Source organism: Cydia strobilella, chromosome 21 (assembly GCF_947568885.1).
Source record: "Cydia strobilella chromosome 21, ilCydStro3.1, whole genome shotgun sequence".
NCBI classification, from domain to species: domain Eukaryota; kingdom Metazoa; phylum Arthropoda; class Insecta; order Lepidoptera; family Tortricidae; genus Cydia; species Cydia strobilella.
In genome coordinates, this window is record NC_086061.1 from 11630893 (window position 1) to 11876249 (window position 245357).

At 39.2% G+C, this 245357-nt stretch overlaps 7 protein-coding genes across 12 annotated transcripts; 4 read left to right on the forward strand and 3 right to left on the reverse strand.

Moving 5' to 3' along the window:
- Positions 1-70900: 70900 nt before the first annotated feature.
- On the forward strand, positions 70901-92722 carry LOC134751294 (uncharacterized). The gene is made up of 15 exons (XM_063686679.1): positions 70901-71011; positions 71735-72262; positions 74222-74307; positions 75729-75903; positions 78239-78390; positions 79451-79548; positions 80669-80820; positions 82210-82331; positions 83777-83914; positions 84611-84757; positions 86320-86453; positions 87858-87926; positions 89456-89559; positions 90148-90267; positions 92655-92722. The coding sequence occupies exons 1-15, from the start codon at positions 70978-70980 to the stop codon at positions 92720-92722; spliced, it is 2127 nt and encodes a 708-aa protein (XP_063542749.1). The 5' UTR covers positions 70901-70977.
- Positions 92723-103060: 10338 nt separating this feature from the next.
- LOC134750967 (digestive cysteine proteinase 1) lies at positions 103061-129497 on the reverse strand. 2 transcript variants are annotated; one of them, XM_063686262.1, is made up of 15 exons: positions 129348-129497; positions 124989-125075; positions 123831-123918; positions 118818-118923; positions 117328-117451; positions 115793-115928; positions 114355-114470; positions 113759-113873; positions 112213-112415; positions 110553-110654; positions 109845-109971; positions 107283-107388; positions 106619-106708; positions 105599-105696; positions 103061-104290 (listed from the first exon to the last, which is right to left on the reverse strand). In XM_063686262.1, exons 2-15 carry the CDS (start codon positions 125041-125043, stop codon positions 104104-104106), a joined length of 1653 nt encoding a protein of 550 aa, XP_063542332.1. In that variant the 5' UTR covers positions 125044-125075; positions 129348-129497; the 3' UTR covers positions 103061-104103. The 2 variants fall into 2 exon arrangements, with proteins under 2 accessions (XP_063542332.1, XP_063542333.1); XM_063686263.1 differs by lacking the exons at positions 117328-117451; positions 118818-118923; positions 123831-123918; positions 124989-125075; positions 129348-129497 and adding an exon at positions 116711-116804.
- Positions 129498-129859: 362 nt separating this feature from the next.
- LOC134751160 (gastrulation defective protein 1 homolog) lies at positions 129860-139186 on the forward strand. The gene is made up of 6 exons (XM_063686528.1): positions 129860-130351; positions 131188-131418; positions 131873-131984; positions 133831-134026; positions 136702-136898; positions 138228-139186. The coding sequence occupies exons 1-6, from the start codon at positions 130073-130075 to the stop codon at positions 139151-139153; spliced, it is 1941 nt and encodes a 646-aa protein (XP_063542598.1). The 5' UTR covers positions 129860-130072; the 3' UTR covers positions 139154-139186.
- A 439-nt stretch (positions 139187-139625) lies between these two features.
- LOC134751310 (large ribosomal subunit protein mL39) lies at positions 139626-149448 on the reverse strand. The gene is made up of 8 exons (XM_063686695.1): positions 149299-149448; positions 148897-149076; positions 147750-147850; positions 147254-147395; positions 146257-146472; positions 144557-144670; positions 141644-141753; positions 139626-140017 (listed from the first exon to the last, which is right to left on the reverse strand). Exons 1-8 carry the CDS (start codon positions 149369-149371, stop codon positions 139952-139954), a joined length of 1002 nt encoding a protein of 333 aa, XP_063542765.1. The 5' UTR covers positions 149372-149448; the 3' UTR covers positions 139626-139951.
- A 1052-nt stretch (positions 149449-150500) lies between these two features.
- Positions 150501-243519, forward strand: LOC134751192 (gastrula zinc finger protein XlCGF26.1-like). Of its 4 annotated transcripts, none has more exons than XM_063686569.1 (8): positions 150501-150708; positions 151333-151471; positions 153787-153858; positions 154457-154528; positions 230343-230408; positions 230947-231009; positions 231874-231936; positions 241252-243519. In XM_063686569.1, exons 1-8 carry the CDS (start codon positions 150580-150582, stop codon positions 243210-243212), a joined length of 2565 nt encoding a protein of 854 aa, XP_063542639.1. In that variant the 5' UTR covers positions 150501-150579; the 3' UTR covers positions 243213-243519. The 4 variants fall into 4 exon arrangements, with proteins under 4 accessions (XP_063542639.1, XP_063542641.1, XP_063542638.1 ...); XM_063686568.1 differs by lacking the exons at positions 150501-150708; positions 151333-151471; positions 153787-153858; positions 154457-154528 and adding exons at positions 222948-223097; positions 223249-223405; positions 223617-223688; positions 226160-226222; XM_063686570.1 differs by lacking the exons at positions 150501-150708; positions 151333-151471; positions 153787-153858; positions 154457-154528; positions 230947-231009 and adding exons at positions 222948-223097; positions 223249-223405; positions 223617-223688; positions 226160-226222.
- Positions 185412-220908, reverse strand: LOC134751191 (zinc finger protein 271-like). Of its 2 annotated transcripts, none has more exons than XM_063686565.1 (5): positions 220759-220908; positions 195340-195466; positions 191631-191699; positions 189555-189620; positions 185412-188088 (listed from the first exon to the last, which is right to left on the reverse strand). In XM_063686565.1, the coding sequence occupies exons 1-5, from the start codon at positions 220891-220893 to the stop codon at positions 185621-185623; spliced, it is 2865 nt and encodes a 954-aa protein (XP_063542635.1). In that variant the 5' UTR covers positions 220894-220908; the 3' UTR covers positions 185412-185620. The 2 variants fall into 2 exon arrangements, with proteins under 2 accessions (XP_063542635.1, XP_063542637.1); XM_063686567.1 differs by lacking the exons at positions 185412-188088; positions 191631-191699 and adding exons at positions 191231-191293; positions 193407-193475 and having other exon boundaries at positions 189432-189620.
- On the forward strand, positions 206455-209336 carry LOC134750894 (zinc finger protein 260-like). Its single transcript, XM_063686132.1, has one exon. The coding sequence runs from the start codon at positions 206567-206569 to the stop codon at positions 208436-208438; it is 1872 nt and encodes a 623-aa protein (XP_063542202.1). The 5' UTR covers positions 206455-206566; the 3' UTR covers positions 208439-209336.
- Positions 243520-245357: the final 1838 nt, after the last annotated feature.

Sequence of the window (245357 nt, forward strand, 5' to 3'; positions counted from 1 at the left end):
GGCTTAATTCCACAGAGATAGGTTTATCTTTGTACAATCAAACACAGATCCAATGTCCCAAGTTTAACTTCACTTAGATAGCTCTAAGCTAGGCTATACAAATGGACAGAGTGACAGAGTAATTTCACTTACGAAAGTAATGCACGCGCGAAGCCAGAGACACTGCTAGTTTGACGGATAGAAAATTAATGAATCCCCCCTGCCCCGCTCTAGCTATTTATACCCTAATTACTGGCGACATAACGGCGACATAATAGCGACATAATGGCGACATATTCTAATAATATGGTAATAAATCTTACAAATTTAATTACTAAGATAAGGATTTAATCCCCGGTTTGTTTACTATGTCTTACGCCCATCATATTAAAGACCATATTCTTCATAATCCGAGAAAGCAATTATTAAACCATAAAACCAGCGACACACTCCAAAAGGGAATAGTCTTAAATCCTACTTTGTTTGCTAAGTCATCTGTAGTACATATTAAGAATCATAATCTATTAATGCTACCAAAATAACCTACGTAGGCATTTCTGCAGGTGCGATCTTGGAATTGCATTTGTGTGTAAATGTAAAAGCGATGACAAAAGGTTATACCTGTCTTGCTTACTAAACTTTATGTCAAACATATTAAAGCTCCAAATCCATTAATGCTCACGAAGGTGACTTTTACTCACACAAATAAAACTAGCGACCAAAAGTTTCTCACGAACACATGCCTATAATCCCGCCTTGATTAATAAGCTTTATGTCAAACATATTACAGCTCGAAATCCCATAATGCTAACGAAGACGGTTTTCACGCACACATGTAGACTAGCTCAACGAAAACGGTATGTTCCAAAATCTGTCAAACTCCATTGTGCTGACAATTTCCCATTTTTAGATTATTTCTTATTTAGCTTGTTATTTCAAAATGATGCCCGTTTTGAAATATTTCATGTTTATTTTTAACATATTGTATTAAAACATAAATAAACTTAAAATTCAATTATGGCAACGTCTTATTTCTATCGCACCTTTTGGACTTTATATTTCATAACGATTTTGGAACGTTACGTCACTTACGTCACCCTCAATGTCAACAAACAATTGTAATGTCAATATATTTTCTATTTTCTCAAGTGGATTTCTGCTTGTATTTTGTGTTTTTACTAAGTGAATTAGTAATTTATTTAACCTCAGTTATATGTGATAAAACGTAGGCCGTGAAAGCAGTGTTACAAGTTATTATTGTTAGACTATTTGATAAAATTATGAAGAAAACCGGCGATGGAAAAGACCGACGAAAACGAACTTTGCTTCAAGGCTAAAAATGTAAGTTTTATATTGATACGTAAGCTTTTTACTGTGTAATAGGCTTCTGGCCAGTCACACCTGGAGTGAGGAAAGTGGCACTTTCCTCACTCCAGGGAGTGACGAAAGTAGGGCTTGTTCGAGCTGCTGAGGTGAAAAGGTACATTGCATGTTATAAAAGTCTTGTAATAAGTATTTTGACATAATAACTAAATAACTAACAATTTTTGGCTCAGTGATCCAAAAAGAATATTGGCCTCCGAAACAAGAAGCGTGCCACCTGTCCCGATCCTGCGCAACTTCCTGCCAGTGACTGACGCGAAGCTGAAACAGATCCGCAATCACATTATTTAGGGAAAAGCGACATGACGAATCTCGATTTGGACGAACTGCGTATGGACGAATCGCGAAATGCACGTATCATATTATGGACGAACTGCGTAGTAGACGAATGGACGAAATACGATTCGGACGAACTGCGTATTGGACGTACAGCTAACAAATCCCTCTTCCATTCTAAGTAGGTGACCGAACCAGCGAAGTCTGTGATCTTTAATATTAGCTTGTCTCTGCCTAAACTCAATTATCCTGTTAACTAACTTTGTCTAACTTTCACTCTTGTACATTTCATTGTTGCTAGTTATTGAACAATTATTGCCCAAAACAGACTAATGTATATTAAAAGAGCCATTTTTACAAGCCTTTATTTAACTTTCAATGTCCCAGCGCGCACAAGTTGTTTGCAGAAATCGCGAAGTCTGGTTAACGTAACTGGTGACCGAAGAGCTGGCGGCTTCCTCGCACAACGTATCAGCGTATACAGCGAGGAAATGCCTCTAGGGCCTATTTTAGATTTAAGCTAGTTATTAATTTAGTCTAGTATTTTTACAGTTACTGTAATAATAATAATAATATTTGGATTTGGATCAAGGGTCAGATGCAGAAGGCGGTGATCTTGGACACGGCGCGGATAGTCCGCCGGTTCCTCTCTCTGCGGCCCTGACCACCGGCAGCTTGGGCCCTGCCTCGCTGCTGGCGGCACCCTAGGTTAGGTTTTTTATAATGTGTTTATATGTATTTTGTATTGTTTTGTAAATGTTTTATATTTTACTTCATTATTATTATTATTTATTTCATTAACAATTTTTACATCGTGTTTGAAATGGTACTTATTAAATATATCTACAATTAAATTATTAAATATATCTACAATTACTTTTATATACATATTATAAAAATGCTAACTTAAGATAAAAGATTAATAAAGAGAAATAATAATATAATAAACCATTTATTTCAGGCAAAGCCCATAAAAGTGTTAGTAATTAGGTACATGTACAAAACTTACAAGACTATTGTTAATAATTATTAACTAATACAGAACAGAACCACCATACATGCATGTAACACTTAATAGCTACACTATGTACCTATAACATCCCAATGACATGTAACCATAACAACTGTGTATTTACAAGCGAAATAAAATAAATTGAAATTGAAATTGAATTGAATAGAACTAAGTTACCAACACAGACACAACCGGATGAGCACAAAGATACTTAAATGTAAGGTTTTGTTTGGTTTGTTTTGATTTGATTAACACTGTCAATAAAATAATAAAACTACAATGGTACAATAAAATTATAAAATTCAAAATTAAAATTATCATTGCAAAATTAGGTACGTCAGACATAGGTAAAAATACCATATTATGTAAATAAATGTTTTTATATGTACCTAAATATGTCCCACTAGTCCCACTCGTCGACGTCAGCGACGTCATAATGACGTAATAATGCCGTCATTATGACGTCGCTGACGTCATTTTGCTACCTGGGATGGTCAGCGGGCGTCACACTCTTGGACAAGATCCGGAATGAGTACATTAGGGGAAGTTTTAGAGTCGCACCAATAATCGACAAAGCCAAAGAAAAACGCCTTAGATGGTACGGCCACGTCCAAAGACGCGAAGAAGACCATCCGGTAAAACTGGCCTATAACCCAGCCACGCGGCCATGGAAGACCACCCGCCACTTGGCTGACGACGGTCGAAAGAGACCTTAAAGAAGCTCAAATTGATACAAACGCCGCACGCAATCGTGCTCAGTGGAGGATGCGGTAGAGGGCCGACCCCAAGTAAATGGGACTACCGGTCTAGGGGAAAGAAAGAAGTTCAATAAAAATTGTATTTGCATAAAAAGTTTATTACTAACGCTAGGCTTTAATTAAAAGTTCAGAACATTCCCATATTTATTGAATATTAGTTTGCGCATTTTATGTAAAAGTCTGTATTAATATTATTCAATATATGTAAGCTAACTAAAAACAGTGAGATTAAACTGCACGTTTCAAATATGTTTATTAAAAGCTTGGAATTTCAGTGTTATATTAAAATCCTAGTTGTTTTATTTAGTTTTGAAATAAAATATTTTAGCTTAATTTTCGCTTGCTAAGCTAATTTTGGGTAATACTTTATTTCAATTATGTTAATTCTAAAGGGAGAGAGCTAGATTTTTTTTTTTTTTTTTTATTTATTCTATATTAAAATCTTATATTACATCAGACAGAAAAGTGCCGTGAAACCCTATCGGGTTTGTATCGACACTGCATTCGTGGATACATTTTACATTTAAACATTGTTGTGGTACATAGGAAAAATTAAAATTATATAAAGTCAAAAATGAGATTACCAAATTACAATAAGACAAAATATCATATATCTCCCACTCAAGTACACAACCGGCCGTGCCGTGAATTCCTTATCGCTGGGCGATTTACGTGTCCAGAAAGTCGTAAGCGGCTCAGGTTTTCCTAAGCGTATGACATTAGTGAGGCATTAATTACAATAGATCGAACGAGTTTGAGTATGCACCGAGTGGGGCGTGTAGCGGATACAGGATGATTTATTTCGTTAAGAATATTTAATTCATTGATAATTATATTAAAGAGAACAGAGATTTACAACATCAATAATTTTTTGAAGTCCGTAGTCAACTAGGAACCCTTAGTTTCTCCATGTCCGTCTGTCTCTGTCCGTCCGCTTTGCTCCGTGATCGTAGTGCTAGAGAGCTGAAATTTGGCACGAATTTGTAAATCAGTTACGCCGACAAAGTCGTTAAATAAAAACTAGAAAAATTATTTTTTTAGGGTGGTTTTTTGTGGCGAAAAGTGGGGATGACGGGGAAACGTAATATTTTCGGAAAATAATCACTAAAAGAAATATACATGTGTCCTTCCCCCCCTCTAACTTTTGAACCACGGGTCCAAAAAAAAACATCATCATCATCTCAGCCGAAAGTCGTCCACTGCTGGACAAAGGATCTCCACAACGGTTTCCCGCGAGTTTAACCAGATCGTCGGTCCATCTAGTCGGTCCAAAAAATATGAAAAAAAAAACATCGTGAAAGTAAACCATAGTAAAGACTTTCGAGGAAAACTATAGCGAACCATCAGTTTGGCACTGACAGAAACGCCATCGAGAACGTAATTTACTTTTTAATACAGTTGCTCAAAAAGTGCTACTTTTCGTGGCTGTTTAGCGTGCGGAAAGTTGGTTTTCGCGAACTAGTGCTTTAAATTACTTTTCCAATTTTTTTAAATGTTTACTTGTTCCAATTCATGACTACTTATTGATGAGTGTTAATATTTGTTTCCTTTAAACGTCGTAATCAACATAAAAACCTACTGTTAATGTATGAATACGAAAAATATGCATATTTAATATTTTATTACTTACCTCTTCATCATTATAAGTATTATAACACGTTTATTTTTTTAAGTTGAAAAACCGTTCTTAATAAGTTGTCTGAATGGAACGGAACGCCTGTCAAAGAAGAGGCGTATTTTCTTACTGCAAGAATGTTTTAAGTTTTCAAAGGCAATATTCGATATTGTTTTTATAAATGTACGATACACAAATAATCGTAAATAACGATATTTAGGTAGTAATAGTACAATGTTTTAATATTTACAATTGTTTCTCTCTTGTATGCATGTCGCATTTGAAAAAAAAAACTTTCATTGAAGTGGGTTCAATAATAATAACAAAATCTATTCTAGTCGAATAAAAGCTAGATGTCAGTGTCACAGAATTAATAATATAAAAGTTTCGAATTCCATTCCTTACTTGTTGCTTTTCTTATTTTTTCGCAACTGTATTAAAAAACGTCGTTCGATAAACATGCGGATATGTCATTCTTCATAATGTCAATGTCAATGATGTCAGTGTCACAGAATTAATAATATAAAAGTTTCGAATTCCATTCCTTACTTGTTGCTTTTCTTATTTTTTCGCAACTGTATTAAAAAACGTCGTTCGATACACATGCGGATATGTCATTCTTCATAATGTCAATGTCAATGATGTCAGTGTCACAGAATTAATAATATAAAAGTTTCGAATTCCATTCCTTACTTGTTGCTTTTCTTATTTTTTCGCAACTGTATTAAAAAACGTCGTTCGATAAACATGCGGATATGTCATTCTTCACTCGTCCCGAGTCTTGCGTCCTCGGTACTCGTGAAGTAATGACATTCCGCACTAGCATCGAAATGTACTATTCTATGCATCTCGCTCGCACTAATATGCGAGTACGAGCGAGATGCATAGAAAGTAAATTACGTTCACGATGACGTTTATGACAGTGCCAAACTAATGGTAGCCGTACTGATCGGTTCAGCCGTTTTCGAGTTTTTGCAAAATGTATACTAGCATTTTGACGGAAGAGTAACTACGAAACCCTACACTGAGCATGTCCCGACATGCTCTTGGCCGGTTATTTACCTAAACTATACTTTATCATCACTAGGGAGAATATAGGGAGTTAGTTCGTAATAGCAAAGATAGATATAACTCCGTAATAGATGGATACAGTCTAAGGAAAAAACGTGCCTCGAAAATCAAGAAAATTTGATTCTCGTTCAGAGGGCGCTACTAGCTTTGGCTTACTGTCGTATAGATGGCGTTGACGGTTTCGTTTGTTATTTAACAATTTTAACGCATATCAGTGAAAGAACATGGGTCAAAATAATAAAAATAATTAATGCAAATAAATAAATCATTTATCCATATTTAAATACATTTTATCGTATTTTTATAAATATTTATTTTTAGTTTTAAAGTGTGTCGACAGATGGCAGTGAATTTACTGGGGTTACAAAATTTACTATGACAGTACCGCTCTAGTATAAGTTACTCTATGGTAATAGTATTCCACCGCAGATAATGTCCGACGAACCTAAATTGTCATAAATTAAGTTCGCGTATCTAGCAGGATATTATTCAAATTGCCATCGGTTGAAGCTATTCGCAATTCCAACATCGAACAAGCAAGGAGGCCATTCGAAACTTACATATAACTAAATGATGTCATTTTGTTATCAATCGTCCGCGTGTCTTGCTTGCGCCAATACATGTAAGCCATTGACTTATATATTACCTTGTAAAGACGGGCCTTAAGAGCACCAAGCATGAGCATGAGTGCTGCACACAAATGAGAGCCAATCGTGCAGTCAAACGCATTAGTTGCAACCAATCGCGCGCGTGATGCGAACTTATCAACCAATCGCTTCGTGCCATTCCACTGGTGCTCACCAAACGAGAATGTTCGCTCAGAATTATGTGAACCGGCCTACCTAACCTACCTATCTTTACTTTTGAAATCGTTGATGTAGGTACGAACAAGTATAGTCAAATTCATAAAGATGTATACATTTTTCCACCTTACTGCAATAGATTAAGGTGAAGAAATGTATACATATGACCTCGATTGTAAGAGCAAAATACACGCGCGAACGATAGCCAAAATCATTTAGATACCTTTGTGACGTGAAATACTGCCTTTAGTTTGCTTTTATGCGATAAATTTGTATTTTTTTTTTAAATAATAAACTGATCGGCGATTGGCTCTGGTCACTGATGGAAACTGAAGACAGGACCTAAGATGGAGCTCACCGGTTTAGTTATAGCCCATTCACTCTTGCTTGCTCTTTATTCACTGTACCAGGGCCTCATGAGTTACGAGGAGGTGTCGTTGACCAACCCGCCGGGGGCGCCGGGCCCGGCGGCCGGGACGCGTACGAGTATGAAGGTATCGCGGGCCGCGGCAGCTCGCGTATCTTAGCTGTATACTTTTGGTTTGTTTACCTATATGATTCTACTAGTTGAAAGTATTATTTTTTTGTCTCGTAGAAAAAGTATTGTATACAATAGTGATATTGATATTGATCAGGAAATACAGAATTACGATGATGGGGATAATGATTTGATGATGTTCATTCAAAATTAAATAAATTTATACAAGTAGGTACTAAGAGACATGCAACTTTAGTGCGTGACGAATAGATACCAAGGGCACCAAGCCATGTTATCATTATCACATTCCAAGACGAAACATTTTTATATGCCTTCAAAGATTTATGGGCAAATGCTATATGAGAAAATATTACTGCAATACCAGCCTTATATTACGGTTACACACTAACGCATTCCTCGCCCAGGGATTATACTTTGGGGTAATCATAGGTTATTTTTTAGGTAACAACACTTAAGCTCCAGCTTGGTATTAAGGTATTTTCCAACGTCAAATCACATTATAGCACGAGAACTGTCGTGTATAAAAAAAGCTGTGTTGTAGTGGATAAAAAGGAGATTGTAAAGAATTAAAAGAACCTATGGTGAATTTAGAATAAAGCCTCGATATGCCTGCGGCAGAGTATTGTCCTATTGGGGTACAAGGACCTCTTGTTACATCTAAGCCGGTGCTACAAGCCTAGCAGGGAGATTCCAATTGACAAGGCCAGATAAGTTACATGCAGTTTAATATAGGCCAGTATGAAGGTCCCTACTTTACATGGCCGCTAGGGCAGTGGTCAGTTTACACCCTTATCTCTACGCTAGCGAACGCGAGGTAAAACGGGACGTGAAACTCCGGCCGGAATAAGGTATAAAAGTTAGTGCACTCACGAAACCTTCATGGACGTCGCTGCTGGTGCAATCCCGATGTCGGTAGCGGCGACCAGAGCGCCGGCCGAAAAGTGCAGGCGTCCGTCAAGCCGGGCTGAGGACGAGCCGCAAGGGCTGGCCCTTTGTGTGGGGGCTCGCATTAAAAGCGCCTTGGCATCGTCCTGAGACACGCAGCCTGCGAGCCGGAACTGCGTCCTACGGCGTAGATTATGGCGTCACTGCGCCACGCCGGAAAGCTGGCGGCGGGCACCTGCGCGCTGAGGGGCGCGGTATTCCATCCTGCCGTAGGGGGTGGCGGCGATAACGAGTCCGGCCTCACGCGCACCACAGTAAGTCACACGCGGAATCACGCGCACTTAACAATTAAGGGGTTTCTCCCAGCCTAGTCAGGCGGCAGGGGACAATGGTTTGCCCATTCTCCGAGCTTCGCTAAAACGTTGCGTCCCGAGCCCCAGTATCCAATCTGTCTTTCCTCCAAGAAAAAATATTTTTTTCGCAGATAACGTTCCAATACGCCCTTGCCTTCCGAACGTCAAATCACCTCGAACTACTTTCTAATTCGAACAATGCTCAAATAAAATATATATTTGATAACATTAATCATACTTTAAAAGACTAATGTTTATTACTAATAATTATATACTTAATGCCATTCTTTACTTCGTTTTATTTACAATGTCGTTTATCTGTGCGTAGAACTAAACCGTGACAATTGTCACTTCCATTTTTGACAGATAAACGTCATTGCCTGATGTACCTACAATTCTCGTTTTTAAATCAACCAATGATTTCATATATGATTTTGAAAATACTAAATAACTCGAAACGTGACCGATCTAAATAGCTTCAGTGAACTGCGAGGGACATTTTGATATGCTTTTGGCCAAGTTCTGTACAGTGGTTGTGATGTAATTTGGATGTCAAGTTTCGCCAAGATCATGTGCTTTTCTTAACCTGTTCTTCGAAGTTAGCTGATTAAGAGGCTGGCTATCTTACTCAACCTACAGCTGAGAAGGTATGACACTTAAACTATCTTGAGACATATTTCAAAATATTTATCAGTACGGTTTTTACTCACTATTATTTTTAGTCGCTTTTGGCGACATGTTTCGGATTCTTTGGGAATCCATCCTCAGGCACGAGTGTCCGCGGCGCGACGTACGAGTGCGACACAACCGTCGCGGACACTCGTGCCTGAGGATGGATTCCCAAAGAATCCGAAATATGTCGCCAAAAGCGACTAATAAAAATAATAGTGAGTAAAAACTGTACTGATAAATATTTTGAGAAGGTATGCTTTAGTTTTACATAAGTGTTATACTGGAAAACATGTTATTTTGTTGAAAATCTGACATTGATGTTTTGGAGGTTTAATGGTAGGTTCTTTTGTGTATCAATGTATGTATCATCGCTACAACTGATACAGAATGCCATATTTCCGATTTAAAATTCAAATAATTTTCGAACGGGAAGTGCTAGGGAGACAAGAACACGAAACCACGGGGCTTTAAGGGGATCCCATGCCCCAATGACCTTCGATTTGAATCCCTTAGTTTTCTAATGTTTTTTGTAGCTTATCATATTAACAGCATGGATTTTAGCAATATAGTATCCCATATTTGGGATCCTGCCGTTTTCCCAAAAAGAATTTGGTCAAATTTCATTACCCAAACAAATTTTAGCAAATGTTTTATTTGTCAATGCTATCTTTGGCAAGTTTACAATACGCATATTTTCATTTGGTCAAATTTTCTTTAAGCAGAATATTACTACGAAAATTAACATTTAAGCATTTGGTCATTTGCTAAATGTTTTATTAAGGCAAAAAAAAATTACACAACATTTAGTCAAATTACTTGTTATGACCCCACAGAAAACGAACAGCTTTTAAAGTAGGTTTAGGTTAGGTTAAAACTCCGACCCTACAAGAAACGAACGGCTTTTAAAGTAGGTTTAGGTTAGGTTAGAACTGCGACCCCACAGAAAACGAACGGCTTTTAAAGTAGGTTTAGGTTAGGTTAGAACTGTGACCCCACACAAAACGAACGGCTTTTAAAGTAGGTTTAGGTTAGGTTAGAACTGCGACCCCACACAAAACGAACTGCTTTTAAAGTAGGTTTAGGTTAGGTTAGAACTGCTATCTCACAGAAATCGAGTATAGTAAACATTACACATAAACAAATTGTTTCATTACACACCCATTTACCTGTTTAGAATTTGCCCCAAGTGGAAAAAACACCCTTGCAAAAAAACCCCTTCATAATTGGACCTTAGGCTTGAGATTGCTGCCTTCTCAAAATATGTTTTGCCAACTGAAACATTTTACTTAATGTAAATTGGTGAAAACACTACTTGGTAAGTGATTCATTGCCTTAACATTCTTAAACTAAATAAAACGTTTGCGTAACATTTTTTTGGGAAAAATAATATTGGCAAATCTTTATTTGGCAAATGAAATTTTGGGAAACATTTTTTGGGATCTGAAATTTTGGCAATTTCTTTTTGGTAAATCATTAGTAACCCCCCATATTTACTTCAAAGTTCATTGTTTTCGAAATATTTGGCATCAAAGTTGATCAATTTTAGGCCAAAAAACTGGTTTTCTGGCCATAACTTTTGTGTTAATTAATTTAAAATTAAAACCTTAGACAAATTTTTAGAGACGTCTAAGACGAACCCAAATATGTAGATTTCGTATAAGTAAGATCTTTCACAGCAATCGAGATACGAAAAAAGTGTTTTTTAGACAATGTTTAAAACAATCATAAATAAATAAGTATTCATTTTTTTTACAATCCGGTAGACAAAAATGGAGATAAAAGATTGAAGAACCGATAGCCGCTTGTCTTATAATTCTATATGTAGTGTAAAAGTAGGATATACGATTCAAAACTTGTCAAAAATCGATGAAAACCTCAGGTAGCCCCTTAAGTAAACGCAAATAAGTAAAGGGTGTAAAATGGGTACTTAACTGTTTAAATATCTTACGTTAATGTTTGCAATAAGCGCATATACATTTTCCCGATAATCCAAGATAACGATATAATATATTTCAGTCTCAGTTTCATACGGAGCAAATCGCGCTAACTCGGAGTTGCCTCTGAGAACCCAAGTATAGAACAAATCTCGTTGTACACTTCAGACAATATTGGATTTAGACCGATCACTGGAGCTGTGCTGGAGCTAATAGAAAATGTAACTCTGTTCACGAATGAGGGCTACCGTGTTTTCGCCGCTAGGGGCGCTAGTGTAGATGGAGGTCATTCAAAATGTCAAATGCATAGAAGTTTGGGGGGTTTCAAACTTTTTTATCGGGAATATTCACTCCTTTATTATTAATTTTTGTCCATCTTTGATTAATCATGGTAAACAATAGATATAGCTCAATAAATGTTAGTGGTTTAAAAAAGTGCCAACTAAAATATATGCAAAATTAAACAGGTTGATAAAATGGCACATTAAGACGTTAAAATATCTTGTTGTTTCAAAGATAGATATAACTCCGTGATAGATGGATACAGTCTAAGGAAAATACGTGTCTCGAAAATCTTTCTTTTCTAAAATACTGGATTAGTGTATTAATAAAACATAGAATTTAATGAAATAAAACTATGAAAACGGATTATATCGCGTATATTGAATTTATAATACATCCCGACGTTTCGAACTCTCCCGGTCACCCGTTGACCACGAACGCTGTAAAGAGTTCGAAACGTCGGGATGTATTATAAATTCAATATACGCGATATAATCCGTTTTCATAGTTTTATTTCATGAGTAACTATCGCGGTAACCGAAGACAGTATTACATAGAATTTAACTCAAGTGCCACAACATTCGTACCTCTTATACAGAGCGATGGCCGCAAAGGTAAAGCGGTCTGACTTGCCGTCGTAAGCCACGTTGCCTGAGCCAGATACCTCAATATTACCCGGTGCAGCATTCGAATTAAAAACACCTGCTATAATTTTAGGTAATATTGGGGTACCTATCTCAATCAAAGCGCTCTAGGTGCGGCATTCGAGTTAAGGCGGTTCCCTGAGCCAGAAAGCGAAAAATCTCCTTATATGATCATGTTTTTCTAAGAGCTGTTGATATTCGTAGACGTGGAAAAAATATATGTAGTTCTTGACTATATTATCTTTAACATCATAGCTTCCGATACACGAATTATGACACTTCGCTCGATACAATTAATTCCCAAAGTAACCTCTAACTCGGACTTTTAATCCTACTTTACTCGGTTATTTATTATGTGATACTATAAACAAAAAAAGAAGAAAAAACAATCTTAACATAAATAGTAATTTCATAGATTTAGAATTTCGATATTGTAAGGTAACGTTTTTAAAATAAATAAAAACCGACAAAATTTGATCTAAATTGACACTTGGCGCGTATGTTCTTTCCCGTTCTTTCTTGCGAAATGTGACAAAGACAGCGGCAAACCGATGGAACGGCCTTAAAAACACCTGTTATAATTTAAGGCATCATTGGGGTACCTATCTAGCTCAAGCAAAGCGCTCTATGTGCGGCATTCGGATTAAAAACACCTGTTATGATTTTAGGCATCATTGGGATACCTATCTAGCTCAAGCAAAGCGCTCTAGGTGCGGCATTCGAGTTAAAAACACCTGTTATAATTTTAGGTAATATTGGGGTACCTATCTAGCTCAAGCAAAGCGCTCTATGTGTGGCATTCGGATTAAAAACACCTGTTATAATTTTAGGTAATATTGGGGTCCCTATCTCAAGCAAAGCGCTCTAGGTGCGGCATTCGAGTTAAAAACACCTGTTATAATTTTAGGTAATATTGGGGTACCTATCTCAAGTAAAGCACTCTATGTGCTGCATTCGGATTAAAAACACCTGTTATAATTTTGTAATTAATATTGTACTTGCAGTTCGTGTCCTATTATTAATTAAATTAATACAACGTGACTCGAGCTTATAAACAAAGCCCGGATTTTATGTAGGATTATGTATGTATGTCACTTTATCGCACATAAACAGGTTATTATTAGGGGATTATTGCTCAGGATGAATTAGGTTTGAAAACAGTGAAACAACACAAATGCTAGTTATGAACGATTCACGGTTAGTTTCACTAGACTTATATTGACCGGGATATAGACCGTGATTACCTTTTGTATTGTTTTTGAGCTCCCGATATTTTGAATTTATCCGAAATATATCAAAAACAATACAAAAGGTAATCACGGTCTATATCCCGGTCAATATAAGTCTAATGAACACACATGCTACTTTATTTGGTTTAAGAGAGGTTCTGAATAGACCATTCGTTTTAAATTTCTTGCTAGTTTGTAAGCCATAATGTGCAATTGTAAGTTTACCATGATATTGTACTATATATGTTTAGTGTACAGTCGCCATCAGATATATCGGAGCGGCCGAGGTGCTCAAAAATATCTGAACACGCACTTAACGCCTTGACAATAGAGGCGTGTTCAGATATTTGTGAGCACCTTGGCCGCTCCGATATATCTGATGGCGACTGTACCTACCTAATAAAGTAAAAAATAAAAATAAACGTTGTGTGTGTTAGGTTACCACCGGGTTGATGATGAAAACTAATACTTGTACCAATATTTTAACTTTATTCTTTCGTTACCAACATAATAACAACCAATTTACAATAAATATTCCAAGACGTCTACACTGTAACTCGTCTGTACACGAACTGCCCCTTGTCACAGTGTACCCGCCTTTTAATAACAATTCAAGATGGCGGGAACCAGTGACAAGTAAGGGTCAACAACTCTTTTTTAAGTTAATCGTAAAAGTAAAAATGATCAAAATCTATTAATAAATAATGATCCTTACAAACAGTGTTGCTAACATGTGCATTGTATTGTACATTGGGCTTTACGTTACGAGTATAAGTACGAGCTGGTTGGCGTATAGGAAAGGGAGGCCGTTACGCGGTTCTTGGGACTTAGTAAATTTCAGTGTAATTTCAGTGTAAATGCGATTTTGCTCACTGTTTTTAAATAGCAAAGTACCCTTGTTCGAGCTGCTGAGGTGAAAATATATTTTTGGAACTCTGGCTTGTGAAGATGTTTGTGAACTCGACTGTATAAGCTGCTAGAGGTAACTGCTCTCAGCCGTGAATAATGGTGGATGCCTTTAGATACGATCGTGTACCAGCTACGGCACAAGAAATATGGATGCGGTAAGGTATAAAGCACCGGTGTAAAATTACAGGATAGAAACCGCAGCTCTGACATAAGAACCAGAACAAAAGTAGCAGATATCCTCACCCACATAGACATGCAAAAATGGAGGTGGGCAGGTCACACTATAAGATGCAAGACAGAGAAATGGAGCCAAAGAATTCTAATGTGGCACCCTACCGATGGGTCAAGAGCGCAAGGCCCTCAATTAACACGATGGGAAGACGAAATTATACGTACAGTGGGACCACTCTGGACAAGGGTGGCAAGAGAGAAAAAATACTGGAGGGAGTTGGAGGAGGCCTTTGCCGACAGGCACACTGAACTAAGAGACTTCATATAAACACTCAAAACTACAATCACAAAACAAACATGTTCAGAAAAAAGGGCTATAGACATGCAAAAATGGAGGTGGGCAGGTCACACTATAAGATGCAAGACAGAGAAGTGGAGCCAAAGAATTCTAATGTGGCACCCTACCGATGGGTCAAGAGCGCAAGGCCCTCAATTAACACGATGGGAAGACGAAATTATACGTACAGTGGGACCACTCTGGACAAGGGTGGCAAGAGAGAAGAAATACTGGAAGGAGTTGGAGGAGGCCTTTGCCGACAGGCACACTGAACTAAGAGACTTCATATAAACACTCAAAACTACAATCACAAAACAAACAAGTTCAGAAAAAAGGGCTATATAATAATAATAAGGTATAAAGCAACATCCAGCAGCAGGATGGTCCGCTGCAGGGGACCATCGAGTGCGCCGACTTCTGGCCAAAGGGTGTCGTGTTTCGGAGGTTCCGGGAACTGCCGAATCCGACACAAGACCAGACGATTCAACCGAGCCACGCCGTTTTGTCGTATAAATAGTGTTCAGTTTTAAGTTTAAATAATACATTATGTATGTAAGTCTGTAAGGTATTTGTTATGGGCATTGTTGACTGATTTAAAATTTTAAATATATAAAAATATAGTCACTTTCAGCAACAGGCAATGCAACGCCCAATGTCCATGTGGGACGACTCCCCAAACAATGGAACACATGTTATCTTGCCCAGCGTGCCCGCATTCCTGCTCTGAGCTGGATCTCCGTGATGCGACGGACAGGGCGATAAATGTCGCTGCCTTTTGGTCCCTCACAGTCTGAAAGTCTGAAACCATCGACACGAGAAGAAGAAGAAGCAACAGGCAAGACAAAGAAATCGAGCGCCGTGTCGAAAACGCCTGGAAGAGCTACTGGTCCATGAAAGAGCTGATGAAGTGTAGCCTTCCACTGTCACTGAAGCCAAAACTCGTCGACATGTGTATCCTGCCCGTCCTAACCTACGGTGCTCAAACATGGTCACTCACAGAGAGTCAGAAGTCCAAGTTGAAGGTATGCCAACGGGCTATTGAGCGCAACATTTTAGGTGTGAAGAGGTCCGATCGTATCCGGAACACCACGCCGCGCGCAAAAACCCGCATTGCTGACGTCGGTGAGAAGACTGCTAGGCTCAAATGGGACTGGGCCGGTCACGTCTGCCGCATGCATCCAGACAGATGGGCTAGCATAGCCACCAAATGGATGCCAGAAGAGGGGCGCGGACCCGGCAGGCCCAGACGGAGATGGCGGGACGACCTAGACACCTTTCTCAACAACTGGCCGGAGGAGGTACTATATCGGGAGTCGTGGAAGACAAGGGGAGAGGCCTTTGCCCAGCAGTGGGACACCATAATAGGCTAGTAAAAAAAATATATATAATAAAGGCCTGAGCACATCAGGTAAAATTTCAACTGTCTAGCTATCACGGTTCGTGAGATACAGCCTGGTGACAGACGAACAGACAGACAGCGGTCTTAATAATAGGCTCCCGTTTTTACCCTTTGGGTACGGAACCCTAAAAACATGAGATTTCCATACTTTCAGCCTGGGGTTATGTAAGCCTATTAAGGGGCTCCTGCAAAATTGCAGTTTTTATTTTGAATTTTTAAACGTTTTAATAAAGGGCAAATGCAATGAAAAAAATCATGTAGAAACTAGACTATATTTTCAAGGGCAAACTGCAAGAAAAACCTTAAAAGTTAAAGCTGGCTCGATATAAAAAAATCACGAAAACATGTCTAATTTTCATTTATTTTCAATTTTATATAATTACCCAACATTCCATAGCAGTATAATTTTAGCATAAAATAGCTAGTGATATAGCCGAGGGATTTGTGCAACAAAATTTTAATCAGAAGTAAAATTTCAGTTATAGAGGAAAAACGTTAAAATCCGCGCGATCAAATCTTCCGTCGCAAGTTTCGCACGGTGCGCCGTATTTTTTATTCCTTTCCAATTTGCTGGGTTTACGCGCCCTCTTAAATAATGCCGCATTCACGTTTCCTCGCTTCGAACTGACAAATACGCGCCATTGGCCAAATCTGTGGAGATTTGTCCCACTATCCACCCACGCGTCTTCATTGTACCGGTTCTTTATTACAGGCCATTACAGGTGCTTTTGGCTGGAGTGGTTCATTATTATTCATCACACTGATAAAGGTACCTATTTTTCTACTCGTCGACTGTAATGGTTGAACTCGTAACTAGTGCGTCAGCTCAGCTTTGTATGAACCAAGGAATAATAAATAGTGTTAAACGATATCCCATGAGGCCAAAGTGCATACTCTCTTTACTTACTTCGCCTACTAAGATCGCAAATCGCGAATTTGTTATGGTTTATCGATAACTTATCACATCACTAGGTTATCGACATTTAATGTCGACTATTGCCCATCACTTTTCTGTCTGTGTACGTATTTAGAAACTTGACCCCGCCCCTAAAATTAGTGCGATAAGGACAACTCCTCAGGCGAAAAATCCTGTGTAAAAAATCGAGGTTTCGTACGCGACTGTTTCCTCCTCCAAAACTTAACAAATCCTAACCAAATTTGGAAATCTAAGTGATTATGAAATTGTCTGTGTCGGACTGTTTAGATTTTTTGGCTAATTGATATCAGTTTTGAATACCACGCCTCTCATTGCGGCATAGTCAGTGAGGCCATTTTTGGCCATGTTTGAAGTGCTCTAGCGCCTTAAAAAACTAAAATATCAAAAAAAGCAAAACAGTCCGACACAGATATTGACAATATTAATCTGTGTTGAAAAAATCATTCCTCTAACTTCAAAAACCACGGAGGAAACAGTCGAGTAAGTTTGTATGGAGAAATGACCACTCCTGTTGGCTCTTAAGATTTCGCATACCAAATTATAATTGCGCACTTTTCTCCAATATTGAAATGAATTTTTAATACGTTGTATAAAGTGAGTGACCTAGTTTAATATATTTAATTTGAATTGTTAATGTTTTATATTTTTGTAATAGGAATTTAATTTTTATTTTTAAGTTGACTAACATTTGACTTGAGTTTGGTATTTGTAATTATTTTCTAGTAAGTGATAGTTAAGAGGCCGTAGTCGATTTTGGAGCAAAAATGTAAAATTGATAGATTTAGTCATTGAAATTATACACGTTTTGTTACGTAATATCTAAATAACAAGTATTGATTTTTATTAGCACGTCTTCTCATCTTGCCTTTTAATAATGAGGTCTCGAGCGTGCGTCACCGGTAATGCATGAAGAGAAGGGGCAGTTTTTAAATATTCATCAAAAAATCATGGTGGTAAATTATACAAATTGATGTATAAGAATAGTTTCATCAAATGTTGTAGATTGTTTAAGTATCAAAATTACGTTGAAATTAAGTCGATTTTTAGAGAAATTGTCACTTGTTTTGAAGTAATTTCTGGAGAAAATTGATTTCGTCTAACTTTCATTTACACTACTTCAAAGTCATAATAATAAAAATGTAGTCTGATAACTGTCAAGTACAGGATATGTGTAATACAAAATTACCATGTTTAGCAGTTCAAAAATTACGAAATTTACAAATAAGAGCGACAAAATCAGTGCTTTACGCGCGTTTACCTAAACGTCCATCAGAAAAGCAAACATTACTAAATTAGTGAGTCTGTTTTCAAAAAATTGATCTGATAAAAGGTAAGATAAGAAGACGTGCTAATAGAAACCAGTACTTGTTATTTGAATTAGGTAACAAAAGTTGTAAAATTTCACGGACTAAATCTATCAATTTCACATTTTTGCGACTAAAATCGACACCGGCCTCTTAAATTGGATGTGTACATGTGAATTCTAATATTCTAATAATATAATTCTAATAATTTTGTAAATCTGTTGACATTTGTAATTTTATGTAAGTATTTATCTTCAATATTTTTATTTTTAATATGTACAATGTACATAATTTTAATTAATAAGCAACTATGTTCGACACAATAATTATTGTTGAGAATAAATCCATATTCATATCCATACTAACATTATAAATGCGAAAGTCTGTCTGTCTGTCTGTCTGTGTGTTCCCTCTTCACGCTTAAACCGCTGAATCGATTTAGATGAAATTTGGCATAGAGATAGGTTGAGTCCCTGAGAAGGACATAGGATAGTTTTTATCCCGAAAATCATCCCTTAAGAAAGTAAAAAGCGGGGTGGAATTGAGATAATTAATGAAGTGTCTGCTAATTTGTGTGCATATTATGCTCAAATTGAATAATTGCTATAAGACTTTCTCCAGGCGCTATTCTTACTCTAGCTGGGGTTACTAAGTCCACGCAGACGAAGTCGCGGGCAAAAGCTAGTAAAGAATAAATAAATTTCATCTATGGACTCCCAACTCAACTGATGATACCACATCATTCATCCTTCGTATATGACATTTTTTTCAGTTTATAGTTTAAATAGTAGTGTGTCTACTTGAAAAAACACAAATTAAAATATTTTCATAGAAAATAATTTAATTTGTTCTTAGAGTAGTACGGAGCTGTTTAAAGTTCAGATGTAGACCATTTTGGCTTTATTTACTAAAACTAGCGTCTTCACAAAACTTCGCAACGTCACGTCGCGGTACTTAAAGTCGATACTTTGTACACGAACTTAATTTCAATTCAGAAAGTGCAGAGTTTGGAACTGAATATGGCGCACAATATGCCGTGCGAAGTTGTTACGGGTTGGCGACACCTGACTGTTTATAATAAACCATTTGTTCGACGATATATATTGTATAGACTAAAGGTTGGCCACACATGACTGCTTATAATAAACCATTTGGATGACCTATTTACTGTATAGATAGACTAAATGTTTAGAACCCCACGGACAGTGGGGCATTAGTAATAGGGTCCCGTTTTTACCCTTTGGGTACGGAACCCTAAATAAGGTCATGTTTATTAGTCCAAAACAATCTTACCATAGTAACGCGCAAAGTAATCAGAATAGTACATTTCGATGCTAGTGCGGAAAGTATGTCATTACTTCACGAGTACCGAGATATATCAAGACTCAGGACGAGTGAAGAATGACATTTCCGCACGTGTATCGAACGACGTTTTTTAATACAGTTGCGAAAAAATAATAAAAACAACTAGTAAGGAATAAAAACTTTGGAAACTTAAAACGCCTCTTAGTAGGTAGTAAAAGTAAGAAAAAACGCCTCTTATTTGAAAGGCGTTTCGGCAGCTGTTCCGTTACATTCAGACAACTTATTAAGAACGGTTTTTCAATATTCAATATTAAAAAATAAACGTGTTATAGTGATGATGAGGTAAATAATTAGATTATAAAATATGTATTTTTTCGTATTCTTACATTAACAGTAGGTTTTTATGTTGATTACGACGTTTAAAGGAAACTAATATTAAAACTCATCAATAAGTAGTCATGAATTGGAACAAGTATAAATTTAAAAAAAATGGAAAAGTAAAAAGCACTAGTTGAGCAACTGTATTAAAAATTAATTTTTAACAAGCAGAAACGTCTGCGATCGATGCTATTATGCTAAGAATAAATTTAAAAGTGGAATCCAGAGGCCGTGAGTTCAAGTCTCACCCAAGGCAGTAATTTTTCCACTTTTAAATGTATTAAAAATTACTTTACCTATTGCTCTATCGGCACTGAATAAATAAACAATAGGTACAGAAGGTTTACTCTCTAATAAAACGCGTAGCTGGACAGATATGACCGCAAGGTGGCGCAAGCGCGAGCAGGCGTCCGTTCCTTAGCGGTGCGCGGCAATTACTATGGTTAGACACCAAAATAGGGAATATTACGCGAAACTATGCGCAGGTGGCGCCACTGCCACAATCTGAGGGAGAAAATCTAAATTTCGTTATCTAACATCTATGTCACTTATTCGAGCATTATTAGCTTATTATCGCATATTCGAGCGATAAAGAGGCAGATAGCGAAATTTCGGATTCGCGTCCCGGTAGGTCCTCTGTAAACAAACCGCCTCGATGCATCAATGTCATATTTTATTATCTCTGAAAACTTGTCAAAAACCTGTTAAAGGTACAGTATGTATAAGCATAGAGTAACTTATACTAGAGCGGTACTGTCATAGTAAATTTTGTAATCACAGTTAATTCACTGCCATCTATCGACACACTTTAAAACTAAAAATGAAGATTTATAAAAATACGATAAAATGTATTTAAATATGGATAAATGATTTTTTTTATTTGCATTAATTATTCTTATGATTTTGACCCATGTTCTTTCACTGATATGCGTTAAAATTGTTAAATAACAAACGAAACCGTCAACGCCATCTATACGACAGTAGGCCAAAGTTAGTAGCGCCCTCTGATCGAGAATCAAATTTTCTTGATTTTCGAGGCACGTTTTTTTCTTAGACTGTATCCATCTATTACGGAGTTATATCTATCTTTGGTATAAGTTACTCTATGGTTTACTAAAAAGGCTAGTGCTGCACTCTGGTGGCAGAACGCAGAACATTGCAGTAATATCCCCTAATGGTGTGGACAGCATGTACTTGTAACGACGCGATGAAATCGCGGAGTGAGCCACGCCTGCTATCGCTCGAATATGCAAAAGTAGGTAGGTAGTAGGTACTGAGGTAGGTCCTCATCCAGGTAGCATTTATACATCATTATGACGTCAATTACGTCATTATGACTAAATCGTTTATGAATTTTATGATAACTATTAAATAATTTATTGTTAAATTTCATTCGAGTATGAGTATGACTATAATTTATGATTATTAATGATTAACGCATGAATTAGTTTTATCTTATTATTATTGTTTTTTTTTTACACAATTTTATTTTATTTAAAAGTTTATATAAGAAATTAAAACTAGGTATAAGTTCAAAATAAGTAGTTTAAGATCCAATATTGTACACCCTAGCAGGGTATCATGTACCTACTTGACCAATATGTAAGACCAGTATGTACAAATGAACATGATTACAATGGAATAAATGATATGATATGATATGATAAACGACGTCATTGTGACGTCGCTGACGTCACTTTGCTACCTGGGCAGTTCCGAAATGCGAGTTCATAAGATTTTACGTCTCTGGCCGCAACGTACGACCAACATGTTCAAACTTAGCACGTCATCGACATTTTATTTATGAACTTCCATTAGCTAAAGTGCCAAAACTTAAAATCTATAAGCTCCTAGCTCCATATATGTGTCCTTTTTAAGCAAAAGGTACCACTTTGTCGCTTACCATAAGGACGCTCTGACAGGTTATTCGTATAAACAAAGAGGATATAATAAGATAGACCGGTACTGTCATAATAAATTTTGTAACCGCTGTAAATTCACTGCCATCTATCGACATACTTTAAAACTAAAAATGAAGATTTATAAAAATACGTTAAAATGTATTTAAATATGGATAAATGATTTTTTTATTTGCATAAATTATTTTTATATGATTTTGACTCATGTTCTTTCACTGATATGCGTTAAAATTGTAAATAAAAAACGAAACCGTCAACGCCCTCTATACGAGAGTAGGGCAAAACTAGTGGCGCCATCTGATCGAGAATCAAATTTTCATGATTTTTCAAGGCACGTTTTTTTCCTTAGACTGTATCCATCTATTACGGAGTTATATCTATCTTTGGTATAAAGATATTAGATACTAGCAAGTTTCGTCCTTATGGTAAGAGACAATGTGGTACCTAGGGCCGGATCTAGGGTAGAGCGAGTGGAGCGGCCGCTCTATGCGCCGGGTGGCAAGGGGGGCGCCAAAATGGCTAATGAGAAAAAAAATAAGTTTTAAAAGACGCGAGTGTGACGCGGGCCTAAAATACGGTTCGTTTTGCTTTTGGGTAAAAAGCTTCAACGAAGGGCGCCAAAAATTTCGCTCTACCCTGATCAAGGACTCGGGCCGGCACTGGTGGTACCTTTTACTTAAAAACTTCACATATATAAAAAATACGGTGCTAAACTATATGCTTTTACAACTTTATATTTATTTTTATAAATTATTGCGCAAATTCTTCGAACACACTATAGTCAATTAAGACGAAAGGGGACGATCGCCTCGAAACCGGTTTTCCATACAAACGTATTCCCCATTTTCCTCCCTGCATATTAACATTATTGAAATCACACAATTTGATGTATTTTAATCATAGCTATGCTCGACCGTTTGTTTTTTTTTTCGATTTTTTAACTACTGTAAGTTTTGGGAGTGCAAAACAGGTTTTACAAATTTTTAAAAGCTAACTTATAATAAAGTAAAAAACCGGCTAAGTGCGAGTCGGACTCGCGCACGAACCGTACCGTACCATTAAGCAAAAAACGGCAAAAAAATCACGTTTGTTGTATGGGAGAGCCCCACTTAAATATTTCTATTATTCCGCTTTTAGTATTTGTTGTTATAGCGGCAACAGAAATACATCATCTGTGATAATTTCAACTGTCTAGCTATCACGGTTCATGAGATACAGCGTGGTGACAGACGGACAGACAGACAGACAGCGAAGTCTTAGTAATAGGGTCCCGTATTTACCCTTTGGGTACGGAACCCTAAAAATGGAAAAAGTCACACAATAGCTATGATTAAAATACATCAAACTGTGTAAAAATATTATCCATAATGTCAATATCCAGGGAGGAAAATGAGGACTACGTTTGTATGCAGAATCGGTTGTCCCCTATCCTCTTAACCCAGTTTCAACCAACTAAGGAAGTGATATATTCGTTTTATTTACGTCGCGCATAAAATTTATTGGTATTTATTTGGGTCAGATAAATAAATATTCAGTTTGTAAAGAAAAAGCGACATTCGACTTTTACAATTTGTTGAAGTTATGGCATTAGTAATATTGACATCTTTTCCGTAATTATGCTATTATTTGATAATTTATTTCCCAATATTTTTTTTTATATATTTGACTGTGATGAATTTATTTTGCTATTGATATTTGATGATTTTTATCCGTTTGGACATTTGTACAAATATAATAAACACAAACTTATTTTTTAAAATATAAATAAAACAAGTATTCAAGAATAACAAGATCAACTTTAAGGCTTCAAATTACACTGAAAACTAGTTAAATTAAAATGAACCTTAAAGATATGAGATCAAAAATCGAATTCCTTTAAAAACTTTGTTTATCCTTTCCCAGTTACTTTTACACAGTCGTATATAATGCATCATTATATTTCGAAATGCAACCGTATTTTAATAGCGATAAGTTTGAAATTAGAATGGTACGTTCAGGATAGATACAGGTGAACAAAATGTACGTATGCGAATTGAGAATCGATGGATTTCGAGTGCAGATCAAACGTCTCAAGATCGGAGCCTCTTGAATTCGAATTTCGAATGTGAAAAAATCTAATGTGATGAATGAGGGCTAATGCGTATGAATTCGTCGCTAGGGGCGCTAGTGTAGATGGTGGTATTTTCCATAGTTCGAAATGTCATTTGTCACTTCAATGACTGACAGCTGTTCTTTAGTCTTTTGGACCACCATCAACAGAGGCGCCAACTGGTGAGCAAAAAAACGATAGCCCTCATTTTATGGCTGCTGCTCGGCGCAATGTTGGCGAAACTGCCGAACATTCTCCTCACGTGTGAAAGTCAAAAACCGACATTGGCAAATTCACCCCGTGCAAAATTGCGGGGAGTAAAAGCCAGATAGGATAAAAAAAAAAAAAAAAAAAACAGAGGCGCCAACTGGTGAGCAAAAAAACGATAACCCTCATTGGATTAACTAGTTTTTAATTAGGGTTCCGTACCAAAAGGGTAGAAACGACTATTATTACTAAGACTCCGCTGTCTGTCTGTCCGTCTGTCACCAGGCTGTATCTCATGAACCGTGATAGATAGACAGTTGAAATTTTCACAGATGATGTATTTCTGTTGCCGCTATAACAACAAATACTAAAAACAGAATAAAATAAATATTTTTAGTGGTGCTCCCATACAACAAACGTAATTTTTTTGCCGTTTTTTGCGTAATTGGCCGGTTATTTTGCCCTCGTTAGCCTCTGTTTTCAAAATTAAATCGTATCATTACATTCATTACTTTACAATTTAATACCCACCGGGCTACCGCGAAAACTCGGGTAAACTAATTATTTTAAAAATCTACCCTAATAGTTTGATCGAATTGTCCTTTTCATGCGTCCCTAATGTCCCTAATGATGAAATTTACAATATAGAAATTTCATCAAATAAGTGGCCTAATGTAGGTAAGAGATTGACAAGCTTGATCACAATACACACATACATGATGCTTGATTATAAGACAATTATCAAGAATTGTTAGGAATCCGCCAAATCTATAAGCGCTGGTGGCCTAGCGGTAAGAGCGTGCGACTTGCAATCCGGAGGTCGCGGGTTCAAACCCCGGCTCGTACCAATGAGTTTTTCGGAACTTATGTACGAAATATCATTTGATATTTTACCAGTCGCTTTTCGGTGAAGGTGAAAACATCGTGAGGAAACCGGACTAATCTCAACAAGGCCTAGTTTCCCCTCTGGGTTGGAAGGTCAGATGGCAGTCGCTTTCGTTAAAACTAGTGCCTACGTCAATTCTTGGGATTAGTTGCCAAGCGGACCCCAGGCTCCCATGAGCCGTGGCAAAAATGCCGGGACAACGCGAGGAAGATGATGTTAGGAATCCGCCAAAAATAAACGTATTGTATTGATCTGAATTTTTTTTATAAAACCAAATGTTTACGTTTCGAAACTAAACTTATTTAGCCTTGCACACTAAAAAACATACCTGAAAACAAAGAAACGACATTAATTGGCATGACAAAGTCTATGGCTACAGTATGGGGTTCTTCAAAAAAGGAGTGTACGGCAACGCGCGTGTAATATCTCCGGTGTTGCAGGCGTCCATAGGCTAGGGTAACTGCTTACCATCAGGCGGGCCGTATGCTTGATTGCCACCGACGTGATAAAAAAAAAGTCGATTCCCACTTTACACTTAAAATTAGCAAAAATCCTAAGTTTATTTATTTATTTATTTATTTAATCTTTATTGCACAAAAGAAAACCTTACAGTACAAAAGGCGGACTTAATGCCATAAGGCATTCTCTACCAGTCAACCTTAAGGCTAAGCAGAGAAATTGTGGGCGGTGCTACAAATACAACAGCAAAAAATAAAATAAAAATAACATATAATCACATAACATAACATATAATCATATCAGTTTTGTGGTACAAAATCATCAATGGGTATTGGGATTGATAATTGGGTAGTAAATTCGCCAATCCAATTGTAATTTTCGTATCTAGGATAAACATAAACACAGCTTATACCGCGGGCTCCAACATTTTGAAATTTCATTAAAATATGGGCTGAGCCATACTATAATTATAGTTTATGTGACTGCTACATAATGAAAGGCATTAAAATACGAGTGTGGGTTTATGAATCGAGCTGAAAGCGTGTTTTAATGCCTAATTATTTACAGTTACTAAGCAGCCACATGTTATGAACGCTGTTGCAGAATTTGGTCACACACTCAATAGCGTAGTTGACTGTATTTAATAGTACATTATTGTCGAGGCTCGGAAGTAGCTACTTGCTGGCTGAGTATTCGTTTTAAACGGACGACCTTGGGAGTCCGTTTAATTGAATCCGAAGCCTGCAAGTAGCCTTCCAGCCGAGTCATATATAGTGCTTTTCTCAAAAATGGCGCAATAATAACAAATATAATATAAATATTTTACAGAAGCAATGCTCTTATGTATATATTTTCACAGAAAAAATTAAAAAGATTTGCTTTGCCGCCTTTTTATTTTTTTTAATTAAAAATAGAAGTGTATTTTTCTGCTGAAAATACGCCAACCTATTTGAGACACCTAAATAGTCGCGGTACCAACATTATAATAATAAGTACTGATCATCTGTTTGGCTGTTTAATGGACCTTCATTTGATATGGCCACTTCAACTTTTAAAAAGTTTGGAACTCGACAAATAATGGAATTTGTATGCAACATTGCAGTCCCGAAATCGAGACTGCAATATTTTTAACTTTTTCATTTTTTGACGGACCATAAACTACGCCCTGCGCGACCTACTTTTTAATCGGCAACGTCGACTTTGCCGTCCATTTTTGAGAAAAATAAATTATACTATTACTAATAAACCATAGAGTGGATTGTCCAGAACTGCTTGCAAAGGTTAATTTTGCCCTTCCCTCGAGACTGCCGCGCCCTGGAGTTTACAGGCTGTTCAAAGATAGGCTAAGAAAATCAAACTTGGGGCGAAACTCGCCGCTATCTAGGTTTTATCAAATTTACAATCATCTCCCGAACTCCTTGGAGGCTGATATACTTGGTAACAGCCTCATAGACTTTAAAAGAAAACTGCTGAAGTATTTCAGCTCCCAGGACTCCGAGAGACGGTAATGTGCATGTTAGGTAAGGCTGAAACATTAACACTTATATTGTATTTTCATGTCCCTGCATGTTTTCCTCATAATATTGTCTCTCTTCCTAAAATATGTTAATGTTAATTAAGAAATCATCACTTTTCTATTGCAAAGTGCAAATATTGTTAAATAATTGTAAAATCTTATTTATTAATAGCTTAAGAGGCCGTAGTCGATTTTGGAGCAAAAATTTAAAATTGATAGATTTAGTCGTTGAAATTATACACATTTTGTTACGTAATATCTAAATAACAAGTATTGGTTTCTATTAGCACGTCTTCTCATCTTGCCTTTTAATAATGAGGTCGCGAGCGTGCGTCACCGATAATATATGAAAAGAAGGGGCAGTTTTTAAAAATTCATCAAAAATTTATGGTGGTAAATTATACACATTGATGTATAAGAATAGTTTCAGCAAATGTTGTAGATTGTTTAAGTATCAAAATTACGTTGAATATAAGTCGATTTTCAGAGAAATTGTCACTTGTTTCGAAGTAATTTCTGGAGAAAACTGATTTCGTCTAACTTTCATTTACACTACTTCAAAGTCATAATAATAAAAATGTAGTCTGATAAACGTCAAGTACAGGATATGTGTAATACAAAATTGCCATGTTTAGCAGTTCAAACATTACGATATTTACAAATAAGAGCGACAAAATCAGTGCTTTACGCGCGTTTACCAAGACGTCCATCAGAAAAGCAAACATTACTAATTTAGTGAGTCTGTTGTCAAAAAATTGATCTGATAAAAGGTGAGATAAGAAGACGTGCTAATAGAAACCAGTACTTGTAATTTCAATTAGGTAACAAAAGGTGTACAATTTCACCGACTAAATCTATCAATTTTACATTTTGGCGACTAAAATCGACACCGGCCTCTAAATGTCCTATTGTACCTATATTGTATGTCCTAAGATACAGGTATAAGCTGTGGTTACCTATAATTGGACAAACATCTAACCTCAATGTTATGTAAGCTACAGATTGTTTTTTCATGACATGATGTATTGTCTGTTGGTGATCCCAAATAAATAATAAATACACCATGCAAGAAATAAAGCACCAGAAGATTAATAGACATATAAACATAGACAGCAGTTATTTTTACACACATTTTATATTTAAAACCCGTATAAAACTATATAGAAGTAGGTAATATGATCGTGACGTCACATGTTAGTGTTTCATATAAATTCCATAGTAGCAAAATCGTTTTGACATTTTGAAAAAAGAAACTGATTTGACTAGTAGTCAAATACCCTATAAACGTATCAGTACCTCTATCTCATACTAGAATAGAGGTCAAATCAGTCCGTTGTTTTTCAGAGATATAAATCGATATAGATGTTATTGTTACGCAATAATAACATCATCATTAACTTAAGAGTTATTCTCTTGTCGGTGGAGTATCTTCCAGCTTTCCCTATCCCGCGCCAGCTGTTTGACTTTTTGATACGACACGACCCCTACTTTTTTCTTTCACTTGATCTAAAAAGCTGCGTCTGGGTTTTCCTCTACCTTCCTTCTTATCCGCCCCTCCAGGATAGTTTTAAAGAAGTAGTCGTGTCGTATCAGTGTCCAATCATTTTCCCGCGTCTATTTGCAATAGTGTTCAGAATAGCTCTTCTTTCACTCACTCTTTATCCTGTCTCTCATTCGTTATCCTGTCTCTCCAACTAATGCCTTCCATTCGCCTCCAGCACCACATTTCAAATGCTTCCATTCTCTTTCTATCTCATTGGGTCATAATAACAATAATAACATTTTGACAGAAAAGAAAATCTAACAAAACCGTTTATCTTAGTGCTGGCCGTAATTTTTTGAACGCATCATAGAAGGTTTAGTTTTCGAGTCGTACTCGCTGTCGGGTTCCGTACCATTACGCAAAAAACGGCAAAAAAATCACGTTTGTTGTATGGGAGCCCCACTTAAATATTTATATTATTCTGTTTTAAGTATTTGCGGTTATAGTGGCAACAGAAATGCTCCATCTGTGAAAATTTCAACTGTCTAGCTATCACGGTTCATGAGATACAGCCTTTTTTCTTCGGAGTGGGAAATGCATTTACGCACCGTCCCCCCCAGCCGCGGGAAGGCCATTAATGCCTGGTGACAGACGGAAAGACAGTCAGACAGACAGACAGCGAAGTCTTAGAAATAGGGTCCCGTTTTTACCTTTTGGGTACGGAACCCTAAAAAATACTATACCATTGATACACGATCGAACTTAAAAATGGCATCACGAATTTCTATATTGAATTTAAACAAAAACTGGCCGCACATATTTTCAACGAATATATTAAAATAGATTTTCCGTCGGAAAAGTTATTATTTCCACAGAATAAACTCAGAATACATTTCCATAAAAGGTATTGGACAACTGGAATCATACTAAATTATTTTTGCCTTTGTATGTAATTCTTTTCAGAGCGCTTTTTAAAGCTTTTCCTGATAATTACACGTACAGATGGGCCATTTTTAGGGTTCCGTAGCCAAAGGTTCAAACGGGACCCTATTACTAACGGGTCAATTCGAACAATGATCAACTAGATATCCACTAGATATGAAACAGAAACGATAACGAGAAAAAAAGAAAGAAAGATAAGAAAGTCATGTCAAATTTGACATTTCCGTAAGACTCCACTGTCCGTCTAACCGCCTGTCTGTCCGTCTGTCTGTCCGTCTGTCTGTATTGCTGTCTGTCCGTCTGTTTGTCCGTCTGTCTGTCCGTCTGTCTGTCCGTCTGTCTGTCTGTCTGTCCGTCCGTCTGTCTGTCTGTCTGTCTGTCTGTCCGTCCGTCTGTCATCAGGCTGTATCTCATGAACCGCGATAGCTAGCCAGGTGAAATTTTCACAGATGATATATTTCTGTTGCCGCTATAACAAGAAATATTAAAAAGTGAACCCTCGGTGGGCGAGACCGACTCGCACTTGGCCGGCGGTCGGCAACCCGATTGCCATTTAAACAATTCGCCTCCGGCAGTTGACTAAGCCAATCCGGATACGGTGGGTAATTATTTCTCAAATTACTTCCTTTAAGGAAAAAACGGGGAGACAAAAGGCTCGATTGCCGGTATTTGGCATGCATTGTATAAAAAACCGGTCAAGTGCGATTTGGACTCGTGCACGAAGGGTTCCGTACCATTACCCAAAAAACGGCAAAAAAATCAGGTTTGGTGTATGGGAGCCCCACTTAAATATTTATTTTATTCTGTTTTTAGTATTTGTTGTCATAGCGGCAACAGAAATACATCATCTGTGCAAATTTTAACTGTCTAGCTATCACGGTTCATGAGATACAGCCTTTTTTCTTCGGAGTGGGAAATGCATTTACGCACCGTCCCCCCCAGCCGCGGGAAGGCCATTAATGCCTGGTGACAGACGGAAAGACAGTCAGACAGACAGACAGCGGAGTCTTAGCAATAGGGTCCCGTTTTTACCCTTTGGTTACGGAACCCAAAAACCAATCAAGTTCAGATTTAGAAAATGCAAATGTCGCGCAAACAAGGAGTCCAATTGGCATCAATCAGCTCCATACCCTCGTCTACGCGCTACGCGATGCCTACGGCGTAGCGGTTACGGCGTAGCAAGGCTACGGAGGAAGCGGGGCGTGGTAGCCGCGTCTTCCGTAAGCGAACAATTTGCGAACGTGAAGCGGCGCGGCGCGACGCGGCGGGCCCACGGCGTTCGCGTTCGCAACGAGATCGCCCACGTAGGACACTTCTATAGGTATCAAAGGATTGATTTACCCCGCGCCGCATCGCTTCGCTTCGCGCTCGCGTGTTGTTCGCCTACGTAGTACGCTAGAACCGTGCAGGCGTATTTTAATTTTGATGACTAAAGTGACATTTCTCCAATCAAAAATGACACTAATAGGTCGGTATCGCCGTGAAATCTTATAAGCATTGTTTGAATTGGGCCGTAAGGGATGTCTCATGATTGGTGCCGTTACCATATGTGACGTTTTCATTCAAAAGGTACCACATTGTCTCTTACCACAAGGTCGAAAATTGCTTGTATCTTACGAAAAACCTGCCAGAGCGACCTTATGGCAAGCGACAATGTGGTACCTTTTGCTTGAAAACGACACATATACGAAGGGTTCCGTACCATTAATAAATGGCATGGCATGGCATAAATAATATGCCATAGTTTTTTTTATGACATAGGAGGCAAACGAGCAGACGGATGGCCTGCTGATAAGCGTTTACCGCCGCCCATGGACACCCGCCACACCAGAGGGTGAGTGTGCTGTCGGCCTTTAAGATGGGAGTAAGCTCTTGAAGGTTTGAAGGCCGTATCAGTCCGTAAATACTGCAGGCGACAATTTAGTTTATTTAAGAGCACCCAGTAAGCTCGGCCGAATAGCACCTTCCCATACAAACGTAGTTCCGCTCTCATTTTAAATCTACGTATTGTATTGTAATGAAACTTTGTACATACAATAACATGAGGTATATCTAGGTCTGAAATTAGTTTATATAGCTCCAGTTTATAAAACAAACGATATAGAGCAAACAAGTTTTGTATGAAAAACTTAAATTCGCTGTATTTTTTAACTATGGTATCTGAAGCTACATAAACTAATTACAGACATAGATATACCTTATCCTATTGTACGTACAAAGTTTTAGAGCAATCTAGCTAGTCGTTTTAAAATGAGAGCGTAACTACGTTTGTATGGAGAACCGAGCTTGCCGGGGACCCTTAAGGTAAATACCATAAAACTAGGATTTAAAGATTGACCCTGGTGACCGAAACCATGGAAACGACTGACAAAAAAAAGCTGATTTACCCATCAACAAAAAAACCAATCAAGTTCAGATTTGGAAAATTCAAATGTAGCGGAAGGACTCCAATTGGCATCAATCAGCTCAATACCCTCGTCTACGCGCTACGCGATGCCTACGGCGTAGCGGTTACGGCGTAGCAAGGCTACGGAGGAAGCGGGGCGACGTAGCCGCGTCTTCCGTAAGCGAACAATTTGCGAACGTGAAGCGGCGCGGCGCGACGCGGCGGGCCCACGGCGTTCGCGTTCGCAACGAGATCGCCCACGTAGGACACTTCTATAGGTATCAAAGGATTGATCCACCCCGCGCCGCATCGCTTCGCTTCGCGTTCGCGTGTTGTTCGCCTACGTAGTACGCTAGAACTGTGCAGGCGTATTTTAATTTTGATGACTAAAATGACATTTCTCCAATCAAAAACGTCACTTTTAACACTAATAGGTCGGTATCGTATCGCCGTGAAATCTTATTAGCATTGTTTTAATTGGGCCGTAAGGGATGTCTCATGATTGGTGCCGTTACCATATGTGACGTTTTCATTCAAAAGGTACCACATTGTCGCTTACCATAAGGTCGAAAATTGCTTGTATCTTACGAAAAACCTGCCAGAGCGACCTTATGGCAAGCGACAATGTGGTACCTTTTGCTTGAAAACGACACATATACAAAGTTACATGCGAAGTTGGCAAATGCACATACGTCTTAAAGTAAATCAACTTAATTTCAATTAGCGAGTTGCCGATCTGTCAGGAGCCAAAGCTGAGAACGTGCCGGCTGCCAGCGACCACATTCAGACACGGATATCAAATACCAATATAAAACAAATTCACGAATCCCAACTAAAATACCTTCTTCTTAATAACAAAACTTCCGTGAGACACAGACATATTAAATATATTAATAACGGGTCACTCACGTGTTTTAAGTCGAAAACGCTCGACATGTTTCACTCCGTCCCGAGGAGCGAACGGACGGACGGACCGGCGCAGACTGCGGGCCGCAGCCCTCCGCGCCCGATGACTCGGCGCGGGCGCCGGTGGCGGCAGGGGGGGCGAGAAACTACCCTCGTTTACGGCATTATTGTCAAATGATGGGTTGCACACAACACTCACTACGTCATTCGCTAATGGTTCGTCCACACTGTCCACCGACGTAGTACCCAAAACAGTTTTCCAGCTCGGAGGCACTGACCAACCACAATCACGGTTAAAATTCGGATGACGACCAATTTTGATAGTGAGCGTTTTCGACTTAAAACGCGTGAGTGACCCGTTATTAATATATTTAATATATCTTCTTATTAGATTATTTTAAACTGGGTCACTCACGTATTATTAAGTCGAATAGCTCGACATGTTTCGGTCCAATTTACATTGCTATTCGAATTAATAATACGTGAGTGACCCGGTTTAAAATAATCTAATATGTTTGAGTCTCACGGGAGTTTTATAGTTATCTTCTTCTTGTTTAAAATTCTTAAAAGTGGGATAAAATGTCAGAATCTCTTAGAATTAGTCACTTTCAATTGTCCGCACCAACCCCTACGTTCTAGACCTCTATTTTATATCGGCTTTGCCCGCAAGAATTAGCTCCATGCATGAATTTATTTTTATTTTTGGATTCATAATTTATATCGTTGGAACACTGGAAATGATAAAAATACTTTTGTAAACCTTAACATTATTTTATTAAAAAATATTTAAAATGTTGAAAATTTTTGAGCGGTTGAAACGCTCATAATTTTTGGCGCGAATTCGACAGAGCGTGATGACGTCACACGTTGGGCGGCCCAACTGACGTTTGCTACTAATGACACTAATCTGTCGAACGCGTGACGTCACGTGGCGTTTCGAGCGTTTCGCTCACCAGCTTTTCGCGGGCAAATTTTTGTACTTTTTATTTATAATTTTAAGTAATTAAATGGTAATTTAAAAACGGAAATGCATTTGTAACATGATATAACGGTAACAAACATCCGAATAAAACATATTTCGTTCAAATATAAACTTCATGCATGAGGCTAATTACGCTCGGCACACATTTTTCAGACGAGTCCCAAATTATTATAATAAGCACCTACATGATATTGATCCTTTTCACACTTCCCTGTCTAGTCTTAGAATGAAACTTAGACCTAAATTGTTTTAATATTCCGAGTATTTTTTTTATACTACGTCGGTGGCAAACAAGCATACGGCCCGCCTGATGTTAAGCAGTCTCCGTAGCCTATGTACGCCTGCAACTCCAAAGGAGTTACATGCGCGTTGCCGTCCCTAACACTCCTCTCCCTCGTTGAGCTCTGGCAACCTTACTCACCGGCAGGAACACAACACTATGAGTAGGGTCTAGTGTTATTTGACTGCGGTTTTCTGTAAGGTGGAGGTACTTTCCCAGTTGGGCTCTGCTCTAGATATGGAATGACATCCGCTGTCCTGTGCCCTACCACAAAAAGCGAAAGGTCATTCACAGTGCCCATACCTCTCTTTTGGACGTAGTTTAAGGACATACCCCCGGGTCCGGGTTGAATATATATGTAAATAAGTAATTGTATAAATGTAACTTTCCGGTTGTCCTACCTACCTAGGTATGGCTCATGTTTTTCTTTGATCTTCTTTTTATCTCTGCTGTTTAGTGTGTATGTTAACATTATGTACTTTCGCGGTTTAAACACATATTAAATCACATTTAGAAACGGGTCTATCGCGAATTTATTTTGTTACCTTTATTTACCGACGTTTCGACACAGGTTTCACTGGTCGTGGTCGCGGCTAACTGACGTCCCAGCAAAATGTCAAACAGAGATTTGTGTGACTACCCCACGAAAAGTGCATTTAAAGTTCGAGGTAGACATCACATTTTCAAACCACCCACTACACATAAAAGTTAATTATTATCAATAGTCCGACACACAACACTCACAACATCCGCGCACACATCCGAAGATAGATCCCTCCGTTCCGATCCGTTTCTAAATGTGATTTAATATTATGTACTTAATAATGAACCTCCAGGTCTGTTTCTTAAGTATGTTAAGTACATTTGTACTTCAAATCCATTTGTATATGTGACTGTTTGTGTTCTAAATAAACTAAAAAAAAATAATACCTAAAGACGGATTAAGAGCGCGCAAAAACATTTAGTTCCTTTCGGTCATTCACGGGATTCCGTATGTCCGTCTGTCCGTCTGTCTGTCTGATGATGTATTTATGTTGCCGCTATAACAGGTATTTCCATAAAAGGTATTGGACAACTGGAATCATACTAAACTAATTTTGCCTTTGTATGTAATTCTTTTCAGAGCGCTTTTTAAAGCTTTTCCTGATAATTATGGGCCAAATGGGACAGATGGGCCATTTTTAGGGTTCCGTACCCAAAGGGTAAAAACAGGACCCTATTACTTAGACTCCGCTGTCTGTCTGTCTGTCCGTCTGTCACCAGGCATCTCATGAACCGTGATAGCTAGACAATTAAATTTTTCACAGATGATGTATTTCTGTTGCCGCTATAACAACAAATACTAAAAACTACGGAACCCTCGGTGCGTGAGTTCGACTCGCACTTAGCCGGTTTTTTTTTATACATTTCCTGATATCGATGAATATCGTATTCTACCATTTTGATATAATTTCAGTACGTCACTTACATGTACGAGAATAAAACGCCCGCACGAAGTTAATTTGATTTGAACACCTCATATGGGTTTCGTCCATATGTGTACACTTTGGGGTTAGGACAGACACACACTGAACAGTACCCACGACTAGCTGATGCTTTTCCTAACTTAGAATTGACCAATACGGGTTTACAACGTTAAATTAAAGTACCTACATAAATTGGAAAACATTGATATCATACGTTTAGTTTATTCGTCAGTATTTAAAAAACCGGCCAAGTGCGAGTCGGTGTCGCGCGCGAAGGGTTCCGTACCATAACGCAAAAAATCACGTTTGTTGTATGGGAGCCTCACTTAAATATTTATTTTATACTGGTTTTAGTATTTGTTGTTATAGCGGCAACAGAACTGAAATACATTATCTGTGAAAAGTTCAATTTGACAGACGGACAGACAGACGGACGGACGGACAGTGGAGTCTTATTAATAGGGTCCCGTTTTTACCATTTGGGTACGGAACCCTAAAAAATATATGAGACGTTTAGTAAGCGCCGGTGGTCTAGCGGTAAGAACGTGCGACTTTCAATCCGGAGGTTGCGGGTTCTAACCCCGGCTCGAAGCAATGACTTTTTCGAAACTTATGTAAAGTCGCCATCAGATAGTCATAATCATAATTAATAATATAAATTACATGTCACATTTTATACAGTGTATAATGATTATATTTAAGTATGAATTTTCGCTACATAATGTAGGTTGTATTTAATATCTTACATCTACCTAAGTTCCTAATTTAAAGAACTCTGAGGTACGGAACCCTTCGTGCGCGAGTCCGAATCGCACTTGGCCGGTTTTTAGTCAAGATTCAGACCATTCATTATCACATTTAATAATAATAATAATATTTGTAAAGTTTTTGAATGAAATAAAACAATTTTTTTTTTATTTTTTTTTGACATTTCCAAATAAAAAATAAAAAACATTTATTAATAGTAACGTAGTCAAAACCAAATACAATATAGCCACATTGTTGTTTCATGTAAAATATCTTCATGTGCAATCAATCGTGCTTCAGATTGTAGTGCAAATAACAAAAGCCGTTTGATTGCGGTGACGTGCACAGTAAATAAAAACCGCCCAAGTGCGAGTCGGACTCGCGCACGAAGGGTTCGGTTTAAAGAAGAAATTTATTGTCTAAGAAATTACAGAAATTTCACTTATAAGACAACTTATAAATAGCTAACTTAAAGTAATTATTTACAAATAACGCAATAAGCAAGCACTTATGATAATGTTTAACAATAAGCAACTGCATTTTCATGTGTACTAAAATTAAATACAAGAATAAAACTAAGAATCGACCCTAATGGTCTTAACGTAAGGTTTAGATTTAATTGGTTAGTAATAGGAATATATGAGGGTATATTTTTTGTTCGACTCATGACTGCCAGACTTGTTTACGGGGCAAGTTAAAGGGTTCCGCACCATTACGGAAAAAAACAGCAAAAAAATCACGTTTGTTGTATGGGAGCCCCATTTAAATATTGATATTATTCTCTTTTTAGTATTTATTGTTATAGCGGCAACAGAAATACATCATCTGTGAAAATTTCAACTGTCTAGCTATCACGGTTCATGAGATACAGGCTGGTGACAGACAGGCAGACGGACAGACGGACGGACAGACGGACAGCGGAGTCTTAGTAATAGGGTCCCGTTTTTACGCTTTGGGTACGGAACCCTAAAAACATCCTGTACAGAGTTTACAATCACAGATCACAGACATATATAAACCATAAACATTGTAACTAGGGAACAAATCAAATATATTTTATGAAACATTTTTTGATTTGTGTTTTTTAAGTAGTCACACTACTAGAAATATTCTTGACTTGGTCACTTTTTCTTTAATTTATGTTATCTATTTCAGTTTATAATAAACATTGTATGTAAAGGCCGGGTCGGACAACGCATATTCGTAACCCACTGTTGGACTTGATCAATCCGTGTAATATTGTGCTAGATAATATCTTATGAACTGAAATAGATGTCATATATTAAAGAAAAAAAAAATATTTCATAAAATTATTGATTTGTTCCCATTTGTGTAGATAATATCTATATCAAATAGGGTTTTTGTCACTATTCTCAATTATACAATACAATACAATACAATACAATACAATACAATACAATACAATACAAATACAAATCCTCTTTATTGCACAACCTTAAAATAAATGTACATGGAAACATAAATAATACATGAAGACAGAGGTAAACAACAGGCGGCCTTATCGCTAAAGAGCGATCTCTTCCAGGCAACCTTTAGGTAGTGGAGAAATGACACACATAAATTAACCAATAAGGAGGTGAAAAAAACTAAGTTAAAACTAAATAGCATTAGAAAATACCTTTTGTACTATAGAGGTAGAAAGAAATTGATGAAATATCTCGATCCGCTGTCAAATAAGTAAAAAAAAATATAAAAAGTGATTTATCGATTTCTAGAAAACAGAATTTGCGGAACTTTCTTTATTATCTTATCTTATTGTTCGAATTGTGCCATAAATCACTGTACGAAATAGAATGGGCCACAAATACATGGACTTTAATTTGAGAGCTTGATTGTTACCACGCGCAGTAGACAAATTTCCGTAATCTACATTCATAATGTCTGTGTGTAATGTGTGTAATGTGTGTTGTGTGTCTGTGTCATGACGAACGAAACCAAACCTTAATTCTTTGTAATAAAATTGAATATAGATTAACATACAGCACACGTTCTATAACTAAGTCCCGTTTTCGATCTGTCCCCTGTAACCCACTCAACGTCGAATGCCCGTTTTGTTTATGTTTCAGTACAGTCGCCATCAGATCAAAAACCAGCCAAGTGCGAGTAGGACTCGTGTTCCAAGGGTTCCGTATATTATTTACACAATTTAAACAATGTATTTTTTATGTGAAACGTGAGTGAAATGTCTTTAAAAAACCCGTAGGGGTCTGATCAAAAACTAAGTAATTAAGTCCGTCTCACGCTTGACTGCATATTTCTTGTAGGTTTTCCTGTGATCTATAGGTAAAGGTCTATTTTGTGTATTTTTTCAAAATTTTAGACCCAGTAGTTTCGGAGATAAAGGGTGGAATAGTCATTTTTTGCCTATTTTCTTGAATAACTTCTAAACTGTTTATCCTAAAATTATTAAAAAAAAATTTTGAGATTCTTACAATGAGCTCTTTCATTTCATATGTAACAAGATATAGTTTGAAAAACTTTATTTTTTAATTTTCTCATTTACCCCCCTTGTTTAAATTTATTTTGTTTACGTTACATGTCCGTCTTTGGGTCACAAACTTACATATATGTATACCAAATTTCAACTTAATTGTTCTAATAGTTTGTCAGACGGACAGACAGACGCACGAGTGATCCTATAAGGGTACCGTTTTTTCCGTTTGAGGTACGGAACCCTAAAAAAAGGGGCCCGTCTGAAAATCAGCGCTGGGTATATTTCCACATATTTTGACGACTGGTCTGGCCTAGTGGGTAGTGACCCTGCCTGTGAAGCCGATGGTCCTGGGTTCGAATCCCGGTAAGGGCATTTATTTGTGATGAGCACAGATATTTGTTCCTGAGTCATGGATGTTTTCTATGTATTTAAGTATTTGTATTAGTATTATCAAAGAGGATATATAAGATAGAGCGGTACTGTCATAGTAAATTTTGTAACCGCTGTAAATTCACTGCCATCTATCGACATACTTTAAAACTAAAAATGAAGATTTATAAAAATACGTTAAAATGTATTTAAATATGGATAAATGATTTTTTTATTTGCGTTAATTATTTTTATATGATTTTGACCCATGTTCTTTCACTGATATGCGTTAAAATTATAAATAACAAACGAAACCGTCAACGCCCTCTATACGAGAGTAGGCCAAAACTAGTAGCGCCCTCTGATCGAGAATCAAATTTTCGTGATTTTTTCCTTAGACTGTATCCATCTATTACGGAGTTATATCTATCTTTGGTATTATATACAATCGTCTGAGTACCCACAACACAAGCCTTCCTGAGCTTACCGTGGGACTTTTTATTTATTATTATTTATAAATATATATCTAGCAAAAAGCTTAGATTGGTACCCATTGCCTATACCACAAACAGACCTAGATGTAGTTTACTGTTCAATTTTTTTTATTTTTTGTTCATGTTTTTTATAACGTTTTTGTGCAATTAAGTGTAGTGCGGCACAGGATCGGTCGGAGTGGCGAGCCTTGGGGGAGGCCTATGTCCAGCAGTGGACGTCTATCGGCTGACATGATGATGATGATGATGAAGTGTAGTTTATTTTGTTTTTTCTCTTGTGCAATTTTTTTTTCGTCTGGTAGTGGCAATAAAACTTTTTTTATATATATATCGGAGCGGTCAAGACGCTCACAAATATCTCAACACGCCTGTACTATCAAGGCGTTAGAGATGCGTGTTCAGATATTGTGAACACCTCGGCCGCTCCGATATAACTGTTGGCGACTGTACATGGGAATGGACCATGAACATAGTTTTCAAATCACCTATTCGGAAATAGCTATTTATGCAACAAGTGCGGAAACTGTATGATTTCAGACAAGTGGAATTTTATTCACGAGCGAGCAAAGCAAGCGTGTCGGAAATCATCTTTACGCACGTGTATCATACAATGTTTTACTATGCATTGTGCGAGTAAATAAAAAAAAAACATGTCATGGCAAATAAGTTTAATTATTAAAAGGAGTGTTTTAAATCGACACGACTTGCGAATTACCTATTCGCACGTGTATCGTACAACGTTTTACAGTACATATGGCCCTTTAAACTTTCGATATATGCACGAAAAGTGCTCTTTTCCGCACTAGTGCAAGAAAGTAGCACCATATGTACTGTACAAAAATGAAAACAAAAAGCACTAGTGCGGAAAAGTAGTACTTTCCGCATGATATGGCTTCGTAGGAAACGCACTTTTCGAGCACATGCATTGTAAAGAGCTTTTTCTTACCTGCTACGAGGGATCGAAGTGGCATTCCTTTCTGCTAGGAGGGATCAGTGACACTTCTGTTCTAGGACACTATTTATGCTTTTATTGCATGAAAACTTTTAGCTTAAAATGATATTTAAAACACAATAATTTCCTCAGGTGATGTGAAAAGCAGTATGTGTAGCAAAATTATTTCCATCTTGGGCGTTATCAGTTGAATCGCTCACTGGGCTCGGGATTCTATTTTAGAATCCCTCGCTGCGCTCAGGACTCTATCATAGAATCCTTCGCTTCGTTCAAATGTACACCCTCACCGTAAATATGTCGTTTTGCTGACACAATCTACTATATCATCTTATAAAACTGAAATAGATGTCATAGGTATATGAAAGAAATGACAGTCGTACCTTGATAAATGCCAAACAAACATAAAAAACCGGATAAGTGCGAGTCGGACCCGCGCACGAAGGGTTCCGTACCATTACGCGAAGAATGGCAAAAAAACACGCTTGTTGTATGGGAGCCCCACTTCAATATTTATTTTATTCTATTTTTAGTATTTGTTGTTATAGCGGCAACAGAAATACATCACTGTGAAAATTTCATCTGTCTAGCTATCACGGTTCCTGAGATACAGCCTGGTGACAGACGGACAGACGGACAGTGGAGTCTTAGTAATAGGGTCCGTTTTTACCCTTTGGGTACGAAACCCTAAAAATGTACTATCGGGATGACAGATGCAGCGAAAAGTCACGTCACTATTTTTAAACATTATTTAAGGATTTGCCACACTAGATGTGAGTAGATGCGTTTTCCCTTGGGCGTATCTACCCTTTGGTCAAGGAGCCATGGCCCGGGGCGGCAGGCTGCAAGGGCCGGCAAAACGGTTTTTTCCCTTACATAAGATACATTATCCTTAAGGCCGTTCCGTCGGTTTGCCGCTGTCTCTGTCAGATTTCGCAAGAAAGAACGGGAAAGATCATGCGCGCCAAGTGTCAATTTTGATCGAATTTTGTCGATTTTTATTTATTTTAAAAACGTTACCCTACAATATCGAAATTCGAAAGCTATGAAATTATTATTTAAGTTAAGATTGTTTTTTCTTATTTTTTATTTATTGTATCACATAATAAATAACCGAGTAAAGTTGGATTAAAAGTCCGAGTTAGAGGTTACTTTGGGAATTAATTGTATCGAGCGAAGTGTCATAATTCGTGTATCGGAAGCTATGACATTAAAAATAATATAGTCAAGAACTACGTATATTTTTTCCACGTCTACGAATATCAACGCCTCTTAGAAAAACAGGATCATATAAGGAGATTTTTCGCCTTCTGGCTCAGGGAACCGCCTTAATGGGGCGGCGAATGTATGTTGTAACTGGCCCGGGGCGCTAAATCTTTAAAATACTTACGCCTCAGCGTTTTCAATCTTCTAAATAGAAGCTAGTCTATATAATAGGTAATCTAGAATACAAAATAAAAATAAACGACTAAATTTTCATAGGCAAAACTTTACGATTTCAGAATTATTTTACGGTTTCAAATAACATAAAATATTGCAATCAAATTTTTGTCGCGAATAAAATTTTAGAATTGAAATATTTTTGTTTCCCGATTGATTGGAAACGAAATGTATCCAATAAAAAGCATATATTTTATGTAGGTACAGTCAAAGTTTTTAATTTCCAACTAGGGAACAAATCAAATTATTTTATGAAATATTTTGATTTGTGTTTTTTAACTTGATCACTTTTTCATTCAGTTGTCTATTTCAGTTTATAATTATATTTCCAACCCATTTTGTACCTTGTCACAGTAACAATAGTATAAGGTCTCTACCGACATTCATATTAATTGTCACTGTGACAAGGTAATAAGAAATCATCAATCTTGAGTATACTGGTGTGACTGCCCCGCACCCGGCACAACAGAGAAGCCATTCGCTTACGCCGGATGGTATAGAAGTCGTCAGTTCGTTCCGCGGCGAACATCCCTGAAGCGCTATAATAACAGGGCAGTCCCAACAGCATCCTGAAAGCGTCGTTATATTGGATTAGAAGAGCGTTGTACGCCTTTTGAGTATAGTTGACCCGGTCGCACCGCGTCGCCGGCCGTGTGTGTTGACGCTCGCACGTGTTACGCGAGGCACGCGGCACGCACCTACCACGCGTGCTTTATCATTGCTCCATTTAATGCTCACTCAGTATGTACGCTGACATGTTCGCCGATCGTTTAGCACATTTGTGCAAAACTGCTAGGCAATTTTTGAATTTTTATAATTTTAATTGACTGTCATGACATTTTATTTTGTATTTTGTATATTTTATTGACATTGTTTCATATTATTCGCGTTTTTTTTTTTGTTTCCTAGCATGTAAGTAAATTTGGAATTAGAATTTGTTTTGACATTTTTATGCGCATGTTTTTATAAGTATTTATGTTAAGGTTAGTTTGTATGTTTCTATTTATCATATCTATATTCCTAGCATGTAAGTGAATTGGTTTTAAACTGTAAACTTTGTTTCTAATAAATAAATTTAAATAAAAATTTAAATTTAAATAGACTACTCGTGTAAACTTGACAGTACGCCTTGAAAAGGGTAATTATGTCTTGTTTCGAACAGCGAGCAAATCTCCGGGCCAACATGTTACTCCGCACCGCCAACTCCTTTCCCTTTCGATGTCGAGGTCACCTTTCAAAATCAGACAGGATGTGTCCCAAGATATGTAGGTAATAGCCGTTGTTAATTTTATTATCACAAAACAGATTAAACAAAATCTAAACCTAAATTAGCCTGAGGCATTATTCCCAGGACCTGGCGTTCCCCCTCTGCACAGTGAGGCTGAGCTTCTGCGCAAAAAATGCGGCAGCTCGTAGGTCGCCAGACACCCAGACTAGTTTGGTAGAAATTTCTTTTACTAGTTTTCTGGTGTCTGACGACCAAGGACCGATAGTTTCAATCGCAAGTGCCGCAAATACATAATTAGTTTTTAGAAATGCATATTTGCGACACTTGGCAATTTGTGTCACAAAAAATTTGTCACTCGAAAATCTGCGGAGAACGGCGAAATGCTATTTTTGAAATACGATCGATAGAAATTGGAAATCTAGTGGTATTGGCCACTCGTTTTCAATGAGGGCTATCGTTTTTTTGCTCACCAGTTGGCGCCTCTGTTGATGGTGGTCTAAAATACTAAAGAACAGCTGTCAGTCATTGAAGTGACATTTGACATTTAGAACTTTGCGAAGACCACCATCTACACTAGCGCCCCTAGCGGCGAATTCATACGCGTTAGCCCTCATTCTATTAGTAGAATTTAAATGTAGTCTAGATATTATTAAATAATAATAATCGGCCTTTGTGATTTGCAAACCATATATTCGGTTTTACCGGCATTGTAAATAAGGCCGTTTTTTCGAATATGACACACGTTTTCAGCATTTGCCTGAAGGCACATACAAAGGGGCTCAGCCACACCATGTCGTCCGCGTAGCTTATTTGTTGTATACGCGTAATATTTGACGTATCGCTTTGCTGAAAGTTCGAATCGGGCCGTGTTATTTACGTTACACAAAGAGAGTTTTTACATTGAACGAAACTATCCGTCGTAAAGCCGGATATCAGTATAAAAATAATAATGGCGGCATAGTTATTCAGTTCTACACGGGGCTGTGAAGCCACTAGAGATGTCCAACTCTAGGGAACAAATCAAATTATTTGATGATATTTCACCAGATAGCATACAGAGTAGCGGAAAGAAAGATCTTTCGTAAGATCCTGGGACCTATCAAGAGAGACAACGGCACGTGGAGGATATTGAACCCAAACCCGTGGGTGGACCCAATATTATCGGCGAAACGAAATCCCACAAACTTCGCTGGTTCGGTCACCTATTAAGAGTGGGAGAGGATCGGGCTGCCAAAAGGGCGTATTTGGGAAGACCAACTGGTGGCCGCCCGGTAGGTCGGCCCAGATACCGCTGGGGAGACAATGTAGAAGCGGATCTGCGACAGCTTCAAGCCGATAATTGGCAGGAAACAGCGCAGGATCAGAAAAAGTGGAGTGTCGTTTCGGAGGCCAAGACCCTCTTTGGGTCGCTGAGCCATATTAGTCAGTTAGTTAGGATAGCATACACCAGAGAATTTGGGACGGGTACCGCCGTGGCCGGGTGATCTAGTGGTCAAGGACATGAGCCGCGTAAGCTGAAGACGCGGGTTCGATTCCCGCCTCGGCCACCGATGGACTTGGTAATTTTTTCTTTAATTCCGTTCCGTCGGTTTGCCGCTGTCACTGTCACATTTCGTATGAAAGAACGAGAAAGATCATGGGCGCCAAGTGTCAATTTTGATCGAATTTTGTCGATTTTTATTTATTTTAAAAACGTTACCTTACAATATCGAAATTCGAAAGCTATGAAATTATTATTTAAGTTAAGACTGTTTTTCCTTCTTTTTTTGTTTACAGTATCACATAATAAATAACCGAGTAAAGTTTGATTAAAAGTCCGAGTTAGAGGTTACTTTGGGAATTAATTGTATCGAGCGAAGTGTCATAATTCGTGTATCGGAAGCTATGTTATTAAAGATAATATAGTCAACGAATATCAACGCCTCTTAGAAAAACATGATCATATAAGCAGATTTTTCGCCTTCTGGCTCAGGGAACCGCCTTAATGTATGATATCTATTTCAGTTTATAATCACTAAGAGATGTATCTAGTGATATCACAATACGTATGTAGGTACGTCATCGGCAATGATGACAATGTTTTCATTTTATACTTACATACAATACATGGAATTTTTAGTATCCACAAAGGAATTATAGAGAAAATATTATATAGCAACTAAAAGTTTTGTTTATAAAACTTCGCGTCAAAGAGGTTAAAAGGTTCGATTGTACGGCAGCTGCTATGTTCAATCAATCAATCATTTATTCATTTATTTTATTTTTATATTTATTAGTAAGATGTAATAAAACAATTTTGTTCAGCACATCCTGCCTCAATAGGCATAGAAATAATGAGTATTAAACTGCATACTTATAACTATGACTAGATTTTTATGACCTAAGTATCATGCAGCATGTAAAAATAATAAAGTTACGACCTTATAATTAATGTAATTACCGGGTCTAATGCGATTAAATTTCATTATTTTACCTTTTTTCCGACGTTTCAACTATGTTGCACTAGCTGTGGTCACGCCGCCGCCGACGCCGGTAATGACATTAATTATGTGTAGAAAACGCGAGAGTTTAAAGTGATATATTACGACCTTACACTACATTATACTAAATTTAATAAATATGCGGTTCGTGTGACTTAACCAATCATCGTGAAATTTTGTGCATAATTATAAGATTTTTTGACTATTTTTTTTATGGCGGAGCCTTGGGGAGACCCACAGTATACAGGATGGCTAAAAATAACTGCATTCTCGTTGCCAAGGAGGTTTTGGGATTATACTGAGCAACTTTTAATATAGGACCAACCACGAACTCGCGAAAAAAAATTTACCCTCACATATAAAATGGACCAGTAAAAATGTATGAAACAGCCAAATTTTTTCGCGATTTCGGGGTTGGTCCCATAGAAAGAGTTGCTCAGTATAATCCCAAAACCTCTTTGGCAACGGGAATGCACTTGTTTTCTTGCCACCGTGTATATTCAATTCAATTTCATTTATTTACGACCAACTGAAATAATTTTTCTTTGCATATTAGTACAAAAATGACTTATAAAACATGGTTAGTATTATAATCTACGCACTATACAAAATGTAATACTATGTTATAAAATATACAATGTTATATTATGGTATAATCACACAGTCACCAGTCGTAATATTACAGCATGTCGCATCCCTACCGTCCGTCGTAAAAGAGCCATACCGGCCATACCCGCCCGTTTTATGACCCCACCTGCGCGAAATTGATATCGGTTCGGTTATTAATTTAAATTGAATACATCTCCGATTTATTATTTTGGGCCCCGAAATGGAGGTTAGGTTGACCCATATAATTCCAGTCAATATTATGGACACTGAGGTGGCTTGGACATGTGTATCGAATGGAACGGACTCGTTTACCACGTCAAATTCTGCTAGGAGAGGTTGCAGACGCAAAAAGACCGGTTGCCAAGCGTGATATTTATTTTTATTCTGATATTTAATTCAGGCAACAAGGCCCATATTCCACACCCATAGCACACATTTTCATAAACTTAAAAACTAAACACTATTTTGGCGATAGAACAGCGTGGCTCCGTTGAATCGTCTGGTCTTCTGGAACCTCCGAAACACGACACCCTTCGGCCAGAAGTCGGCGCACTTGATGGTCCCCTGCTGCGGTCACGGCACGCGCACCACAATAGAGTTGAAGTACATGTACTGGCGCGATCGAAGCTGGAACACCCTCAGAGTGTAGCCGGTCTTCTGATGTACATACTCCACCACCGCAGCCGTGGCGGTGTAATGCAGGCGCGACACATACAGCGCCTTACTCGGTGTAGCAATCTGCAAGTCAGAATTAGCCGGTTCGGCGGTACCACACTGAGTCTTACGAGGCGCCGAGCGCGCCTTCTTCTTTTTTTTATTTTTTTTTATTTTTTTTTTATTTTTTAGGCAACAAACAGTCATATACAAAAATGATGTAATAATAAGCAATGTGTTAATAGACCTTGAGTGCCCTACCTTAATTAAATAATTTCTAATCTAAAGTAGCTAGTGTAGGAGCAGTAAGCGGAAAACAAAGTTATCATTAATTAACAAACTTATCAGTAACTTGAAGTGTATCTATATTCATTCATCCATGTATATGTATGCACGGGCAGTTTGCTTACTCGTACATACAACCACACGGGGTACACAAAGAAAGTTATAAATTATTTGTGCATAAGTTACCTATTACAAAGTTAAATTATCTTCTTATGTTGCCTTTAACATCACATGCACCCAATGGTAGGAAATGGCCGAATACCGACCCGTGTGGCGTCGTGCTAATTATAATGATTAATCCAAGCACGACGATACCTCCCAGGTAGCAAAATGACGTCAAATGACGTCAGCGACGTCGTAATGACGTAATAATGCCGTCATTATGACGTCGCTGACGTCATTTTACGTCATTTTGCTACCTGGGCTGCCCGGGTAGCAGTGACGTAAGCGACGTCATAATGACGTCATTAATACGTCATATTTACGTAACGGACGTCATAATGACGTGTAAATGCTACCTGGGTGGTTTACCTCGCTAAAAGAGAAACGCATGAGGCGCCACAATCAGGCATCCAACCCCCGCCCGGGGGAGCATACACCTGTGTCGCGTGGACGCGGGATGAAAGAAGATTTAAAGATGAAAAGGGCTCGTGATCCTGACCAGAAATAACACAAAAGTGGCAAAAAAGGCATAAAAAATGGCAAAAAAAAACAAACGCTCATTGTCCAATTTAAACTGTTGTGAGACATACTAACATTAAATAATTTCACGGTTTAGACTCACTTGTTTTAGGCACTCGCGCGACATGTGGCGCGCGGCAGTACGCAATACACGGTCGTCGTTAACGCTGCTCGCACTATTCGTGCTTGAGAAAGGAGACCTAGGCTCTCCGAAACATGTCGCGCGAGTGACTAAAACAAGTGAGTTGACCCTGAAATTATTTAAACGCTCATTGTGTGTATGTTACGAGTAGTGTGTAAGATATCTATGGGCCTTAGGTGCCTGATAATAAATGATATTTAATTTAATTTAATAACCAGTTAAAAACTATGGTTCCCGATTCTGATCTACCTGTTATAACAAGAAGTTAAAATCAGAATCACGGGCTAATTCCAACAATGATCTAGATATCAACTAGATATCCACTAGATATGAAACAGAAACGATAACGAGATATTTAAGAAAGTCATGTCAAATTTGACATTTCCGCAATTCCTAATGTCCTCTTGAATGATCTCTTTAAGATTTGCTTGAGATATAACTTAGACATCCAATGGATATCTAATGAATATCAAAACGTCACAATAATTGTAGCGTGAAATGACAATTGGTTTCTCGAATCGAACTGCAAAAGATAACTAGTTGAGAACTAAACTATAACGTATATATATTAGATCTCGTATCGTTCTCGTATTTTGCAATTATCACGTTCGAATTTACCGGTTTTTTTCCAAAACACAGTTCGTCCGGCAAAATACTCGTATCGTTCTCGTATTTTGCAATTATCACGTTCGAATTTACCGGTCAGACTCCTGTGTTTCCAAAACACAGTTCGTCCGGAAAAATACGCGTACGTCATACAAATTACTAACTAAGTAAGTACATCTGTACGTAAGTACTAACTAATAAGTTTTTGGCAAAAGTTTCATTTTTGGTACAAGCTTTTATCGCTGACTGTACTTTTTTTCCACAGGCAACTAATACTCATCGAGACAATTCTAAAAGCCCCAAACACAATTAGGTTGCGTTGTTTTATCACAGAGTTCCTATGGCCACCTCCTGTCTCCATCATCAGATAAGCTCGATGGTACTGTAAGGATGGGACTCAAGACAGAAGTAAAACACAAGACTGTTGGTTAAATACTGAAGATATAATGCCTTAATTTAAAAGATACAATCCTTTATATACTAAATTATCTAGGTTAACTATGAATCACACTACTTGGGAGGTCTACACGTGGAAGGTGTCAAATGGTTGTTTACCTAAATTCCATTCCTTATATAGAGGAGAGTCATCTTACATGACTTTCCGTATATGGTTTACATTCCTAACCTAATATGGGGGAGAGTCATCTTACATGACTCTCCGTATATGGTACCGCTAAGCTATATGATCCTTATGATCTAATTACATGTTATTCGAATCCTATAAATACCTAATATTCTATGCCTACACTTGAGTACCATAATATTGCATTGTCACACGACTTACATATGTATGCAAATTTTCAGCTTCATCGGAAACCGGGAAGTGGGTCAAATTTAACTTGCAAGATTTGACCCTTACAAACATGTTACATACATACTTACATAGGTACATTGCGAGTTAAATAAAAGCTTGTAAAAATCTCTTGGAACACGTGAAATACGACTTTAGCTTGTATTTTACGATGCCGTAGTTTTCATAGCTCTGTTTTACGATACATACGAACAAAAATAGTGTAAAACACAGGAAATCAAAATGGCAGCCAAAAAACCGGACAAGTGCAAGTCGGAATCAGCTAACGAGGAACCCTTACTTTAAAGTATTTGTTGTTATAGCGGCAACAGAAATACATCATCAGTGATACTACTCTAAGCTGGTAATAAAATAAAATAAATTCACTCGCACAACATGTTTAATTGGCCTTAAGATATTTAAAACTGTTTTTAATGAGCTATTAAGAGTCCCCGGCAAGCTCGGCCGAATTTCACCTTCCCATACAAAGTTTCGTTCTCATTTTAAAACTACGTGTTGGATTGTAACGAAACTTCGCATATACAATGACATGAGGTATATCTAGGTCTGTAATTAGTTTATATAGCTCTAGTTTATAAAACAAACGAAATAGAGCAAAAAAATTCGCTGTATTTTTTTTACTATGGTATCTGAAGCTACATAAACTAATTACAGACCTAGATATACCTTGTCTTATTATAAGTACAAAGTTTCAGAGCAATCTAGCGAGTCGTTTTAAAATGAGAGCGTAACCTAAATGTCACGCAAATCTGTTAAGAAATGCGACCTGTAGAAAAGAAAACCCGGACATACTAAACCATTTTTGTCCAAGCTGAATCGGAGAACGCTCGGTCAATAAATAAATAACGATGAAATAAATGAATATAAGATAATCCATAGACATAGTATATACAAGTAGTTATAGACGCGCCACCGAGCGACAGAAGAGGTAAGAGAAAGAATATTAATATAAATATTTGGGCATTTTTCTCTTTCACTTTTATACATTTCAGAATTTCGCCATCGCCTACCTATGATGCCACACGGTCGGTGATAAGGACAAAGCATGGCACTATTTTCTCTTTCCTCTTATATGAATCGCAATAAGACTATCTTTCTCTATCAAAGAGTGTCAGGCCCTTGAGATAATCGGAATGTATGACACTGTCAGATATCACAGCGACTTTACGTAGTACCCACGAAACCCGGTTTGACTTGCGGGCTTCATCGCTAGATTCGACAGAGATAAATCGAGCCGGCATTACCATCAACTCCACATAAATCATTTCAACGGTAAATATTGGATAAGGGTCCGTGCATATTAACTAACCGCTCGTGAAATACGAGCCGAATGGGTTGTCGAGTAGTTTTGTATATGTATTTTGTATATTTGTATATGTCGCAGTTATTTATTTATTTATGCGTATGGCAAAATTACAATCGTTAATATGATATAGGTAACAGTGAGAATGATAATGAGAATGAGAATGTGAATGAGAATGAGAATGAGAATGAGAATGAGAATGAGAATGAGAATGAGAATGAGAATGAGAATGAGAATGAGAATGAGAATGAGAATGAGAATGAGAATGAGAATGAAAATGAAAATGAAAATGAAAATGAAAAAGAAAAATGAAAATGAAAATGAAAAAGAAAATGAAAATGAAAATGAAAATGAAAATGAAAATGAAAATGAAAATGAAAATGAAAATGAAAATGAAAAAAAATATTTTATTTCATTAATAAAATGTTACATTACAAGATAGTAGGTTGGGACTTCCTTTTAAGTATATTATACCTGTATCAGGAAGCCCCGCTCCTCCGTAGCTAGTAGTTTTTAGTTTAACAAAAGCAGAAAGAAAACAAGCTAATACAATTTTATCTACGTTAAATGTGTGTGTGTGTGTGTGTGTGTGTGTGTGAGAGAGAAAAAAAAAAAAAAAAAAAAAAAAAAAAAGGACTACGCTGGGACGGTAGGACAGTGCAAAAATTATGTACCTGCTTTTGATGTATATTAGAGCGAGCTCATTGCCAATTGTATTTTCCATGTTATTATCAATAAAAAAAAAAATAAAAAATTACGCCCAATAGGGTATGCTACATTTTTTATGAATGGTATCAGTCGATCAGGTTTGTTTTGAGGATCAAATGTCTGTATGGGACCCATTGTCTTAAAGCAATACAAAAGTCACAAATGATGGTCAAAGTCTGGCGCCCGCACTTTACTGACGAAACGCTTCATACAAAATGACATTACATCGTGACGTCAGAATGTAACGTCGCTATCGCTTAGAAGAGTTAGAAGCCGTGGAAAACAAGGAAATTGCGATTTTGTCGGTGAAATATTGCGTTTATGTATATTGTTGCCGTACAATTTTTCTTTTTTTAAATGTAAGGAATCGAATGGTACTACATTTATGTATGGTACTATTATTTTTTTCCTATTTGCAAGTTATTAGGGTTCCGTACCCAAAGGGTAAAAACGGGACCCTATTACTAAGACTCCGCTATCCGTCTGCCCGTCTGTCTGTCTGTCACCAGGCTATCTCATGAAGCGTGATAGCTAGACAGCTGAAATTTTCACAGATGATGTATTTCTGTTGCCGCTATAACAACAAATACTAAAAACAGAATGAATTAAATATTTAAGTGGTGCTCACATACAACAAACGTGATTTTTTTGCCGTTTTTTTGCGCAATGGTAAGGAACCCTTCGTGCGCGAGCCCGACTCGCACTTGGCTGGGTTTTTTTGCTTTGTTTTTCTTGCGCTTATTTTTCGCTACCCTGCGTTTGCTCGGTCAAAAAACAAGGTTTATATAAATCCGCGAATTAAATTACTGTAAATAGTAAGACTGTTGCAATAGTTTGAAACTGCTAGGGTTGTCCAAATGGATGAATCTGCCGCGGGCAGCGTTTCGTTCCGCGATCGCTGAAACTTTGCGATGCAGTTCTGAACAAAGTAGTTGGTCTATTGATGATGAGGTACGGGTTTAAGTTAGGATTTGTTTCATGGAGTTTTTGTTTTAGACAACCCGTATCCGTTCACGGTTCATGAGATACAGCCTGGTGACAGACAGACAGACGGACGGACAGACGGACAGCGGAGTCTTAGTAATAGGGTCCCGTTTTTACCCTTTGGGTACGGAACCCTAAAATGCTTCCGTATTCCAGTCTGACTGTTCTGCACTCTGCACTCTGCACTACAGTTTACTATCAAATCTTATAAAATTTTAAGAGCAGATTTTTTTTTTTGATTTTTTTCTAAATGGCAGGTTTGCACTCGTTTATTCTAGACACCCCGTGACTTGGGCTCTCCGAAACATGTCGCGCGAGTGACTAAAACTTCTTAGCTAAGTGTTAGTATGACTCACGGCAATTAAAATTCGATTAGTTGATGTATTCTATCTCTTCTTCCTCGCGTTATCCCGGCATTTTGCCACGGCTCATGGGAGCCTGGGGTCCGCTTGAGAACTAATCCCAAGAATTGACGTAGGCACTAGTTTTTAACGAAAGACACTGCCATCTGACCTTCCAACCAAGAGGGGAAACTAGGCCTTATTGGGATTAGTCCGGTTTCCTCACGATGTTTTCCTTCATCGAAAAGCAACTGGTAAATATCATTTCTGATATAAGTTCCGAAGAACTCATCGAGCCCACGAGTTCCGGATTTTATGTATTCTACAGTTTGGCTAATATAAAACTCTCTCTCATTCAAGTCAATAATTAATATACTGTTACCGACAGCTACCAGTCACTACATATTCAAGTTCTGTGAAATTTTTGTACCTAACTGTAACAAGAGCATACCTGGGCCGCCTAGCAAGAAGACGTCCTATTGGACGCCCCAGGTATCGCTGGTGCGACATGGTGGAGGCGGATCTGCGCGAACTTTGAGTCACCAATTGGCGAGAGGTCGCACAGGATCGAGAAAAGTGGCGCTGTCTTGTGTCGGAGGCCAAGTCTCATTTTGGGTCGCTGAGCCAACGGAGTAAGTAAGTAGTAACTGTAACAGCTACTATTTAACTGTAACAGCTACTATTTAACTGTAACAGCTACTATTCTAGAATAAATTCACTGCCTGGGGCGGGCCGTAATTGTGAACAGACCCTAGCCCTAATATATGCGCGAACGCGACTGTATTGGCGTTAGCTATTCTATATGTATGTATCAAACACGGATAACACTTGGAGATATTCATTTTGTATCGGAAAATAGATAAGCTTTGTAATAAAAAAACCGGCCATTACCTCAACCATTACTGGCCGAAGACCGTCTGGACGCCCTAGGTACCCCTGGAGAGACGAAGTGCAGAAAGACCTCAGCGAACTCTGCGCCGTCGACTGGACAGAAACGGCTTTGAACAGAGTAGCATGGCGGTCTTTGGTATCGGAGGCCAAGATCCACTCGGGTCTTCGGGTCGTCGCGCCACAGCAGTAAGTAATTACCATTTAACCAAAAATCAAGTTTGTTGTATGGGAGCCCCACTTAAATATTTATTTTATTCTTTTTTTAGTAGGTATTTGCTGTTATAGCGGCAACAGAAATGCATCATCTGTGAACATTTTAACTGTCTAGCTTTCACGATTCATGAGATACAGCCTGGTGACAGACGGACAGACGAACAGACATACAGACAGACGGTCGGACAGCGAAGTCAGCAAAGTACCCTTTGGGTACGGAACCCTAAAAACAGAATAAAATAAATATTAAAGGGGGCTCCCATACAACAAACGTGATTTTTGGTACGGAACCCTTCGTGTCCGACTCGCACTTGGCAGGTTTTTTAAATATCTATCGTTCAATTTAAACCACAAATATTTACCAGTGGCGCTAGTGACCATGCTGATGGGCTCTCAAGACACTAACACCGGTCATGTTACCCGTGCCATAGACATAGTATAGTAGTTATAGACATGAAACCGAGCGACCAGGGGTAAGAGAAAGACATACCTATATTCATGTATTGACAGGTTAATGTATGGCAGCATAATCCTTTTTCTCTTTCACTTATAAATTTTGGTATTTCGCCATCGCCTCCTACCTATGCTGCCATCACCCTACCATAAAAAAAACCCGGTCGGTGATAAGGACAAAGCATGGCACTATTTTCTCTTTCCTCTATAGGAATCGCAATAAGACTATCTTTCTCTATCAAAGAGTGTCAGGCCCTTATACCCGTGCGCAAAGTAAATAAGTGTGCTAAGAAAAGAAGGAACAATCGGATTTATGCAGTTTTAGTGAGATTCATTAAAAGTTTCCAAGTATAATTTTTCGCCTTAGGTCTCCAAACTGAAAATGGGCCAACGAAAAAAGCTTGACAAAAAACTGAAAGAAAAAGTTGAAAAGCTCAGTAAGTACTCCGTAGGAACAAGGAAAGTTTGACACTTTACTACTTGGTAAAGTTATAGTGAGAGTTTTCGACGTTTTTCACAAGACTTGTAACTTAGTTACCTTTTACTTTGTTGCGAATTGTAACTTTGGTGAAAAAGGTATCTCATGAGGGTTTTTTCACATTGTCCGATGTGTTGTTTGCTTAGTGCGAATCAGTGGCAGAGTAACGACGTAAGGGTGAAACGCAAGTCCGCGTGTAGTCCCACGGTGGCAGAATGGAGATGGGGGAATTAGAGTAATCCCATCGCCCACTCCCCGAATACTTTCAGTTACATATTACATATACTTACATAAGTACATTGCAAGTTAATAATAAAAAGCTTGTAAAATACAAGCACAGCAGTGCCACTGTACAGTAATAAATTCTTTATTTTAGTACAATTCTATGACACCTAATCCATACTAATATTATAAATGCGAAAGTCTGTCTGTCTATCTTTCTGTCTGTGTGTTCCCTCTTCACGCTTAAACCGCTGAATCGATTTAGATGAAATTTGGCATAGAGATAGGTTGAGTCCCTGAGAAGGACATAGGATAGTTTTTATCCCGAAAATTATCCCTTAAGAAAGTAAAAAGCGGGGTGGAATTGAGATAACTAATGAAGTGCCTGCTAATTTGTGTGCATAATATGCTCAAATTGAATGATTGCTATGAGAATTTTTCCAGGCGCTATACTTACTTTAGCTGCTGTTACTAAGTCCACGCAGACGAAGTCGCGGGCAAAAGCTAGTTTACTATAAAATCGGTTCAGCAGTAAAACAATTGATAGCTCATAACCAGAAAACAACCGAACTCAGGTCCAATTCGAGTTAGATCAAATAGGATACATAACATAAAACCTGGGTTATAAAATAGTGTTAGTTAATAAAGATTTTATTTCTTTTCAGCAAACGTACCTGTTATGGATGGCTTTGTATATTCACGTGATAATAGTACATTTCGATGCTAGTGCGGAAAGTATGTCATTACTTAAGAATGACATATCCGGACGTGTACCGAACGACGTTTTTAATACAGTTGCGAAAAAATAAGAAAAGCAACAAGTAATGAATGGAATTCGAAACTTTTATATTATTAATTCTGTGACACTGACAACATTGACATTGACATTATGAAGAGGTGTTTTTCTAGCTTTTATTCGACTAGAATAGATTTTGTTATTATTATTGAACCCACTTCAATGAAAGTTTTTTTTTTAAACGTATGTTCTATAAGACAGAAACAATTGTAAATATTAAAACATTGTACTAGTATTACCTAAATATCGTTATTTACGATTATTTGTGTATCGTATATTTATAAAAACAATATCGAATGTTGCCTTTGGAAACTTAAAACATTTTTGCAGTAAGAAAATACGCCTCTTCTTTGACAGGCGTTCCGTTCCATTCAGACAACTTATTAAGAACGGTTTTTCAACATTAAAAAATAAACGTGTTATAATACTTATAATGATGAAGAGGTAAGTAATAAAATATGAAATACGCATATTTTTCGCATTCTTACATTAACAGTAGGTTTTTATGTTGATTACAACGTTTAAAGGAAACTAATATTAACACTCATCAATAAGTAGTCATGAATTGGAACAAGTAAAAATTTAAAAAAAATGGAAAAGTAAAAAGCACTAGTTCGCGAAAACCAACTTTCCGCACGCTAAACAGCCACGAAAAGTAGCACTTTTTGAGCAACTGTATTAAAAAATGTTTTTCCACCACACCAGCTGGTAAAGGCTCTCTTGATTGTTCAGATTGATGAGAAAGTTGTATTTTATCCACATGTGGGGCAAAGTAATCAGATGCAAATTTTGAATTATTTCCTTATATTGGCCGGTAGAATTTACTTTTAAACCTACCTCCCATCTCCAGCATCATACCAGCTCCATGTCATCATAATATTGCATTATCAACCGATTTACATTCGTGTGCAAATTTTCAGCTTAATTGGAAGTCGGGAAGTGGGTCAAATTTTACTTGCAAGATTTGACCCCTACAAACATAGTTACATTCACGTCGCAAGTAAAAAAAAAGCTTATAATTAAAAGTCGTCCATCTGAAATACCTAAACACCTTAACGAGTCGGTAATTAGAGTTAATCATAAACAGCTTTGTGATTAAACTAAAACTAATTAAGTGTTTATAATGAAGGAATAATTCAACTTTAATGGGCGGCCAAGTTGGCTGCTAATTTATTATTTGGATAGTAATTATAACTACACCAGATTGAAATACATTTAAGCTAATTTTGTTACACCTTGGTCTCAGAATCGCGAACTCGCCGCCAAAAAGCCGCTCCTATACAATCCCGCGGCCACATTTACCCGTATTGATCTTACTTTAATCTAAAAATTTCTAATCAAAGTTCTTTTAAATCGAATAAATTGGATTATTACAGTGGCGTAACTAGGGGGGGGGGGGCAAGTGCCCCGAATGCCATCCAAGGGGGGCGCCAAAATGGGCAAAGGGCAGCAGCAGGGAAACTTTTGTCAGTCGTCAGGGGGCGCAAATTTAGTGACTGTCCCGGGCGCCATATCCTCTAGCTACGCCCCTGGATTATTATATTATTAAACCTTGTAAAGTGTCTAAGAACTAAAATAGATAAACATTCGGTCACCTTGAAAAGGGACAAGACTTAAGATAAAATAGGTACACTGATAGACACTCTTTTAATTTCTAAACTTCGAAATTGGATCTTTAATTCATTTCGCAATTTTAAAAACGGACTACTATCAATATGATTGAAAAAGTGTTAGAGATTAGTAACTCACAAAGACTGTTAATCTGTTGATTAACAGCGCAAGTTTTATAATGTAGTTTATGATGGCGCTGTACGGCGCATTTTGTGGCTTCTTCGTCAAAGGTTTGTCAAAATTACAGGCCTTCAACCTAAAGGTAAGTACCACATTGTCGGTTGTGGATAAGGTTGATTTCAAATAAAAGCTATATGGAAATACCCTTTTGATTGAGAATGGCACATATTGTCTCGCAATCCAAAATATACTTGAAAAAACCGTCCAAGTGCGAGTCGGACTCGCGCACCGAGGGTTCCGTACTTTTTATTATTTGTTGTTATGGCGGCAACAGAAATACATCTGTGAAAATTGCAACTGTCTAGTAATATGTAATAACGGGACCCTATTACTAAGACTCCGCTGTCCCTCTGTCCGTCTGTCCGTCTGTACGTCTGTCCGTCTGTCCTTCTGTCTGTCACCAGGCTGTATCTCATGAACTGTGACAGCTAGACAGTTGAAATTTTCACAAATGATGTATTTCTGTTGCCGCCATAACACCAAATACTAAAAAGTACGGAACCCTCGGTGCGCGAATCCGACTCGCACTTAGCCGGTTTTTTTTGTTTTTGCAGGAATAAGAACAAGGCTTCGATATTACTTTTAAGTATATTAAAACAAATAAACTTTACAGAGGTTAACTTGAGTGTATGACGTATGTAACGACAACTTCGTTTTCTATGGAAAGCACCACGTGATCACCTGTCATGTCATAGAAAAGTAAGCGGCGGAAGCTCCAGCCCGGACACGGCCCGGTCTAACGTGATCCTTAGCCATGGAACTGACAGAGATATAATTTCGAACTTATTATATTAGTATACGATCGTCTAAGTCGTCTAAGACATCATTAAAATGAAATGTAACGACAGGGGTAGGCCAACAAGTAAACTTCAGCAATCAGGTGCGGGCGACTATTTGCCTGCACGCAACCATCAGGCGTCCAAATTCCCAACATGTTTATACGACAATCTTTATTATTATTACGAGCCTATTGTGTCCCACTGCTGGGCAAAGGCCTCCCCCCTCTTCTTCCACTCCTCCCGGTTTTGAGCAACATCTGGCCAGTCGCTCAAAAAGGAGTCCAAGTTATCCCGCCATCGCCAACGAGGTCTGCCGGATCCCCGGTTTGACTCATGGGGCACCCACTCTGTGGTTATTTTGACCCACAAGTCATTCGGCATGCGGCAGACATGACCAGCCCAGACAGGTTGACAATCTTTATTGGGAGAGAAAATTATTTTAATTTATTTCATATTTGTTAGTATGTAATATTTGAAGATCATGATAAGAAGATAAGCATAATTTTGACATTGATGCAAATTTGTAGTGTAATTTTTATCCTTAAATAAATAAATCTAAATCTAATCTATATCTTCCGATTGGTTCATTACTTTAAGGATGACTCATAGACCGGGCCGTGGCCGGGAGCTTCCGGCGCTTCGTTTTCTATGGAAAGCACCACGTGATCACCTGTCATGTCATAGAAAAGTAAGCGGCGGAAGCTCCAGCCCGGACACGGTCCGGTCTAACGTGATCCTTAGCCATGGAACTGACAGAGATATAATTTCGAACTTATTATATTAGTATACGATCGTCTAAGTCGTCTAAGACATCATTAAAATGAAATGTAACGACAGGGGTAGGCCAACAAGTAAACTTCAGCAATCAGGTGCGGGCGACTATTTGCCTGCACGCAAACATCAGGCGTCCAAATTCCCAACGTGTTTATATGACAATCTATATTGGGAGAGAAAATTATTTTAATTTATTTCATATTTGTTAGTATGTAATATTTTACGATCATGATAAGAAGATAAGCATAATTTTGACATTGATGCAAATTTTTAGTGTAATTTTTATCCTGAAATAAATAAATCTAAATCTAATCTAAATCTTGCGATTGGTTCATTACTTTAAGGATGACTCACGTTAGACCGGGCCGTGTCCGGGCCGGAGCTTCCGGCGCTTAGTTTTCTATGGAAATCACCACGTGATCACCTGTCATGTCATAGAAAAGTAAGCGCCGGAAGCTCCGGCCCGGACACGGCCCGGTCTAACGTGATCCTTAGCCATGGAACTGACAGAGATATAATTTCGAACTTATTACCTATATATTAGTATCGTCTAAGTCGTCTAAGACATCATTAAAACCATCTAAATTAGACAATTATTAGGAATTTGGATTAAAAATTATTATGGAATATACATCGACAACGATTCTTACCAGAAGACAATAGAAAATACTTTTTTTTTTAATCTATTTTTTTATGGGGTTTCGTCACTCAGTGACGATGTCACCCCAAAGAAAATACTTAAAACATAGAAAGCGTCCTCAAAAACATATTATTATGCATGATAAACATAAATGACTGCTAGATTGTTAGTACAAAGTTTCAAATATTCTTTTAAAATAAAGAAGAAGAGAATTGAGCTATTATTTTGCTACATTTTTTATTATTCATAATCGTTTATAGTTTTTAATCAAGCGGATGAAATATATTGTTTTTCTAAAAAGAATTAAAATCAAAATTACAAACTAAATTAAAAACTAAACTTAAAAATAAAATATAAATAGAAAATTTGCCCCAAATACATTTTTTTTAATCAAATCCTCCAGCGATAAATTATCGATAAATATTGAAGTGGTATGGAAAAGGCATTGATAATTGAATTTATCGATGTAGGAGTTCCCTGTCATACACTTTTGCACCCTAAAATTCGATGTCTGATGACAAACAAGGGATTGAGAGTCTTCATTATTCACTTGTCTGTAGTTAAATTTCAATAAGCAATAAAAAAAAATTGATTTTTTGGATTCATTTTACAAGATGTCTTAATTGATAAATGATTTTACAGATACTGTTGAGACGTAGTTAGACAATGTATAAAAGGGACGACGTCACTTAGTACTTACTTACTTTTACTTACTCCATAAATAATGAATAAATAAAAATAAAAATCATTTATTTCAGAAAACATAGGTTCCATAATATGGTTAGTAACTCTTTACTTAAGAACTATGTTAGAATATTATTAAAAAGAAAGGAAAACTAAAATTAAATTAAATTAAAATTACATTAAATAGTGGTCCATAGTCCATACTAACGTAGTCTCTCTGAATATTAAAATTATAGAAAATATTTTTACGCAATTTGATGTAAATCATTTTTGCCCAAGCGAAACGGATGTCCGGATGTTCTCCTCTACAGGTAAACTTTGTACTTATAATAGGATAATGTATATCTAGGTCTGTAATAAGTTTATGTAGCTTCAGATACGATAGTTGAAAAAATACAGCTAATTTAAGTTTTTCATACAAAACTTATTTTTGCTATATTTCGTTTTTTTTATAAACTGGAGCTATATAAACTAATTACAGACCTAGATATACCTCATGTCATTGTATGTGCAAAGTTTCATTACAATCCAACAGGTAGTTTTAAAATGAGAGCGGAACTACGTTTGTATGAAAAGGTGCAATTCGGCCGTTTGCCGACGACGCCTCTACATATAATATTTTTCAAACAGATTGATATATGTAATTTCCATACAATTATAACGCAAACTCGCAAAATTTTATTGCGATGACATCTGTCACCGTACCCAAGCTATTTAAAATATACTATATCGGCGAAAATAGTAAAACTTAAACCCCCCTCGCGAGGGGGTGGCTAAAAAGCACCCCCGATTAGATCTGGGATCAGCGCCGCCCATACAATTTTATTATAACCTTAAAACGCAAACTCGCAAAATTGTATTGCGTATCTGTCACTGTACCCAAGCTATTTAAGTAAGTAAGCAAATATTCTTTATTGCACCCAAATTATACATTTTACATACATGACTACAAAGAATTTTTAAAAGAAAAATAGAACCACGTAACAACAGGCTGTTTTATCGCTAAAAAGCTACTAAAAAAATAAAAAAATACTATACTAAAATAAAAATAAAATATACTATAAAACTACTATAAAATAAAATACACTACACTACTAAAATATACTATATACTATAGCGGCGAAAACAGTAAAACTTAAACCCCCTTCGCGAGGGGGTGGCTAAAAAGCACCCCCGATTAGATCTTCGGATCAGCGCCGCTCGTTGAGCCGGAGTAAATTCAATTTACCTGACAATGCTTTTAAAGCTAAAAGTAATAGCCCAATCAACGAGGACGCGGATCGTTATATGTTTCCGGATATAACTAATGCTGCCAGCCTTCTGGGCACGCTGCCAATAGATGGTGATTTGGGGCAAATTTTTTATTTATAGTTTATTTTTAAGCTTAGTTTTTAATTTTAGTTTTTAATTTTAGTTTTTAATTTTAGTTTTTAATTTAGTTTGTAATTTTGATTTTAATTCTTTTTAGGGATACCTACTATGACTAATTCGTACATAAGTTCCGAAATTTCATTTCATTTATTTTTTTATTTCTTTCATTCACAAGCAATATTTACATTGCATTGGAAATTATACATTAAAATAGGCTAACACAAAGAAATACACAATAACATACGAGGAATAAACGTTAATTTGCTCAAGTATAACAAAAATAATTTACTAATAAAAAAAAACAATTACAATTATAAAATGTCGGTCTTAACTTGTACAACTACAACTTAAAAAAAAAAAAAAATATGTCAATTACGCAATAATTCTATTATTTATATTGTATATGAATGAATAATTTTAATTTGAGTATATATAATGTTAATTCAATAAATAATTTTAATTAGTAGGCTAGGGGTATTAGTAGGGTAGGAAAAACTCATTGGTACGAGCCGGGGATTGAACCCGCGACCTGCGGATTGCAACTCGCACGCTCTTACCGCTAGGCCACCAGGGCCTTTAGTTTTGAAAGATCTGAAGATACAATTACATATGTGGTATTTTCAATAAAAAGGGAACTTATTGTCGATGGCGCTTACGCCATTATAAACGATACTCAGATATAAATACAATGCCGAGCGACGCTGTGCGGCGTAAGCGCCACCGACAATAAGGTCCCTTTTCATAGAAAATGCCCCATATTAGAGTATAAACTAATTATAAAACAAAGCCCCCCGCCGCGTCGGTCCGTGCGGTAGGTTTAGGTATATAATTTGTTGAGGTTTTGTGTAACTTGTGCGAAGGGTTGACTTTAAGACTTTTCCCAAATTCGCCTGTTTAAATACAAATAAACACTGAAAAAGAAACCAATAAAATCTAGAAAAAACCAACGCGAACCCAAACACTAGAACAGACAGTCCATTTCTGTTGCAAAACTAATATGTGTCAATGCGAAAATAGACGAAATTGGGGGCCAATTCTCTTTTAAGAAATTGATTTGTTTTGATACAAACTCGAGTAATGTCACCAGCAAACCCCGTTATCAATGTTGCAATTCATTAAGAATAAGGGTTGGCATAACTTTATTAGGGAACCCTAACTTCACCGTTGGTGGACGAATTCGCCCATGTAAAATATGAAAATCATTATTTTACCAAGAAATAGATATCTATCAATTCACAATAAATAGATCTGCGTACAAATAGATTTAAAGTAAAAAAAAACCTAAAAAACTAATTTCGCCACCCATCCTCAACTTCGCCTAATTTTGTTATTATGAAAATTATACGAAGACGGTCGAGACCGTATCAAAAAAAGGTCAAAACCATATTTAAAAAAAAATTCAAGGAAAAAATCCTTCGGGCAAGGCTCGAACTTGTGACCCTTCGGAACACCGGTCCAATCGCTCTTAACCAACTGAGCGACCGAGGTCTATTAGAAGGGTGCCAAAAACGGTGAATTTTTCTATTTACCGTCTAAATAAAAAAAAGTAGTAGCGCTCGCTACTTAATAAAAAACACATCAGTTTGTTAAAAGGGCGAATCAACTTATTGACCGACACAAATCTGTCCACAATTTTTAAACTTCGTTATGAAACTTCACCTTTTTTTTCTGTTAAACATAAACTATGTATATTAGAAGCCGGATTTCTTGGCAATACCGGAGACATTTTGAGTAACTCAAACGCAATAGACACTCAAAACTCTTGGTCAATAATTGTATTCACCCAAAACACAATCGGCCTCCCACATTATCAAGTATCGCATTTTTCACAAAGTTTCTCAGTACCGACGCGACCGCGACTCGGCGCACACGCACGCGTCCTAAAATAACTTGTGACCGTGGAACGGTGTGAATTAGAGCACGCTTGCTAAATTGTCACTTTTTACCTTCTTATTATATTATTAACGGGTCACTACGTCGAAAAGCGCTCGACATGTTTCACTCCGTACCGAGTAGTGTCATCAGGAGCTTGCGTTGACAGTCATCGGGCGCGGAGGGCTGCGGCCGCAGTCTGCGCTAGTTCGTCACCGTCAACGCAAACTCCTGATGACACTCCTCGGTACGGAGTGAAACATGTCGAGCGTTTTTCGACTTCAAATACATGAGTGACCCGTTATTAATATATTTAATATGTCTGTGTCTCACGGAAGTTTTGTTATTAAAATTGCAAATTTTTACCATTATTTTTGTATCTCAGATACTAAAATAAGTTTCTGACAAACAAGTGCTATAAACACATTTATTGGTATACTTAACGTACCTAAAATATAGGACTCGTCAAAATCGTATGAACTAATTACGTGGGGTCTATTAGCCACCGATGAGTTTCACTATCCATCGTCTGTCTCCATCATCAGGTCAGCTCTATGGTACCAAATTATTGTATGCTTTTGCGACTTCGTCTGCGTGGAGTTAGTAATTTGCGTAGCTTATTTTGTATCCAATCTGCTTTTTATCGATTCCCTATCTATACAATCATCCACCCCCCCCCCCCCCTTTTCACCCCCTTAAAGGATGACTTCTGGGATAAAAACTACCCTATGTCCTTCCCCGGGACTCAAACTATCTCTATACTAAATTTCAACTAAATCGGCTCAGCGGTTTAAGCGTGAAGAGGTAACAGGCAGACAGACAGACACACTCGCATTATTAGTCTAGAATGTCTTGATCATACAGGCATTAGAAGTATTTTAAAATCAACTTGCAAGATTTTGTTACATTAGTTTGCTAGAGCCAGGCTAAGCTAACTACATACATACTACTAACATAGACGACCGGTCTGGCCTAGTGGGTAGTGACCCTGCCTGCGAAGCCGATGGTCCTGGGTTCGAATCCCGGTAAGGGCATTTATTTAGCACAGATATTTGTTCCTGAGTCATGGACGTTTCTATGTATGTATAAGTATTTGTATAAGTATTATATATATCGTTGTCTGAGTACCCACAACACAAGCCTTCTTGAGCTTACCGTGGGACTTAGTCAATTTGTGTAATATTTATAAAAATAAAATAAAAAAATAGAAGTGTGACGTTCATGATAACACTTCCACACTCGTTATCAAACACGGTGCCGATTTAGCTTAAGGGGCCCACTGATTATCAGTCCGCCGGACGATATCAGCCTGTCAGAATTTGATGGTTCCGAAAAACTGACAGGCGGATATCGTCCGGCGGACTGGTATTCAGCGGGCGCCTTAACCTGTTATGAAATATTGGACTATTTATCTGTTAGAAATACATGGCAGAACACAAAAAGGAAATGCAGTAGAAATTAAGGGTGAAATCACATAACAGCATCGAGGCGCAGATGTGATTTCCACACTTAATTTCTACCGACTAAAGGATGACTCACGTTAGACCGGGCCGGAGCTTCAGGCGCCTACTTTTCTATGACATGACAGGTGATCACGTGATGCTTTCCATAGAAAACGAAGCGCCCCGGTCACGGCCCGGTCTAACGTGAGTCATCCTTAAAACTTTTAAATCTTGTTAATTTTGCAACACTTAAATTCTCGAAAACATCTGCAGCCGTTTTTGCAAATTAACCTAATTTCAACTGTGACAGAGCTGCAGATTCGTCGCGAGTTGTATGGAATGCCAATGTCAGTCGCGATTCTGAGATACTAAATTGAGCTGTGTTGTGATAAATGTATTTATTAAAATAACAGCATAATAAACTTACATTAAAACTAAACTATACCTAAAAATAATAAATCTTAAAGTACTTAAAAATAAAAAATGCTCCCCAGGTCACCTTCATGCGTTATAGTGCCCAGAAGGCTGGCAGCGTTACCTTTTTGGATGTATTGTATTTTAATTAAGCAATCTAATCATTTTACGGTTTAGACTCACTTGTTTTAGTCACTCGCGCGACATGTTTCGGAGAGCCTAGGTCTCCTTTCTCAAGCACTAATGACACTGTGACAGTGGACATAGTGAGTTCGTGCTATGTGGCGCTACAAGTGTTGGGTGACCCAAACCCAAACACACCACTGTGCCCGCCTACGACGATAGCGCAAGACCTCCCCCAACCGGCTTTCTCAGCGCGCGCGCAGCGAGCGACGCGGCGCGCGGCAGCGGCAGTACGCAATACACGGTCGTCGTGAACGCTGCTCGCACTATTAGTGCTTGAGAAACGAGACCTAGGCTCTCCGAAACATGTCGCGCGAGTGACTAAAACAAGTGAGTCTAAACCGTAAAATGATTTAATGTTAGTATGTCTCACAACAGTTTAAATTCGAATCTAAACATTTATACTATTTATAAAAGTTTGTGTTATTACTCTTATTTTTATGTTATTACTCGTATTAGTTTATTTATTTCATAATAATAAATTACAATATAAATTATTCTAACACTAATCTATATAAATACATATAAACTTATATATTATGATAGTCAATAATTTGGCATGCAAACATATAATTATAAAATGTCAATTTATTTATTATTTCTAATAACAAATTGCTCCTTACAGCTAATGCCAAAGCGGCACAAATTGAAATACACTAACAACATAAAGCAAGAAGAACATAGTCAATAACACATAACATAACATACAACTAAGACACAGGTATAAATTATGATATGGTATTCTCAGGCATCTCTCTTTCTAATATCCTCTTGCATTCCAGTATCACTCGCCCCATCGCACTCACAAACAAATCGCACTGTGGCTGCGCCTCGAGCAGGGAGTTGAGTCAACAATGATAATCAAAAACAATATAAATTATGAAAACTAACAATTAATAAGTTAAAAAGGTATTGGAGAATTACGTCAAACAAAGGTATCTCGTAATGATCGTCGTAATACTAAAACTAAGAGAAGTAATAATAACAGTTCAGAACTAATGTAAAATAAAATCCATTTTATTTGACGACTGGTCTGGCTTAGTGGGTAGTGACCCTGCCAGTGAAGCCGATGGTCATGGGTTCGAATATTATATATATCGTTGTCTGAGTGCCCATAACACAAGCCTCCTTGGGCTTACCGTGGGACTTAGTCAATCTGTGTAAGAATGTCCCTATAATATTTATTTATTTATATGTTTCACCACCCCAGGTAGCAGAATAACGTAAAATGACGTCAGCGACGTCATAATGACGGCATTATTACGTTATTATGACGTCGCTGACGTCATTTGACGTCATTTTGCTACCTGGGACACAAACTCATAAAGGCTCTATTCGTCAAAATACTAATGAGAAAGTTGCAATATATCCACAACAGTAGCAAAGTAATTAAATGCAGCCTTTGAGTTGTTTCCTCATAATAAGTATTTAATTAACATTCATGTATATTTCATTTTACTCGGTAGCAAAGTTTGTTTAATTCGTGCCTTGAAATGAAACCGACTTTTTGGCAATACTCGCTACGCTCGTGGTTTAATTTTGAATTTTCCGCTTGCTCGGCAATCAGTTAGCATGAGGAGTAACAACATCTTTGCCTCCGTGTCAAACAAATAAATGTGCCATTTTCAATCAAAAGGGTACTTATTGTCGGTTGTCAATAAGGCGTTATTTCCATATAGCTTCAATTTAAAATCGACCTTATTGACAAGAGACAATGTGGTAGTTGGTTGAAAATGTCACAAATATTGTTTTTGAACCCTACTTAAAGTTATAGCATTAGAAATTAGCAGCACACTCCATGAAAATTATCACCATACCAATAGGAAATATTACACGAAACTGCGCAGGGGGCGCTACTACCACAATCTATCGCGAAACAAGAAAATCGAAGTTTCTTTATCTTACATTTTTGTCACTCTTGCATATTCGAGCGACAAAGAGGCAGATAGCGAAATTTCGGATTCGCGTTTCCCGGTAGGTCCTCTGTAAACAATTATGTATTATTATTATTGTTGGGGTGTTGTGGGCCTGTGAGTGTCACGTCGACCAAGCAGTGATCTATTGTGACGGCCCTTTAAAGTTCGTTACTAATGCCCGTTGAGTCCAGAAAATTACAGATTCTTTGGGCCGTAATGTTCTGTACCTCATAGGGTTGCAGTATGTGCCGCCCTAAGTGGATACTTCTTTTTGACATTAGTGGTCCACAGGAACAGAGAATGTGCATTGCAGTCTCCTCTGACTCCTGGCAGAACCTGCATGTCGCATCCTGTTTCTTCCCAATTCGGAACATGTGTTTGTTCAACTTACAGTGTCCAGTCAATATTCTAGTCACTGCGCAGGTTTTATATCTTTTGAGCCTTAGAAGCTCCTTAGCAGTTTTGCCGTTGAACCCTTTGATTAGAGCTTTCGAGAGTTCTTGTCCTTTGACGAACTTCCACCAATCGATTGCTCTCGTTTTTTCTATGTTGCTGAGCAGAGAGTATGCATCCCGTTTTGTGATTCCACAGAACGGTTCTGGGCCGACCAGGGGTGTGTCTGCGCCCTTTCTAGCAAGTTCGTCCGCTTCTTCGTTTCCGTTAATGTCGGAGTGCCCTGGTACCCATCTAAGTATGACTTTGTTGGAGTTAGCCAGTGCATTTAGGTTTGTAAACAAACCGCCTTGATGCATCAATTTCATATTTGATTATCTCTGAATACTTGTCAATAACCTGTTTAAGGTACAGTATGTATAAGTTACTCTATGGTTTAATGAATAGGCTAGTGCTGCACTCTGGTGACAGAACATTGCAGTAATATCCCCTATTTAGAGTCTATTATGTTTTCTTTAGTTTAGACCAGTGGTGGGCAAACTTTCATCACGGGGGGCCAGAAAGTTTAAGAAATAGAGGAGGGCAGGAATTGCAGCAAAAATGCATTTTTTAGGGTTCCGTACCCAAAGGGTAAAAACGGACCCTATTACTAAGACTCCACTGTCCGTCTGTCACCAGGCTGTATCTCATGAACCGTGATAGCTAGACAATTTTCGCAGATGATGTATTTCTGTTGCCGCTATAACAACAAATACTAAAAAGTACGGAACTCTCGGTGCGCAAGTCCGACTCGCACTTGGCCGGTTTTTAACATCATTAAGGATGTTTTAATTAACACACGACATTGATAATAACCTTGGTCATAGTAAAACTAACAGTAGATTTAATAGTCGCGCGATGACTAGACGGTCCGGCATTCGAGCCGGAGCTTGGAGCGGAGCCAACTGTGATCATTTGGGCCGCGAATTTACCTAAACTTAGAGAACTTTTATTCTTATCCAAACAAATATGTTTCTTCTTAAGCTTTGTTTTGATAGCCCCGATAACTACTAAAATGACAGGTCGATTGGCCAATTTACATACATACATATGTGCCATTTTCAATCAAAAGGGTACTTAATGTCGGTTGTCAATAAGGCGTTATTTCCATACAGCTTCAATTTGAAATCAACCTTATTGACAAGCGACAATGTGGTACATTTTGGTTAAAATGTCACATATAATCACGCCTATTTCCCGGAGGGGTAGGCAGAGACCACGGATTTCCACTTGCTACGATCCTGACATACCTCTTTCGCTTCCTTCACTTTCATAACATTCCTCATACACGCTCGCCGGTTTAGGGTGCTCTTGACCTGGCCTTTCTTCAGGATTTCCCCGATCTGATCAGAGAAAGTCCGCCGAGGTCTGCCCTTCCAACTCCCAATTTACTAAACAATTATCCTGTTTTGTACCATTAGTTCTGTTTTTAACTGAAATAGATGTCATATACTCACAGAATCTTGAGTATGTATAATGTTTAATAACACCAATAAATAGTAAATTGTTAACCAAGGGATGAAAGGCACCCATAACTATGACCCATGGGATTAGCCCGGTTTCCTTACAATGTTTTCCTTCACCGAAAAGCGACTGATATATATATATATATATATATATATATTTTTTTTAATTTATTGAATAAGGAAACAAATTACAGTTTTTTAGATTATTACAAGACCCATCGTAGGCAAAACCTTATGAAGGTTTGTGTGCCGATGGGGAGTTCGAGAATAACATAAAGAAAAACAATATTATATCCTATATCTTATCATAAATATGATTCTTAGTATACATAGCTTGTGTCGTTAGTTTTTAATAAGTGCATTTTAACGACATTTTTTATATGTTTACCATTTAAATATTTAGCACAAACAACTTCTGGCAGATCATTCAATATTTTAGGTAATATATATGTGTACATCCTAGTGCCATATATGTTGTTATATTTGGGTATACAATATTTGTTTTGGTTCTGTAGACTTCTTAGTTTTGTACATCTTTTGTGTTCTTTTAGTTTAGTAACATGGTGATATTCTTCTGTTAGTATGGCTAGTTTACACATATTTTGAATGAAATGATATTTCGTACAAAAACTTCCGAAAAACTCATTGGTACGACTGGTTGGTTAGCCGCGACCACGACCAGTGAAACCTGTTTCGAAACGTCGGTAAATAAAGTACTCATTACCACTATTTTAGGCCACCATCGCTTTTTTTTTTCAGAAAAGTAATCTATGATATTTTTAGGGTTCCGTACTCAAAGGGTAAAAACGGGACCCTATTACTAAGACTCCGCTGTCCGTCTGTCCGTCTGTCGGTGTCACCAGGCTGTATCTCATGAACCGTGATAGCTAGACAGTTGAAATTTTCACAGATGATGTATATCTGTTGCCGCTATAACAACAAATACTAAAAAGTACGGAACCGGAAGTCCAACTCGCACTTGGCCGGTTTTTTACATTTATTTACATTAATTGTATTTTGCTTGTTACAGGTTTCAAGAACCCAACGAAAGTAAATGAAATGCATGCAAGAAACAACAAAAAGTAAACGTGAAAAACAAAATTGCAAAATCAATTGTAAAGAGATTGACTAAGTGGACTAAGTGGTAATGCATTACGCTATAATATCACCAATGTAAACGAAGGAAACTTTTGGAAGATTATTTCAGACAATAAATCAATGACTCCTTTAGCTTTGACGTTTTTGGCACTTGGTAAGTCATTAATCTTAATCTTAATTTTATGTAATTTTATAATGTAATATGATCCTAAATAAGTTGGTCGAAATAAATGAATTTATTATTCTCTATTTATTTTCCTTCTTAGGTTAGGATTTTTACAATATGTATATAAAAGTTAAATATAAAACACATTATAAAAAACCTAACCTAGGGTGCCACCAGCAGCGGGGCAGGGCCCAAGCTGCCGGTGGTCAGGGCCGCAGAGAGAGGAACCGGCGGACTATCCGCGCCGTGTCCAAGATCACCGCCTTCTGCATCTGACCTTTGATCCAACCACCTAGCGAGTCTCTCAAGATGTTGATCGAGACTCTTCGCTATTATTATTATTATGTGTATCTCCGTTTTAAAACTCTCGGGTCTTTCGAGCCAGGTCATTTATAATGCGTGCGTGGGGATATAGATCCAACACGTAGAGGCCGTTTGGAGAGATTTGATGTCATGTAGAACGCCTGCTGGAACCCATTCACGAGTACATCAATAGATACCTGTGAACCGGTTTCAGCAGGCATTGGAAGCTATTGTAGAGAATATGGATAGAGTACTGGTCTATGGTTTAAGTTTGGGTGGAAAATAAGACCTAGCTATTGCAAAGAGTTCCGGACAACACGGCAGGCGGTGTCTCATTTACTTAGGTATTCAGTAAACAAGGTAAGAATAAAAAGTTTGAAATAATTTATAAATATTATTCTATTACAGCCTGTTCCATTTTTGGCACAACATCGAAAACCACTAAATATGCTCGCGATATTATTCCTGATGAGCTACAAAAAGATGAGCTACATGGAGAGAATACTAAATTAGCACATTTATATAATAATTTTAAATATACTGATAAAGTAAAAACAAGTTATACTAAAGATAAACATAAGCAATCATATGGTATGAGGCATTTTAATGAACAAAACGAAAATGATCATAGTCTTGTTCCTGACGAATTGTACGAACCTGATGTACAAGGGACAAATCTAAAACAATCAAATGTATACGAAAATGATAACACTAATCATGGAAATATACATTCTAAACGTAGAGAGATAAGAAAAAGACAATACAATACAAATGCTAGAAGTAAAAGAGAGACAAATGAAGATCCTCGATGCCAGCCATTTACGTTTGAAACTGGAAAGAAGTATCTAATGCACCCGAAGAACGTAAAAGACCAAGAAAATAAGCCCGGAGAAGGCACTTACACGAGCAACACCACGTGTTTTACTACTATAGAAGGTGAGATTGTGCCAGTCGATGTACAGCCGCCATCAGATATATCGGAGCGTCCAAGGTGCTCACAAATTCTAAACACGCCTCTTTTTTTTTTAACGTTGGGGAAATGCGTTTACGCATGCCACCTGGTCCGGGGGAACCAGGAGGAATGACGGACTAACCAGAGGACTACCGTCTAAAACCAACGAGTGCCGAATCCGCCTTAGATGGGGTGCCGCAGGGTCGCTATCAGCATTCGATCGCATGCAAACACGCCTCTATGAGGGCTATCGTTTTTTTGCTCACCAGTTCGCGCCTCTGTTGATGGTGGTCCAAAATACTAAAGAACAGCTGTCAGTCATTGAAGTGACAAGTGACATTTTACATTTAGAACTTTGCGAAGCCCACCATCCACACTAGCGCCCCTAGCGGCGAATTCATACGCGTTAGGCCTCATTGTCAAGGCGCTAGGTGCGTGTTCAGATATTTTTGAGCACCTCGGCCGCTCCGATATATCTGATGGCGACTGTACAAACAACAACACGTCTAACTGTACATCAGTGGAGCTTATTACAAAAGACATAAGCTCCATCGATGGACATTTAACAGTGTATTTTTTTTTTTTGATAAGAGGAGCGAAAAACAAATACCATACAAATGTTTAAATGCTTCTAATTCTAAAAGTAAAAAAAACCGGCCAAGTGCGAGTCGGACTCGCGCACGATGGGTTACGTACCATTACGCAAGAAACGGTAAAAAAATCACGTTTGTTGTATGGGAGCCCCACTCAAATATTTATTTTATTCTGTTTTTAGTGTTTGTTGTTATAGCGGCAACAGAAATACATCATCTGTGTAAAAACTGTCTCGCTATCACGGTTGATGAGATACAGCCTGGTGACAGACGGACAGACAGACAGCGGAGTCTTAGTAATAGGGTCCCGTTTTTACCCTTTGGGTACGGAACACTAAAAAATCGAAAAAAATCTAACGAAGGGGCAGGGGGAATTGATAGCATTCGCAGTGCAAGTGTTATTTTAAACGTCAAACTTCTAAAAAATTATGACGTATAAATAACACTTGCACTGTCTAACTCTAGCAAATTGTGTCAAAATATTTCCAATAATGTTAATCCAGAGAGGAAAATGGGGACGTTTATTATTCACAACGACGGGACTTAATCGCGTAAAATAAGTTTTAAATTCACCTCCGACGTTTCGAGGACGGCGTTGTCCCCGTGGTCTCGGAGAAGACTGGCTCAAGTTGACATCAACATCTTCTAGGCGCGCGAGTTTTTCGAACTACCCGCACTTGGTCTTGTTTGCTTAGTCTTGGTTGTTTTTGTTAAACTTATTTTACGCGATTAAGTCCCGTCGTTGTGAATAATAATGAGTAAAAATCATGGATGTAAGTAAAGGTAAAAATCGTGAAAGTTTAAACCAGTGTAATGGGGACGTTTGTATGGAAAGGGGCGGTCGTCCACTTTCGTCTTAACACGGTTCCCTGAGCCAGAAGGCGAAAAATCTCCTTATATGATCATGTTTTTCTAAGAGGCGTTAATATTTGTAGACGTGAAAGAAATATATGTAGTTCTTGATTATATTATCTTTAATTACATAGCTTCCGATACACGAATTACGACACTTCGCTCGATATAATTAATTTCCAAAGTAACCTCTAACTCGGACTTTTAATCAAACTTTACTCGGTTATTTATTATGTGATACTATAAACAAAAAAAGAAGAAAAAACAATCTTAACTTAAATAGTAATTTTATAGCTTTCGAATTTCGATATTGTAGGGTAACGTTTTTAAAATAAATAAAATACGACAAAATTCGATCATAATTGACACTTGGCGCGCATGATCTTTCCCGTTCTTTCTTGCGAAATATGACAGTGACAGTGGCAAACCGATGGAACGGCCTTAACCTTTTTAACGAAAAAGCTTGTCGGATTGTTTTATACGTTTCTCTTGTTCCAGCGGAGGAAGGGCAGGTCATAGAGTTAACTTTCGTGGACGTGTTCGAGATAGAATATAGTGCTGAATGTGTAAATGATTATTTAGAGGTAAGCGTTAGACTACATTAAACCCTTTACGTTATAAACAAAAATGTCACTGACACGCCAAGGTCCCGAGCGCAAACGAGCTAATTATGGAAGATAGAGGTAAGTAAATTCATCTTCATGTATCTTCTTCTTCTTCTTTTAAAATTATGGCTTCAGCCCAGTGGGACTATTTCGCCAGTATCAAGGTATTAAGAGGTTTAAAAACGACAAAAATTGTACGGTTGTACAAGACAGTGTACGGTGATTTGTTAGCTCTTGTAAATCGATAGCTAGACTTTACAAGAAGCACGTGGACTACCGGCCGTTGACTCCAAGATGGTGGTTAAATGCGCTTCAAAATTAATTCTCCATTCACTGCACACTACCACATTAGTTTACTGTATAATAAGCTATCGATATTACACTTTAAACAATATTAATGAGCAAAAAACAAAGTAATTAATCACGATGCTAACTATCAAGATGGCGCTCGAACCGGAAGTCCATCTTCATGTATCAAAAAGTGACCATAAAAACAGTAAATCGGCGGCGCCACCATACACTGAAGTACCTTACACCTAGTATTTTATATAGATGTGCGACCGTGTGGGACAGAACATACGCAATGCGACAAAATTAAAAACACGTTTTAAGATTCCTGACAACATACAAAAAAACAACCTATGTAATTTGGTCGGGTTATTTGCTACCCCTCCCCCATTTCATCTCTACATTATTATACCTCTATGGTTCATGTCATATTCTCCTATATATTACGATACTCTTTGGTCTCAGAGCCTAACTAGCGCCACCGGAGAGATTAGGAACTATTATTTACAGCTGAAAGCTAGTCACTTTTGCAACAATTCTGCCATAAGAGATTGACATCCTTTCTATACCATCCATAGCTTTAAAAATGTCACTGACAAAGAAAGATATAACTCCGTAATAGATGGATACAGTCTAAGGAAAAAACGTGCCTCGAAAATCACGAAAATTTGATTCTCGATCAGATGGCGCCACTAGCTTTGGCCTACTCTCGTATAGAGGGCGTTGACCGTTTCGTTTGTAATTTATAATTTTAACGCATATCCGTTATGGCACATGGGTCAAAATCATATAAAAATAATTAATGCAAATAAAAAAATCATTTATCTATATTTAAATACATTTAAACGTATTTTTATAAATCTTCATTTTTAGTTTTAAAGTATGTCGATAGATGACAGTGAATTTACAGTGGTTACAAAATTTACTATGACAGTCGGTACTGTACTCTATCTTATTATATCCTCTTTGGTCACTGACAAAGAGTATAATAGTATATGTAGTCACTGACACGCCAAGGTCCCGAGCGCAAGCGAGCTAATGTAAAAAATGATTTTTATTTCAAAAACTTGTTTTAAGATCGAACCCAGCCTCATATACCTTTATCCTTCTAGATCCGCAACGGCAAATTCGGCTACGCACGCCCAGAATACAGGTATTGTGGGAAAGACTTTCCCCCCCAAGTTACCTCCACCGGGCCTTATTTATGGCTGAAGTTTAAGTCGGACGACATTATAGAGTACGCTGGCTTCACCATAGAGGTTAACTTCCTACCGAAGATCGGCAGTCGTAAGTCTATCTTGTCTTTTTATTAATTATATAACAATTCAAGTCTTCAAAATATTTATCAGTACGGTTTTTACTCACTATTATTTTTAGTCGCTTTTGGCGACATGTTTCGGATTCTTTGGGAATCCATCCTCAGGCACGAGTGTCCGCGGCGGTTGTACGTCGTGCACTGTCGTCGTGTTGTGTCGTACAACCGCCGCGGACACTCGTGCCTGAGGATGGATTCCCAAAGAATCCGAAACATGTCGCCAAAAGCGACTAAAAATAATACTGAGTAAAAACCGTACTGATAAATATTTTGAAATATGTCTCACGATAGTTTAAGTGCGATTAATTCAAGTCTTGGAGACTTTACATCTCTGGATAATTTGATGATCTTTTTTATTATTATATACATTTTATCTCTGACACCTAGAGACTTTTACATCTCTAAACAATTTTAGTACTTCTGTTGCTTGTATATTTTTTGTGTAATTTGACATTTATATTTATGTAATTGTTTTTTGTAATTTTGGGTTAATTTTATTGTTTGTAACAATTGACATGTATTTTTATTTATTTATTTAATGCAAAAACCATGGTTATAAAAGGTGTTACATAGAGATTTGGTACATGGTCACCCTGCAAGGGCGTAGCAATGTCTTAAAAACTAGTTAAAGCTAAAAAGTTAATTTATATAAAACAAGATATGTTTAAATTGGTACTTTCAGTGGAAATATAATAATAATCAATTCGTAGTAAATATATAACATTGAATTGGTGAATTATCGTCAAGAAATAATTTTATAATTATAGCAAATTAGAATGTTATATTGTCAGTTTATTCAATTATTCCATTATAGTGTCAACAAATTGGCAACAAAATGTAAAAGTGCCCCCTTGGCCTATTTGCTGAATAAATATTTGATGTTTGATTTAAGAAAAAGATTCAAAGATTTATTTATTCAACATATACCTATAGCGAGTTACAAGATAGGAAAAGAAGAAGAGAAGTAGCATCCTAACTGGGATCTATGCCCTATGAGTAGCATACTAACGCAGCGTACTACCAAAGATAAATATAACTCCGTAATAGATGGATACAGTCTAAGGAAAAAACGTGCCTCTAAAATCAAGAAAATTTGATTCTCGATCAGAGGGCGCCACTAGTTTTGGCCTACTCTCGTATAGAGGGCGTTGACGGTTTCGTTTGTTATTTAACAATTTTAACGCATATCAGTAAAAGAACATGGGTCAAAATCATAAAAATAATGAATGCAAATAAAAAAAATCATTTATCCATATTTAAATACATTATATCGTATTTTTATAAATATTCATTTTTAGTTTTAAAGTGTGTCGACAGATGGCAGTGAATTTACTGGGGTTACAAAATTTACTATGACAGTACCGCTCTAGTATAAGTTACTGTATGGTACTACGTAGGCGAAGATCACACGAACGCGAAGCGAAGCGATGCGGCGCGGGGTGAATCAATCCTTTGATACCTATAGAAGTGTCCTACGTGGGCGATCTCGTTGCGAACGCGAACGCCGTGGGCCCGCCGCGCCTCTTCCACAGATTTCCACTTGCTACGATCCTGACATACCTCTGGCTTCGCTTCACTTTCATAACATTCTATGAACACGCTCGCCGGTTTAGGGTGCTCTTGACCTGGCCTTTCTTCAGGATTTCCCCGATCTGATCAGAGAAAGTCCGCCGAGGTCTAACCCCTAAGACCCCCGCTTCTAATTCTCCTTTATACACTATTTGTTTGTCTTCTTTCACTCATTCTTTCCACATACAGTTTAGTACATATTTGCAATAATCTACCCTTCTTTCTAAGTTAAACCATTCACTAATTTCCCAAAATTGCTCAACTGAGGAGTAATAAAGTTTAAGTAGGGCAAAGATAATTAAATACTCCGTAATAGATGGATACAGTCTAAGGAAAAAACGTGCCTCGAAAATCAAGAAAATTTGATTCTCGTTCAGAGGGCGCTACTAGCTTTGGCCAACTGTCGTATAGATAGCGTTGACGGTTTCGTTTGTTATTTAACAATTTTAACGCATATCAGTAAAAGAACATGGGTCAAAATCATAAAAATAATTAATGCAAATAAAAAAAAACATTTATCCATATTTAAATACATATTATCGTATTTTTATAAATCTTCATTTTTAGTTTTAAAGTGTGTCGACAGATGGCAGTGAATTTTCTGGGGTTACAAAATTTACTATGACAGTACCGCTCTAGTATAAGTTACTCTATGAGTAGGGTAAAATTGTTTATTTTTGTATGGATTTCATAGAGAAATAAGCCCTTTTGAAAAGACACTCAACTGTTGTTCAACAGGAGCAATAGACTCATCCTGTTACATAACTAAAAGTGGAAACAGCGGCAACATTGACGGTACCAGCACCAGTTCTGACCTCCAGAAATGTCGAGCAGCGACACCTGGCCCACTCGACGTTCAGTGGAAGATAGAGGCCGAGCCAGGCACTCAGGTACATATCTATATAAATACTCTGAAGCTCAACCATAACAATATAGTATGAATTTTCTCAAATGATTTTTATGCCTAAGACCCTGATCTGTTAAACAAAAGCCATTGTTTCTTTTCTGCGAGCGGTGGGCTACCGTGTTGAGCGCGTGCCAAAGCAACAACGTTGTTTAAAAAGCGGCTGTATCGTGGTGGTTTAAGGTTCAAATCTGTGTACATGTAACATGTTTTGGTAATGTAGGACAATATGGTAGATTTAAACCTTAAAACCACCATGATACAGCCGCTTTTTAAACGACATTGTTGCTTTGGCACGCGCTCCACATGGTAGCCCACCGCTCACATAGAAGAAACAATGGCTTTTGTTTAACAGATTAGGCTGATTAGCGTCTTAGGCGTAAAAATCATTTGAGAAAATTCATACTATACCTAACTAATAATATTATTATTAGGTAGCTTCCATGTAAAAATTTAAGGCAATTTTTTATGCTTTTAAATTATTTTGAGAAAAATATACTTACTTTAGAGCAGGGGTCGGCAACAGGCGGCCCGTGAACCTCTCACTTGCGGCCCGCGAGCCTCCTTGGCTATTTTGTATATAATTTTGGCAAACGACAATACCTGATAAAGTCATAAATATTAACAAAGTGCGGCCCGCGTCAATTTCGTTAACTACTATGTGGCCCTTGGCTGCTAAAAGGTTGCCGACCCCTGCTTTAGAGGAACATAGTTGGGTGAGTAAAAGCGACCGTTGACGGGTAGACTTAGACTGATTTATTAAATCATCTACATCTCTAATCTACGGCGGTACAGACATTATCTTAATCAAATCAGCGCGTGCTCTAACCTATACAAATATAACTTGTTTTACTAGTAGATAGCCTGAAGTGATCCTATCTTAGCCTAGTTTCTCCTCTGGTCTGGAAGATTAGAATATCTTTGTCCTCTTTCCCTCAGTTTTTAACGCTGTTTCACATTTTTCTTTACAGAAAATGTAAACTACGTACTATTTTTAAATAGGAAATTTTATTTACATTGTTTTAACACTTTATTGTATTTTTCAGATATATCTGAACATCACAAAGTTCCAATTAGCAAATCCGAACAATTGTACCAAAAACACGGTGCAAATTTTTGGCGCAAAACCAAACTTCGAACATTTGTAAGTAACATTCGATGTTAACATATTTTAAGGATTTAATTACTATCTCTCGAGCTCGCCAAATGCATTACGATGCGTCTAAGCTGTATCGTATCATAAACAGCCACCATCATAAAAGTGTACACCTTATATTAGTTTTTTTATAGCACCGCAGACTCGCTAAAGCTCGAAAGTCACTCGCTGTCCTAGGTGTCAAGATCTATAATACCCTACCTAGTGACATAATTACCTCGGCGAGCGATAAAGTATTTTACAATAAGATTAAAAAAATGTTGCTTGACCTGTGTTGCTACAGTGTGAATGAATTTATTTCAAGGAAGTGTAATAAGCCCTGACATTAGATAAAAAACTGAGATATAGATATAATAATTGTAATAACGAATAGAAAATAAATATAATAATTGTAATAATGAACTTTATCAATAGAACTACGAACACAAATTGTATATTGTAATGTAGTATAAATTTATTATAATTATATGATTGACATTGTATATTATAGTATGGCTGAATTGACGTGTAAAATTTGTACAATTTTATCAATAAATGTATCTTATCTTATCTTATCTTATCTTATCTTATCTTATCTTATCTTTTTTATGTCTAGGAAGTAACAATGACCACCGAATAGAATGTTTACAGCAAGATATGTTTTGTACCAGATGTTTATGACTGCGTTTAAAGAAAGTACAGTAGGCGATAAAACCTTTGATCAAAAAGTAGGTGTCCGCTTCTTTCACAGAAAATTGTTTCTTAGAATGTAATGTTTCGCAGAATTTTCATTTCATAGAAACTTTTTTTTTTCAAAAACCGTTAACTTTTTAGGTAAGGCTAAAAGGTCATTGTGTAGAACCCATTAAGTCTAACAGTAAAGTAGGTTAGGTTAGGTTGGAACTGCGACCCTTTGTGAAAAAATATGTTTTGTATGAAATGAAAATTCTGCGAAACATTGAATTCTATGAAACAGTTTTCTGCAAGACTTATATTGACCGGGATATAGACCGTAATTACCTTTTGTATTATTTCGGTCAATATAAGTCTAGTGAAACTACCCGTGAATCATTCAAAACTTTAATTTTCTGCAAAACAAGGTACAACCATTTTCGACACTGATTTACAGGTTAGGGGAGTACTGTAGCTCAGTAGCCAAGTCGCTTTGGACCGAAGAGGGAAAGAAAACCCCTGGCCCCGCCAACATCATGTACATTCGGCTATTTACTATCGACAGGAGGTCCAATTTCAGTACTATATACACGCAATTTCGGACCGCCGGTAAGTACCCGCACGCAGGCCTAACCAAAACAATCACACTGATTTAAACTTTCACGATTTTCATACATTATTATTAAATTTAAGGACTTTCGCGTGTAGCTACGCTGTGAAATTACCTCCGACGTTTCGAGGACGGCATTCTCTCCGTGGTCTCGTAGGTAGAAAGACTAGCTAAAGTTGACATCAACATCTTTTTAGGTTTCCGTACCCAAAGGGTAAAAACGGCACCCTATTACTAAGACTCCACTGTCCGTCTGTCCTTTATTGTCTGTCTGTTTGTCTGTCTGTCTGTTTGTCTTTCACCAGGCTGTATCATGAACCGTGATAGCTAGACAGTTGAAATTTTCACGTCGTAAGCGCCGAAAAATTCGCGAGATTCACGCTCCGCATCTATAGCGCAAAATTTTGGTTATCTGTGCCGGTTCTAAACGTTAATAATAATATTTCAAATACCTAGTATACGACATCTGTTTCAATTTATATGGGTTCCCTATTGTGTTGCAGAAAGTTTTTTGACATATTTTTGTATTGCATAATGTTACTTTGCAGAAATATCGTTTGGCAGAATTACCTTTCACATACTGCTTTTCGCGTAATATTACTTTGCAGAGTTTCTTTTTGCATAATATTATTTGGCAGAAAACCCAGAAAACAGAAAATTCTGCCAAATGAATATTTTACACCTTTGTTATTTTGCACTGCCCATTAACTTATTTCTAGCCACTGAATCGCTATCTGAAGGTTGTCTGGAAGAGATCGCTTTTTAGCGATAAGTCCGCCTGTTGTTACCTACTCACTTATGCCCTGTCTTTGTTTGTAACATGTATTTTTCTTTGTAGTGCACAATAAAGTATTTTATTATTATTATTATGCGAAATTACTGTTATGGCAAGTATATATTTATGCGAAAATATCATTCGACTAAAAGTTTTCTGCGATACGTGTTATGCGAAGTGTATTTCCAAAGATAGATATAACTCCGTAATAGATGGATACAGTCTAAGGAAAAAACGTGCCTCGAAATTCACGAAAATTTGATTCTCGATCAGAGGGCGCCACTAGTTTTGGCCTACACTCGTATAGAGGGCGTTGACGGTTTCGTTTGTTATTTATAATTTTAACGTATATCAGTGAAAGAACATGGGTCAAAATCATAAAAATAATTAAAGCAAATAAAAAAAATCATTTATCCATATTTAAATACATTTTATCGTATTTTTATAAATATTTATTTTTAGTTTTAAAGTGTGTCGACAGATGGCAGTGAATTTACTGGGGTTACAAAATTTACTATGACAGTACCGCTCTAGTATAAGTTACTCTATGGTATTTCTGACAAATAATATTCTGCCAGATGAGGGGAACCCGTTTATATGTGTATGTCTACAGATTTATGCGACGCGGACAATGAGTTTGACTGCAAAGACAGTACATGCATCGATATATCGTTGAGATGTGATGAAATTGCGCATTGCAGGCTTAAAAATGATGAAGACCCTATGGAGTGCAAGGTATGCTTTACTTTTTTATACTACGTCGGTGGCAAACAAGCATACGGGACGCGTGATGGTAATTAAGCAGTCTCCTTAGCCTATGGATGCCTGCAACTCCAGAGGTTACATGCGCGTTGCCGACCCTAATACTCCGCTCCCTCGTTGAGCTCTGGCAACCTTACTCACCGACAGGATAACAACACCACATTATAGGTATAGGGTCTAGTGTTATTTGGCTGCGGTTTACTTTAAGGTGCGGGTACGTTTTTTAGGGTTCCGTACCCAAAGGGTAAAAACGGGGCCCTATTACTAAGACTCCGTCTGTCCGTCTGCCTGTCAGCAGGCTGTATCTCATGAACCGTGATAGCTAGACAGTTGAAATTTTCACAGATGACGTATATCTGTTGCCGCTATAACAACAAATACTAAAAAGTACGGAACCCTCGGTGGACGAGTCCGACTCGCACTTGGCCGATTTTTTAATAATATTGGAAGCAAATAAGCGGACGAATCGCTTGGTGGCAAATATTTCCGTCGCCCACGGACAGTCGGACACCCCATAGTTTGTAAAATAGTACATTACTACTATCAAAGATAGATATAACTCCGTAAGAGATGGATACAGTCTAAGGAAAAAACGTGCCTCGAAAATCAAGAAAATTTGATTCTAGTTCAGAGGGCGCTACTAGTTTTGGCCTACAGTCGTATAGATGGCGTTGACGGTTTCGTTTGTTATTTAACAATTTTAACGCATATCAGTGAAAGAACATGGGTCTAAATCATAAAAATAATTAATGCAAATGAAAAATTCAATTATCCATATTTAAATACATTTTATCGTATTTTTATAAATCTTCATTTTTAGTTTTAAAGTGTGTCGACAGATGGCAGTGAATTTACTGGGGTTACAAAATTTACTATGACAGTACCGCTCTAGTATAAGTTACTCTATGCTACTATTAAGTAAGGGTAAGTAGATATATAAAATATAAGGATACGCGACCGGCAACCCCGTTTCTCGTCCGAGATTTGTAGGTAGGTATACTGCTTTTCTCAAACTTGCAATGAAAAATATCCATATGCTACGGTGGCCAAAATCGAGAAAAAAACTGTCTAAAATTTGAATTTAGAGCGGAGCAAGTATCAGGCCTTCATGAGTTACGAGAAGGTGTCGGTGACCAACCAGTGCTAAAAACAAAAGAAGGTTGCTTTACAGGCTTAGATGTGTAAGGCTGTATGAAGTTCCTTTACATATCATTTTCACTCATAGCACCAAATACGTAATATTTCCGGACCTAATTTGAAGTAAGTCATGTCAACATTTCACTGCAAGTTTGAGAAAAATATATTTTTACAAACAAAACTTGCAGCGAAATAGGGTATCGGAAAAGCATTGACGATTGATAAATTCAATTCCCTACATGTATGTAATTAAATTTTGCCCCTTAAAATCATGTATACAGGGCGAGGCGCAGTCGCTGGTGCGAGACAAGGACACCCGAAACATCCTTATCGTGTTCTCGCTCATCCTATCCGGGATGGTCGCCGTGTTCCTTTTCAAGTGCATCCGAAAATTATACAACGACCAGAAGCTAATCAATGTGAGTGTTCTTAAATATTTATTTTTCTACTCGTCGACTTTAATGGTTGAATTAAGATTTCGTATACCAAACTGTAATTTTGTAATTTTCATGTATGGGCTCCCAACTCAACTATAATATTCATTTTGAAACGGTTTAGTCAACTATAATGAAATTGACCAATCACGTGGCGCCGCCGTCCAATGTAAAAGACACCAACGCGCGACTATTTTGATATGTTATGCACGCGTTGATGTCTTTTGTACTACTGAGATACTTACCTAATTTTTAGGGTTCCGTACCCAAAGGGTAAAAACGGGACCCTATTACTAAGACTCCGCTGTCCGTCTATCCGTCTGTCCGTCTGGCCGTCTGTCTGTCTGTCACCAGGCTGTATCATAATCCGTGATAGCTAGACAGTTGAAATTTTCACAGATAATGTATTGCTGTTGCCGCTATAACAACAAATACTAAAAACAAAATAAAATAAACATTGTATGGGCTCCCATACAAGTCATACAACAAACGTGATTTTTTTGCCGTTTTTTGCGTAATGGTACCTGTTGCCTTGATATTGAGTATTAATTGCCTGTGGAAAGAAAAGTACAGTCAGCGATAAAAGTTTGTACCAAAAATGAAATTATTACCAAAAACTTATTCGTACATTTTTATCACGTTACGTTGGCCTTACTTCACCTTTACATTTATTTATATCAGGAGTACAAGGCGCAGATCCATGATGACCTAAAAAAGGCTGCGAGTCAGCTCACGCTTGACCCGAAACGCAGCAGATGCAGGGAAAGCCCTAGTCTTGACCATCAAAACCACGCCAACGAGATGAACAGACATACGCAACAACAGAGGGTACTTATGTCACTGGATTTTGTTTTTATTTCAACATTATATATTTCTAAAGGCTGACCAGGAATGTATGATCACGCGCTATGTTGCGGAATTTCACTGGAACTAATTTTTTACTATACTGAACTGTCATCCTATACATGCACAATAACAGCGCCCTCTTGACAATGATCATATCAGGCTTTACATTTCATTTTTAGGGTTCCGCAAAGGCTAAAAACGGGACCCTATTACTAAGACTCCGCTGTCTGTCCGTCTGTCCGTCTGTCCGTCTGTCCGTCTGTCCGTCCGTCTGTCTGTCTATCACCAGGCTGTATCTCATGAACCGTGATAGCTAGACAGTTGAAATTTTCACAGATGATGTATTTCTGTTGCCGCTATAACAACAAATACTAAAAACAGAATAAAATAAATATTTAAGTGGGGCTCCCATACAACAAACGTGATTTTTTGCCTTTTTTTGGGTAATGATGCGGAACCCTTCGTGCGCGAGTCCGACACGCACTTGGCAGGTTTTTTCAGATATAGATTCAGGGTCTCCCTACATATATGTCGACGCGGAATCGGCAAAAGCCGATCGAAATAGTTATTTACGATACAAGTGCGGAAAAGAGGAAATACGAAATTAGTGACGATAAATTAAAACACGACCGCAGGGAGTGTTTTAAATCGAGACGAGTTGTGAATTACCTTTTCGCACGTGTTGTCGTTGAATAAAATGATTATGATTATGATTATCGTACAACGTTTTACAGTACATATGGCCTTTTAAACTTTTTTTACGCACTAGTGCGAGAAAGTAGCACTATATGTACTGTATAAAACCCTTATGTCTTCGCAATAAGAGCGAAAAAGTCGTCATTCGGCTCGGCTCGCATCGGCCGACGCCTGCCGACGCGCCGACGCCTCTTTAGCTCTTTAGACATAGAGGTCTTTTCTATCGGCTTTTGCCGATTCCGCGTCGACATATGTCGGGACATTCTTATATCGATTAAGAATCGATCGATAGATTTCCATTCCTTCCTTTTTGCTTCACGGCTAAGTTCGGATCTTTTCCGGTAGTGAATTTTTAACACGCTTTTATCAGGTCGACCTGTATGTAACTATGTAATGGAATCCTTAGATGAAGAAAAAATGCGGTTCCCGATAAAGCTGAAAATTTGCATACGCATGTAAGTTGGGTGACAATGCAATATATGGTACCATCGAGCTGATCTGATGATGAAGACAGGAGGTAGTCATGGGAACTCTGTGATAAAACAACGCAACCTAATTGTGTTTATCTAAATTTACCTAATTTGTTAATCCGCCAGCATCCTTGATACAATGACTCAAGGGCCTATTTTAGATTTAAGCTAGTTATTAATTTCGTTTACGTAGTACCACTGTATATATTTTGTGTGTAAATAAAGAGTTTATTGTGTTTGGGGTTTTTAGAATTCTCTCGATGAGTATTAGTTGCCTGTGGAAAAAAAGTACAGTCAGCGATAAAAGCTTGTAGAAAAACTTATTCCAAAATATCTCTTCAAAAACGGGTACCCATTTCTTATATCTATTTCTTTTAGTCCACCAGTATGGAGTCGGATCTTCTACGCATGCGCGTCGACGATGACTGCTGGCCTGAGAGTCAGCCCTTTGTGCAAGACACCAAGCACAAGAGACCCACGAGGAACCTCGATTGGAACGAAGAGTTATTGAGGTAAACAAGTACGAATCGGACTCGCCCACCGAGGGTCCCGTAAACCTTTAACTCTTTTTATTTTATTTTTAAAATATATAGTTTTCTGATTGTTCCCTGTACAGTCAAGGTCATACATTCCCAGTTTCAAAAATATGTGTACGCTCTTACATCTTACCTTAGACAATAAAGTCGTGTTCACATATTTTTGAGCCATTTGTCTGGATCGATATTTTTGCCTTCGACTGTACGTAGTGTAACATAACATTCTAGGTGAACGGGAAGTACCCTGTAAATTTTGATTCTCTTGAGAGTGTCGAAATATACGTTTTTTGCGGCATAAACGGCCGTATCTTTTTTTAGGGTTCCGTACCCAAAGGGTAAAAACGGGACCCTATTACTAAGACTCCGCTGTCCGTTTGTCCGTCTTCTGTCTGTCACCAGGCTGTATCTCATGGTCCGTGATAGCTAGACAGTTGAAATTTTCACAGATGATGTATTTATGTTGCCGCTATAACAACAAATACTAAAAAGTACGGAACCCTCGGTGCGCGAGTCTGACTCGCACTTGGCCGGTTTTTCACAGCTTCAAGGGACTGTAGACCTGAGTATATGGTTTTAATCTCATCTCGATACCTCCACGCGTTCCCGATACTTTTTATATGGACCGTTACAAAACTGATACCCAAAATTTGTATTACAAACTGTTGACACTTTTTTATCTTATTCAATAGTACTCGTGATTCAGTCTAAATAACCCAAAAGTTGATGGTTTCTCAAAAAAAAGTAAATGGTACCATTTTTTCTGAAAACCCCCGTAAGTACAATAACAAAACAATTCAATGTATACACGAATACAAAAATATTAATAAATAATAAATAAAAATAAAAAGCCTTTTTATTCCTTAACCACTTAAATATACAAATTATTTCTAAACTAAATACTATTTGTTACTAATCTAGTAAAGTGTTAGGACCCCTTCCGGGTATAGGCCTCCTCCAACCTCTTCCACCGTTCTCGGTCTTGTGCATCTGTGAGCCAGTTGCTCGACACTCTCTCTAAATCGTCTGCCCAGCGGGCGCGGGGACGCCCAGCTCCTCGTTTCCCACTTGGTCCCTTCCAAGTAGTTACTCGTTTTGTCCATTTTTCATCTGGCATCCTCGCGATGTGACCTGCTGCCATTTGAGTCTTAGTGAGTGCTCGAGAGCGTCAATTACTTTAGTTTTTTCTCGTATATTTTTGTGACGTATTTTATTACAAAAATATTACAGAAAATTAAATGTCATAATATGTGACGTTTTCAATCAAAAGGTACCACATTGTCGCTTGTCGATAAGGTTGATTATAAGAAATAGCGCCTTACTGACAAGCGACAATAAGTACCCTTTTGGTTGAAAATGGCACTTACACACATCTCTGTTTAGCCCGACGAAAGACAGCAGGCACAAGAGTAGACCCACGAGGGACCTTGTCTGGAACGAAGAGTTATTGAGGTAATCATCTTCCGTTGTTCGCGCATTTTTGGGGCTCACTTGGGGAGCTTGGGGTCCGCTCGATAACCTAATGCCAAGGATTGGCACTGGCACTACGAAAACAATTACCTTCTAAGCTGTGTTGTTAAAACTTTGTAACTGTGAGTGACATCATAAAATAAATAGACTTTACAATGCATGTGCTCGAAAAGTGCGTTTCCTACGGAGCCATATCATGCGGAAAATATTACTTTTCCGCACTAGTGCTTTTTGTTTTCAATTTTTATTGTTACAGTACATATGGTGCTACTTACTCGCACTAGTGCGGAAAAGAGCATTTTTCCGCACTAGTGCTTTTTGTTCTCAATTTTTTAATAATAAAACTTATTTGCCATTATATGTTTTTTTTTTACTCGCACAATGCATAGTAAAACATTGTATGATACACGTGCGTAAAGATGATTTCCGACTCGTATTCCTTTATACACTCGCTCGCTTTGCTCGCTCGTAAATAAAATTCCACTCGTCGGAAATCATGCACTTTCCGCACTTTTTGCATAAATAGCTATTACATTACATATGGTGCTACTTTACCGCACTAGTGCGATAATTAGCACATTACGCAACTATGACGAAAATTTAAAGGACCATATGTACTGTAAAACGTTGTACGATACATGTGCGAATAGGTAATTCGCAACTCGTGTCGATTCAAAACACTCCCTTCGGTCGTGTTTAAATTAATCGTCACTCGTTGTGGATTTCCTATTTTTCGCACTCGTATCGTAATTTACTATTTAAGCCAATTTTTATCCTAATAGTCATGTTAAAACCTACTTCTTTTAATAGCTGTTACTTCTTAATAGTCTTAAGTTAAATGTATTTAAATGGTTAAAATGTATACAGAAAAGACGCCAGGTTAGCACGGTAGCATTTTTATCACCTGTCACTATGCCTGTCACTTTCGCACTTACATACTTGTTAGAACGTGACAGGCATGGTGACAGGCGATAAAAATGCTACCGTGCTAAGCCCGCAGGTTTCCCAACGTTTTGACCCAATTTTAACTATAAAACTCCCGTGAGACTCAAACATATTAAATTATTTTGAACCGGGTCACTCACGTATTACGTACGTACGTGTAGTTACGTACGTGTTACGTACGTGAAGACGGTCCTCGTAAATTGGACCGAAACATGTCTAGCTGTTCCACTAAATAATACGTGAGTGACCCGGTTTAAAATAATGTAATATGTCCACCCCTACATGGGTGGACGAGAAGATCTTGGGGTCGTGGATGAGGTGAGTTAAATGACACTCATAGTCCAATACATTCACGTATAATAAACTTTGTGATACAGAGGTGTTAAGTTATCACTGTAAGCGGACGGGCTCGACCGTCCGTCGCAAGATTGCTGAGAGAATGGCCGATGCCGGCCCCGCTGCCCCGCGCCCCGCACCATGCATTGCGTCGGCGACGGCTCCCGAAGATGCCCGAACAAAGACGAGGCGTTAACATAATATGTTTTTGACCCAATTGTATTTTTTAGGGAAAAGGGCAGTTTATCAACACACGTACAAGAGATTCAAGACGCGGGGTGTCAGACCAGAGACAGTCTGTTCCAAATGGCTCCTGTACTTCCTACAACTAATGGTGAGATGTGTTCCAAATATAGTAGGAGAGATGTTAGACATTTTAGAGTAGCTAAAAATTTGTCCCATACTTCTCCTATCGAAAGAGCTGTGTGAAAGGCATCATTTCTGCCTCGGATTATTGGCGCTCTCGCTGCGTTCGAGCGCCAAAGTACCTCGGCAGAAATGAGTGTCTTTCATCCCTTGGTTAACATTCTATTTTTAACGATAATATGGACGAATAAGTTACCGGCACAGATAAGTTTGAAAAAAGGTTACAAGATTGACCGTTATATAAATCATACACTAGTTCTTAGGAATTGGCTTATGCCTATGATGCATGTTATCTCATAAGTGTTAAGTAAGTATATTGCCATAACAGGGTTCATGTGGAACTGTATTAAGTAGTTTTTAAGAACTTCTTTATATAAGTGCAATAAACAATTCTGATTCTGATTCTGAACGTCGGATAAAAGGTCAAATAATGAAATTTAATCCAGTTAGACCCGTTAATGACATTAATTATTAGCCCGAAGGGTTTAACAAGTTTGCCCTCATGTAACCTTCTCTAGTTCACAAGAATTTTTTTATTTCCTTCCTTTCTTGACAGCTCCAGGGTCAAAATCAAGCTCCAGAAGCCGTGTACTGTCCGGAGTGGCTCCCCCCAACCCCACCCCCCGTCTCACAGTGGAACTCCTACGCCAGGCTACAGCCCAAGACTCAAGTTCACGTGAGTAGCTCTAACCAGAGACAGAGGTTCTACAGCCTACATCGAAGAACGTTATCTGCGTCTCGTCCACTCAAATATGCAAGAGCGATAGGGAGGCAAGTAACGATTTTACAATTTTTCGGTCTGGAGTGGCTCCCCCCACCTACACCTCTCGCCTCACCGAGGAACTCCTAAACCAGGCTATAGCCCAAGACTCCAGTTCACGTGAGTAGTCTAACCAGAGACAGAGGGTCTACCGCCAACATCGAAGAACGTTATCTGCCTCTCGACCACTCGAATACGCAAGAGCGATAGAGAGGCAGGTAACGAATTTACAATTTTTATGTCTGGAGTGGCTCCCCCCACCCACACCTCTCGCCTCACCGAGGAACTCCTAAACCAGGCTATACACCAAGACACCAGTTCACGTGAGTAGTCTAACCAGAGACAGAGGGTCTACCGCCAACATCGAAGAACGTTATCTGCCTCTCGGTCATTCGAATACGCAAGAGCGATAGAGAGGCAGGTAACGATTTTACAATTTTTCTGTCTGGAGTGGCTCCCCCCACCCACACCTCTCGCCTCACCGTGGAACTCCTAAACCAGGCTATAGCCCAAGACACCAGTTCACGTGAGTAGTCTAACCAGAGACAGAGGGTCTACCGCCAACATCGAAGAACGTTATCTGCCCTCGGCCACTCGAATATGCAAGAGCGATAGGGAGGCAGGCAACGATTTTACAATTTTTCGGTCTGGAGTGGCTCCCCCCACCCACACCTCTCGCCTCACCGTGGAACTCCTAAACCAGGCTATAGCCCAAGACACCAGTTCACGTGAGTAGTCTAACCAGAGACAGAGGGTCTACCGCCAACATCGAAGAACGTTATCTGCCTCTCGACCACTCGAATACGCAAGAGCGATAGAGAGGCAGGTAACGAATTTACAATTTTTATGTCTGGAGTGGCTCCCCCCACCCACACCTCTCGCCTCACCGAGGAACTCCTAAACCAGGCTATACACCAAGACACCAGTTCACGTGAGTAGTCTAACCAGAGACAGAGGGTCTACCGCCAACATCGAAGAACGTTATCTGCCTCTCGGTCATTCGAATACGCAAGAGCGATAGAGAGGCAGGTAACGATTTTACAATTTTTCTGTCTGGAGTGGCTCCCCCCACCCACACCTCTCGCCTCACCGTGGAACTCCTAAACCAGGCTATAGCCCAAGACACCAGTTCACGTGAGTAGTCTAACCAGAGACAGAGGGTCTACCGCCAACATCGAAGAACGTTATCTGCCTCTCGGCCACTCGAATATGCAAGAGCGATAGGGAGGCAGGCAACGATTTTACAATTTTTCGGTCTCGAGTGGCTCCCCCCGCGCAGGCGGTGTGCCGTCTCTCATTTACGCTGCGTCTTACGTAAGCGAACAACTCGCGAACGTGAAGCGAAGCGGCGCGCCGCCCAGGCCCACAGCGTTCGCGTTCTCGCAACGAGATCGCCCACGTCGGACTATGTAGGTATCAAACGAATGATTCACCCCGCGCCGCATCGCTTCGCGTTTGCGTGTTGTTCGCCTACGTAGTACGCGGTAAGAGCGTGCGACTTTCAATCCGGAGGTCGCGGGTTCAAACCCCGGGACGTACCAATGAGTTTTTGGGAACTTATGTACGAATTATCATTTGATATTTACAAGTTGCTTTTCGGTAAAGGAAAACGTGAGGAAACCGGACTAATCCCAATAAAGTAGTTTCCCCTCAGAGTTGCAAGCTCAGATGGCAGTCGGTTTCGTAAAAACTAGTGCCTACGTCAATTCTTGGGATTAGTTATCAAGCGGACCCCATCAGGCTCCCATGAGCCGAAGCAAAAACAAAGATCCCGCCTCAGTTACCTCAAAGCACCTTTTACCTACCAGGGATGTTGCGAATATTCGCATCCGCATCCGCAACCGCGGAACTTCCGCATTATTTTCAACATCCGCATCCGTATCAGCATCCGCATAAAATCGATGCGGAGCCTAATGCGGATGCGGATGTGGAACAGATAGGTACAGGAACGTATTAGCGGCGGCGTAAGTGCTAGGTAATTTCGTCATTAGCCAATAGGAATCTCGTTTTGTTTTTGTGATTCACTTTAGCCTATGACGGACAGCGATAAGAAGTGAATAATTTGTTTTATTTGGACTTTAGTATACTAATGCGATTGTGGGGCACCTATATTCTTGTTCAAATACTAAGTTTTGTGTTTTTTTTGTAAATAAAAATTACTAGTGTAATGTTAGATGTTTTTTATGTGCCTAATCTCGACATCCGCATCCGCGGATGTGAGCCTTTAAAAATCCGCATCCGCGGATGTCAAAAAATCGGCATCCGCAACATCCCTGTTACCTACATATGTGTATCCTCAACAGAAGCCGATGGGCGCCCTTTAAGCTCCGAGACCACCAAATCAGCACCCGACGTTATACAGATCTACTGAAACTTTCTTTAACCTCGCTACTACCGTGATGTCCGATATGGTCCGAAATGATCATTGAATTTGATAGATAGATAGATGGGTGACAGTCGTCGAAAACAAGACAACGAAAAGAATTGTGACCCTTTATAATTGTGTTATAAAATAAATATCATTTATTAATACCTAAGCAATAATATTGTTTTATTTCCTACTTGCGATTCCCTTCGTGCTGAGACAAAGGTCAACACACGCTACATGCATGCATGCAGTAGTCATAAAGTAAGACCAAGATAAGTGTGCAACGATTTTGAGCACACGCAGTGCAAGTGTTATTTATACGTCATAGAAGTTTGACGTTTAAAATAACGCACGCAAATTATAGATTGCCCAATTAGAAATGAAATAATTAACAAAGAACGAAAATAATAATTCATTTATTGCAAGTAAGTTACACTCATAATGTGGTTAGTAAAACTTAATTCTAAATTATGTATTAGTATTAACTTAACTAACATAGCGGTTTCACTCACGTGTTTTTGGTCACTCGCGCGACATGTTTCGGAGAGCCTAGGTCTCCATTTTCAAGCACTAACAGTGCCTGAGTGAGTAGCGGTTACGACGGATGGAATCCTGTAATCCAGGGATGAAAATCCGGTGCGTGTTGTGACAGTGCAGTGGACATAGTGAGTTCGTGTTGTTCATCGCTACAAGTGTTGGGTGACCCAAACCCGCCATCGCGCCCGCCTACAACAACAGCGCAAGACTCAACCGGTTATATCATCGCGCGCTGCGCGCGCGACGCGGCGCGCCGCAGTACGTGACGCCCATCCATCGTGACCGCTACTCACTCAGGCACTGTTAGTGCTTGAAAATGGAGACCTGGGCTCTCCGAAACATGTCGCGCGAGTGACTAAAAACACGTAAGTGAAACCGCTATGTTAGTTAAGTTAATATGTCTCACGATAGTTTAAATTCGATTATGTATTAGTATTTCTTAAGCCTAGGGATACATCTATATTTATAAATTATTTTTGTTGTCAGCTGAGTACGGCACATGTAGCCGACTGCAGCATAGTAAATAGGGGGAGTCCAGCCTGTCTCCTACCATCTTCATGATGATGTTGGAGCTGGCGCGCACCCGGCGCACTAGGAATGCGGCCCTCTTACGGATAGTGGCATAGAAACAATCGACCCTGGCTTCAGCGAACATCCCTGATGCGCTACAGAAGCGCGGCAGCCCCATCAACACCCGGAACGCGTTATTATACTGGACGCGGAGGGCTTCGTAGGCCCGTTTCGTATATGAAAGCCACAAACTGCACGAGTACAGTGAGGTGCAGTAAGCAGTGGCGTAACTAGGGGGGCTGGGGGGGGGGCAAGTGCCCCGGGCGCCATCCAAAGGGGGGCGCCAAAATGTTTGAGGTCCGCCGTGACTATGTGCCCAAGATATTTAAACATGTCCACCCTTTCGAGGTCTGCCCCGTTAAGTGTGATGGGTGTCACTACCATACTGGTTTCGTTCGTAACTTCCCATACAAAAAATACCGGTATCCGAACCCTGCTTGTCAGACTAAATAATCATTAATCAACAAAGTTAACCACGTCAAACCCTAACTAAATAACACAAAAACCGGTCAAGTGCGAGTCGGACTCGCGCACGAAGGGTTCCGTAGCATTACGCAAAAAATGGCAACGTAACGTTCACATCACATTTGTTGCATGGGAGTCCCACTTAAATATTTATTTTATTCTGTTTTTAGTATTTGTTGTATAGCGGCAACAGAAATACATCATCTGTGAAAATTTCATCTGTCTAGCTATCACGGTTCGTGAGATACAGCCTGGTGACAGACAGACGGACAGTGGAGTCTTAGTAATAGGGTCCCGTTTTTACCCGTGGGTACGGAACCCTAAAAATGAGAGAATTCGCCAATCATTCGTTATTTAATTAAAACATGAAAATTCAAAGACGTACTAATAAACCTCGGCCGCGAAAACAAAACAATTTCAATATTTATTTAATCTAGCTGAATTCCGAATACTGAATTCAGCAGGGACAAAGACTAGTAAGGAATAAGGACTGGTACTACTCATGTGAGTATGTTATGTCATGTTTAAGAAATTCGAGTCTAAAATTCGAGCGTAACAAGCGAGCGTAGCGAGTCTACAATGCTCGATAATAATCAAGCTTGTTTTTGTGTTCTTTACCACCACTACAGCACTGGACAGCAACATGCTGAGATGAGGCCATTTCCTGGCACTTTAATCTTATTTTGTTTTTTTTTATTATGTTGTTAGCGCCTATTTGCGCTGTTTAAATAATACAAGGTATTAACTGGAAATTACCATTTTAATGGGTTTTATTACAATGTACAATAACTATATGTATAGGTTCTATGTCTAGGACACGCGCGTTTATCGTGGTGGTTAGATTGCAAGAGAGTGATGCGCTCGCAGCGATGCCCGAAGATGCGTCGTATGTGTGAAACTCTGGCGCTAGCATCGCGCTTTCTGGTTGGACGCCGATCCCGCCGTCTATGTTGGCATCTTGGGGCTGCAGGGCTACGTTTCCACACATCATTGGTTGGCGAAGCTAGCGGTGTTGCCACAGCGCTAACATATGTAATGTCTTGTTTGTTTGTGCTTACGAATAAAATTTTATTCTATTCTATTCTATTCTTTACAAGGCATAGAAAAAATTGCCTCGATACTTTAACCTTTCGTATGCGCATGTCAAAAAATTGCCATATAAATAGCAACCGTGACAACTTCATGTTTAAGTTGAATATATATGGAGCAAATGTGCTACTAAGCATACGAAAGGTTAATACTTGAAATTAGCTCTAACTGACACACAACACTACACCATTCACACATATACCAAAGATTTATTGATTGTAACAGAGAAGTAAAGTTTAATTGTCGATTAAATTTTGTACATGTGAACGCTAGATGAAATTAAAGCCTGATTAATTTCTGATCAAATTGTCAATTTCATTGCCCGTCTGGACTGGCCTTTAATCTTAACAAAGCAGTAGCGATTTAGCGACTACGAACGGCACTTCAAACAAGTGTTCAGAACCATTAGAAGTATTAGAACAAAATAAATTCTTTTCCGAAAATATTTTCGTCAGGGGGCGCCATAAGCCTTCAGTAAGTAGTGCACTTGGAAAAATTCGACCTATGCCGCTGTGGCCCGGTGGCCGAATGGCACAGGCACCTGCCACGATAGCAGAGGAAGCTGGTTCGATTCCAGCCTGGGGACTGGAGGCCTTGGTCACTTTTTCTTAGTATATGATATTTATTTCAGTTTATAAGTGTTCAGAACATTACAGTATCTATAAGTATTAATCGCGCGGTTGTTTTATGCGATGAACGCATGCGTCGGCGGAATTTAGGAAAAATGACAATGCGCTTAACGCTGCATTTACCGCGTAAAAAAATTAGTGTCATTAGATTATCTAATGTAAAATGGGTGTGCGACAAACGCATAACGTTTAAACAACCGCGCACTTAAGGTATATAACATAAGTATAGGTAAATAAGTCAGACTGAAAATCGATTGTCATTTTTGAACTGTCAACCCTGGACAAGGTCAGAAATGAATTTATCAGGGGATCGTTTAAGGTAGCACCTATAGTTGAAAAAGTAAAGGAAAGACGATTGCGTTGGTATGGCCATATCCTTAGACGTGATGATGACCATTCTGTTAAAAAGGCCCTAAATATACCCAACCAATCCCGAGGAAGGGGAAGACCACCCAACACCTGGTGGTCAGACATACAGAAAGAGATCCGGAAAGAGAACCTGAGTACGCAGACAAGCCAAAACAGAGCACTCTGGAGCAGACATACAAGGAGACCCGACCCCAGATAAACTGGAAAGAGGGACAGGCAAAGAAGAAGAACCCTAACGGTTGTCTTTATTATTTTCTCGTCTCGAGTGCCGCGGTGATTTTAAATTCATTGCATTTTCCAATCAGAGGCTAATCGTTAAAAAGTAATAAAGCGAACGTATTCTTTTTCAATGTTTCATTCCGGTGTTAGGTAATAAAATAAAAACACCGTCGAAAATATCTCGTTTCAAAATAACGTTGAACATCTGCAGTGGAAATATGAAACTAAAATAATATTTTAACAAAGCTTGTACAAGGGGCTTTAAAACTAAATAGGTAGTTTCATATACGATTCCCACCGACCGGCTGGAATCGGGCCGCGCCGTAGCGTGTTTTCAATGTGCCTATACATTATGGAGCGAGATGGAGCGACGACCTGGTGAAGGTCGCGGGAATTCGGTGGATGCGAGCGGCACAGGATCGGTCGGAGTGGCGAGCCTTGGGGGAGGCCTAAGTCCAGCAGCCTATGATGATACATTATGCATGGCAGAAGCGATGGAATCCGACCGGAGCCGTCCGCGAGCAGCCGGCCGGCTTGCGGCCGTAATACAAATGTGAAATGCGCGCCGACTCCGCCCGTTCGTTGGGAATCGTTCCACGGCTAGAAGTAGGAAAAGTACCTATTGATAACATAATACTGCCCGGTCAAAGTGATAAATTCAAGCTATCTCAAACCTTGATTTATTAAATGGACCACGGGCCGTCTGGCATATTAATATGGACCGGCTAAAGTAATAAATGTATCACTTTGCCCGGCGCTCATAATGACCGGTCATTATTTATACTGCCCGGTTAATCAATTTGCGTAACATATACAGTGGCTAAAAAATAAGTACATTCCCGTTGCCAGGGGGGTTTTGGGATTATACTGAGCAACTTTTACTATGGGACCAACCCCGAAATCGCAAAAAAAAATTTGACTGTTTCATACATTTTAGCTGGTCCATTTTCTATTGGAGTAAATTTGTATACCTACACGGTCTTTTAAGATTATGTCAGACATGTCCGCACGCCATATTATAAAATGTTTCGTATAAAAGTTTAAGTTAGATGCATGCTCTGAAATTGAGAAAAATGAGCTCCGTCATGCCAACAAAGTGCTTCTTGGCAATACCTATTGAGAGGAAATTTTAAATTGAAAATAACGTGCCTTAGAAGAAACAACCAACCCAACCTCTACTAGTTAACATTGTATCCAGGGACCGGACAACCCTTTCCGCGATAAAACCCTTTCAATGGGCGACACTTACACACTTCCCTTTTGAACTGCAAGCCCATTCATACCCTTACCTTTGACTAACCCTTACCGAAAAGCTAACCAAAAATAAGGCTAGCTCTTAATAAGGGTTACCCTTATCTTTAAGCGCTTTTTATAAAGGTTTCCCTTTGCGTGAAAGAGACAGGTTTAGTATATATCTACGGTAGTGTATAAAAAGAAAAGAAAATACGTGCCTGACGATCGCTTGGATTCGAAGTAATGTGTGCTTTATGAACAAGGTAGACGACTTAAATTAGCACGCTTATATGCTAAAAGGGAAGCCCTTTATAAGGCTAACCCTTATAAGCAATATGCAAGGTGTTGGTGAGCGGATGATAAGGGTTTTGTAAGGGTATTTGGGCTACCGATTACTCAAATGTGGTAGCTTTATATAAGGGTTTTTAAAACCAAAACAAAGGGTTTCGTCTGGCAAAGGGTATGGTGAGTTAAGCCTTATGCAATACTCTTATAAAACCCCGATAAGGGATAGCGGGCCGGTCCCTGATTGTATCATATTTTTAGTAATAAACTTGTATTAAACAAGTATAATAAACGTCGCTGCCTTTTGGTCCCGCACAGTCTGAAAGTCTGAAACCATCGACACACGCGGATGTAGGACCACAGAATAACTAATAACTCGACGCTAAGCGCGACGAGCTAAAGGCCAGACCACCTGTGGCCATACGTTACAATTATGTCGGAGGGGTGCTGACCTGCAGCGAGTGTGGTCGCACATTCGCTGCAAAAATTGCCTATGTCAGTCACCTGAGAGCGCACCAGCGACGCTCTCAGTGGTAACACGCAGTCGCTGTGGCCGAAATCGGCTAGGAGATGATGAAGATGATGAATATTACTATCGTACGTAGGACCCTACATCCGATATTGGATCGGACAATGTGAAAACGCTCTTTGTATTTTATGGAACCCATTACTAAATTGAACTCAAACTTGCCAGCGTCATAAATATCATAATTCGGTCCGTGACCGTAGAAAATCGCAATAATTTAACGGCATTTTACTGCTATTTGTACAGGTAGGTACCTGTACATTCATTTCATATTTTAGATAGACCGAGGGCCAAGTCTCATGGTGTCAGCGACTTAAGCAGGGTCACTACCAACAAAACACCACAGAACATCAATACTTGAAAATATTTCTAAGTTACATTAGTAAGTATACCAGCAGCTTTTCGGTAAAGAATCAGATTGTCAAAAGATCGTACTAACCCAAGGTTTATTACTTCACTTTGTAGAACGGCAGGCCTCATATTTTTGTAAATAATATTGAGAGCTGCATAACATTTGAAGACTGTATAAAATTACTACACTTTATAAAACAAATTCCCCCGCCTGTCTATGTTCGCGATATACTCAAAAACTACTGAACGGATTTTCATGCGGTTTTCACCTATCAATAAAGTGATTATTGGAAGGTCTAGGTATATCATTTATTAAGGTTTATAATCCGTACGAAGCCGGGACGGGTCGCAAGTATGTGTACCAAATTTAATGGTCGTTTTTCAGCGGTTTAAGCTGTTCCTTGACTTTCAGCAAGTATTTTATCTAAGTAACGCAACTGTTCCACTATACTTAATTATAGGACTTAGTTATTGTAATGAAAGTCATGGTTAAGAACCCCCGGCAAGCTCAGCCGAATTAAAACTACGTCTTGAAATGTAATGAAACTTTGCACATACAATGGCATATCTAGGTCTGTAATTAGTTTATATACCTCCAGTTTATAAAACAAACGAAATAGAGCAAAAACAAATTTTGTATGAAAAACTTATATTCGCTGTATTTGTTTAACTATGGTATCTGAAGCTACAAAAACTAATTACAGACATAGATATACCTTATCCTATTGTAAGTACAAAGTTTTAGAGCAAACTAGCTACTCGTTTTAAAATGAGAGCGGAACTACGTTTGTATGGAGAACCGAGCTTGCCGGGGACATAAGTAACAGACTATACGAAGCAAATAATTACAATATCTTATTACAACATGCAAATTTCGTTTCAACAAACAACTTAATTTAAAATCTCATTTACAGATGAACATTAAAGTTGTACTGTTGTGTCTCATCGCCCAAGGGTCGGCATTGTGTCCCATAGGGTACAAATACGATGAAAAAGACAAGAAATGTCACGAAACCATTCTAACACCATTAATAATAATAAGTAGTTTAACAAGACGTCAATTTGCTAATCATCTTTCACCGAGCAAAATGGACGTGTACGCTGATCGTTTTAAATATGCCATTAAAAATTACGTAGACAGTGAAGGCATGATTGATACATACCTCTGCCCCACAACGTGGACGTATGATTTTGTTAAAAAGAGATGTATAGAGCCACCGAAGAGAAGATATATGGAATTAGAACCTATGAAATGTCCGTATTGTAATTTGAAAAACGAAAAAATTGAAAAGAGAACAAAAAAGCCGAAATTAGAATTGGATTTGTTTCAAATTCCGATGTATATTGCGAGGAGTAAGAAGAGGCATAAGGATGCGTTGTTGAATGTTATTGAAAAAGTTATGAATATATATCGATGATCGTCAGATAAGTTGTCTATTATTACAGGAATCACACCACAAAACCACAGGACGGATACGCTATACATCAAAAATCACTTGCGTTTCTATGTGTGAACGGCACGTCTGTACACGCGTCATGCGTCATAGTGTAAGTTGCTTAAAAATAGTACTGAGCGGCCGGCAAACGGCCGTCAATCTGCTGTCGCGGGGCGAGGTAATTCGAGTCGGGGCGGGGCGGTGCGTGGCCGTTCTGTATGATAATACTATTACTCATTCTGTGACAAAACTATCCTAAAGCTTCTAACTATGGCCCAAAATTAACTCTAATATCTTCGCTAACTTTTAGCGGTTTCACTCACGCATTTTTAGTCCGCTAACCCGCAACCGCTAAGTTAGTCTCACGATAATTTAAATTCGATTCTAATATCTTCGTTCAGGTGTGACTATTCAAATGTTTTCCTATAACAAGATATTCATAAAAACCGGCCAAGTGCGAGTCGGACAATGTCGACTTCGAAAAGTCGAATTTCATTAATAAAAACTTAATTAATTTCATTATACAGAAGCGCTGGTGGCCTAGCGGTAAGAGCGTGCGACTTGCAATCCGGAGGTCGCGTGTTCAAACCCCGGCTCGTACCAATGAGTTTTTCGGAACTTATGTACGAAATATCATTTGATATTTACCAGTCGCTTTTCAGTGAAGGAAAACATCGTGAGGAAACCGGACTAATCCCAAATTGGAAGGTCAAATTGCAGTCGCTTTCGTAAAAAACCGGCCAAGTGCGAGTTGGACTCGCGCACGAAGGGTTCCGTACCATTACGCAAAAAACAGCAAAAAAATCACGTTTGTTGTACGGCACTTAGCTATTTATTTTATTCTGTTTTTAGTTAGTATTTGTTGTTATAGCGGCAACAGAAATACGTCATCTGTGAAAATTTCAACTGTCTAGCTATCACGGTTCATGAGACCTGGTGACAGACGGACAGACAGACAGCGGAGTCTTAGTAATAGGGTCCCGTTTTTACCCTTTGGGTACGGAACCCTAAACAGTCATATACATGTACCTACCCGGGTCGTTAACTTTTGTTGCTTTGTCTAAAATGTATACGGCCGTATGTATGTATACGGCAAAATGGTATTGTATTTCCATTTCGGAATAGCCTCTGTAAATAAAACCCTCAACCGGTGTTCGCTCAATTAATTAAACTTTCGGCCTTTGTGACACGATATCGGGAAACGATGAAACGACGAACAATCAGCAACAATGCTAGTTTTTAATTTAAACGATGCTTCAATTCATCTGGTGACGCCGTTGATAATCCAATTACTGTTAAGTGTAACAAGATTTTGCGGTTTAAGCACAGATTAATAAATAGTTACTACGTAACAGATACATCATTCCCATACGAAAGCGAAAATACCTACGCTATAATAGCCTACAAAATCTTAATAATAATACCTGCTGCTCAGGACGAGAAGAAATGTACCATAAGTACGCGAACAAAGAGTCGAGACTGCCTTGCTCGCCGTGCGAGTCACGTGCCAACGCGTCATCGTAAGAATGCGCTAGGGTTGTACTGTTACTTATGCTATTATTGTAATAAAACAAATGTTGCGAATCAACCATATTTTTTATTAGTCAATCAAATATTTAAAAACAACAATTATATTACCTGACTCAAAAAACTCCTTCATTTACGATTTACCTACTTATGTTCAAAGAAATAAATGGTGACAAAATTCATAAAGATAGATTTAAAATACTACTCGGTAAATACGACAAATTTTCCTTTGTTTTTTGACTTTTACACCCATCTACTGCACAATAATTTCGTGGTTTCGGCATTTCGAAGCATAGGCGCGGGAAACGCGCGGTGCGAGCGCTCAGGCGGGCGTTCGGCGGCCCTCTGTATGTCGGTTGAATCGTCGACGATACGCCGAGCGGTAGGCATATAGCGCGTGGCCTTGAGCGAGTGAAGGAGGCCTGGTTTAAGTCGGTTATTTTAGTCAGTGCCAGGGGGTGTTAGAACAGTATCAATATTAGATATATTTAATTTTTAATACGTACAAAGATAGATATAACTCCGTAATAGATGGATAGTCTAAGGAAGGAAAGGAAAAAACGTGCCTCAAAAATCCCTAAAATTTGATTCTCGATCAGATGGCGCCACTAGTTTTGGCCTACTCTCGTATAGAGGGCGTTGACTGTTTCGTTTGTTATTTATAATTTTAACGCATACCAGTGAAAGAACATGGGTCAAAATCATATAAAAATAATTAATGCAAATAAAAAAACATTTATCCATATTTAAATACATTTTAACGTATTTTTATAAATCTTCATTTTTAGTTTTAAAGTATGTCGATAGATGGCAGTGAATTTAAAGTGGTTACAAAATTTACTATGACAGTACCGCTCTATCTTATTATATCCTCATTGATACGTATATTGACTTGGCCATCGCACGGCTGCATAATGACATATGGATCATCGTCAACTATTAAAAATAATTCAAATTGAACATAACGCTAGCGATCACATGCAGCTTGGGCATTATACATATTTAGGAGTACGGCATTATGTGCGATTGCCAAGTCATTATATATATTAAAAATTGACAGATAGGTAGGTAAAGGTTCCAGTTCTTGAAAATAAGACAAAAATAATTAAAGGCGACTGTTTATTTTTATTCCGTGGGTAACCAAACCTCTTTTAAATGTCTACACAGTTTTAAATCACGTGCACACCGGATGCGTCTACGGACACGCACTTGCGAATTGTAATATACAGATTCGTATGAGAGACGGCACACCGTTTGCGTGCACTGTTCCAACATATTAACACACGCACACGCAGCCGGTGTGCTCTAATCTTTAAGAACTTATACTATAATAAACTTACACATTATAAATGACATGGATTGCTCTAGATCTTTTCATTTTGACGTAACTAATACCTTTAGAAGTATCTATTATTAAATTGATATCACTACAACTTTCGTAGTATACAAGACCAAATATTATAAGGTGCGTTGGGGTAAGATTGAACGGGTTTTTCATGAGTAAGACAAAAATCCGTATGCCGAAGCATTACCACAGATTAATAAATAGTTACTACGGCATTACTGGCGACTTTTCATCTTACCCCGCATTAAAAAACCTTTCAATCTTACCCCATCGCACCTTAACTAAAAAAAAGTGATATCTACATAGAAAAACCTGCGCCAAAATGGATTGTAGAGATACTATTACTAAAATAAGAAAGAAAGTGGAATGTTAAATTTACTATACAATTAAAAGTTTAATTTAAATCATTGAGGAATAAATTGGAGATTGACGCCAATTTCGTTTCTGACGTCGACAAAATCCCGTCTGGACTCCACTTTACTTATGCAATACGTGAGTTGCATCACTCAATTATACTTTATAAGGGTGTTAAGGTTTGAATTGTTTCTTAAATGGTCCATTGATGATTTTTGTTGACTATGTCGGCCAAATTAAGATTTTTGGAGGTCACTTTTTTAACTGACTGACTGACTGGCGTTTTTGACCGAGCAAGCGCGAAACGTCTCCGTTTCAGTCATTCTAGTGCCATTTTGTGGGCAGGTTGACGTTTTGTGGTAATGTGGTATTCTTTCTAAATTCTCTTTTTAATTTTTAGTAATTTTATTGATTTTAACATGATTTTCCATCCCCTCTAGACATGCAATCTACATGAGTACGTAGGTGGGCGCGCTCATGACGCCGCAGTTGTTGTCCTTGGACGACATTAACACGTATCCGTCGTTGCCCCACATGTTGGACCATGAGTTTTTAACCAGCCAGTATTTCTGTCCGTTGAGGACGCCGTACCCGACCGCCAGCACCGCGTGGTCGAGCTGATCCACTTTATTTTTGCTGGAAACAAAGAAATTGTAAAAAACCGGCCAAGTGCGAGTCGGCGCACGAAGCACGTATAAGAGCCCCACTTAAATATATATTTTATTCTGTTTTTAGTATTTGTTATAGCGGCAACAGAAATACATCATCTGTGAAAATTTCAACTGTCTAGCTATCACGGTTCATGAGATAGAGCCTGGTGACAGACAGACAGTCGGACAGACAGACGGACAGTGGAGTCTTAGTAATAGGGTTCCGTTTTTACTCTTTGGGTACGGAACCCTAATAAATAAATAAATAAAACATCACATGCTCGTATCTCGTCATTACGAGCCAACAAGTGTTGACAGTTGCTTCAAAAAGTTATCTCTTAACTTGTGTGTTGCTTTAAACAATGCGAGCCGAATTATTGTATAGATTTTTTTTTTCTAAGCATAATCAAAGATAGATATAACTCCGTAATAGATGGATACAGTCTAAGGAAAAAACGTGCTTTGAAAATCACGAAAATTTGATTCTCGATCAGATGGCGCCACTAGTTTTGGCCTACTAAATAATTTTAATTTATTATGATTTTTGTAATCAATTTTTATTATGTAATTGACAATGTATGATTAATACCGAATAAAAATCTATCTATCTATCTATCTATCTACTCTCGTATAGAGGGCGTTGACTGTTTCGTTTGTCATTTATAATTTTAACGCATACCAGTGAAAGAACATGGGTCAAAATCATAAAAATAATTAATGCAAATAAAAAAAATCATTTATCCATATTTAAATACATTTTATCGTATTTTTATAAATCTTCATTTTTAGTTTTAAAGTGTGTCGATAGATGGCAGTGAATTTACTGTGGTTACAAAATTTACTATTACAGTACCGCTCTAGTATAAGTTACTCTATGATTCTAGTTAGGTTTCTGTGGACCAATAAGTAAGACCATAAGCCATAAGTTAAGATTCGGAGACATTTTTCTAAGACTCTTGATAAAAACTTTACGGTTTCAACATGCGTTTAAACTTTTAAAGGATAAGTCCGTTCACTATATGATATCTACCGGATAGTCGCATAATTTTAACTAATACTAAAAAAAATTTTTAGTTTTTATTTTATTATTATGGTTATTGAGTGGGACCCACGGAGCACCATAGACGGTGCAGGCCGGGGTGCAGGCAGACCAAAAAGGAGATGGCCCGACTTGGACGCATTCTACCCCAAATGGTGGGAAAGTGCCGATGACAGGGTCGAGTGGAGAAAACGAGGGGAGGCCTTTGCCCAGCAGTGGGACACCAAAGTAGGCTAAAAAAAATGGTTATATTACCATTCGGGATCGTAGTAAACGCCGTGAGAATAGAAGCTGAAAGTCTTGTGCGAGGCGTCGATGGCCACCGAGATGGGGCCGTGCTTGAAGATGGCCAGCTGAAAATACATGTTTATTATTATATTTTCAATACCATAATAGTTACATACATACATACATACATGTAATCACGCCTATTTCCCGGAGGGGTAGGCAGAGACCACGGATTTCCACTTGCTACGATCCTGGCATACCTCTTTCGCTTCCTTTCTAACATTCCTCATACACGCTCGCCGGTTTAGGGTGCTATTGACCTGGCATTTCTTCAGGATAGTATAGTTAAATGCAATAAATATCATATATATAAATAAAAAACCGAGCTCCCCCACCGAGGATTCCGTACTTTTTAGTATTTGTTGTTATAGCGGCAACAGAAATACATGATCTGTGAAAATTTCAACTGTCTGGCTATCACGGTTCATGAGATACAGCCTGGTGACAGACGGACAGACAGACAGACGGACGGACGGACAGACAGACAGACGGACAGACAGACGGACAGACAGACCCAGAATAGGGTCCCGTTTTTCCCGGTTTCCGATGAAATTGAAAATTTGCATACATATGTAAGTCGGGTGACAATACAATATTATGGTACCATCGAGCTGATCTGATGATGGAGACAGGAGGTGAGCATAGGAACTCTGTGATAAAACAACGCAACCTAATTGTGTTTGAAGTTTTTAGAATTGTCTCGATGAGTATTAGTTGCCTGTGGAAAGAAAAGTACAGTCAGCGATAAAAGCTTGTAACAAAAATTAAATTTTTGCCGAAAACTTTTTATATTAAAACGGGAAATGCTAAGATGAGGATGAGAAAATATATAAGTTTTTCAAAATATGTGCCATTTTCATCCAAAAGGGTACTTATTGTCGGTTGTCAATAAGGCGCCATTTCCATACAGCTTCAATTTGAAATCAACCTTATCGACAAGCGACAATGTGGTACCTTTTGGTTGAAAACGTCACATATTGTACTGACCCTTAGAGCTTTCTCGTCGTTGGTGGTGACGTTGACCCAGCCCTTGATGGAGGTCACCAGGGTCACGTTATCGATGTGACAATAACCGTCCTGTCAACAAATATGCAGAATTAGAAAGGGTTCATCCATTAATTACGTCACACGAATTTCGAGGTTTTTTGACCCCTGGTGTGACGTCACATTTTTTTCAATGAAATCGGCAAATCGAATTAAGTATTATTAATATTTTGTCAAAATATTTTTGACAAAAGAAATATTTGTAATTTTATAACCCAAAACAGATTAGGAAAGAAAATTAAACGATTAAAAATGATTATCGTTCCAAAAAATGGGCCTAGTGGGTAGTGACCCTGCCTGTGAAGCTGATGGTCCTGGGTTCGAATCCCGGTAAGGGCATTTATTTGTGCGATGAACACTGATATTTGTTCCCGAGTCATGGGTGTTTTCTATGTATTTAAGTATTTATATATTATATATATCGTTGTCTGAGTACCCATAACACAAGCCTCCTTGGGCTTACCGTGGGACTCAGTCAATCTGTGTAAGAATGTCCTATAATATGTATTTATTATTTATTTATAAAAACTTGTTATTTAACTGTGCATGCGGCAGACATGCCCAGCCCAGTCCCACTTAGCGGTTTAGACATTGAACATGAACGTACCTGTCCCAGATAGCCGCCGTAATCTTCCTCAGTGGGTAAGCCGTGTTTCATGATCCACTGATACGCGCGGTAGTCCTCGCCACCGTCGCACCCGTTGTTACCGAAACTGTGCAATAAATACAACTATTTTATTTCCACTTCAGCAACTCGAACAAGCCTACTTTAGTCACTCCCTGGAGTGAAGAAAGTGCGACTTTCCTCACTCCAGGGAGTGAAACAAAGTAGCTTTTTAATTTAGTGAAGGCCATGAACTGCCACTTCATACTTCTATTACAATTTTTTTTTGTATTATTCTGTGTAATTCGAAATACATTTTAACCTTTAATATGTTCTCACTACTGAGGTAAAAAATTATGTGTGTAACACGAGAGCAAAGTTATTTTACATCTCGTGTTTTTGAGTCTTTCGCTTTCTCGGGACTCAAAATAAAAACTCGCAAGAAAAACTAACATTCCTCTCTTGTTGCACAAATAACTATTTCACCTCAGCAGCTAGAACAAGCCTACTTTAGTCACTCCCTGGAGTGAGGAAAGTCGCACTTTCTTCACTCCAGGGAGTGAAACAAAGTATATTTAATTTAGTGAAGGCCATGAACTGCCACTTAATACTTCGGGATCTATTACAAATTGGAAATACAGTTTAACCTTTAATATGTTCTCACTACTGAGGTGAAGAATTATATGTGTCACACGAGAGCCGTTATTTTACATCTCGTGTTTTTGAGTCCCTCGCTACGCTCAAGATTCTTAGAAAATTTCGCTTTCTCGGGTCTCAAAATCAACACTCGCAAGAAAAACAAACTTTCCTCTCTTGTTGCACAAATAACTATTATCTTTTATATGTGTGTGTTTATTATATAAGTAAAAATAGATATAACTCCGTAATAGATGGATACAGTCTAAGGAAAAAAACGTGCCTCGAAAATCGAGAAATTTTGATTCTCGATCAGATGGCGCCACTACCTTTATCTCGTATAGATGGCGTTGACGGTTTCCTGTTAGTCAGTGAAAGAACAGGTCAAAATCATATAAAAATAATTAATGCAGTAAAAAAAATCATTTATCGATATATAAATACATTTTTTGATATTTTTATTTTTAGTTTTATTCGTGTGTCGACAGATGGCAGTGAATTTACTGTGGCTACAAAATCCGCTCTATCCTTAAATCATTTTACGGTTTAGACTCACTTGTTTTAGTCACTCGCGCGACATGTTTCGGAGAGCCTAGGTCTCCTTTCTCAAGCACTAATAGTGCGAGCAGCGTTCACGACGACCGTGTATTGCGTACTGCCGCTGCCGGTTGGGGGAGGTCTTGCGCTATCGTTGTAGGCGGGCACAGTGGTGTGTTTGGGTTTGGGTCAGCCAACACTTGTAGCGCCACACAGCACGAACTCACTATGTCCACTACACTGTCACAACCCTCACCGGCATTCTGCTGAGGAACCACAGGCTTCCATGCTCCACCCTATCCTATCCGCTCTATCCTATTATATCCTCTTTGATAAAAGGTAAGGTGGGGTTAGAATAGTTTATTATGATCGGGGCAAGACTAACAGTATGAGGATTCCATACAAGCAAAGATAGATATAACTCCGTAATAGATGGATACAGTCTAAGGAAAAAACGTGCCTCGAAAATCAAGAAAATTTGATTCTCGTTCAGAGGGCGCTACTAGTTTTGGCCTACAGTCGTATAGATGGCGTTGACGGTTTCGTTTGTTATTTAACAATTTTAACGCATATCAGTGAAAGAACATGGGTCAAAATCATCAAAGTAATTAATGCAAATAAAAAAAAAACATTTATCTATATTTAAATACATTTTATCGTATTTTTACAAATCTTCAATTTTAGTTTTAAAGTGTGTCGACAGATGGCAGTGAATTTACTGGGGTTACAAAATTTACTATGACAGTACCGCTGTAGTATAAGTTACTCTATGATACAAGTAATAGTCTTACTCCACTTTACCTTATATATTCCATATTCTATTTGTCTTATATAGGTATCAAATGATTGATTCGGCCCGCGCCGCATCGCTTCGCTTCGCGTTTGAGTGTTGTTCGCCTACGTAGTACGCAGTAAAAGCGTGCTACTTTTAATCCGGAGGTCGCGGGTTCAAACCCTGGCTCGTACCAACGAGTTTATCAGAACTTATGTACGAAATATCATTTGATATTTACCAGTCGCTTTTCGGTGAAGGAAAACATCGTGAGGAAACCGGACTGATCCCAACAAGGCCTAGTTTCCCCTCTGGATTGGAAGGTCAGATGGCAGTCGCTTTCGTAAAAGTAGCCACGTCAATTCCTGGGATTAGTTGTCAAGCGGACCCCAGGCTCCCATGAGCCGTGGCAAAATGCCGGGACAACGCGAGGAAGATGATTCTGTTTGTCTTATAACTACTTAATTTGTGACGTTTTCAACCAAAAGGTACCACATTGTCGCTTGTCGATAAGGTTGATTTCAAATTGAAACTATATGGAAATAGCGCCTTATTGACAACAGACAATAAGTACCCTTTTGGTTGAGAATGGCACATATCTTGGAAAATGGTAGATTTACCCCCAGGAGCAGTCAACGAGCGCCTGCTGGCTGAGGCGGACGAGGTGGTTCCCGTTCTTGAGGAACAGAGCTCCCTCTACGGCCCCCACGGTGCCAAACGACCAGCACGACCCGCACACTGATTGATCTGTTAAAAAAGGTTATGGGTTGTTGATATTGTATCGTCAGGTGACAACCCACAGATATAAATATACCATAGATGACGCAAATGCATCTACTTCGCGTGTCCGAACCCCGACCAAGCGTCGAGGTTGACCGTCGCTCTTTACAGTACACGCGCGTCAGTTGTTGCAGACGGTTCGTAAAAACTTAAGAAATGCCTCGTTGCGTGATAATTAACTGCAACAGCCCAAAAATTACGAGCACCCAAAGGCAAGAACATATTTCCTATCACAGGTGAGTAATTTCAAAATTATATTGTGCGGGGTAAATGAGAAAATTTAAAAATAATGTGTTTCAAACTGTATTATGTTACATATCAAATGGAAGAGCTTATTTAGAGAATCTCAAATAATTTTTTTCTGTAATTTTAAAATAAATAGTTTAGGAGTTATATAAGGAAATTGTTAAAAACTACCATCATCAACTGTCTAGCTATCACGGTTCATGAGATACAGCCTGGTGACAGACGGACAGACAGACAGACAGACAGCGGAGTCTTAGTAATAGTGTTTGCCCTTTGGGTACGGGATAACAATAAAAGGTAACCTTTAACAGGGGTGACGGCGCCGAAGAGTCTCCAGTCGTGCTCGGACGGCAGCTTGTCGCTCTCCTCCTCCACGTCGTCCCGCGCGTACGGGAACGGCAGACCTGAACGGACATGTACATACATTGTACTAAACATATTATTTATTTATTATTATTATTATTTATTTATTCATTAACAATATTACAATTGTGTCTGAATATTGACTATATCTAATCTGACATGCGTCAATTTAACTACGGCATAGAGTAACTTATACTAGAGCGGTACTGTCATAGTAAATTTTGTAACCCAAGTAAATTCACTGCCATCTGTCGACACACTTTAAAACTAAAAATGAAGATTTATAAAAATACGATAAAATGTATTTAAATATGGATAAATGATTTTTTTTATTTGCATTAATTATTTTTATGATTTTGACCCATGTTCTTTCACTGGTATGCGTTAAAATTATAAATAACAAACGAAACCGTCAACGCCCTCTATACGAGTGTAGGCCAAAACTAGTGGCGCCATCTGATCGAGAATCAATTTTTCGTGATTTTCGAGGCACGTTTTTTCCTTAGACTGTATCCATCTATTACGGAGTTATATCTATCTTTGACTACGGTAAATAAAATAAAAAAGAATTTACAATATGTCATAACAAAATATCACAGTTCAATACAAAATAGGATCACAAAATTCATTACAAAATAATTATTAAAATTTATTGAATTAATTAACGTTGCCAATTATCGGTAAAATATTTAATGAACTCTTCGCTATTCTCTCATACAATCAAAGAGTGTGCTACGATTTAAAAGTCAGTAAGAAACAAACCGGCTTTTAATTACCACAGGGTGGATTAATTATTTTTTTACCACTTGCTTAGGGTTCATCCATTAATTACGTCACACGTAATTCTAGGTTTTTTGTCCCCTCCCCCCTTCCTTGTCACACTTGGTCACATTTGGCAAAGTTGGCGAGTGAACCAAGCGAAGATTCTAACAGTATACGTTTTAAATTAATTTTTAACAAGCAGAAACGTCTGCGATCGATGTTATTAAGCTTAGAATAAATTTAAAAATGGAAAAATTACTGCCTTGGGTGAGACTTGAACTCATTCATTTTTTTCCATTTTTAAATTTATTCTAAGCTTAATAGCATCGATCGCAGACGTTTCTGCTTGTTAAAAATTAATTTAGAATGGGTAGCACATCGTAACTGGTGAATTTCCAATATGACTTGGAACTCCGGTGGCCGTTTAAGAAGTGTAACGCTCTTACGGTAGATGTCGCTAGGGTCCCCTAGACCCATTTAGTGGGAAGATTTGCTGACTATGGATGAGGTTTTGGTGGCTCAATTGGCAGAGCGCTGGAGTATCTATCCAGAGGCCGTGAGTTCAAGTCTCACCCAAGACAGTAATTTTTCCATTTTTAAATTTATTCTAAGTATACGATTTCTTATTCTTTTCCTAGTGACTGATATACGAGTATTATTGTACCTGGGTTAGGTCCGCTGTATTTCCTGCCCCTCAACGCAGTCAGTTCATCGTCAGTCCTGTCTCAATAACCTTTCTCTCAAGCAGGATAATATATGCCCTGTCTATAAGCAGCTTTTGAGCTACTTTCAAGAGTACCACCTGCTGAAGGAGATGTATAATGAGGGTGACAGTACCTGGGTTGGGTCCGCTATATTTCCTGCCCCTCAACGCGGCCATTTCATCATCAGTCCTGTCTGCCAGATGGTTGACGGCCATAGTATACCCTCGTCGTGCGCGGTTTTGCGAGTGAACGAAGCGCAGGTTCTGACGGAAGATGTTTAATCGCTTTTCGTGTTCCACATCGCTGTGGTAAGTCTTGCCGTGCTTGTTTTTGAATCTGAAGGAGATCGAGGTTTTAGAATAAGGTAAAATTGGGTTTCGAAATGTCAACTTCATGTGATGAAAACTATAAATAAATGAGATAAATTATTTGGGGCATTTTCTATGAAAAAGGACCTTATTGTCGATGACGCTTACGCCGCACAGCGTCGCGCGGCATTGTATTTGTGCAATTTTCAATCAAAAGGGTACTTATTGTCGGTTGTGAATAAGGCGCTATTTCCATACAGCTTCATTTTGAAATCAACCTTATTGACAAGCGACAATGTGGTACCTTTTGGTTGAAAATGTCACCTTTATATCGGAGCATCGTTTATAATGGCGTAAGCGCCATCGACAATAAGGTCCCTTTTTATAGAAAATACCACATTGTTTTTGTTGCGGAGTGCAGATGGCGGACCTGTATAAACTTGTTTTTTTATTTTATTTATTAAGAAACAAACATTCATTAACATGAAATATTAAATTAAGCGGCAGTAAATATTCCTATAGTTTCCTTGAATTACATATCACAAATATATATAGCTAATGCACCTTTCAATACAAAGGAAAAAAAACGTATATAAATGCAATTAAATTTTAAATACTTTAAACGGGTGTACATTGTTTTGCAGAATATTGATTCGTAGAATGTAATGTTTCGCAGAATTTTCATTTCATAGAAAACATATTATTTCACAGAGGGTCGCAGTTCCAACCTAACCTAACCTACTTTTCTGTTAGACCTAATGGGTTCTACACAATGACTTTTAGCTGTAACCTAAAAAGTTAACGGTTTAAAAAAAAAAGTTTCTATGAAATGAAAATTCTGCGAAACATTACATTATATGAAACAATTTTCTGTGAAAGAAGCGGACACCAGGACGTGGACCACGAACGGGTGCATTTTCCCCGCGCCTGTCCGATGATGGAAAGGGGAAGGTGGGGTCAGGTCGTGCAGACCCTGTGCGCAGTTTACAGTATAATCATAGAGTAACTTATACTAGAGCGGTACTGTCATAGTAAATTTTGTAACCACAGTAAATTCACTGCCATCTATCGAGACACTTTAAAACTAAAAATGAAGATTTGTAAAAATACGATAAAATGTATTTAAATATGGATAAATGATTTTTTTATTTGCATTAATTATTTTTATGATTTTGACCCATGTTCTTTCACTGATATGCGTTAAATTTGTTAAATAACAAACGAAACCGTCAACGCCATCTATACGACAGTAGGCCAAAGCTAGTAGCGCCCTCTGATCGAGAGTCAAATTTTCTTGATTTTCGAGGCACGTTTTTTCCTCAGACTGTATCCATCTATTACGGAGTTATATCTATCTTTGGTATACTTTACCTGTTGAACTCGTCGTGCACGTGCCCCTCGTGCACGGGGTGCACGAACTCCTTCATGGGGTTGAAAGTGGCCATGTGACGGACGCCGGGCCCGGGGAATGAAGTGCACTCCATACCTGAACGGACAAAACATAATGGTTTGCTCATCATTTTTGAAGACATATCCATAGATACCCCACACGCATGGGTTTGATGAAAAAAAAATTTTGAGCTTCAGTTCTAAGTATGGGGAAAGCCCAAAATTTATTGTTTTTTTTCTATTTTAGAGTCAAAATCTTAATGCGGTTCACAGAATACATCTACTTACCAAGTTTCAACAGTATAGTTCTTATAGTTTCGGAAAAAAGTGGCTGTGACATACGGACGGACAGACAGACAGACATGACGAATCCATAAGGGTTCCGTTTTCTGCCATTTGGCTACGGAACCCTAAAAAGATTATCAATAAGGTCAAAGAAGGTTTCATGCTATTTATTACCTCAGGAGCTCCACATACAGGCAGCTCCAAAGTAAAAAATCGTAATTTGTTAATTTCTTCGTATACTGATTCTAAATACTTTGTCCAATGGCTAAGGTCACCTGTATAAAAACATTTACCCGGGTCAACTTTAAACACGTCGGGGTTAATGTCCTCGACATCGTAGTCACTGTACTCGATATAGTAGTGGTCGTAGTGAGAGCCCAGCAGGGAGTTGAAGCCCTTCATCTCGTATCTGAAAATAGTTATTTTCATCACACTTAGAATTGCACGCAGGCTTAGCGGGAATTATACAGGGTGGTCAAAAAATATGTGCATTCACGTTGCCCAAGGCTCGGAACCGGTTTTTGTTTTCAAAATCACGAAATAGACCAATATTTTTAATTATTTTATGCTCTTTACGTAGATCTCAATCATATAAAATGAAATAATAAACCAAAGAACGAAAAAGAACGTAATAATACCGGTATTTTTTGTGTGCAGAAAAAACCGGTTCCGAGCCTTGCCGTTGCCAGATTTTGGGATTATACTGAGCAACTTTTACTATGGGACCAACCACGAAATCGCGACAAAAAATTTGCCTATTTCATACATTTTGGCTGGTCCATTTTCTATCTAAAAAGAATAACAAACAAATCCATATTTTATTTTTTATTTTATTTTATTTATTTGGGGCATCAACAGCAATACAAAAATTAATACAAATCACAGTGAACAGAAAACATAGCCAATAACAGATACCACAAAAGTACAATTAACATGCAATAACTAAGTGGAAACACAAAAAAAAAGAAGGGAGTAAAAAAGCATTTTATACAAACTAGATATGGCTTGCATAACATATGTACGTGTGTGTTTTGAGTGATTGTGTGTGCGTGTTCGTGTGTGTGTGTATGTGACTGTGACTGAGTGTGTAATGGAAGACGGAAAGATTAAAGTGTGTAATTATTTACCTAGTTATATTTCGTCAATTGTCGTTATTTTTAGATTTCAGTAGCAGTGACTGAACTCGTTTTTTTAAAGTTGATTTTGTGCAGTCGAACAAGTCGATACAACTATAGTAGATTGTTAACCAAGGGACGAAAGGCACTCATTTCTGCCGAGGTATTTTGGCGCTCGAATGCAGTGAGAGCGCCAATAGTCCGAGGCAGAAATGATGCCTTTCACCCGAGTTAAACACTCTACTTTTCATTTCGAATACGAGGAAAGTAAAATGCATGTATTTTTTTTAAAACATGACTAAGTATACATTTTTATAGTATTTCTTGAGGGTACTTTCAATTAACAATTCAGACAAAAGTATCGTTATTTATGGAATGGAGAGTCAAATATCAAAATGAAAAATTTATTACAAATCCGTTTAAACTCAAATTTCAATTGCGTATCGTAAAAAAATTAAAAAAGTCGTACTTCGAACGTAAAATGCTCTAGTGCAGACACGTATCATTTTCTGCGCACCTTTTAGAACAACAATGACCCTCTTTCAGAGCATGAGAAATGAAAAATTGTTTATTATTAAGTATCAAGTAGTAGTAGTTATCATTAGTATCATATTACCTGATAGGTATAGGCAGGGCGTCGCCTTTCAAATCCTTTTTGTATTTGACCCACATGGTGTATTTATTAATCTTGTCACCTATGGTGGTCGTCATCCGCCATTTTGTGGCCTCGGTGTCACGCATGTTTTCAGTACCTGTAAATAATATATCATCAGCACTGACATATGTGGTATTTTCTATAAAAAGGGACCTTATTGTCGATGGCGCTTACGTCATTATAAACGATGCTCCGATATAAATACAATGCTGCGCGGCGCTGTGCGGCGTAAGCGCCATCGACACTAAGGTCCCTTTTCATAGAAAATGCCCCATATATGTATGTGTAGTGTAGACAAACGTCGAGAACAAATTGTGTATGCGAGGTGTCCGCCATTTTTTGCGTTTGAAGTCTGTCACTAAGCTAAAGAATAAGCGCAGTTAGCCAGTAGCGATGAAGTGCATGCACTTCATTGAGGTGCGGAAACATTTTGTTCAAGAGGCCGCCTCTAGTGTATGCATATTACCTCAATGATCATCAGTATAAAAAATTATGTATTTACAATATATAATAGTATTTTATACAATCGTGATATAATAGAGAGCTTCTCAGAAGAGTACCGTGTTTAGGCAACGAAGCTTGCTGAGTTGCCTAAGTAAGGTGCAAAATTGAAAAATTTGATTATACCACTATTGTGCACAATACTTTATCTACGAATCATGTAAATAATACTTTTTTTACTATAAAACCTAAATAATTAATAAAAATTGGTATCTCAGTAGACAGTCGTGCGTGTTAGAATAACAGGGAGAATGTTCTGAATGTCGACCGTCTGTCCGTCCGTCCCGTTCACTTGCAGACACGTCTAGGCAGACGTGAAACAGGCGTTCAAGACGGTCTCTGTGGTTACCGGCGCGATCTAAATCATATCATACTGACCAATGTACTTGAAGTCCGTCATATCCGGGAGAACGTTTTGTATATTGACCATCTGTCCGTCCGTCCCGTTCACTTGCAGACACGTCTAGGCAGACGTGAAACAGGCGTTCAAGACTGTCTCTGTGGTTACCGGCGCGATCTAAATCATATCATACTGACCAATGTACTTGAAGTCCGTCATATCCGGGAGAACGTTTTGTATATTGACCATCTGTCCGTCCGTCCCGTTCACTTGCAGACACGTCTAGGCAGACGTGAAACAGGCGTTCAAGACGGTCTCTGTGGTTACCGGCGCGATCTAAATCATATCATACTGACCAATGTACTTGAAGTCCGTCATATCCGGGAGAACGTTTTGTATATTGACCATCTGTCCGTCCGTCCCGTTCACTTGCAGACACGTCTAGGCAGACGTGAAACAGGCGTTCAAGACGGTCTCTGTGGTTACCAGCGCGATCTAAATCGTATACTGACCAATGTACTTGAAGTCCGTCATATCAGGGAGAACGTTTTGAATGTCGACCGTCTGTGTCCGTCCGTCCCGTTCACTTGCAGACACGTCTGCCTGTTCAAGACGGTCTCTTAGGTTACCGGCGCGATCTAAATAATATACTGACCTATGTACTTGAAGTCCGTCATATCCGGGAGGACGTTTTGTATATTGACCATCTGTCCGTCCGTCCCGTTCACTTGCAGACACGTCTCTTTATTGAGAACAGTTTCTGTAGTAACAGGTGCGATCTGAAAACAAATATAATTTTAATTTTATTTATTAAGAAACAAACAGTCTCGTATACGTAACATTAGGTACAAGGGTAGTTAGTAATATTGTAGACTTGCAGTTTCCTTAATTAAATTTATGTAAACCTAAACATAAAAGCATTTAATTTGAAAGTATCTAATATATGAATTATATTATTATTAATATAGCGACGTCAATAAATATTTAAATCTAAAAAACACTGTACAAAAATTACAATTTATATATTATATATGACAATATAGCCCTATATTAATTTTTAACAAGCAGAAACGTCTGCGATCGATGCTATTAAGCTTAAAATAAATTTAAAAGTGGAAAAATTACTGCCTTGGGTGAGACTTGAACTCACGACCTCTGGTTCAAGTCTCACCTAAGGCAGTATTTTTTCCACTTTTAAATTTATTCTAAGCTTAATAGCATCGATCGCAGACGTTTCTGCTTGTTAAAAATTAATATAGAATGGGTAGCACATCGTAACTGGTGAATTTCCAATATGACTTGGAACTCCGGTGGCCGTTTAAGGAGTGTAACACTCTTACGGTAGATGTCGCTAGGGTCCCCTAGACCCATATAGTGGGAAGATTTGCTGACTATGGATTGAGGTCTTGGTGGCTCAGTTGGCAGAGCGCTGGAGTATCTATCCAGAGGTCGTGAGTTCAAGTCTCACCCAAGGTAGTAATTTTTACCACTTTTAAATTTATTCTAAGCTTAATACAGCCCTAGTTAAATACATTCCATAACATTTATTTATTTATTTTAGTAATTATTTAACGGTATCGAGGGCTAGAAATTGTGATTACCGTAACGAGTACTTATCCAACAGAAAAAACCGGTCAAGTGCGAGTCGGGCTCGCAACGTTTGTTGCAACGCAACGCCTCACTTAAATATTCATTTTATTCTGTTTTCAGTATTTGTTTGTTATAGCGGCAACAGAAATACATCATCTGTGAAAATATCAACTGTCTAGCTATCACGGTTCATGAGATACAGCCTGGTGACAGACGGACAAACAGACAGCGGAGTCTTAGTAATAGGGTCCCTTTGGGTACGGAACCCTAAAAACGGCCAAGTGCGAGTCGGACTCGCGCACGAAGGGTTCCGTACCATTACGCAAAAAACGGCAAAAAAATCACGTTTGATGTACGGGATTAACCCACTTAAATATTTATAATATTCTGATTTTAGTGTTTGTTGTTATAGCGGCAACATAAATACATATCACGGTTCATAAGATACAGCCTGGTGACAGACGGACAGACGGACGGACAGCGAAGTCTTAGTAATAGGGTCCCGTTTTTACCCTTTGGGTACGGAACCCTAAAAATTAGTCTTTAATAACTCACTTTGATCATCGTGCCGTATTTCGGGTACACTGTTGAGGTCATCTGGTAGGTCTTGACCATCTGACCGTAGTAATCGATGCGGGACTTGCCATTCTTGCTGTCAAACCTGTCAAGTGTCAACCGTCAAATTAGTGTTTCAGACGGACAATAACATAAACATAGTATATACAATTATTATTCACAACGACGGGACTTAATCGCGTAAAATAAGTTTTAAATTCACCTCCGACGTTTCGAGGACGGCGTTGTCCCCGCTCGCGCGTCTAGAAGATGTTGATGTCAACTTGAGCCAGTCTTCTCCGAGACCACGGGGACAACGCCGACCTCGAAATGTCGGAGGTGAATTTAAAACTTATTTTACGCGATTAAGTCCCGTCGTTGTGAATAATAATGAGTAAAAATCGTGAGTTTAAATAGTATATACAAGTAGTTATAGACATGAAACCGAGCGACCATGGGTAAGAGAAAGACATATTCATGTATTGACAGTTTCATGTATGGCAGCATAATCCTTTTTCTCTTTCATTCGACCATGAAACAAGTAATTGTCATTTTTTTATTGTGACACACTTTTATTGCTGACTGTACTTCTTCTCGTTTGCATGTATATCGAGTACTTCTTGAGACCTTTATATTATTATTTTTTTCGGACAAATGCATCCATATTGAGCCTAAACTTGATGTGTGATGTGTGTTGATGTGTTTGTGTTTTTCCATCGAGGTGTTCCTTTGGCTACCTACCGGCTGCATCATCAGAACACCTCCATGTTAACATATTATTGCATTGTCACCGGAATTACGACAGTACTCCAAATTTCAACTGAATCAGAGAATGTTAGGGATGAATGTTGATGGACGGAGAGCGTATGGTAGACCCAAAAAGCGATGGATGGATTGTGTAAAAGAGGATATGAGAAAGAAAGGAGTGAGTGCTGAGGTGACGAAAGACAGAGGAGAATGGAAGAGAAAAACATGTTGTGCCGACCCCACATGACGTGGGATAAGGTTAGGAAGAAGAGAGGTATATACGCAGTGAAGCTAAATAAAAGTGTGTACAGACAGACAGACAGCGGAGTCTTAGTAATAGGGTCCCGTTTTTACCCTTTGGGTACGGAACCCTAAAAAAAACATTGTTACGTAACGCGAGTAACGCCTTGTTCCAACACCCCTCCCGCATCCTCCCGCCCCTGTATCTTTTTACAAGACCCCCCCCCCCCCCCCCAATTGTACGTAATATTTGAACGCCCCCCTAGATGTATACACAAATAGGCAAATATAACCAATACATATTTCCAATCTCTGCGTATTTGCCATGTTATCAGTGACTTGACTGACTTGTGACCTGTAGATAAAGTTCACACAACAGTTCTCAGTCTGATCTCTTTGTTATAGTCTGGCCTCAGATCTAAGAAGTAATTGAAGAGGAAAGCGGACAACCGCTTATATATACAAACGTAGTCCCCATTTTCCTCTGGATATTACTATTATCATAGAGTAACTTATACTAGAGCGGTACTGTCATAGTAAATTTTGTAACCCCAGTAAATTCACTGCCATCTGTCGACACACTTTAAAACTAAAAATGAAAATTTATAAAAACACGATAAAATGTATTTAAATATGGATAAATGATTTTTTTTATTTGCATTTATTATTTTTATGATTTTGACCCATGTTCTTTCACTGATATGCGTTAAAATTATAAATAACAAACGAAACCGTCAACGCCCTCTATACGAGTGTAGGCCAAAACTAGTGGCGCCCTCTGATCGAGAATCAAATTTTCGTGATTTTCGAGGCACGTTTTTTCCTTAGACTGTATCCATCTATTACGGAGTTATATCTATCTTTGCTATTATTCAAAATAATATAGGCTTTAACAGGTTTTAATTATAAACTGTAATAGAAGTCATATATTAAAGAAAAAGTGACGAAGCCCTCCAGTGGTGAAGGCCGGATTCGAACCGGCGTCTTTAGCTAATTTATATATAGTAGTGACTACTTAAAAAACACAAATCAAAATATTTAATAAAATAATTTGATTTGTTCCCAAACTTGTTCAGGTTTTAATTAGTTAACTTTAATTGCACTTTTGTCTGTTTTTACAATTTATCCATTTTTCTTTAAATGAAAGAGTATTTTGGTAACATTGTTTTGACAACTTGGAATTTCTATCTCTAGTTTAATTTAGTATTTATATAAGTCACATGGTTTTCATACAATTTTTTAGAAAACTTTAGGTCTATAAGTCTATTACCCTATATTGTAACAACTTATATTAATATTAATAATATTAATAAGAGACTGTTTGTTTCTAAATAAAGAAAATAAATAAATAAATAATGTTTTATGTATATCAACCATAGCTATGCCCCTGTTTGATTTTTTTAATTTAAGCCCAACCAAAGGATACTTAATGGAACTATCATTGGGATTTGGGACCATCCATGGACCATCGGACCACCATAATAGCACAGGGCGGACACGCTATACATCAAAAATCACTTGCGTTTCTATGTGCGAACGGCACGTCTGTACACGCGTCATGCGTCATAGTTTAAGTAAGTTGCTTAAAAATAGTACTGAGCGGCCGGCGAACGGCCGTCAATCTGCTGTCGCGGGGCGAGGTCATTCAAGTCGGGGCGGGGCGGTGCGTGGCCGTTCTGTATGATAATACTATTACTTATTCTGTGATAGTACCTAGTATCATTTGACGTTAGAGGTATCATGTTTTTAAAAATGTCGATTCAGTGAATCACACAATTGTGATTATAGAATGCATGTATCGCGTGCGTCAAATTACACTTTAGCTCCAAGAACGACGAACACAAGACATGCAAGGTTATATTACTGAGGTGGGGATTCAAATTTCGTCGAGTTAAACTTTACTACACTACCGCTCATAACTATTTAGGCACTCGTAATTGCTTCCATACAATTGTATACAAAATCTACTTTCAGAATTATACCGCTAAGTCGCAGTCGGGTAACAGTTTTTTGTGCAGTTTACTTTTTAAGGGTTCCGTACCCAAAGAGTAAAAACGGGACCCTATTACTAAGACTCCGCTGTCCGTCTGTCAGTCTGTCCGTCTGTCTGTCTGTCACCAGGCTGTATCTCATGAACCGTGATAGCTAGACAGTTGAAATAGACACAGATGATGTATTTCTGTTGCCGCTACAACAACAAATACTAAAAAGTACGAAACCCTCGGTGCGCGAGTCCGACTCGCACTTGGTCGGTTTTTTTAAATTTAACAGACATATCGAGCTTCAAAATGATGTGCAGAATATTCGTGTACATTGCCTATTTACCAAATGGCAAGCGTAAAAAAATCCATAAATCGTTTTCCAGTACAAAATCGTTTTATTTTGTATGAACTAGTACATAAGGTTTTTTTAAATCGTTGCATAAAGTAAACTTTAAATTTTAAAGGATGTCTTTCTTTGGCAACAATTTGAGGCTCAATATATTTACCTAAATAAAAATTCAATCTAACATGTAAGAGAGTCATTTGCCTGCGATCGAACAGTATGATTTTATAAATATTTTTTGTAATTGTATGGTGAAAATTGCGGGTGCCTAAAAGTGACGTTTTCAATCAAAAGGTACCACATTGTCGCTTACCATAAGGACGAAATTGGATTGTATCTTTATACGAATAACCTGTCAGAGCGTCCTTATGGCAAGCGACAATGTGGTACCTTTTGATTGAGAACGTCACAAATACTTTTGAGCGGTAGTGTATATCTCAATCACAGTCTATGACTAAACAAATAGTATGGGGCATTTTCTATGAAAAGGGACCTTATTGTCGATGGCGCTTACGCCGCACAGCGTCGCGCGGCATTGTAATTATATCAGAGCATCGTTAATAATGGCGTAAGCGCTATCGACAATAAGGTCCCTTTTTATAGAAAATACCACATATGGATTTTTTCAGATGAAAAATTTAATAATGTTTTAGGAGTCACAGTTCAGGTGGAAAATATAGGATAACGAGAATTCTCGAGTTCCGGTCATTTTTTTCTCGTCTCGAATGAAGCTAAAATTCTCGAGTTGTCACGAGTTCGAGAAATCTTGGTGACAAACCCTAGTCACTACCCACTGAGCCAGATCAGTGATCGTATGATATGGTGTTTAAATGTGACGTTTTCAACCAAAAGGTACCACATTGTCGCTTGTCGATAAGGTTGATTTCTAATTGAAGCTATATGGAAGTAGCGCCTTACTGACAAGCGACAATAAGCTTTTGGTTAAAAATGGCACAAATAGTGCAAATAGGGCCTGACACTCTTTAATAGAGAAAGATAGTCTTATTGCGATTCCTATAAGAGGAAAGAGAAAATAGTGCCATGCTTTGTCTTTATCACCGACCGGAAAATTTTTATGGTCGAGTTATGGCATCATAGCAAGGAGGCGATGGCGAAATACCGAAATTTATAAGTGAAAGAGAAAAAGGATTATGCTGCCATACATGAAACTGTCATACATGAATATGTCTTTCTCTTACCCCTGGTCGCTCGGTTTCATGTCTATAACTACTTATATATACTATGGCATTTTTTCATGGTCGGGTTATGGCATCATAAGAAGGCGATGGCGAAATACCGAAATTTATAAGAGTGAAAGAGAAAAAGGATTATGCTGCCATATATGAAACTGTCAATACATGAATATCTTTCTTTTACCCCTGGTCGCTCGGTTTCATGTCTATAACTACTTATATATATATATATATACTATGGCATTTTTTCATGGTCGGGTTATGGCATCATAAGAAGGCGATGGCGAAATACCGAAATGTATAAGAGTGAAAGAGAAAAAGGATTATGCTGCCATACATGAAACTGTCAATACATGAATATGTCTTTCTCTTACCCCTGATCGTTCGGCTTCATGTCTATAACTACTTGTATATACTATGTCTATGGCACATAGTGTCTACTTAAAAAAAAATACAGTTCAATAAAAGGGCATATCGAAAATATTTTTGACAGATAAGTTGTACTTACCAGGAAGAAAATGGCTCGATCAGCTCAGCGTAGGGAATCATCAGCTCGCCCTTCACTGAGTACACGGGGTTCCATTGCGGGGGGGCTTCTGAAAACATCGGAAACATGAACTCATGGCCAAAGACAAACCTTATTGGTTTTAACGGTACTTTTATAATTAAGTTGTATATTATGTGTATTTACCTGAATAAAAATAAAAATAAAACCGGCCAAGTGCGAGTCGGACTAGCGCACGAAGGGTTCCGTACCATTACGGAAAAACCGGCAAAAAAAAATCACGTTTGTTGTATGGGAGCAACACTTAAAATATTTATTTTATTCCGTTTTTAGTATTTGTTGTTATAGCGGCAACAGAAATACATCATCTGTGAAAATTTCAACTGTCTAGCTATCACGGTTCATGAGATACAGCCTGGTGACAGACAGACGGACAGAGGAGTCTTAGTAATAGGGTCCCGTTTTTACTCTTTGGGTACGGACACGTAAAAATTATAAAATATAGTATTTTTCAAAATGGAAGGGTACGATGATAGATTCAATTTCAATTTTATTGTAAATTTAATAATATTTAATTTCTAATCTAATGTGAAATTTAATAACATGTAATATAATCTTTAATAGGGAATATTACGCGAAACTCTGCGAAGGGTGCGCCACTATCACAATCTGAGGGTCTAACGCGAAACAAGAATGACATTATGACTTTCAATAATTATGTGAAACAAAGGGACCCCGTGGGACTTCCGGTTCGAGCGCCATCTTGATAGTTAGCATCGTGATTAATTACTTTGTTTTTTGCTCATTAATATTGTTTAAAGTGTAATATCGATAGCTTATTATACAGTAAACTAATGTGGTAGTGTGCAGTGAATGGAGAATTAATTATGAAGCGCGTTTAACCACCATCTTGGAGTCAACGGCCGGTAGTCCACGTGCTTCTTGTAAAGTCTAGCTATCGATTTACAAGAGCTAACAAATCACTGTACACTGTCTTGTACAACCGTACAATTTTTGTCGTTTTTAAACCTTAAGAGGTTAATACCTTGATACTGGCGAAATAGTCCCACTGGGCTAAAGCCATAATTTTAAAAGAAGAAGAAGAAGAAGGGACCCCGTTATGAAAGTAACACATAACACAAAATGACGAAAACAACTTACGTTTATCAACATAGCCGGCGGTGGCGGCCGCGAGGCACAACACGAGAAGCAACATGTTAGACGTCCGTCCGTCGCGGTGGTCGGCGACTGAATGACATACATTCATTGTTAGTTGGTAATATTATCTTATGTGACGCGTACGCGGGCAGAGGGTTCTAGCATAGAGTAACTTATACTAGAGCGGTACTGTCATAGTAAATTTTGTAACCCCAGTAAATTCACTGCCATCTGTCGACACACTTTAAAACTAAAAATGAAGATTTATAAAAATACGATAAAATGTATTTAAATATGGATAAATGTTTTTTTTATTTGCATTAATTATTTTTATGATTTTGACCAATGTTCTTTCACTGATATGCGTTAAAATTGTTAAATAACAAACGAAACCGTCAACGCCATCTATACGACAGTATGCCAAAGCTAGTAGCGCCCTCTGAACGAGAATCAAATTCTCTTGATTTTCGAGGCACGTTTTTTCCTTAGACTGTATCCATCTATTACGGAGTTATATCTATCTTAGGTTCTAGGAACGTGTGATATAATCTAGGGATAAGGTTGCGTTTCCACCAGAGATGTGCTGTGTACTTGTGAATGTAGTACTTGTCTGTTGTTTGTATATTTTTTATTATATATTTTTTTTGTGTAATTCGACGGTGTACTTCCTTTTTGGCGAAATTTATTTCGCCAAATTTCACTTGGCAACCAACTTTTCGCCAAAGTTTCATTTGGCAAACCAATCGTTGGCATAACCTTACTTCGCAACCATTTCATTTCCCAACCCCGTACTTGCGAAATGAAAATTACGTACTAGATTGCGTTAGGTTAGGTTGGATTATGTAAATTTGCGAAATGAAATTTCGCCCAACTAAAAATATGGGATTAATAGTTTCGGAACTGAAAGTTTGTCAAGTAATTTTCGCCGAAACATCAGTAAACCAATTCGACATTTAGAGACACAACTCTAACAAAGTATCTAATATTTCATTGATTCCATATTTGTAATTTTTAGTTAATTTTATTGCTTGTAAAAATTGACATGTAAAAGTGCCCCTGTGGCCTAATTTGCTGAATAAATGTATGTTTGATGTTGATGTTGAATGAATTAATAGTTTTATAGTTTATGAATGAAATGTGTTTGTTAAGAACCAATAGAATCACTTAATTTACCTATCAACGCTAAGCGTGTAGTGATTCTATTGGCTATAAACAAACACATCCATATCTGGTGGAAACGCAGCCTTAGGGGTAGTAGGCTACTTATACAGGGCGATCAATCCAAATGGGTCAGTAAGGAGAAGTCAGAAACTATGAGAGATAGCGAAATCTGTTCTTAGGAACCATGGCGTCGATTTTAGATTTAATAATAATGACATTTAAACTTTTTTTTAAACTCTCATACATAACCGAAAAATCAATATCAATATTCTTTATGTAATCGCGTGTAGTATTTGTTTGTATAATTGATCCTGAAAGTATAAGGACCAGATTTTGCTGTGATGCTGTACCTCTATGCCAATATTATTAAATCTAAAATCGAAGCCATGGTTCCTAAGAACAGATGTATGTATGTATGTAAACACTTTATTGCACATAAGACAGGTTAAGATATACAATTAAACAGAAAGTATACAATGTACAAAGGCGAACTTATCCCTGTAAGGGATCTCTTCCAGTCGACCTTTGAGCGACAGAGAGGCCATTTAAAAAATGACAGACAAACGAACACTATTTACAGAAAAGTGAAAGTGAAGTGAGATGTTGCTATCTCTCATAGCAAAGATAGATATAACTCCGTAATAGATGGATACAGTCTAAGGAAAAAACGTGCCTCGAAAATCACGAAAATTTTATTCTCGATCAGATGGCGCCACTAGCTTTGACCTACTCTCGTATAGAGGGCGTTGACGCTTTCGTTTGTTATTTATAATTTTAACGCATATCAGTGAAGGAACATGGGTCAAAATCATATAAAAATAATTAATGCAAGAAAATAATCATTTATCCGTATTTAAATACATTATAACGTATTTTTATAAATCTTCATTTTTAGTTTTAAAGTGTGTCGATAGATGGCAGTGAATTTACAGTGGTTACAAAATTTACTATGACAGTACCGCTCTATCTTATTATATCCTCTTTGCTCATAGTTTCTGACTTCTCCCTGCTGACCCATTTGGATTGCTCACCCTGTATAAGTAAAATACAAAGTAGTGTCGATATACATATATTATCGGCACTAATGATGAAACTGTTTTATACTTTTATATGTCAAACTCTGTTTTATAGAACATGTTTAAAAAACCGGCCAAGTGCGAGTCGGACTCGCGCACCGAGAGTTCTGTACATTACACAATTTAAACAATGTATTTTTTATGTGAAACGTGAGTGAAAGGTAAATTGCGGTTTACGATTTATGACGTATTAAAAAAAAACTACTTACTAGTTCTCGTTCAAGTTCAAACCAATTTTCGGTGAAAGTTCGCATGGTAATGTACATCATATATTTTTTTCAGTTTTATCATTATTTTCACAAACTATTCAGTTTAGAAAAAAATGATATTAGAAACCTCAATATAATTTTTGAAGACCTATCCATAGACACGTATGGGTTTGATGAAAACACAATTTTTGAGTTTCAGTTCCAAGTATTGGGAACCCCCAAAATGTATTGTTTTTTTTTCTATTTTTGTGTGAAAATCTTAATGCGGTTCACAGAATACATACTTACCAAGTTTCAACAGTATAGTTCTTATAGTTTCGCAAAAAAGTGGCTGTGACATCAAACAAGGGTTCCGTTTTTTGCCATTTGGCTACGGAACCCTAAAAAAATAATGTTGTAATAACCAAAAAGGTATTTAGAGAATTTCATTCTAATTACCAACATGCTTGCATTGTAGATATTTTAACTATTATGATAACACATATGTGTCGCCATATCATACAATAAAAAAAAATAGGTGCATATTCTTTCAAATTTACGACAACAGCAAATAATAAGCATAACAAGAATTATTGAAAACTAGCTTTTGCCCGCGACCTCGTCTGCGTAGGATCAGTAACAGCAGCTAGATTAATTTTTGCACCTGGAGAAAGTGTAATAGCATAACAGCAATCATTCAATTTGTGCATAAGCTTAATTTAATAATTTTTATATACAAATAAATTGAATTGAATTGAATTAATTGCTTGACATCAATTATCAGACATTTCATTTAATCTCTCAATTTCACCCCCTTTTTCACTCTATTTAGGGATGATTTCCGACATAAATACCCCATAAAAACCTGGGACTCAATCTATCTCTATGCCAAATTTCAACTAAATTGGTTCAGCGGTTTATGCGTGAAGAGGTAACACACAGACAGACAGAAGACTACCCTACCCTAACTACAAGTTGTTATCGTATTTTTTTCTCTTTCAATGTCAATTCAAAACTACTAATGCAGAAATTCTTTACAGAAGCTAATTTTATCTGTAAGAGTAATTTTATGAAATGTTTTTTAGGGTTCCGTACCAAAAGGGTAAAAACGGGACCCTATTACTAAGACTCCACTGTCCGTCTGTCTGTCTCTGTCTTCCCGTGTCTGTCTGTCACTAGGCTATCTCATGAACCGTGATAGCTAGACAGTTGAAATTTTCACAGATGATGTATTTCTGTTGCCGCTATAACAACAAATACTAAAAACAGAATAAAATAAATATTTAAGTGGGGCTTCCCTACAACAAACAAGATTTCTTTGCCTTTTTTAGCGTAAGGAACCCTTTGTGCGCGAGCTGATTCGCACTTCAACTGAGGGTAGATCAGTATGAGGATGGAAGTCGGGTTACATATTGATACAACCAGATTAAATTTAAAAAATAAATATTTATTAGGAAATATTTTTCCTATAAGCTTCTTATAATTCTTAAATTTCCTGCTGGGGATTACTGCGGAAATTTGCTTTAAACAATAATCTAACTGGAACTAACCTTTTTGTTTAGACCTACCCTAACATAGTATATAGTGAAACAAATACATTTTAATGTTAAACTACAGAAGCTACATGTATAAATATGCACCTATAAGCTCATTAAGATATTAATCTACTATACGAATTCACTTTAAAATGATTTCTTGTTACTTAATTAAAGAAAGAAGATGAAGTATCTGCCTATTGCAATTAGATCAAATTATGCTTCGAGAAACTATAAACATATTACAACACAAGATAAATTATTCCCTCTTTATTTATATCAAAAGAATATCAATTAAAATTAACTTTCTTGATTGGAGATATTATGTAGTAAAATGCCGGTGGATGTAAAATTTATTTCGATGCCAGTGGTACGTGAAAGTAACAAAGCTATGTTCATTACCTTAAGTCTTTCCTGTGCTAGTCCTTTTGTATTTAATGCGGTTTATTATCAACTGATTAGTCTTAGAGGCAAGTTTCTTCGCAAATAAACTCAATTAACTCAAGGATACATCCGATAAATCAACACCAACAGTCAACACGAATGTCACGAATGACGAATGCGAACTCGATTATTTGTTTCGCTTACTATCGATTATCGATTAAATTTTTAGAAATATATTTTACGTTCTCCGTTTTTGCGATGTTTTTAAGTCAAAAAGAAATACCATGGAAATACCTAAATACGTTCACATGTAAGCTAAATAAAATGAGTTTTAATTTAAATTCATTACTTACAAATCGATATCGAAAACCGGTAACAAGTAACGATGCGTCATGGTTATCACTATTATATATACTGTCATATCTGTCTCGCATCCAGGCCATAAATGATAAAAAAAAAAAAATGTCATCTGTCAATTTTGACAACTGCGTTGCATTAATTGATATTCATTTGATTTGATTGATTCATTGATTCCAATTTCTTACGAATCGTTAATAAAACAGTGAGCCATCTAATTAATTTTATTGCTAGTAATATATTGTAAAGATATAATTGAAATCCGTGCCAATGAAATTATTCTATCATAAGTATTCGTTTTAGTGCACTAGGTATCTCATCTTGTCTGTTTACTCTAACAAACACTCGCTCTATCTCTCAGAAACCTCTTTAATTACGATACGAACATGAGTAAAAAGCCCATATCATTCGGCAAAATCAGTTTCAACATCGCTAAAGCACCAGAAAATGCTAAAAGTGAGGAAGACAACCCAGACACATCCACATCAGGTTTTGGAACGTTTGGTCGCACTCCGATAGAGGAGCAGAAGGAGATTGACGAAATAACGGATGATTTGGAGAGTCAGCATGTTCAACAAGTGATGGGGATAAAGAATTTCGGGAAGAAGGCTAAGAATTTCAATGTGGAGGAGATGCTGGAACAGGCTAGGAAGACTGCACAAGAGGTTAGTTATATTATTATTATTCTGTCTTTACTATAGGCGATCAGCTATTTAGCTGATGAGCTTAGTTAGTTAGTTTTGCTGGGCATTTTCTGCAACTCGACATCCAATGTGCCTATTTTGCGTGAAACGAGCTAGCGCTACTCTAACCACCCCAGCTCCTCCATGAAGCCTAGCAAAGTCTTCAGGTTGCTAGTTGCCTCCTTTAGTGTGCATGGATTCCCTAGGTATTTGCTCCTATATACTTCTGCCTGTTTACAGTCTAGGAGAATATGTTTTGTTATTTCTTCTTCTGCCATGCACGCTCTGCACATGGGGCTGTCCGTTTTACCCATAATATGTAGGTGTTTGTTTAGTGTGTTATGTCCTGTTATTAATCCTACTATTTTACGTAGTTGGCTTCTTGGTGTTTTCAGTAATATTTTGGTAAGCTTGTGGTTCAGTTCAGTTCCGGTAGAATTTCTTTGGTTTGCCTGCATGTCTTCATTTCATTCCAGTACTTGTTGTGCAGTTGTCTGTGATGTTGTTCTAGCTGGTTGTGTATGTAGGATATTGGTAGGGGCATGATTGGCTCAGGTCCATATGTTTCTGAACCTTTCCTGGCCAGTTCATCCGCTGCATCGTTTCCTCTTCATCCACTATGCCCCTTTATCCATTGTACTGTTACTTTGTTGCCTTCTTTGCTCACTTCAGTGAGGCTCCGATGACATTCAAGTATAGTCACATCAGAGCTTATGTCACACTGGATTGAAAGTCACACGCTCTTACCGCTAGGCCACCACCACCAGCGCTAATAGAAATATTGCTTATTATATAGTTTTATCAAATCCTTTTTCCAGGTTAGCAAAAAAAAGCTAGAAGAGGAAGCAGCCAAAGCAGCAGCAGAGCCTGAAGATACACCCCCTGACGAAGAAGAGGACATCATCGGCCCACTACCACCACCTGCCAGTGAGATCGGCCTACCGGTGGAGAAGAGTAAGAAGGACGGAGAAGACAGTTACGATGAGCTCAGCAGTTCGGAGGACGAGGAGGAACTGAGCTTGGAGAAGAGGATACCTAATAGTCACGAGGTTTGTACAATGATTAAATGGGGATGACCGGTCGAAATATTTAGCAGATGACGCTAGCATAGCTTGCCCTGTCAATACACTCGGTTTCATGTCTATAAACTACTTGTATATACTATGTGTACACCATTACATACTGAATATTTATCATTAAAACATTTGACGCAAACTGTAAATCTTAGATTTCAATTATTATTAAGCATATTTACCTTGTGTAAATCCATAATGCTCTCTCTATAAGTATAATATTGTATGAAATGTTGACTTACCATGTAATGATCATATTACGTTATGGTTAATGAATAAACTTGGTAGGTCGCGGGAATTCGGTGGTTGCGAGCGGCACAGGATCGGTCGGAGTGGCGAGCCTTGGGGGAGGCCTATGTCCAGCAGTGGACGTCTATCGGCTGACATGATGAATGAATAAACTAAACTAAACCATTTATTTGTATTTCAGGTAGAAATGCTGCACGGCTCAAAAGCTGTGGTAGCTCTGGCTGTAGACCCGTCTGGCGCCCGCTTGGCAACAGGATCCGTTGACTACGAAGTCTCCTTCTGGGATTTTGCAGGTACTTCTTAATTATATTATTTATACATTTCACTTCATTTCAATTGTTATTTTTAGGTTTTCGTACTTAAAAAGCAAGAAAACGGAACCCTTATAAGATCACTTTGTTGTCCGTCCATCCGTCCGTCTGTCAAGGAGATATCGAGTTGAAATTAAGACCATGTGCTCAGAACTATGGTCCCTTGAAGCTGTGAAAAAATCAAACTTCTAAGTAAACGTTAAAACATGATGATGCGTGCGTTATGCGAGCTGAACTTGTAGCTATTAAAGAAGCCTTGTGTTATGCAAATAATCTAGCTAATAGCGCTCCAGTTGTAATACTATCTGACTCAAAGAGTGCACTTCAACACCTTAATCGTTGTGTTTATGGACAAAGAGGCATGCCTGTTGCATATGAAGCTCTACAGTTGATTCATGAGTTTATTTGTAAAGATAGAGTTGTTAAAATACAGTGGATTCCTTCCCACGTAGGGTTAGTAGGAAATGAGGCAGTAGATAAGCTTGCTAAAACCGCTGTAATGGATGGCTCTGTACTCGATTCTATACCATATTCAAGTGAAGTAATTCCCAGAATTAAAAAAAGATGTTTACAGAAATGGGAATACCATTTTGGAGAACAAGCTTTATCAAGGGGTGTTGGAATCTGGTACAGAACAATTCAAGATAGACCCTTGTGGATACCCTGGTTTGATTCTGCCTACCTCTCTAGAAAAGTGTTAGTCTCAGCTTTCCGAGTCCGGTCCGGACACATCCCTACAAACAAATTTCTGTGCATGATGGGTGTTAAATCGTCACCACTGTGTGCAAACTGTCAGAAGACTGATGACTTGTCTCACGTGTTGTTGGAATGCGTCCGGAATTCGGACTTGAGAAAAAGAATTTTTGGTAGTCTGGGCTCCATGCACAATGGACAGATCAATTGTTGGTTGGCAGAACCTATATCGGACAAAGCAATCAGTGTTTACCACTTTATTGACCTCTCCCTTGAGTAGGGAACTATGATAGCACCCATGAGGCTGACATGTTCACCTAGAGTGTCCAAAGCCTCCATAAAAACCAGATTAAAAAAAAAAAAAAAAAAAAAGACTGCCGTTTATACCGTAAAAATCGTATATATATTTAAACACTAGGGATCAAAATTAATAGGGTACTTCCCGTTGACCTAGAACTATGAAATTTGGCAAGTAATATCGTCTTACACTACAAGTACAGGAAAAAATCTGAAAACTATAAATTTGTAAAAAATAAAATAAAAAGAGTTAAATTTGTACTGAACCCTCGGTGAGCGACACAACTTTAGGGTTGCCGACGCTTCTTTCAAATACTTAGGTGTCTTAGATAGATATCTAACTATAAATGTGTCTTAAAAAACATTACCTACATCTTAAAAACAATTTAATTGTACCAACGTAGCTTGTAACTATCATAAAAATAATAACAGTAGGTGTAAGTATCTATATTGAGAATGTCTACTTACTTTTCCTCATCCGTCGAAAGAGGAAAAAACTATATTTTATATTTGTTTTGTTGTTTCTGCATCCATCCACACTTTAAGTTGTGTTATTTGTTCGTGACGAAGACATTTCTTTGGCATAGCGCGCGGTGACGTGCGTGCGTGTGCGCGTGTGGCAACCAACTAGCTGGCTTTTGTACCGTACCGTCGGCGGGACGAGATTGGTAGGCATAAATCCGCGCTCGCGCGGAGAGTTCCATAGGCCTGCTTGTGTCTAGTAGCAAATATTAACTCTCAATAAACTCTAATCAATGTGTTAACAGGCTCCAATTTAAAGGCCATCCACACTCACCCAAATGCCCCACTTACCCGTTCTCTTACCATGTTCTTACAGGTATGGACTCCTCGATGCGATCCTTCCGCACCCTGCAGCCCTGCGAGTCACACCCAATCCGGGCGCTCCAGTACTCCGCCACCGGAGACTCTATACTTGTGGTCAGCGGGTCCGCTCAGGCTAAAGTCCTAGACCGAGACGGATTTGAGATACTTGAGTGCGTTAAGGGGGACCAGTATATTGCTGATATGGCTAGGTAAGATTTTCAAAAATAAATAAATAAATATTATAGGACATTATTACACAGATTGACTAAGTCTCACAGTAAGCTCAAGAAGGCTCGTGTTGCGGGTACTCAGACAACGATATATATAATATCTCTCTCTCTCTCTCTCTTTAGCTTTTTTCTACCCTTTGGGTGTCGGCCTCCTTCATTTTGCGCCATTCGTCGCGGTTCTGTGCGACTTGGAGCCACTGTTTCCCCACAGTCTTCTTAATGTCGTCGTCCCAGCGCATCTGGGGTCTACTTTGAGGACGCTCTTCCCCCCATGGTCGCCACTCGAGTAGTCGTTTGCTCCACGAATCGGTCTTCCGTGCTATATGACCAGCCCATTCCCACTTCAAATTGGCTACGCGTTTTATAACATCATTGACTTTGCTCTGTTGTCTCAGCCATTCATTTGTTTTACGGTCTCTCAATGTGATCCCCACCAATTTTCTCTCCAACGCCCGCTGGGCAACGCTCAATTTACGTAGTATGTCTTTGGTGAAAACCCAGGTTTCAGCTCCATAAGTGAGAACAGGCAGGATACATTGGTCAAATATGCGTGCTTTTTGTTCGGCCTTAAGGTTCATTTTGAAGGCAAACTCGAGATTGGAATAGGCTGCCCAGGCTAGTCGTACGCGTCTGTTGATCTCATTGGTTTGGTTCTTTTTTCCAGTCACTATCTCTTGTCCCAAATACACGTATTTATCGACAGTTTCGATGGCGGTATGGTTAACTGTGATATTCGCCTTGACATCTGTGTTGGTCATAACTTTTGTCTTGTCTAGATTCATTTCCAGGCCACACCGTATGGAAGCATCGCTGAGTTCTTGGATCATGCTTTGAAGTTCAGCGGGGTCGCTTGCCAGCAAGACAATATCATCAGCAAACCGTAAATTATTCAAGCGACTACCCCATATACTCAATCCACGCTTTTCCCAGTTCAGGCTTTTTAAGATGTCCTCTAGGACCAGAGTAAACAGTTTTGGTGAAAGCGTATCACCTTGTCGTACGCCCTTCTCAATCCGAACTGGCTCGGTCAGCGGGGGTAGGTTCACTTTTAGGGTGGCTCTTTTGTACATATTTTCGATTAGAGCAGTATATCGGTGATCTATGCGTGCATTTTGTAGTGATTCTATGACCGACCATGTTTCAACACTGTCAAATGCTTTTTTATAATCTATAAATGCTAACCACAAAGGCATTTGATATTCAGTCGTCTTTTCTATAATGATTCTCATTGACAATATATGATCCAATGTGCTGCTACCACTTTTAAATCCGGCTTGCTCCATTGGCTGATATGAGTCAAGTTTTTTGGTAAGGCGTAGAGTAATGATCTTGGTAAAGAGTTTATACAGGTGTGAGAGCAGACTGATGGGGCGATAGTTGTTTAAATCTGCTTTATTTCCTTTCTTATGAAGTAAGATGACTGTGGCACAGTTCCAGATCTCTGGTATAGTTTGTTCCTCCAAGCATTTGTTGAAGGCCGTTTTAAGTAGTTCAGTCACTCTATCTCCTCCATCCTTTACCATCTCAATAATAATGTTATCACTGCCGGGTGATTTGCCATTTTTCATTTTACTGAGAGCATGTTCGATTTCGCTTGTTGTTATTTCCGGAACATCTTCAGAGCCAACGTTCATAATTTTGCGTTTCACCACTCCTCTTGGTTTGGGGATATAATATATAAATACTTAAATACATAGAAAACATCCATGACTCAGGAACAAATATCTGTGCTCATCACACAAATAAATGCCCTTACCGGGATTCGAACCGAGGCTTCACAGGCAGGGTCACTACCCACTAGGCCAGACCGGTTGTCAAAAATGTCTAAGCGACATCTACCGAAAGACGATTACATCTTTTAATAGCAGCGGAGTCTCAAGTTGTATCGAGAATTTACCACAGTAACAATGTGCTAACCCATACTAAAGCAATATATTTTTTTAGCATGCAGACGTATCTGCATGTTAAAAAAATAGCACTATCCTCCTCCTTCCTCTTATTTTAATTAATCTCTTCTTAAATTAACTTTTCCTTCTCTTTTTATAGTAGTATAGTTTTGTAGTTTTAATTATTCAAATTTAAATAAAATAGGTGTAATATTCTTTAATGTCAACTGCATTCTAGGACTTCCGGTTCGAACGCCATCTTGATAGTAGCCTCGTGATTAATTCCTTTGTTTTTTGCTCATTAATATTGTTTAAAGTGTAATATCGATAGCTTTATTATACAATAATCTAATGTGGTAGTGTGCAGTGAATGGAGAATTAATCTCAAAGCGTGTTGATACCTAAATAAATAACATTTTTATTTTTTATTTATTTTTTAACCACCATTTTGGAGTCAACGGCCGGTAGTCCACGTGCTTCTCGTAAAATCCAGCTATCGGTTTTACGAGACAACTACAACAACCACCGAACAGTGTCGTGCTCTAAGAGCATTTATTTTGTTCCTACCCTTTTACGTGACATTGGCTACGGGCAACACCGCCCTCAAGTCCATCAAGAAAAGAAGAACTGCATTCTAGGACCCCAAGTCACAGGCATAGCCTAGTTTGGGATCCACTGTCTGAAAATTGTTTTCTATTGTCAATAAAAATTATTCTTATTCTTACTATTACTTATTCTGTGCCGCTGACAAAATCGTAACATTTTCAGGACCAAAGGGCACACGGCAGCGCTGAACAGCGGCTGCTGGCACCCTCACTCGCGCGACGAGTTCCTCACGTGCGCGCGGGACGGCACGCTGCGGCTGTGGCGCGCCGCCGCGCCCCGGGAACACAAGGCCGTCATCAAGCCGAGGCAGCAGGGCGGGCTCAAGACTAACCCCACCGCCTGCGCCTTCTCTAGAGACGGTAATCCACTATTCTATTTTATCACACACACAGACACACACACAAAGACAGACAGACAGACACGAACACACTTTCACCTAAAATATAATTTTTCTACTCGTCGAGTATAATCTGTGTATTACAACTTCATATGCAACACTACAACCTCTACTCTTTTCAACGTTGGATAGTCAATGGCACTTCCGACTCAAGCATAAGCATTTTATCGATACGGTTTAGTCAAGTATAAAAATTTTGAAAATAGAACTTCATACATTTCGATAAAATATTTCTTGTTTAAGGAGACTCGATTCAATGTAAATTAGCCTACTTAAACACGCTGCGTCGCATCTGCTTTGTGTTTGTTGGCCAACAAAAACATTTTATTTTATGTTGGAGTAGAAACAATTGCTTTATAAGTCAGAAACGCGCATGTGACACCCTTCATATAGCAACATTCATACCCTACGAAATCCGCTTAGCGTTGCTTGTTAGTCTCCATAGGCTACGGTGGCCAAAATCGAGAAAAAAACTGTCTTAAAATTGAATTTAGCGCGGAGCAGGTACCAGGGCCTCATGAGTTACGAGGAGGTGTCGTTGACCAACCCGCCGGGGGCGCCGGGCCCGGCGGCCGGGGCGCGTACGAGTATGAAGGTATCGCGGGCTGCGGCAGCTCGCATATCTTAGCTGTATAGTTTTGGTTTGTTTACCTATATGATTCTACTAGTTGAAAGTATTATTTTTTTGTCTCGTAGAAAAAGTATTGTATACAATAGTGATATAATCAAGCTTTTCAATCTCGTACCTTAACTTAAGCAACTCAGCAAGCTTCGTTGCTTAAACACGGTACTCGACTGAAAAGCTCTCTATTATATCACGATTGTATAAAATACTATAGGTTATTTATAATATTATACTTAATGGGAGACTCCAACCTTTTATGTAAAGTGTATCATAACGTTAAACCAAAATAAACTATTTGTATTTTATACAATCGTTATATGGAGAGCTCTTCAGTCGAGTACCGTGTTTAGGCAACTTGCTGAGTTGCCCAAGTCAGGTACGAGATTGAAAAGCTTGTATTTTACTATCGTATACAATACTTTTTCTATGAGTCGACAAAAATAATACTTTAAACTTAGAATCATATAAATTATAAACTGTAATAGATGTCATATATTAAAGAAAAAAGTAAGTTTTTTTTAAATATATCATGTGACTACTTAAAAAACACAAATCAAAATAATTATTTCGTTACATATTCAGTTATTTGTAATAGTATTCTTTCATTGAGAACAAGGTACGATTTTTGTTATTTTTCAAAAATGATATTCAAAGAAACTTCAACAGGTAACACGGTCGTCGCGGGCTGCTACGATGGCTCCATACAAATGTGGGACCACAGAAAAAACTTCGTCAACACATCAGTTTTGCTCAGAGACGCGCATCAAAAACAAACTGAAATTTCGAGTATAGCTTACTCTTATTTAGGCTCCTATCTTGCTAGCAGAAGTAACGATGAAACCTTAAAACTATGGGATTTAAGGAACTTCAAGAAACCGCTAAACGTCTTTGGCAACCTATTCTCAAGATACGAACAAACTGATTGCTGTTTCAGTCCAGACGATGCTATGGTATTCACCGGAGAGTCTCTACAACGGAACCAAGAAGTCGGTCGACTTATATTTTACAATACTAAGACTTTTGAAAAGGTTACTGAGATCGGAGTGTCAAAATCACATGTTATTAAAGGTATTTGGCATGCGAAGTTAAACCAGATATTTGCCAGTTGTGGCAACGGTGTTGTCAAATGTTATTATGATCAGAAGCGAAGCTTAAGAGGAGCGAAGCTATGTATAGTGAAAACACATAGAAAAAAACACTCCGTAGAAGTAGTGAGCTCTCAACAGATAATCACTCCTCACGCTTTACCTCTGTTCAGACAAGAGAAGTTAAGAACTAGCAAGAAAAAGATGGAAAAAGAACGATTAGATCCAGTGAAATCTCATCGCCCCGACTTACCGATAACCTCCGGGCAGGGAGGCAGAGTGGCTGCCTCCGGTAGTACTCTCAGTTCATTTGTGATCAGGAATCTGGGTTTAAGTAAACGTGTAGAAGATGACCAGGACCCGAGGGAAGCCATTTTGAAGTACGCTAAGGATGCAGAGGAGAATCCGTTCTGGGTCGCTCCGGCTTATAAGAAAACTCAGCCGAAACCGATCTTTCAGAATGGAGAGGAGGACGGACCTTCAGATCCGAAGAAATCGAAATCGTAATTTTATTAAAGAAATAAAGTGCATAAATTAATATTTTTTTAGTTTTATTTACAACTGACTGTTATCTTACGGTGATTGACTGAGCGTCGGCGAAGCGTGTAAGTTTCAGCTTGGGCAAAAATGGGCCATTTTTTATGAAAAGGGACCTTATTGTCGATGGCGTTTACGCCGCATAGCGTCGCGCGGCATTGTATTTATCAGAGTATCGTTTATAATGGCGTAAGCGCCATCGACAATAAGGTCCCTTTTTATAGAAAATACCACAAATGCTTTTGTACGTTGCATTTCTCATGAAATGTTATGAGCATGTTCGATATTTGTACGGACTTATTGGTAGGAACTTTTTTTTTTTTTGAAATGGCGGAGCCTTAAGGGGCGCGAAGTCTACAGCTTACGCAAGAATAAAACACTATGGTGACTTATATCAGTATTCTATAATTTCTTATAACAAATCTATGTAAAGCCTGACCAGGAACATATGATCACGCGCCATGTTGCGGAATTTCACTGGAACTATTTTTTTCATACTATACTGAACCGTCACCCTATACATGAGAATAACAGCGCCCTCTTGACAATGATCATAAATTTCTGGTCAGGCTTTAGGTATCGCTACAGTAGGATAATATGGGGCATTTTCTATGAAAAGGGACCTTATTGTCGATGGCGCTTACGCCGCATAGTGTCGCGCGGTATTGTATTTATATCGGAGCATCGTTAATAATGGCGTAAGCGCCATCGACAATAAGGTCCCTTTTTATAGAAAATACCACATATAATAAGTATGTATTGTAAGGTCTACGCCCGGGCCGCGACGGGTTGGCGCGCCTCCTCCCACGGACCCAGGGGGGACCGCGCCGGGTTCTGAAACAAAACATTTCTAGTTAGGGGACGTTCATTATTTACGTAAGCCATTTAGGAGGGGGGGGGGGGGGGGGAGGTCGAATCAAATCGCATTTGGGAACTGAAGGTAACACACATTATTACGTTGAATTTTTTTTTCGTAAAAAGGATTATTTGGCAAGTCTCTAATCATCATCAAAATACGAAGCATTATACACAATAATTTATTATATACTAGCTTTCCCCGCGACTTCGTCTGCGTGGAATTAGTTCCAACAGTTAGAGTAAGTATAGCGCCTGGATAAAATCTAATGGCAATAAATTTGAGCATAATATGTGACATTTTCAACCAAAAGGTACCACATTGTCGCTAGTTGATAAGGTTGATTTCATATTTAAGCTATATAGAAATAGCGCCTTAATGACAACCGACAATAAGTACCCTTTTGGTTGAGAATAGCACATATGCTTAATTGCTTACACCGATGAACAGACAATTGATTAATTTTCTCATTTCCATCCCCTTTTCACCCTCTTTTGGGGTAACTTTCGGCATAAAAATTAGCTGAAACGTCGGAAAAAAGGTAAAATGTGACATTTTCAATCAAAAGGGTACTTATTGTCGGTTGTCAATAAGGCGCTATTTCCATACAGCTTCAAGTTGAAATCAACCTTATTGACAAGCGACAATGTGGTACCTTTTGGTTGAAAATGTCACAAATAATGAAATTTAATCGCGTTAATGACATTAATTATGTAATAATAAGTTTTTGGCAAAAATTTCATTTTTGGTACAAGCTTTTATTGCTGACTACTTTTCTTTCCACAGGCAACTAATACTCATCGACACAATTCTAAAAACTTCAAACACAATTAGGTTGCGTTGTTTTATCACAGAGTTCCTATGGCCATCTCCTGTCTCCATCATCAGATCAGCTCGATGGTACCATAATATTGCATTGTCACCCGACTTACATATGTATGCAAATTTTCAGCTTCATTGGAAACCGGGAAGTCAAATTCAACTTGCAAATTTTGACCCTTACAAACATGTTACATACATACTTACATAGGTACTTACTTACTGCTTACTGCTAGCCTTTCTCCGCAGACGTCTTGTCTGGTTGCCCTTGGCATAGGCCTCTCCCATATTCCTCCACGAGTCCCTGTCCAGAGCCTGTCTTCTCCAGAAGGCTCCAGCCACCTGCCTGAACTCGTCTTCCCATCTCATTTTTTGTCTTCCATCATCCCTTTTTCCGTCTCTTGGGTACCATGTTGTGATGTCTTTTGACCATTTTTCTCTTTTGTCTCGGAGCATGTGGCCGGTCCACTTCCATTTTAGTTTTTTCATAGTGTGGTTTGCGTCGATTATTTTTGTTCTCTTTCTAATGTCCTCCAGTTTTATTCTATCTCTAAGTTTTATATTCAACATGCTTCTTTCCATACTATTTTGGCAGACTTGGAGAGCTTTCCTCTCCTTGACAGTTAGGGCCCAAGTTTGAGGCAGGGAAGGATACAAGTGTTAAATACTTTGGACTTAATGTTTGTTGGTATTTGGTTGTTCTTCACTATAGGTACATTGCAAGTTAAATAAAAGCTTGTAAAATGGGAACTTTGACACACACTTGGGTACATTAACACTCTTACCAGCTTCTTGGCGCGTTCAGCGAGCACTCTGAAAGCGAAGTGGTTCAATATAACTCCCGCGGGCAACGCCACGCCCTGCACCCGGTACAGCTGCAGCGACCCGAGAGGACCTGAAACGGACAGATGACAGTTTCTTTGTTACGTTTCCAACCAAAAGGTACCACATTGTCGCTAGTCAATAAGGTTGCTTTTTTTATATCACGTCGGTGGCAATCAAGCATACGGCCCGCCTGATGGTAAGCAGTTACCGTAGCCTATGCGCCTGCAACACCAGAGATATTACACGCGCGTTGCCGACCCTAACACTCCTCTCCCTCGAGCTCTGGCAACCTTACTCACCGGCAGCATAGAGTAACTTATACTAGAGCGGTACTGTCATAGTAAATTTTGTAACCCCAGTAAATTCACTGCCATCTGTCGACACACTTTAAAACTAAAAATAAATATTTATGAAAATACGATAAAATGTATTTAAATATGGATAAATGATTTTTTTTTATTTGCATTAATTATTTTTATGATTTTGACCCATGTTCTTTCACTGATATGCGTTAAAATTACGAAACGAAACCGTCAACGCCCTCTATACGAGTGTAGGCCAAAACTAGTGGCGCCCTCTGATCGAGAATCAAATTTTCGTGATTTTCGAGGCACGTTTTTTCCTTAGACTGTATCCATCTATTACGGAGTTATATCTATCTTTGCCGGCAGGAACACAACACTATGAGTAGGCTCTAGTGTTATTTGGCTGCGGTTTTCTGTAAGGTGGAGGTACCTCCCCAGTCGGGCTCTGCTCTAGATCTAGAATGACATCCGCTGTCCTGTGCCCTACCACACAAAGCGAGATGTCATTCACAGTGCCCATACCTCTCTTTTGGACGTAGTTAAGGACATATCCGGGTCCAAAAAATCAAATTGAACTATTGAAATAGCGCCTTATTGACAACCGACACATTTATTTAGGTTTGCTTACAGGCGCAACACAAAATACCGGCCAAGTGCGAGTCGGAATTTTTTTGACCCACTAGTTTCGGAAATAAAGGGGGTGGGGGGAGAATGGTAATTTTTTGCCTATTTTCTTGAATAACATCTAAACAAATCAAAAATTCAAATTGATCCAAGTTGGTCCTTAATAAATGAATTTATTTATTTAACTGTTTATCATAAAATTATAAAAAAAAATATATTCGGGATTCTAACAATGAGCTCTTTCATTTGATAAAATTCATTTATTTACGTTACATGTCCGTCTTTGGGTCATAAACTTACATATTTGTACCAGATTTTAACTTAATTGGTTTAGTAGTTTCGGAGAAAATATGCTGTGACAGACGGACAGACAGACGCACGAGTGATCCTATAAGGGTTCCGTACCCAAAGGATAAAAACGGGACCCTATTACTAAGACTCCGCTGTCTCTCTGTCTGTCTGTCTGTTCGTCTGTCACCAGGCTGTATCTCATGAACTGTGATAGCTAGTAACAGTTGAAATTTTCACAGATGATGCATTTCTGTTGCCGCTATAACAACAAATACTAAAAACAGAATAAAATTAATATTTAAGTGGGGCTCTCATACAACAAACGCGATTTTTTTGCCGTTTTTGAGCGTAATGGCACGGAACCCTTCGTGCGCGAGTCCGACTCGCACTTGGCCGGTTCATTGTGACATAAATGACAAGTTATAGAAGGAGCACGCTTCAACAGCTCAGTTGGTTACTTGGTTCCGAAAGATCACAAGTTCGAAACTTGCCCGAGGCAGTGAATCATCTTCCTCGCGTTGTCCCGGCATTTTGCCATGGCTCATGGGAGCCTGGGGTCCGCTTGGCAGCTAATCCCAAGAAGCGTAGGCACTAGTTTTTACGAAAGCGACTGCCATCTGACCTTCCAACCCAGAGGGGAAACTAGGCCTTGTTGGGATTAGTCCGGTTTCCTCACGATGTTTTCCTTCACCGAAAAGCGACTGGTAAATAGGTAAATATTTCCATTGGCAGAATATATCCATAAACTGAAATAAATGTCATATAAGAAGGAAAAACTGACCAAAGCCTCCAGTGTCCAGAGCTGGAATCGAACCAGCGTCCCCCGTTTACCGGACAGGTGCCTGAACCGCTCGGCTATCCGGTCACGGTCTGGACACTGGCTTTGGTCATTTTTAGGGTTCCGTACCTTAAAAGGAAAAAACGGAACCCTTATAGGATCACTCGTGCGTCTGTCTGTCCGTCTGTCACAGCCTATTTTCTCAGAAAGTACTGGACCAATTAAGTTGAAATTTGCTATACATATGTAACTTTGTGACCCAAAGACGAACGTGTAACGTAAACAAATGAATTTTAAACACGGGGGCCACTTTTGGGGGGTAAATGTAAAAATTAAAAAATAAAGTTTTTCAAACTATATCGTGTTACATATCACATGAAAGAGCTCATTGTGAGAATCTCAAATATATTTTTTTTATAATTTTAGAATAAACAATTAAGAAGTTATTCAAGAAAATAGGCAAAAAATGACCATTCCCCTTTATCTCCGAAACTACTGGGTCTAAAATTTTGAAAAAAATACACAAAATAGATGTTTACCTATAGAGTACAGGAAAACCTATTAGAAATGTGCAGTCAAGCGTGAGTCGGGCTTAATTACTTAGTTTATGATCCGACCCCTACGGGGTTTTTAAAGACATTTCACTCACGTTTTACATAAAAAAATACATTGTGTAATGTACGGAACCCTTGGAACGCGAGTCCGACTCGCATTTGGCCGGTTTTTTTCCTTCGTATATGACATTTATTTCAGTTTATAGTTTAAATAGTAGTGTGTCTACTTGAAAAAAACACAAATTAAAATATTTTCATAGAAAATAATTTAATTTGTTCTTGATAGAGTGACTATTTCCATTATAAAAAAAATTGTCTCACCCTCAAGCCTGTGTACGGCGGTCACGGCGACGCGGCCAACCTGCGCCGCGTGATTTATGAGCGGCCCCTTCGAGATGTCAACGTGCTTTTCCACCCTGTATAGTGTCACTTTGCCTGTAAAACCAAATTAAGGATTTTCCTTTAATACAGTCGCCATCAGATACACACACTATATACTTTTACAGTACATATGGTGCTACTTTCTCGCACTAGTGCGGAAAAGAGCACTTTTCGTGCATATGTCGAAAGTTTAAAAGGCCATATGTACTGTAAAACGTTGTACGATACACGTGCGAATAGGTAATTCGCAACTCGTGTCGATTTAAAACTTATTTGCCATGATATGTTTTTTTATTTACTCGCACAATGCATAGTAAAACATTGTATGATACAGGTGCGTAAAGATGATTTCCGCACTTGTTGCATAAATAGCTATTACAGTACATATGGTGCTACTTTCTCGCACGAGTGCGTAAAGAACACTTTTCGTGCATATGTCGAAAGTTTAAAGGGCCATATGTACTGTAAAACGTTGTACGACACACGTGCGAATAGGTAATTCGCAAACTCGTGTCGATTTAAAACACTCCCTGCGGTCGTGTTTTAATTTATCGCCACTAGTTTCGGGTTTCCTCTTTTCCGCACTTGTATCGTAAATAACTATTCTGCGAGATATGTCGGTGACCCTAGTTCTATATATGCTTAGATCTTTAAAACTAGGGCAACGGATTTTGACGCGGTTTTTTTAATAGACAGAGTGATTCAAGAAGAAGTTTTATATGTATAATCCTCGTCACCGCGCGCTATGCCAAAGAAATGTCTTCGTCACGAACAAATAACACAGTTTGTAGTGTGGATGGATGCAGAAACAACAAAACAAATAAGAAATATAGTTTTTTCCTCTTTCGACGGATGAGGAAAAGTAAGAAAAATATTTTTTGGTAGTCTGGGCTCCATGCACAATGGACAGATCAATTGTTGGTTGGCAGAGCCTATATCGGACAAAGCAATCAGTGTTTACCACTTTATTGACCTCTCCCTTGAGTAGGGAACTATGAAAGCACCCATGAGGCTGACATGTTCACCTAGAGTGTCCAAAGCCTCTATAAAAACTAGATAAAAAAAAAAGTAGACATTCTCAATATAGGTACTTACACCTACTGTTATTATTTTTACGATAGTTACAAGCTTCTTCTTCTTCTTCGTCGTTCCCTCATGACTGAGGATCGTGACCAAGAACTATATCCCTCCATTTAACGCGATCAAGGGCTATGTGGGCTGCCCTCTGCATGGAACCACATGCTTGTCTAATGGAATCCGACCATCTTGCCGGGGCTCTTCCTCTAGCGCGCTTGCCTTCAACTTGCCCCAGTATGATGTCACGTTCGAGGCTGTGGTGCGGCGATCGCATTATTACAAGCCATTAGTTACAAGCTACGTAGGTACAATTAAATTATTTTAAAGATGTAGGTAATGTTTTTACCGATACATTTATAGCTAGATATCTACCTAAGACACCTAATTATTTGAAAGAAGCGTCGGCAACCCTAGCGTTGTGTCGGCGCGCGCGGTGCGGGGAGCGGCGCGTTGAAGGTCACTCCATTGTATTTTTGTGTAGGTATCAAAACGGTAGGTATTTGCGTTTTCTTTGAGAGATCTGTATCTGTTCGTAAGAACTATTATATAATCTGTGACCTTACCATTAGCCTTCGCTATGCTCGGTATCTGCTTCACCTTATACTCGTTTTCCACGAACATCTCCAACGCCAGCTCTTCAGACACCTCCAGCCTCTCTATAGGATCTCCACGACGACAGAACGACACGTACTCCGCTGTTAATGTGTGGAGCTCTTGAGGGGTGGGCTGCCAAGAGGGGAGGGAGAGGGCTACGTCGTATATGAACGAACCCGAGCGGACTGGAAAAAAGAGTGTACTTATAATTTTATTTACAATTTATGAGGGACATTTGTGTCGTTTTCAATCAAAAGGTACCACATTGTCACTTGCCATAAGGACAAGTGACAATGTGGCACAGACCGACAGGACAGGTTATTCGTATAAAGATACAATCCAATTTCGTCCTTATGGTAAGCGACAATGTGGTACCTTTTGATTGAAAACGTCACATTTTATTAAAAGTTAGGGTAATTCGTCAATTACTGGCCACTTTTTAATAACTAGCCAGGTTTCGTACTTTTTAGTATTTGCTGTTATAGCGGCAACAGAAATACATCATCTGTGAAAATTTCAACTCTCTAGCTATCACGGTTCATGAGACACAGACTGGTGACAGACAGACGGACAGTGGAGTCTCAGTAATAGGGTCCCGCCGGGGTGGCTCGTATACTCACTGACGGGCCCCGGGAAGCTGTGTCTTCACCTCAACTTTGTCCTTGAAGGCGCGCGTGGCCAGTGGCCACATCCCCTAGCAGGATGGAACAGAGCGCCTTGTATTGTATACTCACTGTCGGGCCCCGGGAAGCTGTGTAGCTTCACCTCAACTTTGTCCTTGAAGGCGCGCGTGGCCAGTGGCCACATCCCCTAGCAGGAAGGAACAGAGCGCCTTGTATTGTATACTCACTGTCGGGCCCCGGGAAGCTGTGTAGCTTCACCTCAACTTTGTCCTTGAAGGCGCGCGTGGCCAGTGGCCACATCCCCTAGCAGGAAGGAACAGAGCGCCTTGTATTGTATACTCACTGTCGGGCCCCGGGAAGCTGTGTAGCTTCACCTCAACTTTGTCCTTGAAAGCGCGCGTGGCCACAGCCCCTAGTAGGAACGAGCAGCTACGCCAGAACGCCTTGTTCACTTGCTGAGGCTCTGCGCTGTTGTATGTCTGGAACTGAGAAGAGAATCTACACTTAAAGAAACCCAGACAAATGCGCCATGTTTCCGCACATTTATTAACGTTGTTAGGGCTTCCTCAAAAGCAAAGAACCGGCCAAGTGCGAGTCGGACTCGCGCACTAAGGGTTCCGTACCATTACGCAAAAAGCCGGCAAAAAAATCACGTTGTATGGGAGCCAGTTGTTGACAGTTGCAATTTTCACAGATGATGTATTTCTGTTGCCACTATAACATCAAATACTAAAAACAGAATAAAATAAATATTTAAGTGGGGCTTCCATACAACGAACGTGATTTTTTCCGGTTGTCCGGTTTTTACCCGTTGGGTACGGCACTCTAAAAGTACTTACTTCAAGTGTGCAGTTCTCTGTTAGAGGTCTGTGCATGTCCCAGTTTACGGCTCCGTCGATAAGTGCCAACGCGCTGCTTTCTGCGTGCCATTCACTGAGATCTGCAACAAATCCATGACAATATTATAAATGTCTTCTTCTTGCTCGTGTAAAGGGATCAAACTTCTTAAAACTAATTTTTTTTCTGACAATGTTTTGCCACTTCTAGCCCTCGGGGTGTGGCCCTCAGGAGATCTTCCTCAGTGCACATCGTCGAGCACAGAGAACACTGTCTAATTTGTATTGTTGTTTGGGTTACTCCACACTCGCAGAATGTATCACCTTGGTTACTGATTACATACTGCCCACTTTTCCTTTCCCCCTGGAGGCAGGTGTTCCGCAGCTGGTATTCGTAACGATGTCTCGCTGAGTTGCAAGTTCCATGATTTGAGGCGAGCCTCTTGGGGATATTATAAATGTAAAAACATGTTACAAAAAAATGTCACACACAAATAGTCAGGTCCACACAAAGCGAGTATACGCGCGAGGCAATTTCCTCGCGCACAAAATGGCCAGTGTAGACGTGCCTCGGCCGAGGCGCGGGTGTTGTATCGACATTTTTAGACGTGCCTCGCGCGCGCCGCTTTGGCCGAGGCACGTCTACACTGGCCGTTTCTGTGCGCGAGGAAATTGCCTAATGAGCTGGGTCCACACAGAGCGAGCATACACGCTAGAGAGTTTGTTTAACCGATTGACTGAGAGTGGAGCGCTCTCTGTAGTGACCCAGCAGGCACAAGCCTACTAGGCTTGTGTAGTACATGTACTAAAATCAAAAAGACACGATTCCCTCCACTGTACTAGACCGAACTATTCCCTAATGATTCTGCTCTTAGAACGTTTTAGTACACTACACGCGAACGAAACAAAATGGGAGCAAGGACCGAGGAGTGACAATGACAGCAAAGTGATCCGAGTGATCCGTCTCATCCGACCGAACTAAAACTAAACGTCGACTCTCTCGGTGTACTACTGTACTAAAAGACCAAACTAGTACAGGTGTGAGATTGTACTAGTTGGGAGCGATCTTTTCAGTGAACAAGCATGCACAACTCTAAAGCCTACTAATAACCTCTAAGATTCTTTGTTGCAATTGTTACAAAATACTTACGTTTCGCACAATCATGAGGAGTCGAAATGTCTCTATTCATAATCAGAGTACAATCTTTGGGAACACCCTTGTAATTTACTTCAATCTTCTCAATACGGCCCACATTCTCCAACTGACGCTTCTTTTCCAGCGAGAAAAGGTGATGACGACGCTCAATCGCCTCTTGTGTACTTAAATATCCTGAAAATATTATTATTTTATTATTTGGAGCCTTGTGTCCCACTGCTGGGCAAAGGCCTCCCCTAATTTCTACACAGATCTCTTTCCAATGCAGAAAATAATAAATATTAGTGAGTGTAACCGTACTGATCTAAATATTTTTAGAAAATAAGTGAACTAAGTGGAGTAAAATATAAAAAGTTTTAAGTTCTATGAGAAATTTACGGTACCATCTCCACTTACTTGATAGTGAAAATGTGTTACTGCATTTATTTTGTAGTATATTTCGCGATAAATGCGTCAAGTGGCGTTTCATTTTTATGCTTTCAATTTATTTATAAATAAAGCTAATGAAGAAGTTACAATGTTTTCAGGTTATATTTTTTAGGTTAAGTTTCCTTTTTAATGACGTTTGAGACAATACAAGTTTGAGTTTTAGTTATAGAAATTGAAATGTGTAAGCAAGAGCAGCGGCTTTTCACTCGACTCAAACAGAGACTCTGTCATAGTGGTGTCAAACAAAACCGGTAAATATCGCAATTCCGTCCTCGAATCGAGCACCAATCGTAAAGAGTTTTAATCGATTCAATATGGGATTGTACAGTCACCTGCAATAATATGTGACACAACGAAGACCGCAAAGCAAAACTATGTGGCCGCGAATGCGAGTGTGGAGTCAATTTCGATTATTAGCGAACTAGACCCCACACTCGCGTTCGCCGATTTGCGTACGAGTGTGGAGGAAGCTTAAGATCGTCAGATATTTTTTGCGGCCTTCGTTGTGTAAAGGGCCCTCCCCACTCATGCGTGAATCACGGCGCGAAGCCGCGTAGTCTGGAGCGGCTTAACATATTATTGCTGGTGACGTACTACTCTTTGGATTGTATCGTATCTCAATTATATGAATTATGAAGAAAATTATAGGTAATAAATGTAATTTGTTTAGGAGTACCCGTAGTATCGCTCCACACCAAGGTCACGGAGCGTCGCACCCGTAATTGAGAGCGAGAAAGAGATATATACTACTCTTTGTGTGCGACGCACCAAGTTAGGCAAGGTCGCGGTGCGGTGCGGTAGTGTGTTACGATTTTACAGCTTTTACTTCTACTTTACCATAAGCGCGCTCCAGACGACTGCTGATTAGCGAACTAGACTCCACACTCACGTTCGCGGCTTCGCGCCGCGATTCGCACACGAGTGTGGAGGGCCCTATAGACATAGTCTATTTGTATATACAAGTAGTTACACACTCCTTGCACACTCCATAATTTGAGGTTAAGTTAGCTTATTAATCAAAAACCACGAAACGAAACTAACGAAAGCAAAGCATGGTTTATTTTGTTTTATGTTGGTACTTTTGATACTAATTCGTAGCAACATCACTAGAGTGATCAGAATTTTAACTTTCTGTTAATTAAATTTTTTGTTTCTTATAGACATTCGCGTCGGAGTTTGTCAGACGGAGGGACTTGTGAGGATTGGCGAGTACATACAAACAACGTAGTCAACGTAGCAGTTGCAGTAATGGAAGTGATGTATGCGTGTCGCTGCTGCCTGCGGCGTGCTCCGAGCAAGGACCTGACGACGCCGTACACACATCTCGGTATAACGGAGATATATGCCGACATGATAAAAGGGTGCTTTGACATAAATGTAAGTTCATCTTTCTTGTCAGAACGATAAACTTATGAAAGAAAGCTATTTAGTTGGGATACTTGGGATCCATGACAAGGTATATATTATTATTATTTATTTAGCAGGCAGGACGGTCCTGCCAGGACCGGAGATGGTCCCTGCCAGGTGTAAAGACTTGCAGTGCAGCACTTTTGTGCTGAGATAGGAACTAAGGTCATGATTAGTAAGGCTATTGATTAGTATGTTGGATGGACTGGATAATGGGCTATGGGAGGAGACTAGCGGACACCTGCCGTGACAATCAGTCTCAGAATTGTAAAAGGCCGGTGTTGACTCGCCAACTCATTGAGTGGGCCCCGGAATGGCCGCACGCACAGTGCGACAACAGGGCAACACTCTGGAGTGGCTGTGAGTTTGTCGAAAGGTGACTCTGCGGCAGCCAGATCCCGTTCCATTCAGCAGGCTGCCTGCGTTGTGACATTTTACACTTCCAACCTGAAGCATAGGTTCCTTCAGCTCTACTTAGCTAGCTTAATCTCTACTCGCACGCGACAAACGCATTATTATTAGAAATAGTGTTAGGACTGCATGTTCTTTACTTGAATGCTAGCAAATGTGTGCGATTGATTATTTAACATGCAGCTGGTGGTGGGCGGCTCGGGCTCGTGCGGCATCTGCACTATGTGTGTGTGCCGCCTGCGAGACGCGAGCAACTTTAAGCTGCAAGTGCAGCGCAGCCAGGCGGAGCTGCAGGCGCTCACGCAGGAAGAGAACATCAAAGGTAGGGAAACACCACAGCACCACACATCAAACAGGTAGTGAATATTAGTATTCTGTTTAAGCTCTAATACAGAAGTCCATTGAATCTATTAAATCGTCGCGTCCCTGATTGATGCGCCGTGCGCGCGGGAGCACTAACAGGCTCGTGAGCGCGGTCGCAGGGGCCAATGACAGCCCGATATTTGGCTGGGCGAAATCTCACGCGCCGCATGCCCATTACAAAACGAAACGCACAGAATGTAACATTTTCGTATTAATTTAATCACAGAAACAAATATACCATAGAAGACGCAAATGCATCTTCTTCGCGTGTCCGAACCCCGACCAAGCGTCGAGGTTTACCGTCGCTCTTTACAGTCCACGCCGCCGGTTGTTGCAGCCGGACGTCCGTGAAAACTTGAAAAATGCTTCGTTGTATGATGATAATTAATTGCAACAGCCCAAAAATTGCGAGCACCCAAAGGCAAGAACATATTTCCTATCACAGAAGTAATTTTAAAATTATATTATGCTTAAATTTTGTATGAAAAAGTCGGCACGCTTGGTTTTTTTTTATTTTTATAAACTGATCGGCGATTGGCCCTAGTCACACCTGATGGAAAGTGAAGACAGGGCCTAAGATGGAGCTCACCGGTTCAGTAACAGCCTATTCACTCTTGTTTTAAAGAGACCGAGGTCATATTGATCAGGGAATACAGATGGCGGGAGCGCATTCCATTCCTTAGCCGTCCGTACCAAAAAGGTGGAGGCAAAACGTACAAATCGTGGTATTTGCGTCATCTAGCGTATATATTAAATCTGTGATTTTAATTGTGTAATTATTGAGAATGTATGAACTATTCATAAATATTTAATTTATTTTGTTTTACCTTGTTATATTGAATTTGTTTTGTAATGCATTTAATATTAAGTTTACTAATGGATAACTTGTCCGAGTTAAAAGCTTTAACTTTTTTATTAAATAACAACATGAGGCTGACATGTTCACCTAGTGTCCAAAGCCTCAATAAAAACAAGATTTAAAAAAAAAACAATGTAACAATCACACTTTAAACTACAATGATGCATGGTGACGCCATACACACTCCTGCTAACTCTGCGTCCGTAAGCGAACACTCGCGAACGCGAAGCGAAGCGGCGCGGCGGGCCCACGGCGTTCGCGTTCGCAACGAGATCGTCCACGTAGGACACTCCTATACATGAATCTAGTATAACTGGATCGGTCATGAGGGGCGGGGGGAAATGACCGAACGTGATAGCCTTATGTATCTTTCAGTAGGAGTAGCAGAGAAAGCGCTGTTATTGTTTGTCCTTGTCACAGTCTCACATTTTTTTATTCCCCACCGTAAATTTAGTTTGGTTTATGGTGGACTACAAATCTTCTCGACCAATCATATTGTCGCATTGCGTATGTTTTGTCCCTCACGGGCGCACGCGTGTAGCTGATCTATGTAATGCATAGACATAGTATAGCAGTTATAGACATGAAACCGAGGGACCAGGGGTAAGAGAAAGACATATTCATCATGTATTGACAGGTTAATGTATGGCAGCATAATCCTTTTTCTCTTTCACTTATAAATTTCGGTATTTCGCCATCGCCTCCTACCTATGCTGCCATAACCCGACCATGAAAAAAAACCCGGTCGGTGATAAGGACAAAGCATGGCACTATTTTCTCTTTCCTCTTATAGGAATCGCAATAAGATTATTTTTCTCTATCAAAGAGTGTCAGGCCCTTGTATGTAATGCTAGGTCTATGCTCCTATAGTTATCAATGATTTGATTCCCCCCGCGCCCCGCCGCTTCACGTTCGCATGTTGTTCGCCTACGTAGTACGCTGCGTAAGGGTTGACTGCACACATAGAGTAACTTATACTAGAGCGGTACTGTACTGTCATAGTGAATTTTGTAACCACAGTAAATTCACTGCCATCTGTCGACACACTTTAAAACTAAAAATGAAGATTTATAAAAATACGATAAAATGTATTTAAATATGGATAAATGATTTTTTTTATTTGCATTAATTATTTTTATGATTTTGACCCATGTTCTTTCACTGATATGCGTTAAAATTATCTATACGGCAGTAGGCCAAAGCTAGTAGCACCCTCTGATCGAGAATCAAATTTTCTTGATTTACGAGGCACGTTTTTTCCTTAGACTGTATCCATCTATTACGGAGTTATATCTATCTTTGCTGCACATTATCCTGTCAGATATATGAAGTGTTATTGGAATTCATTAAAATATCTGTTAGAGCATAAATTTAACAGGAAAATATGTGATTTGTGTTGTGTTTGTTTGCTCTAGAGGAAGAATCTGCAGTTGAGCCAGAGAATCCTGAAATACAGGAGGAAGATGGGACCAGTGAGCCTGTGTCAGGTGAGTGCTGCAATGAAAATGAAATGAAAAATGTGACAATAAAAATGAAAAATGTTTATATCTGTTAAAACATACAGGTTATTTTACAATGGTAAAGATCTCCTAGTAGGTATACAATACCTGTGGCAGTGATAATAATGAGTAATAATCATAGAGTAACTTATACTAGAGCGGTACTGTCATAGTAAATTTTGTAACCCCAGTAAATTCACTGCCATCTGTCGACACACTTTAAAACTAAAAATGAAGATTTATAAAAATACGATAAAATGTATTTAAATATGGATAAATGTTTTTTTTTATTTGCATTAATTATTTTTATGATTTTGACCCATGTTCTTTCACTGATATGCGTTAAAATTATCTATACGGCAGTAGGCCAAAGCTAGTAGCACCCTCTGATCGAGAATCAAATTTTCTTGATTTTCGAGGCACGTTTTTTCCTTAGACTGTATCCATCTATTACGGAGTTATATCTATCTTTGCTGCATATTATCCTGTCAGATATATGAAGTGTTATTGGAATTCATTAAAATATCTGTTAGAGCATAAATTTAACAGGAAAATATGTGATTTGTGTTGTGTTTGTTTGCTCTAGAGGAAGAATCTGCAGTTGAGCCAGAGAATCCTGAAATACAGGAGGAAGATGGGACCAGTGAGCCTGTATCAGGTGAGTGCTGCAATGAAAATGAAATGAAAAATGTTTATATCTGTTAAAACATACAGGTTATTTTACAATGGTAAAGATCTCCTAGTAGGTATACAATACCTGTGGCAGTGATAATAATGAGTAATAATACAGTATCGGGTACTCTTGGTACTTCGTTTTAACAACTGGTGTAGAAAATGTGATGATGTGTGATTGTGTGAGCAGCGGGCTGAATATACATTTAAAACATCTGCATAAATAATGTGAATATTGTCATTGGACTGGTCACCCAGTGAAGTTACTTGTGTTGTTGTTGTTGTCCTATGGCACCCCAGAGGTGCTAAGGGCCTTCACAAGCTCGCGCCACTCCTTCCTATCTTCAGCGACCCTTCTGGCCTCACTCCAGCTCAACCCGACCGCTCGTAGCTCACTCATGACGGACCGCTGCCAAGAGTGTACAGGGCGCCCGGAGCCACGGCTTCCGTCCGGCGGTTTCCAACCGAAAGCGACGGTTGCGTTATTCGTTTCCCCTCTTCGAATAGTATGTCCTATCCATCTCCATTTCCGTGTCGCGATTTCTTCGCCAATGGGTGTTTGCCGGCATATACTCCATAGGTCTTCATTTCGAATAGTTTTTGGCCAGAAAACGCGAAGTATCGACCTGAGGGACTTGTTGACGAAGACTTGAAGTTTATTCGTTAGGCCCTTCGTCACTCTCCACGTTTCGCAGCCAAAAAGCAACACTGATTTCACAAGGGATTCGAAGAGGGAAAGTTTAACACGTCGCGTGAGCACATTTGACTCCCAGACAGCCTTTAACTGAGCGAACGCAGCCTTCGCCTTCTTTATCCTGTTGTCGATGTCTTCATCCGCTCCACCTTTGCAGGATAAGACGCTCCCTAGGTACACAAACTTGGACACCGAGTCTAGGCTTTCGCCCCCCAGTGAAAGCGGATCCGTTGTACTTGAGTCCACTCGCATGCTGACTGTCTTGCGTCTGTTGATTCGCAGGCCCATTCTATCAGCCTCTTCTTTAAGACCTTCAAGTTTAGCTTCTAGATAAGCAAGAGTAGGCGAAATCAACACGATGTCGTCCGCGTAGTCTAAGTCCTCCAACACGTTCGTGTCCCAAGGTATACCTCTCGGTGTCGATACCACATTACGCATGACGTCATCCAGGAGAATCACAAATAAAAGCGGCGATAGGAGGCACCCTTGCCTTACTCCGGCTGAAATCTGAATCGGAGCTCCAAGCTCCTTCTCATGGACCACCCTGCATGCGCCACCTTCGTATAAGGAGCGTATTATACGGACGATACAGGTAGGAATACCCCTCCTACTTAGGCTTGACCACAACGCGCTCCACTTCACAGTGTCGAAGGCCTTTTCGAAGTCGACGAAGGCCAAAAACAGTTCCGATTGCCATTCGACACACTGCTCTATAAGGATACGTAGGGTGTTGGTGTGGTCAGTGCAGGAGCGACCTGGGCGAAATCCCGCCTGTTCCTCGCGCAGGGTGTCAGCTACTTTTGGTGCGATGCGATTAAGCAGAACCTTTGCCAAGACTTTGGCAGCAGCTGGAAGCAGCGTGATGCCGCGCCAGTTATCGCACCGCGATAGATCACCCTTCTTTGGGACTTTCACCAGGAGTCCTTGCTTCCACTCGGCGGGTACTTGTCCAGCTTCCCATATACGGGTTATTAGGGGATACAGTAGCGTTGAAGATGTGGCGATATCAGCCTTCAGCATATCGACATGCACATTATCGATTCCTGGCGACTTTCCCGGCTTCATGGATTTCAGAGCCGTGACTACCTCATCAAATAATGGCGGCATAGTTGGAATATCCAGCTTCCAGGCAGGTTCACTAGAGGTGCTGCCTTCCGGGTCCGGTGCCTGGGACTGGTCTAATATCTGAGTAAAATGCTCCGTCCATCGTTGCAGCTGTTCGCTCGCTGTACATAGCAGGCTACCGTCGCTTGCCTTCAGCGGTTTCCTGGTTGCACGAGCACCACGTCCACTGAGCGAGCGCGTGATGGCGTACAACTCGCGCATGTTCTTGCGGTTAGCGGCGGTGTTAGCGCGGTCTGCCAGCTCGTCCGCGGCTCTCCGGCGGTCTCGCCGCGCGATTCTCTTTATCAGAGAGCGAAAAGTGCCGTACTCTTCCTTCAAGCGGGCCGTCTGAGGCTCTACAGAGGACAGTAATTGGGTCTTGATGTTATGCCTAGCTTCAATAGCGTGCCACAGCTCCTGCGACATCCAGACCTTCCTCCTTGGGTTAGCATACCCCCAGCACCTTATCGCCGGCGTTTGTAAAGGCAGTGCGAATGCGGGTCCAGGTCTCCTCCATCTGCTCGTCCTCGAGTTCCCCCAGAAGCTCGTACTGATTCCGAAGACATAGGCGGAAGTTTTCACGATACTCGGGGTCCCGGAGTTTCTGCACATCAAATCTTTTGGACGACTTCTCAGATTTGCGATGGGGGATTGCCAACTTAAGTCGTACTTCCGCCAGAACCAGGTGGTGATCACTATCCACGTCGGCGCCACGTCGATTCCGCACATCAAGTAACGAGGACCTCCAGGAACGGCTGATCGCAATGTGATCAATTTGATTGCGTGTTACGCCATCTGGAGAGATCCACGTTACCTTGTGGCACTCCTTGTGCCGGAAGAGAGTTCCGCCTACTACCAGGTTTCGCGCAGAGCATAGGTCGCCGAAGAGTTCTCGGCGGTTCAAGTTACTTGTAATTTATGGATATTACTTATTAGTATAACATGGAACCTTTTGTAAAATCACCACACTTTATAAAACAAAGTCCCCCGCCCCGTGTCTGTTTGTATGTTCGCGATAAACTCAAAAACTACTGGACGTATATAAATGCGGTTTTTTCTTGAGGAAGGTTTAGGTGTAGAATCTGTAAACCCGTGCGAAGCCGGGTCGGGTCGCTAGTGTTTAATATATCATTTCTGTAAGTACAGTAAAAAATGTGAAAATGAAATGAATAGGGATGATGACACATGTCGAATTTTATAACAAAATCTAGTAACATAGATAGCAAATGAGCAATTTATCACAATAATGTAGATATTAAAATAATATGGAAATAATACAAAAATACAGGACTTGAAAGTTTCAAACTAAGTAATTTTTCAACTTTCAAAAAGTAAAAAAGTAGGGTACCATTCGATATAAGGAACATTTTATCCAAAAAAATATTGTACAGCAACTATATACATAAACGCAATATTTCAGCGACAAAAACGCAATTTTCTTATTTTGTCCATACATTCAAAATGGGCTCTCGGTGAACTTGACGTCACGTTCACTTATCGTTTTGTTAGCAGCGTTTCGCGAGTGAAGTACGACTGTCTGGCTTTGACTATCATTTCTGACTTTTGTATTGCTTTAATGCAATGGCTCACATATAGACATTTGATCCTAAAAATAAACCTGATTGATTGATACCATTAATAAAAATTTGTCATCTATCCTATTGCCAACGGAGTGCCTTGATAACAAGCGTACTAAAAAATCTTTTTTAATACAGTTGCTCAAAAAGTGCTACTTTACGTAGCTGTTTAGCGTGCGGAAAGTTGGTTTTCGCGATCTAGTGCTAATATTAGTTTCCTTTAAACGTCGTAATCAACATAAAAACCTACTGTTAATGTAAGAATACGAAAAATATACATATTTCATATTTTATTCTCTTCATCATTATAACACGACTATTTTTTTAATATTGAATATTGAAAAATCGTTCTTAATAAGTTGTCTGAATGGAACGGAACGCCTGTCAAAGAAGAGGCGTTTTTTCTTTCTGCTTTAAGTTTCCAAAGGCAACATTCGATATTGTTTTTATAAATGTACGATACACAAATAATCGTAATTAACGATATTTGGGTATAATATTGTCTTCGGTTACCGCGATAGTTACTCATGAAATAAAACTATGAAAACTGATTATATCGCGTATATTGAATTTATAATACATCCCGACGTTTCGAACTCTTTACAGCGTTCGTGGTCAACGGGTGACTGAGGAAAAATTACAAAATGCAAAAATACCCACATACTAAAATAATGAACAATCATAGACTACAAACTTTAAGGCTGGTTGTACATGCAAAATCGGTTCATAAGGCTAGTTATACACTATAATTATTTTTCAAGTAAAGATATATATATATACGCGATAAAAATAAACTATGCCGGCTCCAACCCTACACCACGGACCCGAGAAGATTTAATTCCCTCCTAAATTGTAGGAGGGTATCCCAATATGGGACCGGCAACAAACTCGGCGGGATACATCTTTTCAAAACATCAGAATGTCCAGCATCATCCAACACTACGGTCTCACAGTCTATGTCTCGCTTGCTCCTTTATCAGGTGGACTACAGGATCCCAAGCTGGTGGTAGAGAAAAGCCATTTTCCCTATTAAAGTTTGGATATTTCTTAATCTCAATGGCCTCGCGCAGCATTCTGGGTATGTAACGCTTCTCCTTGGCAAGAACCAGAGGCTTATCAAACTTGATTGAGTGATTGGCTTTATCCATGACATGCTCACAGACAGCAGACCTAGGTCGACGGTGCTTGACATCAGCTATGTGTTCCTTCACCCGAGTGGAAATGCTCCGTTTCGTCTGCCCGACATATGATAGGCCACACTCACAGTCCAGCCTGTACACTCCTGCAGTCTGTAGAGGGGTATTGCATTTTACAGGCCTCAGGAATTGTGACATCTTCTTCATTGGCTTGAAATATGTTTTTATAGAAGCACGCTTCAAGATGTGGCTGATCCTGTCCGTGACCCCCCTGACAAAAGGCAGAATGGCAGGCCTGCGCTCGACTGTGGGGATCTTAAGAGCCCGGTTACGATTTTAGTCGCAAAAATGTAATGTTGATAGATTTCTTCTGTGAAATTGTACACCTTTTGTTACCTAATTGAAATAACAAGTACTGGTTTCTATTAGCACGACTTCTTATCTCTAGGTTTATCAGATCATTTTTTTGAAAAAAGGCTTACTAAATTAGTAATGAATTTTTTTCTGATGGACGTTTAGGTAAACGCGTGTAAAGCACTGACTTTGATGCTCTTATTTGTAAATTTCGTAAAGTTTGGACTGCTAAAAATTGTAAATTTGTATTACACATATTCTGTACTCTAGGTTTATCAGATTACATTGTTGTTATATGACTTAGAGTTCGAGGAAATGAAAGTTAAACGAATTCAATTTTCTCCAGAAATGACCTCAAAACAAGTGACAATTTCTCCGAAAATCTACTTATTTTCGACGTAGATTGCATACTCAAATAATCTGCAATGTTTACTTAAACTGTTGCTGTACTTAATTTTATTTAAATTGCAACTTTTATTTTCTGACGATTTTTTAAAAACTTCCCCTTTTACTGGGATAACATCGGTGACACGCGCTCGCGGCCTCAGTCCCGCGCGGGAGCTGGTAGAGGCAGGACGTTTGTTGATCGGCTCCGCACGTTGCATCGACGACGACGAAGTTATTTATAATTGTGTGCGTCGCTCGCCGTGTAAAAAGTTATATTTGTTTGCGTGTTTGGCTGTACTGTGTGCGTGTAAACTGCGACCAGAAACTTTAATCCTTGGGTTGTAAGTACTTGTTTATTAACCGCCTTCAAAAAAAAGGAGGTTCTCAGTTTGACCCGTATGTTTGTATGTATATGTATGTATGTATGTTTGTTCGCGATTACCTCGCATTTGGCTGAACCGATTTTGATGCGGTTTTAAAAAAAGTGTTTGTTACATTCTGGAGAAGGTTTTAGTATACATAGAGCTGAGCTGATGCTGAACCCTGGCTGTACCTAGTGGAACGCAGGTTTAGTGCAACATAGGCACACGCTGTTTTGGTCTGTCTTGATGAGCAATTACGAGAGCAGTACCCAAGATGGAGCTGATGCTGAACCCTGGCTGTACCTAGTGGAAATCAGGTTTCGTGCAACATAGGCACACGCTGTTTTGGTCTTCCGACACGTCTTGATGAGCACTTCGGAGAGCAGTACCCAAGATAGAGCTGATGCTGAACCCTGGCTGTACCTAATGGAACGCAGGTTTGGTGCAACATAGGCACACGCTGTTTTGGTCTTCCGACACGTCTTGATGAGCAATTAGGAGAGCAGTACCCAAGATGGAGCTGATGCTGAACCCTGGCTGTACCTAGTGGAAATCAGGTTTCGTGCAACATAGGCACACGCTGTTTTGGTTATTCGACACGTCTTGATGAGCAATTAGGAGAGCAGTACCCAAGATGGAGCTGATGCTGAACCCTGGCTGTACCTAATGGAACGCAGGTTTGGTGCAACATAGGCACACGTTGTTTTGGTCTTCCGACACGTCTTGATGAGCAATTAGGAGAGCAGTACCCAAGATGGAGCTGATGCTGAACCCTGGCTGTACCTAGTGGAAATCAGGTTTCGTGCAACATAGGCACACGCTGTTTTGGTTATTCGACACGTCTTGATGAGCAATTAGGAGAGCAGTACCCAAGATGGAGCTGATGCTGAACCCTGGCTGTACCTAGTGGAACGCAGGTTTGGTGCAACATAGGCACACGCTGTTTTGGTCTTCCGACACGTCTTGATGAGCAATTAGGAGAGCAGTACCCAAGATGGAGCTGATGCTGAACCCTGGCTGTACCTAGTGGAACTCAGGTTTCGTGCAACATAGGCACACGCTGTTTTGGTCTTCCGACACGTCTTGATGAGCAATTAGGAGAGCAGTACCCAAGATGGAGCTGATGCTGAACCCTGGCTGTACCTAGTGGAACTCAGGTTTCGTGCAACATAGGCACACGCTGTTTTGGTACTCCGACACGTCTTGATGAACACTTGGGAGAGCAGTACCCAAGATAGAGCTGATGCTGAACCCTGGCTGTACCTAGTGGAACTCAGGTTTAGTGCAATATAGGCATACGCTGTTTTGGTCTTCTGACACGTCTTGATGAGCAAATGGGAGAGCAGTACCCAAGATAGAGCTGATGATGAACCCTGGCTGTACCTAGTGGAACTCAGGTTTCGTGCAACATAGGCACACGCTGTTTTGGTCTTCCGACACGTCTTGATGAGCAATTAGGAGAGCAGTACCCAAGATGGAGCTGATGCTGAACCCTGGCTGTACCTAGTGGAACTCAGGTTTCGTGCAACATAGGCACACGCTGTTTTGGTCTTCCGACACGTCTTGATGAGCAATTAGGAGAGCAGTACCCAAGATGGAGCTGATGCTGAACCCTGGCTGTACTTAGTGGAACTCAGGTTTTTATTGTTATCAGAACTTCTACCCCCTTTTAACCCCCAGTACCTACTGCATGTTAAACGTGTGGTAGCTCTGGTCAGGTGCCTGCTTCATCTGGCAGCCCTCCAGGTGTTCCAGGTCTTGAAGAACTTAACCTGCCTACAGCATACTCTACCAACTTCAGATTAAAAGAGTTTTACCCCTGATCCGATGCGTCCAGCAGCACTCCAGGTGTTCCAGGTTTTGAGCTGTCTCCGTCATACACTACCCACAACACGTTGAGCGAGTGTTGCCCTTGACCCTTTGCACTCAGCAGCACTCCAGGTGTTTCAGATCTGGAGCTTTCCCCATCATACACTACCAGCGGCACGTTGAGCGAGTGTTACCCGTTACCCCTGACCCTTTGTACCCAGCAGCACTCCAGGTGTTCCAGGTCTGGAGCTTTCCCTATCATACACTACCAGCAGCACGTTGAGCGAGTGTTACCCCTGACTCTTTGCACCCAGAAGCACTCCAGGTGTTCCAGGTCTTGAGCTGTATCCATCGTACACTACACACTACCAGCGGCATGTTGAGCGAGTGTTACCCCTGACCCTTTGCACCCAGCAGCACTTCAGGTGTTCCAGGTCTTGAGTTTTCCCCATCATACTCTACCAGCGGCACGTAGAGCGAGTGTTACCCCTGACCCTTTGCACCCAGAAGCACTCCAGGTGTTCCAGGTCTTGAGCAATATTCAACCAACAACACGTTGAGCGAGTGTTAGAAGAGTGGAGAAGAGAAGAGGATGACTGGAAATAAAAATTATTATACACCCTTCCCAACGATTAAGACTATCTCCATAATATCAAATTCCATCCAAATCTCAAACTATGTCCATACCTCATTTCATCTTAATCGGTTCAGCGTTTATTGATTCCCCATACAAATTTCCACCCCCTTAAAGGGTGAGTTCTTGAATAAAAAGTATTCTATGTCCTTCCCCGGGATTCAAACTATCTGTATACCAAATTTCAACAAAAGGCTAGTTTCCCCTCTGGGTTGGAACGTTGGAAAGTCAGATGGCAGTCGCTTTCGTAAAAACTAGTGCCTACGCCAATTCTTGGGATTAGTTGCCAAGCGGACCCCAGCAGACTTCCATGAGCCGTGGCAAAAAGGCTGGGATAACGCGAGTAAGATGATTATATATATATATAAGATATTGCCTTAGTGCAAATCATTATCATCATGCTATATAATTTGTATGTATTATATGAATACATAGGTAAATTATTAAGAGTAATAAACGATTATATCAAATTTACCGAAAGTTTTATTTTAACCTAATTAAAGTTATAAAGTGACGCATAATGTTGCGAAAGTATCAATATTGTTTAGGCGGTCGCGTTATTTCAAGCAGCGGCCGGCGTTCGGTTACTGTGTAAAAGTCGTATCTTCGCGCGTTTTCAAATCGACTACGGGCTCTTAATGTGGGACCTCTGGTTGACCCGCGGTATCCTGAGCTCGTTTGCCTGGAGCGCGCGCCTGGCATGCTGGAGCTCCGCGGCCAGATGCTGGTCATCACATATCCTCTGGGCTCTCTGAAACAAAGATTTGCCTACTGTAACAAGTTGACTGGGATGGTGATGCGATTTGCCATTTAAGTACCTATCAGTATGAGTAGGTTTCCTATACACAGTGCGACCTAGGGTGTTATCAGGATTTCTTTTTACCAATACATCCAAGAAGGGGAGAGAACAGTCTTTTTCCAACTCCATAGTAAATTTTATTTTGCTATGGATGGAATTTAGGTGATCCAAGAAAGTTGAAACACTACTTTTTGGAAGTATAGTAAAAGTGTCATCTACGTATCTTTTAAATATCTTCGGTCGCACAGGAGCCAATGAGAGTGCCCTCTCCTCGAAGTCCTCCATAAAGATGTCAGCGACTACTGGAGACACCGGAGACCCCATGGCCACGCCGTCGACTTGAAGGTAGAATTCACCATTCCATAGCAAGTAGCCAGATGTAAGGCAATGTTCCAACAGCTTAGCATATTCCTCTGACATGTTCTGCTCACATAACCTCTTCTTGACAATTTCAATGCAGTCTTGTACCGGTAGGCTTGTAAATAGCGACTGGACGTCAAAACTGACCATGATCTCATCATCAGTCAATGTTAGGTCTTTAATCTCACCGATGAAATGGTAAGAATCCTTTGTATGCGTGCTAGTGTTACCACGTAATGCTGAGAGGGCTCCCGCGAGGTACTGAGCCAATTTATATGTGGGAGCATCTATCTGGCTCACTATGGGACGTAGTGGGGCACTAGGTTTGTGTATTTTTGGCAACCCATACAACTTTGGAGGCACGGGGCAGTCAGGAACTAAACTTGCAACATTCAGATCAAGGCTCTCCGAGTAATCACTAATTAGTTCTTTAGTGGTTTTTAATACTTTCATAGTCGGGTCCGTCTTTACATGTTTGTAGGTTGTAGTATCCTTTACATATTTGTTTCAGAGAGCCCAGAGGATATGTGATGACCAGCATCTGGCCGCGGAGCTCCAGCATGCCAGGCGCGCGCTCCAGGCAAACGAGCTCAGGATACCGCGGGTCAACCAGAGGTCCCACATTAAGATCCCCACAGTCGAGCGCAGGCCTGCCATTCTGCCTTTTGTCAGGGGGGTCACGGACAGGATCAGCCACATCTTGAAGCGTGCTTCTATAAAAACATATTTCAAGCCAATGAAGAAGATGTCACAATTCCTGAGGCCTGTAAAATGCAATACCCCTCTACAGACTGCAGGAGTGTACAGGCTGGACTGTGAGTGTGGCCTATCATATGTCGGGCAGACGAAACGGAGCATTTCCACTCGGGTGAAGGAATACATAGCTGATGTCAAGCACCGTCGACCTAGGTCTGCTGTCTGTGAGCATGTCATGGATAAAGCCAATCACTCAATCAAGTTTGATAAGCCTCTGGTTCTTGCCAAGGAGAAGCGTTACATACCCAGAATGCTGCGCGAGGCCATTGAGATTAAGAAATATCCAAACTTTAATAGGGAAAATGGCTTTTCTCTACCACCAGCTTGGGATCCTGTAGTCCACCTGATAAAGGAGCAAGCGAGACATAGACTGTGAGACCGTAGTGTTGGATGATGCTGGACATTCTGATGTTTTGAAAAGATGTGTCCCGCCGAGTTTGTTGCCGGTCCCATATTGGGATACCCTCCTACAATTTAGGAGGGAATTAAATCTTCTCGGGTCCGTGGTGTAGGGTTGGAGCCAGCATAGTTTATTTTTATCGCGTATATATATATATCTTTACTTGAAAAATAATTATAGTGTATAACTAGCCTTATGAACCGATTTTGCATGTACAACCAGCCTTAAAGTTTGTAGTCTATGATTGTTCATTATTTTAGTATGTGGGTATTTTTGCATTTTGTAATTTTTCCTCAGTCACCCGTTGACCACGAACGCTGTAATGAGTTCGAAACGTCGGGATGTATTATAAATTCAATATACGCGATATAATCCGTTTTCATAGTTTTATTTCACGATATTTGGGTAATAATAGTACAATGTTTTATATTTACAATGTCAATGATGTCACAAAATTAATAATATAAAAGTTTCGAATTCCTTACTTGTTGGTTTTCTTATTTTTTCGCAACTGTATTAAAAAACGTCGTTCGATACACGCGCGGAAATGTCATTCTTCACTCATCCCGAGTCTTGCCACTCGCCTGCGGCTCGTGGCAAGATATCTCGGTACTCGTGAAGTAATGACATACTTTCCGCACTAGCATCGAAATGTACTATTGACGTAACCATTGCAAAAAAGAAATTTCCCTCAGTCCCGGTTACTGCGTGGAACGTGGGGTCTAATATAGTGTTGGTTGCTCTAGATGACATGCTTGGGTTAAACATGGCGGCCGGAGACGGCGCGAGCGACGAGAGGGACCCGCTGCCGAGTGAGTACCTGCTTCATGTACTAGCTAGTAATTAGGTCAAGTGGAAATCGAACTTCAGTTTGTTCAGAAACTGTTTATTACGGCCGTATATGCGCCTGTAGCGGTCGCGTCTATCAAGCAGTTATAACAGCGGTTCCCGATCTTATTCAGTCCGAAACAGAACAGAGAACAGAAAGAAAAAGACATGCTGCGCCGACTCCAAGCGAATGGGATAAGAGCAAGCGAATGATGATGATGGTTGTGTTTGTTGTAGTTCTGTTATTAAAAAATAAATATTTTTATGACAATCCCACACAATGCCTAGTATGTAGTATGTACCGACTATTGATATGGCCGACTAGCCTACTAATCGGCGCTCGTATGGCCGATTAGTCGGCCGACTAGTCGGCCAATTCCATAAATCATTATTTCTCTTTCATTCGGATGGTCAAACAGCAGCTTTGTCTAAGTTCGGAATGTTCGGATGCATTTAAAAAAAAACCGGCCAACTGAGAGTCGGACTCGCGCACGAAGACTTCCGTACCATTACGGAAAAAAACAGCAAAAAAATCACGTTTGTTGTATGGGAGCCCCATTTAAATATTTATATTATTCTGTTTTTAGTATTTGTTGTTATAGCGGCAACAGAAATACATTATCTGTGAAAATTTCAACTGTCTAGCTATCACGGTTCATGAGATACAACCTGGTGACAGACGGACAGCGGAGTCTTAGTAATAGGGTCCCGTTTTTATCCTTTGGATACGGAACCCTAAAAACAATTGTTTTGCTCCTTGCGTCGATTCAGCTTTTTGCGCGCAATTTCAATATTAATATAATTTTTAATATTTTAAGCAATAGAATGAAAATTTTATAAAGGAAATGCATATTTAACATGGTATTACGGCAAAAAAAAATCCAAATAAAAATATTTATAAATTGTATATACAGATGTCAATCACAATGAAAAAATCAACGATGATCAACTCTGGTCAACGTGGGACTCGAACCCACATCCTTGGATTGTCGGTCCAATGCGTTACCAATTGCGCAAAAAAGAAAAAGAAAAAGTATTTCGTTCAAATGCAAACTTCATGTATGAAGCCAATTGCCATTTGAACATTAAAAAAAAAAAGATAAAAGACATTTATTCGTGACGATCACAACACAAGTATGAACAAGGAGTATTTTGAGCAAGATAGACCTTAAGAGACCCGGGTTTTGTGAGGTTGACATCTTAGTAGGTTCTAGCAATATAACTATTAGACGCCTCAAATTAGAGATGGACCGGATATTCGGAATAAATGAGTCGATCTATCTTTGAATGTATTAATTTGAGTAAAATAAGTAAATTTGATAAATATTTGCGATATATTTAGTTTAAGTAGGTATATCCTGTTTTTCTGTAACTAATAATAGGCCGACTAATTTATTTTATTTATTGGAGAAACAACAGAGGTATGCGACAGGATAATAGGTTACATTGTTAGGTACATATATGATTGAGATGACACTTACTTCCTTAAACGCTCTCACTAAAACATACTTAAAATAAACGGACTTAACTAAAAGGTATATTTACATACAAGTTTACCAAGTGTTCCAGACCATGCGTATGTGTACTGTAATTAGGTACTATAATTATAATTAAAGAGAAAAGAAAACAAAAATACCAAAAACTTGGAAATACTGACAACCAATCTAATCAATATATGTAACATTAAGTAGGTACAAGGACAGTAGCGATACTATAGCAATGATGACGACACATTACTGACGAACACTATGTTGGCCGTTGAGAATATTGAGTATTTGATTACGATATTTGGGCTTAGCGACATTGAATATATCGATGGAAGTAAATTCTTTATTGTAAGTGTTACAAATACGACGTAAGGGGGCTCGCAAACCGGCGTTACTAGAGGCGGTGGAAACCGAGAACAAAGCATTAGAGCGCGAGCCGCATCGAGCTGTGACTCTAAACCGTATGAGCTCCAGCACGTCTATACTGTTAAAATGACCTTTGCAGATACTAAAGAGAGTAATTGCGTTACAGCCTTTGCGTCTGGTATCTAATGACTGCAATTTATAATAGCGCAACAGATCAACGTACGGAACACGTTTTCCTGTCAATCGTCTATGTAATGCCAGTAAGAACTTTTTTTGAACCATTTCTATAGCATTTGCATATTTCTTATACAGTGGATTCCAAATTACTGAGTCATATTCTAAGTGTTGTCTAACCAGTGATATATACAGCAGAAGATAACTTGAAGATTTTTAAAAAACCTTTGCAGTTCTCAGAACAAAACCTAGCAGATACGCTCTATGTGCAATTGGAAGTCTAGTTTATCGTCGAATAGGATTCCTAGATCTCGTGCCGTTGACACTTTTTTGATATAATCATTAGCTATTTATATTTCGAGTTGATAACTTTATTTTTATTTTTTGTAAAGGTCATCTATCGCTTATAATCTGTTTAAATTGTTTTGGTAATTTGTGTTCCAGTGTGTTCGGACGGCAGCGCCGCCCGCGCCCGGGATCAGCTCGCGATGGCGTGTACCGTGGTGCTCGAGCGCCTCCGCGCCGACGCGACTGTTCACAGTGGAGGCGAACCATATAGCTGCGAACATTGTGGCAAGCATTTCATGAACAAGTCTAATTTACGAGAACACATTCAATACACTCATTCATTGACCGGACAAAAACCATTTGCTTGTGATTTTTGTAGTTCTACATTTCAAACTGAATTGCTTTTGATAGAACACGAGAAAAGCGAACATGGTGTTACAAATTTTATGTGTGCTGAATGTGAGTATACAACAAGTTTCAAGAAAAGGTTGGAAACTCATTTAAAGAGTCACTCTTCGGAGAATAATTTTAATTGTAGTCACTGTAGTTACACAACTTCGTGTAAAAGTGATTTACATAAACACCAAACAATACACATTGCTGGAAATCCTATTAAGTGTAGCGACTGTGATTTCAAATGCAATGATGAATCAGAACTGCTACGTCATCAAAAGACGCACTACCGCAAGCACCAGATAAATATTACTAGAAAAAAACCTTACAAATATAGTCATTGCGATTACAAGTGCAGTGCTAGTTCTATGTTACGAAGACACAACAAGGCCCACACTGGCGAGAAGCCTTTTCAGTGTAGCCACTGTGATTACAAATGCAGTCGGAACTCAAACTTACAACGACACCTGATGATACATACTGGGGTGAAGCCATTTCATTGTAGCCATTGCGATTACAAAAGCGCACACAAATCACAATTACAAACGCACCTGAGGAGACACACTGGAGAAAAGCCTTTCAAATGTAATAATTGTGACTACAAGAGCTGTGATAATTCTGCCTTACTAAATCATAAAAGGCGACATACCTGCGAGAAGATTTTTCAGTGTAGCCACTGTGATTACAAATGCAGACAGAAAGCACACTTACAAAAACACCTGATGATACATACTGGGGTAAAGCCATTTCAGTGTAGCCACTGTGATTACAGATGCACAAAAGAATGTGTCTTACGACAACACCTGATGATACATACTGGGGCAAAGCCATTTAAGTGTAACGATTGCGACTACAGCTGCAGGCGGAAAGGAAATTTGTTAGTACACCAGAGGATTCACACTGGAGAGAAGCCGTACATGTGTAGTTATTGCGACTACAAATGCAGTCTTAGGTCAACCTTACGAGGTCACGAAACTACACATACTGGCGATAAGTCATTTCAGTGTAGCCACTGTGATTACAAATGCAGTCAGAAAAAACACCTTTCAGTTCACCAAAGAATACACACCGGAGAAAAGCCGTACACTTGTAGTCATTGCGACTACAAGTCCAGTGATGGCTCTACCTTACGAAAACATGAAAGGCGACATACTAGCGAGAAGAGCAAGTTATTTATAAGTATAGCAACTTAGTTGTAAGTAATACATATTTCTACGCCGATAGAGGCAGAATATGCCGCACTTTGTAATTTGACCATCTTTGTACCATATTCTATGAAATAAACATTTGTATTTGTAAGATTTTTCAGTGTACCCACTGTGATTACAAATGCAGTCGGAAGTCAAACTTACAACGACACCTGATGATACATACTGAGGTGAAGCCATTTTATTGTAGCCATTGCGATTACAAAAGCGCACACAAATCACAATTACAAACGCACCTGAGGAGACACACTGGAGAAAATCCTTTCAAATGTAACGAGAAGCCCTATGCACGCACCCACTGCAAGTAGTCGAAATAAAAACGCATTAAAATCCACCTGACAATAAAATATTTCGTTTAAAAACCTTAGTGTATAGTTCCGTATGTGGTGAGAAATGTGATCCGCTAGTTCCCGGTGGCGCATGTGTGTGGTGTGTGGTGTATGTGTCGCGGGTCCCTTGCACGCGCGTGCACGATTTGTTCCCGGTATCGCATGTGTGTGGTGTATGTGTCGCGGGTCCCTTGCACGCGCGTGCACGATGTGTTCCCGGTGTCGCATGTGTGTGGTGTGTGGTGTATGTGTCGCGGGTCCCTTGCACGCGCGTGCACGATTTGTTCCCGGTGTCGCATGTGTGTGGTGTATGTGTCGCGGGTCCTTTGCACGCGCGTGCACGATGTGTTCCCGGTGTCGCATGTGTGTGTTGTGTGGTGTATGTGTCGCGGGTCCCTTGCACGCGCGTGCACGATGTGTTCCCGGTGTCGCATGTGTGTGGTGTGTGGTGTATGTGTCGCGGGTCACTTGCACGCGCGTGCACGATGTGTTCCCGGTGTCGCATGTGTGTGGTGTGTGGTGTATGTGTCGCGGGTCCCTTGCACGCGCGTGCACGATGTGTTCCCGATGGCGCATGTGTGTGGTGAGTGGTTTATGTGTCGCGGGTCCCTTGCACGCGCGTGCACGATGTGTTCCCGGTGTCGCATGTGTGTGGTGTGTGGTGTATGTGTCGCGGGTCACTTGCACGCGCGTGCACGATGTGTTCCCGGTGTCGCATGTGTGTGGTGTGTGGTGTATGTGTCGCGGGTCCCTTGCACGCGCGTGCACGATGTGTTCCCGGTGTCGCATGTGTGTGGTGAGTGGTGTATGTGTCGCGGGTCCCTTGCACGCGCGTGCACGATGTGTTCCCGGTGTCGCATGTGTGTGGTGTGTGGTGTATGTGTCGCGGGTCCTTTGCACGCGCGTGCACGATGTGTTCCCGGTGTCGCATGTGTGTGGTGTGTGGTGAGTGGTGTATGTGTCGCGGGTCCCTTGCACGCGCGTGCACGATGTGTTCCCGGTGTCGCATGTGTGTGGTGTGTGGTGTATGTGTCGCGGGTCCCTTGCACGCGCGTGCACGATGTGTTCCCGGTGTCGCATGTGTGTGGTGAGTGGTGTATGTGTCGCGGGTCCCTTGCACGCGCGTGCACGATGTGTTCCCGGTGTCGCATGTGTGTGGTGAGTGGTGTATGTGTCGCGGGTCCCTTGCACGCACGTGCACGATGTGTTCCCGGTGTCGCATGTGTGTGGTGTATGTGTCGCGGGTCACTTGCACGCGCGTGCACGATGTGTTCCCGGTGTCGCATGTGTGTGGTGTGTGGTGTATGTGTCGCGGGTCCCTTGCACGCGCGTGCACGATGTGTTCCCGGTGTCGCATGTGTGTGGTGAGTGGTGTATGTGTCGCGGGTCCCTTGCACGCGCGTGCACGATGTGTTCCCGGTGTCGCATGTGTGTGGTGTGTGGTGTATGTGTCGCGGGTCACTTGCACGCGCGTGCACGATGTGTTCCCGGTGTCGCATGTGTGTGGTGAGTGGTGTATGTGTCGCGGGTCCCTTGCACGCGCGTGCACGATGTGTTCCCGGTGTCGCATGTGTGTGGTGTGTGGTGTATGTGTCGCGGGTCACTTGCACGCGCGTGCACGATGTGTTCCCGGTGTCGCGACGACTCCTGTTCCAATTCCAACCTCCTGAGACCATGTGTACACAGTTACTGTATTCCCAACTGCAAAAGCGCAAGACTATTTTGTGAATCATTCCCGTTCCTAATGTGTCCGTGCAGTTTTGCAGTTCGCTGTACATATTCCACAATATATTTAGAACTGTTAATTATACAGTAACTAAAAGTTTCATATTCGAACACAAATCAACTGCTTCTGGCTCTCAGGAAGATAAAATAGTAGATTGTATCATAAGGGGGCAAAATGAAATAGGTAATATATTTACGGCGAGGGCGTACATTGAGTCCTAAAAAAAGCGAAGGATTCTATAATAGAATCCCGAGAGTGGCTAAGGATTCTAAAATAGAATCCTGAGCGTAGTGAGGAATACAAGTGTGTTGCGCCTAAGATGGAAATAATTTTGCTACCATTCACCTGTGAGCAAATTGTTTTGTTTCAAAATATAATATAAGCGAAAGAAATTAAAAAATTGTATGTAAAAAAATATAAAAATAGTGTCCTAGAATGTGTTATTTTGATCCCTCCTAGCAGGGAAGAAAAAGCCCTTTTCCGAGTAGGTGATGTGGAGAGACATTTACAACTACCTATGAGAGTTTTCTGTGTGCCGGATCCAGCAGGCTTGGAAGCCCTAGTCGCGGGACGTATCCGGGTCTCGATAAGTATGCTAGTGTCATAAGTACGTAGCAGTAATAATTAATAAAGGCCTGTGTCTGTATCCATCTCCTGCAGTTGTCGTATAACCGACAGCGACGGAACAGAGATTCACTGAATAGAACCTGCATACTCGTATATACACTCATACTACTAAGAAGATTATATATAGAGATGGGCCGCATATGAAGTTTGCCGAATGTTCGGTTCTGATCTTACCGAACATAATATTCGGCCGAATTATTCGGTTCATCTGTGTCAATTGTAATAAACCATTTGAAAACTAGATAGTCATACTTGTTACGAACAAAATGCTGCACTTCATGATGAAAGCAAGCCGGTTTGCACAGTGATAGTAGAGACCAAACTGAGCGATTTGACCAGCATCAGCGCAAGTTTCACCCCTTAGGAACAGAGATGGCGCCACTTCTTTAAAAAATATTTCAAAAAATTCTACAAGCGAAACCAATGAACCGATTTAAATATTTAATATCTCAAATGAAAGCTCATTATATATGTAACTTTAAAAAAACTACTCAAAAAATATAAACTGAATACTTTCGACAAAAAACGGCATCTTAAGTTTTTTCTTTTACTTGATTTTTAGTTTTTACTTGATTTCTCCAAAAAAATGTATGGAACATGAAAAGTTTAATGCATGTATATATTACTGAACAAATAACAAGTATTATAAAAAAAACCCGACACCGATACCTCTCATACTTCACGAAATATGAAAGTTTGAATGTGAGTGTAAATTTCTTCAAAATATATTTAAAAAAAATCTACACGCAAAACTATTTGACCGATTTCAATGCTTAATATCTCAAATAAAAGTTCTTTACATATAGGTATATTTTTCATAAAAAAATACTCAAAAAATATATACTGAATACCTTCGACAAAAAATGGCATATTAAGTTTTTTTTTTACTCTAGTGATAGTTTTTACTTGATTTCTCAAAAAAAATGTACGGAACATGAATAGTTTAATGTATGTATATATTACTGAATAAATAACCTTTCATTTTTCACGAAATATTTAAGAGGCCGTAGTCGATTTTAGAGCAAAAATTTAAAATTGATAGATTTAGTCGTTGAAATTATACACGTTTTGTTACGTCATATCTAAATAACAAGTATTGGTTTCTATTAGCACGTCTTCTCATCTTGCCTTTTAATAATGGGGCCGCGAGCGTGCGTAATATATGAAAAGAAGGGACAGTTTTTAAAAATTCATAAAAAATGTAGGGTGTTAAATTATACAAATTGATAAATAAGAATAGTTTCAGCAAATGTTGTAGATTGTTTAAGTATAAAAATTACGCTGAAATTAAGTCGATTTTCAGAGAAATTGTCACTTGTTTTGAAGTAATTTCTGGAGAAAATTGATTTCGTCTAACTTTCATTTACACTACTTCAAAGTCATAATAATAAAAATGTAGTCTGATAAACGTCAAGTACAGGATATGTGTAATACAAAATTACCATGTTTAGCCGTCCAATCTTTACGAAATTTACAAATAAGAGCGACAAAAGCAGTGCTTTACGCGCGTTTAACTAAACGTCCATCAGAAAAGCAAACATTACTAATTTAATGATATGATATGATATGATATGATTTATTTATCTCACAATATACAATTGCACTTAAAATTACACATGGTAGATTCTTAGGAATTTATATTGTGATTGTCGGTTTTTTACATTATGAATAATTGAATATGAAAAATAACAGAGACAATCAAAATTATAGGTACATTCAAAATTATTAAATTACAATAGTATGTCAGCAGTTTCGTTAAATTCTACATAATAGATTAAAAAACATTCAATAAATTAAACAATTATCTAGAAAATAAATTCGCCAGGAATGGTTCGTTATTAACTCTATAAAATAAATAAACAAAATTGAGCACTTATGTCACAGAAATTAAGGTCACCATTAAACTAACAAATAAGTAAATTACAATAAACCTTACAATTCCGATGTCAGCAAAGTACTATTTAAATAAATCTAATTAGTGATTTCATAAAACTCCTTTATGGAATACAGTGGATTATCCAATAAAAAGTTTCTCAAACGGCTCTTAAATTTTCTGTCAGAGGGCTCGTCTCTCAAGTCTTGGGGTAGTCGCTCGTAATAAGTAGGGCCGATGACACGCGGGTTTTTTCCTGCAAGTGCCATGCGACGCGGGACAGTTCTAAGACGCCCTGTTGAGCGAATCACCTTGCCAGAGACTTCTACTTTAGAAAACGACGACATGTTATTTCTGACATACATCAAAACTTCAAACATATGTAGCGAGTAGTGCGTCATTATTCGGTAGTCTACGAAAATACCCCTACACGAATGTCTTGTTTTAACGCCAGCCATGGCGCGGAGGGCACGCTTTTGTAGTATTAAGACTCGATTCGCATCCGTCGAATTCCCCCACATTATAGAACCGTAAGACATTCGCGAATGAAAAATGGCAAAGTAAACCGATTTTAATGCAATTTGCGATATAAGAGGTTTTAATTTTCGTAGTACATAGACGGCACTACTCAGCTTATCACACAATTTGTCGACATGGCACTTCCAGTTCAGGTTCGCGTCTATCATAAAACCAAGAAACCTGCACTCGGTACATAGCGGCATCGGGACGTCAGATATACATGAGATAATGAGTCTGTTTTCAAAAGATTGATCTGATAAAAGGTAAGATAAGAAGACGTGCTAATAGAAACCAGTACTTGGTATTTCAATTAGGTAACAAAAGGTGTACAATTTCACCGACAAAATCTATCAATTTTACATTTTTGCGACAAAAATCGACACCGGGCTCTTAAGTTCAATGAGGGCTAACGCGTATGAATTCGCCGCTAGGGGCGCTAGTGTAGATGGTGGTCTTTTCCATAGTTCGAAATGTCAAATGTCACTTGTCACTTCAATGACTGACAGCTGTTCTTTAGTCTTTTGGACCACCATCAACAGAGGCACCAACTGGTGAGCAAAAAACGATAGCCCTCATTATGCACGCTCTTACAAATAAATTTATTTAGAAGAAATCTTCAACCGCAGTAAGTGCACTGATTTTAATATGAAAAGAAATAACCCAATTTATTTTAATAAAAAAAAAAACAAATAGTTTGTTCCTGGTGCTGAATTACAAAAAAATATAACAAATCTAAAATTAGAAATTATTTTTATTTAGCCCTTGATTTATTCAAATAAAATCGAAATTCCTTCAACTGAAAAATGACGTATGCCACTTGAAGTGACAATATTTGCCCATATATGTTTATATATTTTATATTTACCCATATATGGCCCGCTTGGTAAGCTGCTCGAAGTGCATGTTTATAGAGAGTATAGGTTATTTTGCATGCTGACCACTGATTATAGGTCTGGCACAAAATTATAGGTTTAATCAATTAGGCACAAAAATAATTCAACAGTAATCTACAGGCACAAAAATAATTTATGTATGATCAGTGATTTTGTAGTATTGGAATGGTACGAGTACTTAAAAACGACTTTTCTTTTTCAGTTCTACATCTACCGATGAACCCGAAGAGGACATTTATGTTTTTTGTTTACAAATGTAGTCACTTTAAATACAAATAATTTCTACTTTAGGTTATATTTTTTTGTAATTCAGCACCAGGAAAAAACTTTATTTCGTTTTTATTTATTAAATTAAATTGGGTGATTTCTTTTCATATGACACATATCATATTAAAATCAGTGCACTTACTGCGGTTGAAGATTTCTTTTAAATAAATTTATTTGTAAGAGCGTGCATAATTGAACAAATATTTCGTGAAGAATGAAAGGTATCGTTGTCGGTTTTTTTAATAATACTTTTTATATACTCAGTACTATATATATATATTAAACTATTCATGTTCCATAATTTTTTTAAGAACTTATGTAAAAAAGATCAATCGTGTAAGAAAAATATTTACACTCACATTCAAACTTTCATATTTCGTGAAGTATGCGAGGTATCGGTGTCGGCTTTTTTTTTAATACTTGTTATTTATTCAGTAACATGCATTAAACTATTCATGTTCTTAAATTTTTTTTTGAGAAATCAAGTAAAAACTATCAATCGAGTAAAAAAAAACTTAAGGTGGTTCGATTTTCATACAAAATTCAATCTGCTTTAATTAAGGCACTACACACTATTACTACACAAATATTTGCTCATTTATCTACTTTCGAATATTCGTTTGCGCTAAATTAATAGAAAAAATTTGTTTCATACAGAAATCATACATAAATCAACGTAATTTTTTCATCAATTTTACGTATGTGTGTGTCCCAAATGTCGTGTACAAATACGTTGCGTGCGGCGTTGCCACTCTATGACGTTGGCGACGTTGCCTGGCCGACCTGGCAGGATTTGCAGTGCCGTCATGTTTAGTGCATTTTTATTTGACAGTGTTGACACTGACACATAGGGTCATGTTTATTGTGTCAATTTGTTTGTATAAATTGAAAATGATAGCAACGTCTAAATCAAGTTACAAAAATCATCGGTGTTCTGGTCCGCGAAAATCCAGAAAAATTCAGACTCAATTGAAGCGGAATTCATGATGGTGAAGTTTCGTAAGGTAGGTACAGTTTCATTCCTTCATTGTACATTGTAATTTTCTCGTGCCGATCTTTTTAGAAAATAATTCTCACTTCTTCCGTAATGGTAGATAATTAGATATAAGCAGTGAACAATACCTATATAATGTAATTATTACTGTTTTGGTTGCCGAATAGTCAATGTGTCACTAACTCTAGGTTTTTTTTAGGTATTGTGCAAAATGAAGAGCCATTCTTGGAAATAAAATGTTTTCCTTCATTAGCCAGAAAAAATCAGGACATCCTCACTGCAATAAAGTAAAATAAAACATTTCCTGGGGATGAAAATTATGGAATTTTGTCTATGAATGAAAAACACAATTATTAATAGGTAAGTAAATGATAACTTTATTAGAATCCATATTGTTGCATCATCTTTCTTCCTATAACATTAGAGATTTTGTGCTATCATGATATTATTTTTCTTTCAGGTACAGGGACAACTACGGATAACAAATATGAAAAAATGTTATTTCATTTGTTGTGTGAATCCATCTACACCAACAAGACATCCACTGCTGGATCTCCACAACGACTGGTCTTGCAAGACCGGCCAAAATATCGAGAAATAAATAATATAAATAAACATGATAAATATCCCGTTTTCTATAATAGTTATAATTAGAAGGCCATGCAATGTTGTTACTCACTGTACCTACTTGAATCAAAAAAAAAATATATAAAAAAGTTTTAATTTTATTTTACAATTACTACTTTATTATTAGAACATTACGATACAAGTGCGAAAAGTAGGAAATTGGCAACGAGTGGCGATAAATTGAAACACGACCGAAGGAAGTGTTTTAATCGACACGAGTTGCGAATTTTCTCTTTTCCGCACTTGTATCGTAAATAACTATTTCAAACTGCAAGGGTACGATGATAGATCTCAATTCAATATAATTTTGCAACATTTGGCATTATTAGGTTATAAATTGTATGGAGATGAAATCTATCATCGTACCCTTCCAGTTTGAAAAATACTATAGAGGCTGGGCAGTAAGGGATTGCTTTACTTGTAGAATTATATTTAGCCCTTTAAAAAAAAACTGATACCTAACACTTACAAACCTGGACTTCCTTGGGCTAGTGCTACTAAGAATCGTCAGTATTCTCCATCCTTTCTGAGTTGGAAGAACCCAAAAAGGTGAGATTTGTGAGTCAGGTTTTCAATATATGTGGCGTTTTCAACCAAACGGGTACCTACTTATTGTTGTCATACGTTAATCGACAACCGACAATGTGGTACCTTTTAGTTCAAAACGTCACATATTTTTATAAAACGTTATAAACTAATTTATTAATAATACTGAATATCTGGGAGAAAAAGAAAACATAAGTAAAAACTCAAAAATGCTCGTTTTCCCAGAGATAGGACCTAGCTAGATCGAACCCCTTACAGCAAATTTCATCGAAATCGTTAGAGCCGTTTCCGATATCACTGAAATATATTTCGGTTATATCGGAATCGGACAAGAATTCGAAGAATAAAAGGTATAAGAAACATAAGATAACACAAAAAGGACAAAAAAAGTACCCCTGTCGTACCAGTCTCGAACCCGAATCCTCTTGCACGTATTTCCACGAACATACCGCAACGCCATTGCAGCATACTTACACTGCATGAAATTGTCTACTACAAGCATCACGGAAACACTGTTTGCATGTGTGAGTAATAGTAGGAAATAGCATGACAGAAACACTCTGTCGACTTTAAAAGTGTTTTTTGCACTAATGAAGTATTCAATGTGTATTATAATAGTTCAATATTTATGTAAAGAGTGCGCTAAACATACTTTTAAGTATACAGATACCAACACTATTCCACAAAAAAATAAAACCTGAAAATTTGCGAAAGTGACGCCATCTAGCGGGGTTTAAGCTTTGGGTAACCTAGTCGAACCACCTTAAGATGCCGTTTTTTGTTAAAGTATTCAGTATATATTTTTTGAGTATTTTTTTATAAGTAATATATATATAATGAGGTTTTATTTGAGATATTAAACATTGAAATCGGTCAAATAGTTTTGCGTGTAGATTTTTTTTAAATATATTTTGAAGAAATTTACACTCACATTCAAACTTTCATATTTCGTGAAGTATGAGACGTATCGGTGTCGGGTTTTTTTTTATAATACTTGTTGTTTGTGTTGTATGTGTGTTTGTGTTTAATAGTCTCCATATTTAAGCTCTTTGCACTACCTGTTGACTTTTGTATGAGTTCTACATTTCCTGCTACCCAAAGGTTGTCTGGAAGAGATCGCTTTTTAGCGATAAGACCGCCTGTTGTTACCTGGTTCTATTTTTTCTTTAAATATTTCTTTGTAGTTTTACATGTATGTAAAATGTATAATTTTGGTGCAATAAAGAATATTTACTTACTTACTTACTTATTTGTTCAGTAATATATACGTGCATTTACCTATTCATGTTCCATACATTTTTTTTGAGAAATCAAGTAAAATCTAAGAATCGAGTAAAAAAAAACTTAAGATGCCGTTTTTTGTCGAAAGTATTTAGTATATATTTTTTTAATATTTTTTTCAAAGTAACGTATATAATGAGCTTTCATTTGAGATATTAAATATTTAAATCGGTTCATTGGTTTAGCTTGTAGAATTTTTTGAAATATTTTTTAAAGAAGTGGCGCCATCTCTGTTCCTCAGGGGTGAAACTTGCGCTGCTGCGGGTCAAATCGCTTAGTTTGGTCCCTACTATCACTGTGCAAAGCGGCTTGCTTTTATCATGAAGTGCAGCATCCGGGCAAACAATGGCCATAACAAGTATGACTAAGAATGGTTATATGGGTTGTATTCTATATGTCTTTATCTGAGTACCTACAATACAAACCTACTTGAGCTCACGGTGGGGCTTAGGTTATTTGTGTAAGGACGTCCTTATAAATCCTTATCGTCCTTATATTTAGTTTTTTATATTTATTTATTTATTTAATTTATTTATTTAATACAATTCTGGTTAAACGGCATTACAGCAAACACCAATGCGCCGAGAAACTTAACCTAACAGAAAATTTCATTTCCAGAAAAATATAGTACAAAAGTAGGTACAAGATACAAAATACACAGGAAGAAACAGAAATAACACCTCACATAACATAGTATTATACACCGACTGTGGAAGGCCTATCATCGATCGTCTCACAATACTTCAGACATTCACGGTACACAGTCGTCCATCTCCATGCAAACAAATCACAATCAGGTGCTGACGTCAGGAGCGCATTGAGTAATGTCAGTGCTCGAGGGAGCGGCGAATTTCTGCGTGACACAGTGCGCGCCGCCGGCACCGCCAACAGTGGGCGCACCCGCGGTCTCAGATTAATCCTAGGGATATCCGGTACGTGCAGTCTAAGCACGCGACTCACAAGATCAGGGCAGTCTGATTCGCCACGCAGCATGCGACAAACGGTAGCAAGTAAGTCGCAGTTACGCCTTACTTCTAGAGAGTTGTAACCGAGTGTTCCGAGCAAAAACTTGGTTGGATATAAAAATGGGTAAAGCCCATATATTTTCTTATGCAAAAATCTAAGAAAAGCCTTTTGAATCTTCTCTAGAAGTAAGGCGTAAGTCGACTCATACGGGTTCCACACAATTGACGAGGTCTCCAACTTGCTTCTCACCAATGCGTTAAAGACAAGCTTTATGGCCTCAACATCACGGAAGTCCTTGACGTTGCGGATCACGAAGCCTAGTCTTTTGAAACAACTATCGGCTAGCTTACGTATATGATCGTGGAACGTAAGACGCGAGTCAAACACCACCCCAAGATCTTTCACAGAAGAGACTCTGTCAATCACATCAGGTCCGAGCGTATACTGCGCAAGAAGAGGTTCTGCAGCTCGGCTGAATGAGCATACACAGCATTTGGCTACATTAAAGAGGAGTTTATTTTCAACGCTCCACCGCATCACAGAATTAATATCATCCTGCAGAGAAATACAGTCTACACTATTTTTTACACCATAAATCAACTTCAGGTCGTCAGCATATAGCAAGCACTTAGCGTTTTTAACTACTGTCTCCAGATCGTTGACCATCAACCCGAACAAAAGAGGGCCGAGTATGGAACCCTGGCTGACACCAGATCTCGTGTGATAAGGAGCTGAAACAAAGCATCCATGACGAACGTACTGCTGTCGATCGCGTAGATAACTCGCAAATAGAGCGAGCAACTTAGGCGAAAAGCCTAAACCATTCAGCTTGTGTAAAAGTACATCGTTATCCACGCGATCGAACGCTTTCTTGAAGTCAAAATAAAGTACGTCCACCTGGACGCCTTTATCAAGATGCTCAGATATAGTATCAGTCAGGATCATCAGATTGGTGTTTACGGAGCGCTTCGCTCTAAAACCATGCTGCGAGTCACACAAGAACGGTTTTATTTGCCCTGTTATCAGCCTGTGAAGTATCGACTCGAACAATTTTGCCAGTGTAGACAGCACGGCTATAGGCCTGTAGTTGTCGACACTGGCAGTGTCCTTAGATTTTGGAATGGGTCTTACCCGCGTTGTTTTCCACTGATTTGGATACCTGCCAGTAGAAAGAGCCAAATTAAACAAGTGATGTATAGGAACTTTAAAGAAATCCATACATCCCTTGACAACATAAGCCGGTAAGTTGTCGGGCCCTATTGAGCTATTACCCTTTAGATGTTTAATACCAGTCACTACATCCTGCATAGATATGTTATTTATGTTAACATATTGTGCAGAACTTTTTTGGGTACTACTCTGTAGAGTAGTTAAATCAAGGCGAGGAACGTTAGGCAAAAAGACACTGGAAAAGAATCTGGAGAAGGCCTCCGCAGCTTCCACTTATATATATTTGTATTGTTCCATTGTAATTATTGTTGTTTGTAACTAACAAACTATGGATCAGCTTGGTCTGAAATAAATGATTTATTATTAAATCTTATAATCTAAAACATCTAGACAGTGATGTTTGACAAAATGGAACTGCTCATAAAGACCAGAATGAAACTCCTCCACGGCAAGTGAGTGAAAAAAGGGTGACCATACCGACCCTTCCAACTACCGGCCTATTGCGATCACCTCCCTGCTCTCTAAAGTGATGGAGCGTGTGGTAAACAACCATCTCCTTAAGTACCTCGAAGACCACCAGCTAATTAGCGACCGGCAATACGGGTTTCGCCGTGGTCGCGGCGCGGGAGACCTTGTTTACCTCACTCACCGATGGGCCACCGCCATAGAGAGAAAGGGAGAGGCACTGGCTGTTAGCCTCGATATCGCAAAGGCCTTCGATAGGGTTTGGCATAAGGCACTTCTTTCCAAACTTCCCTCGTACGGGCTTCCTAAGGGGTTGTGCAAATGGGTCTCCAGCTTTCTATCTGGGCGTAGCATTTCAGTCGTCACTGACGGAACATGCTCGGATTATAAGCCCATAAACGCTGGAGTACCCCAAGGATCTGTACTATCGCCTACCCTGTTCCTTCTGCATATCAATTATATGTTATTAACTAACAATATTCATTGCTATGCAGACGACAGCACTGGCGATAGCTGTTATACAGGTCGTGCAAACGCCCCCCTGAGCAGGTGTCGGAGTGCAGGATGCGACTTGTGTCTGAGATCGAGACGTCCCTTGAACAGGTCTCCGAATGGGGTAGACGTAACCTCGTCCAGTTTAACCCCAGTAAGACACAAGTCTGCGCGTTCTCCGCCAAAAAAACCCCATTTGTCACGGCGCCAAAGTTTCAGGGCATTCCCCTTACCACCGCTAAAAGTATCGGGATACTTGGTGTCGACATTACGAACGAAGTCCAGTTTCGTAGTCATCTGGAACAAAAAGCCAAACTGGCCTCCAAAAAGCTTGGGGTGCTTAACAACAGTACTTCACACCGGGTCACCGACTTTTGTTATATAAAGCGCAGGTTCGACCCCATATGGAGTACTGTTCTCATCTCTGGTCTGGCGCTCCACAATACCAGCTCCTTCCCCTTGACTCCATTCAACGTCGGGCAGTTCGTATTGTCGGCAATCCCGAACTTACTGACGGCTTAGAACCTCTTGTCTTCGGAGAGACGTTGGCTCTCTTTGCATGTTCTACCGTCTGTACAATGGGGAATGTTCCGAAGAACTTTTTGATCTGGTGCCATCGTCTCGTTTCTATCACCGCACCTCCCGCCAAAGGAGCAAAGCTCATCCTCACTTCTTAGACACATGGCACACCATGAATAAGCGGGCATCCCGCTCGTTTCTTCCCAGAACGTGCAGAATGTGGAATGAGTTGCCTCATGAGATATTTCCTTTGTGCTACGACATGGGATTCTTCAAGAAGCGGGTATTTAGGGTTCTCAAGGGTCGGCAATGCTTAAGTGGCTCCTGTGATGTTGCTTACGTCCATGGGCGACGATGACTGCTTCCCATCAGGCGGCTCGTCTGCTCGTTTGCTGACTATCACATAAAAAATAAAAAAAGTATAGTTCTCGAGGCTAGTTGTAAATTGTAATTGTGCACTATGGTCTCTCATAGCCTACGTATTACCATTATCACCATTCCTTGCAACGAGACACTCGTTGAGACAGAGAAGGACAATGCAATGCAGTACCTACCTTTCAGTTTTCTAAAACAAGTTCAATAGCTGCACGTACAGCCAAGGCATTATTCTAGTCTATATTATTTTGAATCTGACATATTAATTATTATTATTGTATTCATTATTTAAATTTATTGGATTTTAATTTTATTGTTAAAAGTTTTGTTTTTATTTTTAATGTATTTACTAACACATAGCTATAACGATGGTACTAACAATATTGTATGGAATTTTGAATATTCTGAAATAAAGATATTGTTTTTATTTATTTATTAAATACCCTGGACGGCGGGAGTGCAGTCCGACGTGTCACACAGTGTGGACAGATGGGGATATGAATGCACCTGTTCACATCTGTGCCCGGCGAGGACAAACGGGTATACACCGCGACCACAGATGGCGCAATCCGCGAGAATGTCGCTTACGAAATGCCATTCTTCAAATGCTGATGAGAAAGCGATATTTGGTCTGGATATATTTCATAACGTGGTTAACAAATTGGCAGTATAGTCTCGAGCTTTTCGCTTTTGACACAGGGCGGACACGCTATACATCAAAAATCACTTGCGTTTCTATGTGTGAACGGCACGTCTGTACACGCGTCATGCATCATAGTGTGAGTAAGTTGCTTAAAAATAGTACTAGTATCCGCCAGATTTCTGTCGCGGGGCGAGGTCATTCGAGTCCGGGCGGGGCGGTGCGTGGCCGTTCTGTATGATAATATGACAGACAAGGAAAAAGTATTTCGTAAGTGATATTCTCGTAGAATGCCCCAGATAACTATATAGAACTCTAGAAACTTAGACCTAAAGGTTACACGTAAAAATACATTCTGAGAGAATCTTCTGTAATTTGCTTTGAGGTGATGAAATCACCCTGAGGAATGAGCATAAGCGAGTTGTAATTCAAGTCATATCTTCGCTCGTTCAGCGTTGGTGTGTGGGGATTCCATGAGTAAGTATATAAGTAGTGTGAGCGCGACGCTGTACTTGTGCCTGCTCTGTGGCGCCCTCGACGACGACATGTCGCCGACGTGACAGCCCGAGACGGGCGACAGAGAGGTTGCTATGCGACTATGAGTGTATAGGAATGGTAAGAAAAACAAGAGGAATAGAATAATACTTTTTATTCCAGAGTAGCTAGATATCAATGAATTTACAAACAATTCTATATTTCCCATCATGCAGCAGACTCGAGCCGGTGTGGGCACTGCGACCTTCGAAATTTGTATAGTTATATAAGTAAAAATACAGTTGTTTAACATAACACATTGTGTAACATTTAACAATAGGTACTATAAAATAGATTAGTACACAAAAGAGACACTAACCGGGATCCCCAATCGGCGTACTGCCACGGCAAGTCATAGCGCTGATTTTCAGCGGGGACCTTAACTAAAACTAATTTAGGTTAAAAGGTGACATACCCTCCGACGCGAACGTTTTTAGGGTTCCGTACCCAAAGGTTAAAAACGGGACCCTATTACTAAGACTCCGCTGTCTGTCTGTCACCAGGCTGTATCTCATGAACCGTGATAGCTAGACAGTTTAAATTTTCACAGATGATGTATTTCTGTTGCCGCTATAACAACAAATACTAAAAAGTACGGAACCATCGGTGCGCGAGTCCGACTCGCACTTGGCCGGTTTTTTATTTTTACAAGGTTTCTCTTCCGTGTGTAACATCTGTGCCCTGTTTATCAAAAGCTTGTAGCTTGTAATGCAAGTGGAAGTCCCGTTCTAACAAAAGCTGTCAAAAAGGGAGTTCCGCTTGTATTACAAGCTACAAAGTTTTGACAAACAGGGCACTGGTATTGCTTCAGGCTACACTTGTAGTCGCTGTTGCTAAGTTTTAAGCTTCGGCCCAGTATGCTCATGCTTCTTCTGGTGACATCAAAGGTTTGATTTCATCGTACATATGTACAAGGGAGCGTGCGTAAACAGTAAGGGGCATCACGGGGGCCCCCTGCTTATTGACGCAATGTGAAATGTCAATATCAAGAATAAGTTTCCGATTTAGGTCAAACAAAAGGCGACATACCCTACAACGCGAACGTTCCCTATAAGGCTTCTCTTCCGCGTATAAACTAGTGTCTTCCCTGGTGCTGTTTCAGGCTTGTTCTAGCAATTACTACTTTGTAGTATGCGTCTTCTGGTGACGTCGTAGGCTGGATTTATCACTGCACTTGTAATTGCAATGACTACATTTGAAAGGCTTTTCTCCAGTATGTATTCTCTCATGTGTTTTTAAGTTTGATTTATGATTGCATTTGTAATTACAGTGGCTACATGTAAAAGGCTTCTTGCCAGCATGTGTCCTTTCATGTGATCGTAAGGCTGAACTATCACTGCACTTGTAGTCGCAATGACTACATTTGTTAGGCTTTTCTCCAGTGTGAATCCTTTGGTGTGTTCGTAAGTTTGATTTCTGATTGCATTTGTAATCACAGTGGCTACACTGAAATGGCTTCACCCCAGTATGTACCATCAGGTGTTGTTGTAAAAGTGACTTACGACCGCATTTGTAGTCACAGTGGCTACACTGAAATGGCTTCGCCCCAGTATGTATCATCAGGTGTTGCTGTAATCTTGAATTCCGACTGCATTTGTAATCACAGTGGCTACACTGAAATGGCTTCACCCCAGTATGTATCATCAGGTGTTGTTGTAACAGTGACTTCCGACCGCATATGTAACCGCAGTGGCTACACTGAAATGGCTTCGCCCCAGTATGTATCATCAGGTGTTGTTGTAAGTTTGACTTCAGCCTGCATTTGTAATCACAGTGGCTACACTGAAATGGCTTCGCCCCAGTATGTATCATCAGGTGTTTTTGTAAGTTTGACTTCAGACTGCCTTTGTAATCACAGTAGCTGCAAGTAAAAGGCTTCTCGCCAGTATGTGTCCTTTCGTGTCCGCGTAACTTAGAAATAGTACTGCACTTGTAGTCGCAATGACTACATTTGCTAGGCTTTTCTCCAGTGTGAATCCTTTGGTGTGTTCGTAAGTGTGATTTCTGATTGCATTTGTAATCACAGTGGCTACACTGAAATAGCTTCACTCCAGTATGTATCATCAGGTGTTGTTGTAAAAGTGACTTACGACCGCATTTGTAGTCACAGTGGCTACACTGAAATGGCTTCGCCCCAGTATGTATCATCAGGTGTTGCTGTAATCTTGAATTCCGGCTGCATTTGTAATCACAGTGGCTACACTGAAATGGCTTCACCCCAGTATGTATCATCAGGTGTTGTTGTAACAGTGACTTCCGACCGCATGTGTAACCGCAGTGGCTACACTGAAATGGCTTCGCCCCAGTATGTATCATCAGGTGTTGTTGTAACAGTGACTTCCGACCGCATGTGTAACCGCAGTGGCTACACTGAAATGGCTTCGCCCCAGTATGTATCATCAGGTGTTGTTGTAAGTTTGACTTCAGCCTGCATTTGTAATCACAGTGGCTACACTGAAATGGCTTCGCCCCAGTATGTATCATCAGGTGTTTTTGTAAGTTTGACTTCAGACTGCATTTGTAATCACAGTAGCTGCAAGTAAAAGGCTTCTCGCCAGTATGTGTCCTTTCGTGTCCGCGTAACTTAGAAATAGTACTGCACTTGTAGTCGCAATGACTACATTTGCTAGGCTTTTCTCCAGTGTGAATCCTTTGGTGTGTTTGTAAGCGTGATTTCTGATTGCATTTGTAATCACAGTGGCTACACTGAAATGGCTTCACCCCAGTATGTATCATCAGGTGTTGTTGTAACAGTGACTTCCGAACGCATTTGTAATCACAGTGTCTACACTGAAATGGCTTCGCCCCAGTATGTATCATCAGGTGCTGTCGTAAGTTTGACTTCCGACTGCATTTGTAATCACAGTGGCTACACTGAAATGGCTTCGCCCCAGTATGTATCATCAGGTGTTTTTGTAAGTTTGACTTCAGACTGCATTTGTAATCACAGTAGCTGCAAGTAAAAGGCTTCTCGCCAGTATGTGTCCTTTCGTGTCTTCTTAAATTAGAAATATCCCTGCACTTGTAGTCGCAATGACTACATTTGTAAGGCTGTTTTCTAGTGAGTATTCTCTGGTGCCTCCGATTGTGCGTCTCCTGGTGACGTCGCAGGTTTGATTCAACACTGCATAAGAAATCACAGTCGCTACACTTGAAATGATTTCCAGCAAAGTGTATTGTTTGGTGTTTGTGTAAATCACTTTTACACGAACTTGTGTAACTACAGTGACTACAATTGAAATTATTATCCAAAGAGTGACTCTTTAAATGAGTTTCCAATGTTTTCTTGGAACTTGTTGTATACTCACATTCAGCACACATGAAATTTGAAACACCATGTTCGCTTGTCTTGTGTTCTATTACAAGCAATTCGGTTTGAAACGTAGAATTACAAAAATCACAAGTAAATGGTTTTTGTCCGGGCAATGAATGCGTGTGTTGAATGTGTTTTCGTAAAATATACTTGTTTCTGAAATGCTTGTCACAGTGTTCGCAGGCGTATGGTTTGCCTCCACTGTGAACAGTCGCGTCGTCGCAAGCCATCGCGAGCTGTTCCCTGGCGCGGGCGGAGATGCCGTCCGAACACACTGGAACACAAATTAACAAAGCATTGAAACGGGATATATGGTGACTTAGTACTTTTACTATTTAATACAGGATTTGTATAGGACATAAACTTAATTTCGCGTGTGAGTAAGTGCCATACCTAACTTTTAAGGGTGTCTGGCAGGGGGTTGCAATCATCAAAAGTGTATGGCAACTTAAGAAACATCATTTTATAATTCCCTCAATAACATATATAGGTATATAAAATTCAGCTGGTATAGTATGTCGTTTTTGAGCCATAATTTTTTTATACACTTTTATTACCTGGTAGCTGCCAAACCCTCCACAACCCAGGTTTCATAATCGGGGATCGTTCTTACCTATTCAGGGGCCATTTATAGAATAACTCTCAGCTTTTATACTAAGACGTAAGTCTGGCAGTCCTGGGCTCTTGCTCTATAACATTATTGGGCCTTGTTGCCTGATTAAAATTATTAAATAAATAAAAAAATAAATTACTGGAAACAACATTACCTGAGCGCGAACGACCGGTCGAAGAGCGCGTGATATGAAAAGCCAGTTCAAGTCCATACACAGTCATCTACTCAAAGGTTAACTGGAAGAGATCCCTCAAAGGGATAAGTTCGCCTTTGTACATCTTATTATTTGTACCATGTAATTTTTAATATGTATATTTGTACAATAAAGAGTTTACTACTACTACTACTACACAGTCCGCGTAATGTGTGAAGACAATAGTGATAATGTCATGTTTGCGTTGCTTTGTTATCCCGCTCGCACTACTCGCACTCACGTGATGTTGCCATCTCGCGTTGCGTTGCGTGCTACTGACAGTGTATCGTCTTCGACTATGTTCGGGTTCGGGTGATGTTTCAATTGAGCGGTGATAATATCTCAGTGTAATATTACGTTATCGAAAAAGTGATGCATTACTTTCTGGGGCACGGTTTCGCGTATGTCTACCGACCATAATTCCAACCCTTTTTTTATGGCGTTTCCTGTTTGCAGTTTATAAAAATTATACTGAAAAGATTATCCAGACAAGCTCAGTTTAAAAACGAAATAGCTGATATAGATATATACTGGTGTACTACTATGCAATGCAATGGATACTTGCCGATTGTAAAAGTTGTTCAAAAACTTAAACCCGATTAAAAATGAATAACGCTCTAAAATTATTATACAAGAAAATATTATCATCTGAAATAATCTTGTAGAAAATATACTATATTATATTTTTTCTGCTATTAAATATAATATTAATAAAACGTAACAATTAACAAATGTAATATATAGGTATATATATTCATACTAAACTTCAGATGACAAACGTGGTAGATTAACACTTTGCCCTAAAGCTCATCGCTTAGTTGCTGTTGTATTATTTTGTAGGTTACGTCGTATACGACCACGGCTATCCTCTGAATATCACTAAGCATGTATAGTGGCAGGAACAAGAAGAGCAGAATAACATGACAGCACTAACCCGCCGCTGACGAGTCTCCGTCACTCAGCACATCATCCGTCTCCGACTTGACGAGGGGGTCTACATCTGAAACAATAACAAGGAGCTGTGTCACAAGATTGAAAATCAATACTAGCAATAATTATTTAGTCAATGAAAATAAACAAGTCAAAATCAAAAGCAAATTGTTATTACTATAAAATATTGATTTGATGTCATATATTTCTGGTACTCATTTTATATGTAAAGTTAAAAAAAAAATTGTTTATTTCTAAAGAGTAACTCAATAAATGAATGTCCAGGGGAAAATGATAGTAGCAAATATTATTTCCTTCTGCCATCGTAATTACGTATATAGTAATACTTGCAACATATTTAGGAACAAGGAATACACTTTTGTAAAACTTTCACCTTTACTATGTGACATAAACCTATATGTATCAAAACATGAACTAACCCATAAGTTCCTTGCTCTTTTCTTCGCCGACCTCCGACTGTTCCACCAGTATGGGCTCTTCATCTGAAGCAAAACTTAATTACATAAAGGTTTATAACATCTAATGAGGTCAGAACAAACACCGCTGTATGAAGCATTCACGAAGAGTCCGGTCACCACACATCGGGGCTATTTTACTTGTAAATGCCATGCAGCAAGCAGCACTGCCGAACTCCACCCAACACCATTGTAACTACAACCCTTGTTTATCTTTTGAACGCAATTTCTTTTAATTAACATCAGTACGGGCAGGACATAAAAGTTGGGTCACTCCCACTAGTTACCACCAAAGTGAGTTAGTGATGGTACATTGTGTATTACGAGCGGTAAACAAAAATTTACGAAGAAAGGAAATACTTACATAAAACATCAAAAACAGACTTATCGTCCGCACCATCATCAGCCTGCTCAGATTTGACCGCAGACTCCGCTGAACAACACAAGAAATTATATTCAATAATAAAACACTTGAAAAACAAACTGAGAAAATTATACTACTAGTTCTTCACACAGAGACAAATCACTGACAGACAGACAGCACAAGTTTAGTAATGTTGATGCCCCAAATAAACGAAAATAAATATTAAATAAAATAAGGCATCATCTGTCACCCTTGAGGTTTGAAACCCTAAAACAGTTATAAAATAATTTAAAAACTGAAGCAAGCCTGAAGCCCTGAACTTAATGAAGAGTAACATTACTGCGTGGTTGTTGAATCTTTGATTATTAAGTGCAATTTATGGTAACTAAAAATTTACCATTTGTTTGATTTGATTATTGATCTCACCTACGACTCCTATGAGTCTGATTTGTAATAAAGCAGAAAAATGTAAATAACATGGTGTTTTATGAAACTTTCAGAATTACTCGAGATACTCGAGAAATTCTGGTCGAGAATTCCCGTGCCTCGAGAAATAAAAAAGATCGAGAAACCAGAAACCCTATTTGATGTCCTATATTTCTGTGTACTCATATTATATGTGAAGTTAAAAGAAACAAATTGTTTATTTCTAAAGAGTAACTAAATAAATGAATGTCCAGGGGAAAATGATAGTAGCAAATATTATTTCCTTCTGCCATCGTAATTACGTATATAGTAATACTTGCAACATATTTAGGAACAAGGAATACACTTTTGTAAAACTTTCACCTGTACTATGTGACATGAACATACACTATATGTATCAAAACATGAACTAACCCATGAGTTCCTTGCTCTTCTCTTCGCCGACCTCCGACTGCTCCACCAGTATGGGCTCTTCATCTGAAGCAAAACTTAATTACATAAAGGTTTATAACATCTAATGAGGTCAGAACAAACACTGCTTTATGAAGCATTCACGAAGAGTCCGGTCACCACACATCGGGGCTATTTTACTTGTAAATGCCATGCAGCAAGCAGCACTGCCGAACTCCACCCAACACCATTGTAACTACAACCCTTGTTTATCTTTTGAACGCAATTTTTTTTAATTAACATCAGTACGGGCAGGACATAAAACTTGGGTCATTCCCACTAGTTACCACCAAAGTGAGTTAGTGATGGTACATTGTGTATTACGAGCGGTAAACAAGAATTTAGGAAGAAAGGAAATACTTACATAACACATCAAAAACAGAGTTATCGTCCGCACCATCATCAGCCTGCTCAGATTTGACCGCAGACTCCGCTGAACAACACAAGAAATTATATTCAATAATAAAACACTTGAAAAACAAACTAAGAAAATTATACTACTAGTTCTTCACACAGAGACAAATCACTGACCGACAGACAGCACAAGTTTAGTAATGTTGATGCCCCAAATAAACGAAAATAAATATTAAATAAAATAAGGCATCATCTGTCACCCTTGAGGTTTGAAACCCTAAAACAGGTATAAAATAATTTAAAAACTGAAGCAAGCCTGTAGCCCTGAACTTAATGAAGAGTTTCATTACTGCGTGGTTGTTGAATCTTTGATTATTTTTTTAGTAATTACTTATATAGTAATACTTGCAACATATTTAGGAACAAGGAATACACTTTTGTAAAACTTTCACCTTTACTATGTGACATAAACCTATATGTATCAAAACATGAACTAACCCATGAGTTCCTTGCTCTTCTCTTCGCCGACCTCCGACTGCTCCTCCAGTATGGGCTCTTCATCTGAAGCAAAACTTAATTACATAAAGGTTTATAACATCTAATGAGGTCAGAACAAACACCGCTGTATGAAGCATTCACGAAGAGTCCGGTCACCACACATCGGGGCTATTTTACTTGTAAATGCCATGCAGCAAGCAGCACTGCGCAACTCCACCCAACACCATTGTAACTACAACCCTTGTTTATCTTTTGAACGCAATTTCTTTTAATTAACATCAGTACGGGCAGGACATAAAAGTTGGGTCACTCCCACTAGTTACCACCAAAGTGAGTTAGTGATGGTACATTGTGTATTACGAGCGGTAAACAAGAATTTAGGAAGAAAGGAAATACTTACATAACACATCAAAAACAGAGTTATCGTCCGCACCATCATCAGCCTGCTCAGATTTGACCGCAGACTCCGCTGAACAACACAAGAAATTATATTCAATAATAAAACACTTGAAAAACAAACTAAGAAAATTATACTACTAGTTCTTCACACAGAGACACACCACTGACAGACAGACAGCACAAGTTTAGTAATGTTGATGCCCCAAATAAACGAAAATAAATATTAAATAAAATAAGGCATCATCTGTCACCCTTGAGGTTTGAAACCCTAAAACAGTTATAGAATAATTTAAAAACTGAAGCAAGCCTGTAGCCCTGAACTTAATGAAGAGTTTCATTACTGCGTGGTTGTTGAATCTTTGATTATTTTTTTAGTAATTACTTATATAGTAATACTTGCAACATATTTAGGAACAAGGAATACACTTTTGTAAAACTTTCACCTTTACTATGTGACATAAACCTATATGTATCAAAACATGAACTAACCCATGAGTTCCTTGCTCTTCTCTTCGCCGACCTCCGACTGCTCCTCCAGTATGGGCTCTTCATCTGAAGCAAAACTTAATTACATAAAGGTTTATAACATCTAATGAGGTCAGAACAAACACCGCTGTATGAAGCATTCACGAAGAGTCCGGTCACCACACATCGGGGCTATTTTACTTGTAAATGCCATGCAGCAAGCAGCACTGCCGAACTCCACCCAACACCATTGTAACTACAACCCTTGTTTATCTTTTGAACGCAATTTCTTTTAATTAACATCAGTACGGGCAGGACATAAAAGTTGGGTCACTCCCACTAGTTACCACCAAAGTGAGTTAGTGATGGTACATTGTGTATTACGAGCGGTAAACAAGAATTTAGGAAGAAAGGAAATACTTACATAACACATCAAAAACAGAGTTATCGTCCGCACCATCATCAGCCTGCTCAGATTTGACCGCAGACTCCGCTGAACAACACAAGAAATAATATTCAATAATAAAACACTTGAAAAACAAACTAAGAAAATTATACTACTAGTTCTTCACACAGAGACACACCACTGACAGACAGACAGCACAAGTTTAGTAATGTTGATGCCCCAAATAAACGAAAATAAATATTAAATAAAATAAGGCATCATCTGCCACCCTTGAGGTTTGGAACCCTAAAACAGTTATAAAATAATTTAAAAACTGAAGCAAGCCTGAAGCCCTGAACTTAATGAAGAGTAAAATTACTGCTGAGACTATTCAAATAGTTTCTTCATTGTTCCCGAGTCATAGATAAATACATACTTATGTACATACTCAATAGAAAACATGTATATAAGTATGAATTTATCTATATAAGTATGAATATCATCGCCAAGCACCCAATACAAGCTTTGCTTAGTTTGGGGCTAGGTTGATCTGTGTAAGATGTCCCCTAATATTTATTTTATATTTATTTATTTTGTAAGATTAAAAGAACTTTACAGAGAAAGCATGGGGGTTTCAGGCAATTATTGATAAATATTAGAGTCAGTTTGCTAGCGCATATAAAACGAGATAATATTTTTTTTGCCGTTTTTTTTTCTTTTTTTTTATGTAATAGGAAGCAAACGAGCAGACGAGCAGCCTGATGGGAAGCAGTCATCGCCGCCCATGGACATAAGCAACACCAGAGGAGCCACTTATGCGTTGCCCACCTCTAAGAACCCTAAATACCTGCTTCTTGAAGAACCCCATGTCATAGCGCAGATGTTTGATGTCGGTTTTACTTTTTTTTAAGATTAATTTTATTTTTCCATTTTTAGTGTTTCTTCATCTTTCTGGCCAAACTGTCACTAAACATTTTTGCACTTCGGGTAAGTTTCAAGTTTTAAGGTCTGGATCTAAGCTATCAAGATTGGAGGAGTTGGACCTCATGGAACCCATCATCAGAACTAGACCTTAACACAAATGTTCCTTCAGAATTTACTTGTGCGTAACAAATATAACGAAAAGGGACTTAAATCGCCAAAATTGAAATATGCGTTGGTAGAGTCCCGTTCTGATCATCATCAGTAGTTCCACTTCATCAAATGGTACTGTTTTGGATGAAAGTGCTTGGTTTGTTGATGAAAATGCTAGTATGTAAGTTTATCACGAAATAAATGATTTATGATTTATTTATGATTAAAATACTAAAATAGATATATTATATCTATAAGATTTGAGGAATTGCCTTAATTCCTAATGGATCTCTTCATCAAAACTGGCTTTTTACAAAAACGGGATCAACTAGGGCCATGATGTAACGCTTCACGGTGCCCTACACTCGGCGACAGACAGAAAGAGGTGGCGGCAAATTGTCCATGAGAAGCTGCTCCCTAGAAGTGACCACGACCCTCAGTGATGAGGAAACCGATGCAAGGAGGAGGAGGAGGGATCAACTAACCAACCAACTAGGGACTTTCAAACAAAAAATATTTTCCAAATCGGCTCAGAAATGACGGAGTTCTGAGGTAACATACATACAAAAAAATATATGGTTGAATTGATAACCTCCTTTTTATGAAGTCGGTTTGCAATATACCAATAGATGTTGTGTATTTGCATATATTAGTAACCCATACATTTGGTGTTGCAGTGATTTTACAAATAAAAGTATTGATTCAGATCATTGTTTTTTCGACAACAAACAACATGAAATAATAATAATAATAAAATTGAAATAAACATAATTAATATTAGTTGTTTAAGCCAACCTTTACACCACCCACAACACCCTTACACAACGAGATCCAGACGCGGAAATGGCATTGGTTTTGGCGCATCCTCAGGAAACCTGACACCCACCTTTAAGCCAACCTTTAACAAGCAGTGCCTGCAGCTCCGCCTGGCTGCGCTGCACTTGCAGCTTGAAGTCGCTCGCATCTCGCAGGCGGCCCACGCACGCCGAGCAGATGCCGCACGAGCCCGCGCCACCCACCACCAGCTGCACATTCAATCGTCAATTAACGCAAATATAGGCTAGTGTACATGTGCACATACACCAAGGAAATTGCCATATTTACAATATTTACATGTATATCGAAGCACTGTTTGAGCATGTCGACATATATCTCCGTTTTGCCGAGATGTGTGTACGGCGTCGTCAGGACCTTGTCCGGAGGAAGCCGCAGGCAGCAGCGACACGAATGCATTGCGTCCATCGCGGCAACTGTGCGGAGCGCAAGAATACTTGAATAGTCCTAAATTTTATACAAAAAAAAACGAGCGTATCAGCACTATATACTTTATAGGTCAGTACGCTAAGCTAAGCTAACCTCAATATTCTCAATAATAAGACTTTGACAGGGTAGACAGTGACACTGACAGTTCAATCTTTTGACAAATAACGTTTTTTTTTAAACATATATGGCCTGGATGCGAGTCCTTTAAGCCAAATCCGAAGGGTACAGTCCAGTCCAGACGGGATGATGACTCCAATGAGGGCTAACGCGTATGAATTCGCCGCTAGGGGCGCTAGTGTAGATGGTAGTCTTTTCCATAGTTCAAAATGTCACTTGTCACTTCAATGACTGACAGCTGTTCTTTAGTCTTTTGGACCACCATCAACAGAGGCGCCAACTGGTGACCAAAAAAACGATAGCCCTCATTAATCACCAATTTTAAGCCCCCTCCCTCCTCACTCGTGCGGGAATCGCGGCGCGCAGCCGCGAACGCGAGTGTGGACTCTAGTTCGCTAATCAGCGAAATAGACTCCACACTCGCGTTCGCGGCTTTGCGCCACGTCGTCTATAGCGCGCTTTAGATTTATGATGATATTGTAGCGCTCTAAATTTTAACAAAGACCCCAAACGCTAATACTAACGTCACAAATTGATATTATTGCATCCGCACCTCCATTTTATCGGTCATAATCTCATAATCAGCAGTGATTGCGTCCGAACCATCAGATTTGATTAGACAATTTAATCAAATTGGCGAAAAATAGTTCTAGTCTGGACTGACCTTCACGCTGTCGAGCTTAGCGTCACACCATACCAACACCATACATATATATACTATTATACTCTTTGGTCACACCGTCCAGGGCTGCCAGATCGTATAATTGGATACGAAATCCGTATAATCAAATTGTTTTCGTATCTATCACGTATAGGTGGTCAATCGGTATAATTGGATACGAAAAAATACACGGATGTCAAACTACTGACAATCAGGGTGCCAATACTGTTAAGGCCCCAGTACATAGTGGTGAAGGATGGGCCATGCCATGCCATCGCCATTGTATACAGGGGGCAATGGTATACAATGGCGGACGACTGGCCGTCAGTTGTCAGCCGTGGCGGGCAATCGGGAAGTTGTCGGTTTTTTTGAAACTTCAAAGGAATAGTACGGGAATCGTGGCGTAGCGTGGCTCCAAAGGGAAAAAGTAATGAAGTTGTACTTTTGGTAGAAAGGAAAGATCCGCATGCGAGCACTTCATTCCCGAAGCTCGGCCTTCGGCCTCGCGTGCTTAGGATATCGTAAGGGTCGCTTCGGGCCTTCGGCCCTACGCGGAGCTCGGCCTTCGGCCTTCGCTGGGTTTCGAAGCTTAGCATCTGGACTTCGGCCTTCGCTGGGTTTCGAAGCTCAGCATCGGGACTTCGGCCCGCCGCTTCGCTTAATAAAACACTTGGGGAGGGTTGGTTTTGCTTTGGGTGGTAAGCGGGAAGTTGGAGCTTAAACACGACCCAATAATAGTTAAAGTGTCTTGACAAGCTCAGCTATAGTCTCATTTCAAACATAGACAGGGAGAATCATACTATCTTTGTCTTACACTAGTACTAGCTGCACCCAAAAGAAAAGGCTGAGTATAGTTTTTTTTGTTCTTATTTACTGACAATTTGGTTTGACCAACTATATTGAATGAACAAAAATCGTAATAATTTAATGGAACGGCAACTATATTCTGTCCCTGTAATCGTCCCATAGAAAATTTGAATTTCGCTCCTTTTTCTATCAAAAGTTGTTTGACCGGCTATACCTACTTAAATACGCGTCAGTTTTAAAAATATTGATTTAAAATTAGCCCATTTTTTTAGAATTAGTGTACTCGTATAATGCAATCGAATTTCGTATAGTTGAAGGCACTGGATCGTATAATCAAAATTTATGTACTGGCAGCCCTGACACCGTCAGTCGTTATGTCGTTAAAGTCGTTATTAGCGTTACGCTATTGAATTAGTGATTTTAGGAAAGATAATTGCACGTTATATTTGGATTTGGTTTAAATCAAATAGTTGTATCAGCGCGAGCTGACTACGATACGTACTTTATATTTTTAGCCAAGTGAATTAATAAACTGCCGCTTTCTTTGATCGAGGCTAGCGGGTACTTACTTTCATTATTTATGTTTGGCTACTTTCACGTAAGTACTCTGTGCTGTAGCTATACTTTTTCATGTGATCGCGTCTAAGTTCGAACTTGTGTGTAATTCTCGGAATATCTCACTTACTTCCACAGTATAATACTTAAACTAGGGATTTCCAATATTTTTCAGTCCGCGGCGCACTTGCAAGTTTAAAGTTTAATCTCGGCGCCCTAACCTAGCTAGGCCATTCGAAATCGGTAACATGGTGAGGAGGATTGCCACACGGCGCCCCTCTTTATTGTCTGCAGCGCCCCCAGGGCGCCGCGGCGCAGTTTCGGGACCCCTGACTTAGTCCCATTTGACCTTACATATAGCCACGTGGTATTTTCGTAATTTCTTTTATTTTAGTCTCCTAGTACTTTGTGTCAGCATTGTCACCTATTTAGTACCTATAGGATTACTAGCTTTTGCCCGCGACTTTGTCTGCATGGAGTTAGTAATTTGGGTAGCTTATTTTTTATTCAATCTGCTTTTTATCGATTTCCCATACATCCTTCCACCCTGCTTTTCACCCCCTTAAAGCATGATTTCTGGGATAAAAACTACCCTATGTCCTACCCCGGAACTCAAACTATCTCTATACCAAATTTCAACTAAATCGGTTCAGTGGTTTAAACATGAAGAGGTAACAGACAGGCAGACAGACACACTTTCGCATTTATAATATTAGTATGGATTTATTTCTTAATGACTAGTAAATAATGTGACATGGTGGCTATGTGGGACATTGTGAACCTAGTGTGACTTGTATATTTTTTGTTATGTTTTAAATGATATTTATCAAAAGATTACTCTTTGTTGGTGTTGATGAAACCTTTATTTAAAGACTTTGTACATGACCAGATATACAGATCTTTATTGGTAAAATAAAATACATACCCCACTTGCATAGTACAGATCTTATTCTACTATATTTTAAAGATTAATTTTATTTTTCTTCTATTCCTTTTCTTGGTGACGCTAACACTTGCGTCATACACATTTTATTTTGCTAGATATGAAAAACCACAACATTCCTTCTATGGTAGTGTGAGGCTCCACATATCATGTGCTACTTGCATTGCAGGTTCTCACTGTTACCAGCTTGTGAGCGCACAACGACATGCCTCTAGAGACAGCATGTGTTCAGGCAGAGGCGGTGTGTGTGAAGACAGAGCCCAAAGATGTGTGTGTGAAGGAGGAGCGGGAGTGTGAGGACAGTGCCTGGCAAGGAGTGAGCGCAGCAGCCGCAGAGGCTGGACTGTATATTGATCATGAGGTCAAGGACGAGCTCGTGCTGGGCCCCGAGGAGTATTTCCGCCCACAAGTGTTTCAAGGTCTGTTTATGAGAAAATCTGCTCTTGAATATCAAACCATATTAACTTGCTTACATTACACTGTAGCTACTTTGCATCAAGAAATTTTATACATTGGATTACTATGTAATATAGGACATAATCATTGTCAAACATTCTTGGCTGTGACATTATTTTTCAATGTATATTCTCTCCTATTTCAATAGGGATATTGACGTGAATCGCGAATAAACATCATGTTATGTTTTTAACATAGCAGGGAATATTAATTAGAATGCTGAAAATGATATTTTGTAAGTGCAGATATGCATAACAAATTAGTTAATAGTACATTATGATACAAGTGTGCTAAGTTGGTCATCACACACGAGGCGATATTGTGCGCGCGAGCTGTAAGCGAGCGCGCAATAAGAAAGCCGATGTGTGTAATGACCAATGCACACGCGTTTCATACGACGTTTTTCAACACACTTGCGAGAAAAAAAAGAAACTTTCATATTAATCAAATTTTAATAGTTAAAACAGTATTGTGTGTTTCATCTGTCATACTCGTACTGCCGGCCGGCCCTCGCTCGCCCCGGCCGCGGGCGGCGCGGCGGGCGGGCGCGCCCGTGCCCGCCAGTCCGACCAATTAAAGAAGGCTCCCTTTCCATGCATATTATTAGCAATCAATTAGCTTCTTAACTCAGTCGGATAATATAATGAAAAAGCACGAGTGGAAAAATACACTGAAAGAGCACGCGTGTTTAATATCTAGGATTACGAGCCAAAAATCGGTGGAATAAAAACGTCGTTTTGAGCAAGCGTGTTGAAAAAATATTTGAAATAATGCCCAGTATCACGTGACTGCAAACGCCAATCGAAGCGCGTTACGTCACGGTGTCAGATGTCCCACAGACAAGTTGTGAAACCTCACCGTAATCCATACGTATGTCACCAACAGATAGACCCTTGTGGATACCCTGGTTTGATTCTGCCAACCTCTCTAGAAAAGTGTTAGTCTCAGCTTTCCGAGTCCGGTCCGGACACATCCCTACAAACAAATTTCTGTGTATGATGGGTGTTAAATCGTCACCACTGTGTGCAAACTGTCAGAAGACTGATGACTTGTCTCACGTGTTGTTGGAATGCGACCGGAATACGGACTTGAGAAAAAGGATTTTTGGTAGTCTGGGCTCCATGCACAATGGACAGATCAATTGTTGGTTGGCAGAGCCTATATCGGACAAAGCAATCAGTGTTTACCACTTTATTGACCTCTCCCTTGAGTAGGGAACTATGATAGCACCCATGAGGCTGACATGTTCACCTAGAGTGTCCAAAGCCTCCATAAAAACCAGATTTAAAAAAAAAAAAGAGTGGATGTTCAAAAACTGTATGTATTTTTTATTTCACTATTAGACATTTATTAGTATTACGTATAAAAAATATTGTTATACAATATTAAGTATAATATTTTTTTGTTTAATTTATTTATAACACAAACAGTCATAATATGCATGTTACATATGTTGTACACAATGTACAAAAATTGAGAAGCGATACAAACAGACCTGGAGGTTCATAAAAACAATATTAATAAAATAAAAAGGTAGGTAAGAAGTGTAAGAACAACTGTAGTAGTTTAAGAATACATAACTAAGCATACGATCAAGGAACAATGAATACGGGCCAAGCTGTGTAGTTATAGCCACACAAACAGACCCATCCCCAAAGCCCCTGAGTGTACATTATTAATATATGTCGAAATGTATTGCTACTGTTAAGAATTACTAAAAGAATTTACGTCTTACTAGCATTTTTGGACTAGACAAGGAATTATTAAAAGGATCAATATCGAACAAATATTTATTATAGAAACTGGGGACTCTTCGTTTGCTATAAAACCTCGTTCGTGTTTAGCCTTTTGTGCTGGCCGGCTGTTAAAAATTTGAATCTTGAAATCTTTGGAAATCTGTCACTAAGAAAATTGTGAAGATCAGTGACATTTCTTTCACAAATAATCTTCTAAATATTTAAAATATTAATATATAATTAAAACCTTGACGCAAACTAGCTAGATCGCGAGTTGCCGATCATTTTTAAATCATAAGATGCTGTGTACATTTCCCCGGATCGGGTAAGTGTTGTGAATTTCTAATAAGGACAATTTGATTTTAATTTACCTTTCTATTGTAATCTTTGTGACTGCCACATCCGTGAACACTGAAATAATGCTTAAAGGGTCGCTTAATAATTCTTCCTTTGTGCGCCGGATGTCGCAGTCACACAACATTTTTAGTATTTTACTAAGATGTATAAAATCTTAGGGACCGAGTCTGGGGTTGAGATACTCACCTACCAACCTGGATGCGCAATGCGCATGCTCCTCTACGTTCCGGAAGGTTCCCGTGCTGAGGATCCGGAACCACGGCTAAAGACGTCTATCTCCGAGTGCAACTTTCTGCAACGTAGTGCAGGGAAGTGACTCCTATCAAAGACTTGTTTCGCGCTAATTTACTAATCTGCCAGCTCAGAATTAGAGTCACGGCCCTATCTTACTTTTAGTTAGTTTTTATTTTAAATACATTTTGTAATTTTAATCCGGGTATTTTTCTTCAACGTATCCTATCCTACTAAATGCGACTTAAAACGTCACAAAAGGTATGCCTAGAATAGTTCGTAAGGGGAGACGCGGACAACCAAACGTCACTAATTTTAGGACATCAGGACAGTTGATGTTACCTTTAAGAATTTTAAACAGGAACATAATATCTAAGTAATTCCTACGATTAAGGAAAGAAGGGACACAAAAATGCTTTGCCGCTAATGCTGAATTTTCAAAGTATGTACCTGTTCTGTAAGCTGTATTTATTTGTTATTAAATAAATAAAATGTTATATAATACGATATTTCACTAAAAATCTTTTTAATTATTTGGCTGAATGGAACTATCATTGCCACATTGGCTGTCGGAAATTTTGAGTTTTACCGGCGCCCGTTGTATGCACTCAAATTTTAGTTGTATCAAAATATTTTTTCTTAAATTGTAGCCGTAAGTGTTTTTGTATGAAATCAGTTATTGTGATTAATTTTTGCAATGTATTTATCATAGCTGAACGTAATGTATAGTGCCGAATTAACAATATCATTAAAGTTAGTATCGTTAAAGGCAAAATTCGTAACTGTAAGTGTAATAATATTGTCTTCGGTTACCGCGATAGTTACTCATGAAATAAAACTATGAAAACGGATTATATCGCGTATATTACGCGCGCGCGCATATTAAGGTTCACAACCTTGACCAGATGCAGATGCAGATGTCGCTAGTGACGTCGTCACAGTTGCAATGACTAAACTCGCGTTGAGTGACGGATGGTCAGCTGGCGCAATTGGTAACGCATTGGACCGGCAATCCAAGGATGTGGGTTCGGTTCCCACGTTGACCAGAGTTGATTGATCATCGTTGATTTTTTCATTGTGATTGACATCTGTATATACAATTTATAGATTGTAATAATGTGGTACGTCCCACAATAAAAAAGGAAAAAAATAGATTAACATTTAAATAAATTTAATGTTCGGGGAAAAGGCAGAACACCATTATTTTAACTTGAGTTTTTTTAAGTTTGAATTTTTTTTTGCTATTGTGCTTGAATATTTGCCAAGAAACATAAATTGTTATTTTGTGTTTCAGTTCGTTCGGACAGCAGCACCGCCCGCGCCAGGGAACAGTGCGCGATGGCTTGTTCCGTGGTGCTCGAGCGCCTCCGCGACGACGCGACTGTTCACAGAGGACACAAACCATATACCTGCGAACACTGTGGAAAACGTTTCAGAATCAAGTCTATCTTAAGGAAACATATTCAACTCACTCACTTAGCAATCGGGCCAAAACAATTTCCTGATTTTTGTGGTTCTACATTCGAATCTGAATCGCTTGCAATGGAACACGAGAAAAGAGGACATGGTGTAACAAATTGTATGAGTGCTAAACGTGAGTATACAACAAATTGTAAGGAAAGTTTACAGACTCATTTAAAGAGACACTCGTTTAAAATTGATTTACAGAAATAAATGATTCACACTGGAGAAAAGGCTCACTAATGTAGTTATTGCGACTACAAGGTGCAGTGCTAGTTCTATGTTACAAAGACTCAAAATGAAACATAATGCTAAATATGACGACCGGTGTGGCCTAGTGGGTAGTACCCAGCCTGTGAAGCCGATGGTCCCGGGATCGAATCCCGGTAAGGGCATTTATTTGTGTCATGAACACAAATATTTGTTCCTGAGTCATGGGTGTTTTCTATGTATATATGTATTTATCTATATAAGTATGTATATCGTCGCCTAGCAGCCATAGTACAAGCTTTGTTTAGTTTGGGGCTAGGTTGATCTGTGTAAGATGTCCCCTAATATTTATTTATTTATATATGAGAAGTATATCTACTGTGATTACAAGTGAAGCCAGAAAATTCCCTTTCGCAACGACCTTATGACACATACTGAGCATAAGCCATTTTCATGTAGCGATTGCGACTGCAGGTGCAGGCTGAACCAGCATATACTTCAGTTTGGCCATAATTAATATTTTCCCTTATTATTATCATTCCCCGGAGCAGTTTGTTTGCGTTTGCATCGATACACGCGCGCGTCGACTACGCGTGTAGTCTCGACTGCCGGGGCTTCCCCCGGGTGAAGGAGGGCTGCGGACGTGGGCGCTACACTTTCTATGTGTATTTCAGTCAGATGCGGCACAGTCTTAAGTCTTTTAAAATGGAACTTTTCGACACGGAGAACTTCATAACTGAAACCTAAAACCGACCGCTTTTATGGAACTCGCCGTTGCCGGATTTTTTTACACAGTGTTAAAAAAGAAGGGAAGAAATATGTAATACATTTTGTGAGACTTTTGAGGACGAAACAAATAAAAAGAACCCATCGTGCTACTATTGAGGAGTCTCTGCTCAAAAAGGCAATTGGCCAGTGTGCCTGTATCGCTACAAACGCGCGTTGCTGGCTCGTCTGATTGTTCCTTAGGTCAAACAAAGCCGATTTGGTCCGGTAGCCACGAGATCGTACCGTGCCTACCCCCCAAAAAGGGAGGGGAAAAGGGTCGGCTCCCCAGGTTCAATCTATGCTATATTTCTTCCTGCTCTTATCAACTAGGGCAAGTAATATACCATTTTCGTATAATTTAGGGACGAGGAATTCATTTTTAAAATAATTGTTCTACTTTTTCATACAAAAAATAATTTTTGTGCAAAAAATGAAAATGTTATATCATTTTTGTGACATTTTTGGCTATTACAATCACAGTGTGGCGATTTGCACTAAATAAAAATTAGACAATGTAGCCCATTTATTCTTCATTTTAGAAAATATCACTTTTAAAGTAGGTATTCATACATTCTTTTCGTAAAAGAAAAAATATATAGTGCGTGGCGGTGACGATTTCCATACAAATGGAACTAAGGCCAATATCAAAGATTAAAAATGTTTACAAAAAAAAACCGGCCAAGTGCGAGTCGGACTCGCGCACGAAGGGTTCCGTACCATTACGGAAAAAACAGCAAAAAAAATCACGTTTGTTGTATGGGAGCCCCATTTAAATATTTATATTATTCTGTTTTTAGTATTTGTTGTTATAGCGGCAACAGAAATACATCATCTGTGAAAATTTCAACTGTCTAGCTATCACGGTTCATGAGATACAGCTTGGTGACAGACGGACAGCGGAGTCTTAGTAATAGGGTCCCGTTTTTACCCTTTGGAACCCTTAATACACTAAATTTGGCATTTTTTAAGTAAAAATATTATGTTTTAATGATTTTTCCATGCGTTTTTGCCCTTTTATGGCACAAATTTGGCATTTATCTTTTAAATCAAACAAACTTTCGCCCCCCCCCCCCCCCATTTCACCCCCTGAAGGGTTGATATTTTCAAATTTTATTCTATAATTAACTTATACCTATTATAATTAATCGATGTTCAAACTTTCAGCTTAAAATTTTTAGTAGTTTAGGATCTACATGTGTTCGAGTTAAAGACATTTTTATTTTATAATATCCCATACATTAAAATATCTAACAAAACTCTACCTTACTCTGTTTACTTCCGAGCATCATACAATCTAAACCACTTAAGATATGAAGCTGAAATTTTCAACATTAGTCAAATACGACCGGCTTAAGTATATGATAGAATAATATTTTATAAAATGAACCCTTAAGGGGGTGAAATGGGGGGATGACAGTTTGTATGTAAGAAAAATGAAAACAACAAATTTGTACCAAAAAAGGGCAAAAATGCATGAAACAATCATTCAAACATACTTTAAAAACGCCAAATTCAGTGTTTTTGTAAACATTTTTAATCCTTGACTTTGGCCATAGTTCCATTTGTATGAAAATCGTCACCGCCACGCATTATAAATTATTTTTTTCCTACAAAAAAATGTATATATACCTCCTTGGAAATGATGTATTCCAGGATGAAGAATAAATGGACAGCTTTGTCCAATTTTTTTATTTAGTGTAAATTGCCACACTATAAATAAATCTGAATAAAGAAATTATTTATTTATTATTATTATAATTGTAACAGCCAAAATTGTCACAAAAATTACATTACATTACATTGAATGTTAGCATGTAAGGTTTATCTGTTAGTGCTAATATTACATATTAAATAAATGAAATGAAATTAAATTACATTTTCATGTTTTGCACAAAAATCATTTTTTGTATGAAAAGGTACAACAATTATTCCCCAAATTATACGAAAATGATATATAACTTGCCCTTGTTGCTAAGACCCTGACGAATTAGACCTGGGGAGTCGACCGCTCCCCCCCTCTTTTAGGGGGGGGGGGAGGGGTAGGCACCTTAAGGAACAATCGTGCCAAGCGGCATCGCCTGAGACCAAAGAGGATATAATAAGATAGAGCGGTACTGTCATAGTAAATTTTGTAACCACAGTAAAATCACTGCCATCTATCGACACACTTTAAAACTAAAAATGAAGATTTATAAAAATATGATAAAATGTATTTAAATATGGATAAACGATTTTTTTATTAGCATTAATTATTTTTATGATTTTGACCCATGTTCTTTCACTGATATGAGTTAAAATTGTTAAATAACAAGTGCCTGAGACTAAAGTGCATACTGTTCCATACATTTAGTGTCGTTACTTACCCTACTAGTTTACACTTATTTCAATCTTGTGTTGTTTTTCCGAGTGTCACTCTTAAGTGATACGGCGCCGATCGGACGAAACGTTGAGATGAATGTGAAATTCATTATACGCTAGATAATCTGTTTAAATTGTTTTGTTCATTTGTGTTCCAGTGTGCTCGGACGGCGTCTCCGCCCGCGCCAGGGAACAGCTCGCGATGGCTTGTTCCGTGGTGCTCGAGCGCCTCCGCGACGACGCGATGGTTCACAGTGGGAACAAACCATACGCTTGCGAACACTGTGGCAAGCGTTTTAGAAACAAGTATATTTTACGAGAACACATTCAACTCACGCATTCATCGACCGGACAAAAATCATTTGTTTGTGATTTTTGTAGTTCTACGTTTCAAACCGAATTGCTTGTAATAGAACACGAGAAAAGCGAACATGGTGTTTCAAATTTCATGTGTGCTGAATGTGAGTTTACAACAAGTTCCAAGAAAAGTTTGGAGACTCATTTAAAGAGTCACTCTTTGGAGACTAATTTCAATTGTAGTCACTGTAGTTACACAAGTTCGTGTAAAAGTGACTTGCATAAACACCAAACAATACACATTGCTGGAGATCCTATTAAGTGTTGCGACTTTGATTTCAAATGCAGTGTTGAATCAAACTTGCCACGTCACCAGAAGACGCACAACCGGAGGCACCAGACAATACTCACTGGAAAACAGCCTTACACATGTAGTTATTGCGACTACAAGTGCAGTAAAAGTTTTAATTTACGAGTACACGAAAGGACACATACTGGCGAGAAGCCTTTTCAGTGTAGCCACTGTGATTACAAAAGCAGTCTGAAGACACTCTTACAACAACACCTGATGGTACATACTGGGGTGTGGCCATTTCAGTGTAGCCACTGTGATTACAAATCCAGTCGAAAGTCACACTTAGAAAGACATCTGATGATACATACTAGGGCGAAGTCATTTAAATGTAGCAAATGCGACTACAAGAGCAATGATAGAGGAGATTTACGAGTTCACCAAAGAATACACAATAAAGAGAAACGGTACACATGCAGTCATTGCGACTACAAGTGCAGTTATAGCTCAGCCTTACGAAGTCACGAAAGGACTCATACTGGCGAGAAGCCTTTTCAGTGCAGCCAATGTGATTACAAATGCAGTCAGAAGTCACACTTACAAAAACATCTGATGATACATACTGGGGCGAAGCCATTTCAGTGTAGCCACTGTGATAACAAATTCAGTCAGAAGTCACACTTACAACAACACCTGATGATGCATACTGGGGCGAAGCCATTTCAGTGTAGCCACTGTGATTACAAATTCAGCCGGAAGTCACACTTACAAAATCACCGGAGGATACATACTGGGGCAAAGCCATTTAAATGTAGCATCTGCGATTACAAAAGCGCACAGAAATCAGCATTACAGACGCACCTGAGGAGACACACTGGAGAAAAGTCTTTCAAATGTAGTAATTGTGACTACAAGTGCAGTGATATTTCAGGCTTACGAAGTCATGAAAGGCGACATACTGGCGATAAGAATTTTCAGTGTAGCCACTGTGGTTACAAATGCAGACAGAAAGCATACTTACAACAACACCTGATGATACATACTGGGGAGAAACCATTTCAGTGTAGCCAATGTGATTACAAATGCAGTAGGAAATCACACTTAAAAGAACACCTGATGATACATACTGGGGTGAAGCCATTTCATTGTAGCCACTGCGATTACAAAAGCGTACAGAAATCAACATTACAGAGGCACCTGAGGATACACACTGGAGAAAAGCTTTTCAAATGTAGTAATTGTGACTACAAGTGCAGTGATAATTCTGCCTTACGAAGTCATGAAAGGCGACATACTGGTGAGAAGATTTTTCAGTGTAGCCACTGTGATTACAAATGCAGTAAGAAATCAAACTTAAAAACACACCAGAGCATACATACTGGAGAAAGGCCTTACAAATGTAGTCATTGCGAATACAAGTGCAATCAGAAATCCAGCCTACGACGTCACCAGAAGACGCATGCTGGAACGAAGCCTACAAAGTAGTAAGTGCGAAAGCCTAAAAAGTACAACTGCAGCCTGAAACAGCACCTGCGACGACACCAGATGATACGCGGAAGAGAACCCATATTATAGGTATCATTCGCGTATGTCGTCTTTTGATCTAAATCGGAAAGTTAAACCTGACATTGACATTTCAGCTGCTGTGCTGCCCCCTACAGTACAAACATAATGTACTTGTACAAATGTAATCACTGCAATTACGCGAGTCAATTTAATATGTTTTAGAAATATGCCTAAAATTAAGATACAGTGGTGAAACTAGTGAAGTTAAATGTATTAGTGTCGATCCGCTAGATAGTGCAGTGAGTGAGCGCTGGGGGCGAAGTGGTCAGGGCTAAAATTGCGAAAATTTAAGTTCGCAAATTGCGGGCATCCTTATCTGTCCCTCTAATTACGCCTTAATTGAAGTAAAAGAGAAAACGCCCGCAATTTGCCAGTTCCAAGCCGGAGGTCGTAGGCTCAAACTGCAGACACGAAGTACCACCGAATTTCTTCATGTACAGTCGCCATCAGATATCAGCGGCCACGGTGCTCACAAATATATCAACACGCCTCTATTGTCAATGCGTTAGTGTGTGTTCACATATTTTTGAGCACTTCGACAGCTCCGATATATCTGATGGCGACCGTACATCACTTGATACTTACCAGTTCATATGTAGTTGGCTTGCTGGAGGAAAATATCGCAAATTATCTTACTAAAGTTATTGAACTTCATGTCACTGTCATGAGAACGATAACCCTAACCCTCTTATGCAGTGAGATCTACATCTCTCCCGCTCTTGCAATAGTGGAGTGACAGAGATGGAGATAATCTATACAATTCTCGAAGGACGCTGTGCCAATTGCGGCCTGAGGCTGCTGCGTGTTAGAAAATATAAATAGTTACTTTGTAAATATTCTACTATTAATGATTAGAATTAATTGATAATTGATTGATGTATATCCTTTAATAAAAAGTATTATTTCTATTCTACTTGTTTTCCTTACCATTCCTATACACTCAGCCGCATAGCACCCTCTCTGTCGCCCATCTCGGGCTGTCACGTCGGCGACATGTCGTCGTCGAGGGCGCCACAGAGCAGACACAAGTACTGCGTCGCGCTCACACTACTTATATACTTACTCATGGAATCGCCACACACCAACAACGCTAAACGAGCGAAGATATGACTTGAATTACACCTCGCTTATGCTCATTACTCGAGGTGATTACATCACCTCAAAGCAAATTGCAGAAGATTCTCTCAGAATGTATTTAATATGTGTAATAATTTAAACATAATTTATTCACGAGGTCGGTGTGAAGTCGGCGTGAAATTGAAAGAAAGCCGGTAAAAACAAACAGAGCCTCCGGGGACGGAACCCCACGGAATCGTGAAAAGTAGAAAGGCAAGTTTGATGTGGAAAATTGTAATGGATTATATTTCCATGGTCTAAGTTCCTAGTTCTATATATATATATAATTATCTGGGGCATTCTACAAGAATGTCACTTACGAAATACGTTTGCCTTGTGTGGCAGCTACCTTGATAAAAAGCGAAAAAGTCGAGTTTGCTAGCTACGCCATGAAATATTTCCAGACCTAACATCGCTTTCTCATCGGCATTTCGTAAGCGACATTTTCGCGGATGGCGCCATCTGTGGTTGCGTTTCGAGATGTGAACAGGGGCATTCATATCCCCATCTGTCCCCGCCTCGTGTGGCAGCGATCACGAGGGGCGGGGTCAAATACACCGTAATCGGAGCACTAAGCACCGAGAGATTTTGTGATGTGAACAGGGGCATTCATATCCCCATCTGTCCCCGCCTCGTGTGGCAGCGATCACGAGGGGCGGGGTCAAATACACCGTAATCGGAGCACTGAGCACCGAGAGATTTTGTGCAAACTAAAAGGTAGGTACTGCGTTGTATTGTCCTTCTTGGTCTCAACGAGTGTCTCGTTGCAAGGAATGGTGATAATGGTACTAGGTTCGGCTATGAGAGACCATAGTGCACAATTACAACTAACCCCGAGACCAATACTTGCCGTGGAGGAGTTTCATTCTGGTCTTTATGAGCAGTTCAATTTCGTCAAACATCACTAGATGTTTTAGATTATAAGATTGATAAGGACATCCTTACACAAATAAGCCCCACCGTGAGCACGCTTGTATTGTAGGTACCGTGGTAGGTACTCAGATAAAGACATAGAATACAACCCATATAACCATAAACACAACAATAGTTATTTGTTATACAATGGTGCAGTTGTATTTTACCCGCGAGTGTTTCAACACACGAGAAGTAAAATACATTTGCGCCCGTGTGTAGCACAAAACTTTTCACCTCACTATAGCGAGGAAAGTGCAACATCCACAGGCGTTAGATGATCTTCATCACTGGAATCATGCACTTATTTCTTTACGATATTATAACAGAAAACTCTGAAAGTTGTGTATTTTTACGCGAGTCGATGAGAAAAGGTTTTAAGTAAAAAAATTGTTGACAATGTTGACATTTCTGATGTATGAAATGTCAACGATGCGTTTTGAAATTGCATCGATTCAACTAGTGCGTTCAGAATTATATTTAACATCATTATAAAAAAACAAACGTTTCTTATGGAATTTTAAGGTTTATGACTTAAAATCATTAAATAAAGCTAAATTTAGTATTATTTATTAGATTCTCAAACCATTTATTTAATGATAATTAATATCGAACGAACCATTATCATGAGCGTTTTACGTTTTGTTATCTGTCAAGCTACTTAAACACGCTCCATCCAAGGTCAAATTACTTTCCCCACTAGTGGATAAAACGCGTTTTTCCCCGCTTGTTTTAAAGGATAAAAGACGGCTTTCCGAGCTAGTGAGGGGAAAAATTAATTATAAACTTACAATAAAAAGTAACCTAAAATTAAAACTACCTACAAAACTAAAACGAATACCTAAACAAGAAATAAAACATAACATGGGTGACCTAGCCTAATATGATGATTGATCATTATGTGAATTGGAATAATTTATTGAAATGTGAATATTAATATATGATACTTTTATAATTAATTATGATTATCAATTATTATGTAACTTAATGTAACGGACAGTGTATGATCAATACCAAATAAAAATCTATCTATCTATCTGTGTATATATTAGGCTAGATGTTCCCATAAGGCTGGCTGCGTTCCCCCTTTGGATGGCTATGCCGATCCGTCGGGCGAGGAACGAGCCAGCCCTACGGTCCCCGGTGACCTCGCAGATTTTTCTAGCCAGCTGCCGAAATAATTTGTGCGCGCTTTGGCACCGTGGTCCAAGAGTCTCGACTGCAAATGCCGCAAATATATGCCGGTCAGTGAGAGCCATATATTTGCGGTGTGGGCGTCAAGCCAAACGTTTTATGTATTTACTACTAATTTTATGTTAATTTACACCTTTACATTTTACAGTTTTATGTTTTTCTAATTTTATTGTGCAATTAAATCAAATTCATTTTATTATTTATTTTCTTCAATGTAATTAATTATTTATTCAAAATTATTTTAATGTTACATATTTTGCATGTCGAAGTGGACAAGCAGATCCCCCGTTATATTAGATAATTTAGCGCGGCGACTGCATACGTCACGGCCGAGCCGGTTCTCAGCCGACCACCTTGCGCACGCGCACTCTCTCGCGGGCCGCGCTCACCAGTCAATCAGCCGCCTTGACGCGAAGTGCATGTCGCTGCGCCGCGTATTTGCACTGCAAATTGCATTGTTTTGTATTCGCTCGCGCCTGGTAGTTTTAAGTGCCTATCTTTCTTTCTTCATTTCTCCTTCTGTAAATACTCCTATACACTCTGTACCTTCGCTTACGCTTGTGTGTGTGTGCTCAAGAATAAAACAAAAGAACATATCGCTTGTTTACTTTCTACGCCCGAAGCCGTGCCTATAGCAAGCAAGTGGATAGGTGTGGAGTATTCCTGCGTTATTACGCACCCACAGCGGCATTTTGCCGCCTCAGCCGCTGCGTCCGCCCCGCCCGCTCTCAATGATGTTGAACCTAGGTGGGACGGTGCCAGGGTCAACACACGTTACGTCCCAAATAAGGGGCCGTCCGACACTCCAGGGCACAAGGGTCATTCCGTCGGGTCTCTTGCCATCGTCACGCGCGAGGCCAGGTGGTTCTGGAATGGCTGGAACGTTGGCGCTGACGAAGGCCCGACGGAGGATGTCATTGAGGCAGGCATGGCGTGAGAGGCGGCCGGCACTCTTAGAACACGATAAACCGTGGTGTCCAAGGCTGTCCACAAAAGTTCCGCAAGGGCAGCGATGGGGTGATACAATGTTGGATCCCAGACGAAGACCGACAGCCAGCCGGAGGGTATTGTTGTCGAGTAATGTACCAAGTTGGAGGAGGGGAGAGCATGTAACCATTCTAGTTTTCAAATAGTTTATTAGAATGACACAGATGAACCGAATAATTCGGCCGAATATTATGTTCGGTAAGATCTGAACCGAACATTCGGCGAACTCCATGTTCGGCCCATCTCTATATATAATCTTCATAGTAGTATGAGTGTATATATGCAGGTTCTATTCAGATCTCTGCTCCGTCGCTGTCGGTTATACGACAACTGCAGGAGATGGATACAGACACAGGCCTTAATTAATTATTACTACTACGTACTTATGACACTGGCATACTGCTCGAGACCCGGATACGTCCCGCGACTAGGGCTTCCAAGCCTGCTGGATCCGGCACACAGAAAACTCTCATAGGTAGTTGTAAATGACTCTCTACATCACCTACTCGGGAATGGGCTTTTTCTTCCCTGCTAGGAGGGATCAAAATAACACATTTTAGGACACTATTTTTATATTTGTTTACATACTATTTTTTAATTTTTTTCGCTTAAATTATATTTTGAAACAAAACAATTTGTCACATGGTAGCAAAATTATTTCCATCTTAGGCGCAACACACTTGAATCCCTCACTACGCTCAGGATTCTATTTTAGTATCCTTCACTACTCTCGGGATTTTATTATAGAACCCTTCGCTTTGTTTAGGACTCAATGTACGCCCCCGCCGTAAATATATTACCTATGTCATTTTGCCCCCTTATGACACTATCTACTATTTTATCTTCGTGAGAACCAGAAGCAGTTGATTTGTTTTCGAATATGAAACTTTTAGTTACTGTATAAGAGTTCTAAATATATTGAGGAATATGTACAGCGAAGTGCAAAATTGCACGGACACATTAGGAACGGAAATAATTCATAAAATAGTCTTGCGCTTTTGCAGCTGGGAATACAGTAACTGTACACATGGTCTCAGGAGGTTGGAATCGGAACAGGAGTCGTCGCAGAAATGTTGTTTTCTTAAGTGGATTTGTAACGTGTTCTTATGTCGACTTGCGTACTTGCAGTGCGTATATTCGTGGCGCTTCTGATCAGTGTGTATTCTCTGGAGACTACGTATTTTTTCTAATAAAGACTACATTTATACCGCTTATCTCCTGAATGTATCTTTTGGTGATTGCGCGATAACATCGTTACAATTCGGTTTGTAAATTTACATTTAAAGCATTATACTTATAATTAATTGTGTATAATTAATTTAGAGGAACGCGGCTGGGCGAGTAAAAGGTACCGTTGACGGGTAAACTTAGACTGATTTATTCCATATTAACTAAGTGCTTATAGATGATTGATCGTGATTCTACACCCTTAATCCACGCTATACAAACACTATCTGAACTGGATCAGCGCGCGAGCTAACGAATATCAAACTATCGTCACGCGCTGATGATATTTTGCTGATAATGTAGATATTTTATATGTTGTATATTTTATTGACATTGTTTAATATTATACCCGATTTTTTTTTTTTCCTAGCGTGTAAGTAAATTTGAAATTAGAATTTGTTTTGACATTTTTATGCGCATGTTTTTATAAGTATTTATGTTGAGGTTAGTTTTAATTAGTTTCCATGTTCCTACTCATATCTGTACTCCTAGCATGTAAGTGAATTGGTTTTAAACTGTAAACTTACATTGTTTCCAATAAATAATAAATAATTACATATAGTACATAAACTTCCTACATTTATTTATTGTTGCTAATTCATTGCGCCTGCAGGAGCCATTGTTTAAGTTTGCCTTGTAACACATGTGAGGAAGGTGCATCTCCGACACTGCCCGGTGCTTACTGTACACTAGAGGGCGGGAGGGAGCCTGGCCGTTTGGATTCCGCGAGCTTGTGGGCGGGGCGAGCTGGCCCGCGCTGTTGTTGCAAGCAGACTCTATTTTGTGTTAGCTGCTGTTGTTGCGATCTAAATATTGCCACTTGTTGGATTAATAAAGATGGAAGTGTTAGTATGCTAAATTGCCGAAAGTACTCGTGAGCAGAGACATCGTCAGGGACACCTGTTATTGCTCGAACAGCTCGCTTTTGGAATACAAATACTCTATGCCAGTCCGCTGCTACAGTCTGACGGCACTTGTAATCGCAAATGCCACATTGTTATTGTTTCGCCACAGTGTGCTTCGTCTGGTGTCTTTTTAAAAATGATTTCGATCTGCATTTGTAGTCGCAGATGCTACATTGAAATAGCTTCGCCCCGGTATGTATCATCAGGTGTCTTTGTAAGTCTGACTTCCGACTGCATTTGTAATCACAGTGGCTACACTGAAATGGCTTCGCCCCAGTATGTATTATCAGGTGTTGTTTTAAGTGTGACTTCCGACTAAATTTGTTATCACAGTGGCTACACTGAAATGGCTTCGCCCCAGTATGTATCATCAGGTGTTGTTGTAAGTGTGACTTCAGACTGCATTTGTAATCACAGTGGCGACACTGAAATGGCTTCGCCCCAGTATGTATCAATAGGTGTTGTTGTAAGTGTGACTTCAGACTGCATTTGTAATCACAGTGGCTACACTGACATGGCTTCGCCCCAGTATGCATAATCAGGTGTAGTTGTAAAAGTGAGTTCCGATTGCATTTGTAATCACAGTGGCTACACCGAAATGGCTTCGCCCCAGTATGTTTCATCAGGTGTCGTTGTAAGTCTGACTTCCGACTGCATTTGTAATCACAGTGGCTACACTGAAATGGCTTCACCCCAGTATGTTTCATCAGGTGCTGTTGTAAGTGTGACTTCCGACTAAATTTGTTATCACAGTAGCTACACTGAAATGGCTTCGCCCCAGTATGTATCATCAGGTGTTTTTGTAAGTTTGACTTCTGACTGCATTTGTAATCACAGTAGCTGCACGTAAAAGGCTTCTCGCCAGTATGTGTCCTTTCGTGTCTTCGTAACTTATAACTATCGCTGCACTTTTTGTCGCAATGACTACATGTGTAAGGTTTTTTTCTAGTGAGTATTCTCTGGTGCCTCCGGTTGTGCGTCTTCTGGTGACGTAGCAGATTTGATTCAACATTGGATTTGAAATCACAGTCGCTATACTTAATTGGATCTCCAGCAATGTGTATTGTTTGGTGTTTGTGTAAATCACTTTTACACGAACTTGTGTAACTACAGTGACTACAATTGAAATTATTCTCCAAAGAGTGACTCTTTAAATGAGTTTCCAAAGTTTTCTTGGAACTTGTTGTAAACTCACATTCAGCACACATGAAATTCGAAACACCATGTTCGCTTTTCTCGTGTTCTATTACAAGCAATTCGGTTTGAAACGTAGAACTACAAAAATCACAAGCAAATGGTTTTTGTCCGATCAATGAATGCGTGTCTTGCATGTGTTTTCGCACAATATACTTGTTTCTAAAACGCTTGTCACAGTGTTCGCAGGCGTATGGTTTGCCTCCACTGTGAACAGTCGCATCGTGGAGGCGCTCGAGCACCACGGAACAAGCCATCGCGAGCTGTTCCCTGGCGCGGGCGGAGATACCGTCCGAACACACTGGAACACAAAATAAGAAAACAATTTCAATGCGTATAATTAATTTAACAAACATCTCGATTCTCGACACAATTCGCTTGCCCTATTCCGATTCACTTGGGGTCGGTCGGCTCAGCATGTCTTATCTTCCATACTTCTCTGTCGCTCGTCATATGTTCATTCACTTGCGTTCGTATCATATCATCTCTTACATGGATTAGAATATTTATATAAACGACTGAACAATTATGCCATACGAATATACAGAGTGGAAAAAATTAATGGCCCCTGGAGGGAAAGTGCCTTAAAACCTTAAGTAAGCTCATTTTACTTAAAGGAAGCCTTATTTTATTTTTTTAAAAGAAACAAAACTGCATTCAAAGATCTTTCATTTGTTTTTCAATTTTGCTTGTCTAAAAATATTTTTGAATACTAAATATTCGACTTTATGCATATTTTGTACGACAGACGAGTGTAAAACCTAATGTTTCTTGGAAAAAAATGTTATCATTAACATTAACTGTATCGAATAGGAGAATAAAATAGCGAGTGTTTATTTTTTTGGAATTTTTAGTCGGTTCGATTCCCGGGCGAGACCAGCAAATTTATAAAAAATCTTTGACTGCAGTTTTGATTCTTTTTAAAAATAAAAGATGTTTGCTTGAAGTAAAATAAGCTTACTTAAGGTTTTAAGGCAGTTTCCCTCCAGGGACCATAATTTTTTTCCACACTGTATATATCATCTCTCTTTCACACAGTCCATCCACCTTTCCTCAGTTTTCCTTTTCCCTTACTTCCATCCACATTCATTCGTAATACCTTTCTCGTCACATGACTCCTCCCTCCGCATCACATGCTCATACTACGCTACGCAATTCGCCCTTACTTTTGCTACTAATTATGGGGCGTCTTATGCACTCATTCCTTATCCTATCCATTCTCGTCACGCCCCACACCCATCTTAACATTCTCATCTCCGCTACATACAATGTAAAAATTTCCTCGCTATATAATCACGAGTATAAGTGGTATGAATATGAGTCGTACGTAAGTATAATCTCGCTCGTATCATACTATGTGCAGTAGTATCGTAGTGTTGGGATTATTCCCACTAGTTACCACTTAGGCTGTTATCAGTGCACTGCAGTGGTAACAACTTAGTAGTAACTAGTGGGAATAACTCGTAGTGTTGCAGTACTCACCCGACACGCAGTCCTCGTCACTCGCCTCGTCCGACAGCTCCGACTTGACTGCCCGCTCCTCCACTACAACAACAACTCTACTTCAGGCTGTGTCTTACATTACAGTACAGTAGCATATTAAATTGAGTAGTGTTACAGGCTCCTATTTGCGAGCGTGGATTACTGCGATAGGTTTTGGTATATTTGGACAAAAATAGTGCTTGAATCAAGGCATTTTTATGCAACACACGGTGAAGGAAACATCGTGAGGAAACCGGATTGTTCCCAATAAGACTTACTTTTCTCTATGGGCTGGAAGGTGAGATGGCAGTCGTTTTTCCTACATTCCGTTGATCGCATGCTTTCGCAAGTTCTGTATGATGATACTATTACTTATTCTGTGATATTGGTAGATTGGTTCACCGATGGGAAAACCTTCCCAATGCTACAGTTTGTGTTTTCTATTCAAGTTGGTACTTACGCGACATCTCATCACTAGTAACATCTTCGCTCGCTGATTCTGGCTTGACTAGGAGCTCTTCATCTGAAACAAACATACTATTCGTGTGTTTGTGTCGATGACTCAGGGATCTGGCACCCTCGTTCCGGGTCGTGCCTGGTGCAACAGATCTGGTTCAGTGTGGCAACGCTGCCAGTGATATGGTGAATTTTATATTTATTTGCAGCACAGGAGAAAAATAGTAGAATGTGTCACAAGGGAGCAAAATTACATATCTACGGCGAGGGCGTACATTGAATCCTAAACGAAGCGAAGGATTCTATAATAGAATCTAAAGTAGAATCCTTAGCGTAGTGAGGGATTCAAGTGTGCTACGCCCAAGATGGAAATAATTTTGCTACCATGTAAAACATACTGCTTTTCACATCACCTGTGAAGTAATTAAGATGTTTAAAAATATTATATAAGCTAAAAAAAAAATGTGCAAAAACTGTAAAAATAGTGTCCTAGAACAGAAAAGTGTTACTTTGATCCCTCCTAGCAGATAAGAAAAAGCCCTTTTTCGATTTAATTATGTGAAAAATATTATAAATAGGTATGTGTGAATGCACAGGCAGTTTAAAGCTGATACGTGCACATCAATGTCACTTGTGTTTTGTAGTCTTCGAAAGTGTTCATCGAGTTTGTTTTTAAAAGAGTTTATCGAGGGTGCACTGATCACTGACTCGGGCAAACTGTTCCACACTTTCACTACGCGGTTAGATAGAAAGTGTGTCTGGGGTTGCTATTACTCTGCTTGCATCAAATAGAAAACTGTATGAATCTTATAACTCAGGGGTTCCCAGATTGTACGTCGCGGCGCCCTGGTGCACTAGACAGTAAGGAGGGGCGCCGCGAGGCAATCCTCCTCACCATCATCATCATATACTTAAGAGTAAGTCTCTTGTCGGTGGAGCAATTTCCATGTTTCGTGGTCCTCTGCCTTCTCTTTGACAGCCTGATACGACACGACGTTGAGTTTTTCCTTTATTTGATGCATGTACGCTCTCCTTGGTATACCATATTACATATCTATTTCGAATTGCCTAGCTGAATAAGATTGGGAACCCCTGTCATAACTCTTTCATATATGCGACCACTACAGGCGCATAGAAAGCCTTAATAAACAATATCTGAACAAACTGAAGTTCGATTTCTACTTTACCTAATTACTAGCTAGTAGATGAAGCAGGTACTCACCCGACAGTGGAACATCCTCGTCGCTCGTGCCGTCCCGGGCCGCCTTATTTAACCGGAGCATGTCATCTAGAGCAACCAACACTATCGGGTCATCCTCGTCGCTCGCCCCGTCTCCGACTGCCATGTTTAACCGGAGCATGTTCTCTAGGGCAACAAACACTATATTGACTTGTTTTTCATTCCGTCAGTACAAAAATTTGTTTCTGCAATTAAGAGCAAATGAACAAATAATATAATATATTACTCTGCTACTATTAGGACAAATAATATAATTGATTTTGATAGTTTACTATTGTAAAATTAAGTTAAATTAATGCATGTCACATTTCTGGTTTCAAATTCGCATTGTTTAGTTCTTTAGCACTAGATCTAGAGATAGTTTAACAAACAAGTCTTTTCTGAGCAACCATAATTATCTAATTTCAGTAGTGGAATTTGTTTTGGCTCATACATAAGCCATATATAAGTGTAATTATCTATATGTCATTTTTCGCTGTTTGTTTCCCATTATCAATAAATAAAAAAAAATAAAAAAAATAAAACCCCATGTTCCGCACAGTAATAGCCTAGTAGAGACTGAGATCAATTTCTTGTACACTTGTTATCTTGAAGTAATTCATTTTATGTTCATACTTTCTTACTGTTCTTACATAAATAGTAATATGTTATCCCAATATCCATTAATTATAAGTAACTTCACTGGGTGATCAGTCCAATAACAATATTCACATTATTTATGCAGATGTTTTAAATGTAAATTTAGCCAGCTCACACATCATCACATCTTCTAAAACACAGTACTCTTGACTTCATAGTGATTATTATAATATTTATTTATATATTTTTTTATAATATATTCATATAATAATGTATAACATGCTGTATCACTGACTCAGCACAAATTGCATAGGCATATAACAATTACAGCACTCACCTGATACAGGCTCACTGGTTCCATCTTCCTTCTGTATTTCAGGATTCTCTGGCTTGACAGCAGATTCTTCCTCTAGAGCAAACAAACAGAACACAAATCACATCAACTTCCTGTTAAATTTATGTTCAAACAGCAATTTTAAAGGAGTCCAATAACACTATTGGATATGGGGTACTCAACCCTCAGCAGGAGTGTGTATGGTGCCACCATGTAGATTGCAAATCACACGTGATTGTAACAGTTTTCCAGTAGACTTCTGTAAAGAGCCCCAACGGGATTGCTAGAATTCACTACTCGTCTGATGGCCAGTGTTTGCCTACCTTTGACGCTCGCTCCCTGCAGTCGTGCCTGCAGCTCCGCCTGGCTGCGCTGCACTTGCAGCTTGAAGTCGCTCGCGTCTCGCAGGCGGCCCACGCACGCCGAGCAGATGCCGCACGAGCCCGCGCCGCCCACCACCAGCTGCAAGTTAAATAATCCATCAGGTCCTGATAACCTAACACTGTTTGTAACAATAATATCTATCTTTAGAACACTTTAATATCTATCTTTAACTGAACAAGATTTTAAGTTTGTGTACGTTTCGCTACACTAACAAGAATGTCGTACTTACATTTATGTCAAAGCACTCTTTGATCATATCGGCATAAATCTCTGTTTGGCCGAGATGTGTGTACGGCGTCGTCAGGTCCTTATCCGGAGGACACAGCAGGCAGCAACGACAACGACACGCATGCATCACGTCCATCACGGCAACCGCTACGTTGTTTCTAATCAAAGAGCATATAATCACTACGTTCTTTTGTAATTATTTTAATTAACAAGCTAACTTAACCTCAAATCTTAAAAATAGAAGCCAGAAGTGGCAACTCTATGGTTCAAGGTGCATGTATGGAAAGTGCTGCCACCTGTAAGCTTGGTTTTCGGACTAAAGTTGTATATCGTGCATCTGTGTATAGGTATGCGTGTGTGCGTTTATATTGCTGTAGCGCGGGAATTTCTGCCGCGCTTAAGTTCTGTTTTCCTAGGATAGCGGTGCCGTCATATAGCGGCCGGCCGTCTTCATACAAAATACTACTCTATCCGTATTATTTTGTATTGAATCGACCGCTATATGACGGCAACGCTATCCTAGGAAAACAGAGCTTTAGCACAAGTATACTGAGCTGCGGTAAAATGCAGCTGTATTCGAATTTTCAATTTTACAAAACTGAGCGAGATTCCAAATACATATGTATACGGTAGGTACTTATGCTACATTCGGCAAGTATAAATTCCCTTAAATATTACAGATTACTCAATGAACATGTCTGAAAAAGTGTACCTATGTAGGGAATTTAGCGAAATAAAAGAGATATAAAACATCAATTTGTTTTTAATTTTTTATTACTGTATATAGGTACACTCAAGTTCACCTAATTTATATTAAGGTGAAGAAATGTACCCTAAACTCAGGTAACTTTAGTCCATAACTTACAACTACGGTCCAAATTTTAGTTCCAGTAAAATATGTATAAATATTTTCAAAATTATGTTGAGTATCCAATATAGAAAAAGAATTAGTATATCTAAGCAACTGTTAATAATCAACGTTACAAACTGAGCCATAGTTGAATTATTGTGTGGGTGTTAGACCTACGTGGATCGTAAATGATAATGCACGCACTTCGTAAACAGTATGTAATGTCTAAAATTACAGTTTAAGGTTTGTTAAGGTTAACGTTTAAACAAGCAGTTACACAAGCACACACAGTTCACCAAAACACTTATCAGGTTCATGCACCATATATGATTAATAGTCAATGAGTCTTTAGGTATTTATAATCAGATATCACAGTCGGTACGCGGATAGGATTTAAGCTACTGATGCGCGTGCGGTTGTTCCCGTGACGTAGGTAACACTGAACTGAAGTGAAGGGGCGCGGCGCGGGCGCGCGCGGCACCTGCGCGAGCGACGATCGTTGCCTAGCAACGGCTGACGGCTCGCGCGCCGCCATGTTATAAGCATTCGTGGGAATCGTGGGTCCATACGAAGAAGGTTTCGGGAATCTAATTTATTAATGTTCTTTTAGTACTGATGTGGAGTAGGCCACAATTGGACTAGATGTAGTTACCAGATACCAGACACCAGATAAAGCAACGGTGGCCTATCTCGGGTATTTTAGTACTCTCGCTGGCCGCTAGAGGCGCTGCCGGCCATGAAAAATGTTGCCTGCTTTAAGTGTGCCCCCCCTCAATTCATCTCTATATATATCTACGGGCTCTACGGGATACGTAATTCTACTAATTCTTTTAATAATAATTTTTATTTGTTTATTTCATTTTGTGGATACTTATTTTCTTCTTGACTAACTGAGTGTAGCAAAGGCCCGAGGGGCTGCCTATTCTCTAATCATATTAATAGTGTTGTTGTGGTATTATTTTGAGTCCATTGGAGTATTCTTGCGCACCGCACGGTTGCCGTGATGGACGTGACGCACGCGTGTCGCTGCCTCGCTGCTGCCTGCGGCGTGCTCCGGACAAGGACCTGACGACGCCGTACACACATCTCGGCAAAACGGAGATATATGTCGACATGCTCAAACAGTGCTTCGATATACATGTAAATATGACAGTTTCGTTGGTGTATGTGACCTTACACTAGCCTATATTTGCGTGAATTGAATTGACACCGCACAGCACCTTGAACCATAGAGTTGCCACTTCTGGCTTCTATTTTTAAGATTTGAGGTTAAGTTAGCTTGTTAATTAAAATAATTACAAAAGAACGTAGTGATTATATGCTCTTTGATTAGAAACAACGTAGCGGTTGCCGTGATGGACGTGATGCATGCGTGTCGTTGTCGTTGCTGCCTGCTGTGTCCTCCGGATAAGGACCTGACGACGCCGTACACACATCTCGGCCAAACAGAGATTTATGCCGATATGATCAAAGAGTGCTTTGACATAAATGTAAGTACGACATTCTTGTTAGTGTAGCGAAACGTACACAAACTTAAAATCTTGTTCAGTTAAAGATAGATATTAAAGTGTTATAAAGATAGATATTATTGTTACAAACAGTGTTAGGTTATCAGGACCTGATGGATTATTTAACATGCAGCTGGTGGTGGGCGGCGCGGGCTCGTGCGGCATCTGCTCGGCGTGTGTGGGCCGCCTGCGAGACGCGAGCGACTTCAAGCTGCAAGTGCAGCGCAGCCAGGCGGAGCTGCAGACGCGGCTGCAAGGAGGGAGCCATGTCACCGCCACCCATCGAACAAGTAATGATTTTTTGTCATTTGAACTCTATATAGAAGTCCACTAAATAACAATGCTACTATCACCGCCACCAGCAGCACCATACACACTCCTGCTGAGGGTTGACTGCCTATTTTCCGAAAATAGTGTTATTGGATTGCTTTAAAATCTTTGCTTGAGCATTTTTAACAGAGAGATACCTAATGTGATATGTTTTGTGTTTGTTTGCTCTAGAGGAAGAATCTGTTGTTGAGCCAGAAAATACAGAAATACAGAATAGAGATGGGACTAGTGGGCCTGTCTCAGGTAAGTCTACTCCTCAGCAGTGATACATAATCATTGTTATTATTTAACTTCTCATACAGATGTAGTGCATAATTGTTTTCCATCATATTTTCTCAGAAACATTCGTATTTTATTTGTCGCTACTTCAGTCAATCTCAGTATTTTTTGTACCAAAACTGACTGATATAGCAAGACACATTTGTAAATTTCCATGAAAGTACGATGGAAAAAAATTATGCACTACATCTGTACGCTGGAACGTGGATCACCATATAAGGAAATCATTGGAAAACAATACTTGCAGTAAATGATTAGATTAGATTAGATTGTAATGCCTGTTATTTTATTTGTGTTTTGTTTTCTTTTCTTTTATTTAGTATTTTATTTTGTTTTAATTTTACTTTTAATGTGTTTTTTTTAGTAAGGTTAGCTTGCGTACATTTTCCTTGCATTTCACTGGATTATGTTTCTTTCTTATTAAGTTTTTTTTCTATCATTATTATTTAAGAATTGTCTCTTCTTCTTCCTACCCTTATCCCACGTCATGTGGGGTCGGCACAACATGTTTTTCTCTTCCATTCTCCTCTATTTTTCGTCACCTCAGCACTCAATCCTTTCTTTCTCATATCCTCTTTTACACAATCCATCCATTGCTTTTTGAGTCTACCATACGCTCTCCGTCCATCAACATTCATCCCTAACATTCTTTTGCCTATATGGCATTCATCCCTCCTTATCACATGCCCATACCACGCTAACCTACTACTTCTTATCTTCTCCGTTACTGGTGCTACTTTCAAACTGCCCCTAATATACTCATTCTTAATCCGATCCTTCCTCGTCACTCCACACATCCATCTCAACATTCTCATTTCCGCTGCGTGCACTCTTCTTTCATCCGTCACTTTCGTCGCCCAGCATTCTGATCCATACATTACAACAGGTCTCACGATCGTCCTGTAAATTTTCCCCTTAAGTTTAAGAGGCATTCGTGGATCGCAAGTTGTTCCAGAGACCTGTCGCCATTTCATCCATCCCGCATTTATTCTATTTTTCACGTCACGGTCGATGCGTCCGTCGCTCTGGATCAATGACCCAAGGTACCGGAAGTCGGAGCAGACTGGTAGGGATACACAATCTAAGGCAATATGGGAAAAACTGGTTAGACCACCGAAATCGCAGAACATGTGCTCCGTTTTGGTTCTGCTTATTTTCAGTCCCACACTTTCCAGCTTTTCTTGTCATCGGCAAACAGCATACACCAGGGTGCCTCCTCCTGTATGTTCGATGTCAGAGCATCCATAACCAGGAGGAACAAATACGGACTTAAAGCCGATCCCTGGTGTAAACCTACCGCCACATTGAACTTGTCGGTTACTCCAGCTTCAGATCTGACGTGAGTACTGGCTCTATCATACATCGCCTGAACAAGCCGCACATACTTCTCTGGCATTCCTTTCTCTCTCATAGACCACCACAGAACCTCACGGGGGACTCTATCGTATGCCTTTTCCAGGTCCACGAACACCATGTGCAAGTTCTTTTGCGCAAGTCTGTATTTTTCGCACAGTTGGTGAAGTGCAAATATGGCGTCCGTAGCTCCCCGTCCCGGCATAAACCCAAATTGGTTCTGTGTTACCTCACTTTCTTCTCTCATTCGTCTCGCTACCACTTTTTCCCATATCTTCATACTATGTGACATGAGTTTTATTCCTCGATAGTTGTTGCAATCCTGTACATCACCCTTATTCTTAAAAACGGGCACCAGTGAACTGTTGCACCATTCCTCAGGGATTGCCTCTTCTTGCAACAACTTATTAAAGAATAAAGTCAGCCACTTCCATCCATCCGCTTTCAGAAACTTCCATACTTCCACAGGTATACCATCTGGCCCAACCGCTTTCCCATTCTTCATACCTTGCACTGCCATTTTTACTTCTTCTATAGTGATCTCTTTCATATTATTTAAGAATTGTATCCCGTGGTAACTGTCACGCTGAATGTACTGTTTCACCCTCTTTAGCTTAGATAAAAATTAGAATTAAATGATAGATGCTTAACTTGTACCAATTGTTTCCGCCCGTCAACTCCTCACGAAGACAACATCCTTTACAAGATGATTTATTTCATCAAAGACAATTACATAATAAGTTTGCATTAATGTCAAAAATATAAGAATTTCTATCATGATCATCAAAATAAAAATGAAAATAATAACAATACTAATGAAGAAGAGGTAAAAAGCTGATAGGCAGTTATAAGAACTGATGTTGCCTATATTTAGTAATGTTCAGATACTTAATGTCATTGTGAAGCAGGTATTAGAAGACACATGTATGTGCTTGTCTTAGTTGTTGACATTGTGGGCCGAGACCACATCTTCTGGCAGTTTGTTCCAAACCCTCACTACTTGGTTGGAATTTAGTTTACAGTAGTGGTTACTAGGTTTGTGGCTAAACTAGCCTGTTGCTTATAAACTTGTATCGGTTCAGGTGAAGAGTCAACGGTCAAGCCAGAGACGATGGATCAAGATGAAGTACCTGACGACATATTGCGTGAGTACTTTGTTTTAACAACAGCTTTAGAAGATGTGACGATGTGTGAGCAGCGGGCTAAATTTACATTTTAAAATTTGTATAAATATGTGAATATTGGACTGATCACCCAGTGAAGTTACTTAAAATTTAAACATATTAGGGTAACATAGTACGTTTTGCAAATTTTTTTTTATTATCATTAGTAATAAAAACAATCAAAAATTAATTACTTAAAGATTACAAAGTGTACTAAAAAAATCCTTTGATGTAACCAGCTATTGCAAAGAAGAAATTTCACTCAGTCCTGGTTACTGCGCGGAACGTGGGGTTTAATATTATTAACCGACTTCAATTTCATAGAAGGAGGAGGTTCTGTATTCGGTTGTGGCTATTTTTTTTTTTTTTTTTATGTATGTTCACCGATTACTCCGAGACCCGTGGTCCGATTTGAGTAATTATTTTTTTGTTCGAAAGGAGCTACTTCCAAGTTGGTCCCATATTAATCTGGTTCTGATCTGATGATGGGATCCCTGAGGAATTAAGGGAACTCCTCAATTTTTAAAGGCACATGTATGGTGATTTGGGTGTTTTCATAAGCAACTTGAGCATTTTCTCTCGAAAACGACCAATTTGATGAAGTGGACCTGATGATGATGATTGTTTTGATGATAGTGATGATGATTTTTTTAATGTAGGATGTTCAGCGATTACTCCGACACCCGTGGTCCAACTTGAACAATTCTTTTTTTGTTTGAAAGGAACTACCTCCAAGGTGGTCCCACATTAATCTGGTGCTGTTCTGATGATGGGATCCATAAGGAATTGAGGGAACTCCTCAATTTTTGAAGGCACATGTATGGTGATTTGGGTGTTTTCTTAAGCAACTCGAGCATTTTCTCTCGAAAACCACCAATTTGATAAAGTGGAGCTGATGATGATGATTGTTTTGATGATAATGATTTCAGCGATTACTCCGGCACCCATGATCCGATTTAAATAATTCTTTTTCTGTTTGAAAGAAGTTACATCCAAGGTGTTAGTAACATTTTTTGTTTTGATCTGATGATGAAATCCGTGAGGAATTGAGGGAACTCCTCAATTTTTAACGGCATGTGTATGGTGATTTCGGTGTTTTCTAAAGTAACTCAAGCATTTCCTCCCAAAAACCACCAATTTGATGTAGTGCAACTGTAGCCTAACCACGAGTTTGACACTAAATATTCGCTAGCGTCTTCGTAACTTTGTACACTAATATGCCAGTACGAGCGAGATGCATAAACAGTAAGTTACACACACGATAGCGAATATATCAATGTCAATCTCGTGGTAAGGCTACTGATGATGAAGACTACGGACGAAATGTGGAACTTCCCTCGTATGTGTATTATGATTTTTGATGTAGGTAGTGTTGGAAACAACCAGAGACTGAGAAGTGAGGGGTAGGTGTGAGAGGTGAAGGTAGCGGGTATTAGTATTTGGGGGGTTTGGGGGTTGAGGGGAGGTGAGTTGATGGGTCGGGGACTGAGGGGTTGAGAGTTAAGGGATTGTGGGTTAGGGTTAGGAGTTAAGGGATTGTGGGTTAGGGTTAGGAGTTAAGGGGTCTGGGGTTGGTGGTTTAGGGTCTAGGGGTTCAGTGATCAGGGGTTGATGTGCTGTGAGGTTGAGTGATCGGGGGGTTTGAGGGATTGGGACAGTGGCGGGGCGGAGAATGGATTTAGTGACAGGAATGATTTCCCAGACGGACTCGGGGAAAATTGATTATTTAACAAAGTTTACGAATTTAGAGTTAAACATGATTATGTTTTTCACTCATGCGTCACGCTCTTAACAATGTCAAAACTAAAAATGGAAAATAAAAACTTTTATAAAAAAAAAGATAAACCGACTTCAAAAAGGATGAAATAAAATATGATCCTTTTTAGGGTTCCGTGTTTAAGTATATGCGTTACCAACTGGTATGTTTGAAGTCGGTGCCAAGCCAAGTAGTAACAATACCAGTCAAAAATAATGAGCTTTATGTATATAAATCCCATTACAACTGTACAAATATTATAAACGTGAAAGTAATTCTGTCTGCCTCTTTGTTACCTTTCCATGGCTAAATAACTGAACCGCTTTAGCTGAAATTTGGCATGAAGGTTCCTTGAATTGTTTTATATTTTGAAATGTAGTCCTCTGGATAAGCGACAGAAAATAACTCAGTCCCAATTCCACACTTGCGTGCTATGGACTGTTCAAGAATTAGTAAGAAATGCTCTTAAAAAAATACGACGATATAAACGCATTAGATTTACACTAATGTGCCGACAAGCATGGTACGAACTGCGCCAAGAAGGTTCAACCGAGTGTTCTGTTATGAGGTGTGTTCTTAAATACCTAGTCGGCTCATAAGTTCTGTCATATACATAGTATCAAATAAAATCAAAAGTTTAAGTTTATTCCGTATAATTTGTACAGCGTTTGAAAGCTTATAAACTAGAGAATCTAAATGTATAACATTTATTCAAAATGACCGCCATAATTATCTACACAGGCTTGAAGTCTTCGTGGCCAGTCGTCAATGGATTCACGCACCACTTTCATGTCGATATTGGCCACTGCCGTAGCAAGAGATTTTTTCAGCGAGTCTAGATTTGCATGAGGTTTTGAGCACACCTTTTCCTCTAAATACTGCCATATTTTATAGTCTAAAGGATTAAGATCTGGGCTAGAGGAGGGCCAATCTTCATGCCATATAAAGTCGATTTTATTGGAGGCGAGCCAGGCTTGTGTAGACTTTGACTTATGGGCTGGAGCAGAGTCCTGCTGGAAAACCCAATGCTGGTTTAGAAACATCGTATGGGATAGTGGTTTCACAACATTAGTCAACACCGTGTCTTGGTACACTTTGGCACTAGTTTTTACTCCTTTCTCACAAAAATGCATACTAGTGACGCCCGCATAAGAAACTCCCAGCCAAACCATCACAGATGAAGGGTGATGACCTCTTTGAGTACGGGGAATGCTATTAGACGCTTCTTTACTATTGCGAGCGTACACTCTATCATTTTGTTTATTACAGTTTTCTTCTATGTCAAAAATTTTCTCGTCCGAAAACAGTGTACAACGGTGCTTATTTTTAGCGTACTTCTTCAATAAAGCTTTAGATCTTTTAAGCCTTGAAGCTTTAAGCCGACCATTGAGAAGATGGCCAGTTTTTCGTTTATAAGCACGAAGTCTCAGGTCTTGATTAAGCACTCTTTTCACCGTGTTTTTGCTCAAACCCATCTGGAGGGCCATAACTTTTTGTTTCCTAGCGGGATTTCTGGCAATGCGTGCCCTAATTGCTTGTACAACCGCTGGAGTCCTAGCTGTACGCGGACGACCGCTTCTTTTCTTGTCATTTAAACTAGAGACCTCACTGTATCTTTCTATGGTACGATACACAAATCTTAGAGAGAATTTTAAATTTTCAAGTAGCTTAAAAATTTTAGTCGGCGAGTGACCACAACGATATAGTGCAATTATTGCGGTACGGCTAACTTTAAGAGTCCACTCCATGTTGAAGAAAACAGAAAATTGCAAAATTATACTACTCAAATATTTAATAAAGATTCGAAATTCAAATGCAGAACGGTTTTTGTTTTAGGAGTTCCAAATTTAAATTTTAAAGGCCAGTGACAGAACTTATGAGCCGACTAGGTACCTACAGAAAGTTCGTTTATTGTCGTCGTGTAACGCTGCGTCTTACATAGGCGAACAGTCGCGAACGCGAAGCGAAGCGACACGGCGCGGCGCGGCCGGCCCAAGGCGTTCGCGTTCGCAAAGAGATCGCCCACGTAGGACACTTCTATAGGTATCAAAGGATTAATTACGGCGCCGTGCCGCGCCGCTTAGCGTTCGCGTGTTGTTCGCCTACGTAGTACGCTGCGTTAGGCAATCCAACGTACATACTTATATAGCCGCAGCCTTTATCGAATTGCACCAAAATCACTATGAATATATGGTTCAAAATTTGGCTTGGCACCGACTTCAAACATATCAGTTGGTAACGCATATACTTAAACACGGAACCCTAAAAAGGATCATATTTTATTTCATACTTTTTAAAGTCGGTTTATCTTTTTTTTTATAAAAGTTTTTATGTTGGTTGCTCTAGATGACATGCTCCGGTTAAACATGGCGGCCGGAGACGGGGCGAGCGACGAGGGGGACCCGCTGTTGGGTGAGTACCCGCTTCATATGGTAAGTCACTAGTTCTAGTGGAAATCAGACTCGGTTTGTCCAGATCTTGTTTAGTATGCTGCTGAACTCGCTTCTGTCATGACTCATGAACTAGAATGTGATATGTTTGCAAGTTTATGGATGGTTGTGTACCAGATGTGTCTGCGGCACTGTGAGGTGATGGTCGAAAGTTGATTGTGATCCGATTTTCCTATTGTAAATACCTTATTTTATAATTTGAAGTGTACAGCGATTTGAATTTGACTATAATGCTGCATATTATGTTTTCAAATAGATAAATAATGGCTGTCTATAATAAATATGGCGGTCGCGTCTATGAAGCAGTTAATGTAATAGATTCATACTGTTTTCTATCTGATGGATTTTTTGTCTTGTGCTGAAAATAAAATTAAACTTCATCATATCAGTGGCAGCGTTGCCAAACTGAACCAGATCTGTTGCACCAGGCACGACCCGGAGCGAGGGTGCCAGATCCCTGAGTCGTCGACACAAACACACGAATAGTATGTTTGTTTCAGATGAAGAGCTCCTAGTCAAGCCAGAATCAGCGAGTGAAGATGTTACTAGTGATGAGATGTCGCGTAAGTACCAACTTGAATAGAAAACACAAACTGTAGCATTGGGAAGGTTTTCCCATCGGTGAACCAATCTACCGATATCACAGAATAAGTAATAGTATCATCATACAGAACGCCCCCCCCGCCTCGGATTGCTTCGCCCCTCGCCCCGCGACAGCAGATCGACGAGCTGACGGCGAACGCTCGCTCAGTTCGGCTTTCAAGCAACGTACTCATACAATGACGCATGACGCGTGTACCAAGTACCAAGTGGATGCCGCAAAAGAAGCGCGGACGTGGCAGGCCCAGGCGGAGATGGCGGGACGACTTGGACACCTTCACTAATAACTGGCCGGAAACAGCTCAACAACGGGAGTCATGGAAATCAAAGGAAGAGGCCTTTGCCCAACAGTGGGACACTACAGGCTATTAAAAAAAAACCGCGAAATAAAAGTACTTATCTGAATTTCTAATGTTAATGTGTAAATATTAGATACATCTCTTAATTTTTGTATGTATTGTGCTCTAGTCAACGCTGTCGGTAGGTTGTGATAGGACTTTTTTAATTTTAAGCACGCGGTTGTTTTATGCGATAATCGCAGCGTTGAAAGCATGCGATCAACGGAATGTAGGAAAAACGACTGCCATCTCACCTTCCAGCCCATAGAGAAAAGTAAGTCTTATTGGGAACAATCCGGTTTCCTCACGATGTTTCCTTCACCGTGTGTTGCATAAAAATGCCTTGATTCAAGCACTATTTTTGTCCAAATATACCAAAACCTATCGCAGTAATCCACGCTCGCAAATACGAGCCTGTAACACTACTCAATTTAATATGCTACTGTACTGTAATGTAAGACACAGCCTGAAGTAGAGTTGTTGTTGTAGTGGAGGAGCGGGCAGTCAAGTCGGAGCTGTCGGACGAGGCGAGTGACGAGGACTGCGTGTCGGGTGAGTACTGCAACACTACGAGTTATTCCCACTAAGTTGATACCACTGCAGTGGACTGATAACAGCCTAAGTGGTAACTAGTGGGAATAATCCCAACACTACGATACTGCACATAGTATGATACGAGCGAGATTATACTTACGTACGACTCATATTCATACCACCCATACTCGTGATTATATAGCGAGGAAATTTTTAGATTGTATGTAGCGGAGATGAGAATGTTAAGATGGGTGTGGGGCGTGACGAGAATGGATAGGATAAGGAATGAGTGCATAAGAAGCCCCATAATTAGTAGCAAAAGTAAGGGCGAATTGCGTAGCGTAGTATGAGCATGTGATGCGGAGGGAGGAGTCATGTGACGAGAAAGGTATTATAGTGGGAGATCTTAGGTCCACCACCTTGCATTTTTGAGACAAAGCAAACCGTTTGGAACAGTTGTTTCTGAGCTGATTTAGCCCGGTTGCCACGAGGTCCCCCCCAGCAGGTGGGCAGGGGGGGGGGGGGGGCGAAAAGTGGCTCCGGCGCGCCTCACTCTAAGCTTTATATCTGCATACATCTAGCAAATATATCAAGTTTGGTGTCTTTTTTGTATAATTCGAGGATGAAGAATTCATTTCTGTGACTAAATTTTCACTCACCCATACAAAAAATACGAGAAATTCAAAATTCAAAATTTTTCTTTACACTTTTTTTTTTTCGAAAATCTTCTACAAAATTAAAACTATGGCGATTTGCTCTAGAAAAAAATACCTGTGAATAGCCCAGTTATCCTTCTATATAAAATAGTAAACTTGTGAAACATTTTTCTTTTATAGTTATAAAAGATTAAAAAAAATTGTTTTGTGTCGCGCGGCGTACCCGCGTTGTAAGAGCGGTATGCAGCTTTTAGGATTTTTAAGTATGTGTAGATGATTTCTGATGAGTTGTTATTCTTCTGTTCGTAGATTACATTAATAAATTACTTCTGGACGTGATATATATACAAATATATAAATAAAGACTTTGGGAAAACTTTACTTTTAACTAGCTTTTGCCCGCGACTTCGTCTGCGTGGAGTTAGTAATTTGGGTAGCTTATTTTTTATCCAATATGCTTTTTATCGATTTCCCATACAAACTTCCACCTCCCATTTCACCCCCTTAAAGGATAATTTCTGATATAAAAACCACCTTGTGCCCTTCCCCGGGACTCAAACTATCTCTATATCAAATTTCAACTAAATTGGTCCAGCGGTTTAAGCCTGAAGAGGTAACAGACAGACAGACAGACATACTTTCGCATATATAATACTAGCTCTTGCCCGCGACTTTTATCCAATCTCCTTTTTATTGATTCCCCATATAAACTTCCACCCACCTTTTCACCCCCTTAAGGGGTGAGTTCTGAGATAAAAACTATCCTATGTCCTTCCTCGAGACTCAAACTATCTCTACACTGAATTTCAAGTAAATCGGTTCAGCGGTTTAAGCGTGAAGAGGTTACAGACAGACAGAAAGACACACTTTCGCATTTAAAATATTAGTATGGATTAGTATGGATGTGATAAAATTAACATAGTTAGATGTTTGACAAAAAATGCGGGTTGAAATAAGATATATATTGTTCGCAATTGCCACTACATGTGTGAAGATTTTGCTTCTATGGGTTACTCTAATTATTACTTATACAACAATGGAGGTACTTGCAGGTACTTTGACCGGACTGATCCTTCACGATGTGTCCTCTTTGACTGCCTCGATCTAAGTGAACGAGTCTCACGAGCCAGTCCAACTGGCTTTCGTGCCCCACTACCTAGCTACCTACCGTGTTGCCAGGTATTTTACCAACTACCCCGTACTAATCGGGGTAACGCAATGATATTGCCACATTATAATTATTATTCAACTGCTATCTGTCATGTAAACATAAATAAATCATGACACATGCACATAAATATGTCAGTGCATTTTAGTTTTTTTTAACGCAGTTGCACCTCCCTGCGCATTTTGTTTTGCAGCGGCAACGAATAAGCTCTAAACAAGCAGCAGCCGCCGCAGCTAGGCTTGTCCATATGGGCTCCCAATAACCTGTTGCTGAGCGGCTATAATGAAAAAATGAAAAAAATGAAAAATATATTTATTTTGCACACAAAGATGGGAATATGCAGATGGAGTATACATGAGGTCCAGGTTGCGCGCATACAGCGGTACATTTATAACAGTATGAACAGGGGTCCCCAAACTAGGCATAGCCTGTATCTTGGGCGACCAGTTAGTGAATTAAAAACTAGATTGAAAAAAAGAAAGTATGTCTAAAGATGAAGATAGGTGCTAATGCTAATAACCTTAGCTACTAGGGATTTACGTTGGTCAGTCTGTCAGTCAAGTCTCTTACGGCTAAGTGTCTATACCTATAGGTTAAATGTCTAATTATGTAACATAGAGTACCACTACATATGGACAGAAATTGAGGCTTATGGCCGCGATATTTAAAGCATTATACAATTATACAATTTAGAGCATTATACAATGTTTCCTTTCTCCATACAAGTGCACCGTAGCGTCACTGCACTATCTCCTCAGTCTTATTATAATCGATAGTTAGCAACCAGTCACAAATAACTCGCTTTGTCTGTGAAACAGGTCAAATAATATGTCCCCAAACATAGCCTCCTTAGTAAACTGCACGGAGAATAATGTTTACGTAGCGCATCTTCCGTTGGAGGCAGATTCTCTAACTGGAGATTTCTTCGGCACTCATTTACACTCGTACTTGTACCTGATCTGAAATCAGTAACAAAATGCATAGTGTTAAAATAAGTCTAGGGTTGACACCTCGTAATTCAAATCTGTTCAGACTTAATATTGTAAGACTTACTTGTCATATAAGACAATAACAATTTTTTCCAATATTGGCAACGCCTGCTCAATATTGCCTTGTTAGCCAAATTTAAATCCCTTCGTTACAGCAGGATATGCGCTCCAAGCTTGAAATACGCTTTTTGTCCCCTTTCCACACAAAAAAGAAATAGTGTCGCAACCTGAAAAGGCGTGGAAGAATGGCAAGACTTCTGTCCTTTCTGGTCCTGTAAAATAAATTATACATCTATGCGTTACAAATAAAATCATATATTTAAAGGGAGTTTGCAGCACGTGACCAGTTGTCCTCGTACAGGAAGCAGACACGCGCATGATGGTCCATTATGTGGCTGATGCTGTAGCCCCAGGTCACACAAAAATTATGCTACGCACAGTGGATACTGATGTTGTTGTTCTCGCAGTTGCATGTATATCACAATTGCCGGAGCTCCAGGAGTTATGGGTACATATTGGCACAGGAAAGAAAGACCAGTTCCTCTCGTGCCATGCTATTGCATCTTCATTAGGTAACTTTTGTAGTTCCTCCATTAATTGTAAATAAAATAAATATATCACCGCAGTACGAGACAGGTCATCTGGGCAATTGGTCACGTGCTGCAAACTTTCTTTAAATATATGATTTTATTTGTAACGCATAGATATATTTATTTCACAGGACCAGAAAGTACAGTAGTCTTAGCATTCTTCCACGCCTTTTCAGGTTGCGACACTGTTTCTTTTTTGTGTGGAAAGGTGAAAAAAAGCGTATTTCAGGCTTGGAGGGCATATCCTGCTGTAACAGAGGGATTTAAATACGACAAACAAGGCAATACTGAGCAGGCGTTGCCAAATTTGCCAATATTGGAAAAATTTGTTATGGTCTTGTATCACATTTTTAAGTCTGGACAGATTTGAATTACGAGGTTGATCCCTAGACAGTATTTTAACACTATGCATTTTGTTACTGATATTAGATCAGGTACAAGTACGAGGTACGAGTGTAAATGATTGCCGAAGAGTACTTTATACAATATGAAATCTCCAGTTAGAGCAGGGTTTCTTAAAGTGGGGTCCACGGACCCCTTAGGGGTTCGTAGCATGTTTATCAGGAGTCCGCAGTAAGTCAAATACCTACTGTAAACATACTTATTAGGAAATGTTGTAATAAACTTGACGAGACCTAAGTGTAATGAATATTATAATAAAAATAAATTTTAAAATATAAATAAGGGTTTTTATTATTTTTCTAAAATATATTTTAACCGGGGTCCGTGGAATTGTTTAAATTGTGAAAATGGTCCGTGACAGCAAAAAGTTTAAGAAACCCTGAGTTAGAGAATCTGCCTCCAACAGAAGATGCCCTACGTAAACATATTCTCCGTGCAGTTTACCAAGGAGGAGTTTGGGGAGGAGGTTTGGGGACAGATTATATCCTCTCAGCAACAGCTACCATGCCCTGCTGACTGGGGCTGGTCCAAACAAAATGGTTATTGGGAGCCCATATGGACAAGCCGACCTGCTGCGGCTGCTGCTTGTTTGGAGATTATTCGTTGCCGCTGCAAAACAAATGAGCAAGGAGGTGCAACTGCGTTAAAAAAACTAAAATGTACGGACCTATGTGCATGTAGTGGCAATTGCGAACAATACCTATAGATATCTAATTTTAACCCGCATTTTTGTCAAACATCTATGTTAATTTTATCACATTTACCTATATAATAACTACTGGCAAATTTATAAAATGTAGGCGCGAAGGGATATCGTCCCATATAAAATTTGAATTTCGCGCCTTTTTCTGCTGACATGATTTGCTTGACCAACTAATCCAGAAGTCTCCCCTGCCCACCTGCTGGAGGGAACCTCGTGGCAACCGGGCTGAATCAGCTCAGATCACCCCCAGGAACACCTGTTCCAAGTGGTTTGCTTTGTCTCAAAAATGCAAGGTCCCCTTAGAAAACGGGATCTAAGATCTCTAGCTATATTACATTTGTTAATTGTTACGTTTTATTAATATTATATTTAATAGCAGAAAAAATATAATATAGTATATTTTCTACAAGATTATTTCAGATGATAATATTTTCTTGTATAATAATTTTAGAGCGTTATTCATTTTTAATCGGGTTTAAGACGATAGTCGCTGATGTGTCCTTGAGCGTCTCAGCGTCTCTGTACCCGCACCCCGCTCACTGCGATCGTACGTGAATTTTGTTTCGCGGCACCACAACGAGGTTCAATTCAAAGAATAAGCTACAGCCCAGAAGCGCGCGATTGGCGCTACTCGTATTTGTGTATCTTTTGCAGATATTTTGTCGTTTGAGTATGAGTAGATCATGCGTTTAGTGGAGCTCGTAAATTATAATAAAAATATATTCCCTTATGCATTATACTTTACAAGCCTCAATTAATTTGTGTCTTATCTGTTTCTTACAAATAATACCTAAGTCAATTCGACAGATTAAGATTTATAGCTTTAGAGCTTTTTTATTTATAGATTTAGAGCTTAGTATGTAGTAAATTGAGGCGTGCAGTGTGTTTATTTTATAGTATTTTTTTCCGTAATAATTAAATATAAATAATGCCATTAATAGTTAATTTATAAAATTAAGTACCTACTACCTAGTCTACCTACATATAAAATTTCGGGATTTGTTACCTACCTATTAGTGTTAAACTAGTATTATTTTTCGAAGTTCAAAGTTTTCTCAAACATGACGTGGGAAATATCATATTATCATTATATTACAAGCGCGCCAAAACCAAATCAGCGCTCTGCAGTTTTTTTTTTGCCATAATAACTCGGATATAGTGGTTAACGGCTATGTATGATGAACCCTCGTGGACGTCAGCTGCCGCTCCGTTGGTGGATAAGAAATGGCAGCCAGCGAAACACGCAAAATAGAAATTGTCATCGCCTCCCGCTTGATACTTTGTCAGATAATAGTTTAGATACTAATGTGATTTAAAAAATGGTCAGCCGGTTGTATCTCGTTGGACCTTTAACTGGTCACATGAACATGTAAAAAAATATATTTTCAGTCATCACATCCCATTTCATATTTCGCCTTAATTTATAGTTCTGCAAAAAAAAATACGACAAGCCGTTTTTGTATTTTTACTAAACGGCTTGATCAATTGTAAGAGTCATTACTTATAAATATTATAGTTTATATTTGGATTATGCCTACTTTCATTTATGATTAGCTTATAAAAGAATATCAATTGACTCTTACTTGCCACTGTTCATTTTCATCATCAACCACCACCAATCAATGGGAAATTACCCAATCTCACAACACAATTAAAAAAAAATTAACTTAAAAATAAATCGAATTTAAACTATCATGAGACATATTAACTTAACTAACTTAGCGGTTTCACTCTCGTATTTTTAGTCACTCGCGCGACATGTTTCGGAGAGCCTAGATCTCCATTTTCAAGCACTAACAGTGCCTGAGTGAGTAGCGGTCACGACGGCACGGACGGACGGGGGACAGTGTTAGTGCTTGAAAATGGAGACCTAGGCTCTCCGAAACATGTCGCGCGAGTGACTAAACATACGTGAGTGACACCGCTAAGTTAGTTAACTTTAAAATATATATCTATACACAACGTAAATTGATAGCCTATATTAATCAACTAATTATTATTTTGTTAGGAATCGAACTTTATTAAAAACGTAAAAATGCGCATGTTAGAAAACTTTTATTTTTATATTTCAAATGAAGCTTTCTCAAACATAAGTGGAAATATTGTTATTATTTTCGTAATAATAGGCTGCGAAACACCGTGTTAAGCGCGCTAAAGCGCGTCAGAACCAAATCAACTTTCTGCAGTTATTTAGTCTTTGGCCACAATAACTCCAATTTTATTGCACTTGGGCTCAGCACAAGCATACAGATTACAAGGAAGGCACGGAGCGACGAGCGACACAGCCTCCTCGTCACAAAGCTAGCACGCGACTGCCGGCCACGCCGTTTTCGAGCAACATACGCACGAAATGTTGAATAATATTCGATTTCTTTAAAAAAATATGATTTTTTAACATTATGAAACGTTGCATTTGTAGTGCCTGTTAAAACATTTATTCTGGTTTAAAAATAACTTTAATCGAATAAACCGTTTAGGAGATATAAGCAAAGTTAGTCGCAAAACGGCCTGTCGTAATGTTCCTTTTATGGAGAAACTATAAGTCACAGGAAAAAAGTTAAACGTTAGGATTGTTGTACATAAAATGTAGATTCATATATATTCTTTTCATAAATTTTTGTTGAACCGTTAAGAAGATATATACTCTAGAAAGTAAGAGTTTACGGCCAAAAATAGCGACTTTCGCCTTAAGTTTTTGAACAACTTTTACAATCGGCAAGTATCCATTGCATTGCATAGTAGTACACCGGTATATATCTATATCAGCTATTTCGTTTTTAAACTGAGCTTGTCTGGATAATCTTTTCAGTATAATTTTTATAAACTGCAAACAGGAAACGACATAAAAAAGGGTTGGAATTATGGTCGGTAGACATACGCGAAACCGTGCCCCAGAAAGTAATGCATCACTTTTTCGATAACGTAATATTACACTGAGATGTCACCGCTTAATTGAAACATCACCCGAACCCGAACATAGTCGAAGACGATACACTGTCAGTAGCACGCAACGCAACGCGAGATGGCAACATCACGTGAGTGCGAGTAGTGCGAGCGGGATAACAAAGCAACGCAAACATGACACTATCACTATTGTCTTCACACATTACGCGGACTGTGTATGGACTTTAACTGGCTTTTCGTATCGGCGCGTCAATCTATTTAAATCTATCACGCGCTCTTCGACCGGTCGTTCGCGCTCAGGTAATGTTGTTTCCAGTAATGTTATAGAGCAAGAGCCCCGGACTGCTAGACTTACGTCTTACTATAAAAGCTGAGAGTTTTTCTATAAATGGCCCCTGAATAGGTAAGAACGATCCCCGATTATGAAACCTGGGTCGTGGTGGGTTTGGCAGCTATCAGGTAATAAAAGTGTATAAAATTATGGCTTAAAAACGTCATAGTATACCAGCTGAATTTTATATACCTGCTGTAGCATGACGCTACATCTGTCGTTTTGTTTTGGAAACTACTTGCTTGTCAGTCATGTCTAGTTTGCTTGTTTGCGCAATTACTGTTAGATGGCGGTTTAAAGAAACACATGGAACCTTTTTTGGACGATGATATTTTCGAGATTGGCAGGTTACAATTGCGTTGAATTTTGAATTTCAATTCTGATTCGGAAAGAGAAATTTGTTTTCTTCGGGGTACTTCAGATGGATTTTGGGATTGACGTGTAAAGATCTGTTTGTGATATATTAGATTTTTTCCTGGTTTTTTTTCGTCAAGATTAACCTTTTAATCTAAAGGAACGTTTTCTTCTGAGGTTGCTAATAACAACTTCGAGTGCGCTTTACTTCTCGTCGTTCCGCGGCCTTGTTGGCCGCAGTTGCCTGCAACAGGACCTTTTGTAAGGCCAGCGTGGAGCAGTGCTCTGGTGGTGCGTGGCGGTCGTATCAACGACAGGGCGTAGCCGCCGACGTGCAGTCGGCAGTGGATGGTCGTCGACCCCATCAGTCAGCGGTCAGGTATCAGACCCACGGAGGAGACGAGCCCGCATACTGCGTGGTTCGATAGCGTTGGTTAGCCGAACGTTTGCTTTGGAAAGGAACTAGCAGACCCACGGAGGACACGAGCCCGCATACAGCGCGGTTCGATAGGTCACGGTACAGCTTCGGTTGGCCGAACAAATTGTCATCGTCTACGGAGTTTGAATATTTTTTTAACGTATTGGAATCGGTTCCCGTTTAATTGTTATTATTTTTCCCGGTTCATTGTTATTTTTTTTGTGCAATATTTCTTTTAATTCTGTAAAGCCGCTGTGATCCGTATTCCGCATTTATTTAAGGCATTTCTTTTAAAATTCTAATTGCCCCTAATTGTCAGGCGAAACTAATATTCGGCAATAAATTTAGGTACCTATCACCCGTTGAAACAGCCATTATCGTCCATAATCTCCATCTCATCAATCCATTTCTTTCCTTCTACAGCTAAATTTATACGCCGTAATCTTTCGCACGTACACCAGTTCACGCCAGTGCGGAAAGCGGACCGTCAGAAAAACAATTTGTTTTGGATACATTAATTTTTTAAATTCCATGTGTAGATTTTTTTAGTGACTTTTGCTTATCAAATTATACGTGTTGTGCACAGTATTTGTTTTACTGCACTGTATATGTTATTAAGGGAACTATAAAATGATGTTTCTTAAGTTGCCATACACTTTTGATGATTGCAACCCCCTGCCAGACACCCTTAAAAGTTAGGTATGGCACTTACTCACACGCGAAATTAAGTTTATGTCCTATACAAATCCTGTATGAAATAGTAAAAGTACTAAGTCTCCATATATCCCGTTTCAATGCTTTGTTAATTTGTGTTCCAGTGTGTTCGGACGGCATCTCCGCCCGCGCCAGGGAACAGCTCGCGATGGCTTGTTCCGTGGTGCTCGAGCGCCTCCACGACGATGCGACTGTTCACAGTGGAGCTGAACCATACGCCTGCGAACACTGTGGCAAGCGTTTCAGAAACAAGTACATTTTACGAAAACACATTCAACACACGCATTCATTGATCGGACAAAAACCATTTGCTTGTGATTTTTGTAGTTCTACGTTTCAAACCGAATTGCTTATGATAGAACACGAGGAAAGCGAACATGGTGTTTCAAATTTCATGTGTGCTGAATGTGAGTATACAACAAGTTCCAAGAAAAGTTTGGAGACTCATTTAAAGAGTCACTCTTCGGAGAATAATTTTAATTGTAGTCACTGTAGTTACACAAGTTCGTGTAAGAGTGATTTACATAAACACCAAACAATACACATTGCTGGAAATCCTATTAAGTGTAGCGACTGTGATTTCAAATGCAGTTACAAGTCACGCTTACAACAACACCTGATTATACATACTGGGGCGAAGCCATTTCAGTGTAGCCACTGTGATTACAAATGCAGGCTGAAGTCAGACTTACAAATACACCAAAGGATTCACACTGGAGAAAAGCCTTACAAATGTAGTCATTGCGACTACAAGTGCAGGCATAGTTCATCCTTACGAAGTCATGAAAGGTCACATACTAGGGCGAATTCATTTCAGTGTAGCCACTGTGATTACAAATGCAGTCGGAAGTCAAACTTACAACGACACCTGATGATACATAATGGAGTGAAGCCATTTCAGTGTAGCCACTGTGATTACAAATGTAGTCTGAAGTCAGACTTACAACGACACCTGATGAAACATACTGGGGCGAAGCCATTTCAGTGTAGCCACTGTGATTACAAATGCAGTCTGAAGTCACGCTTACAAATACACCAAAGGATTCACACTGGAGAAAAGCCTTACAAATGTAGTCATTGCGACTTCAAATGCAGGAATAGTTCATCCTTACAAAGACATGAAAGGACACATACTGGCGAGAAGCCTTTTCAGTGTAGCCACTGTGATTACAAATGCAGATACAAGTCACGCTTACAACAACACCTGATTATACATACTGGGGCGAAGCCATTTCAGTGCAGCCACTGTGATTACAAATGTAGTCTGAAGTCACACTTACAACAACACCTAATGATACATACTGGGGAGAAGCCATTTCAGTGTAGCCACTGTGATTACAAATGTAGTCTGAAGTCACGCTTACAACAACACCTAATGATACATACTGGGGCGAAGCCATTTCAGTGTAGCCACTGTGATTACAAATGTAGTCTGAAGTCACACTTACAACAACACCTAATGATACATACTGGGGAGAAGCCATTTCAGTGTAGCCACTGTGATTACAAATGCAATCGGAACTTACTCTTACAACAACACCTAATGATACATACTGGGGTGAAGCCATTTCAGTGTAGCCACTGTGATTACAAATGTAGTCTGAAGTCACGCTTACAACAACACCTAATGATACATACTGGGGCGAAGCCATTTCAGTGTAGCCACTGTGATTACAAATGCAGGCTGAAGTCAGACTTACAAATACACCAAAGGATTCACACTGGAGAAAAGCCTTACAAATGTAGTCATTGCGACTACAAGTGCAGTCATAGTTCATCCTTACGAAGTCATGAAAGGTCACATACTAGGGCGAATTCATTTCAGTGCAGCCACTGTGATTACAAATGCAGTCTGAAGTCAAACTTACAACGACACCTGATGATACATAATGGGGTGAAGCCATTTCAGTGTAGCCACTGTAATTACAAATGCAGTCAGAAGTCAGACTTACAACGACACCTGATGACGCATACTGGGGCGAAGCCATTTCAGTGTAGCCACTGTGATTACAAAAGCATTCATAAGTCACGCTTAAAACAACACCTGATGAAACATACTGGGTGAAGCCATTTCAGTGTAGCCACTGTGATTACAAATGCAGTCTGAAGTCACGCTTACAAATACACCAAAGGATTCACACTGGAGAAAAGCCTTACAAATGTAGTTATCGCGACTACAAATGCAGGAGTAGTTCATCCTTACAAAGACATGAAAGGACACATACTGGCGAGAAGCCTTTTCAATGTATCTACTGTGATTACAAATGCAGTCAGAAGTCAGACTTACAACGACACCTGATGACGCATACTGGGGCGAAGCCATTTCAGTGTAGCCACTGTGATTACAAAAGCATTCATAAGTCACGCTTAAAACAACACCTGATGAAACATACTGGGGTGAAGCCATTTTAGTTTAGCCACTGTGATTACAAATGTAGTCATAAATCGAATTAAAAAAAAACCGGCCAATTGCGAGTCGGACTCGCACACGAAGGGTTCCGTACCATTACGCAAAAAAATCACATTTGTTGTATGGGAGCTCCACTTAAATGTTTATATTATTCTGTTTTTAATATTTGTTGTTATAGCGGCAACATAAATACATAATCTGTGAAACTTTCAACTGTCTAGCTATCGCGGTTCAAGAGATACAGCCTGGTGACAGACAGACAGAGGGACGGACAGCGGAGTCTAGTAATAGGGTCCCGTTTGTAACTTTTTACCCTTTGGGGTATGGAACTCTAAGAACGAAGTGTTTACTATAAAAGCTCATAACTCTGACAATAAAAAAATTGAAACGAAAGGACATAGCTATGATGAAGAGCATTAATTAAAGTGAATAAAAATATTTATACAATGTCAATATCCAGAGAGGAAAATGTGGACTCGGATTAGACCAAGATAAGTCTGCAACGATTTTGTCAGCCCAGTGCTAGTGTTATTTTAAAATCCAAACTTCAATGAATTTATGACGTATAAATTCGTGCCCCGCCCCGCCCCGACTCGAGTTACCTCGCCCCGCGACAGCAGATTGACGGCCGTTTGCCGCCGCTCAGCACTGTTTCTAAGCAACTTACTCACACTATGACGCATGACGCGTGTACAGACGTTACGTTCACACATAGAAACGCAAGTGATATTTGATGTATAGCGTGTCCGCCCTGTGGTTTTTATGGTGGCTTGTAAACTTTTATGAATCGGGCAACTAGTCCAGGTCCGCAAGTCATGCACCAAACACAGTTTGATATTCAGGGACCAGTTGCTGTGGAGTTTGCTTGCTGAAGGAAGCCCCTCGCGAGGAAATCTGCGTAATAAATAATAATAGCCCAAAACCTCTTGTAAGTTAAGTTCTATATCTCTCTCGCTATATTGAAGTGATAGAGACGGAGACACATTTCGAAGGTCGCGGTGCCAACTGTGGCTCCAGACAGCTCTGTTAGAAAATAGATATATAGTTGGTCAAACCAAATTGTCAGTAAATAAGAACAAAAAAAACTATTCTCATCCTTTTCTTTTGGGTGCTAGTAGATAGTATGATTCTCTCTAGGTTTGAAATGAGACAGTCCTTTGACAAACTAGTTACTTTGTATTCGGTTATTATTACAAGTATTAATTGAAATTATACATGATGTGTAAAATATGTAAAAATATGATAGAATATGTCAAACAAAAAGTATTATTTTATTTTACTCGTCAATTATTTTCTTACCACTCCTATTCACCCACTGACGTATGGTGCTATTGCTATGGCACCCTCTACCTGGCCCCTATTTCACCACGGTGACAGGTGCGACAATTGTCGACATCACTGTTACTGACGTCACAGGCTTCCATAGGCTACGGTAACCGCTTACCATCGGACGGACGGTGTGCTTATTTGCCACCAACATCTAAATTAAAAAAAAAAAACTCCATTATATCGCCAATAAATAAGTACTTATTTTGCGAAGCTAATGACAGTTGTCACAAAAAAGACTACAGTTGTCAAGAAATTCCGACACAGAACTCATTTCCTGTCAAGAATTACCGAAAATTATTTTTAAATCTTGTGACAATTGTCATCAGCATCATCATAAACTTCGCAAGAGAACGAACTATTTGTTTTTGCCGATATAATAGTTTTTTTAAAATAAAACAATGATGGTGGCAGACAGGAATACGGTCCGCCCGGTGGTAAGCGGTAACCATAGCCCATGGATGCCTGTGACGT

Excerpts from the sequence above, each read along its gene's own strand:
- LOC134751294 (XM_063686679.1), top strand. The coding sequence starts at position 70,978 with ATGACTCCTTTAGCTTTGACGTTTTTGGCACTTG. Across the intron at positions 80,821-82,209 it reads CACGCAATTTCGGACCGCCG|ATTTATGCGACGCGGACAAT; the intron begins GTAAGTACCCGC and ends GTATGTCTACAG. Across the intron at positions 90,268-92,654 it reads AGCCCAAGACTCAAGTTCAC|AAGCCGATGGGCGCCCTTTA; the intron begins GTGAGTAGCTCT and ends TATCCTCAACAG.
- LOC134750894 (XM_063686132.1), top strand. The coding sequence starts at position 206,567 with ATGGCTTGTTCCGTGGTGCTCGAGCGCCTCCGCGACGACGCGATGGTT.
- LOC134751310 (XM_063686695.1), bottom strand. The coding sequence starts at position 149,371 with ATGAAACGCCACTTGACGCATTTATCGCGAAATATACTACAAAATAAA. Across the intron at positions 144,671-146,256 it reads GAGCATAGCGAAGGCTAATG|GCAAAGTGACACTATACAGG; the intron begins GTAAGGTCACAG and ends TTGGTTTTACAG. Across the intron at positions 141,754-144,556 it reads CGCCGTACACAGGCTTGAGG|GTCCTCTCGGGTCGCTGCAG; the intron begins GTGAGACAATTT and ends TGTCCGTTTCAG.
- LOC134751191 (XM_063686565.1), bottom strand. The coding sequence starts at position 220,893 with ATGGACGTGATGCATGCGTGTCGTTGTCGTTGCTGCCTGCTGTGTCCT. Across the intron at positions 189,621-191,630 it reads CTCTGTTTTTGATGTGTTAT|ATGTAGACCCCCTCGTCAAG; the intron begins GTAAGTATTTCC and ends TTATTGTTTCAG. Across the intron at positions 188,089-189,554 it reads CGGAGACTCGTCAGCGGCGG|TGTGTTCGGACGGCATCTCC; the intron begins GTTAGTGCTGTC and ends TTTGTGTTCCAG.
- LOC134751192 (XM_063686568.1), top strand. The coding sequence starts at position 222,963 with ATGGACGTGATGCATGCGTGTCGTTGTCGTTGCTGCCTGCTGTGTCCT. Across the intron at positions 226,223-230,342 it reads AGTACCTGACGACATATTGC|ATGACATGCTCCGGTTAAAC; the intron begins GTGAGTACTTTG and ends TGGTTGCTCTAG. Across the intron at positions 231,010-231,873 it reads TACTAGTGATGAGATGTCGC|TGGAGGAGCGGGCAGTCAAG; the intron begins GTAAGTACCAAC and ends TTGTTGTTGTAG.
- LOC134751160 (XM_063686528.1), top strand. The coding sequence starts at position 130,073 with ATGAGTAAAAAGCCCATATCATTCGGCAAAATCAGTTTCAACATCGCT. Across the intron at positions 131,419-131,872 it reads GGATACCTAATAGTCACGAG|GTAGAAATGCTGCACGGCTC; the intron begins GTTTGTACAATG and ends TTTGTATTTCAG. Across the intron at positions 136,899-138,227 it reads CTGCGCCTTCTCTAGAGACG|GTAACACGGTCGTCGCGGGC; the intron begins GTAATCCACTAT and ends AAACTTCAACAG.
- LOC134750967 (XM_063686262.1), bottom strand. The coding sequence starts at position 125,043 with ATGTTGCTTCTCGTGTTGTGCCTCGCGGCCGCCACCGCCGGCTATGTT. Across the intron at positions 115,929-117,327 it reads GACGGACTTCAAGTACATAG|GTACTGAAAACATGCGTGAC; the intron begins GTCAGTATATTA and ends TATTATTTACAG. Across the intron at positions 104,291-105,598 it reads GTTTACTACGATCCCGAATG|CAAAAATAAAGTGGATCAGC; the intron begins GTAATATAACCA and ends CTTTGTTTCCAG.